General features: G+C 37.6%; 4 protein-coding genes across 5 annotated transcripts; 1 reads left to right on the top strand and 3 right to left on the bottom strand.

The window, feature by feature from the left end:
• Nucleotides 1-8,349: 8,349 nt before the first annotated feature.
• On the bottom strand, nt 8,350-10,696 carry LOC139011399 (disintegrin and metalloproteinase domain-containing protein 20-like). The gene is given in 2 exon segments (XM_070416944.1): nt 8,350-10,620; nt 10,622-10,696. Coding segments are annotated over 2 exon segments (2,346 nt in total).
• A 28,463-nt stretch (nt 10,697-39,159) lies between these two features.
• On the bottom strand, nt 39,160-41,419 carry LOC139011781 (disintegrin and metalloproteinase domain-containing protein 20-like). Its single transcript, XM_070417260.1, is given in 2 exon segments — nt 39,160-41,343; nt 41,345-41,419. Coding segments are annotated over 2 exon segments (2,259 nt in total).
• A 14,050-nt stretch (nt 41,420-55,469) lies between these two features.
• On the bottom strand, nt 55,470-57,782 carry ADAM29 (ADAM metallopeptidase domain 29). Its single transcript, XM_070416943.1, has one exon. The coding sequence runs from the start codon at nt 57,780-57,782 to the stop codon at nt 55,470-55,472; it is 2,313 nt and encodes a 770-aa protein (XP_070273044.1).
• Nucleotides 57,783-100,242: 42,460 nt separating this feature from the next.
• GLRA3 (glycine receptor alpha 3) lies at nt 100,243-230,326 on the top strand. Of its 2 annotated transcripts, XM_070417258.1 has the most exons (10): nt 100,243-100,313; nt 127,809-127,936; nt 138,336-138,403; nt 158,982-159,205; nt 168,519-168,601; nt 191,732-191,869; nt 195,181-195,395; nt 210,741-210,884; nt 213,228-213,272; nt 229,859-230,326. In XM_070417258.1, the coding sequence occupies exons 1-10, from the start codon at nt 100,243-100,245 to the stop codon at nt 230,129-230,131; spliced, it is 1,389 nt and encodes a 462-aa protein (XP_070273359.1). In that variant the 3' UTR covers nt 230,132-230,326. The 2 variants fall into 2 exon arrangements, with proteins under 2 accessions (XP_070273359.1, XP_070273360.1); XM_070417259.1 differs by lacking the exon at nt 213,228-213,272.
• The last annotated feature ends 58,032 nt before the right edge of the window (nt 230,327-288,358 follow it).

Raw genomic sequence — 288,358 nt, 5'->3', positions numbered from 1 at the left:
CATAACATCCAAGTGTGGAAAAGTAATTCACAGGGATGCTGGTGGCAGGGGATTCTAGATCTAAGTCCACAACTGCGAGAGGTTCAGCCCAGAGTGTCCGCCTGAAGAACTGCCCCAGCTCTGTGGTGCTGGGGTTAGAGAAGTTAGCAGTCACATGGTTGTTTTGCCTCTACAGTGGGGCCTTGACTTACGAGTTTAATTCATTCTGAGACCGAGCTCATTAAGGAGCTCGTTAAGGAGCTGTTAACTCAAATTACTCTATCAACTCAATGCAAAAAATCGGCGAGAGGCAGCTGGTATCTCAAAAAACTCGTTAGTCGGGACACTGGTAAGTCAAGGCCCCACTGTATTTTGACTTTGTTTTTATATGGTAAATCCAGTTCATTGGACCTTTCAAAAACACTCACCCTTGGCTGTGGTGCAGGTGGAGGTGTGGACTTGTGGAGTCTGGGGAAAGGCTGTGGAGGAGAGTGGCTTGGGGAGAGGTGATCAGGAATTCAGCACTGAGACATTCCAGACCAGCCGTGGGCAAATTACGGGCTGGATCCGGCCAGTTTGAAATGAATAAAACTAAAAAAAAAAAAGACCGTACCCTTTTATGTAATGATGTTTGTTATGCCCAGATTTCAAGATTCCCAAGAAGCCACCAGGGAGCCATCCAATCCGATGCAAAAGCAAAGAGTCTTTTATTTTAAGCCCGGGCTTAGCTCCTCTACCTTCCTTACTGACGCAGCAGCAGGTGGCAAAGAGAGAGCAGTCTGCTCGAACCAGGGGTTTCATAGAGGGTTGGAGTAGGGGCGGGAGAGGGGGCTGTGCCCCCCGCCGATTGGCCAGGTGCGAGCTGGTGACCCATTACACAGGATGTGGTCATAGCGATGGCGTGCACTTCCCTTGATTACCATTGGTTAGTCCAGAGAAATGGTGGGTGTGGCTAGCAGAGGCTCCTTCCAAGGGGGAGGGAGCCTTCGCTGAGCACATGGTTCCATACAAAATGGAGGTCCCTTAATGGATGGGAAGCCAGCCACTCGGCTCCCATGCAAGGCCTGCCGCCGTGGGCGTCACCGGGAGGCGGGCCGCCCACCACCCCACCTGGCCCTTGGGTCGCCCGCTGCTCGGCCCGAAAGTGACTCGGAGGCCGAGGAGGGCGGCCCGGGTCCTTCTGGGCGTCCGCGGGCCTGCGCCTATCTGGTCAGGCGCTGCCTCGGCCATGGCTGCCCGCCATCCTCCCTGTCGGATGCCTGCGGGGCCACGTGCCCCGCCGGCCCTTTCAATGTTTACTTTGAATTTATATTAGTTCACACAAACACTCCATCCATGCTTTTGTTCCGGCCCTCCAGTCCAGTTTAAGAACCCATTGTGGCCCTCGAGTCAAAAAGTTTGCCCACCCCTGTTCCAGACCCTCCAAACCTAAGCATCCATTTTTTTCCTGAAGAGCCAGCACCTCCCAGAAGCTTCAGGGCAGCTAATACAGCCACACCCAGACTATACCCTGAGCTGTACAAAGGACAAAAAACTCTGACTATCCCCAAAGAGCCCTCAGGGACTGGGTTGAAGAGAGGCCTTTCAGTCCCAGAATGCAATACAGCACCCTACCTACCTATGGCCCTGTCAGAAACAGCTGCTTGAGTGATTAAGATTGACAGCAGACAGACAGATTAAGTGGGCACCACCTAACCTGATTGGTCCCACCTGCTTGCAGCCAAGGCTGTGAACATAGACACAAACAGAGAAGTGGTGGATCGCTTGGATTTTCAAAATGGTGCTGAATACCTAACAGAAAACAGGGAAGCAACACACAGAACAGAAGAATGAGGTCTTAAACCAGCCCACTTGGGGCATTAAAACTCAGGTGAAATGAATGGCCATCTTTCTTTTATTATTATCTCTTGAATTAAAATTTTTAAAAATTTTCTTATTTTTTAGTTTTCTTTGTATTATTTTTTCTTCATTCTATTTTTTTATTATTTTATTTTATCTTTTTAACATTTTATTTAATTATTTTTAATTTTCTTTTATTCTGTTTTCTTCTTGTTCTCTCATTCTCATTCTACCTCCTCTATACTGAATCAAGATCCTCCCTCTATTAATTCAATTTCCTAACCTTACTTTCTGTACATAAACTCTGCCTCTACAGATTCTGCTCCCCTCCCCCCAACACACACACACACTTTTCTGGGTGTTTGTTCTTTGCACTTTTTTGTTTCTCTGTTTGTTCTTTGGTGTTTTCTCCCCATATAAAGTTTTCCTGCGTTTTTCTTTCTTTTCTCTATTACCTTTCTTTTTTTCCTTCAGTATCATTTTTGGTCTCTTTTCTTTCTCCTAATTACTTTTTTTTTCTGGTGATCACTTATATTGGGTTTACTGGTGTAATGAGTACATTTGTGTTTTGTTCCCTTTGTGTTATATCTTGTTGAGTTGTATTTTGTGCTGTTCTCTTAACATGGTAGAGAGCTAGCCATAAAACCAGACAGCTCAAGAGGAGACTCCATCCATGAATGGGACAATAACACTCAAGATGCAACTGACCCAAGAGAACACAAATATCCCAAGTGGGGACATTCCTCAATTACCCAGCCCAGAAGACCAGAGAGATTGCACCACTGGGTCCCACAAAACATCTATTATTATAAGACAAATTTAAAGTAAACCTAGGTGGCATAGCAGTTTGATCTAACATAGAAACAATCACAAAGGAACAGAAAAAATGGGGAGACACAGAGACAACCTCCATTCAAAAGAAAAGGAAGAAGTGCAGAAAAGAGAATGAATGAAATGGAGTCATGTAATTTGTTTGAGAAAGAATTCAGAGCAATGGCTATAAGGACACTGAAAAGGATGGAAGACAAATTCAACGACATGTGTAAAAATCAAGAGGAAATGAACAAGAATCAAGAGGAAATAAAGAATGACAAAGTTGCAATAATGAATACAATACAAAGTAGACCACGAGAAGCTGAGAACCTCATCAGTGAGTTAGAAGACAATAGAAGACAAGAGATAAAAAGCCACCCAAGCATAGCAGTAACTAGAAAGAAAACTTAAAAAGCAGAAGAGCCTAAGAGAGCTTTGGGCCAATATGAAATGAAGTAACATTTGCTTAATAGGGGTGTCAGAAGAAGAGGAAGTGCAACACGGAATAGAAACTTGTTGGAAGAAATAATGACACAAAACTGCCCCGATTTGAGGAGTAAAAAGCCACAAAAGTCCAAGAAGCACACAGAGTCCCAAACAAGATGAATCCAAAATGACCACCAAAAAGACGTATCATAATTAAATTGGCAAAGATCAATAACAAAGTTAGAATCTTAAAGGATGTCAGAGAGAGACAGAAAGTTACCTACAAGGGATCTCCCATCGGACTATCAATTGATTTCTTAACAGAAACACATCAGGCCAGAAGGGAATGGTAGGAAATATAAAAGTATGCAAAGCAAAGGACTGAATCCAAGAATATTATACTCACAAAGGCTATCATTCAAAATTGAAGGTGAAATCAGGAGCTTCACAGACTTAAACTAGATCTAAAGGAGTTTATTACTACTAAGGCAGCAAAGCAAGAAATGCTAAAGGGACTGCTGTAAAAAGAAGATATAGAAAGGGATGAAGGAACACAGGCATACAGAATAAAAATGGTGACCAGCAAGTACCTATCAATAATAAAATTAAATGACATTGGATTAAATTCTCCAATCAAAAGACATAGGGTAGCTGAATGGATAAGAAAACATGACCCATATATTTACTGTCTACAACAGACCCACCTCAGAAAAAAAGACTCACACGGACTGATAGTGAAGGGATGTAAAATACGTTTTCAGACAAATGGAAATGAGAAAAAAGCTGGGGTGGCAATACTTATATCTGACAAAATAGACCTCAGAGTAAAGGCCATAACAAGAGATAAAGAGGGCCACTTCATAATACTAAAGGGAGTAATTCAAAAAATGGATATAACTCTGGTAAACATATATGCACCTGATACAGGAGCACCCAAATACATAAATAAATTTCTGGAAGATGTCAAGGGAGAGATTGGCAGCAATACAATCATAAAAGGGGAATTTTATACCCAATTAACACTACTGGATAAATCTTCTAAACAATAAATCAGCAGAGAAACAGCAATCCTAAATGACTTACTAGATCAGTGAGTCAGATGGAACTAATACCTTCAGAACATTTCAACCAGAAGCTACAGAATGCACATTCTTCTCTCATGCACATGGGACATTTTCAAGGATAGACCACATTTTAGGATGCGGGCAAAGTCTCTTCAAATTCAAGAAAACAGAAATCATATCAAGCTTCTTCTCAGATCAAAATGGCATAAAATTAGAAATCAACTACAATAAAAACAATGAAAAAAATAAAACACTTGGAGACTAAATAGCATGTAATGAGTCAATGAGTGGGTTACCAAATAGATCAAAGAAGAAATGAAAAGCATCCTGGAAACAAATGACAATGAAAACACAACAATCCAAAATCTATGGGACACAATGTTGAGAGGGAAGTTCATAGCTCTACAGGCCTACGTCAAAAAACAACAAAAAAAATGGTAATAAATTATCTAACCCTACACCTTAAGGAATTAGAAACAGAGTAATAATAAAAGCCCAGAATAATCAGAAGAAAGGAAGTAATAAGGATCTGAGTGGAAATAAACTCTATAGAAACAAACAAACAAAAATAATACAAATGATCAATAAAACTAAGAGCTGGTTCTTTGAAAGGATAAAACAAGATTGATGAACCTCTAGCCTGGCTCATCAAGAATCAAAGAGAGAGGTTTCAAATAACCAAAATCAGAAATAAAAGAGGTAAAGTAACAAACAACCTCACAGACATACAAAAGATTGTAAAAAATACTACAAACAATTATACTCCAAAAAACTGGATGACCTAGATGAAATGGACGTATTTCTAGAAACATACAATCTTCCAAAACTCAAAAAGGTAGTATCAAAAACTGAAATATCCTGATAACTACTGATGAAATTGAAGCAGTAGTACAAAAAAATCCTGCAAACAGAAGCCCTGGACCTGATGGCGTCACAGAGGAGTTTCACCAATTATTGAAAGAAGAACTAAAACCCATCTTTCTCAGAGTATTCCAAAAAAGTCAAGAGGTAGGAACACTTGCAAGTTTTTTTTCATGAAACCAGCATTACCCTAATCCCAAAACCAGATAAAGACACTGCAAAGAAAGAGAATTGCAAGCCAATATCCCTGATGAACATAGATGCTAAAATCCTCAACAAAATTATAGCAAGTGGGATCCAGCATTACATTAGAAAGACCATACACCATGACAAGTGGGATTTATTCGGGGGATGCAAGGCTGGTACAATATCCTCAAATCAATAAATGTGATACATCACATAAACAAATTAAAACACAAAAATCATATAATCATATCAATTGATTTGACAAATTCCAACACCATTTCCTGATGAAAATTCTCAACAAAGTGGGAATAGACGGATCATACCTCAACATAATAAAAACCTTATGTGACAATCCTACAGCCAACATCATACTCAATGGGCAAAAACTAAAACCATTTCCCTCCAAAACAGGAACAAGACAGTGATGCCCACTTTCACCTCTCCTGATCAACATAGTACTGGAAATGCCAGCAATAGTGATCAGACAAGAAGAAGAAATAAAAGGCATACAAATTGGAAAAGAAGAAGTAAAGCTATCATTATTCACAGATGACATGGTATTGTACATAGAAAAACCTTAAATACCCCATCAAAAGACTCCTAGACTTAATAAATGCATTTGGCAATATAGAAGGATACAAAATTAACACCCATAAATCTATGGATTTTTTTATACACTAATAATGAACTCATAGAAAGAGAAACTAAAGAAAATCCCATTTACCATTGCAACAAAAATTTAAGATACGTAGGAATAAACTTAGCTAAGGAGGTATAAGACCTGTACTCAGAAAAGTACAGGATGTTGAAAAAAGAAATAGAGGAAGACATAAACAAATGGAAGAATATACCCTGTTTAAGGATTGGTAGAATCAACATCATTAAAATGGTCATACTGCTCAAAACAATCTATAGATTTAATGCAATCTCCATTAAGGTACCAATGGCATATTTCAAAGACCTAGAACCAACTCTCCAAAAATTCATATGGAACAAAAAAAGACTCGGAATAGCTGCAGCAATCCTGAGAAAGAAGAACAAAGTTGGAGGGATCACAATACCATTATCAAGCTATATTACAAATCCACTGTTCTCAAAACTGCCTGATACTGGCACAAAAACAGACATATAGACCAAGGGAACCGAACAGACAACCCAGAAATTGATCAAAGCCATCACGCTCAATAAGTATTTGACAAATGAGGCAAGAGCATACAATGGAGCCAAGACAATCTCTTCAATTAATGGTGTTGGGAAAATTGGACAGATACATGCAAAAAAAAAAAAAAAAAAAAGAAATTAGATGACCAACTTACACCATACACAAAAATAAACTCAAAATGGATAAAGGACTTAAATGTAAGATGGGAAACCATAAAAATTTTAGAAGAATTCATATGCAGTAAAATAGCAGACAAATGTCATAGCAGTATCTTTACCAATACAGTTCCAAGGACAATGGCCACTGAGGAGAAGATAAACAAAAGGGACTTTATCAAAATAAAAATCTTCTGCACAGCAAAAGAGAACATCAACAAAACAAGAAGAGAGACCACTGCAGGGGAGAACATATTTGCTAATGTTATCTCTGATAGGGGTTTATTCTGCAAAATTTATAGGAAATTCATACAACTTTACAAAAAAAGAGAAACAATCCAATAAAACAATGGGCAAAAAACCTAAATAGACACCTTTTGAAAGAGGACATACAGAAGGTTAAAAGACATATGAAAACATTTTCAGAGTCATTAATAATCCCAGAGATGCAAATCAAAACAACAATGCGGTACCATCTCACACCTGTCAGAATGGCTATCATCAACAAATCAACAAATGACAAGTGCTGGTAAGGATGTGGAGAAAAAGGAACCCTTGTGCACTGCTGGTGGGAATGCAGACTGGTGTAGCCACTGTGGAAAACAATAAGGAGATTCCTCAAAAAATTAAAACTGGAACTCCCATTTGACTGATTAATCCACTTCTAGGAATATATCCCAAAAAATCAGAAACACCAATCACAAAGGACTTAGGCATCCCTATGTTCACAGCAGCACGTTTTACGATAGCTAAGATTTAGAAACATCCTAAGTGCCCATCAGCAGATGAGTGGATTAGAAAACTGAGGTACATATACACAATGGCATAATATTCTGTGATAAAAAAGAGGGAACTCTTACTCTTTGTAACAGCATAGATGGACCTGGAGAGCATTATGCTAAGGGAAATAAGCCAGTAGGAGAAAAACAAATATCACTTGATCTCACTCATTTGTGGGATATAATGAGCAACATAAACTGATGAACAGATATTGAACCAGAGACAGAGAAGCATTGAACAGGCATCAAACTTCACAGGGGAATCAGGGGAGGGTTGGTGGAGGGTGATAAGAGATCAACCAAAGGACTTGTGTATGCATGCATAGGAACATAACCAATGGTCACAGACAGAAGGGAGGCGAGGGCATGTGCTGGGAGTGTGAGCAGCCGGGGAGAGGTTTGTGGGGAAAAAGAAGACTTATGAAATACTTTAAGCAATAAAGAATTTAAATTAAAAAACCACAAAACTCTGTTTTGCTCACTCATGATGGTAAATGTACTTTTTTGCTCCCCTGTAGTATTTATAGCAATAATGTGCAGGCTGTAAGTTACAATCTTTGTAATGACTAGCCTTGTTTATTAGTCATGACTGGAATAAATAATAATAAAAAATTTCTGACATTTCCAGTCTCCCTCTAGTTGTCACCTATTGCAGAAACTGATAATGAGAGGACTGGCAAAGAAGAAATGTAATTTCTATGTTTGCATTCCCTGTGTGACAAAGCAGAGTACAAATGGGAAGGATGGTTAGAATTGAGACAAATGGACATTATCCATTAGCTGTACCTTTTCTCAGGAAACACATAGAAAATAATTTCATGAACAATTAAACACTACCTACTTAAAATAATGAAAAACAGTAATAATCTAGGATTTAGTGTATTTTCCTAATTGTTTCATGGGCGATGTTTTATGATCCCAAATAATAAAATTATTCAGGCATTATGCCAATGTTCTGTGACACACTCTATACCAATTCTGCACCCAGGAGACTGAAATTTAGTACATTGAAAATTGGAAAAGACCGGACTTCATTTTTGAAATTATAAATTCTTGCTTTCCTTTCTAAAATGCAGGAGAACATTTCACTGTTCTTCCGTAGATGAAATTGGAACATCTTGCTCTTTTTCTGTAGGTAAAGTCTTGACATTTTGTTCTTCATACTCATGTGTAGGTGACACATTAGGCTCTTTTCTCTTAGCTCTTCTTTTGTGTGCCAGAAAACACAAAATTAAGCAGCATAACAACATCATAAAAGCAATGTACCAAAGTAGTATCAGGGAATTGGTTGTTTGCCTCATTTTCTTCCTTTTATACCGAGGGGGTGGCCCACTATCAACACTACCTCCATGACCTCTTTCCAGGCAGAAGGGAGGGTCCCACTCCGAGTTGCAATGGCAGTGCTGTCTGTTGTTGCAGACTCCTTTCAGATTGCAGGTCTTAGGTGAACAAAAAAATGTCAGATGTGCCCTATGATAACACCTCCTTTTGACGCAGACATGATCTGGCCCACACGCTGTCCCATCTTTCACATCACCAATGTCAGGATCTGTTATCCCAAAGTGGTAGTCGGTACCCCAGCAGGTGGCGCCATTGATGTGAGTCCAATGCACAGTAGAATGATCCCTTAGAAGGGGAATTTGTATCACGTTATCACACTGAATCCTTCCGCACAAGATATCTAAGATGCTACATTTTATGTATCCACCGTTCACTAAACCACAGTTCCCAAAACGGTCACCTCGGGTGTTAATTTCTGTGTAGCAACTCTGATTTGCACTCTTGGCCTCTTTGCCAAAAATGTTCCTACACTGCTCTTCACGGTTATTGCATCTCTTTTCATAGCAGTAGCCACCGCCCTTGCATGGCATCCCATTCTGCAAGTACACATCCTCTGGACAATGGTAGGATGTCCCATTGCACCACTCTGGGAGATCACACTCATTTTCCTCTTGTCTACAAACTTCGCCTGTGGGCAGGATCTGGCAGTCTTTGCAACAAAGGCCAGAAGCACAAGCAGCCCCAGGGCTGAGAGTGCAGTTGGACTCACAGCACAGATCTTCCATACACAAATGTAAAGCGCCACAGTCACACTCTTCTCCTTCTTCAACCACACTGTTCCCACACCGTGCAAGTGTGAAGACTTTCCCAGTATTTGAAGGAAAGTTCAAACAATTTTGACTTGCAATGTTGTTCATGAAGTTGGCATAACTGCAGTTGCTGAATCTAGTTGCACTTGTTGGATATGCATACATTATGCATTGATTATTTCCACATTTACAAGTTTTGTCATCATGAAGCATACCCAAATTATGACCAATCTCATGTGCCACAGTATATGCAGAAGAATACACATTATCATACCTGAAACTATCAACTCCACAGTTATAATTGTAGTTACATACTGTTCCAACAAAGGATAAGCCAAGATCAATACCATAGCCTTGCTTTACAAAAAGGTGTGCAACATCATGGGGCAAGCGCATATTAAAGCTAGCTTTCTTCCAATTGCAAAATGCTTCTACGAGACCACTTTTTTTTATTGAAATGGGGTTTTTTTCAGTCCAGACCTCAAGTCCCATTAAAACCACATCAACATCCAATGACTTTAAAAACTTATGTGCTCCATTGACTACACTTAATACTTCATACTGCACTGCTGTGGTGTTACTTCGGTGATGAAGATAGCGATAGTGGTCTACCACCACTGCCAGTTCAAGAAGCCGGTGGTGTGTCCACCAGCCTTCATACCCACTCTGCATCAAAGTGAAATTAGCACTCTCCTGAAATTTCAATTGTCTTGCTATTTCTTCATCTGTTAATCCACATTTCATGGGTGGCAATTGTGTCTCTTCACTCTTCATTCTAAATAAGAGATGTTCAAATGTGGTAGAAAGTCTCTTGGGCTCTATTTCATAAACAATGTCATTTGTTTGTAATATTCCTTGAAAACCTCCCAAACAGGTACTGAGGGCAACCAGGGATTCTGGGTCCCCCTCCACGTAACCATGATAGTAACAGTCATTCTGGATATAAGGCTGGTCCTCAAGGAGAGCGCCCTGGTCCGAGTAGGTAAACACTGGGAAATGTCTAGATAGAAAATGCCTGTTGACCTTCATGTGTATGACCTGATTCCGACCCCCAAAACGCATTCTGTAAGAGAGCCAGTCTTTAGTCTTCATGCCAAAGCCAGTGCCTGTTACCTTCAAGGGAATCACCACTTCTGGGGGACCATGGCGTTGGGAGTGCACAGCCTGGGACCATCCATATGAGAACAGAATCACCCCCAGCCAGAGTGGCAGGAGAGTGTTCCTCACACACACCAGGGCCTCACTCACAGCCATTATGGAGCCACCATAGACAGCCATTGGTGAGAGCAAAATAGGACGGGCAGGAAGCATCACTGTTCCCTCTGAGCTGGGTGTTCAACATTGACTTTGAATCTGTTCTCTGGCAGGCTCATATTAGAGGAACACACTGAAAGAGAAAATAAAAAGAGGAGTAGAGACAGGTTTGGGGCTTATGAGCAGGCCAAGGTGGAGGAGGAAGAAAAAGACTAGTTTTAAATGGAGTAGTGTTTTGTTTAAGACATGACTCAGAATACTGCATTCTTAAATTTGACTTTAAGAAATTTTAAGGGAACCCAGCCCATGTGTCTGAGTTGGTTGAATGTGGTCACTGGTTCAATTTCTGGTCAGGGAACATGCCTGTGATTTGGGGTCTATCCCCAGTACTGGGCATGCAGGAGATAATCTGTCCATGTTTCTCTGTCATAGAGGTTTCTATATCTCTCTCCCTCTTCCTTCTTCTATCTCTAAAAATCTATATAAGCATATTAAGAAAAAAGAAATAGTAAGGCAGTGTGAGATTGAGGGTGTACAAAAAATAGTGATTGGGCATAAAATAACACCTTTTGAACCTAGATGAATGATACATAGGTTTTAATTATACTGTTGTTTAATTACATGAACATGTGTAAACAATTTCACAAAAAATATAGAAAACAAAGGGCCTTAATGGAAAGGTGAACATATGTCATGTTTAAGAGGGAGTCTTTATATTTTTTGACTTGATGTAAATATTAATATGTAGTTTTTCTTTTCAATTTCCTTTTGTTTTTATTATTTTTTAAAATATTTTTTATTGTTCAATATAGTTGTCATACAATCTACACTAATAAAAGAGAAACATGGTAATTGGCGTACGACCGCTACCCTTCCCATTGGCTAATCAGCGTATCCTTATGCAAATTAACTGTCAGCCAAGATGGCGGCCGGCAGCCATGCACTGAAGCGAGCAGGGAGGCTTGCTTCCTCCAGGAACTGCAGACTCCAACGTTCCCCGCCTCACTTGATGGCCCCTCAACTGCAACTCTAAGCAACTATTACTATGTTGCAGATAAGAAGCTAAACAAAACGGCTTTCAGTCAGCCCCGGACCGCAACATTGTATCCATGTTTTCAGCAGTGAGGCCTCAGAGCTAAAGCTGGCCCAGAATTAAAAAAAAAAAAGAAAACAAGGAGCTGTTGGGAGATTTAGTCACCCGCCAGCAGGAAAACAGCCCTCAGCCACTCAGCCAGCCTGGCCAGGCACCCCAGTGGGGACCCCCACCCTGATCCAGGACACCCTTCAGGACAAACCAGCCGGCCCCTACCCATGCACCAGGCCTCTATCCTATATAGTAAAAGGGTAATATGCCTCCCGGCACCGGGATCAGCGGAGCAGCGAGGCTCCCGGCACTAGGATCAGCATGACAGGGGGCAGCGCCCAAACCCCCTGATCAGCCCTGCTCTGTGCCTGATGGGGGGGAGCTCCCCAATCCCCCGATTGCCCTGCGGCTCTGTGTGTGACAGGGTGCAGCGCACCAACCCCCTGATCGGCCCTGCTCTGTGTGTGACAGGGTGAGGCGCCCCAACCCCCCGCCCCCACGGGCCCTGCTGTGTGTGTGACAGGGTAGAACCATAACCTCTCCATTGGCCCTGCCCTGAGTGTGACAGTGGTGGCGCCCCAACCCCCTGATCGGCCCTGCTCTGTGGGTGATAGAGGGTGGCGCCCCTACCCTCCTCCACGGGCCTTGCTCTGTGTGTGACAGGGTAGAGCCATAACCTCCCCTTTGGCCCTGCACTGAGTGTGACAGGGTGCAGCGCTCCAACCCTTGATCCACCCTGCTCTGTGTGTGACAGGGGGCGGTGCCCCAGCTCCCCTATCGGCCCTACTCTGTGAGTGATAGGGGGGAGCTCCTCAACCCCCTGATGGACCCTGCTCTGTGAGTGACAGGGGGCAGCGCCCCAACCCCTTGATTGGCCCTGCTCTGTGAGTGACAAGGGGCAGTGCCCCAACCCCCTGATGGGCCCTGCTCTGTGTGTGACGGGGGCAGCGCCCCAACCCCCCTGATGGACCCTGCTCTGTGAGTGACAGGGGGCAGCGCCCCAACCCCCTGATTGGCCCTGCTCTGTGAGTGACAGGAGGCAGCGCCCCAACCCCCTGATCGGCCCTGCTCTGTGCGTGACAGGGGGCAGCGCCCCAGCCCCCTGATCGGCCCTGCTCTGTGCATGACAGGGGGTGGCGCCGAAACCTCCCCATTGACCCTGCCTTGAATATAACAGGGGGAGGTGCCCCAACCCCCCAATCAGTCTACCCTGAGCGTGACTGAGGGTGGCATCACAACCTCCCAATCCGCCCTGCTCTGTGCATGACACAGGGCAATGCCCCAACTCCCCAATCAGCCCTGCTCTGAGCCTGACCAGGGGCTGCACTTAGGGATTGGGCCTGCCCTCTGCCACCCGAGAGCAGGCCTAAGCCAGCAGGTTGTTATCTCCCGAGGGGTCCCAGACTGTGAGAGGGCACAGGCTGGGCTGACTCCCGCCCCCCCCCCCCCCCCCCCCCCCCGCCGAGTGCACAAATTTTTGTGCACCGGGCCTCTAGTCCTATATAATAAAATAATAATGTGCAAATTGTCCCCTGGACTGGGAGTTTGACCAGGAGTTTGACCAGGAGTTTGAAAAGAGGGCTGGGCAGGCTGGCCAACCACCCGTGGCCCCTCCCCACTGGCTGGCCTGGCCTGATCAACCCTGATCAGGCGAGGTCAGATGGATCCCACCCATGCACAAATGCGTGCACTGGGCCTCTAGTATTATACATTAGTTTTAGGAGTACACCCCATTGATTAGAACTTATAAAACTTACTAAGTGATTATACTGATAAATCTCACCCCCATCTGATAAAATACATCCATTGTTATTAGAATAGTAGAGACCCAGTGGACAAATTTGTGCATGGTGGGGTCCCCAGGGGTGGCTGCAGCTCACAGCCCCAGATCATGACCCCATTTTTGCAGCCCTGTAACCCCACATGGCACCCTGCCTTGACCTGGGGATGCCCCCCTCAGCTGCTCCATAATCCCACCTGCAGGGTCATTGATTGGGGCTGGGTCTTCCACCCAGCTCCTTCAGTGCCTGGGACCCAGGAAGCCCTGCCCCCCACCACTGCAGTTGGTCGCTGTCTGTGGGACGATCAGCTCCCTGCTGGCATCCACCTTGACCTGGTGCTGCCCCTTCACCTGCTGCACCATCCCTTCATGGTCCTGCTCTTGTGGGGGCCCATTGGGGCCAACAGGGCCTCCACTGTCTCCTGCTGCCAGTACGCTGTAGCGGACACCTGCCATGTGCCATGCTGCCCACTGGTGGTCAGCACATGTCATTGCAAGCGGTGGAACTCATGAACTCCAGGTGGAACTCTCAGTGGAACAACCACCCAAGAGGACAATTTGCATATTAGGCTTTTATTATATAGGATTATTGACAATATTCCCCTTGCTATAGTCTACATCTCCATGACTATTCTGTTACTACCAATTTGTACTTCTGTATTCCTTCACCTTTTTAATCAAACTGTCCTACCCACCTCCCATCTGACAACCATCAAAATGTTCTCTTTTATGAGTTTTTTTCTATTCTGCTTTTCCTTTATTTAGTGTGTTTGTTTTCTTAAATTCAATTGTTGATAGGTATGTATTTATTGACATTTTTGTTCATATTTTTAGTCCATTCTTCTTCTTTTTTTTCTTCTCCCTTTAACACTTCATGTAATATTGGTTTGGTGTTGATGACTCTTTTATCTTTTTCTGTCCCTGGAAGCTGTTTATATGTCCTTCAACTCTAAATAATAGCTTTGCTGGGCAGAGTAATCTTGGTTACAGGTCCTTGCTTTTCATCACTCTAAATATTTCTTGCTAATTCTTTTGGCATGCAAAGTTTCTGTTGAGAAATCAGCTGAGTGTCTTATGGGAGCTCCCTTGTAGTAACTGCTTTTCTCTTGCTGCTTTTAAGATTGTTATCTCTTTAACCTTTTGAATTTTGATTATGATGTGTCTTAGTGTGGTCTTCTTTGGGTTTATCTTGTTTGGAACTCTCTATGCTACCTGGATTTGTATTCTATTCCCTTCACTCAGTTAGGGAAGTTTTATCTGCCACACATGCATGTGGGGCCAGCCTATGCAGTGTCTCTGCTCCTCCTACCAGTGTCAGTGGCTTCTTTATATCCTTAGTGTAGGACTTGTGTTGGGCTATATTTCATGTGGTTCAGAATGATTGTGGTTCCTTTGTTTAGTTGTATTTGTGATGTGGTTGTGGAGAATGAGAGTACAGTAAAACCCTGATATAATTATATATGAATAAACTGTGTTTTGCACTCACATCTGTAAATCTACTTTTTCCCAACTCTGAATATTAAAGACCTTAAGAAAAATAATATAAAGAAGCATTTCAAAATATTGTTCTTGAGGAATGTGACCAAATAATTTATTATTTAAGGTTGTAAGGCAGTCTAATTCTACAAGTAAGGAATTGAAGCCAAGGATTCACAGCAAGATGGCAACATAGGTAAATGCAGTACAGTAAACCCTCAATTTGCTGACCTCGATTTAAAGGACTTTGAATTTAACAGATATAATTTCTGGTCCATATATCATATGTGAAAATACCCTGTTAATTTTGAAATGCTTTAAACCAAGATTTGCTTATAATTTAATTAATATGTTAAGGCTTTGCTATTCATTGTTATTTTTAGCAAATAGGCAATATGTTGGGGAAAAACAAATTATTACTTGTCCTGATTCCTTTCTGTATTTTTTTTTTACATCCAATTCTGCAAAACTGTAAGGGTCAAAGTATCAATTTGGCTTCACATTGTTGTCATGTAGGTTTAGTAGAATTAAGTCAGAAAATAATAGTTTTCCATGAAAAAAGTATGAACATAGTAAGGAAGACATTATAAAATACAGAAAAAAAATATTCCAGAGGAAAGATTTCAAGGTAATGAAGATAAAACAAAAATCAAGCAGGATGAGTACATAATCCAGAAGAGGAATGAACCTTAGTTGGGCATTTTTCATTTTTATATTACTTACTAGGGAAGTGGATTTAAAAATTAAGTCAGGACAGAATTATCTTTCCTGTATTTTTTCAATTTGGACAGGGGCTTTGATGTTCTTACTTTAACCACTCTCAGTAGTTAATGATCTTTAGATGACTATTGATATTCATACTATAAATAAAAGCTAGCTTGGATATGTAAATTACTGAATGCAATTTGACAAATTTCTAATGCGTATCTTTGCCCCAACCACTCTGTCCAAGTTTGTGCTTAAGACTATTAATTTATTTAGGTCTGCATTATTCATTTAAGTTTCCCAACTGTGTAGCCCGGTGCCTACAGATTACATGGTTTTATTAATATTGTGTTCATGAAAGAAAGTAACAAATCGGTATTGTCAAAGACATTGGGCTTGTATACGAGTTCTCATTTTCACAAATATGTGCTAATATGATTGTATTATTGAGGCAAATATTGTTGTATATTTATTTTTCAAATAAAATATATATATTGTTTATCACATAATTTGTGTATCACATAAATATATCTATATGAAGATTGAAATTATCTTGCAATCCTAAAACTGTGGGGATTCAGATGTTTGTGCCCTGTGAGAAATTATTACTCACCCCCCTGAAGCTTTCCTCCATCCTTTTGGGATTATTGATTTCCTTTGCATTTCTGAAGGTATTTTGTTTTGTCTTTCAGTACACTCCCATCTCAAATTTCTACCCTTATAGTTTGATTTTATTCTATTTTACATAGTGCTAAAAATTTTCTTCTTTATAATAATATAATGAAATATAAACACATTTAAGTCACATCCATCTAACCCAGAGGTTCTCAACCTGTGCGTCGCGACCCCTTTGGTGGTCAAATGACCCTTTCACAGGGGTCGCCTAAGACCATCCTGCATATCAGATATTTACATTACGATTCATACCAGTAGCAACAGTTATGAAGTAGCAACAAAAATAATTTTATGGTTGGGTCACAACATGAGGAGCTGTATTTAAAGGGCCAGAAGGTTGAGAACCACTGAAACCCATAGTACTTCTCCCGTCCAGTACCACCACTGTCTATTGCTGATTTAACATTAAGGTACACTAGAGGCCCGATGCATGAAATTCATGCAAGGGGCTCAGCCCTCACAGCCACAGCGGCTTGCCTTAGCCCTCGCAGCCCCTGCTTCGTCAGAAAGGATGTTTGGTCTAATTAGCATATTATGCTTTTATTATTATAGATACTAATATATGCATAAGATAATTGATAAATTTGTTTATATCCCCCCACAGTTTTGTCAAATGGCCAATCCCAGTGCTTTATTTACCACCTCCCTTTTCACTATTATTCATAGCCTAAGTCACAGTTTTCCAAAATATGAGTAACTATCCAACAAAGCACAGCTTTGTACCTTTCAACCAAGTAAAAATTACTAAAATAGGAAATAATAAATATCATAGATTCCCCTCAAGACATGAATACTTAGTAAAGACTCTCAACTATATATATATATATATATATATATATATATATATATTCTGTCATACATAAATTTTTACACTTTTTTGTGTAAAGTCACTTTCCTTTACACAAAATTTTTGAGTGACTTACCAGCAGAAAATTTAATGGTTCCATGGTTCTTTCTGGCTATATGTGTTCACTGAGAATTTGTACTTTTATTTGAGACCACCCCTTTTTTGTCTCTGGATTGATTACATTCTAGATTTAGTTACCTAGCAGCAAGCCTCTCTCAGTTCTATAGATAATGGCAACTGGTTAAAGGTCCTCCTCATTGTGACTCCACCATCTCCATCAAACTTTACTTCTAACTACTCTTCAATAGGTATAAATGTGACTAATCTCCATCCTACATGTTTCTTGTATACAGTATAAACACTTTAGCTTCAGTAGGTTCATTAAATTGTTGCCTTAATCACAGATTATTTCTTCAACAATGAACCATGCTTTGGTTCAAGTATGTCAAGTTCCAGGGAAAGGTTGAATGATGTATAATATTTTACAAGGAATCCAGACATCATTAATCATCAGTAACTTTCTCTATAAGTTCAATGGAATAACAGAGACATTTCATATCTGCAAATAAATATATTTAATTTATTAAGAAAACCACTGTCAGTAGGAAAAGAAGATTTAGCAGAAGAGGGAGGTGAGTAAAAAGTAGAGTGGGAATAAATTTAATAGGTAAATTGACTGGCTGGCAGTATAAAATTCAATATGGGCAGACCCATATTCATCAAGTTGTCTGAGGTAAACCAAGGAAGCAAATTTAGTTATTCATTATCCTTGAGAGTTTACCTGTGGGACAGACAGAGAGGTTGTTAATGTCTGCCAGTTGGATACCTGCCAGTGTCTTTCTATTTTTCCTCCAGTTTGGTAAGTTCATTCCAAATCTTCATTTTTTTTCTTTATTGAATTTTTCACTTCTCTCTGGCTTCTATCAACTAGTTTCTAAAGAATCTACTTATAACTATGACTGTGTTAATCTCTCTATTGTTTTTTTTTATGGTTTGGGCTCTCCCAATTACCACAGCAGAACCCAAACCATGTACACAAGGACATTCCTAGAGCATACTGCTCAGGTGAACAAATAGACAACAACACTGGCTATTATAATAAACACCACAAAGATGAGTGATTTCATAGACTTATTGCCTGAAAATTCTAGAGAATAGAATTCCAAAATCAGCATCCACAATGCCTTTCTCTCTCTGAAGATACCAGGGAAGGATTTATGGTAGGGATCTCTTCTGTCTTCATGTAGTTCCTTGCCCTATGCAGCATGATGCAATTTGGACATGATTCTCTTCCTCTGACCAAATTTGCCACTTTAAGTAGGACACCAGTCACATTGAATTAGCCTCCCCACCCCAATTCCATTGTTATCTACTCTTAATGTATCATTCTGCAATAACCTCATTCCCAAATAAGAATATTTTCAGATATTAAAAATGGTGGCAGAATAAATGAAATCTCAGACATGCTCCCAAGACCACACTGGAATTACAACTAAAATACAGAAGAACCACCATGAAAAAGGAACTTAGGACTAGCTGTAGAGTATGCTGATAACCAAGAATGGAAAGTGGAGACCACATAGAGTCTGGTAGGAGGGGCGAAGTGGCTAAAGGGCTGATCAGGCTCCCACAGACAGCAGCTGAAATAATGGAGAGATATGTCAGCTGTGGGGGGTTGCCAATGAAAACTCTGGGGTCTAATCCCCAAGCTGATCCCCCCAGGAGAGAGCACCAGAGCTGATAAAGAAATCAACATATTATATGGCTGTGTAAAAAAGCAGAGTTGCAGTCTGCCAGGAGAGAAGGCTGGAAATGCAGGCACCCTCTTATATGGGTCAAGCACAAAATTCTCTGTGCAGCCCTTCAGCTTGTCCTCAGGTAGAGGGAGGGCAAAGAAGATTGGAGCTATCTGAACTGAAGCCAGGATAAAGGGCTCTGGATTTAGAGCTCAGAAGGGAAACACCCTAGTTTCCTGTGCTGAGTCATTCCCTCACACTGTGGAGATCATCTTTTTCAGTCAAACCAGTGTTATCATGACATTTTTGCCTGGGAGGACCCACTGTATTGTAAAATCCCCTGACCCACCCTGTGGAGTTACTGAGGCCCATTAAGAGACTGAGAATAATAATTATCTTTCAGACAGAAGCAATTATCCTACCCTGTTGGAAAACCTACCACCTCATCTGTGAATGATTGCCTGAGGGCTACTCAAGACTTAACCCAATCAGTCTCTAGGCAGAGGTGGTTTACTGGAGGCTTTGAGATTTTGCCTGATCTAATTAGTCAGAAACAGCAGTTTGGTTCCCTGCCACAGACATCCCAGACTGCTCAGTGAGCAAAAGCAAAGGGGACCCCCAAGTGCCTGCAACTGACACTTGGGGGACCAACTCCATGAGTGAAATAAGTATAGCTCAGAACAGGGTCCATCAAAGTGTGAGACTCAAGGCAGACCCAGTCTCTGGGCTAAGGTGTCCCTGACCACTGGACAGCTGGCACGAAGATATTGGGGTCAAAACTCACTGGCTGCAAGTTGGAGGGGAAACCCCTCGGACACATGGTACATCAACAATCAAGTCCCAAGTACAACAGGAGAGCCCAAACAATGTGCACAGGGGCATTTCTAGAGCATCTGGCACAGGTGAACAAAGAGACTACACCACTGGAACCCTCAAGACACTTTCTACATAAGGCCATCCCACAAAGATTGGGTGGCATAGCAGTTCTATCTAACACATGGAAGCAAACATAAGTAGACAGCTGAAATAGGGAGACAAAGAAACAGTCCCCTAATGAGAGAAAAGAAGGACTGTCCAAAGAAAGAGCTCAATGAGATAGAGGCAATAAATCTATCCAAAATAGAGTTCAAAGCAATGGTTTAAAGTTGCTTAAAGAACTTAGTGCAAATTACAACATCATGAGAAGAAAAATAGAGGTCATTAACAGGAACCAGACAGGAATGAAGAATGATATATCTGACATGAAGAACACATGGAAAGGAATTAAAAGTAGATTGGATGAAGCAGAGGACTGAATCACCAATATGGAAGATAAGGTAGAATAAATACCCAATTAAAAAGCAGGAAGATAGATTAAGGGAGCTTTGGGAGAACATGAAATGTAACAACATCTGTATTATAAGAATACCAGAGGGGCAGAGGATAAGCAAGTAACACAGAACCTGTTTAAAGAACCTACCCAAACCTGGTAAAGGAAAATGCCACACAAGTTTGGGAGGCATAGAGTCCCAATGAAGATGAACCTAAAGATACCCAAAGGTAGACACATTATAATTACAGTGGCAAATGTTAAAGATAAGAAAGAATCCTAAAGGCAGAGAGATAGTTAGAGAAAATTACATACAAAGAAGTTCCCATTAGTCAACTGACTTCTCAAGAGAAACACTTCAGGCCGAGGGTGTGGCATAAAGTACTCAAAGTAATGAAAGCAAGGGCCTAAATCCAAGACTACTGTATCCACCAAGGCTATAATTTAAAAATAAGGTGAAATGAAAAGTTTTCACACAAAAAGAGGTTAAAGAAATACATTACCACCAAACCAGCAATGCAAGATAATAACTTTAAATGTAAATGGACTAAATGCTCTAGTCAAAAGACATAGGGTGATTGAATGAATAAGAAAACATCATACATATATACATACTGTCTACAAGAGATCTACCTCAGAACAAAATATACATACTGACTGAGAGTGAAGAGATGGGAAAATATATTCCATGCAAATGGAAAGGAAAAAACAACAACACTAGAGTAGCAGACAAAATAGACTTCAAAACAAAGGCCATAAAAGGAAACAAAGTAGGCTTCTTCATAATACAAAAGGGAATGATTCCATAAGAAAATATAACCCTTGTAAACATATATGCATCCAGTATAGGAGCACCCAAATATATTAAAAAACTCTTGATGCATTTTAAGGGAGATATTGATAGCAATGCAGTCATAGTGGGGGACTTTTACACCCCACTAATACCACAGGATAAATCTTCTAGACAAAAAAATTAACAAGGAAACAGCAATCTTAAATGATACTCTAGAATAGATTGAACTACTAGACATATTCAGAACACCCCAATCCCAAAGCTATGGAATATATATTCTTCTCAAGGTCATGTGGAACATTTTCAAAGATAGACCACATGTCAGGACATGAGCTAAGTTTCTCCAAATTTAAGAAGTTTGAAATTATATCAAGCATCTTCTCAGACCACAATGGCATGAAATTAGAAATCAGCTACAATAAAAATGCTCAAAAACACTCAAATACATGGAAGCCAAGTTGCATGTTATTAAACAATGAGTGATTTAATAAGTTAATTATTAAATAATTAAGTGATTAAATAATTAAACAGAGATCAAAGCAGAAATTTAAAAAAACGATCCTGGAAATAAATGTAAATGAACACACAACAATTCAAAATCTATGGGACACAGTGAAAGCAATCCTGAGAGGGAAGTTCATAGCACTATAGGCCTACCTCAAAAAACAAGAAAAACTGGTAATAAGTTATCTAACACTACAACTTAAAGAATTAGAAAAAGAACAAGACAAGCCCCAAATAAGTAGAAGGAAGGAAATAATAAAGATCAGAGCAGAGTTAAAGGACATAGAGACAAAAAAAATCAATAAAACCAAGAGCTGGTTCTTCAAAAGCATAAACAAGATTGATGAACCTCTGGCCAGACTCACCAGGAAACAAAGAGAGAGAACCCAAATAAACAAAATCAGAAATGAAAGAGGTGAATAAACAATTGATCCCACAGAATTACAAATTTTCATTAAAAATACTGTGAATGACTGTATTCCAACAAATGGGACAACCTGTATGAGATGGACATACTCCTAGAAAAATACAACCTTCCAAAACTCAATCAAGAAGAAACAGAAAACTTGGATAGGCTTATAACTACTTTCAAAATGAAAGCAGTTATTAAAAACAAACAAACAAAAACTCTCAGCAAACAAAAGCCCTGGTCCAGATGGATTCACAGGAGAGTTTTACCAAATATCCAAAGAAGAAGTAACACTTATTTGTCTAAAACTATTACAAAAAAATTCAAGAGGAAGGAATACTTCCAAACTCTTTCAATGAGGCCATCAATACCCTAATTCCCAAACCAGGTGAAGACACGACAAAGAAAGAGAACTACAGGCCAATATCCCTGATGAACATAAACACTAAAATCCTCAAAAAATTTTCAGCAAATCAGATTCAGCAATACATTGAAAAGATCATACATTATGACCAAGTGGGATTTATTGCGGAAATGCAAGGCTGGTACAATATTTGCAAATCAATAAATATGATACAGCACATAAATAGATTGCAAGATAAAAATGACATGATCATATGCATTGATGCAGAAAAAGCATTCGACAAAATCCAACACCATTTTTTTTCATAAAAACTCTCAGTAAAGTGGGAATAGAGGGATCTTACCTCAACATAATAAAAGCCATGTATAACAAACTTATAGCCAACATCATACTCAATGGACAAAAAAACACACCCCAAAACCAACCAACCAACCAAACAAACAAACAAACAAAAACATTTCCCCTTTGAACAGGAACAAGACAAGAATACCCTCTTTCATCACTCTTGTTCAACATAGTTCTGGAAGTCCTGGCCATAGCGATTGGACAAGAAGAAGAAATGAAAGGTATCCAAATTGGAAAAAAGAAAGTAAACCTGTTATTATTCACAGATGACATGATATTGTACATAGAAAACCCCAAAGACTCCATCAGAAAACTACTAGATTTAAAAAATGAATTCGGAAATGAAGCAATATACAAAATTAACACCCAAAAATCCATAGCATTTTTATATACCAATAGTGAACTCTGAGGAAGAGAAACTAAAAAAAACAATTCCATTTACCATTGCAACAAAAAAATTAAGATACTTAGGAATAAACTTAACCAAGGGGGTAAAAGACCTATACTCTGAAAACTATAGGACATTGAAAAAAGAGATAGAGAAAGATATAAAGAAGTGGAAGAATATACTATGTTCATGGGTTGGTAGAATCAACATCATTAAAATGTCCATATTACCCAAAGCATTCTGCAGATTCAATGCAATCCCTACTAAAATACCAACAGCATATTTCACAGACATAGAAAAAACTCTTCAAAAATTTATATGGAACCAAAAATGATCCCAAATAGCTGCATCAATGGAGAAAAAGAAATGCAAAATTGGAGGAATCAGAGAACAAAGTGGGAGGAATCACATTATAAGATATCAAGTTATACTGAAAAGCCACTGTGCTCAAAACATCCTGGTACTGGCACAAGAACAGGCTTATAGATCCATGGAACAGGACAGAGAACCCAGAAATTGACCCAAGCCACTATGCTCAATTAGTACCAGTATTTGATGAAGGAGGCAAGAGCATACATTGGAGCAGAGGCAGTCTCTTTAATAAATGGTGTTGGGAGAATTGGACAGGTACATGCAAAAAAATGAAACCAGACCACCGACTTATACCATACACAAGAATAAATTCAAAATGAATAAAAGACTTAAATATAAGACTTGAAGCCATAAAAGTCCTAGAAGAAACCTAGGCACCAAAATCTTAGACATCCCTTGTAGCAATACCTCTTCTAGGACAATGGAAACTAAGGAGAAAATAAAGAAATGGAACTACATCAAAATAAAATGCTTCTGCACTGCAAAAGGAAGTATCAACAAAATAACAAGAGAGCCCACTACATGGGAGAAAATATTTGCCAATGATATATCTGATAAGGAGTTAATCTCCAAAATATATAGGGAACTCATACAACTTAACAAAAGGAAGACTAACAATCCAATTCAAAAATGGGCAAAGGACCTAAAAATACACTTCTCCAAAGTGGACAATCAGAAAGCCAAAAGACATATGAAAAAAATGTTCAAAGTCACTAATCATCTGAGAGATGCAAATCAAAATGATAAGGAGATAGCACCTCACCTGTCAAAATGGCTATCATCAACAAATTCACAATGACAAGCGCTGTGGAGGTTGTAGAGAAAAGGGAACCCTAGTATACTGCTAGTGGGAATGCAGACTGGTACAGCCACTGTGGAAAACAGGATGGAGTTTCCTCAAAAAATTAAAAATGGAACTCACATTTGACTCAGTCATCCCACTTCTTGGAATATTCCTAAGAAACCTGAAACATTAATCAGAAAGAATATATGCACCCCTGTGTTCATATCAGTGCAATTTACAATAGCTAAGACTTAGAAACAGCCTACTAGTAAGTGCCCACCAGCAGATGAATGGATAAAAAAGGTATGGTACATTTACACAATGGAATACTCTGCGGCAATAAAAAAAAACAACAAAAGAACTATTACCATTTGCAACAGCATCACCTGGATGGACCTGGCGAGTATTAGTCTGAGTGAAATAAGCCAGTCATATGTGGAACCTAATGAACCAAAGAAATGCTGATCAAATATAGACCCAGAGTCATAGAAGCATGAACAGACTGTTGAACCTCAGAGGGAAAGCAGGGGGAGGGTTGGTGGAAAGAGATCAACCAATGAACTTGTATGCATATATGCATAACCCATGAACACAGACAGTGGGTTGTTGAGGGCCGGGAGGGAAGGCAAGAGCGGACTGGAAGAGGTTAATGGGGGGAAAAAGGAGGACCTATGTTATACTTTAAACAACAAAGTTTCTAAAAAATAAAATAAAAATAAAATGCAATGGTATTGGTAAAAGAAAAATATATTAAGACTTATACACAAGTGTCTGGACACAAAGTCAAGAAAAATGTCTGTTTCATCAAGAATATCTTTGGCTGCTGCTGACCACTGAGCAGACTGAGCAAATAAAGTATGTTTCCAAACACACACACACACACACACACACACACACACACACGTCAGCAAGAAAAGACAACTATAAAATTCAGAAAAAGAGAGAGGATAATAAATCAAAGGATGTGGGAATAAATTTAATTAGTAAATTGACTAGCAAGGAGATAAAAATGCTAATCTGGGCAGTCTACATTTAGCAGGTAGGCTGGGATAAACCATAGAAACAAGTTTAGTTATTTAGTATCCTTGAGAGTTTAGCTGTGGGACAGAGAGGTTTTCTCTGGCATTTTCTGCCAGTGTCTTTACATTAACCTTCCATTTTAGTAAATACAGAGCTGCACTTTGTCCCTCCTTAGACTTTCTTGATTCCCCTCATTGGATTTTCTCATTTTCCCAGAGCTCTGTGTTAGGTCTGATCAAATAATTGAATCAATACCCCCTCCCCTGGGAACTGACCTTAGGCCACTTCAAAATTGACATTCCACTTGCTTAAGACCACATTCCACTTGCTAAAACTATTATCTCTCCCCTCTGGAGTTTCCTAGACTCTGGACCTGCAAAGAGATTCTACGCCCAGACAAAGCCCATCTACAGTCCTTTAAAAACCTCAGACTCCTCATCTTTGGGGGGCTGGTCATTTTGGGGCTCAGCCCATCTGGTCTCCAAATGACCTAGTCTATTTATAATCTCTTACCACTTTGCCCTCGTGCATTCCTCCTTTGGCGACCCGAACATTTGGTGCCAAAACCCAAGGGGATTCCACAGGGATGGGGAGCCATTGCCCCGGCTTCAGTCACTCTAAGTTTGCTACTCAGAGAGCAGGAGAGCAGTAGGCAGCGGCAGCTAGACCTGGGCTGACCTCCGAACCATGCTTGTTTGCTGGCCTCGAATAGGCTTCCCTCCCTTATGAACCCTCCTGAACCAGACAAGGAGGACCCTGGATCGGGCATCTCTTCTCCATTCCTGATCCTCCATCTCACACTGGCCAATCTTTTCTAGGTGAGTGACATTCCACAATTTCCCTTCTCTTGAGTTTTCTGTCCTCTCTCTCTTACTGACTTCTTGACAGTCTCTCATCTCAAAAGTCCTAGTGCTAGGCCAGAAGACTTCTCAGCCATCTGGCTTTGGGTCCTTCTGGATTGGGGACGCCCAGTCCAGAGGGTCACCTCTCATTTCTCATGGTGATTTGTTTAGCAGCAGGGATGCCTGCCCTAAACAGTCATCTGTGGATTTGTGGTCTGTCACTCACTGTTCCTCTCTCATGGGCCATGCTATACTCCCTCTGCACACTCACGGGGGAGATCATGCCCAACCACCTCACTTTATTTTGTAACACTGTTGGGCTACAATATAAACTAGATAATAAGTCTCAATGGTCTGAAAATGGCACTTTTAATTTTAACACATTGCACAATTTAGATAATTGCTGTCACTGCCATGGAAAATGGTCAGAGATTCTCTATATCCAGGCCTTTTTCACCCTTCAGTCCCAATCCTCTCTCTCAATCCTGCTCTACCCATCAGATCTTTCTCCTTCACACAAAACATCATATCACTAACACTTTTGATTTTGAATCTATTTTTGACCCACTAGACCACTGACCTCCAACTCTTATACATCCCCTCCCTCACCTGCAATAAATTCCCAAAACCCAGACCCTCCTAACCACCAGCTACCTTCTTTCCCAGCCCCTGAGAGCCCAAATCCCAAGAATGCCAGCTCCAAAACAGCCTTTTGCCACCTATACTTACTCTCAGGCCACCCAAAGACCACCCTCCTCAACAGCCTCTTATATTCCCTCACCAATTCTCCCCCTGAGGGAGGTAGCAGGAACTGAGGGTATTGTGGTCAATGACGACAAACTTAATGAAATCATGCAAGGCCCTGATGAAAACCCAGCTCTCTTTCTCTTCCTCCTCACGGAGGCCTTACAGAAATTTACCACCTTAGCCTCCATCTCCCCAGACGGAGTCTTCTTAAACACCCATGTTATACCCCTATCAGCCCCAGACATATGCCACAAACTTCAAAAAGTGGACCCAGATCCACAAACCCCTCAAAAGACCTCATTAACCTGGCCTTTAAGGTCTTTAACAATAGAGAGGAGGATTCCCAAATCCAAAAAACAAAGGTGAGATCAGGCCAAGGCTGAGGCCCAGAAGGAGGTCTTTCAATTCCTAGCCACCTCTCTCATGAACCACAAATGAAGTGCCAGTCCTCCAACTGAGGGTAAGTAAGGGGCTAAGCCTTCTCCGGGCCCATGCTTCAAATGCAACAAGGAAGGACACTGAACCAAGTCCTGCTCAAACCCGAGACTTCCACCCAAAGTGTGGGAGGGAAGGCCACTGGAAATCAGATTGCAGTCTGGACCCTCCAAGTCAAACCTCAGCAAGGCCGCCCTCTGGCTCTGCTTTGAAGTTCCCAGACCTCTTGGGACTGACCACTGAAGACTGAAGCTGCCCAGACCCTGACAGTGCCCCACAGACTTACATCACCAGGACAGAACCTTGGGTAATGATTGTGGTGGCAGGTAAGCCGATCTCCTTTTTAATTGACACTGGGGCCACTCATTTTGCCCTCTTCAAATTTGCTGGGACCCTTGTCCTCTCCTCAGTCTTTATTATGGGGGTTGATAGACTAGTCTCACAGCCATTAGCCACCTCACCTCTACACTGCATCTTACTAATATCCCCTTTTTGTTCTACCTCAGTGCCCAACTGGAGCTACTGTACATCCCCTCATAAAGCCCAGTTGTCCCAAACCACAGTCACCTATCTCAGTTTCACTCTCTCACCCCACAAGGCCGAGCCGTTCCTTGGACTGTAAACACCTTATCTCCTGCATGACTGTCCCTTCCTCTAAACAGGAAATATTCTCCTTTCTCAGGCTTGCTGGGTACTCTCGCCTCTGAGTTCCCAACTTCACCTTCTTGCAAAACTCCTCTATGACATGACATGGCAAAGGGACCCTCTCACTGAGCCTTTAGATCCCAAGGCCAGCATTCTCACCCCTTTAATGCTCTGAAAACTGCTGTCACCTCAGTGCCTTCTCAAACCCCCACCCATCCCCCTTTCCCAAAAACAACTTTGTTTACTGCAAAACTACGAACGCTTACTTATTAACAGTCAGGCTACCATCAGAAGCTGAACTCATTATCACCCAAACCTTAGCATGTTATCTCTAAGGAAAAATGTGGCAGTTTTAAATCCAAGTAGCTAGAGGCTGGGAACAGGCTGCAGGCCTGCTCCCTCCTCCCTTGCCTTTTCTCCAGCCTTATATGCCTATACATAAATTTCCAGAGTCTTTGGTAACCTAAGGGCCTTGCTGGGTTAAATAAACATCTAAATATTTTAAAATAGCATAAAATACTGAAACATTGATTGCTAGACATGTTTCAATTAGCCTGCTCTTAGTTTTTATTACAGAACTTCTCTTATACTTTGTTGAATGTATATTTTCTTGAAAGTAAGAGTGTGTTTAAAGTTTGTTCATAAATGTTAATCTAAGAAATGCTGACTCTACTTTTTGGTAATCTTTGGAAAATTAAAGTTTCTAAGAGTTAAGAAGTCTAATTAAATTGGAAAGAAATTGTCTGATTTTGATAATAGAAGGTATGAGGCATGGACATGCATTTTGAAGGAGAAAGAAGTGAGTTAAAGTTATAAGAATATTTTTGAACATTGTAAGGAGGTTTGCGAAAAGTTGAAAGCAGGTTTGTGTATGTTATAGAAAGCTTGTAGGGAGAAATGTTAAAAGGAAGTTACATAAATGACACAGGCCAGTAAGCCAGGACAAGCAGAATAGGGAAACTGAGATAGTAAAACGGCAGTTTGCAGCCATCTAGAAAATCCAGATGCCAAGCAGTTTGCAGAGTAAATGAATGGAGGATAAACCTCATTTTGGTATAGTGGAGTACAGCCCTCCAAACTAATGTCTCTTTCCTTCTACCAGACCATTTATGTTAATTCTTGTTCTTCTAGCTTTTGCCCCAGTAATATTAAAATTTATAAAACAATTTGTCTCCAACAGGTTACAAGCCATACTTGTACTCAGGCAATAACACCCTAGACACCAACATAACCTCCTGTTGTGTCCAGGCCTCATGGTCCCTTTTACGCCCCCAGAGCAAGGATGATGGGCCAGGTACAGGAATAGAAACTTGTGGGAAACTGATATAGGGTTAAGCCTCGGACTGACCTGCTGGCAAAGTCACAAACAAGTCCTAGCTTAGAGGGCACAGTCCTCTTAGCATAATTAGGCTTGACCTTATAACACTCCCTAGATCTTATCTGGGAAGCTAAGGGGCTGAGGAAGTGCAGGAAGTGTAACCATGGTCAAAACAAGTGAAACTCACAAGAACTGTGTAACTATGGTAACCACTACCTTGTTTACCTCTCACTATAAAAAGCTTGGTGAGGCCTGAGCACAGTGGAAGTCCTTCCTCTTGAGTTGGACTTGCTCGCCTGGTCCCCCAATATTCCCAAATTATCTCGTGTCTTTTCTTTTTCATTTGTTGTGCGGCTCCTCTTCCAGACCAGAACCCTGAACCACGCAGGACGTGGAGGGAAACACTTACGACAGATACTCACTGGGCCAGAAAGCTCTGGATGCTAGCAAGGGGCAAAACTGGGAAAACAAGAACCTCATGCCCAGGGTAACCTATCCTACTCTAGCAAATAACTAGTCAGGCAACTAAAGTCCCTGATATTATCCTCCCTAAAAATAACATCTAGGCCTCAGTTGTATTTTAGCTCCAGGCCCAGGAAAGCACAAAACTGGACAAGTGATGCTGTGGCAGCTTCAGGACCAGCTTTTACCAACCAAGTCACTCAACAGGACCTTTTTTTAGCCTTTACTATCCAATCTCTTGGGGTAATCATGCTGCTGCGACCCCTCATCCAGCCCACTACTATCAAAGTCCATTTCCCTGTGATCTTGACATCACGTCTCACAGCAGGAAGTAACTATGGAAGATATGATCTTTGTCCCTATTCTATAAAACAAAAAGGCTGGAATGTTAGGTCTGATCGAATAATTGAATCAATACCCCCTCCCCTGGGAACTGACCTTTAGGCCACTTCACAATGGACATTCCACTTGCTTAGACCACATTCCACTTGCTAAGACTATTATCTCTGCTCTATGGAGTTTCTCAGAATCCGGATCTGCACAGAGAATTCTCCGCCCAGAAAAAGCTCACCTAGAGTCCTTTACAAACCTCTGACTCCCCGTCTTTGGGGGCCGGTGCCATTTTGGGGCTCAGCTCATCTGGTCTCCAGATGACCTAATTAATTTATAATCCATTACCACTTTGGCCTCATCCATTCCTCCTTCGGTGACCGTAACACTTTGGATATACAACTAGATGCTACAAAACAAAATTCGATCAGGACTTTCTTCATTTCTTTCACCTACTTTAATGCTTCTGTAGGAACATTCATTTATCTACATATTAGATGAGTAGGAGGGGTAAATATATGAGACTATCATAGGCATTATGAGAAAAATTTGGCCCTATCCAGTTTTCTATATGCTCTACTCTTAATTAGAAGAGTATACTAAAGATTAATTTAGATAACTTTATTTTGCTACATGGTTTTCTTTTCATAATTGATTGTTAATTTCATCTTGCTTACAAGTCTTTACCCAGGTATAAAAGATGTACTAGTTATTGTTATGGATTTTGTCTTGTTGACCACTAAATACTTGAAAACTATTTATTTAAGACTCAAACCTCAGAGGGAAGGCAAAAGGGGGAGTTTCTAAAGTTTGTTGTTTCATTTATTTGGAACAATCACAGAAATTGTGATTTACTTATTTTAGTTTATTAACTTTGGGTCAGAGTGAAACCTGGATACACAAAGAGGTAAAATCTGGTGTCTTCGATTCTTGCTAATAAATAACTATATTCGGCTATGAATAAAATGTGAGCAACTAGGGGGGTTACTTAAGTACTTAAAAAACCACCTGTTTGTATTTAAAAACAGGAAGTCTATTTGATGAATTGAGAAGTGTATTGACAAAGGTTTACATAAGGAGATACAAATCATTGGTAATGGTTACAGTAAGAATCCATTATCTATATTCAATTGGTCCAATATGTAGGAAAAAGGTAATCTGGGAGAAGTTAAAAAATCATGTAATGGTTTGTATGGTTCCCTGAGAAAATAGTTGAACTCTGATTTTTATAATTAGCTTTTGTCTCTTTATTTTCTGATATTTGGGGGGTTTACCTGGGAATCCAGAAAATATTAGCCATTTTCAGGGAGTACTCAAAGCATGTAGAGGCTTCCTCCTAATAGTTTAGGAGGTTTGGGGCCAGGTGAATCTAACAGATGGAATAAAATAGCAAGCATTTTAAATACTAGAGAAAAGTAAATTAGGAAATTGAGAGTTAACAAAAAAAGAGAAAAAGGAACCTTAGTACACTGATGGTGGGAATGCAGACTGGTACATCCCCTGAAGAAAACAGTATAGAATTCTCTAAAAAAAAATTTAAAAATTGAACTGCCATTTTACCCAGGGATCCCACTTATATGAATATATCTTAAGAATCCTGAAACATTCATCAGAATAAATATATGCAGCCTCATGTTCACAGCAGAGTTTTTTACAATAGCTAAAATCTGGAAAGAGCCCAAGTAAGTACCCATCAGTAGATGAGTGGTAAAAAAAATCTGTGGTACATTTACACCATGGAATACTATGCAGTTTAAGAAAGATGGATCTCTTATTCTTTGAGACAGCCTGGAGGGACCATGAGAGTATTATGCTAAGTGAAATAACGCAGAGAGAGAAAGTTATAAATTTTTTTTTCCTTTATTGATTAAAGTATTACAAATGTGTCCTTATCCTCCCATTGTCCTCCCATCCCCCCACTCATGCCTTCACCCCCCGGTGTCTATATACATTGGTTATGCTTATATGCATGCATACATGTCCTTTGGTTGATCTCTCCCCCTTTAGCCCCACACTCCCCTACCTTCCCTCTGAGGTTTGAGCATCTGATTGATGCTTCTCTGTATCTAGATCTATTTTTGTTCATCGGTTTATGTTGTTCATTATAATCCACAAATGAATGAGAACACATGATATTTATCTTTCTCTGACTGACTTATTTCACTTAGCATAATGCTCTCCAGGTCCATCCATGCTGCGGCAAATGGTAAGAGTTCCTTCCTTTTTACAGCAGCATAGTATTCCATTGTGTAGATGTGTCAAAGTATTTAATCCACTCATCTGCTGATGGGCACTTAGACTGATTCAAAATCTTAGCTATTGTAAGCTATTGTGCTGCTATGAAATATGGGTGCATATATCCTTTCTGATTGGTGTTTCTAGTTTCTAGGGATATATTCCAAGAAGTGGGATCACTGCGTCAAATGGGAATTCCATTTTTAGTTTTTTGAGGAAACTCCATACTGTTCTCCACAGTGGCTGCACCAGTTAGCATTCCCACCAGCAGTGCATGAGGGTTCTTTTTCCCTGCATCTTCTCCAGCATTTGTCATTTGTTGATTTGTTGATGATAGCCATTCTGGCAGGAGTGAGATGGTACCTCATTGTCATTTTGATTGGCATCTCTTGGATGATTAGTGATTTTGAGCATGTTTTCATATGTCTCTTGGTCTTCCTTATGTCTTCTTTTGAAAAGTATCTATTGAAGTCCTTTGCCATTTTTTTATTGGGTTGTCTGTCTTCCTTTTGTTAAGTTGTATGAGTTTCCTGCAAATGTTGGAGATTAAACCCTTATCAGAGATATCGTTGGTAAATATGTTCTCCCATGCAGTGGGCTTTCTTGTTGTTTTGTTGATGGTTTCTTTTGCTGTGCAGAAGCTTTTTATTTTGATGTAGTCCCATTTGTTTAATTTCCCTTTAGTTTCCTTTGCTCTAGGAGTGGTATTGGTGAAGAAATTACTTCGGCATATGCCTGAGATTTTGCTGCCTTTGGATTCCTCCATATTTTTATGGTTTCCCGTCTTACGTTTAAGTCCCTTATCCATTTTGAGTTTATTTTTGTGTATGGTGTAACTTGGTGGTCTAGGTATATTTTTTTGCATGTGTCTGACCAAATTTCCCAGCACCACTTATTGAAGAGACTGTCTTGACTCCATTGTATGTTCTTGACTCCTTTGTCAAATATTAATTGAGCATAGTGGTTTGGGTTTTCTAATCTATTCCGTTGATCTATATGTCTGTTCTTGTGCCAGTACCAGGCAGTTTTGAGAACTGTGGCTTTGTAATACATTTTGATATCTGGTATTGAGATCACTCCTACTTTGTTCTTCTTTTTCAGGATCGCTGCAGGTATTCGGTTTTTTTTTTCCATTTTTTTATTCCAGGTGAATTTTTGGAGAGTTCTTTCTAGATCTGTAAAATATGCTGTTGGTATTTTAATTGGAAGTGCATTGAATCTATAGATTGCTTTGGGCAGTATAGACATTTTAATGATGTTGATTCTACCAATCCATGAACTCGGTGTGTTCTTCCATCTGTTTATGCCTTCCTCTATCTCTTTTTTCAACATCCTGTAGTTTTCTGAGTACATGTCTTTTACCTCTTTAGTTAAGTTTATTCCTAGGTATCTTAATTTTTTTTTGGTGCGATAGTAAATGGGATGGCTTTTTTAGTCTCGCTTTCTGTAAGTTCACTATTGGTGTATAGAAATGTCATAAATTTCTTGGCATTAATTTTGTATCCTGCTATATTTCCAAATTCATTTATTAAGTCTAATATTTTTTTTTATGGAGTCTTTAGGGTTTTCTATGTACAGTTTCATGTCATCTGCACATAATGACAGTTTTACTTCTTCTTTCCCAGTTTGTATGCCTTTTATTTCTTCTTCTTGTCTGATCGCAATGGCTGATACCTCCAGTACTATATTGAAAAGGAGTGGTGAGAGTGGGCATTCCTGTCTTCTTCCTGCTCTTAGGGAAAATGGTTTTAGTTTTTGCTCATTGAGTATGATGTTGGCTGTGGGTTTGTCATATACGGCTTTTATTATGTTGAGGTATGATTCTTCTATTACCACCTTGCTGAGAGTTTATATCAAGAAAGGGTATTGGGTTTTGTCAAATGCTTTTTCCGCATCAATTGATATGACTATGTGATTTTTATCTCTCAATTTGGTTATGTGATGTATCACCTTTATTGATTTGCGGATATTGTACCATCCTTGCATCCCTGTGATAAAACCTACTTGGTCATGGTATATGATCTTTCTAATGTACTGCTGGATCTGATTTGCTAGAATTTTGTTGAGGATTTTAGCATCTATTTTCAAGAGAGATATCAGCCTGTAATTCTCTTTCATTTTTTTGTCTATCTGGTTTTGGTATTAGAGTGATGCTGGCTTCATAGAATGAGCTTGGAAGTGTTCCTTCCTCTTGAATTTTTTGGAATAGTCTGAGGAGGATAGGTTTTAGTTCTTCCTTGAATGTTCTGGTAAAACTCCCCTGTGAAGCCGTCTGGCACTGGGCTTTTGTTTGTTGGAAGCTTTTTGATGACTGCTTCAATTTCTTCCATAGTTATCAGCCTATTCAGGTTTTTAGATTCTTCTTGATTGAGTTTTGGAAAGTTGTATTTTTCTAGAAATATGTCCATTTCCTCCAGGTTGTCTAGTTTGTTGGAGTATAGTTGTTCATAGTATTTTTTAACAATACTTTGTATTTCTGTAGGGTCTGTTGCTATTTCGCCTCTTTCATTTCTGATTTTGTTTATTTGGATCTTCTTTCTCTCTGTTTCTATGTGAGCCTGGTTGAGGTTCATCAATCTCTTTTATCCTTTCAAAGAACCAGCTCTTGGTTACATTGATCTTTTGTATCGTCTTTTTGGTTTCTATGTCATTTATTTCTGCTCTGACCTTTATTATTTCCTTCCTTCTGGATACTGTGGGCTTTTCTTGTTGCTCTCTTTCTAATTTTTTAAGTTGCAAGGTTAGATAATTTATTACAAGTTTTTCTTGTTTTTTGAGGTAGGCCTGTAGTTGATTTCTAGTTTTATGCCATTGTGATCTCAGAAGATGCTTGTTATGATTTCTATCCTCTTGAATTTGAAGAAACTTTGCCTGTGTCCTAATATGTGGTCTATCTTTGAAAATGTCCTGTGTGCACTGGAGAAGAATGTATATTCTTTAGCTTTATGGTGAAATGTTCTGAAGATTTCAATTAAGTCCATCTGATCTATTGAGTCATTTAGGATTGCTGTTTCTTTGCTGAATTTTTTGTCTAGAGGATTTATCCAGTGATGTCAGTGGTGTGTTAAATTCCCCTACTATGATTGTATTATTGTCAATCTCTCCCTTTATATCTTCCAGGAGTTTTTTTTATGTATTTGGGTGCTCCTGCATTGGGTGCAAATATGTTTAGCAAAGTTATATCTTCTTGTTGAATTGCTCCCTTTAGTATTATGGCCTTCCTTATTTCTTGTTATGGCCTTTACTTTGAGGTCTATTTTGTCAGATATAAGTATTGCTACCCCAGCTATTTTCTCATTTCCATTTGCCTGAAAAATTTTTTCCATCCCTTCACTCTCAGACTGTGTGAATCCTTTGTTCTGAAGTGGGCCTCTTGTAGACAGCAAATATATGGTTCATATTTTCTTATCCATTCAGCTACCCTATGTCTTTTGATTGAAGCATTTAATCCATTTACATTTAATGTTATTATTTATAAGTACTTGTTTGTTGTCATTTTTATTCTTAATGTTTGTGTTTCTTCTTGCTATTCTGTTTCTTCTTTTTACAGCAGTCTCTTTAGCATTTCTTACGCTGCTGACTTGATGGTAATAAGCTCTCTTAGCCCTTTTTTGTATGTGGAGCTTCTGATTCCACCTTCAATTTTGAATGATAGCCTTGCTGGGTATAGTATTCTTGGGTTCAGTCCCTTGCTTTGCATCATTTTGTATATTTCATTCCATTTCCTTCTGGTCTGGTGTGTTTCTGTTGAGAAATAAGTTGATATTGTAATAGAAGATCCCTTGTAGGTAACTTTCTGTCTTTTTCTGGCAGTCTTTAAGATTCTTACTTTGTCGTTGGTGTTTGCCAATTTAATTATGATATGTCTTGGTGTCAGTCTTTTGGTGTTCATCTTGTTTGGGACTCTATATGCTTCTTGGACTTGCATAGTTTTCTTCTTGCCAATATCAGGGAAGTTTTCTGTCATTATTTCATTCATACAGATTTTCTATTCCTTGCTTCTCTTCCTCTCCTTCTGGTATCCCTATCATGCAAATGATGTTTCGTTTTGTGTTGTCCCAAAGCTTCCTTAGGATCTTCTCTTGCTTTTTAAATTTTCTTTCCAGTTGTTGCTTTGTTTATGTGTTTTTTCCTACCTTGTCTTCTAATTCACTGATGTGTTCCTCAGCCTCTTCTAGTCTTCCGTTTAAGTCTTCCATTGTGTTCTTTAGTGCAGGTATGTCATTCTTCATTTCCTCTTGGTTCCTTTTCATGTTGGTAACATTCTCATTCAGCTCCTTATAATTCTCATTGAGTTTTGTGTATTGTCATTGAGTTGTGTGTATTTGTCATCCAGCCATTTGAGCATCCTTATAACCATTACTCTGAATTCTTTCTCTAATATGTTACTAGCCTCAATTTCATTTAACTCCCCTTCTGGTGATTCCTCTCTTTCTTTCTTTTGGGGATTGTTTTTTTTTGTCTTCCCATGTTTTGCTGTAATGTTTTAATTGTAGATCCATTTGCTTTGCTACCCAGGTTCTTTTGAGGATGGTGTTACTGGTGTGACGTCTCAAGTCTCCTGGGCTTAATAATCTAGCATAGCTCCCTACCTGAGCTATTTGGGTTCTCTTGATGTAGGCTTGTGAGCTGGAAAGGCGCAACTGTGGTGTCTAGAAGTCAGCAGCCATGGAGGGGGGTGTCCCAAGTTTTGTTTTCTTGTGCCCTTGGTTGAAATCATGTGTGCCCAGCGGGGATTCACAGTGGCACCCAGGAACCATCTGTTGGGGTGGTGGGGCTCAGGAGGCGTGCACTCTGGAAAGGCATGGCTGTGATGTACAGAGTTCTGTAGTTTTGGGGTGGGCACCCTCCAGTGGCAACTCACAGGGGCACCCTTAGTGGGTTTGCCAGCAGAGTGTACTGACACACTCTGAAGGGCCCTGACACTAACGTCATGGGATTGCAGTGTCTGTGGGCAGGTATCCCAGAAGAGGGAATTCACTGTTTCTTCATCCCAGCAGTGTTCTCCTATTTATATAAGTGCGTGCCCAGCAGGGGCTCACAGCAGTGCCCAAGAGCTGCTGTGGGCTTGGGAGGCCTGCGTGCCAGAAAAGCGTGTGCCTGTAGTGTTCAGAGTTCTGCAGCTGTGTGGTGGGAAGACTCAGTTTTTGCTGCTGCACCTGTGGTGGATAGGTGCGCGCTCCCAGTGACGGCTCACAGGGGCACCTGTGGTGCCTTTGCCAGCACGCCAGTGAACTGAAGCACTCTGAAGGGCCCTGTCACTGAAGCCGCATAATCAAGGCATCTGTGGGCAGGTGTTCAGGATGAGTTAATTCAGAATTTCTACTGCCAGGGGAGTGCGTCCATGTTTGTCCAAGATCACACCCAGCCAGGGCTCACAGCAGCTCCCCAGAGCTCCCTGTAGGTAGATGGGCTCAGGGTGCCTGCTTGTTGGAAATGTGCGACTGTGGCAGTGCCTTTGCCGGTGCAGAGCTCAGACGCACTCTGAGGGGCTCGGGAGCTGAAGTTGCGGAGCTGGGTTGTCTGTGAGCACTTATTCAAGAAGAGAGAATTCAGAATTTCTATTGTGGGGCAGTGCTCCCATGTCTGTACAAAATCACACCCAGCGGGGGCTCACAGTAGCTCCCAAAAGCTGCCTATGGAGTGGGGTTCCCTGGAAGGCTGCGTGCTAGAAACACGCAAATGTTGGAAACGTGGGAATGTGGCTTCTGGAGGTCTGCCGCTGGGGCGGGGGGAAGTGCACTTACTGATGTGGGAGTGGTGCACCTTTGGAGGTGAGGTGAAGGTCCGAGTCCACAGTCTGTGGGTGGGGCAGCAGGATTTTGGCTGGAGTGGCTGGTGGGCCACGGGCAGTGTCCAAGGCCTGTCTGGGTGGTGGTGATGATGAGTTCCTAGAAGAGGCCACTCCCCCTTCAACATGGTGTGGGATCCATGCCTGAGTCTCGCAGTCCGGGGAGTGCCCACAGTGGTGGTAGTCTCTCCCTGTCCCAGAGAGCCTGGTCTGCCACCCCCTGCTGCTGCTGCTCCTGCCGGATTTAACTGTCCCTCACTCACTCACTCACACACACACCACATACCTCCACACACTCTCCTTTTATCCCCTCACTCACTCACTTCCTATCCCTCACCTTTGTCCTGCCAGCCGCCATCTTTTTTCTATTCCCGAAAGTTGTAAGTTCTTATCAGAGGTGGCCAAATGTAGGTTGACAGTCATTTGTATGGAAAATAACACAATAATTAATAAATAATAAATTAAACGCTGTTTTGCATACTCACAACTGTAAACCTACTTTTGCACAATCCTATAGTATAAGTAGTAATAATGTGCAGACTGGAAGTTACTATCTTTGTAAAGACTAGAGCTGTTAATGAGGCATGACTGGCATGAATAGTAATCAGAAAATTTCCCAGGTTTCCAGTCTGCTTCCCAATTCCCAAGTATTGAAGAAAGTAAAAATGAGAGGACTGGCAAAGAAGAAATTTAATTTCTATGTTTGCATTCTCTGTGTGACAAAGCAGAGTACAAATGGGAAGGATGGTTAGAACTGAGACAGCAAATTAAAAACACACATTAGCTGTACTTTTGCTCAGGAAATACAAAGACACTAGTTCCGTGAAAGTTAAACACTATTTAAAATCATGAAAGATAGTGATATTCTAGGAATTAGGATATTTTGATAGTTGTTTAATGGCCAATATTTTATGATCCCAAATAATAAAAGTTCGCAGGCATTATGTCAATGATCTGTGACACATTCTGTAACATTTCTCCTGTAACAGCCAGGAGACTAAAATTTAGTATATGGGAAATTGGGCTTCTTTTAAGAAATTGTAAATTGTTGCTTTTCTTTCTAAAACGCAGTGAAACATTTTTCTGTTCTTTCTTAGATGAAATTGGAACATCTTGCTCTTCTTCCTTAGGTAAGGTCTTGACATTTTGCTCTTTTCACTCATGTGAAGGTGCCACATTCTGCTCTTCACTCTTATCTGTTCTTCTGCGTGTCAGAAAACCCAAAATTAACAAGCATAATAAAAGAATAAGACGAATCAACCAAAGTGGTCCCAGGTTATTGGCCTTTTGACTCACTTTTCTCCCAGGAGGTGGGCCACTATCAATACTACCTCCATGACCTCTTTCCAGGCAGAAGGGAGGCTCCCACTTCGAGTTGCAATGGCAGTGCTGCCTGTTGTTGCAGACTCCTTTCAGATTGCAGCTCTTAGGTGAACAACCAGTTACCAGAAGTGACCTATGGACACACTTCCTTTGGATGCAGACACGTTCTGCCCCACACTCTGTCCCATCTTTCACATCACCAATGTCAGGTATGGTCATCCCGAAGTGGTAGTCGGTACCCCAGCAGGTGATGTCATTGAACTGAGTCCAATGCACAGTAGAATGATCTCTCAGAAGGGGAAGTTTTGTCACGTTTTCACACTGAATCCTCCCGCACAAGGTATCTGAGTTGTTACATTTTACGTATGTAGCGTTCATCAAACCACAGTTCCCAAAACGGTCACCTCGGGTGTTCATTTCTGTGTAGCAACTCTGATTTGCACTCTTGGCCTCTTTGCCAAAAATGTTCCTACACTGCTCTTCACGGATATTGCATCTCTTTTCATAGCAGTAGCCACCGCCCTTGCATGGCATCCCATTCTGCACATACACATCCTCTGGACAATGGTAGGATGTCCCATTGCACCACTCTGGGAGATCACACTCATTTTCCTCTTGTCTACAAATTCTGCCTGTGGGCAGGATCTGGCAGTCTTTGCAACAGAGCCCAGAAGCACAAGCAGCCCCAGGGCTGAGAGTGCAGTCTGACTCACAGCACGGATCTTCCAAACACAAATGTAAAGCACCACAGTCACACTCTTCTCCATCTTCAACCACACTGTTCCCACACCGTGCAAGTGTGAAGATGTTCCCTGTATTTGATGAAACGTACATGCAATTTTGCCTTGCACTAGTGTCCATGAAGCTAGCATAGCTGCAGTTGCTGAATCTAATTCCATTTGATCTTACTGGATACATTATGCAGTGTTTATGTCCACATGTACAAGTTTTGTCATCATGATTCATACCAAAATTATGACCAATCTCATGGGAAACAGTGTGTGCAATAGCATTCAAATTATTGTCCATTAAACTTTCCACTCCACAATTATGAAAAGAGTTGCATACTGTTCCAATAAAGGCTAGGCCAACAAAAATACCAAAGCCATGCTTTATCAAAAGATGTGCAACATCATGGGGAATGCGGTTATTAAAGCTAGTTTGCTTCCAATTGCAAAATGTGCCCAGGACACTACCTATCGAACCTATTTGAATAGGGTTTTTTTCAGTCCAGACCTCAATTCCCATTAAAACAACATTAACATCTAGAGAATATAAAAAATATTCAACTTCATTGACAATAAAGCATACTTCATATTGCACAGCTGTGGTGTTGCTTTCGTGATGAAGGTAGCGATTGTGGTCCACCACCACTGCCAGTTCAAGAAGCCGGTTGTGTGTCCACCAGCCTTCATACCCACTCTGCATCAAAGTGAAATTAGCACTCTGCTGAAACTTCAGTTGTCGTGCTATTTCTTCATCTGTTACTCCACATCTCATGGGTGGCAATTGTGTCTTCTCACTGTCCACTTTATATATAAAATGTTCAAATGTGGTAGAAAGTCTCTTGGGCTCTATCTCGTAAACAATGTCATTTGTCTGTAATATGCCCTGTAAACCTCCCAAACAGGTACTGAGGGTAACCACGGATTCTGGGTCCCCCTCCACATAACCATGGTAGTAGCAGTCATTCTTTACAAAAGGCTGGTCCTCAAGGAGAGCACCCTGGTCTGAGTAGGTAACCACTCGGAAGTGTCTGGACAGAAAATGCTTGTTGACCTTCATGTGTATGATCTGATTCTGGCCCCCAAAATGCATTCTGTAAGAGAGCCAGTCTCTAGTCTTCATGCCAAAGCCTGCTACCTTCAAGGGAATCACCACTTCTGGGGTACCATGGTGTTGGGAGTGCACAGCCTGGGACCATCCATATGGGAACAGAATTACCGCCAGCCAGAGTGACAGGAGAGTGTTCTTGACACACACCAGGGCCTCACTCATAGCCATTATAGTGCCACCATACACAGCCATTGGTGAACACACGGTAGGACAGGCAGGAAGCATCACTGTTCCCTCTGAGCTGGGTATTCAGCATTGACTTTGAATCTGTTCTCTGGCAGGCTTGTACCAGCATAGTAGCACACTGGAAGAGAAAATAAAAAGCAGAGTAGGGACAGCATTTGGGGTTATGAGCAGGCCAAGGTGGAGGAGGAAGAAAAGACAAGTGTTAAAATGGATTAGTGTTTGACTCAAGACATGTCTCAGAACACTTCACTCATTTGTCTTAAGAAATTTTAAGGCATCACGGTGCATGTGGCTGAGTTGCTTGACTCTTGTCCTTTGCACCAAGCTGTCACTGGTTCGATTCCTGGTCAGGAAACATACCCAGGTTGTGGGGTTCGTTCCCAGTAGGGGGCATGCAAGAGGCAGCCAATCACTGTTTCTCTCTCATAGATGTTTCTATCTCTTTTTTCCCTCTTCATTCCTATCTCTCCTAAAGTAAATAAAAATTTATTAAAAAAAAAAAAAAAAGAAATTGCAAGGCAGTGTGAGATTGTGTGTGTACAAGAAAATGGTCATTGGTCATAGACTAACACCTTTTAAACCTGGTTGAATGACACTTAATAATTAATGATACTATTGTCTAACTACATGAACATGTTTGAATATTTTCACAATAAATGTATAAAACAAAGGAAAGGTAAACTTATATCAAATGTTTGAGAGGGAGTTTCTATTTATACCTATAGTATTGATATAAATATTAATATTTTCAATTTTATTTGTATTATTTTTTGAAATATTTTTTATTTTTCAATTATAGCTGCCATACAATATTAATTAGTTTCAGAAGTGCCCCCAATGATTAGACCTTATATAAAATGCTAAATTATTATCCTGATAAATCTTATACCAATCTAACAAAATACATACATAATGAGAATATTATTGACTGTATTCCCTATGCTGTATTTTACATCTCCATGACTATTCTGTTACTGCCAATTAGTACTTCTTAATCACTTCGAACTTTTTTACTAAACTCCCCAACCCTCCTCTGGTCTGATAACCACCAAAATGTTCTTTATACCTCTGAGATAGTTTCTGTTCTGCTTGTTTCTCTATTTTGTGGGTGTGGGTTTTTTTTTTCCTGAGGGGAGGTAGATGCAATTGTCCATAGATATGTAATTATTGACATTTTATTGTTCATATTTTTAATCCTTTCTTGTTCTTGTTCTTCTTGTTCTTGTTGTTGCTGTTGTTGTTGCTGCTGCTGCTGCTGCTGTTGTTGTTGTTGTTGTTGTTGTTGTTGTTCTTCTTCTTCTTCTTCTTCTTCTTCTTCTTCTTCTTTCTTCTTTCTTCCCCTTTAACATGTCATGTAATACTGCTTTGGTGGTGATGATGAACTCTTTTAACTCTTTCCTTTCCTGGAAGTTGTTTATATGTCCTTCAATTCTAAATGATATCATTGCTGGGCAGAGTAATCTTGATTGCAGGTCTTTGCTTTTCATCACTCTAAATATTTCTTGTTATTCCTTTTGGCATGAAGTTTCTGTTGAGAAATTAGCTGACAGTCTTATGGGAGCTCCCTTATAGGTAGGTAACTGCTTTTCTCTTGCTGTTTTTAAGATCCATATGTCTTTAACCTTTTGAATTTTAATTATGATGTGTCTTGGTGTGAGATTCTTTGGGTTCATCTTAGTTGGAACTCTCCGCACTTCCTGGATTTGTATTCTATTTCCTTCACCCAGTTAGGGAAGTTTTATCTGCCACACATGCATATGGGGCCAGCCAGCCTGTGCAGTGTCTCTGCCCCTCCTACCAAGGTCAGTGGCTTCCTTATATCCTTAATGGTAGGATTTCTGTTAAGCTATATTTCATGTGGATCAGAATGATTGTTTTTCTTTCATATAGTTGTATTTCTGATGTGGTTGTAGAGAATGAGAGTAAAGTAAAACATTTATATAACTTTATAAGAATAAGCTCTGAGTTTTACACTAACATCTGTAAACCTATTTTTGCCCACCCCTGTATATTAGATACAATAAGAAAAATAATAATATATGGAAGTAGTTTAAAATATTTTTCTTGTGCAAAGTGACCAAATAATTTATTATTTAAGATTGAAAGGAAATCCAATTCTACAAATAAGGAATTGAAGCCAAGAATTTACATCAAGATGGCAGCATCAGTAAATGCAGTACAGTAAACCTTTGATTTTGCAGACCTTGATTTAAAGGATTTTGAATTTAACAGACAAAATTTCTGACCCACGTGTCATATGTGAAAATTAACATCTTGTTAATTTTAACTATTTTAAACCAAGATTTGCTTATAATTAAACCAATAGGTTAAAACTTTGTTATTAATTCACTGTTATTTTAAACAAATTTTAATGAATAGGCCATATGTTGGGAAAAAACACTGTAGTAATTTCATCAATAGAAATGAATATTACGTATCGACAGCAGTAGTCTACATATTTAAATTTGAGAGTCATTGCTTGTAAACAGTGTTTGGCTAATGATTAGCACATGATCACACTATATTACATGTGGTAATTGGTTCTATTGGCACTTGGAGTGACTTTCTGCAGTAGTTTTAACACATGCCAGCCGATATTCCAATGTGAACTAAGCCATGCCTCAGCTGTATGCATTTGTTAACTCATGGTGACTGGTGAATGCATGCATTTATTAGACCCATTCAGTATAAATTTACAATTACAGTAATACATAAAGAAAAATTTGTTGTGAAATTAAACTTTTCATACATACTTTATTTTAATTACACAAACATGTGTACATAAGTAAAAAGAGGTAAATTAACTAATTTGTTAATTTTTTTATCACTGTTGACACATAGGTTTAATAGAAATAAGTAGGAAAAAAATTTTTCTATGGAAAGTGTGAACATAGAAATGAAGACTTTATGAGTAACAGAAAAAATGATTCCAGAAAAAAGATGTCAAGGTGTGATAAATGAAGATTTTTTGAAAATCACGCAGAATGAGTACATCATCCAGGATATGAAAGGACCTCAATTAGGCATTTTTCATTTTTATATTATCTACTATGGGAAGTGGATTTGATCAGTTTGTTTTAGGTCCCTCGTAGCATATTTCACTTTCCTGTCTTTTATTCTACTTGTACAGGGGTTGCTGATGTTCTTACTTTAAGTGCTCTCACTATTTAATGATCTTATGTTGACTGTGGATATTCATGCTGTAAATAAAAGTTGGCATGGATATGCAAATTATTGAATGCAATTTGACAAATTTCTAATGTGTATTTTTGCCCCAACCACTCTGTCTAAATTTGTGCTCAAGACCATTCATTTATTTAGGCCTCCATTATTCATTTAGGTTTCCCAAGTGTGTAGCACAGTGTCTTAACATTATGTGGTTTTATTAATATTTTGTTCACAGAAGAAAGTAACAAATCAATATTGTCAAAAGGCATTGTGCTTGTACCAGACTTCTCATTTGCATAAAGATGTGCTAATATGTTTGTATTATTGAGGCAAATATTTTTGTATTTCTATTTTTCATACAAGCTTATGACATAAGCACATCTACATGAAGACTGAAATTGAAAATTATCTTGCAATCCTAAAAATGTGGGGATTCAGATGTTTGTGCCTCATGAGAAAATAGTATCCCATCCCCCAAAGACTTCCTCCATCCCTTTGGGATTATTTATTTCCTTTGCATACTGAAGGTATTTTATTTTGTCTTTCATATACTCCCATCTGCAATTGCTACCCTTCTAGTTTGATTTCATTCCATTTTACATGGTGCTAAATGTGGGAGAGCACAGGAGACTTGGTTGGAAAGTCTTTAAGAAGGAATCTCTAAAAGGTCGGGGGTCTCTAGGAGGACCTTGCCGAAGGCAGCAGACCCTGCCTTGACTTTTCCAAACAAGTCTGAGCTCCCAGGTGTTTACCAGGATCTTTATGCTTAATATTTAAGTGTTCTTGCCTAAAAGACACTGCAGATACATGTGTCCTCCCAAGAGTACTTACCCTACTGATTGTATCTAAAAGATAAACTTTATCTCAAACTGCTGTTACAATAAAAGCCTGAAGAGGTAGGCTATCAAGGCTGTCTGGTTCCTTTATTTTACTTTATTTTTTTCTAATATATTTTATTGATTTTTTACAGAGAGGAAGGGAGAGAGATAGAGAGTTGAGAGAAACATCGATCAGCTGCCTCCTGCACACCTCGTACTGGGGATGTGCCCACAACCCAGGTACATGCCCTTGACCGGAATCGAACCTGGGACCTTTCAGTCCGCAGGCCGATGCTCTATCCACTGAGCCAAACCGGTTTCGGCTGTCTGGTTCCTTTAGACAGGCAGTCTCTTAGCCCTCTCTTTCACAGCAATCCTGTGTCAGAGTAATCATTCATCTGTCACTCAGGGTCTGCTGGTCAGCCCCAGCAGCTAAAAATTGTTCTTCTTCCTAAGAATATAATAAAATATAAACACATTTAAGTAACATCCGTCTAACCCATAGTACTTCTTCCTTCCAGTAACACCATTGTCTATTGCTGACTGAACATTACGATACATACTAATATATGTATAATACAATTGATAAATTCCTTTTTATATCCTCACAGTTTTGTCAAATTGGCCATTATTTGTACCTTAATTACCACCTCCCTTCTCACTATTATTCATAGCCTAGTCATACTTTTCCAAAATATGAATAACAATCTATTTGAGCACAATTTTGTTCCTTTCATCCAAGTAAAAGATATTAATAGGAAATAATAGGTCTCAGAGATCCTTCTCAGGATGTGAATACTTGGTAAAGACTCTTGTCTGTGCATGTGTGTGTGTGTGTGTGTGTGTGTTCATGCACACACAAATCCTACTGCTTCTTTCCTTTACACAAATTCTTGAGTGACTTACCAGCAGAAAAATTAATGGTTCCCAAGGTCCTTTTTAGCTAAAGACACACTCATTGATGGTTTGTATTTTCCTGTGAGACCTCACATGACAAGGTGAAATATAAATGCCACCCCCTTTTAGTTTCTGGATTGATTAAATTCTAGATGTAGTTACCTAGCAGCAAAACTCTCCCAGTGCTACATACCATGGCAACTGGTTAGAGTTCCTCCTCATTGTGACTCTACCATCTCCATCAAACTTTACTTCTAGCTACTCAATAGGAATAAATGCGACTAATCTCCAATCCTATGTGCTTCCTCCAGTATAAACAATTTAGCTTCAGTAATGTTGGTTAAACTGTTGCCTTGATCCCAGATTATTTCCTCAACAATGAACCATACTGTAGTTCAAGTATGTCAAGTTCCAGAAAGAGGTTGAACCTGTAGAATATTTTACAAAGAATCCAGACATCATTAATCATCAGTAATTTTCTCTCTAAGGTCAATGAAATAACACAGAGACATTTCATATCTGCACAGAAATATATTTCATTTCTTAAGAAAACCATTGTCAGTAGGAAAAGGAAAAGGAAATTTAGCAGAAGAGGGAGGTGAGTAAAAACTAGAGTGAAAATAAGCTTAATAGGTAAATTGACTGGCTGACAGTGTAAAATATAGGCAGAATTATATTCAGCAAGTTGACTGAGGTAAACCAAGGAAGCAAGGTTAGTAATTCATTATCCTTGAGAGTTTACCTGTGGGTCAGAGACAGGTAATGTCTGCCCTCTGGATACCTGCCAGTGTCTTTCTATTTTCCCTCCAGTTTAGTAAGTCCATTCCAAATCTGCATTTTTTTCCCCTCGTGGAATTTTTCACTTTCTGGCTTTCATCACAACTAGTTTCTAAAGAATCTACTTAGAGCTATGACTGTGTTATTCTCTCTGTTGGTTTTTAGTACTGCTATAATAAAGCACCACAGAGACTTATTGCCTGACAATTCTAGAGGATAGAATTCCAAAATCAGCATCCACAATGCCTTACTCTCTCTAAAGATACCAGGGGAAGATTTATTCTAGACTTTTCTTCTGGCTTCCGATAGATCCTTTCCTTATGCTGTATGATTCAATTTTGACATGATTCTCTTCCCCTGCCCAAATTTGCCACTTTAAATAGAACATCAGTCATATTGAATTCAGGCCCACCCAATTCCATGTCTGCAATGACCTTATTCCCAAATAAGAACATTTTCTGAGGTACTTGGTGTTTGACTTCAACATATGAATTTTAGGTGATGCAGTTCAAACCTGGCAATGTCTTTGGTTTAATTTAATGGCTGGATAGCAAAATTTAATTATCTTGTTATTGGATAGAGGAGGAGAGATACATTTAAGAAAATATTGACGTTTAACGTAAAAAATTTCAGATCCTAGAATATTTTTAGGATCTATTCCTAAAATGAAAAATGATTTGTTTGGCCAACTTTAGTGAACTAAGTAGCTTTCTTTTCCTCATAATAATTGATTACTTATTTCATCCTTTTTCATGTTTTACCTTGGGTTAAAAGGTGTTATCTATGTTATTATATTTATGCATTGTAATTTCATTTCTAAGGTACTAGTGTAAATGGTATTTTTTTAATTTCAAATTTCAGTTGTTGAAAGTGACCGACTTTTGTACATTAATCTTATATTCTTCAAAGTTGGCATAACCACTGATTTGTTTCAGGAGTTATTGTTGATTCTTTCAGATTTTCTTCATAGAGCATCAAGTCATCTGTAAATAGAATCAGCCTTATTTCATAATTTCTAACATGTATAACTTTTTATTTACTTTTTTATTATGTTAACAAGCTCTTGCAACATCTTACAATACTATGTTAATAAACAGTGGTAAGCCTCTCAGGCATGGCTCAGTGGTTGCGTGTTGACCTATGAACCAGTTCATAGTTCTATTCCCAGTCAGGGCACATGACTGGGTTGCAGGATGGTGCATCAAGGAAGCAGCCAATCAATAATTTTTTTCTCATAATTGATGCTTCGATCTCTCTTCTCCTCTCTCTTTCTCTCTGAAACCAATAAAAATATATTTAAAAACAGTATGGAAAACTACAGGATGTTAAAAAAAAGAGATAGATGAAGACATAAACAAATGGAAGAATATATCATGTTCATAGATTGGTAGAATCAATATCATTAAAATGTCCATACTACCCAAAGCAATCTATAGATTCTGTGCAATCCCCATTAAAATACCATACTGGTATATTTCACAGACCTAGAACAAACTCTCCAAAAATTCATATGGAATTTAAAAAAGACCCTGAATAGCTGCAGCAATCCTGAGAAAGAAGAACAAAGTTGGAAGGATCACAATACTAGATATAAAATTATATTACAAAGCCACTGTTCTTAAAACTGCCTGGTACTGGCACAAGAACAGACATATAGACCAATGGAACAGAATGGAGAATGCAGAAATCGACCCAAGCCATATGGTTAATTGATATTAGACAAAGGAGGCAAGAGCATACAATGGAGTCAAGACAGTCTCTTCAATATATGGTGTTGGGAAAATTGGACAGATACAAGCAAAAAAATGAAACTAGACCACTAATTTGCACCATACACAAAAATAAACTCAAAATGGATAAAGGACTTAAACATAAGACAGGAAACCATCAAAATCTTAGAAGAATCCATAGACAACAACATATCAGAAGCCAGGCTCACAGTTGGTGAGTGCAGTGGCGGTGGCAGGAACCTCTCCTGCCTCTGCAGCAGCGCTAAGGATGTCCAACTGTGTGGAGCAGGCCTAAGCTGTCAATCAGACATCCTCTGAGGGCTCCTGGACTGCAAAAGGGTGCAAGTCCGACTGAGGGATCCTCCCAAGTGCATGAATTTCATGCATCGGGTCTCTAGCATATCCACTAGAGGCCCAGTGCATGAAATTCATGCACGGGAGGAGGGGTCCCTCAGCAGGCCTGCACCCTCTCCAATCTTGGACTCCTGCGGGATTGGGCCTAAACCAGCAGTCAGACATTCCTCTTGGCAATCCAGGACCGCTGGCTCCTAACCACTTGCCTGCCTGCCTGCTTGATCACTGCTAACTGCTCCCCTACCAGCTTGATTGCCCCTAACTGTTCTACTGCCTGCCTGATTACCCCTAACCGCCTCTGCCTCAGCCTCTGCCACCGCAGCTTTGTCCAGAAGGACGTCTGGAATGACATCCAGGAAGTCATTTGGCTGTCTGGTCTAATTACCATATTACACTTTTATTAGTATAGATTACTGACTATACTCCCTATGCTGTACTTTACTTACCCATGACTGTTTTGTAAATAACAATCTCTACTTCTCCATCCCTTCACCTTTTTTTAAATCCTCACCCAAGGATATGCTTTTATTGATTTGAAAGAGAGAGAGAGAGAGAGAGAGAGATTCATCGATGTGATAGAGAAACATATTGCTTCCTGTACATGCTTCAGCTGGACGTCAAACCCACAACCTATGTGTGTGCCCTAACTGGGATCAAATCCACAACTTTTCTGGTGTAAAGGAGAATGCTCTAACCCAGCGGTTGCCAAGCTTTCGGACTTCACAGACCACCAGTGGTCCACAAACTGTTCTAATCAACTGAGCAAGCCAGCCAGGACTCAGTGGTTCAGCTGGGCTCACTGCTTCTTAGCGCTGGCCCCGCCCCCCACTCACTGGTGGGTGGGGGTCGATCTGGGGCCAGGTCGGCCGGGGGAAGGGCTGTGAAAGGTTGAGGCACTGCAGGTCGCACCCTGTCCAGCCTCTGCAGAGGCTCCAGGACCGTGCCACCTCCTGTCCCCCTGCCTCTGTTGCTGCTTCTGCAGAAGAGGCAGTAACATTGGACCAGGCCTCTCCAGCGCCTCCGCCTCTCCCACACCGCCATCTCTACCATGCCACCTCTGTGGAAGGGGGGTCATTGGGACCACCATGGCTGGCCTGGTGGCGCAGGCTCTCGCCCCCCACCCACTGGTCATTCTGGAAGGTTGTCCAGAATACGCCTGGTCTATCCAGTCTAATTAGCATATTACCCTTTTATTAGTATAGACTAGAGGCCTAGTGCATGAAATTTGTGCATGGGGGTGGGGAGAGTCCCTCAGCCCGGCCTGCACCCTCTCCAATCTGGGACCCCTTGGGGGATGTCCAAGTGCCTCTTGTAATCCGGGATCACTGGCTCCTAACTGCTCGCTTGCCTGCCTGCCTGTTCACCCCTAACTACCTCTGCCTGCTTGCCTGATTGCCCCTAACTGCTCCCCTATCAGCCAGATGACCCCTAACTGCTCCCCTGCTTGCCTGATCACTCCCAACGACCTCTGCCTTGCCCTGCACCAGGGACCCAGGATTCCCTCCTCTGGTCAGTCACAGGCACCCAGGACCTGGGCTTCCCTCCCTCTGGCCGGCCACAGGCACCCAGGACCCAGGCTGGCTTCTCCCAGGCTGGCCACAGCCACAGGGGACCATGGGTGGGCAGCTTCACCTGGGCCGCAGCCACAGGCACCCAGGACCGCAGGGCAGGCGGCTTGTTCCTCTCCCGGGCCACAGGAGCAGACTCAGCCACTGGTTCCTGGGAACATGGGGTGGGCGGCTTGTCCCTCTCCTGTTCTGCAGCCTGGCTGGTTCCCATTCCTCTCTCCCCAGTGTTAAGTGTCTGAACTGTTACAGCATGATAGTGTGAGGATGTTATGACTATTTGCATATTAGCTCTTTATTATATAGGATAATATACTATTAGTATTATTTTAAAGAGTTAATTTTAATTATTTTACCCACATATTTACTCCTTTTTGTATGCTTCACACCCACCTGCACATGCATTTTTTTTTCTGATAAAAGGTTTCTCCTAAGCCCTAACCGGTGTGGCTCAGTGGATAGAGTGTTGGCCTGTGGACTCAAGGGTCCCAGGTTCAATTCCGGTCAGGGGCATGTACCTTGGTTGCGGGCACATCCCCAGTAGGGAGTGTGCAGGGGGCAGCTGGTCGATGTTTCTCTCTCATCGATGTTTCTAACTCTCTTTCCCTCTCCCTTCCTCTCTGTAAAAAATCAATAAAATATATTTTTTAAAAAAAAGGTTTCTCCTGATTGAGAAAGAAACATTAGTATTTCTTAGAGTGCTGATCTCTTGGCAATGATCAAGTAAATATGTTATGCCATGGTTTTCTGCATTCAACTATTTTATGGAGGTCAGTCATCTATCTTATGTCATTCTTTTTAAGATATGAATATTTTATCTCAGACCGCTCTTAAGATTTCTCAGTGTCTTTGCTTTTTTGTTCCTAACTAAAGTATTTGAGGCCTGGTGCATGAAATTCATGCATGGGGAGGGGGTGTCCCTCAGCCCGGCCTGCACCCTCTCTAATCTGGGACCCCTGCGGGATCAAGCCTAACCTGTAGTCAGACATCCCTCTCACAAGCTAGGACTGCTGGCCCTTAACCGCCTCTGCCTGCCTGCCTGATTGCCCCCTAACCATTTCCCTGCAGGCCTGATCACCTCCAACTGCCCTCCCCTGCCAGCCTGATCACCCACAACTGCCCTCCTCTACCAGCCTGATTGCCTCCTAACTCCCTTCCCCTGCCGGCCTGATTGCCCCTAACTGCTTGCTCCCCTGCTGGCCTGATTAGCCCTAACCGCATCTGCCTCGGTCCCTGCCACTGTAGCTTTGTCTGGAAGGAAGTCAGACATTCAGAAGATGTCCGGTCAACCCAGTCTAATTAGCATATTACCCTTTTTTTAGTATAGATTACATATTCCAACAGTTTTACTATATATATATATATATATATATATATATATATATATATATATATTTATCCTGCTAGAAATTCTTTTCTTTTTTTTCTTTTTAATATATATTTTTATTGATTTCAGAAAGGAAGGGAGAGGGAGAGAGATAGAAACATCAATGATGAGAGAGAATCATTGATAGGCTGCCTCCTGCACACCCCCTACTGGGGATCGATCCCGCAACTCAGGCATATGCCCTTGACCGGAATCAAACCCGTGATCCTTCAGTTCTCAGGCCAATGGTCTATCCACTGAGCCAAGCTGGCTAGGGCTAGAAATTCTTTTCTTGAAGTAGTGGGATAATATGTTTATATACTTTTGGGAAGTATCAGCCATTATATAAACCGGTGACAAGGAGTGAACCCACAACTCAGAGTGGTGCCCTTGATTGGGAATCGAACCCTAGACCCTTCGGTGTGTGGACTGACTCTCTAACCAATAGTCAGAACTATTACTTCTTTTTAATTCTTTTCCTTCTCCTCTGCTGGGACTCTAATGATTTCAGGTTTAGTAACATGCTCCATATGTAATATCCTATATTTAACATTTTTCTAATGTGTGTCAGTAATTGATATTTGTCACTGACTTTTCTTCACACAATGCAGCCTATAATTCAAATTGTTTACTGATTTCCTGAATTTAGATATTTTATTTTTAAGCTCTAGATTATGTATTTGATAACTACATAAATGTTAATTTTCTGGTTAAAAGACTCTACATTCTTTCACATAGTTTGTTCATTTTTCTTTCAGTCTTTCTAAGAGAGTAATCATAGGGATTTTTTGTTTATTATCTTCTTTTACCCCCTTGGATGATCTTTTAGATGGCTTCTCACTCCTCTTTTACTATCTTTGTTGTTGTTTTCTTATTTTGGCCAAAAAATTTCTGGGTACAATACTTAGTGACAACTTCAGTACAATTAGGAATTGAGTTTGGTCATAAAATAGTGTAATTTTAGTAAAACACATATACCTAAATATACTTTCTATTGAGAGCCCATGTACCTCTATTTTCTCAGCTTTGAAAAATAATGGTGACTACATATGGATACTCAAATCTTGAAAAACTCAATTCTCAAGCATCTATTCCAAGCTCTTTCAAAATCAGGCAAATGTTTTAAATGGAAAACAATACATATCTTTGAGGCAAGCCCCTTTCCACTAGGTACAACAGATTCTAGATATTTCTGCCTTTAAAACTTTTCACCTTTCTTACCAGCTTCCCACAGAGGACCTAAACTCAACAAATGTGTAGGAAAAACTAACTTTGAATTTGATGCCCTTATGTGTCTAACATCAATCTAGTACTCTTCTATAAACTAAGATGTTTTCTGGCTTCTCTCTCTTTAACAGAGACACACTGTATGGGCCAAGCTTGATCCTTAATTTACTAGTATATTCAGCATTAACACATCCCAGGGAACAGTCATTTTTGTTCCAGGAGGAAAAAGTACTAATAATTCAGCTTGTTTTCCCTTCTCTGTAATTTTTAAGTCTTCAAATTTTCATGTCTTCCACAACTCTCTGATACTTTCAAAGTATAAATTTTAAAAATTTGACATTGTATACTTGTTTTCAGAAAAGTCACTTATCTACCAAGGCTTACCTAGACTTGGAAGTATTTTCTTTTTTATCTAATTTTAAAACCAAAGAAACTCAGAAATTGGGAGATAACTGCTATTGTCATCTTTTCTTTTCTTATTTTGTTGGAAACTTGCTGTAAATTCAAGTAACTTTCCTAAGATGGTAAAGTGGTAAGGAAAAACTCAAACAAAAACTTTTGATGCTTTCTCCTTCTTGCTTTTTTTTATTATTATTCTAAGATCAGTATTGTAACAATCACAATTCAGACAGAAAAGAGAAAACACATTAGTGATAGAAAACATGTTTTAGAGGGACAGAATTAAATATAAGGAATTGGGAAAACAGGTATTGAAGAACAAACAAGTTAAGGAAGACAATGTGCTATTAGCTGGTTAGTAACCATGAAATACTAAGTATAAGAGAGTAATTTCATTCATGGAATTGAGGAACAAAGGGAAAAGGTTAGGGTTATATGAATCTACTAGAGACCCGGTGCACAGATTCATACACTGGTGGGGTCCCTTGGCCTGGCCTGTGCCCTCTCACAATCCAGTTCCCGTCAGGGGATGTCAGAGAGCTGGTTGTGGCCTGATCCCCACAGACCAGCCGGAAGGAACCCACCAATGCATGAATCTGTGCATCGGGCCTCTAGTTTGCATATAAGATCTTTGGTTAATCTCTTCCCGCCCTCCCCCCGAACCCCTTCCCTCTGAGATTCACCAGTCTGTTCCATGTTTCCATGCCTGTGGTTTCTGCTCCTGCATTGAATGTCTGCCTCCTGGTGGTCAGTGCATGTCATAGCTACGGGCTGGTTGGCCACTCGGCCAGTTGCTTAGGCTTTTATATATATAGACTAGAGACCTGATGCATGAAATTCGTGCAAAGATAGGCCCTTGCAGCCCCAGCTGCCTTGTAGACCCGCCCCCCACCCACACCTACCTTGGCCTGGCACTGCCCACTCCACCTCCACACACCCCTGGCTCCCCGGTTCTGCAGAGCCCCCTGATCAATCGCCCTGCAGAGGGTGGCCTGGGCCTCCCTCTTTAGGGTGATCAAGGAGCCCCCTGATTGATAGCTCCACTGGCCAGTGGCCTGGGCCTCCCTCTGCAGGGTGATCATGGGGTGATGGTGGGCCCCCCCCACCAATCACATTGCACCCACCTTGGCTGGCCTGGCACCAGTGCATGTCATAGAGTGGTCATCCAGATGGTCAGTCATTCTGCTGTTTGGCCATTCAGTCTATTTGCATATTACACTTTTATTATTATAGATAGGACTATAGGGCTGGCCTATAGATCTGAGACTCATAACTCTGACAGTAGGTATTGCTAAGCTGATGCAGAAGATTTGGGATATTGCTAGAGAGTTCAAAGAGGACTCAGCACTCTGAAAGTAACATTAAACAGCTATGCTGATATCTCTCAGGCTGACAATGAGGTTGGTATGGAGTGAATTTTTTACAAAAGGATATTGAACCTAAGTATAACTATAAGTGTAAAATCTGTTATTCAGGTAACATTAACATACAGGAAGCAAACAGATCTCCCAGATTTCCAAATGCCCATTCATTCTTCCTATTGCAGGGGACAAAATGGGAAGGGGCTTTGGAGCTGAGAAGTAGTAACTGAAAAACTGGTACACCATCCATGTGCCATGCCATTTCCAGAAAATATCAAGAAACAAATTGTAGGTAAAAAAAAAAAATCTTCTAATTGTTTAAAATAATAAAAAAAAAAGAGTAATTAGAAACATTCTAGAAATTACCATTTTTAATGAATACCTGTTTGGATACATTTTTTGGGTACTGATTGCTTTTGTTTCCCATGTTGACTCTGGGAAAATAACATTTAGGTTGGCTATGGTTGTGGACCTGGTCCTGAGGGTCTTGGTTGTGGAGGTGGAATATTCTGTGAGGGTGTCCGTTGTGGAGGTGGAATATTCTGTGAGGGTGTCCGTTGTGGAGGTGGAATATTCTGTGAGGGTGTCCGTTGTGGAGGTGGAATATTTGGCTTTGCTTGTGGCTTCATTTGAGGTTGAGGCTGAACAATTTGCTCTTTTTTCTTTGGTGTTCTCTTCATACAAAGACAAAAAAGACAACATAATAAAACTAACAACCAAAAAAGTGAAAACATTAAGACGTAAATCTTCTGTATCTTCTTTCTCCTAGGGGGTGGACCACTGTCAATACTACCTCCATGGCCTTGTATTAGGCAGTTGGGAGGGTCCCATAGATAGTTGCAATGGCAGTGATGTTTATTGTTGCAGATTCCCCTTCGATTACAGAATGTAGGTGAACAATTACTGTCCAAGGAAGATATATGGACACACTTCCTATGGATGCAGAGGTGTTCTTCACCACACTCTGTGCCATCTTTCACTGCACCTATATCAGGTGTGGTCATCCCAATGTGGGAGTCAGTACCCCAGCAGTCGACACCATTGTAATAAGTCCAATGCACAGTAGAATGATCTGTTAAAAGGGGAATTTCAGTTATGTTCTCACACTGAATCCTCCCACACAAGACATCCGACATATTACATTTTATATATGAAAAGTTTTGGGTACCACAGTGACCAAACCGGTCACCTAGAGTGTTTATTCTTGTGTAGCAACTGTAACTTGCATTCTTTGCCTTTTGGCCAAAAATCTGCTTACACTGTAAATTGCGATCATTACATCTCTTTTCGTAGCAGTAAGCACTTTCATTACAGGGAATTCCATCCTCCACATATACATCATCTGGGCACATATGGGATGTTCCATTGCACCATTCTGGAAGATCACATTCATTGATTTCCTTCCTACACACATCCCCTGATGGTAAGAACTGGCAGTCCTTGCAACAAAGCCCATAAGCACAATTAGACCCCGAACTGAGACTGCAGTTTGACAGACAGCAGGCATCTTTTGAGCATTGCTGCAAAGGTCCACAGTCACACTCCTCTTCATCTTCAACAACACCATTCCCACAGCGTTTTCGGTTAAATATGTCACTTGTGTATATGGTGTAGAGCAAGCATTTTGTCTGACGTAAGGAATAATCCCATAAAAAAGCATAACTACAATTGCTAAATTTAGTTATTGGTGGGTTATCATTATGCATTATACATTTATATTTTCCACAAGTACACAAAATACGATCATGAAACATACCCAAATTATGACCAATATGATGAGCCATTGCAATTCCCATAAGGCCCACAGGCTTTCTTGTAAAAGTAATAATTGCACAACTATGGCTTGTTCTACAGAGTCCTGAAACATAGCCTAAACCACTCATTCCTCTTAATGTCTTATGTATTAGAAGATGTGCAGTATCATGTGGCAGGCGGGAATAAAGGTTTGCAGCTTTCCAACGACAAAATATTCTCAGAGATCTCTTTACATCATCTACTTCAATGGGATTTTCTTTAGTCCACACCTCCATGCCAAACAATAAAACCTTAAGACCTATTTCCTCATAAATAGAATCTGCTATATTCACCATAACATATAGGTCTTCCTGCACTATTGAGACATTTTTGTTACTTTGGAGATAGAGAGTATTGTCAACTACCACTACTATTTCAATAAAGTAACTGTGGGGCCACCAGCCTTCATATGAACTTTGCTTCAGAGTAGAACTACCAATCTCTTGAAACTCAAATTGCTGTACAGTTTCCTCTTGCATAAAGCCAGATTTCATGGTTTGGGATTCAGTGTCCTCTCTGTCCATTTTATATACCAGATGTTCAAATTTGGAAGAAAAAATCATGGGCTTAATTTCATAAGCAATGTCATTTATCTGTAACAAGCCTCGAAAGCCACCAAAACAGGTACTGAGGGCAACCAGGGATTCTGGGTCCCCCTCCACATAACCATGATAATAGCAGTCATTCTGAACAAAAGGCTGGTCCTCAAGGAGAGCACCTTGATCGCTGTAGGTGAACACTGGAAAGTGTCTGGACAGCAGATGCTTCTTGACCTTCATGTAGATAATGTGTCTTTCACCCCCAAAATGCATACCATAACAGAGCCAGCCTGGAAACTTCATGCTAAGGCCATTGCTTGTTATTTTCAAGGGAATCACCACTTCTGGAGGACTATGATGTTGAGGGTGCTCAGCCGAAGTGTTCCCAGAAAAGGACAGAAACACCCCAAGCCAGTGTAGTAGGAGCATGATCCTCATGTACAACAGGGTTTCAATTGTAGTAATTATGAAGCTACCATTATGGAAACAGAGACCAAGGCAGGCAGGGCTGAGTCATGGATGGTCTCCATCCTTATTCTCAGCTGGTCAATGTGCAGGGCTAATTAGGAAGGATTAGTCTTCTGGCAAAGTTGAATCATTAGAAGAACATCAGGACTATAAGTAAAACAAAAAGCAACATGTGAATGGGTGGTAATAACACGGCTTGGTGAAGAGAAAGGAAAAGACATGCAATAAAAGAGATTAATGTTTTGATCAACGAATGACTCAAGAAACTGCCTAGAATTTGCTCTTAAATATTGATAGGGCAGAGGGGTATTGAAAGTATATAGAAGAATAAAAACTGGCCAGAGATTTATAGTTATTAAACCTGAATTACGGGTAAATAAGGATTCATTATATAATTCTCTAAGGATATGCATATGTGAATGTTTTTGCAATAGTTAGAACAAGAGTCTTATGGGTAAGTTAATCATATATCTCATATTGCTGAAATTGTCCCAATTTACACATGTTAAATTGGCATAAATAATAGCACCTCTTTTTCATCCTCAAGTAATAAATTATTTGATATCATTATCTAAGATATATGTATATATATATAGTATAGATATATATATAATAAACATATATAAAATATTTTGATAACATTTCCAAAGTACATGTAATATATATAATATATATTTCAATACCCCTCTGCCCTATCTATATATATATATATATATATATATATATACATATATATCTTATTTTAAAATCTTTTTTATGGTACTTATACCTCCTAGAGCAAAATGTTTACTTTTTTTTTTCTACATTACTTTCTCACTAGACTTGTCAGACTGGAAGTACACAAGAACATTATTTGCATCCTTCACAAATGTTAATATCTCTTATAATGAGTAGCTTAATTATTTATATAGTAAATAATGGTAAATATATCTATACATAGTTAATAATGAATTTTTATTGTTCCATGGAGTATTACTCTAAAAGTGGTTATATTTTTTACATTTTTAATGTAGAAGATTATTCAAACCTGTGGCTAATTTAGTTTCTGAAACAAGGTGATATCGATTCAGTTTTTTCTGCATATACGCTCTAAATACAACTAATTACCCTGGAAATACATGAATAATTAAATGGAAATAAAAACTCTGAAAACTAAATAGAACAAAGATATACTGGCAGCTTACCAAGAAACAAAGATACAGAACCCAAATAAACAAAATCAGAAATTAAAGAGGTGAAGTAACAACTGATCCACAGAATTAAAAAAGGATTGTAAAAAAATACTATGAACAACTCTATTCTAATAAACTGGACAACCTAGACAAAATGGATATATTCCTAGAAAAATACAATCTTCCAAAACTCAATCAGGGAGAATCAGAAAACATAAATAAGTCTATCACTACCGATGAAATTGAAGCAGTAGTCAAAAAAATTCCAGCAAACAAAAGCCCTGGTCTGGATGTCTTCATAGCAGAGTTTTACCAAATATTCAAAGAAATAACACTGATTATACACAGACTTTTCCAAAAGATTCAAGAGGAAGGAACACTTCCAAGCTCTTTCTATGAAACCAGCATTACCCTAATCCCAAAATCAGATAAAGACACTACAAAGAAAGAGAATTAGAGGCCAACATCCCTGATGAACATAGATGCTAAAATCCTCAACAAAATATTAGCATATCACATCTAGCAATACATTAAAAAGATCATACACCATGACCAAATGGGATTTATTCTGTAGATACAAGGCAGATACAATATCCACAAATCAATAAATGTAATACATCACATAAACAAATTGTAAGACAAAAATCACATGATTATATCAATTTATTCAGAAAAAGCATTTGACAAAATCCAACACCCCTTCCTGATAAAAACTCTCAGCAAAGTGGAAATAGAGGGATCATACCTCAACATAATAAAAGCCTTATATGAAAAATCTACAGCCAATATCATACTCAATAAACAAATACTAAAACCATTTCCCCTATGAATAAGAAAAAGACAGGGATGTCCATTTTCACCACTCCTGTTTGTCATAGTATTGGAAGTGCTAGCCATAGCAATCAGACAAGAAGAAGAAATGTAAGGTATCCAAATTGGAAAATAAAAAGTAAAACTGTCATTATTCACAAATGACATGATATTGTACATAGGAAACTCTAAAGACTCCATAAAAAAACTACTAGATTTAATAATGAATTCAGAAACATAGCAGGATACAAAATTAACACCCAGAAATCAATGGCATTTTTATACACCAATAATGAACTCACAGAAAAAGAAACTAAAAAACCAATCCCATTTCCCATTGCAACTAAAAATATGAATATACCTAGGAATGAACTTAACTAAGGAGGTAAAAGACCTGTACTCTGAAAACTACAGGGCATTGAAAAAAGAGATAGAAGAGGACAAAATAAGTAGAAGAATATACCATGTTCATAGATTGGTAGAATCAACATCATTAAAATATCCATACTACCCAAAGCAATCTACAGATTCAATGCAATTCTTATTAAAATACCAAAGTCATATTTCATAGAACAAACTCTCCAAAAATTTATATGAAACACAAAAAGACTCCAAATAGCTTCAGCAATCCTGAGAAAGAATAACAAAGTTGGAAGGATCACAATACCAGATATCAAATTATATTACAATGCCAGTGTTCTCAAAACTGCCTGGTACTAGCACAAGAACAGACATATAGACCAATGGAACAGAACAGAGAACCCAGAAATAGACCCAAGCCATTATGCTCAATTAATATTTGACAAAGGAGGCATGAACATACAATGGAGTAAGACAATCTCTTCAATAAATGGTATTGGGAAAATTGGACAGATACATGCAAAAAAAAAAAAAAAAAGAAAGAAAGAAAGAAAGAAAGAAAGAAAGAAAGAAAGAAAGAAAGAAACTAGACCACCAACTTACACCATACACAAAAATAGACTCAAAATGGATAAAAGACTTAAATGTAAGATGGAAAACCATAAAAATCTTAGAAGAATCCATAAGCAGCAAAATATCAGACATATCTTTTAGCAATATGTTTACCGATACAGCTCCTAGGACAATGGAAACTAAGGAGAAAATAAACAAATGGAACTATATCAAAATAAAAAGCTTCTTCACAGCAAAAGAAACCATCAACTAAATAACAAGAGAGCCCACTGCATGGGAAATCATATTTATCATGTTCTCTCTGATAAGGGTTTAATCTCCAAAATATATAGGAAACTCATACAACTTAACAAAAGAAAGATAAATAATCTAATCAAAAAATGGGCAAAAAAACTAAATAAAACACTTTTCGAAAGTGGACATACAGAAGGCCAAGAGACATATGAAAAAATGCTCAAAGTCACTAATAATCCTAGAGATGCAAATCAAAATGACAATGAGGTACCATCTCACACCTGTCAGAATGGCTTTCATCCACATATTAACAAAGGACAAGTGCTGGAAAGGATGTGGAGAAAAAGGAACCCTCGTGCATTGCTGGTGGGAATGCAGACTGGTGAAGCCACTGTGGAAAACTGTATGGAGTTTCCTCAAAAAATTAAAAGTGGGACTCCCATTTGACCCAGTGATCCCACTTCTAGGAATATATCCCAAGAAATCAGAAACACCAATAAGAAAGAATATATGAACCCCTATGTTAATAGCACAATTTATAATAGCTAAGATTTGGAAATAGCCTAAGTGCCCATCAGCAGACAAGTGGACTAAAAAACTGTGGCACATTTACACAATGGAATACTACACTGCTGTAAAAAAGAAAGAACTTTTACCATTTGCAACAGCATGGATGGACCTGGAGAGGTTATGCTAAGCAAAATAAACCAGTCTGGGAAAGATAAGTATCTCATGATCTCACTCATTATGATATATAATGAACAACAAAACTGATGAACAAAAATAGATCTAGAGACATAGGAAGAGACAGAAGGCAGAGGAGGGTGGGATGGGGGCGGGGAGCTAGGTAAGAGATTAACCAAAAGTCTTTTATGCATGCCTATAAACATAACCAATGGACACAAAAATAGGGGCTTGTGCTGGGAGGCAGGTGCAGGCTGGGAGAGGACAATGGGGATTAAAGGAGACATATGGAATACTTTGAACAATAAATACATTTTTTAAAAAGGACAGACTGGCTGGAAACCTCTCGATTTGAGGAATGGTGATAGGGTGACTTCCCTGGGTTTTCTATTAATTTCTTATGTAAATCCCAAACTGGGTGCTGGTAGTCTTTGACACAGAACCTTCAGCTGGTATGGACAAGAATAGTTTCCTCTCTCTGGACAAAAGAATATGAAAAAGACAGAACAAGAAACCGTAAGGTGCTCCAGCACCTGCTCTTGATTCATTCAGAATGGTAATTTCAAAGACTTATAGGTCAACCCAAAATACACGCCACCTTTTTGCACTGGTGGGTTGTTCAATCCACCTACATTGGCAATATAACAGTCCTGGAAGACCAGCCTCACCCTCATTCACTATCCAGGTAACTAGCTGACTGATCTGTCTGAAGATGCAGCAGTGAATTTTCAACAATCTAACCCAACCTCATCTATCCAACCATGGCAGGGAATTTGGAGCTTATATTAGAGATAGCAGTACCACTCAAAAAATCTGATATGTCCCATTCTGCTACCAAACAACATAAGGAGATCCAAACAACATCAGGAGATCCAAGCCTGCTGACTTCAACTCCTCTCATTTCGAGATCTGAACATGGCCTAATGATACCAGGTAGTTCAGGAAGGACATCAGACTAGATCAAGCAGAAGGAAGTATCAGTGGATTTAAAGATGAGTCATTGTTAATTATTTAGTCCAAGGAAAAATTAAAATGAATGAAGAAAGCAAGATGTTTAGAGAACACCCCCCAAGAAGACCAATGTAAACATGGTGAAAGTCCCAGGAAAAGAGAGGATCAGAAAGCTTATTCAAAGTAATTATATGTATACACATGTACAGTGTATCTCCCCAAAATGTATATACACACTTAACAGCTGATAGCTCAATTGATGTTTCTTTCTTTTCAGATGTAACCTATTGGAATCAATAATTATTCAATGTGTGTATACATTTTTTTGGATACTATATATATATATATATATATATGATATCTTATTTATCCATTTTATTCCATACCTTGGTTATTTTAAAAAATGCTACAATGAACATAGGGGTGCATATACCTTTTATATGTGGAGAAAAAGGAACCCTCATTCACTGCTGGTGAAAATGTAAACTGGAATAATCACTATGGAAAACAGTATGGAGGTTCCTCAAAAAATAAAAATTGAATTACCACATGATCCAGCAATACCTCTTCTGGGTATCCATCTGAAAAATTTGAAAACATTTAAAGATGCATGTCCCCCATTGTCATTGCAGCATTATTCATGATGGCCAAGACATGGAAACAACAAGTGTCCTTCAAGAGATTATTGGCTAAAGAAGATGTGGTACATATATACCATGAAATACTACTCAGCATAAGAAAAGATGACATACTGCCTTTTGCAACAACATGGATGGATCTTGAGAATAACATGTTACTCAATTCTTATTTCTTATTGTTTATAGTAAATATTCTAGCAGATGTTTGTGATACCTAATTGTGGTTTTGATTTGCAAAATTTTCATCAATTTTGTTTATTTAAAAACAGTTCATAGTTTCACTAACTTAATTTCTTAATGTAGGCATTTATCACTATGAACTCCCCCCTTAGAACTGCTTTTACTGAATGCTACAAATTTTGATATGTTGTATTTCTATTTTCATTTGTCTCAATATAGTTTTTTTATTTCTCTTTTGATATCTTTGTTGACCAATTGTTTCATCAGTAGTATGTTATTTAATTACTAGAGGTCCAGTGCACAAATTCGTGCACTAGTGGGGTCCCTCGGCCTAGCCTGTGGGATCAGGCCAAAACTGGCTCTCCGACATCCCCGAAGGGTTCTGGATTGCAAGAGGGCACAGGCCAGGTCAAGGGACCCCACTGGTGCATATTTGGGGCCTGGGAGGGATGCAGGAGGTTGGCCAGCCAGGGAGGGACCACAGGAGGGCTCCAGGGTGTGTCTAGCCCATCTCGCTCAGTCCCTATCAGCCAGACACCAGCAGCAAGCTAACCTACCAGATGGAGTGTCTGCCCCCCTGGTGGTCAGTGCATGTCATAGCGAGTGGTTGAGTGGCCTTTGCATATCATTAGCATATTATGCTTTGATTGGTTGAATGGTCAACCAGTTGACTAGACACTTAGCATATTGGGCTTTTATTATATAGGATTGTGACAGAATTGAACTACAGTTTACATAATTAACTCTTATTCTGGGAGTGGATACTGGTGGGCCAAATGGATGATAGGTAATATCCTTGGCTACCATCCTTAAAGCAAGGATCAATTTAACTAGGTCAAAAGCAAAAAATTTATGTGATCTGAAGAGAAACCAGAGCAGCAACATATCCCTGTCCAGTTTTTGGATAATGGCCAGTAGGACTTTGTACTGCCAACTGAATATCAGTTGTGAGGGACCAGCCAATGATCAATTTTTGGTCAAAATGCCCTCATGGGTTTGTTAAGTAGAAAATTTTGCCACCACTCATCAATAATAGTCAATAAAATTTTGTTTCCTCACTAATGTTGATTGATTACAGTGGGCAATTTGTCCTAGATGTGTGGGTAATCTGTGACAATTTTTCACTATTTCATTTGTGGCCACAAGCAGCCACTCTAAGTTGGAAGATATTATTTCCATGTAATAAATGCCTTTTTCTGATTGTGGAATCAAAAGCTGGCATTGTATAATATTCCATAATATTCTCTTTGAACTTCTTCAGAGACTGATGATACTGGTGTCTATCACTATTGAGAGGATTGGGATCTTGGTGAAGGCAACCTGCTTGGAACAAAGTTCAGCCATAACTTTTCCTTTTTGCTTTGATATCTTTGAATAGGCTTCTATATTGAAAATAGCCAACTTCTTAGAAACCATTAGAGTTATTCAAAGCCTATAATTTGAGGACGATTTTAAAGTAGGAGTCCTACTTAGGTAAGTAACTAGATTTTTCTCTAAAGCTTTCAGAAGTGGAAGATATCCCACTATTGTTGCACATGTAATCCTTCTTTTTATTTAGACAGGAAACTATTGGAATCGGATCCAATTCTGTAACCTGGGTAGATGTTTGCCTCTGGAAAGGAGTCATATTATAATGGTGAGTTGAGACCCATTGTAATGTATTCTGTATGATTTTTTTCTGGCTTCGTTTTTAAAATATGACCTATAAGCAGACAAGATTAAGTCTAGATTTCTAGGCATGTTTTAATAAACTTATTACGGGTGTTTTAATGAATCTATTCAATTTTTAAACAAATGACAGGAAGCCAAGAGCTTCCCTTCTAAGGAAGAAGAGAAGTAGGATTTAAAGTATCACAACAATGAACAGAAATGCAGGAGGGAGAAAGAAAGAAGACTTCATAGGAAGTAAGCCTGATTACTGGGAAATATTGCATGTTTTCAGTGGACAGAAAAAATTGACAACATAAACAACCATTAAGTTTAAGATAGACCCTAAAAGACATCATGTTAGTAGAAGCCTCCACTAAGGTGGCAACTGCTGCTACCAGCTTTCGAACTGTGTACAGATCTTTAGAAAAACAATTGTATGACATTGATCTGTGAGGAATCCATTCAGTTGAGTCTGAACACTAAGAGCTTGTCCAAATCTCTTATGCATAAATAGATCGTGATCTTTATAAGGTAGGACCATAGTGAGAGGTTGCTAAGGAGCTAATTTTTAAAACACAAAATTCCTGTTCATGCTTAAATTCTCAGGTAAGAGATTTGGTTAACAAAGACCCAGTTAAGTTATATAGTTTTGGGCCAGTTTCTGAAAATCAGTGTGATAAGCAAAATGCTAAAATCACCCCCTAGACCGGCTGGCATGACTCAGTGGTTGAGTCATTGACCTATGAACCAGAAGATCATGGTTCAAATTATCGATCAGGCTTGACCTCCAGTGTGGAGTGGCAGGAGGCAACCGATCAATGATTCTCTCTTATCATTGATGTTATTATCTCTCTCTCCTCTCTTCCTCTCTGAAACCAATAAAAATATAAAAATAATAAATAAATAAATAAATAAAATTACCCCCTAAATTCCCTTGAATAATGTTCATACCTTTGTATAATCCCCTCCCCTTGTATGTAGGGTCTAAAAACATGGTAAATGTCACTTGTGTGATCAGATTTTTGTTACACTACAAAGGTAAAAATATTTTACAGATGTAATTGAGGTCTTCAATTAGTTGACTTTAAACGATTCAAAAGGGACATTATTCTGGGTGAGACTGGCCCAATAAGGTGCAAGCCATAAAAGCAAGAGACTCTTCCGCTGACTTCACCGAGAAACAGCTATAATGAAAGCTGCCAGTTGAGAAAGGCAGCCACCTCACTGCTGTGACCACGAGGAACTAAATTCTATCAATAACATAATGAGCTTGGAAGAGGACCTTGGGCTCCAGAAAAGACCTTCAGTGTGGCTAATACCTTGATATCAGTTCGTAAGACCCTGAGCAGAGGGTTTATCTGAGCTGCGCCTAAAATCCTGACCCAGGAGTGTTGTTTCTGTAATAAATGGATGTTGTTTTAAGCATCTAAATTTGTGCTGATCTGTTGTGTAGCAAATGGAAAGAAATACACTTGGGAACCCATTTTCTGCTACAACCAATGAGGCCCAGAAATCATCTGTGTGATCTCTTAGTTACTAACCTTGGAAAATTCTGAATTGTTATAATTTTTCAGGAGTGTGAAATTTACCTCAATGGGATAAAGTATGCCCCAAGTAATCACTTTACTTGACAAAATTTTTACTTCTGTTCGGAAAGTATTGGAGATAGAACAGTAAGTAGGTAGATGGAATCAGTTATAGAGCTTAGATGAAATTTACAGTAGAACAAAAGGTGGTCAAGAAGATAAAAATAAAACATAGGGAAATGTAAGGGTCTGGAAAGTTCTAATTAAGGACTTTATTGATTTTCCCAGGAGGAAGCAAAGAAATGATTCTTTGAATATAAAAGATGCAGAAAGAACAGAAAACAAATTTATAGCTTTAAAACATTTAGCTTCATGGTATACCAAAGTTAAAAGGATATTTGGATTTGGTACCACAGGGAAGTAGGGAATACTTATTAGATTTCTACTTCGGAGATTCTGAAAAAATATCTAACCCTGCCTTTGGATATTTTTTCTTTTTTGTAACTTGCACAATAAAAATATTACACAGAATAGTACATTTCTCTATTATTTTTTCATCTTATTGATTTTAGTACCTGTTTTGGTTTTAGTGGGCATGATGCAAGTCTGGGTAGATATTTGGAGAATTCAGTATTAAACTGATAGGTTAAGGCCCTGACTGGGTAGCTCAGTTAGTCAGAGCTTCATCCTGACTTGCCAAGGTTGTGGACGCAATTCCTTATCAGAGCACATACAACCAATGAATGCATAAATAAGTAAAACAACAAATTGATGTTTCTCTTTCTCTTTTCCCCTTTCTCTCTCTCTAAAACCAATACATAAAAATTTCAAACTGATAGGTTCAGCCCAAATAATATTCGAAAAGCAGCATAATTTATGTCCAGAAGTATGATTACTTCTTAGACCTCCAGCTTCTATTAAGAGTACAGGTAAATCAATGTTTAAATTATCTATGACCTGATTATGATCAAGGCATCCTCAGGACAGTTCAGGAATAGGCCATCAGGAGAGCACATTTTAAAGTAAATCTCCTGCACCACCCCATTTAGTTAGTGGATGTGATGTCACAAAGAGGAAAGAATGTTTCTCAGTTAAAAGTATGAGGGTGACAGTGGGCTGGGACATGCAAAGCATGTGAAGATCATTGAAGGCTCAGGACAGTTGTTGGCTCCCAGGGAGAGGTTAGATAGGAATTTCAGGATATGTGACAGTTGTCATAGGGTCTGTTAATAAAAAAAATTACAAGACTTTCATTTAATATTTAGAGAAATTGACCCTTTATTGATTTTTACAGAAAATCATAAAGGGAAATTGGTCACTTGGTTTCCCTCAAGCCCCCAGTGAAACTTCATTAACTCCCTACTTTATTGTTTTCCCTTCTGTTTCTCAGCTAAAACAGTGCAACTATTTTTCCAATACTCTTCTGTTCCATGTATAAAATTGAGGAATTAAGGAAGAGTCTGTAAGAAAGATTTTGCAAGGACAGCCTCCTGTTTTGGCTAAAAAGGATTTAATGTAGCTTTACTATCACAGTCAAGTTTATCTTTACTCTTTTTCTGTATGAAATTTCATATTTAATCCTTCACTTCTTGCTACTCACCAGAAGGGATCTCCCTCCTATCTCTTTCAGCTATATGTCACTTTTATTTTTACACGAATCAGGTGAGTCTGGTGGTTGGAAGCTAGAGAGGAGGGATCATTCTCTGGCGCTCTGGTGAAGCTGCAGTGCTAAGCAGGTACTGTAAACACGGGTCTCGGATGTGAGGCCTTCAATAACGTCCCCCGCTCTTCCTCCACAGGTGATGCTGGGCTTCACAGGCGCCTGCTCTTTCCAAGGCCTGGGTTTTTGTTTTTTTTCCTTTTTGTTCTTTTCTCACAACTACAGTGGGTTCCCATCTGTGGCCTGAGACACCAGGTTTTGAGGACTTTGCCTATTAAGGGTTTGTTATTATGGGGCAAATAGAGAAGGTGAGACAGGGTGGATATTATTAGGCCATGGAGGATGTTTCACTCCCAGACAGCACCAGGAGAGAAGCTTTCTTAGGATTTTTTTTCCAATCTTTCCCAGAGGAAAAGGGTGCAAACTTACATTTGCACGCGTCTCCATGTGGCTTCCAGCTTCCAGCTTCCATGTTCACCCACACTCAGACTTTACCAATTAATTGAAATCTTCTAGTAGATTCTTCCTACCAATTTATATGTGACTCAGCATCTTCTGTCTCAGGGAGCAAATTCTTGGACTTCTGTCTACTTGAGTGTGCTTTTGACATTCTTGGTTTTATTTTAATTTTTATCCATTGCAACATTCATTGGATTAATCATTAATTTGCATTAAATTTTTTTCTTGATGGAAGGGAGGGGGAAACACTCTCTAGTTCTCCACATCTCTGAGATGAGATTGTTAGAGGCACCTCTCACCGACACCAGAGAGGTGTTACCGGACAAGACAGCTCCCTGAGCCACTGGAAGAGGGCTGTCCTCTACCTCAATCCTTGTCTTCTTATATAAATAAATTTATATGAGATACCTTAGTTCTTATAATAGAGGGGCCCAATAAGTGTTTCATGAACATAACCAAAATTTTGCTATCATGAAAGTTATAGCAGTCATTACTATAGAAAAGAGTTTTCATTTATACCTGTAAGAGATAAATTATAAAAGGTTTTTATGATGAAGTTCAGTATTATAACTTTACAATATGAAAGAGTAGCATCTTTTGAAAGTTTTTTCTTACCTTTAATCCTTAACTGTAGCTGTTCAATAGTTTTTGAAGTATTGCAGAATAATAACATGTCATTTAGAATAATTTTAATGTTTAAAAAATGTTTAAAATTTTAATTTAAAAAACATTTTTCTCCACTTGTATTTTATGAGAAAATAATAGCTCAAATATCAAAGTGCAAAATAGCTATTATTAGAAAAATATAATGCCCTTAATCTGTACTTTTGTGGTATTTTTAATGAATACATAAAAAAGAAATACACCGTATACAGTAATCAATGATTTTTAGTTACAAGGTAACCAATATTGTTAACATGATGCAGTATCTTATTTAATTGCTATCAAATGAATTTGTAGCTTTTTCGCCTAACATCTTGTACCACAAAGTATTTTATTCATAAACCATGTGTTTCACTGAGAAGACTAACAACACTAGGCTTAGAAAGATTTCTTTTTTAAACAGAAACCTTTGAAAAATAATGATTTCAATCAATTAGTTGACTCTAGCAAAGTCCCTCCTTTTGAAGAAATGTTCCAGTTAGTATACTTCCAACCAAAATATTTAATATTGAACAGTGTTTAGTGTTCAATGACATTAAGCCTGTGCGGACTGTTTATTTCTTAATTCATTTTTTATAAACTTTCACAGGAACAAGGGAAATGGTTGAGTGTGGGTGTTTCAATCAGGTTTTATCTAAATAAATGCCTTGATATCCAAGTCATGTAACTAAAGGAAAGCACTGAAAGATTACCAACTAAAATATTTTCTAATCTAACCAAAATAAAAAAAAACAATTTTGGATGTGCAAAATATTGTTTTAGTTATGATATTCAATATTGTTTTATAGATTTACATTATGTAGTAATAGCAGATGCAGTGTGTTTTTTGAAATTAATTAAATGTATTTGATTTAAAATTATAAACTATAAATAATAAATATCAGATTAAAATAGGAAATTGCACTGTATAAAGAGAACATAGATCAAATAACTACATAAAAAATAAGAAGATTTTTTGTTTTTTGTTTTTAAAACTGGCTGAGCATTGAACCAGTAGGTCATGGTCTGATTTCTGGTCAGGGCACATGACTGGATTTCAGGCTGGAACCCTAGTGTGGCATCCGGCAGGAGGCAGCCAATCACTGATTCTTTCTGGTCATTGATGTTTCTATCTCTCTATCCCCCTCTCCCTTCCTCTCTCTGAAATTAATAAAAACATTAAAAAAATTTACATGTCTAGCCCTAGCCAGTTTGACTCAGTGGCTAGAGCAGTCATGGGCAAACTATGGCCTGCAGGCCGGATTCGGCCCGTTTGAAATGAATAAAACTAAAAAAAAAAAGACCGTTCCCTTTTATGTAATGATGTTTACTATGAAATTATATTAGTTCACACAAACACTCCATCCATGCTTTTGTTCCGGCCCTCCGGTCCAGTTTAAGAACCCATTGTGGCCCTCGAGTCAAAAAGTTTGCCCACCCCTGGTAGAGTGTCAAGTTCGATTCCAGTCAGAGGCACATACCTCAGTTGCAGGCTCATCCCCAGCCTGGCCCTGGCCAGGGCATGTGCAGGAGACAACCAATCGATGTGTGTCTCTCACATTTATGTTTCTCTCTGTCTATCCCTCTCCTTTCTACTCTCTCTAAATATCAATGGAAAAATATCCTTCAGTGAGGATTAACAACACACACAAAAAAAGTACATGTCTAATTCCATGAGAATGTTCAAATCAATTATGGATCATCAGTTAGATAAAATATATTAAAAATAAAAAATAAGTAAAAAGATATTATCAGAATAAAACCCATAAAATTCACAAAGGATAGCAAACCAACCAACCAATTATAGTTTTAAAAAATTAAATGTTTCTGAGTTTTTAAATTCCAATGAATAGACAAAACTGTTAAGGAACAAAAATTTAAAAATCATCAGATGTTATGCTTGAAGGGAGGTGTTATAATGTAGTCTATGTTCTTATAAGAAAAAAAGTCATCAGAAATTGACAGATTTAAATACACTATAGTTATGTAGGCTCCAAATACTCAGTGAATGTTCACTAAATGGCATATGATAATCACCACAGACGATGATACATGTTTATAGGATACATTTAAATGCTAATTTAAATACATTTACATTTGGAACTAGAACTCTCCTGTTTTCAGAATAAAATAATTGCCTTAGCAGTTGCTCATTAGTGGAGCGTTAATGAAAATAATAGGGTTAGGCTATGATTAAATCTTTGTTTTGCACTGAGTATAGCTTAGTGTTGACACCAAACAATTGTTACATGTAATAAAAACACTTTTCAGAAATAATGTTAACTCCCAATGCCTATAAATTTGCAAAGCTCTTAATGCTTGTCTCTATAGTTTGTCAAAAATAATGTAACCAGCCCTAACCGGTTTGGCTCAGTGGATAGAGCATTGGCCTGCGGACTCAAGGGTCCCAGGTTCCATTCCGGTCAAGGGCATGTACCTTGGTTGCGGGCACATCCCCAGTAGGGGGTGTGCAGGAGGCAGCTGGTCGATGTTTCTCCCTCATCGATGTTTCTAACTCTCTATCCCTCTCCCTTCCTCTCTATAAAAAAAAATCAATAAAATATATTTTTAAAAAAAATAATAATGTAACCAGAAAGGGACTGGGCCTGGAGTGGGTCTGTCTTGGGCCGGCTGGTAGTGTGTGGGTTCTTGACTTCCTGCAGGAAAGATTTCATAATACAAATGCAGGTGATTTTGAGAGTTTGTTTATTAAAGCTGGGGGCAGTTTAACAAGGAGAAATCCAGCATAGAAGAAGCAACAGGAGAGAGGCTGGGCGGGCCTACTTTGGATCTCTAGAAACTTATGGGAAAGAAGTGAGTCAAGGCGGGCTGGGAGCCGACTCACTGGAGAGCCAGAGAAAAGTGGGCCTTGGAGACAGGAGCAGGAGGTTAGCCCAGGACCAGCTGCTGCTACCCATGGCAAGTCCCGTGAGGACCCTTAGAGTATAGGAGACACAAAAAAAATTCCTGGAAAAGAAAATTCAAGTTTTATCTGCTGTCAAAGGCAGGGATTTTAGGGGAGATCTCAGAGGAGGATCTCAGTAGAATATTCATCAACTTTTTTCCAGGTGTATCCTTTCAGGGTCCTGGTCTCCACCGATGGGTCAGCACCAGGGCAGGGGGTTATTAGTCATTGCAGCTGGTCCTGGTCGCCCACCTAGTTTAGGCCCGGAGCTGAAATACGGCTGAGCTTAGATGTTATCTCTAGGGAGGAAAGGTCAGGTGGGTCTAAACAACAAGACCAGTGACATGCCAGGCGAGGAAAGGCCACCCTCAGGGCAAAGTCTGGTGCCAATTTCACCCGTTCCTAGGCACCGGAGGCTCTCTGCTCTGGTGACCTTCTGTATCTGGCTGTAAATTGCTCGGCCAGTTTGTTCAGCCATCTGTCTCAGTTTCCCCATTCGACTTGCCAAGGAATTTTTGTAGCGTCTTATTATCCTGCCTCAGATATACACAAAAATATTGATCGTATTAGTGTTGTGAAAAATAATATAAATGGAGGCACTTTAAAATGGAGTCAAAGCTGCCATCCCAGAGGAACTGCCTTGCAGGCCTTCTTCTCAAACCTTTGGAATGTGAAAATAGGGCAGTGATGGCGAACTTTTTGAGCTCGGCGCATCAGCATTTTGAAAAACCCTAACTTAACTCTGGTGCTGTGTCACATATAGAAATTTTTTGATATTTGCAACCATAGTAAAACAAAGGTGTATATTTTTGATGTTTATTTTATATATTTAAATGCCATTTAACAAAGAAAAATCAACCAAAAAAATGAGTTTGCGTGTCACCTCTGACACGCATGTCATAGGTTCGCTATCACTGAAATTGGGCAAAGTTACCTTTAGATTGGGCCTAAGCAGCACTGTATACCAAACAACTGTTCACAAGGACAATAAGAAAGCAGATATTATGACTACTGGGCTGGAAGCTAAGAGTATTCTTTAGAATTAGCCTCACTATGTTAGCTCATCGGCACCTATAGAAATTCCTTCCTTCTATTGATGTTATTGTTCCTGTTCCCTTTATTTATACATACCCTTTGCCTTCATCTCCTAATTGGAACATTATTGGGTTTCTGTCCAAATCACTGCTTCCTGAATAGCTATTCTTTTCGGATCTCAAATAAATGCTTGTTGCCTCTCTCTTTGGCTTTTATTTTTAGCTTAACAGTATGTTTGGTATAAAGATCAAACAATCATGTAAGCATCCTTATATTTTATTTTTGTGCTTTTTCCCCTGAGGCTTTATATTACGTAGATACAGTGACTATAAACTGGTCAGCTAATGTGACTGAGGTCGCTGTCTCCACTATCCATAGAGGTGGCACTTTTGAGAGAGAATAAAATCATGGTAAACCTAATCAGTACCACCAGGTTTGGTGTAATTGTGTTCTATCTATATAGCACCTATCTTAATAAAAACTTATGATTGTCTATATATAACTACTACACATGTCACAAATTTATTTGGCTAATTCCATGCTGAGTTATTTCAAACTAGTGGCCCTGTGCATGAAATTCGTGCACGAGGGAGGGGGTGTTCCTCAGCCTGGCCTGCACCCTCTCCAATCTGGGACCCCTCGAAAAATGTCCTATTGCTGGTTTACAGGGTTCGGGCCTAAACCGGCAGTCGGACATCCCTCTCGCAATCTGGGACTGCTGGCTTCTAACTGATCACCTACCTGCCTGCCTGCCTGATTGCCCCTAATCACTCTGCCTGACGACCTACTCACCCCCAACTGTCCCCCGCCACCGGCCTGCTTGCCCCCAAATGCCCCCCCTGCCAGCCTGATCACCCCCAACAACTGCCCCTCTCCCCCCCCCCCCCCGCTGGCCTGATCACCTCCAACTGACCCCCACTGATGGCCTGCTTGCCCCCAATTGGCCCCCCTGCTTGTCTGATTACCCCCAACGGCCCCGCCCCCCACCAGCCTGATTACCCACAATTGTCCTCCCCTCTTGTCCTCTAACCACCTGTACCTCGGCCCTGCCACCATGGCTTTGTCAAGAAGAATGTCCAGAAGGTCTCCTGGAAGGTCTCCCAGTCTAATTAGCATATTACCCTTTTATTAGTATAGATACTATGATGTGTTAAAAAATTTTCATATCGTTCCCTTTCAGGTAAGCTGGTATTGAAACCAAGGGTCCTCATAATTTTGGTTTGATTTAAACTTTAGTTCTAAAACAGTCATTTTTTTTCCCTGCAGCTTCTCTCTTTCAGCACACTTCACTAATCTGACCTTACTCTCTCTCCTTGAATATCCTTAATTCCAGAGGCAGTAGAAGACAGTAGCCCAGTTCTGACTAATGGCCACAAGGTCTAAGCCCTTGACAGATGAAAGATAACATCTTAGTTTAAGCTATGTTTCAACTCCTGATCCCAAAGAATGGACAAATCCCTTGGCTTCCTCCATTCTTTGAAACCAGTTCTGGATGCTGGAGCTGACCTCAGAGCTGTCCAAAGGACCTGAAGAAAAGATTTATTACCCTTATTTCGCCTCTGACCAATCAGCTCCTAACATAACCCAGATCCCCTAATCCAGTGTCTTGTGTTTTCACCCTATATACTCTGTAGCCTGCACACCGCTGGTAGGACATGAGCTCACCTGCATCCATATTTGATCAATTCTAATAAGCTAATTCCTTTCTTACTGCAAACTCCTGCTTGCGTATGTTTTTGTTCAGAGCATGCAGGCCGAACACACTTAATTATTGGGCTTCAGAAACAATATGGTAATTGTGCCATACTATGGAGTATGTTAAATGTAAAAGGAGCAATTCTATTTATTTTTATTTAATACATCCTTATATGGATCTTAATATGCACCAGGCATTATTTTACATGTACTGAAAGCATTATCTCATTTGATCCTTATAATAACCCTATGAGGTAGATCCTACAATCCACATGTTATAGACAAGGAATCAGAGGTTAAGTAATTTTCCCAAGATCAGACACTTAAACTGGGATTAAAAGCAGGGAGAGTGGCTCTAAGGACCATGCTCTCAGTTTGCTATGCTGCCCCCCAGAGCATGATGTAGGAGCCACATCCAGCGTGCAAACCCCACTCCCACCATCCCTAATGTATTTATCTTGTATACGTTTTAGTCATCTCGTAAAATACAAAGAGCAGTGGCAGGGACCTGGAATAAACAATGGGGGACATTTTTTTTCTTGAAAGTTCTTTTTTGGTAACATTTTTTATCCCCTTCTTGTTGCAGCTACTCCCAATTTTTCCTCTTTTCTCAGAGAAGTTAACAAAACTGTTAGTTTTCTTCTGAACTTTGTAAACCCATCTTGTACCTTTATAAATTATATATTTTCTATTGTGAATATCTTCTCTCAATCAATTCCAGTTCAATTCTACACTGGTTGTCATAGCATATATAAAATCTCACCCATAGGAATTCTTTTTCAAGATACATGCTCTCAGTTTGCTGTGCCTATCTCTATATTTGTCTAGTTGTATTCTGGAGAGAAAAGAACACCAATTCATTCTACTTATTATTCTTTTTTTAAAAAAATATATATATATTTTATTGATTTCAGAGAGGAAGGGAGAGGGAGAGAGAGCTAGAAACATCAATGATGAGAGAGAATCATTGATCGGCTGCCTTCTATACACCCCACACTAGGGATCAAGCCCGCAACCCAGGCATGTGCCCTGACCAGAAATTGAACCATGACCTACCAGTTCATAGGTCAACACTCAACCACTGAGCCATGACAGCCGGGCTTTTCTACTTATTATTCTCGATGAACTAAGAAAACCTGCATATAATAAATGTGTAGGGTGATGAATTAAAAGTTATGAGGATATAGAGGTTCAGGATGAGTTACACCAAGATGTGTCTCAGTGGCATGTGGATTATTTGAGCTAAGGGCAACCAAGACACTGTCAACTCAAGAGCAACTTCTGCCTCATCCCCCTTAACTATCAGAAGAATTTAAATTAGAAGCCTGGCCCATGATGAGAATTGTCAACAGAAATAACTTTTTTACCTACCTATATGGCAGGGCCAAAGTAATAATTATTGAACATGTGATCTCCCTCTGAAGCCCCAGGTACCTTACCCTATGATTAGCTCAGAATGTCATCTAGATGTCAATTTCCTTTTCTGTCTCTGAACCTCTCATGTATGTGGTAGGTTACATGGTATAGGAGAGTTAAGGTTGCAGATGGAATGAAGGTTGCTAATCAGCTGACTTTAAAATAGGGAGATTATCTTGAATTATCCAGGTAGGTCCAATGTAGTTGCAAGGGCCCCCAAAAGTGGAAGAGTGAAGAGAAAGGGAAATAGAGATGCTGTATGAGAAGGACTTGTCCCAACATTGCTGGCTCTAAATATGGAAGGAGGGTGCCATGTGCCAAGGAAAGGGGGCAGAATCTAGAAACTGAAAAAGCAAGGTAAACCAATCCCCTCTAGAACCTCCAGAAAGAGATGGCCCCACTTGACGTCTTAATGTTAGCCCAGTAAGGCCTCTTTTCTACCGAACTGTTGTTTGTGTTGTGTTAAGCCACAAAGTTTGTGGTAACTAGACACAGCACCAATAGTTAATTAATACGGTCACTGTTAATCTACTGGATGCATTTAATTTCATTTCCCATCAGGAAAGAAACTCAAAGCATTCACTGAGATGGATAGTAAGTAGTTCATGATCTTGTCCTAGGCCTATGTTAACTCTGTAACATTCTGTCATAATATAGTCTAAAGAGGCCTTGATTATCTGGAAATTCTATGAAACATCTCTTTGATTTTTTATGTTGTTGTTGTTGTTGTTGAGAAGTTAGTAAGCAAGAGGTAGTAAATACTCTGTATACCTTATTCAGCTGACGGCTTGCATGAAACTTAATGATATGGTGCATGCCAGGATATTGGAACTTTCTGCCATCAAGAAGGAGGCGCAGTGCTTGTAGATATTTTTGGATTTTTGGAAGAACATGTCCCCTAATGTTCTTCTGAATATTTCTCTGATCCCTTTATCAGGTGACTTAGAAGGCTGACAATTTCAAGTGGCATCCAGAACAGAAGGCTCAGCATCAGGTGTAGGCTGTGGTACCTACAGCTCTGCCACTTGGGTCATATAATCTAGCAGAACCAATGATGCTTTAGAGCAGGAGTCAGCAAACTGTTTCTGCAAATGGCCAGATAGTGTATATTTTAGGCTTTGAGGGCCATAGGGTCTCCATTGCAACTACCAAGCTCTGCTGATGTAGGGCAACTATTCCATCCTGCCATTATAGCAGAACTACTTAACTCCGTGGTTGTAGTGCAAACACAGTCATAGACAATATATAAGTAAGTGAGTATGGCCAAGTTCCAACAAAATTTTAATTATAAACAGAGGCCGTGAGTCAGATTTGGCCCTCATATAGTTGGTTAACTCTGCTATAGAAAAGAACATTATGTAAAGTCCTGGGAATACTCCAATAAGAGAGTCAGACCTCTAGGGTTTTGGAATACGACCTTCCCAATCTTCAGCAGAGAACTGTATACCACTGCAGTATAACTTCTGGATTTAGGGCCTTAGTGGAGACTGAATGTCTGATTGTGAAACATAAAATGACTATGTGGATTGAAATTGTCCATCAAGTATTGATTACTGTTAGACCCATCATGTCATAGATTCCTGCTATATTAGCAACAGACCACCATAAGTTATGAACTGTAGCAGAATGTGCCATCTCAAAAAATGTCTCTTTGGCACAAAAATTACTTTGAGCTGATCAATTTTTGAGAATCTGCAGACACAAGAAAAACTCCAAAAGCAGAAGTTATCCCCTCTTTTTTGTTGATAAGGAAAAGTCATATTTATAAAGGAAATCTCCATTGGCAAGGGTGTGTGTGTTGCCCTCTCTCTGTACCTGGAAGAGAAGGATGACTCTAAATCACCTGAAACTCTTTATTAGTGGAGGAAGCACCAATTTAACTGCATAACAAACCTTACCCTTATTTACCTTGCTTTTCCTGGTAACCTCTCATAATTGCCCCTTTCACACAACTGTCTTTTGAGGCAGGAGAAATGAGCAGGATAATCTTTCAGGGCAGCAATTTTCAACCAGTGTATTGCAAAAAATTTTAATACATGCAGTACCTGACTATTTAGTTAAGGGCATTGACTCCTTTTCCCTTAGAATGTTAAATACAAAAATTACAGCAGCCAACATAGCAATAGCCATCTGATGTGAATGAATCAAAATTATATGTTTGGGGTTTTTTTGTCATATTAGCACAAAATATATTTTTGTGTGCTGCAGAATTTTAGTAATTAGCTTATGTGTGCCATGAAATGAACAAGGTTGAAAATCTCTGATTTAGGGCATGAATTCTTAACTGAAGCAATAGCACCTCCAAGTGGACAAAATTGGTTCTGGGTGAATATGTATAAAGTGCAGCAGATATGCATATAGTACATAAACAGATACAGATTATCTCTGTGGTGTTACAAGTTAATTGGAGGGGAGTGATTAAGAAAAGAAGTCTCAAAAAGGCTTTTTAGGAGCCAAAAATGAATATAATTTTAAGAATCACCAACTTAGGGTTATACTAGTCCTGTAAGAAATTTCCAATTTCAATGGCTTAACATAATTAAACTAGAGCCTGGTGCACAAAATTCATGCACGGGGGTGGGAGGGCGGGGGGGAGGGGGGTGGTTGTCCCTCAGCACAGCCTGCCCCCTCTCCAATTTGGGACCCCTCAGGGAATGTCCAACTGCCGGTTTAGCCCGATCCCTCTCACAATCCGGGACTGTTGGCTCCCACCCGCTTGCCTGCCTGCCTGCGTAATTGCCCCTAACCGCTTCTACCTGCTAGCCTGACCACCCCCTAACTACTCCCCTGCCAGCCTTATCAATGCCTAATTGCTCCCCTGCCAGCCTGATTGCCCCCAACTGCCCTCTCCTGCAGGCCGGTCACCCCCAACTGCTATCCCCTGCCAGCCTGGTCGCCTGTAACTGTCCTCCCCTGCAGGCCCAGTCACCCCAACTGCCCTCCTCTGCAAGCCTGGTCCCTCCAAACTGCCCTCCCCTGCTGGCCTGGTTGCCCCTAAGTGCCCTCCCCTGCTGGTCTGATTGCCCACAACTGCCCTCCCCTGCCAGCCATGTTGTGACTACATGGGGGTGGCCATCTTGTGTAAGGGCATGGAAGTCAATTTGCATATTACCTCTTTATTATATAGGATTATTTTTCTCATTAATTGCACATATGTGGATCTTGCTTTCTTCCACTTGATGGTTCAGACTCTCACACTGCTTCTAAACTTTGGCTCAGACAGTCCCCAAGGCCTCAGAGACCACTGCTCTGGGTTCAAAATCCAGAAACTTGCTGTCATCCTGTACATTGTCAACATCCTGTGTACTAACTAGATGATGATTATGTGCCCTTAACTCATCATCCATCCATTGTATGGGACATTGTGTGGAGCAGGGACAAGATATCAATAATAAGATACACCTGAACATTCAAGAAGAAAAGAATGGGAAAGTAACCACAAAGGTGTGATCCTATGAGAGGGCTCCATGAAGACCTGCTCTGACAGCAGTGGGAATTACGTGCCTTGACCCTAACTCTGCTCTCTGAAACTAATGACCCAGAATACTGTTCTCTATGAACCTTGACTGTGCTCCATATAGTTTTCCCTACTTCATTTTCCTGTACAGGTAAGGTGGATGTTAGTTCCATACAATCCGTGATGGCTGTGGCTTTGGCAGCCTGCTTTCCACTTTGGCATGCCGACAACTAATGGAAAGGAAATATACAAGGGAGTGTATACCAGGAGGAAGGAATTATGAAAAGCCATCTCATAGTCTGTCCCCCATAATCTGTTCACTGGCCCCGAATGATTCAGGTTGTTCCTACATGCAACATATATTCACTGCCACCAAGGTTCTCAAAAGTTTCATTCATTGATCAAGCCCAAAGTCCAAGATTTCATCATCCACATCAAGTCCAGTGCAGATGAGACTCCTGGTTGTAATCTGTTAAGTGCAGTTCCTAGGCACAATTATTTACCTGTGTACCTACAAAACTAAAGAGAAAGCCATCAACATCCAGAACAACAGTATAAAATAGTGAAACTAACATAAGATAATAGCTAGAGACCAAGTAAAAGAGAAAAAAATAATTATTTCTCTACCTTTCTTATTTCTTTGCCATTTCCTCATATAACAGTGATGGTGAACCTTTTGAGCTCGGCATGTCAGCATTTTGAAAAATCCTAACTTAACTCTGGTGCTGTGTCACATATAGAAATTTTTTGATATTTGCAACATAGTAAAACAAAGATTTATATTTTTGATATTTATTTTACATATTTAAATGCCATTTAACAAAGAAAAATCAACCAAAAAATGAGTTCGCGTGTCACCTCTGACACGCATGTCATAGGTTCGCCATCACTGCCCTATAATAAGAGACAAATTAACAAGAGAAAAAACAAATATATTCTTAACATGTATACCTAATATATACATGGGAAATACCCAAGAAAACCAAGTAACTGTCTGAAATGGCCCAAGCTACACCCTTAAATGTCATCTTCAGCTAAAGGCAAAATAAATACGCTGAGGAGAGGGGAAGCAACTCAAGGGAAGGTGAGTGGAGGAAATGTTTGTTAAATAAAGGTTGCCTTGCCATTCAGCTAAGTCTCTCAGGTGAAGAAGTTCTCTCTGATAATAGATCTCTTCCTGGGATAGGCTCCCTTTCTAAAGTAAATTCCTTTATAAATTTAGATGTCCTTTATAAAAGGGTAACTTCTACTGTTTTTAAATCTTCTGTATCTATAGTTGTTTTTTTTTTTTTCAAAATAATCAGTTCAATGGTCTTTATGCCAAGGAGGCATGTTTTGGGGTGACATATTCTGCCACCCTTCAACAATCCCAGTCAAAAAAGGAGGGACAATGGAAGGTACAAAGTGGTCACTGGTTTAGTAGATCTGAAATGCAGTTGGGCAAATGTTTATCATTTCTTGATTAGTTTTTAAGATCTGAAAACAACCCTCCATGTCATTGAGCTCCACCCACTGGGTTCTTACTTTTTAAAGGAAGGTAGCACACTTCTGAAGCTGAATAATTTTATTAATCTGATTTCTACCAGTAGAATTTTGGAGATCTGACAACTTTCTTTCATTTTGTACTCCCTGTCCCTTTCATTACAATGAACAGTGGGTTTTCTTTTTGTTTTTGTTTTTAAATAAACATCCCGAAAACTTTGTAGGTCTCCCTTGGCTTTCAATTGGGTTAACTTCACTTGTCAAAATCCAACTTCACAAATATTTTTCAGAATTCATCCTTTCTCTGTTTTAGCTTCATGCTGAGCTGGATAAGGGTCAACGCCACCAAAACCACTGGAGGCTCTGTGGTTTGATTAAGAGGATCCATGAGGCACACACTTAAATTCCTCAAAGGGTCCTTTGTGTGAATGAATACTCTGTTTTTTCCTGAAGTTTTAGCAAAGTTGCATCTTTGGCTTTTTCTCTATGCCAAGATTTCTGAAGTGATGTGTGAATTTTAGCACCTTTTGCCACCTTAATATGGTGAGAATTTCCAAATTTATCAAGTCCTGGTTCCCTTTTGTTTACCACTTTACCCTAACTTTTTCTCTCTTGTATTTTACTGTAAGCAGAAGAAACCAGATGGTACCTTTGACACTTTGTTTCAAAATCTCCTTATCTAAACAAACAAGTTCATCACTTACAATTTCTGCTTTTTACTAACTGGAAGCAATATTTGCTAAGCTTTTTTGCCACCATATCCATAAAGAGATGGGATAGCCTTGGAAGCCACCCTATGTCTGTCTGCTACAACCCAAATCCCTTTCCAGTAGTTATACCTGCAACTCTCCCTCCCCTCCCTCAACTCCTATTATCTACTCACACCCAAATCTTTTGTCTGAAAAATCCAGGTAAAAGAGGTACAAGAAAATTTTTATAAAATTTACAGAAACCATCCAGCAAGTGTGGTTCAGTGGTTGAGCGTCGACCCATGAATCAGTAGGTCACGGTTTGATTCCTGGTCAAGGCACATGCTTGAGGTTGGGGGTTGCAGGCTCGGTCCCCAGTAGGTGGTGTGCAGGAGGCAGTTGATTAATGATTTTCTCTCATTATTAATGTTTCTAGCTCTCCCTCTCTCTTCCTTTCTCCCTCTGAAATCAATAAAAAAAAATTACAGAAACCCACAACAATACCCAAAAGGGCACACATGGGCCACCGTAAGAGGATTGGGCAAACAAATAGTAATTTCATTATGACCTATGTATGGAGGAAGAAACTCTCCTTTACCCTCAAAGTCCCTTCAGCTGGTCTAGTAATCAAACAGACATGACAGGTTAGCAAGAGAAAAATAACCAAATTTAGTTATACACATATGTATGGGAACCCCACATACGTGAGAGGCAGAGACCTCAGACACATGAGAGGTTCAAAGACAGAAAGGGAAAATAGGTATATGTGTATGGCATTCTGAGCTAGGGATGAAGTAAGGCACCTTGCTTCAGAAAGAGTTCTCAGGGAGAGCCCATGTTCAGTAATTATTAGTTTGCCCTGCCATATAGGCAAGTAAAAAGTCATTCTCAGTTATAACTCCTATCATGGGTCAGGCTCCTAATTTCAGTTCTTCTGGATAGTTAAGGGGGAGCAAAAGTTCTCTTGAGTCTGCAGAGTCTTGGTTGTCTTTAGCTCAAAATAACCTCAGACCACTGAGGCACAGCTCAGGATGGCTCCTTCTGAACCCCTACATCTATGATCATGTTAATCCAATAGGAAAGCTTATGTAGCTAAATCAGAATTAAGTTTGAATTCCTTGGGTCCTCTTTCACTGGACTGTCACCAAGAAGGTCTATCAACCAGGCCAGACTGGGTTTATCATTGGGGGCAATAAAGAAGCAGAAGGCTCAGGAATGGTCAGGGCAGAATCCTGTATTTTCAAAATAGATCTATATAACTCCCACACTTTCATCCTGATCATTACCCAGGAAGCTCCCAAGTGGAAATGATGCCTTTCTGGAAATAGCTGCATTCATTGGCTACTGTGCCTGTCTAATGTACATGGACCAGGAGGAAGAAAAAGATATAGAGTCAGAAAATTTTGAGTCATTTTTGAAGAGATTATTCCAATCCTCAGAAATACCAGATGTTTGTGGCTAGTAGGGAGTATGAAGGGTCCAACAAATACCTTATCTATAAGCCCATTGTTGATTCTAGTTGTTATTATTAGGAATGGGCCCTCACTACTAACATTTACATGGGTGAACACGGGAGTCTGAACAGCAGCTGCAGTTTATTTTATTAATCTGAATTGTCAGGAGGCAATAATCTAGCAAAGACCAAGAGAAGTGTTTATTGGGATCAAGTAGTAGTAATTCAGGGCATACAGATTTGGGTGGCAATCCAAATAGTGTTCCACTAATATGTAAAAGTCAGGTTTTTTTAAAGGCAAAAAGAAAGCTTTGGATAGGTCATTCACAAATAATTTTAGTTGGCACTGGGCAACAAAAAGCTACCCTTGGCTAAACATGATTGATTGCTAAGGCTATCTCTAAGTAAAAGTCCATTACTGTAACAATTCTTATAGTATTCTTTGAATATTTATGGTTTGGCCCTGCTCAAAAGTTCATGTTGTGTCATATGAGGATATGCATAAGAACCATTCAAAGGGCCTCCTAGCTCCACTTTATTTTTCTATTTTTGATGATGGACTCAAAGTAATCCTCAGAGCTCCTTAAAACCAGTCAAATGTGTCTATAATCAGCTATCCCAGGCTAGCAAAACTCTCACCTAAAATTAAAATTTATTAGCAGCATAGTTCTTATAGTGTGATTAATTAGCTATAAGCTGTCATAAACATTAAATATAATTTTAAAGCAGAAATATAAGTAAACCTAAATTAAACTATAAAATATATTCAGATGTAAGGCAATATACCATATCCAAAGCAGTAAGAAATCAGGTTATCTTCTTCCCCCCATCATTCAGAGATGGGTAAGATTTAATTAACATTCCATACTTAGATTCAGTGTGATGTAAAAATATGGTCTTTGCAGTCAGACAGGCATGAGGCTGAGTCAGATCTGCTCTGTGCTTTTTGACCATAAACAAGTTACATAATCTCTCTGTTAACACAAAATTCAACTGAATTTTAAAGAGCTTATTGACTTTATTCAATGATTCATGAATTGGGAAATATCCAATCTACCTGATAAAAAGGAGTTCCAAAGAACTATACAAAATTAAAGAATTATAGTCAGAAGGAAGTGGAAACAAGGAAGTTATACTTGGCAAAAGAACTGTTTGGTTATTGCAAGGTTACTTTCCTTTATGAGATGGCCAGGGTCTATTAGAAAGATTACTTAACTATGCTGATTAGGTGATTCCAGATTGACTGGTTTAAGTTTCCATGAAAGCCCACACAGTAATTAATGTTCAGTTTGGTGACTTGGAGTATAGCACAGTTGACTCCATTGTGGTCCTGTTGTCTTGTCTTTAACATCTCTAAGTTTCAGTTTCCTCTTCTATATCATGGAGGTAATATTGGTGACTCTCTGATGGGTTCTTAACAGAATCACATGAAATAAGGTATGTGAAATTTTAACTCTGTGCCAGAAACATGGTACACGAATGATTAATGTTTGCTCTTATTTTTATAGCTTATCTAGTACATGTTAAGATTATGATGCTTTCTATCATGACATAAATACCCTAATTTTATATTAGCTAGGTGCATATGTATTTCAAATAAACCCTAAAAAGTATAGTTTTCTTGTTTTTTAAAAACATCTTAGAGAGAAAAAAATTGAAGTCAATCATACAGGACACCAGTGGATAAAACTAGTAGGAATCAAAGGCAGTTCTAATATAGGTATCCTAAATGGAGATTCAGCCAAAAAATACTAGAAGACCCTGGGGACACACTATGCGTTAATCAGCTTAATCGGCTAGAGAAAAATAGTATAGATTAAGTGGCTTATAAATTTATTTCTCAAAGTTCTGAAGACTGCAGAGTTCAAAATTAAGGTGATGGCAAATTCAGTACCTGGTGAGGATTCTCTTCCTGACTTGTAGAGGCCTCTTTCTTGTTGTTTCCTTACATGGTGGAAGGAGAGAGCTCTGGTCTGTCTTCCTCTTCTTATAAGGGCACTAATTCCATAAATGGTGTCCCATCCTCAAGACTTCATCTAAACCCAATTACCTCCCAAGGCTCCCACCTCCAAGTCATCACAGCAGAAGTTAGGGCTTCAACATATGACTTTTGGTGGTGGTATGGGGGGTGGGGTTGATACAAACATTCAATCTAAACACATACTCTTGTGGCTTACATTTTCCCTTTAACAGTTTGTTGTGAACATTTTTCCTTGTCAATAATTGTTCTCTAAAAACATGAAAAAAAAAAGGAAAAACACATAGCTTAGGTTGACAGTTTGGAAGTACCTAGTCAGATTTGTTGTAGGGGTGCATGGGTTAGGGCTGGATTTCAAGTGGTTTGAGGCAATGCAACTGGATTGAAATTTGTGATCAAAGTTGTTTTAACAAGAGATAGCACTGGGAGCCAAAATCAAGAGGCTCAACAAAAAGTCTATCAAGTAGGCAGGAGAAGGACCCCTACTGCATAGTTTAGGTAGAGCACCTAAAGTCCAGTGCTTATGTGAACATATTTTGGGGCTAAAATGATCACAGACACAGGTCCTGGGAGTGGTAGACTTTCATCAGCAAGGGCCCGTCAAGAGAAAGGAAGCCCTAGCTCTTGCCATGCAGTGTCCATCTAGTTGGAGGACTTGCTATGTTGAAATTGAGTCAAGAACTCTCAGGTAGATAGTACTCTTACTATGGAAATAGGATCTCCCCAAACTTCCAAATCCAGAAGCAAGGCATACAGGTCACACTTTTCAATTTGTGTTTCATATTTCTTTTCAAGTCCATCACTTCCAGATGATTGAGGAGGAAAAAAAATATAACACTTCTTTCAGATTGTTAAAAGAGCACAGTTGTTACTGTCAATGCTCAGATATCACAATCCTCAGGTTAAAACAGCTCTGAAATAGTATATAATCACTTATTTGAATTTATATCAAATTTATATTCTCTTTTCCCAAAAGATGTGCCTATACACATGAATAGCAATTCACTTATTTGTTTTGATAGTTATACTGTCTTGTTCTCATATCCTATATAATAAAAGGCTAATATGCAAATCGACCAAACAGTAGACCAATTGGTCACTGTGATGTGCACTGTGATGTAACTGAGCGGTGCTCCCCCTGTGGGAGTGCACTGACCACCAGGGGGCAGACGCTCAACACAGGAGCTTCCCCCTGGTGGTCAGTGCACTCCCACTGGGGAGCACAGCTCAGTTAGAAGTTGGGCTCACAGCTGGTGAATGCAGCAGCAGTGGCGGGAGCCACTCCTGTCTCTGCAGCAGCGCTAAGGATGTCCAACTGATGGCTTAGGCCCACAACAGTCAGACATCCCCCAAGGGCTCCCGGACTGTGAGAGGGCGAAGGCCTGGCTGAGGGACACCCCCCCCTCGAGTTATTGAATGTCATACACCAGGCCTCTAGCTCATAATATTATGCTATGATATATGTTGTGAAAGTTTTAAGCATTTATATGTTTATATCCATTACTAAAGATTTTGAGGAAAAGTTAAGTTTAAAGATTCATATTTTCATGTGGGTATAGTTGAAAAGAAAGTAAATAAATATTGAAGTATCTGCTATATATAATTTATGTCCTCTTTATAGATTTATAAACATTATACTTATTTCATAGATATAGAAAAACTTATCCTTATAGTTTTAAAAAAATATGAAATACATAATATTATAAATTGGAGAGAACCCAATCATAATAGTATGTATTTGTTTTACCCAGAACAGGAATGGGGAAAAAAAGACTGAAAAATATGAAAAACGTCATCATTGTTTTTAACTCTCAAATTTCATTCTTAATATCAGAAATGCCTTTGAGCTATTTCTTAATTGAAGTAGCTCTTGGGTAAATGTCAAGTTTTAACAATAAAATTTGATTTTAATATTATTAATCTATAAACATAAAGTATAATTTTACTTGAAAAATTTTAAAGATTTTGTCAGCCTTTAAATGTTCTAAAAAACTATGCAATTTTAATACAAATTAGGGGCATCTATAAGACTTAGATGAAAAGTTATGGTTCAATTTCATGGGATCCTAGGCCGTAAAGATAATATACATGAACTTCAAGTGCTGTTGAAGTAATTAATTATGGAGAGAAATGGTAGATCAAACTAACTATATTAAAGTCATTGTGAGATGGAATATCTTTTATATGCTATAGATCAGAGTAAGACACAAGAACAGTCCTCACATAATTACTTACACAAGTATTTACACAAATAAGAAAAAGACTCAAGAGCAATGACTAAGATGGACCTACTAAGCATTTAATTTTGAAAGTCTGTGGCCAAGCTGAGGCTCTTTTCTCACAAGTATGAAAAACTGGTGTAAAAAGAATCTAAGTAAACACTAGTAGTCCATTGTGTAGGGGAGGAGACAACAAAAGCAATACAGAAATTAATAGCCACGGCTGAGTTTGAATTGCTACAAATTTCACTCTAGGTTGCAGAAAAGTTAAGGCACTCAAGTGTTTATTTGTGCTTTTCATTGGGGAAACAATTATGTAACATGATTGGAATATGGGGACATTTGGAAAAGTAAGAGAATAATGTTTTCCAAGAAATTTCTTTTTACATTACGCACTGGAGAACTTGGCTTTAAACTCAAGGTGATTAGAAAAATAATTTAAGTATTTGAAAATCTATATTATCTTTTCTAAATTGAATGACTAAAAAGAGAGAACTACTTGCTTTTGATTTTCCTACTCTCTTGTGTATAGAAAATCCTCAGATATAGGTGGTGATTTTTTCTGATTGGAATTCCCTCTCAAAGGTGCAAAGAAATAAAATTAATTATATGCGGAAGGAAACCTTTGTTTCATAGGCCTCATTAGTGTGGCAATGAAAGGAGATTAAAAACAAGTGAACAAAGTAAAAATTCTCAGGCAATGCATGATTTTATTTATTCTTCAGGAAATCCAGCCTCTCTGAATTTCTTCTTAGGTAATTTTGCGAGGTTCCTGGAAGTGTCATACCCAATGCTCCAAGAAGCTAGTTGTCTCCATGACTACGGCATGTATTTTAACACTTTCTCTTTCTTCTTTTGCTCACTGAATATACAATTTGCTATCCCCCAAATATCAACTGTGTTGCCAATACCAACTGGAAACACAGCTGCATCTCCTGCTGTCACAGATTCAAACATCTGAGCCAGGGGCTGAACTTGGTGCTAACATTTGCCCCAATTATTGCTGACTGGTAATGTTGAGGACCCCACCAACTATGCCAGGAATGCTGCCATGTTTGCCACCCTCGCCTCCATCAATCAGCACAAATGTTGTTTCTGATTTGTGTTGTCAAATTTTCAATATCCTACATTATAGAAAAACACCTACTTCTCTCTCGCTCGCTCTCTCTCCCTCCCTCCTCTTTTTCTCCCTCCCTTCTCTCCTCCCTCCTCCCCTCATTTCTGTATTTTTCACTGTCTTTCTTGCATCTTAGGACACAGGGAAGTGCAAGTGGAAAGCCAAAGGGGGCTATTTACAGTATCTCTTGGACCTTACCTAAGGGGAGGAGAGACAGAAAATGGATAAATAAATAATCATTATTCCTGAAGGAAATGAAGCAGGTGATGTTATAGAAGCAGTAGGTGTGGTGGCTGCTTTACATGGGATGGATCAGGGAAGCCTTCTCTGGGGAGGTTTTAACCTGAGACATAAGAGACAAGAGGGGTTAGAGAGTCAAATATTCCACTTAGAGGCAAGAAGCAAATTAACATTTTTAAGCAAGAGAGGGCTAAGTATTATTTAAGTATATCAAGGGACTGAGATAAAGTTAATCATTAATTTATATGACTTGACTCTACTTTAAAATAAGGTTTTTTTCTTAGTACTTACTTATATATATGTACATAGACCCTGCTGTCTTCTTGAAATGCTTTAACTATCCTAAATATTTCTATAGCTTAAAAAAGTATGAGTTAGGTCAAGCAACATCCTCTTTACAGATCAAATTTTGCAGTAATTATAAAGGCCAAGAAATTTTCAAAGCTATGAAAATCCCCCAACTCTAAGATCAGATTAGGCTTTCAAAATCTTTAACACAGAACTATAAGAAACTTCAGGGTTTTGTCCCAGCAGGTAAGAAGCTTAAAAGTTGCCACTCCATCCTATCAAGAAGTAAAAAGCTGAGCAACAGAAAAATCAACTCTTCTTAGATTCTTTAAGAGAGAAGTGAGGTTAAAGGGCAAATTGATGCCCCCAAATTGAAGAGACTGACAGGCAAATATAGAGAATCAGAACCTACTGGATTAGAAACCCACCAACCAAAATATCATGGGAGCCAGTGTCAGGGAAGGGGGCCCTGAACTGTAAATGATGAATTGTGGGAGGCTCTGTGTGGACAAGTCTGAGAGATAAAAACTCCAGGGGACCCTGAGTCATAGGAGGGGATACACTCTCCTGTGAGTTTTACCTCCTGGAGCTCTACCAGTTCTTATGGTGAATGTTAGAGAAAATCCCCTGGTGCTTCGAACAGGGGGAGGAGAAAAAAGAGACATTTTGAAATACATCAGAACATTCTATTCTTCTTAACAAGGTCTCCCTCGGGAGAAACCATTTACTCAGAGCCTAAGCTTCTGGGGTCTTAGCAACATTTAACTGACCTGGGGAAAGAAAAATACCCAAGTCCAGCCCATTCTGGCCATCCTGTACCATCTAGGGGGTGAATAATAATTATCATCATCATCATCATCATCATCATCATCATCCAGGATGCACTTGTGAAGTTCACAGACAAAAGGCTCAGTTTCATTAAAAGACTGAGACTTAATCATAGCGCTATGAAATGCTTCCCCACCTCCCACACTCACCACCAGATTACCAAAGGCCTATTTATAGCAGTTTCACTATTACAACTGAATGCACTTTTATAATTGGAGACTTCAATACACTTACCTCTATTAGAAATAGATTGATTCAGCAGGGAGAAAATTAGTAAGCAGATAATTGAATTCAACAATACCAGAAATCAATTAAATATAATGGACATCCATAGTCTACTTTATTCAACATTAAGCAGTGCACATGGAGGAATCCCTGACATAGACCATTCTGGGCCATAAAACATACTTTAACAAATTTAAAATAATAGAAATCATACAATATCTGCTCTCAGTGGAATTGAACTAGAAATCAATGATAGAAAGATACCTGGAAAATCCCCAATACATGGAAATTAAAGAACATATTCTAAGTAGCACATGGATCAAAGAAGAAATCTCAAGAGAAATTAAAAATAAACTAAATTAAAAAAAAAACAATTTAAAAAAACTGTGGGAGCCGAAACCGGTTTGGCTCAGTGGATAGAGCATCGGCCTGCGAACTCAAGGGTCCCAGGTTCGATTCCGGTCAAGGGCATGTACCTGGGTTGCGGGCACATCCCCAGTGGGAGGTGTGCAGGAGGCAGCTGATCGATGTTTCTCTCTCATTGATGTTTCTAACTCTCTATCTCTCTCCCTTCCTCTCTGTAAAAAATCAATAAAATATAAAAAAAAAAAAACCAAAAAACTGTGGGATGTAGCAAAAGCAGTGTTTATAGGAAAAAATATGGCATTGAATTAACATAAATTTAAAAAAAAGAAAGATCTAAAACCAATACTCTGCCCAGCTTGTGTGGCTCAGTGGTTGAGTGTTGATCTAGGAATCAATAGGTCACGGTTCAATTCCTGGTCAGGGTACATGATTGGGTTGCGAAGTCAAACCCCAGTGGGGGGCATGAAGGAGGAAGTGGTTAGATAATGTTTCTATCTCTCTATCCCTCTCCCTTTTTCTCTCTCTAAAAGTCAATAAAAGCATATTTAAAAAAATATATTTTATTGATTTTTTTACAGAGAGGAAGGGAGAGGGATAGAGAGTTAGAAACATCAATGAGAGAGAAACATCGATCAGCTGCCTCCTGCACACTCCCCACTGGGGATGTGCCCGCAACCAAGGTACATGCCCTTGACCAGAATTGAACCTGGGACCCTTCAGTCTGCAGGCCGATGCTCTATCCACTGAGCCAAACCGGTTAGGGCAATAAAAGCATATTTAAAAAATAAGTAAAATCAAATCAATACTCTAAGCGTCCTGCTTAAAACTAAAAAGTAAGAGCAAATTAAATCAAAGTAAGCAAAACAAAAGCAATAAAATATTAGAGTATAAATCAATGCAATTGAAATGTTAAGCGAATGGATAAATAAACTATGTACAGCCAGACAATGGAATAGTATTGAGTGGTAAAGAGATATGAGCTATCCAGCCATAGGGACACATAGAATAACCGTAAATGCATTTTACTAAGTCAAAGAAGCCAATCTGAAAAGGCTATGCATTAGGATTCTAACCCTATGGCATTCCAGAGAAAGCAAAACTGTAGCTAGTAAGTCAGTGGTTGCCAAGGATTTGGAGGCAGGAAAGGAGAGATGGATAGGTAGACCACAAAAGATTTTTAGGGGAGTGAAACTATTCTATACGATTCTGTAATGGTAGATTCATGTCCTTATACAGTTGTCCAAACTCAAAATGTAGACAGAAAGTGAACCCTAATGTAAACTATGGACATTGAGTGATAATGATCTTGAAATGTAGGCTCATCAATTACAATAATGTACCAGTTTGTAAATGTTAGTAGTAGGGGAGGCTGTGCATGTATAAGGGCAGGGGGTGTATGAAGATTTTTCATGCCTTCTGCTCAATTTTGCTGTGAACCTAAAGCTGCTCTGAAAAGTCTAGTCTACTAAATTTCTTAAAAGTTATCACTTATGTTTGCTAGACATCAAACTAATTTAAGAAGCAGGGTCAATGCACTACACCAAATCTAAAAAACATCATGCTTACAAAAAAATTAGTCTTAAAAGCTCACATATTGTATAATTCCATTTATATAAAATGTCAAGAATAGGCCAATCCATGGAGATGGAATATAGATTAGTGGTTCCCAGGGACTGGAGACGGGGGGAGTGAGGGGGGACTGGAAAGTAAATAGGTATGGGTTGTATGTGTATGTTTAAAATCTTCTAAAATCAGATACTGGTAATGGTTGCTCATTTATATGAATATACCTTAAACACCACTAAAATGTACATTTTTACAGGGTAAATTTTTATGGCACAAATGCAAATTATCCAATATAATGAAAGCCTAATATGCTAAGTGTCCAGTCTCCCAGTTGGCCGTTCAACCAATCAAAGTGTAATATGCCAATGATATGTGAAGGCCGCTCAACCACTCACTATGACGTGAACTGACCACCAGGGGGCAGACACTCTGACCAGTAGGTTAGCTTGCTGCTGGGGTCCAGCCGATCAGGACTGAACAAGACAGGCCAGACATACCCTGAAGCCTACCTGTGGTCCCTCCCTGGCTGGCCAACCTCCTGCATTCCTCCCTGGCCCAGATCGTGCACGGTGGGGTCTCTTGGCCTGGCCTGTGCCCTCTCACAATCAGGGACCCCTCGGGGGATGTTGGAGAGCTGGTTTCAGCCCAATCCCATAGGCCATGCCAAAGAACCTCACTGGTGCATGAATTTGTGCACCGAGCATCTAGTATATCAATAAAGCTATTGTATTAAAAATAAATAAAGTATAAGTATCTTTAAACATTAAAATGTTTATAAGTGGGTAAAATCAAATAGTAATAGAGTTATAAGATTTTCCATGAATAACAATGAAAGTGTCAAGAGAAATTTTTAAAAAGCCAGACATTTTTGGAGGAATTGAAGAGCTAAAGAAAAATATTTGAAATGGATTATAATTTTTATTTTATAGATAAGCAACTAAAGCTAAGTTAGAAAAGCACTTTGCCCAAGGTAACAAGGAAATTCAGTGCCAATGTGGGGACCTAAATTCAGGCTAGTTATATCCAATTTTAAAAATATTTTTTTTAGTCTTGAAGTTGTATTTTTTAAATTCCAGTGTCTCCGCAAATAAATATATTTTTCTTATTAAATCATATTTCTAGAAGATGAAAAATGAAAGGTGTTAAAATTAATCCTTTAAAAATATTTACACTTCTAACATTTTTTCTTCAGGGCATTAGTAAGGGAAAATGAATATTAAATATTCCATATAATTAGAATTTCAAAAACATCCAGAAAATTACTAATAAAAATGCTTTGCAAACAAAAAGAATACTAACCATAATAACCACAGATTTCAAAACTGCTACTGTGAAACACTTGTTTGCATTTTTCATTTGTTTTGGGCATCTAATTTAGGAACATCTGTTGCAATAGTATCTGTTTACTATGAAAAATAATCTTGGTTTGAAAACAGGCTGAATTGGTATTAGACTATTCGTCAGTTCTATCACTATTGAATGAAGACAAATTCATCACCCTGGGTAAAAATTAACTACAAAAATATTATCACTCAAATTCCATTTTTTCTGCTTTTCAAGATTTTTTACCCTCCTCCTTCTCCAAAGTTATCTGCTATAATTTCCATACAGTCAAATTCTACAAATGAACTATGAACTAATTTCAAACTTTGTTAAATACCCCCTACTCTATGAACATTTTCAAATCTTCTCATGCTTTCCATTTTGAAGTAATGCATTTGAATTCCCATTGCATTTCTCTTCATTTCCTTCAATATTTTTAGTCTATGTAATACTATGAATATTCATATACATCTTACATAATATATTGATTGTAGTTCATCTAGGACAAGATTTGTTCTTATTCACATGTGTATCCCAAGAAGTGCATAAGATGGTGCATAATTATAAACTCTATATTTGTTGATGAATAAACTGTTTGAAAAAATAATTTGGAGGTACTTTTATAATTTGTAACAGGTTGATATAAAGCACTCAGAGAAAGAATGAAATAGTCAATTAAGTGCTTCAAATATTTCATTATTGGGGAAATTATGGGAAATAATCAGCATAATTTGGAGAAAAAAAATGAGAGCCTAAGAGTTAAAATAGTAAAAATCATAATATAGTGGATGATATTAATCTTATTTATAAATAAGTCATTCTCCAGGGCACACAGGGTTACTTTTAGATGGGGAAGGAATACGTTTGCCCTGAAAAGAACATTATAATCTAGAAATCTTAAGTAATTTTATGAAGAAAGAATGGGTTAAAAGAGATTCATAAGGATGGAATCTAGGAAAGGGAGAACTAAAGAGCAGATAATATTTATGTATTCATTCAGTCATTCATTCAACAAATATTTCCTGATTACTATGTTCCAGCACTGTGGTAGGCATACAAATGCACATTGCCATTGCCTAATGGGAGTATTCAAACAAAGGCAAACATCAAATTATAACTTAATCCAAGGAATAAATACTGATTTAAAGGTAAATGGGAAAATTTTGTTAGAGAGAGAGGGAGAAGAAAAAAAGAAAGGGAGGAAAAGAGAGATATTTGTAATGCAGGAAGGAATTTAGACATAGGAAGCCCAAGAGGAAGATCAGAGAAATAATGAATTAAGAAACAGCTCCTGTGACTGGGACATAGTGGGAAAAGAGGGACTAGTCAACAATGAGGCTGAGGAGATTGTCAATGGAAAATCAGAGTCTTCTCCACTCTGAAGAGGAATGTGAATTTTAATCTGTTGCAATGGAAAGGCACTGAAGGGTTTCCGGAATAGAAGTGGCACCCCCTGTTTTACATAGTGGCTGTCTGTACCCAGTTTACATTTCCACCAGCAGTGAATGAGGGCTCCTTTTCCTCCACAACCTCTCCAGCACATGTTATTACTTTTCATGTTGCTAACAGCCATTCTAGCAGGTGTGAGGTGGGATATCAGTGTAGTTTTTTTAAAATATATTTTATTGATTTTTTTTACAGAGAGGACTAGAGACTTAAAAACATCGATGAGAGAGAAACATCGATCAGCTGCCTCCTGTACACCCCCTAGTGGGGATGTGCCCACAACCAAGGTACATGCCCTTGACTGGAATCAAACCTGGGACCCTCCAGTCTGCAGGCTGACACTCTATCCACTGAGCCAAACCAGTTATGGCTATATCAGTGTAGTTTTGATTTGTATTTCCCTAATATCTAGTGAAGTTGAGCATCTTTTCCTTCCATAGATGATTGGATAAAGAAGATGTACATATATACAGTGGAATACTACTCAGCCACCAGAAAAGATCAAATACTGCCATTTGTGACATCATGAATGCTAAGGGAAATAAGTTAGACAGAAAAAGTTAAAGACCATATGATTTCACTCATATGTAGGATATAAAACTAAAAGCAATAAATGAATAAATAAGATAAACAAAAACTCATAAACACAGACAACAGTATGGTAGTTACCAGAGGGAAGGTAGTGGAGGATAGTAAAGGATAAAGGGGTCAAATGTATGGTGGCGGAAGATGATTTGACTTTGGGTGGTTGGCACACAATGCAATATACAGATGATGTACCATAAATATTTACACTTGAAACCTTCTTGTTAACTAATGTCACTCTAACAAATTTAATTTAAAAAGGAGTGGCATCATCTGATTTATTAAAATAAACAAAAAAAACCTTGATATTCACAATGGAGGATTAATCAAAAGGAATAAGAAAGCAAGCAGGAGAAACAACAGGAGGCTGTTGCTGAGATCCATGTGAGAAATGTTGTACCCCAAACAAGGAAATGGGGATAAACTATTGGATATTTCTACCACTCTTCCTAAAAAACAGGGTCACCTGATCAGCTTAATGTCATGATAATTATAATATGCTCAGTAAGTAAAGTCCTATACAAAATTTAAATTCACTAGGCTCATGTACCTAATGATAATATCTCTCACTGACATAGGATTAATTCTTCTCTACCTGATTTATGTTGAACAAGTGAGTTTCTGATTAATTCCTAAATTAAAACTTTTACTCTTCCAGAGTGTTAACTCAAAGGTATTAATATTCTTAATTACTGCAAATTTGCATTACTGTCTGTAAGTTTTCAAATTGGCATTTTGATTTATACATAAGCTTTTGATAAGATGGCTAGAATGACCCAATGCTACTGAATCTAATCAACTCTCAGTAAACTATTACTAACCCCACATTGCACTGACCTCAAACAAGTAAATAAGTCCTCTATAAATAGCAAGTAATTTTAGCAATATATACAAAATATTGTATGTTTAAGATCATTGGTAGTAACAATTGAGCATATGAAAATAACTTTATCATTACATTGAAATTGATTTACTTTTCTGTAGTTTAGGTAATATGCATATTTTTAAATTTAGAGAGAGAGAGAGGAATGGAGGGAGGCGAGAGAGAGAGATTTGTTGTTCCACTTATTAATGCTGATTATAGTATGTGCCCTGACTGGGGATCAACTCACAACACCTTGGCATATTGGGACAATGCTGTAACCAACTGAGTTACCCAGCCAGGGAATATGTATATATTTTTGAGACAATAGTGGAAATATACTATTAGAGATAGCTTTATGGTAGTGGACATAATACTACACAATAATTCGGAAGCGCCGAAGTCAAGTTTAATATCTTCAACTTGCTGAATACAAGGGGTTGTAATTATCACTTAACTGCTTTGTGCTACAATTACTTCTTCTGTAAAAGGAGAGCATTAAATATGATGAAAATTAATATCCAAGTCAGCCCTGAAGTCCCACATCTTGTAAAATGTGAACTATAATCCAATAGTACAAGAAAGAAATAATAAAGGACACAAAGAGAAGAGCAGAGATTTGGTCATATCAGAATCCAGCTTAATTTGACATGAATGAACTAGTCAGTTAGTCATCATCCATAGAATAGTCTTTTCCCCCAAAACACATTCATTCACCTACTGGTACAATCAGGACTATTATTCTCAAAAGGGTAAAATTTACAAGAATAGATGCCACAAATATGCATATGCATGAAATTTCATTTCTACCTTACATGATAGGTGCTAGGCTAAGTAATGGCCACTATCCTCATTGTAGTGAAATAGCTTGTCACAAGTAATTTGAAGAAAATAATCATGGTGCTCTGAAAAATGAGTAACATGGGGATTCCAGTTACTTTTTTATATTTATATCTAAGAAACTGATTGACTAGATATATCTTAACTTGATAAAGTATAATATTCCTATGCTTTCATTTTAATGAGAAATAACTGAAATCATCCTGCCTGCTAAGTTATCATATAACTTACTAGTAACTATCCAGGTAAATGTAAACATAGACTTTTAAATATCATATCATCCATACATTTGTTTACTTAAATAAACATTCATTGATTGGTTGTCTTCTTTGGGCCAGAGGATGAATCTCAGAGGTCATTTAATTCAATTCTTTCAATAAATACCTATTTTAAAGATATACTAAGTAAAAATATTTTTAAAAGTAGATCTGCCAGGGTTCTTGTCCCAGCATCAAGAAGGGTTCAGGAATCTGAAGAAGGGGCTGTGCATAGATGACATAAAAATCCAGAGAATAATAAAGAGTCCGGAGTGAAATATAATTTTGAAAGACATTGGGGGTCAGAAGAGCTTAGCTAAAGGAGCTAAGATCCAAGATCTTAAGTCTAAGGTCTTAGGTTCTCTCCGTCCCCAGGACCCCATGCTTTTCATTAACACAACTTGTCCTGAGGCAAGGCAGAGATATACACTTCAAAGGGTCAGCGTTTGGTACAGAGTCCATTGTCAGAATGGGGGAATTAGCCTACGGCTGTTCAGGTGTTTGGCCAGTAGGAGGCAATAACATGTAGATTAAGATGCCCTTTAACTGTCTGGCAGGCACAATCAGTTTCCTATTCAGGTTTGGGGAAATGCCTTTAGCCATTCCCAACAGGTGTGACTCAACCTTGTTGAGTCCCCAAGTCTCATCAACCTTTTGATGAAACTCTTGAAATTATGACATGCTGGAATTGGTCTTCGGCAAGATCACTTTTCCAAAAATGCCCAGTTACTTAGTGGTGAAACAAGACAAGGAATCTAAGCCTTCTTGAAATAGGGTAAGTTTCACTTTTATTTTATTATTATCATCTGTGTTTTTTAAAACAATTAATGCTATTCAAAGAATGGCCAACTAAAAAGCATTTGTATTTCATGAGTTTTCAAAAGGCTCACTGAAAAACTGAGTTAACTAAAATTGTATGAACTTTCTCAAGATGCAAATATTCATGGGCAGAATCAATGATATTACTTATGGGCTTCTGGAAGTTTGTGATTTAAATAAGAAAACAAAGATGTGAAAAGATGTCTGCTAAAGAGTAAAGAGAAGAGATTTTTTTTTTCATTGTCCTCATTGAAGAGGGTTGAAAGGTAATAACTTCTACTCTTCCAGTTAAATAGATTTACAGGATACTTGATGTGTTAATTGCTGTTGGAATCTAATTAAAAGGAAAATAGATAAAGAGTAAAAAGGCATGTAGTTTATTTATTGAGAAAGTTATGAGATTAAAATAGGGCTTTCAGAATGTATTTGCAGGGGTTTGGGGCAAAAGTTAAGATTGAAGAGGTGAGTGAACATTTTGATCCTTGTTGATAGTAATAAAAGCCACTGTAAAGATCTAACAATAGATTTGAATTTTTTAATATTCCATTATTTTGAGATACACACACACACACCATTTTCCTTTTCAGTCTTCCAATCCACATCCCCATGTAAATGGTCAAGATGGCAGGGGGGGTGGGGAGAGAGAGAGCAGATAGAGAGATGGATGACCGAAGATGTATAACAAATGAATTAGCTATCCTTCTTACTTGAACTTACTGTTAAGTTAATGAAAATATGTAAGAAGAAATGGTGGGTAGCTTGTGCCTCTAAGTAGCCATCTCTTTAGATTTCCCGCCTTCATCTTTTTAGAACCCTTATTATGAGTGAAGGAAAGTCAACACACTCTAGTCAATAATGCTTCCTGGCCAGAAGCTGGATTATGAGAGGATTCTAGAAGCAGTGTGTTCTCCTGTCCGCTGCTGCCCATGCACCACATTCTCTGCTCTTCCTTAGCCCTTTCCATGGGCTTAAAGCTTACTCTTACATCTCCGTGTAAGGTCAAAGACATGGGGTCACGGTTACTAAATTGTACCTTTTCTCGGAAGTGAACAATGGATGGCCCCTCCAAAGCGACTCTGCTAACTAATCCACAAAAGCCCCTGATTCTCCCAGGCTTAGCCCTGAAGCTTCCTTCCCCCAACACACTCCAGTCGCCCTCTAGGCTCTGCATCGCTGCTTTTTTAAAAAGGGTGAAGTGCTAAGCACCGCCTACCATCACGAGTGGCCTGTCACTCTGTCCCGCTGTGCGGTTGTGATTTGCGGGCAAGACATTGTCGTCTGGCCCCGCCCCGCTTCCCTTTGCCGCGCTAGCGGTTTTGGGTCTTACCCAAAGGTGGAGAGTGGGATTTGGGCCGGCGGCGCTTGGAGCAGGTGAAGACGCATTTTCATTCCGGCTGTGGCTGCTGTTCTTTCTTCAAACGTGGGTCTGAGTCAGGAAAAGACAAGCGTTCTTTCTTTTGCCGCTAGAGCTCCAGTGAACTGTTGCCCAGAACCTAGGCACTTCATACATTTCATCTCACCCATTATTCCGCGTTCACTGTGTAAATCACCTGCACATTTGTAACCCCCTGAATGCCCCTCTGCTCAGTGCTCAGAGAAGGGTAGAAAGCGAATTTCAAAGGTTTGAAAGGCAGACAGGGCCTCCTCCGGCCGCGGGGAGCTGTCTATGGTGCTGAAGCTTTCCAAGCGTTTGTCTCCACCACTACACGGAGTTAGATCGCAAATTTTCATTCCAGGCTTTCTCGTTCCCCCATGCCTTGGATAAGACTAATTTCAGGATCGTGAATATCTCTCCGTATCATGGCCCACGTAAGACACTTTCGGACATTAGTTTCGGGATTTTATTTCTGGGAAGCAGCACTGTTACTCAGGTGAGTCTATTTGTATTTAACAGTTGGAGAACTTATTTAAAAAGCCTGTGTACTAGAATGCAACCACCTGTTATTGATGAGAGCAAGAATGCAATTAGAAATTGACTTGTTGAGAGCACCCCTTAAATCGTATTATTTTATGTCTAAAGTACCTAGCATTCTATCTATTGAGACCTCTGAAAATATGTAACTTTGCTCTATTTTATGAAAATAATGCATTTCAGTAACTGTCGTCTTATGTTAGAGGCAACTGAGATTACCCTGGAAAAGTTATTTCCAAAGCCAAGCTTTTCGTTCTCAAATTTCTATTAGAGATTCTTTTTCTAAGTAAAGTATAAGTTGTGGGTTACTCTCTTTTGGGGAGTTAAAAACATTTACTAATTAGAAATGGAACATTTCTAACTTTTTAAAAGGAAAACAATTAGAACATAAACATTTATTAACCAGAAAAATTCTGAACATTGTTGATATATCCAGAGAGTAAGGTAAATGAATAAAAAATAAATGAAGAAGTGCTATTTTTAATGAGCTTAGTTCAGGTAATACATAAATAAATCATTAGACATGTTACATGTCAAGAGTAATCTTTTTGGAGAAAGTACTATAATAAAAAAACCCCATAGAACAATAATATTGCTCTATGACATATCATTTTCTTATCATGTCCAGTCATATTTTTAGGCCTCATTTTTTCTTTTTAATTAATTTAAAGAGGAAATGAGACTAGGCAAAAGATCAGATAATTTAACCACTATTTTTAAATGAACAATGTATAAGCAAGGTACTGCTCATATAGATTTTTGAACCATCAATATAAATTTCATTTTATTATAATTTCCATCTTATGGCTCATATGCTTTACAAGAGATTGAAATAAAATAATTAGAATAAGTTTTGTGTATACTTATTTCTATGGAAGTTGTAAATATTCTTTTCTGAGTTTCCACATCAAAATTTCACCTTTGGACACCTTAGGAAAACAATGTATTTCATAAATATACCCTACAGAAAGTTATATTATTTTGTAAGTCTATAATAATAGGGTCCAGTTGTGAAGGTTATTATATTATGAAATTATTGACTTTTTCTTAAGGGGTTGAACCACTGCAAACCAGAATATTTTCAGTGAAAATATTTTAATAAGACTTAGTAAATTTTTAAACTTTCTAATTGTCACAAATTTTGTATGTAGTGATCAAAGCAAAGAGTATAGAGCTTTTTTACATTTATGGACATTTCATGGAAAGGAATTAATGTTATAAGAGAAATCATAATAGCTTAGTTAATAGATATTCAGATTTAGAAAGCTTAATGCCAGTAACTAAAGTATTTTGGTCAGTGTGGTCAGATTTGTATAATGGCAATTCACAATATTTGCTATAATATATCCTTTTTTTGTTTTGTTATAATACATTCTTAGTTATGTATTCTTCATCACTAGAATCTCTGATTTTTGTCATTTTATTGGAATTCACAAAAATTGTATTTCAAACTCATAATCATGATTATAAGAACTTATCTTCATTAATATTAAATACTTTTAGTTAAAAATGTTTTTATGAATACTCCAAAAATGTAATTTCTTGACAAAGACATACCCAATATAGAAGTTTAATTGATATGTGTATTTTTCATCAAGTTTTTTTTTCTCCTTTTATAAATTGAATAAGTTTTCCCTCTATCTTAGACTAGTCTTGAATGAGAGTAGCACTTTTTTATTCATTTTCCTTCATCATTCTATGAAGAATTTTAATAACACAAAATATTAAGTCTTTTTTATTTTCAGTGATGGCCCTTGAATGAACATTTTCTAAAATAAAGAAAGTGAAGCTCCCTCTACTGAAAATATTTTATAAAATAAATGTGTTTATGGAAACTATTCTTTGTTCACTAAGTCTATTTGTGATATACTGAGCAAAAAAACAACGTGTAAACTTAAAAAAGTAACAAAAGTATTTAGTATTAATTCACAAAGATATCTTTTAAATTTAAAAATATTCTTTCCAGGGTGATTTGGAGGCAAAATATCTAGAAACCATCAATATTTATAATTATACTAGGGGCCCCGTGCATGAATTCTTGCACCTTGAAAGGAACTATGGGCCGAGAGGCTGCAGTCGGCACAGGGGCAAGTCTCGGCCCATACTCCGTGCCCCCACCTGATCCCTCCCACTGCCCTCCCCCCCTCCCACCGCTGTCTGTAGGAAGTCCTGCTCCCGGTGGCACTGCTCCCATGCATTGATGGCACTGGCCCCGTTCAAACCCGCTGACAGCACAGAGCGATTCAGGCAGGCACCAGCAGCAGGTGTGAGTAGAGGCTGCTACCCCAATCGCCCCTCAGGAGCAGGAGGAGGTGGAGAAGCCCTCAGGGGTGAACAGGGCCTACAGCCACCATTCACACCCACTGATGGCACTGAGTGATCGGGACTGGTGCCGGGCATGGGCAGTGGGTGCAAGCTTTGGCTCTGGTGTTGGCTGAGGGTGCAAGCAGGGCAGGCGCTGGCAGTGGGTGCGAGAGGCGGGTGGGACTGCGGCGTGCGGGAGCAAAGAATTTTCAATAACTATCAGAGGCTCGCCCCGATGAAAGCAACCAGTGCCTGCCTTGGTCTGGTGCCCCCACTCACCTGCTCCACCATCCCACTTCGGCCAATGCCCACCATGTTCTGTACATGCCCCCTGGTGATCAGCACACATCATAGTGACCGGTTGTTCAGTTGTTCTAACATTTGATCTATTGGCATATTAGCCATTTATTATATAAGATAATTTATGATTACAAACCTTTTTTCATAGGTTGTAAAAGATTTTTAATTTTTTAATTGAGATACAACATACATGCAGAAAAGTATACAAATGACAAGTTCCGTATGAGGTTTCACAAAAGTAACACACTCATGTAAAGAAATTGTGATAGCCGAAACCGGTTTGGCTCAGTGGATAGAGCTTCGGCCTGCGGACTGAAGGGTCCCAGGTTCGATTCCAGTCAAGGGCATGTACCTGGGTTGCGGGCACATCCCCAGTAGGGGGTGTGCAGGAGGCAGCTGATCGATGTTTCTCTCTCATCAATGTATCTGACTCTCTATCTCTCTCCCTTCCTCTCTGTAAAAAATCAATCAAATATATTAAAAAAAAAAAAAAAAGAAATTGTGATCAAGATGTAGCATTGCCAGTGTAACAGAAGTCCTCACCCTGCTCTCTGCCACCACAGTATTCTTTCCCAGGAACTGTTTTGCCAAAAGATAATCACTACCTTGACTTTTTCAACAATGAATATGTTTTCCCTGCTTTTGAACTTTATATAATATTCATTTGTGTCTGCTTTATTTTTATGAGCATTGTGTTTATGTGATTTTCCATATAGCTGCATGTAGCAATGGCTTGTTTATTCTCATTTCTATATGGTATTCCATTATATGAAGACATCACAATTTATTTGTTGTTTTATTATGGAATATTTAAGTATTTTTTAGGTTTTGGCTAGTGCTGTGATGAACATCCTTGAACATATCTTTTTGTGAATACATTCATTTTGGGGACTGTATGGGTTGGGCCTAAGTCTTTCTCTAGAGCAAAAATTGTTGGATCAAGGGGTAGCTTAGTATATATAATGCTTGGCTTTAGCTTGAGTAGATACTGCAAGTTTTCCAAAGTAGTTGCACCTATTTATACTCCTGCCAGCAATGTTTGAGAGTTTTTGTTGCCATTACTACTACAAAATTTGATCAGTGCAATATTATTTTAAAAATTTTAGCATTTTCTTAGATTATTATTGTGAGCCCATAAATGATATTTTAGTTATTTTTATCTTGGCATAATTTCTACTCTTTAGTAAATAAGTTTTATTAAGGCAAAATCATCAGAACAAAAATATTTTCTACTGTAATACAACTAAAAGTATTTATTACCAGAATAAGTCTGGTATAAGAAATATAATTTTAAAGGGGAATTATTAAAAAGGATAGTTCTTGTAATAAAAATAAGTGAGAAGCCTGGTTGGTGTGGCTCAGTAGTTGAGTGTTGACCCATGAATCAGGAGGTCATGGTTCAATTTCCAGTCAGGGCTCATGCCCGAGTTTCGGACTCAATTCCCAGTAGGGGTATGCAGGAGACAGCCAATTGATGATTCTCTCTCATCATTGATGTTTCTATCTCTCTCTCCCTCTCCCTTCCTCTCTCTGAAATGAATTGAAACATATTTTTAAAAATAAGTGAGAAAATTATGTAAACAGACATAAGAAATTTGAATGCTTTATTAGTGAAATTTTTAAAAGTTTCACACTTTGCTCAGATATTGCTTAATTTTGGCACAATTCTTTGGCTTTTGGGTTCTAGTTTTCATATTAATAAAATAAAGAACAAGACACCAGTGTTCGGCTTTCTTTTAAATGTAGATAAGTGAAATTATGAAGAGCTTGAGGAACAAATTTCAAAAATAGGGGAACTGCCAAAAATTTTTATTTAAATTAACTATTTTCACCACATACAATTTTGGTTTTCATTTTTACAATTTGATACCAACATAGACCTGCCAGATAAATAAATTATGGTACATTGTATCAAAAGCTGAATGTGTGAATGTCAAATTTCATGATAATCACAAATAAGATGTTTTCTTGGTTTACTTCAAAATTTAAGAAAAACATTTTTGGCACAGAATTTCTTGTTTTTGCTTTTGGTATGTTTTAGAAGATGGAGAAACCCCTTTTAGTGCTGGCTCTATTTTCTTATGTAAGATATTAAATAAAAATATACTTCAAGGAATAAACATTACAGTATCAGGATTCCATATAGGTTTTTAATATTATGCTACACATAATATATACTTTTTACCATTGTGTCTCTGGTGAGACATTTTCCCAAATATAGAAGGATCGTGGCCCAGTTTTCTAGTCAATGCCTCAAGCAGTTTGCCCTGCAGATTCAGAAAACAGCTTATACAATATTTCCTCTTGTACATACTTTTTCTTTCCCTTGACCACACAACTATGTACTGAGGCAACTCAATGAACAAATATGTGCATCATAGGTAATATTAAGCAATGGGTACAGATTGCCTAGGAATGATTGAGAAACTACCATCTTTCCTGACATGAAACTTAGAGTCTAGTAGGGAAGAAAATATAAAGGGCGAAGTGACAAAAGAAAAACACAGCAATGTTTAGGGAGTGTAGATCAGGAAGCTACCCAGAAGGCATGGTACTTGTGCTGGATCTTCTAAGATGCTTGCTCCACAAGCAGGAATAAGATATAAAGAAAATATTATATGTAAATGGATGATATAGGCTTATAGTATGCTTAGGGAATGGTGATGGTCAAATTCAATTGAGGGAATTCCAATTTATGGTTTAAAATCATACTCTAATGGCAACAACTGTTGAGCTGGATACAATAATAAACCTGCAGAAATATGGAAAAGTTACCACTTGCTTTCACAATGTAATATGTGTAAAATTTAGAAGCATATAATTTAATTATAACAGGATATTTATTATTATGGGAAAGATCTTGTATATTAGCTCAAAATATTTCTATAAACTCTTCTCTTTCAGAGGTACAATTTACCTCAAAATTGCAATTAACCATAAACTAGCTAATAATAACTAGTAATAGTAAGAACTATTTAAACAAATAATAATGACAAAACTATAAGAAGAAAGAATAATCTTCTTGTTTTATAATTTGGAGACAATGTTTGAATCTTTTGTCACAATATGATCTTTTGTCATATTTATTTTTTCCCCCCTTTCCTTTAACTCTATTACATAGATCTTATTTTATAACAATTTTGAAAAAAAAATTAAAACAAAATAGTTGTGGACTACCCAAAGATGGCCTTCATGACCTTTTAGAAGAATTATTGGGTCAACTAATTTTTATGTTTTTTTCTTAATTTTTTTCATCACAGTTTATAGTCAATATTATTTTGTATTAGTTTCAGGTGTACAGCACAGTGGTCAGGAAACATATACTTCACAAAGTGCTCCTCACCATATTTCCAGTGCCCATCTGGCACCATACATAGTATTATATTGTTGACTATATTCCCTATGCTATAATCTATACCTCAGTGACAATTCTGGAACTACCAATTTGTACTTCTTAATTCTTTCACTTTTTCATCCAGCCTCCCAATCCCCTCCCCCTGGCAACTGTTAGCTTGTTCTCTGTACCTATGAGTCTGTTTTTATTTTGTTTGTTTGTTTTGGTCTTTAGATTCCACATATAAGTGAAATCATATGGTATTTGTCTTTCTCTGTTTGACTTATTTCACTTGGCATAATAGCTTATAGGTCTTTTATGGCCAAGTAGTATTCCATTGTGTACCGAATATGTATTTATCTACTCATCTATTGATGGTCACTTAAGTTGATTCTATCAACTTAAGTTGATTATATGCAGCTATCTATATATATAAAAAGTTAGCGATCAGAACACTGGAATGACCGAAATGACTGGTGGTTATGATGCTCACTGCGGCCAACGGGCCCAATCAGGGGTTGGGCCAGCCGGCCAACCGCCTGCGGCTCCTCCCCCCGCCCGCCCCCACCCCCAATTATCCCCCTCTCACTCCAATTGAGGGCATGGCCTGCCAGCCAACCTCCCATGTCCCCTCTGCCCCACCAGCCCAGGGCGGGCCAGCTAGACCCCACACATGCACGAATTCATGCACTGGGCCTCTAGTTGTACATAATGCTGCAATGAACATGGAGTGCAATTATTCTTCCAAATTAGTGTTTTGAGTTTCTTCAGATATATACCCAGAAGTGGACTCACTGGGTCATAAGGCAGTTCCAGTTTTAATTTTTTTAGGAAACTCCATACTCTTTTCCATTGTGGCTGCACCAGTCTTCTTTCCCGTCAACAGTGCACAGGGTGCCCTTTTTCCACATCCTCACTGACACTTGTAGTTTGATTTATTGATGATAGCCATTCTGACAGTTTGAGGTGATATCTCATTGTGGTTTTAATTTGTTTTTCTCTGATGATTAGTAACATTGAGGATCTTTTCATATGTCTTTTGGCCATCTGTATATCCTCTTTGGAGAAGTATTTATTCAGGTACATTGTCCAATTTTTAATTGGATTGTTAAATTGTTGATGTTGAGTTGTATGAATTTACATATTTTGGAGATCATCCCCTTATCAGATACATGATTGGTGCATGTCTTCTTCCATTCAGTAGGTTGTCTTATTGTTTTGTTGATGTATTTTTGCTATACAAAACTTTTTTAGTTTCATGTATAAAATATGATCTTTTTCAACACCATCGGAGAATTTGGGTTGTTTTGAAGAAAGAAGGATGCTGAACTTAGTCTGGAGTGATTTGAGTTTGAGAAGCTAGCAACAGATCTTGTCATCTTGCTATCAGCTAGGAATGCAGAAATAATGTTTGACCTGTAGATTTAACAATCACAGTGTTATGAAGGTGATCATATTTGTGCAAAGAAAAAAGAACAGAGGAAATATTTATATGTAATGGAAGTAGAACATTTAGAGCAGGGCACAGAGAAGAAGTACTGAGAGCCCTGAGCTGAACTGTGGAGTTGAGATTGATAAAAAAATAAAATGACAAAGTCACAGATTTATCAGTTTCATCCTTTTAATCCCAAGGACTCACTCTTTTCCAATAGCATATATCTTTCTAACACTTTTCTATAAACCCCTCCAATGCTCTGATTTCAACGAATCTCATAAATTAGTCCACAATCGTAAATAATATATTTTATTCACTTACATGTTCCTAGGAGATTTCTAGGGAATTATTTTGGAGGAAACACATCTTTTCCTTTTCCTTACTTCATGAAGCATATATAGTGGTTCCCCCTTGATTTTCCCACCAAAACTATCTCTTATCTTTGTCCATGTGATGATCTTTTTACTTGGATTAACCATACTTACTGAAAATAAATTCATATGTAGGTAAATGTCTATGTGGAAATGTAGGTTGTTTGTCTTTCTTTATATGAAAATGGTATAGTTGTAGCTTTGCTTTGCTTGGGAAAATGGATCAAGAGGAGGGACAAGTGAGTGATCTTCAGAGAACTGGTTCTAGAGCAAAGGCACTGTTTAGCCACAAACAGAAAGTGTGTGAATAGTTGTTCAGCTACACAAAATGAAGCTATTCTACCAATTGCATGACAACCACACATATTTAAAGAAAACAGAATTTGAAATCCTTATATGTCAGAAGGGAAAACAGTGGAAAAGAAGAAGAAGAAGAAGAAGAAGAAGAAGAAGAAGAAGAAGAAGAAGCAGCTCAGTCATGGTGAATTCCTGAATTTCTTTTAGAATTTCCATACTTGAAATACTTTTAAGAGGAAGTATTAGTAGCACCTCTCAGACAACTTAATGCACAGTAGTAACATCAGTGGTACAAATAGAAATAGCATAAAATCTAAACATTATTAACACTCCCTGGAAATAATTTATTGAATGGAATAACTTTCAATGCAAATGATGAAGAATTTTCTATGAGTGCATACAAACATTTGCCATAAACAATTGGGAATTTTTGCTAGCCCTGGGATATTTCTGATACCATTATACAGCCATTACCAACATAGGATGACTGGGATGGCATTAGAAGTAACTGGTCCTTCCAACATCCTACCTATATATGAAAATCTCTCAAAAATATCTCTAACATGCAGTCATCCCGTAAACTTTAAAAATGTTCCAACAACACTAGCCTGTTTTGCTCAATGGATAGAGCATCAGCCTACAGACTGAAGGGCCTGGGGTTCGACTCTGGTCAAAGGCACACACCTAGGTTGTAGGCTCCATCCCTGGCCCTGATCAAGCACGTGCAGGAGGCAACCAATAGATGTGACATCAATGTTTCTCTCTCTGTCTCTCCTTCTCTCTTCCACTCTCTCTAAAAAAAGAAAAAATGTTCCAACAATAAGGACTTCTTTACCTCAAGTGGAAAATATTTAGCAAACAATTTTCATCAAATCAAAACTAAAACATTATTCTATTTTCTCCTGTCCAAAGTGAAATTCATATATATATATATCCCCAAATATTTGTATTTGTATATTTTATTATTATTATTTTTTAATGTTTTAATATCCACTTAAAATAATCATTCTGCTTGTGGAAAGTGTGTTTATTTGAGCATGATTTGAGCTGATAACCTTTTCCATGTAGTTGCTCCATGTATGAAGCTTGAATGGTCCAGTTTCAGAATGCCTGTGGCATTCTACCTGAATCTTTCTATAAAAATGACTACATTCCGGCCAAGGCCGGTTTGGCTCAGTGGATAGAGCGTCGGCCTGCGGACTGGAGGGTCCCGGGTTCGATTCCGGTCAAGGGCATGTGCCTGGGTTGCGGGCACATCCCCAGTGGGAGATGTGCAGGAGGCAGCTGGTCGATGTTTCTCTCTCATCGATGTTTCTGGCTCTCTGTCTCTCTCCCTCTCTGTGGAAAATCAGTGGAATATATTTAAAAAAAAAAAAATGACTACATTCCAGACAGTGTGCAAATAACTATTAAATGTATATATCAAATATTTACATACACATATAAAACTATATCTTTAAATCAATACATAATTTTAATTACCTACTTTTTATAAGATCACTTCACTGGAAAGAAGACATAATCAAATGACCATCCTAATAATAATTAAATAAACAATGCACATTCTTAAAGCATAATACAGTATATGAATTTATATTATTGCACCTATCACAGTTCTGGGATCATAATCACTGACACATGTTCAATTCTCTAGCTAAACTGAGAACCACTGAATATCACTGAATATTTATTTTTGTCTTTTATTTTGTTTATTTACATATATTTATGTTTTAGGCACAAGAGACTCAATGAAGGGTGGTTGAATAATTTTCATTTTTTGCTGGCAATTTTTAAAGATGTAGTCATGAATAACTACCCACAATAATAACAATTATAAATATTGAGAAAAGAAACATTTTTAGTAATGGAAAGGAGTATATATTCTTTATAAGGAAGAAGGGAATTTAAACAGACCTTAAATAGTTGAGGGAATTGGAGTGGGCAGAAGAGAGGGAAGAGCATTTCAGACAGGAAAAACACTGTTAGTAGAGGAACAGGCCAGTTTCCATGTGAAATGGTGGCTACAGATTTCACAGCGACATTTCTACCATGGGACCCCACGTTTTTGTCTTTTTTTCTAATAAATCATGATTTATGTTGTTTTGGGTCTAACTTCCTAGGAAAAATGTATATGACTATTGTAGGGTGTTAGAAAAAAAATCAGCCAATGTTTATAAAAATAATAGGTTCCTCTATTTAGAAACAAAATGGTTCATTGTCATTAGTTGATATGAAGGGAAGAAAATATTCAGATGAGCTCCATTATATTCACTTGTTCTGCTAATGTCAATATACATATTTTTGTTCATTTTTATAATTTAAATGTGTGTTTTTCTGTGTATTGAAAGTTTGAGGACTGGAACTTAAGTATTGATATATTAAATAAAACAAAAACCCAAGAAAAGAAGACATGACTTTTCATAGTTTTATAAAGAAACTATTACATCTCTGACAAGGGAAAGAAGAATGGCATATGTACAGGCAGTCCACAGGTTACATGGGACTCGACATACATCATTTCGCGGTTACATCGCCATCTCCCATTTATTTATAAAAAAAAAAGTTCCGTCATTTCAACATATGTACATATATGCTTTATGCTTTTTATTATTTATTTACCACAAGTAAAGGTCAGGAATTGTTATCTTTTTTTAAAAATTATTTTTACCGGTTCACTTCATTACTGCTGTGTATGTGCTCCATGTGAGTGACGTAGGTGCTTATGTAGGTGGGTTCCGACTTGCAGTGAAAATCACGTTACATTGTGCGGTAGGAATGGGTCTCTGACATAACCCGAGGACATACTGTAGTCAAATGTTGACTTTCCCAAACTTATGAACAATATATTTCTATAAATTATTTTTTATTAAATAATAAAACACCCTAAAATGCATTGATGACATTTTCCACCAGTTCTTAAATCTTTCCTTTTTAAGAACAGACTTACCTCTAGTCTATTAAAACATGAAGGGACCCAACTTTGTATAGCATATCCCACTGCCTATTAAGAATGAATGAACTGCCTGTATCTTTAACTTGCCTCTTGTCTTATTTATTGGAAAGAATAGAGTTAACAGAGGATTATATGGGTAAAACTATTAGAAATATTTCTACTTTAGGTTGTTTCTTTGTAATGATCTTAAAAAAGATTATCAAGTCCTCCTCCCCCTCCCCTTCCTACAAATCTACACTAATAAAGGAGAAACATGCAAATTAACCATCACTCCGCCACTCCACTACACCCACCAGTCAATCAGAGCGACTATGCAAATTAACCCAACAAAGATGGTGGTTAATTTTCATACACAGGTGCTGAGCAAATACTGAAGACGACTGAAGATGGCGGAGGCCACAGAGCTGGCGCGAGCAGGAGGCTTGGGTTGCTCCCGGTGACAGAGGAAGCCAAGCTTTCCGCCGGCCCTGGATTCGCTCAAGGAGTGGCTGGGGCCTGGGTTGCCAGGGGCAACTCAGGTTTCCCGCCCACTCTGGACTCCACTAAAGAAGGGGCTGGAGGGGAAAGTCATAAATCATTTTGTCAATATAAAAATGGAGATTTAAACTTGCACCAATTTGCCTGTTGAGTCACAGAGCCACCAAGCCTGACTCTAGCTGTCCCTGGTCCCATTTCACTGCTGCAGTGAATAACACAGCACATCTATAATCACTGTGGTCTGCAGATGACAAAAGTCCTTCCCCCACTTCGAGGGTATTGCTACTCAAAATGTGGCCCCTGAACCAGCAAATAACCATCACCTGGGAGGTTATGAGAAATGCTCAATAAATTCAATAAAAATTTTAAAAAAGAAATATAGACTCCGAATTCCACCACAGACTTCCTGAACCTGAATCTTCATTTTATCAAACCCTAAGCATATTCAGGTTTGAAAAAACACTGTTTTAAGAACATCGACCGCTAAAGGATGGGAAGAGTAAGAGGTACTGGAAAAAAATAGAGAGGAGGTATGGTAAGAGAAAAAGGGGAATGCAGAGTATGTCACAGAACCTAAAAGTAAAGTTTAGAAATGAAAGAATGATCAGTAATGTCAAATGCCATAAAAACAAAAAGAATTATGAAAGATTATCAGAAGTCTTCTCCAGTGTATTTTTGCTATAAAAATACATGTACAAATATGTTAGCATAACATTGAATGGTGAGGTAAAATAAAAGAGAAAATATAGGTTCCTTTTTTTCAAGAGGCTACTAGTACTAGAAGGGGAAGTAATGATGTACAGAGTTGAAATAGGCAGTTCTTGTTTGTTGAGTTTTGTTTTTAAAAAGGGAGAGGGTTTAAGCTTGTTTACAGCCTGGAGAAAAGAAGTCAGTGAATTAGAAAATGCTTAGGAAGAGACCAGAGAGGTACAGAAGAGAAAGGGCAAACTTACTGATAAGATTTAAAGAGCAGTAGTTGAACAGTAGCTTTTGAACCAGAAGAGTGTGCTCGGTGCTTCTCTGGGAAGGAGGTTAGAGTAGATGCAGTATATAGCAAGCTATAGACATGGGAGTAGTGATTTCAGAATTGCAATTGAAAGCTCAATTTTCTCTTTGAAGAAGGAAGCAAGGTCATCATTTGGAATAAAGATAACAATGAAGCAGACAGATTTAGTCTGATTCAACAGTTACAAAGCATAGAACAGCCTTTGGAGGGGCTGTGCTTCTAGTCCCTTAGGGAATTCAGTCCAGGCCCCACTGCAGCAGATGCCCCCATCACTCTGCCTGGGAGGAGAATGAAGCCTAGAGATCTGATTTTTTAAAAAAAAAATACATATTTTTATTGATTTCAGAGAGGAAAGGAGAGGAAGAGAGAGATAGAACATCAATGATGAAAGAGAATCATTGATTGGCTGCCTCCTGCACGCCCCCTACTGGAGATTGAGCCTGAAACCTGGGCATGTGCCCTTGAATGGAATTGAACTCGAGACCCTACAGTCCGCAGGCTGATGCTCTATCCACTGAGCCAAACCAGTTAGGGCCCTGGTCTGCAAACTGCGGCTCAAGAGCCACATGCGGCTCTTTGGCCCCTTGAGTGTGGCTCTTCCACAAAATACCACGTGTGGGCGTGCACGTACAGTGTGATTGAAACTTCATGGCCCATGCGCAGAAGTGGTTTTCAGGCTGGGAGAGTCTATTTTGAAGAAGTACTGTTGATACCTGGCTCTGTTGACTAATGAGTTTGCCAACCACTGATAGGGCTAGAGACTTGATCTTTATTCAGACTGCACTAATTTAGGTAGCAAAGCCAGAGGTAGAACCCACATCCCCTAATTCGAATCAACTGCTTATTTTTCCAAACACTGCAATTAGTCTATTCTAAAGGAGAAAATAAAATGATCATAAAAGCTGAAATGTGATCTATTCTCTTATAATCACAGTAAGAATGTTTTATTAATACTTTTATCAAAGAGTATAAAAATAGGACCCACTTTCAAAATGTTACTCTTTGTTCTCAACTATGAGCACCAATTTTGGCAGCATTGGCATACATCTTGTACTCTCACCTTGAACCCTTTTCTTTACATCTTGAAAATGGCTTTTCCTACGAAGCATTGTTTCTAGGGATTTTGTTATGCACAATTAAAGGAAAACATCCTCTTACTGCCATAGGAAATAACTTCTATAATCCAGAGATTTTAGAATCCTTTTGTTTACTGGGAAACTGTAAACATTTTCCCCCAAGTAGTTTAGGCATATACAAAGAGGGAGGTGGAAGAGGGCTGAGGGGAGAAGGAAACGGAGGTGGGGCAGAGGGAGAAGAGGGGAGAAGAGTCAGTGTGAGTAACCTCAGCTGAATAGTAGCTTTAAGCATAATGTTAATAACAGGGAATACATTTTTCTGACCTCTTCTGTCTCTTATTTTTTTTTAAAAAAATATAGTCCAATAAAAACCTTGATGTAGAATCTAATTATCACTAGGGGGAAACTGAGTGACACCATACTCATTGCTATATTTTCTTACCACTTCCAATCATAAACTCTTTTTTTTCTTTATTGTTTGATTCCTGCCTTTGTTCTGCTCCATTTCTCCCTCCTTTAAGGAATGAAATGATCAGTCAAATGTGGAGCTTTTCTCCTGTTACATCTGTATTTATACCAGTTGATTTTAATCCTATCCATTCTATTCCAAAGGTTAGGGTGTTTGTTATCTCCATTCCAAGATCACTACTCTATTGTTCTGTTAAGCTACAAGGAAGTAAGTGAAGGAGATTATCCTAGGTAAAGATTATGTAGCTTAAGTGTGATTGTTCATAGTTAAAGTGATTAATTACCTGCCTGGCACTTAGTTAAGGGGTTTTATTCCCTTTCTTAGTCCAGTTAATCACTAACTCTAGGGAAAAATCCCCACCTGGGGAAACAACCTTTCTAGGAGAGGGGACCTTGGTTAAACACATAGCGCTAAGAAGGGGAGCAAACATATTAAGAACAGTATGCCATATATGCCAGGTCCCTTGAAACATATGCTGTGCAGATGTTTCTTCCCTGCAGCGACTCTGTCAATCAGCAAGGATGGACCGGCTTCTGACAATCTACCATAATCTGAATGAGTCAGTGCTCTGCAGGTTTAATATTATTAGGAAAAAATAAAGCTTACCAGGTCTCCATTTTAATATTCTGTGTCCATCTCTTTTCAGGTTGAGACTCCAGAGATTGGTGCTTTAAAATATCATGCTTTTATATCCTGAGTCTTATTGATCTGGAGATTTATACAGATGCATTTCATTAACAGGCATTGATGCCAGCACAATTCAGTGAAAATAGAAAGTAGAGAGTATAGAATAAAGTAGTACTACTTCTGTTGTAGTGTTTTTTGTTTGTTTGTAAATACCTATAACAGTTAAAACCACAAGTGAAAGGATGATTTCTGTATCTCTGAGTGGTGGATTAAGGTGCTTTCCCTCTTAATTTTACTGTATTTTTATTATTTCTTTTGTACAATGCACATACATTGGATTAAAAGAAGTGTTTTTAAAACAAGCTTTTGTGCATACTTTAAGAACATATGAGGTGCTTTTTGCTTTAAATATTTTGCAGGAGTTGAGCTCTGAGAGACTGAATGTCCTGAATAGAAGTTATTTAAGGGAAGAATAAGCAGTGAGCAAGTCTGGCCCTTAAAATCACACATTTGAAATGTGACTTTAAACCTCTCTTGCTAAAGTGGTTTCAACCACTAGTTGAATCCATAAACTGGCACAGGTCAATCAGATTTTTTCTTCTTCTATGATGCTTAGTCTTTCTTGATGCTTGTCTATTTTTTCTACACTTGGGTTTTATGAGATACTACTATAACTGCCCTGGGCCTGTCTACATAATTTAGCTAGAGTGAATTGCTCTTTATTTCTCCTAAAGATACACCTTATCAAGAGTGATGGTATCAAAAGCAAAATCCCAGCACTGGCTTTAGAGCTTGGCATGTTTCAAAACATATGTATAGATTGTCATTTGGTTTACTAAACTTACCTGTGACAAATGGGTGCCAGTTTAAATCTCCATTTTTATATTGGCAAAATAATTTATGACTTTCCCAAGGTGAAACAACTAGTTTGTGACAAAATGTAAGCCTCCTGGCTGTCCATCTGAAGCCTCAACCACTGTACCATGATAGCTTCCACTTAATTATGTTGTGCACTCAACACACAATTGAAACCATTAAGTGTATTGTAAGCAATTTTCAATGTATCTGAAATACTTCATTAGTTTTCTTTAAAAGAAATGTCATTAAGAAGCTACAAATCAGTGAGTTAATTAGCTCTGTTATAGCCCTTTAGTTCTTTTAGTTGAAATAAGTTGATGCCAAAACTATAAACTATTACCCATGAGAATAGACAGTCTGCATAGAAGTTTGTGCCGCATCCAGCACGAGCAGGTTTGGTGAGCCTGAGGAGGGGCGGTGAAGGATTAAAGAAGACAGACAAGAGAATACAGCTGGGGCTTGTTGGAACGCTGCTTCTCTGATGGAGAAACAGAGCCCCGGCCTGCAAGCTGAGTCCTTATTTTATAGTCAGAGCACACAAAGCAAAACAAGGGTAGTGGTCAACATGTTTACAATGTTCTTGTGAGTTTCACCTTGTTTTGGCAGCACTTGCTGCACCTCCCACAGCCCATTAGCTACCAAGGAAGGAACTAGGGAGGGCTATAAGGTTAAGCTTGATTATGCTAGGAAAGCTCTGCCCTCCAAGCTGGGACTTGTTTGTGGCCCTGCCACAGGTCAGTCTGAGGCATGACCCTAGAGCCGCTCCCTACAGAAGTTAATACAAGTTTTTATAGGAGTTATAACAATTATCATGAATTTTGAGCATAGCATTTTGAAAGTGTTTAGTAAAAATGAGTGATTTTATGATAAAAAATATTTTGTAGATAAAAAAAATATTATATAAAAATTAGGGTTAAGAAACCTCAGGAGTACACTAGCTAATCCTTTGTCATCTACTTTTATTATTGAATGGAGTCCTCCTTTCCCCACCCATCCCCCATCTGTAACCTTATATTAACCCTTCATTTACAAACACACAAACAATATGTAATTTATCACTAACACCTATCAAGCACTGAGTATAGACACCTCTAGTAAGCACTAATTTATGTAAGCACTGAATGTAAACATCACTGCAATATCAGTTAAAAAGGCACCCATGACAGTCTATTTTACAAGTCTACAATTCCACCATTAAATGATGATTTTCTGACATATATGACTTTGATGATTTAAGTCACACTCAAGGTTTTTATATCTTGGCTTTTTTTCTATTTCTAAATAGTTGTTCTATGATCTGTCCTGATTAGTTATTAGCATCCTTCTATCTTAGATAGAAGGGAAGAAGGAGAGAAAGGCAGGATTCTCTCTAGTGTTAAATATACACTATATGCATGATTATTGCTATACTTAAAGGGTCATATTCTGATGTTTGATCTCTTCATCATTACATTTAATTAATTCATTTCAAAAATACTTATTCATTAGTTACTCTGGATGCTCTAGATTACTTCTGGGGCCATTAAAACAGTCATGATTTTTGCTTAAATAGTAGTTCCTACAAAGGAGGAGATAAACATCGATTAATTCTATTAAAAATGACAGTTGCATTGTAACAAGTACTACCAATGAGATACACAAACTTGAGAAATATTTTACAAACTCAGAGAGAATAGCTATGGCTTCCTGAAGAAATGATGCTCAAACCTAGATCACAAAGGTAAGTAGACGTTAGTTAGATGAATAGAGGACCAATGAGCATTCCTGGCAAAGGCAATGGCTATGTTACTGGACACCCCCAAGTTAGAGGAGGCCTGTCCCCTCCTAGACTCTTGTTATTCTCACAAGAAAGATTTCAGACGAGTGACAGACAGCAGTGTTGAAGCAAAGCAAGAAATGTATTAAGAATTCACTTGATGTGGCTCAGTGGTTGAGCGACAACCTATGAACAGGAGGTCATGGTTTGATTCCTGGTCAGGGCACATGGCTGGGTTGTGAGCCTGATCTCCAGTGGGGTGTGTGCAGGAGGCAGCCGATCAATGATTCTCTCTCATCATTGATGATTTTATCTCTCTCTCCCTCTTCCTTCCTCTCTGAAATCAATAAAAATATATTTTATAAAAAGGAATACACTTGGCATAAAGCAGAAGCTGGCAACTCAGCTAGTTTTAGCATGCCAGCCAGTGGAGGTTCAAGGGGTTGTATACCCTTCTTCCCGTAGGTTTCAAAGCTTTCCTGCCAGATATCTTGGATCGCAGACTAGGTTTCCAAGTCCCCGTCTACATTGTTGTGCTTATCTCCGAATATTTGTACATACATTTGGTCATCTTGTTTGGCAAATCCTAAGGTGGCTGGCTTCTTTGTTTAGTGGGTGAGATAAAGTCCCCCTCTTTCCCTTTTCCCCCTTTCCTGCCCTAACATCCCCCAAGTGATATTTGTCCTTGGGTTTAGCTGGCACAAATGGCATTCATTGGGTCTTTGTTCTCATTTTTCCCAGGCCAGGGTGATTTAAGCTGTGAATTCTCTGGTTAGGGAGGAAAGGTATAAATCATTAATTCTCAAGTGTCCTTGGTGGGGGAAATAAGATTTTGGGATTCACAGGCCGGCTGCAAGCTGTCCAAACTGGTTGGCCTTGTTTAATTTTCTTGTCTCAGTTTCTTCATTCCAGGAATTTTCTTAGCTTCTTACTATCCTGCCACAGCTAGTGGTAGGTTGTACCAGAGAAGCTGAAGAGGACATGATAAGATGTGGTTTGGATTATGGGTAGAAATTGGAAGGTAGGGCCAACCAGATGGATATATGTGAAATGGAGAGAGGAGTCCAAGGTTATCAAAGATTGCAATCCTGAGCATTGGAAAGATTGAGTTGCCATTATCCAAGTTAGAAAAGAATGGTGAAGGAGTAGGTTTGTGTGGTAATAGCAGGACTTTGATTTATGTTTGCTTTTATTGGAGCACTAGGTTGCTAGCAATCTGTGATTATTTTATTCTAGTTTCAAAAATTGAGATGGTTCCAAGCTATGCTTAGCTTTCTCCTAATGTTTCTACATTTCTGATTCATTCTTACTCAGAAATTGTAATTATTTGTGACCTCAAATCAACTTAAAGGTATCCACTCTTTGGTGAGTTCTCGATTACAATTTTTATCTCCTTCAATCCATAATGCTTTCAAATTTGTGCACAGATTGTGAACCATTCAGCTATTATGAAGCTTATTATCACCTCTAAGGGAAATGCAAATCTAAATACTTGCCTAACTTCTGTGATTTTTTTCCCCTTTGGTTTTTAGCCATGTGATTTTTCACTATTTTTAGCTCTCCGATGCACAGATATTTTTTTTTCAATCTTGTCTAGTTGTTTTCAGTGGAAAGTGTAATTCCATTTAAAATACAGGTTTATTATACATTTAGTATCTGAATGGCCTGGCAAAAACCCCCTCTATTCCTTAGCTTCATCTGTAATGCATATGTAACTATATCTAACTAGTAAGATTATTATGACTATTAAATTATGTCATGTATACAGATCCTGTTCCTGAGAGATCAAGAAGCAATTTTCATTTTTATTGTTGGTTGTCAGGTTTTGTGCAGGTCTCAGTCTATTCATAGTAAAGCTCTCAGCTAGAAATGCCTGGAGGGCACTCACCTAGGCCCCAGGGGGCTTCCCACAGAAGGCTTCCTTTCCTGAAAACAATGTTACAACTGGACCAACACTTTTGGTTCTTACTGTTATTGCATGATGCCCTTCAACAAAAATCATCAGGAAACTTTGAAAAAGTATGGTTTTAGTACTTACAAGATGGGAAAATTACACTTGGGGTCACATAGAGGTCACAGGTAGAGAGAGTGAGATAAAGAGAGAGAGAAGTATATGGGGTTCTGCTTTTATCAAGGTTGAGGGTGAGGGCCTAGGGTTTGGCGGGCTCACTATTTCTTGGTGAATTTAAAACTTTAAGAGGAGGATTTTAAAGCAGGGGGAAGAGAAAACAAACAAGTAGCCCAAATGGTCAGTTATGAGATCAAGTAAGGTCTCTGAAACAAAGGAATCTCTTCTCTAGCTGTGTGGCTGGCAATGTGTTTATCCCAGACAGTGTTTGAAGTGGCTTCTTTGAAATGGATGCCTCAGCAATCAAAGCTTAAGTCAGGCACTTGCATTACAGAAAGGAAAAAAAAATAACCTAACCATGTCAGGGTTTACTCTACACCCCATCAAACTAAGGTAGAAATGAGATCACTTTATAAAATGATAATCATATTTCACAGGCAAGAATTGTGTTGCTCACAATGGCAAGAATAAAGTCTTAGTACCCCGAGGATTTTTACTTCTTAGTTATTTCTCCGAGTCTCCGGAGATATTCTAGAATAGCCCCTTTATAATCCTTTACTTTGGCCTCCTTTTAAAATAATTGCTATTACACAGCCAAATGGAAGCCTGCTTCACCCCACATGCCTTCAGGGCCGACAATGGTTCCTTTTCCAAGGCAGTATGTTTTCCTGTGAAATGCTCAAAACTTCACCTATCTCCAGATATCCCAGTTTCTTTCCCTTTAGTTCCCCTAAAGAGGCTGAAGGAATGAAAAAAAATAAAATAAAAAGTGGGAAGAATGCTCACCTATTCCATTCTGTGTGTTATTTTTCAAACCAAGGCTAGAAATATCAATTGCTGATATTCCTACAAAAATTTTCAAATAATAACTGTGATTTTTTTCTCCTACAAGAAATTGTAACCCTACAGTTGGACTGGTTTATGGAGCTGTAGAATATATGGTAAAACTGTCCTTTCTCCATCATAGCCTGGACCTTCTCTGCCTCAGGAGTCAGGACACTGACTTATTCCCTACAGGGCACCCTTCCCTCTGTGCAAATTACCTTATAAAAATAGGTGCATGGAGATTTGTGGCCCCAGGTGCCAAGACTTTTCTCACATTTTGTTTCCCAGCTACATAATTTTCTCTCAATTTTAAGGTTCATTTAGCAGAGGTAAATAGGTACTGACAATGATATTAAACTAGAGGCCCAGTGCATGAATTCGTGCACCAGTGGGGTCCCTTGGCCTGGCCTGCGGGGATCGGGCCAAAACCAGCTCTCCTACATCCCCCAAGGTGCCCCAGATTTCGAGAGGGTAAAGGCCAGGCCGAGGGACCCCACTGGTGCACAATTGGGGCTGGGGAGTGATGTGGGAGGTTGGCCAGCCAGGGAGGGACTGCAGGAGGGCTCCAGGGTATGTGTCTGGCCCACCTCACTCAGTCCCGATTGACTGGACCCCAGCAGCAAGCTAACCTACTCATCGGAGAGTCTTCCCCCTGGTGGTCAGTGAACATCATAGCAACTGGTAGACCAGCCAAATGTCTGCCCCCTAGTGATCAGTGCACATCATAGTGAGTGGTTGAGCGGCTTTAGCATATCATTAGCATATTATGCTTTAATTGGTTGAATAGCCAACCGGATGACTGGACACTTAGCATATTAGACTTTTATTACATAGGATTTACCATAAAGTATCTATATTTAGTGGTTATTTCAGTCCTCCAAAAGTGGATTTATTTTACCTCTTTGTCTCATTGATGAGGAAGGGAGGGAAGAGAAGTGAGAAGGGACTTACCTGTTTTGATGAATTGTGATGTTTGATTTCAATGCTTTAGAAAATTGGTTTTTGCCAGCCTCTCAGTAACTAAATTCTCTGAACTTTCAAGTAGCATGTCTTTATAAAAAGAATATATAAAATACTTAAATGAAAAAAAAAATGTTCATTGATGAGAATGTGTTTAAGCCCACACACAGTTTCAAAAAAAAAAGTTAATAGTAAATTCGTACTTGGTACAGCATATAAAAGAAGAGCCAAGTGTGGGAGGCAGGCAAATTATCACAGATTTTGAGATTTTCATAAATAAAAGACTTTTTAAACATTCAAATCTGCTTTTTTCAAAAGTAACTTGCTATAAATATGATGAGTTTTGTTAAAACTAGAAGGTTTAGATAAAAAATGGACTTGATGGCAAAGTTTCTTATCCAAAATCCATTCTAAATTATCTTACTTTTTTTCCCCCACAGCTTCCTCCTACTCTGAATTATAACAACTTAACACACAATACAGTGTACAGATGATGTGTTGTGGAATCATGCACCTAAAACCTATATAGCATTGTTAACCAGTATAACCCCAATAAATTCAATAAAAAGTAAAAAAAAAAAAGAACACAATAAAAAACCATAAAATGAAGTGTTTGAATATGTATGTACAGATGATATGGACTACTTAAAAATTAAAAAAAGATTCCAGATTGGTCATATGTGTATGAATTACTATGAGTTCTCTTAAATTTCTATGGTTCTCTGAAGACTATCTAGCAGTGATCACTTGGTGCAAATCTCAGATAATAGTGTAATAGGAAGAAAGCTCTAGGAGAAATATACCAGAGCAAGGGTTGTAGGTGATGGAAAGTTTTTCCATATGTACATCCTTCACCCCTTTCAGAAAAAGAAGGGATAGACTATGTAGAAATGCTTTGTAACCAATTAATGAGTCAGTGTTGTTTTGCTGACAATAAGTCATTTTGTGTCAAAATTGTGAATCTTCAGAAATAAACTCAATTGTCCAGAAGCAGTTAGATGGCTCTGTGTGATTGAAGGGAACATAACTAATAAAGACTATTGGAATAGTTGTCTGCTCAGAATTTCTCATTTTTGATAGGCATCATTCTGCAGAGCTTGGTGGTGAATCCATCTTACAAAACGTGAAGATTTTGCTCGCAGAGATAGAAAGAAGGGAGCTGGCCAATCATTATCTTCACTGTAATCTCACTTCGCAGCTCCAGCTCATGGATACTTCCTAAGGATTCCCTGTAGAATCCAGATGAATCTAGACAGAGTCATCTACCGAACTGTGAACACTTTAAAGGTTCAGATTGTGTTCTTAGCACAGTGCTTTGCATGGAATAAATTATATGAGAACTCAAAATGCATTGTTTTTTAAAACTTTATTTGTATAAACCTTGTTTTTATTGTTGACACTATTACAGATTTCCCTAGTTCCCCCTGCCTTTGCCCACCTCCACCCATCCCCCACCTCCCTTCCCTCTGGCCCTCACCACACTATTGTCTGTGTCTATGGGTTATTCATATCTGTTCTTTGGCTAATCTCTTCACTTTAATTTATTGTTTCAACATTTAATAGATATTTAAATGCATGTTGGTGTGATAAAGGATACTTTTATATAATGAAAGCACTATGATTTTATTTTTAGTGAACGTCTCTCAGTTCACAAAAGGCTTATAAAAGTTTCTATATTGTATTTTAAAACTAAATTTACCTCTCTTCATTCCATCACAGTCCAATGTGTATTTCATGTACTCCTTCAACTCAATGATCAAATTATTCTTGTAATTTTATTAATTTTAAGTACCATGTCAAAAAGAACCATCATTTCTTTTTTAATATAAATGTGTAATAATTTTTATGTTAGTATTAAAATAAAAAGTAATACTATATTTTACTGTAAAATATATAACATTTATTATAAAAGTACATAATTTTAATAGATTTTGTGGTATGAGGTGAAATAGCTTGCTTTTCTAAGATTATTTCCTGGTGATATACATCTTTTATCCTTGACTGTGGTAGTGATAAGAAGGATTGTGTTTTCTTTCTATCAGCTTATTTTAATTACTAATTGTGTAAACAATGAAAATTTTTATTTTTAGTGGGAAACTATTTCATAAGCATTAAAAGGCTTTATGATAACCTTTAAAAAGTTATTTAATGTTTATTTAACCTTTAAGAAGATTAAATTCATATCATATATATGTTTATATATATTATCCCTTCTTTTTCAAACTATTACAGACATGATTTCAGACTCTTTGTAAGCAATAATAACAGTTGTTAAATGAATAAATGAATGAGCTTCTACTTATAAGATTCTAGACTCCTATAAAATTAATTTCTATATATTCCCATTGCTGGTGAATCAGTGTCATGATCTTTGCATAATAAATTTAGAAACATATTTTTGGCACTAAAAGCCTATTTCAAATGGAATTTTAAAAGTACTGATGTTAAGCTCATAAATATGGAGACTGATGGTTGCTAGAGGTGAGGGGAATTAAGGGGCTGGGTAGAAAAGGTGAAAAGATTAGTTAGTACAACTTGGCAGCTACAAAATAATCATTGGGATGTAAAGTACAGCATAGGGAAAAACCAAGATGGCGGCATAGGTTAACGCTGGAGTTTGCTGCCTCCAACAACCACTTCAAAAATACAACTAAAAGACAGAACAGACATCATCCAGAACCACAGGAAGGCTGGCTGAGTGGAAGTTCTACAACTAGGAGGAACCTAGAATCAGAGGAGGCGCAGTGCTGAAGTAAAATACTAAGGTGTGGAGTGCGCACAGCGCGGGCTGGTGGCTGAGGGTGTGGTTGTCTGTTTCAATCCGGAGGGAGCCTCAGACTCTGAGCTCCAGATCCGGGCGAGTCTCTAGAGACCCAGACTCAAACGGGAGAAGCGGGACTGTCTGGCTTCGGTCCCTCCGAGGTTTGCAGCGGTTGCTGGGACAGTGAGGCAGAGCCCCTGGGGACGGACTGAGAGCAGCCATAACTGTTCCCTCCTCCGCCCTGTTGATCCCGTGGGACCCGCCCTGGCCAAGCCCTGCACAGAGCCATTTGCCGGATAGCCTCAGGCAAAGGCTAGATTAGCACCTCCCTAGAGGACAGAAGTTCTCCCACTGCAAACACAGCTGATTCTCACAGCCAGTTGGCCTGGAGGTCAAGTAGTAATTACCTACTCTAATCAAGGCTTGACTACAACAAGACTGCTCACAGAGACCACAAGGGGGTGCACCAAGAGTGTCTACCTTAGGAAATTGGGACACTTAACACAGAAAGCCACCCTATCGACACAGCGAAGCATAAAAAAATGCCAAGACAAAGAAACAGGCCACAAAGGACAGAACCGGAGGAAAGCAGGCTACTGGATATAGAATTCAAAACCACACTTTTGAGGTCTCTCAAGAGGTTTCTAGAGGCTGTCGATAAACTTGATGAGATGTACAGGAAATCTAATGAGACCCTCGATGGTGTGATAAAGGACCAACTAGAAAGTAAGCATAAACTGACTGAAATAAAGAATATTTATACAGACTCCCAACAGCAGACCAGAGGAGCGCAAGAGTCAAGTCAAAGATTTGAAATGCGAGGAAGCAAAAAACACCCAACCGGAAAAGCAAAATGAAAAAAGAATCCGAAAGTGTGAAGATAGTGTAAGGAGCCTCTGGGACAGCTACAAGCGTACCAACATCAGAATTATAGGGGTGCCAGAAGATGAGAGAGAGCAAGATATTGAAAACCGATTTGAAGAAATAATGACAGAAAACTTCCCATACCTGGTGAAAGGAATAGACTTCCAAGTCCAGGAAGCGCAGAGAACCCCAAACAAAAGGAATCCAAAGAGGACCACAGCAAGACACATCCTAATTAAAATGCCAAGATCAAAAGACAAAGAGAGAATCTTAAAAGCAGCAAGAGAAAGAAACTCAGTTACCTACAAGGGAATACCCATACGACTGTCAGCTGATTTCTCAACAGAAACTTTGCAGGCCAGAAGGGAGTGGCAAGAAATATTCAAAGTGATGAATAGCAAGAACCTACAACCAAGAGTACTTTATCCAGCAAAGCTATCATTCAGAATTGAAGGTCAGATAAAGAGCTTCACAGATAAGGAAAAGCTAAAGGAGTTCATCACCACCAAACCAGTATTATATGAAATGCTGAAAGGTATCCTTTAAGAAGAGGAAGAAGAAGAAAAAGGTAAAGATACAAATTATGAACAACAAATACGCATCTATCAACAAGTGAATCTAAGAATCAAGTGAATAAATAACCTGATGAACAGAATGAACTGGTGATTATAATAGAATCAGGGACATAGAAAGGGAATGGACTGACTATGCTTAGGGGGAGAAGGGGTGTGAGAGATGCGGGAAGAGACGACAAAAATCATGCACCTATGGATGAGGACAGTGGGTGGGGAGTGAGGGCGGAGGGTGGGGTGGGAACTGGGAGGAAGGGAGTTATGGGGGGAAAAAAGAGGAACAAATGTAATAATCTGAACAATAAAGATTTAATTATTAAAAAAACAAAAAATAAAGTACAGCATAGGGACGATAATCAGTAATACTGTAGTAACTATACATGGTGTCAGGTGAGTACTAGACTTATCGGGGATCACTTCATAAATTACATAAATATCTAACCACTATGTGCTATACACCTGAAACTAATATAATGTTGAATGTCAACTGTAATTGAATTATTAAAAACTTTTAAATAGAACCAATTTCAAATCAAATTTTAGGAGGGCATGATTATTGTAGTAGCTCAATTATTGTTTTTGACTATGTCAAAAGAAATGAAGACTAAAAAGATTAATAATACATTATTAACCTTAAAAGGATAAAGAATTTTTTAATCTTACTGAAAAAATAATAATCTTGTTTTTGTTATATAATTATTCAAATAATTTGAGATGTTAGAGCAAACCATTAGTGCTTGGTAATAGGGTTAATTATGGGGAAACCCAAAGGTAAACTTGTATCCTTTGTTTTAAAAGCAAATATTTACATTATTTATGAAAGATGATATTTAAGTCCTACAAAATAGCATTATGGGAGATAGCTGATACCATCGAAGTAAATACAATTATCCAGAGAGAGAGAAAAGGGGCAGCTCCAGGGTGCCACTGAAGGTTATGGGTCTTTAATGCACAAATATAATAAAACGAATATAAAAAGAAGTCTTGGAAGACACTGTTTGAGTGGTGATGTCAGTAAAAACAGTGGACTTCTATAAATTGTATCCTCCATAAAAGCAGTAAGATAACAGTCCAAAAATGTGACAACCAACTTTTTTAGAGCTCTGGCAATTAATCAGAGGCTTCCAATAATCCATGAAATAGTTTAAGCAAGAAAAACATCTGAATCTTGGTCAGAACAGTGGGAGTTGTTGCATTGTAACTTGCCTTATGCTTGCCCCCCCTTCTCAGGCTTCAAGGGAGCACTGTAAACCAATAGCCAACAGTCGCTATAAAAACAACCTGGTAGCTATGAGAGGGGGCAGAATGGAGTTTGAACTCCTTTAAAGCCTCATTCTTGAAGGGTATTATTTGACTTGTGTGGGATTTTCTGGAAGACCCCACTTTGCAGGACTGCTTTATTTGAGCTAACTTAGAGAGTACCCAGTGTGAAAAGCTTTTTCCTGGGAATGTTTGTCAAAAACATTTAAAGAGGCAGCTTTTTTGACTTCACAGTTACTGGAGGGTATCAGTGGAGGCAAACAACAGACTAACTAAAAAGCTTAAAAGAAAAAGCCATGGAATAATATGTCCTTAGAGGTTTGGAAAAGTTCCACATATTCCTGGGCAACTAGAGGGTCACACACATGTGAGCATGCCCAGTGTCATAGGCTAAATTTCCAAAGTTCATATGTTGAAGTCCTAACCCCCAATCCCTCAGAATGTGACTTTTTTTTGGAGATAATTAAGGTAAAATGAGATCAATAAAAGCCATAAGAATTTTATTGCAGATGAATTTTTGTATTTTCTTATGGCTGAATCATTAAGGATACTTTTAGCTAAAAACTGCAATTAGAAATCAAACTTGGGTACATGCAAAGTTTGAAAGCTTAATAATTTGTCTTTGTTTCCAGACTCAACAGAAAATAATATCACCTCTGACCCTTGGGCTAAAAACTTATGAAACCTTATAATACTAACCGTAAACCTAAAAGGCCTTCGTGTCATTATGATCATATTCATTGTATAGTATGTAAAGCTTTCCTTTTGGTTTTCAGAAGTATTTTTGCTTAGCATATTAATTTTATATTTGTAGGTAACAATTGTTAGGAAGATTTTTTTTTTGGTAAAATCTATGGTGTATTTTTTTTTCTTATTTTTAGTTTGGTTGCAACAAAGGAAACACAGAGTGCAAGATCTAGAAGTGCTCCAATGTCACCTTCTGACTTTCTGGATAAATTAATGGGGAGGACATCAGGGTATGATGCAAGAATCAGACCCAATTTTAAAGGTAATTGTTCTGCTTTCTACTATATATTAAATGTGTTTTATTTTTTTTAATTAAAAATATATTATTTATTGATTTCAGAGAAGAAGGGAGAGGGAGAGATAGAAACATCAATGATGAGAGAGAATCATTGATCGGCACACCCCCTACTGGGGATCCAGCCCACAACCCTGGCATATGCCCTGACCGGAATTGAACCAGTGACCTCTTGGTTCCTGGGAAGGATGCTCAACCACGGAGCCACACCTAGCTGGGCATGAAATGTATTTTAAGTGTGACTAAACAAGATACATTTAAAAATTGATTCCACCAAAAATTCTGAAAATATAAAATATTCTCACTAACTACAATGGAATATTCTCACTAACTGGAATAAAAGCTTCTTGGAGCTGACAATTATGCTCCCACATTTTAAATCTTCCACAGCAGGATTTTCTGTATTTCAGAGAATCATATTGTTGTTGAGTTTATGTACTGGGGAAGGGTCTGGATAACTAAAGCTACTGATAACATTTAAAAAATTATTCTACCTACCAAATGTTTTACCTAAATTTATAGAAAAGAGTTTTAAGGGGTATCACATTCAAATAAAAATGAGAAATTTCAGCATTATGAGGTTATTTTACAAAAGCAGTATCCTCCTATGCAAATTTGTCTTTAATAATATTACTGCTTATGCTGGCATTGTGTCATTTTCCCAAAATAATTCTCTCTCTCTTTAAAAACAAAAAGAAATCTGATTTCTTCTATCATCTGTCTCAAACACACTCCCACTCATACCCTTCACTCTTATTTGTTTCCTCTAGATTTAAGGAGAATTGTTTAGATTTGTCCTCTAAACACTCTTGGACATAACATAGTGTCCTGGGTATTCTTTGGGAATGTTTAGGAGCATTTTAATTCTGTAATTGTATTATGGTCTCTTCACAGTCCTCTTTATCCTAAACCATTTCCTTGAATGTGAAGTCATAGAGGTACGTGGTGTCACAGGTTACTAGGCAGATACTATTTTGTATGCTTACTTGTTTGTTTTATTTATGAAAATAGCGAAAACCATGTACCTGAACTTGGCAAACATTAAATTGTCTAAAGATATTAGTGATGAAAAGCAGCACTCCAAAAGTGAAATTGGTTAATTTCTGGTGAAATATGTTTGATTGCTTTCTGGGACTTTTACACACAAGGCATTATGAGATGCCTTTGCACTAACTAGACTGCTCATTTAATGTCTCCATTCTTACATTCCACCTTTTCTGTTTCCCCTTTCTGCACAATCATCTCTTTTCTTCCTGCAGGGACAGTTATGTTAATTCATCATAGCTCTCTTTAAGCCCCTAGTTTTCTTATAGAGCATTGAAGAAAAACACTGCATAGTTCAGGAAGGATTGAGTTGATGTGCTGGGTGCTAAGACAGGTTTAATCTCTCTCTCTCTCTCTCTCTCTCTCTGTGTGTGTGTGTGTGTGTGTGTGTGTGTGTAGGGAGGTGGTTTCCTGTTACTTCTCTCTCTGGAAAGGACAATCTGACAGAGACATCATTGCCCTGGCCAGCGCGCTGCTTTTAGTGAGTGCTGAGTGCTGACGAGGTTTTGGTCTGAGCTCCTCCAGATGCCAAAACAGAGAAGGCTGTAGTTTTGAGTATTGTCATGGAGCCTGTTTTCCCCAATCAAAAAAGTTATTTCCCCTTCTTTTTTTTTTAACTTCTTACAAACAGGAGATGACTAAGTTCTGAGGATCTGATGCACAGCACTGTGACTACAGTTAATAATTCTGCATTATATACTTGCAAGTTGCTAAAAGAAGAGATTAAATGTTCTCACTACAAAAAAAAGTAATTTTGTGCTGTGATGGAGCTGTTAGCAAATGCTGCGGTGTAATCATACTGTGATACAGAAGTGAATCAAATCAACACATCGTGTACCTTAAACTTGCACAATGTTATATGTCAATTATCTATATATATAAAAGCCAAAGTGACTGTTAGGACCAAACCAGCAGAACGACCGGTCGACCGGTCACTATGATGTGCACTGACCACCAGGGGGCAGATGCTCAATGTAGGAGCTGCCCCCTGGTGATCAGTGCGCTCCCACAGTCAACCTCCCGTGGTTTCTCCCCCTGGCCGACTGCGATTGGCCCCAATTGGGACTGGGCGAGATGGCCCCAATTGGCCCTGATCACCAGCCAGGCTGAGGGACCCCACCCATGCACGAATTCATGCACCAGGCCTCTAGTATCTCAATAAAGTTAGAAAAAGAAGATAAAAAGTCAGCACTCGTTAACAGAACCATACTATTTCCAATCACCTTAATAAACTATGTTTGCAAAACTAAAACCAAAAAGTTATTTCCATTCCTTCAAAAATGCTATAGGGCTAAACCCCAGGACTACCCTTGCCCTACAGGAATATGGATGGGAGTCAGGGAGCTTTCTGAGACAGGTGCCTATGGTTTCTTCCTACAGGCCCTTCCAGCTCCTCACTTCCTTTCCTATAGATGTCCTTAAGCTTTTTGCCTCCCTGGGTCATTCTTTTTTATTATTAAATTTATTGGTGTGACAGGGGTAAATAAAATTACATAGGTCTCAAGTATACAATTCTATAATACATTATCTGTATATTGCATTGTGTGCCCACCACCCGAAGTCAATCTTCATCTGTCACCATATACTTGTCCTCTTTACTCTTTACTACTCCCCTTCCCCTTCCCTCTGGTAACCACTATAGTACTGTCTGTGTCTGTGAGTCATTGTTTGTTGACTTGTCTTGTTTGTTTATTTATTACTTTCAGTCATATCTCACTTAAAAGTGAAATCATGCTTCTTGACTTTTTCTGTCTGCCTATTTCCACCTAAAAAAATCTGAAAACATTTATTCACAAAGATATGTGCACCTCTATGTTCACTGCGGCATTATTTATAGTAAACACAATATGGAAGCAACCTAAGTGCCTGTCAATATATCAGATAACGGAGATGTGGCACATGTATACAATGGAATGCTACACAGCCATAAGAAAGGATGGAATACTGCCATTTGTGACAACATGAATGGAAGTTGAGAATATCATGCTAAGTGAAATAAGTCAGACAAAAAAAAATATCAAGATCCCTGGGTCATTCTTAGTCTATTAGCTCTGTTCTCCATGTAGTCCTAACCTACATTTATTTTAGGCTTTGCTCTGTTTTCTTCTTCCTTTTATATTTTGTCATTAAGCTGAAGATGAATTTCCACCCATTCTCTTTGGTATTAGATGTTTGTTTCATTTTTATTTGGTAATAAAAAATTTTATGTCTTCAGAGAGAAAGTTTAATCCCCCTCTTGAAATAGAAGCGTCCAGGAGTCCTTTGGTATTAGAAGCTTATAAAAGTACATCCATAGATGATAAAATATTATTTCACAGACTACTTTACCAGCTTTTTCTGAATTTTACTTCTTTCCTTTGATCCTCTTGTTTGGGCCCTCAGTTGATCTTTGATAACCCTTGAGTCTAATTTGGATCCAGGCAGAAAGTACTCAGTGGGCAATTACCTGATTATGTCTTCCTCCCAAACACTAACTGCATTTTTTTTCACTCTATCTCCAGTGGCCTTTATCTAGAAATAACATTGTTTGCCTTCCAATGTCTTTGTGGTTTATGTCTTTTCATCTGTAATAGTTCTCTATATTAATCCCTTCCTCCCACATCACAAATTCTGTTTTTAAACAGCCATTTCTGCTACAACGCATTCTATCCACAGAATGGCATGTGTACCAGTACTCATTTCCTGCCTGTATTTTTTTTCAGTGAAAGTGTTAACATTTTAACTACTTATATCTACCCAGACACTGTTATTCTTGAATATAATTCACAATTAACTTTTAAAGGCATGTCTTCGACTTGCATTTTTACATAACATATGGTCCTTTTACCAAGAAGAATCTCTAATAATAAGCCTTTCTAAAATTGTAGATGTGCACCTGGAATATTCATAGATTTAGATTCTGCTTTCTATATTTTTAGGTTTTCTTTTCTTTTATTTTTAATGTATACTTTCTGTAGTAGTTAACGTGTTTTCTTCACTTCTAAACACTCTCAAACTAACAGAAGATATGCAAATATTGCACTTAGCTATTTCCCCCCCAAACTCCTTGAAAGTAAGTTGTTGACCTGGTACCCCAATACTTGAGTGTATCATATAAATGAAAACATTCTTCTAAATAACCACCATCTACCCATCAAAACAAGCAAATTAACATGGATGTATTGTTACCACCTAATTTGTGGACCCCACTCAAATTTTATCAATTCTTTGAATAATGGCTTCATTGCAAATGAAACAATTTGGAAATAAAATTGATCTAGAATAAATCTTGTATTTTATTCATCATTTATCACATTGTCTCCTTTAATCTGAACCTGAAGATTATTCTTTCTATAACTGTCATGATATAGGCACTTACAAAATATTATCCCTTTACTGAAAAGAATGTACCTCAGTTTGCATTAGTCTAATGTTTCCTCATGATTTGGTTTAGGTACTACATCTTGACAGACATATCACAGAAATGATGCTATGTTCTTATCAAATGGTGGACCATCTTAATTTTTACTATGACTGGTGGTATTTACTTTGATTAATTGGTTAGGTTGATGCTTGCCAGGATATATCTTTATACATATACATATATGCATAAATACACATATATACATACATACAAACACACATATATGCATATTCATATATATTAATTTACATCTAAATATTTATTTATTTATTTTTATTAATTTCAGAGAGGAAGGGAGAGGGAGAGAGAGATAGAAACATCAATGATGAGAGAGAATCATTGACTGGCTGACTCCTGCACGCCCCCTACTGGGGATTGAGCCCACAACCCAGGCATGAGCCCTTGACCAGAATCAAACCTGGGACCCTTCAGTCTGCAGGCCGACACTCTATCCACCAAACCAAACCCGCTAGGGTAATTCTTTATCTACTGAAAACCATGAGTTCACATTGATATTTCCAATCCCATGGGTTTATTCTAGTTTCTGAGTTTCCGTATTTTAACTTCCTCATCTGATAGTAAGAAACCTGGCTCCCATTATCCTTCATATAATCCTGATATTGATCAATATGTAATGAATCTCCCTTGTCAGCTGCCATTTCCTCTCCTGCACAGTGCCCTGGGGTCCTGTTCAGTCTCACTCTCCACGCCTGGATGTCCCCATGTGGACACTGTCCTTACCCTTCTCTGGTTCTAATTACCCACACCAGGCTGCATCACCATGGCAACATTCTTCTCACTCACTCTGGCTCCATCATCCCATGCTATGTAATCCTTCTCCGAAGATGTCCTTCTCATCCTGTGAAGGTTATCTCCCTCCTGCAGCCAGCCCCAGCATGGGAACCTTATTTACTCTGCTCGACTGAATGGCTTTAGGACTAGAAAGGGGATGAGGGAGGGGCAAAATGACCTGAATCCTATTTTTCTCCCATAATTTTTAAACCTTTTTCAAGTATCTAACAAGTAGTTTATAACCTGGATTTAAAGTAATCAAATATGTGTTTGTTAATTAAAAAATAAAATATCTCTCTTTGTGGCATGACTACATAAAATGTATATGTATTCAAAATAAAAAAAACTCACTAAACATAATTTTTGATAGTTCATCTTTTTTTAAAAATATATTTTATTGATTTTTTACAGAGAGGAAGGGAGAGAGATAGTCAGAAACATCAATGAGAGAGAAACATCGATCAGCTGCCTCCTGCACATCTCCTACTGGGGATGTGCCCACAACCCAGGTACATGCCCTTGACCGGAATCGAACCTGGGACCTTTCAGTCCGCAGGCCGATGCTCTATTCACTGAGCCAAACTGGCTTCGGCTAATAGTTCATCTTTTAATTGCATTCTTTGTCTTTAAAAAGGGTGAGGCTTTAATACAGCATTATGTCAAGAATTACTTAGAGTCATTTTAATAACCATTTGGGCTCTTATTTGTCCCTTTGTTTCCTCTAGGTCTGCCCAGTGAACAATTTCCCCAATGTGCATGGCAATAATATAATTGTCTAGGCTTTGCATTGGCCTTTGCCATTTTTGCCTTTATCCACCTCTGAACTTAAAAGCCATGTTCTATTTCTTTAAGAAACATCTAAAAGAAAACATACTGTTAAAAACATCTGCAACTAGTGTCATTTGCTTTTCAGGCCAGTGATGGCTAATGTAATGAACAATTTAAAAGCACAATTTGCCATATGGATGGTATAGCAGTTATTTGCTCTGTTGCTAAACATAGCAATGTGTTAGATGAATATAACAGCTTTTGCACTGGCATGGAGAAGAAGCAGATTGGCCAAGGACTGCTGAAACAGGTGCTCTCTGTAGTGGCAATAGAAGATTTACAATATTCTCAGAGCTTCATACTCTACATAATAGCTAGGGCAGAAAGACTACTCCAAGTTATACATATCAATAGCTAGGGCAGAAAGACTACTCCAAGATTCCTGCCCTGAACTGACATAGACCAGAGCTTCCAGTGTAGAATACAGTGCTTTATAAACATGATAGTGCTATATCCATTTCATTCCCTATAATACCTTTCCACTGTCACTGTTCTTGATCACAGCCATTCTATTTCCAATCTGTACTATTACAATAAATTCCTAACTATTGTCTCTGTTTCTGAGCTTTTGCTATCCATTCAACCATTCGCCATGTTGTCTTGGTTCACCACACTCCCATGATCAAGAATCTGTAATGGCTCCCTCATGTGCATTAAGTCAACATCAAATACCTTGGTGTCACACTGAAAAGGTTCCATGACTTGGGGCAAAGCTATTTTAAGATCAATGGTTTTTATTTCCAAATTGTTTCATACTCTAATACGTTTTAAAATAAAATGATTTCTATACAAGTAAAATATCTATATATCAATACAAATGTACATATCTTTCAAGTGAGTGTCTGCTCTATTTTTAAAATTTGGAATTAAGGTTTTGTGCCTGAATCCACTCACCTTTCTTTCTGCTGAAGAAGAGGCTATTGTATAGAATAAAACCCTAATATGCAAATTGACCAAATGGAAGAACGACTGGTCGCTATGATGCGCACTGACCACCAGGGGGCAGATGCTCAATGCAGGAGCTGCCCCCTGGTGGTCAGTGCACTCCCACAGGGGGAGTGCCGCTCAGCCAGAAGCTGGGCTTGCCAGTGGGCTCATGACTGGCGAGTGCAGCGGCAGTGGATAGAGCCTCTCCCACCTCAAAATGGGGAGCGGGCCTAAGCCAGCAGGCAGACCTCCCCTTAAGGGTCCTGGACTGCGAGAGGGTGCAGGCTTTTCTGAGGGCCACCCCCCACCACAGTGCAAGAATGGGACCAAATAGCATTTATGTATGCTCTAATACCAGGTGACGAACACATCTGGTAACTGATGGATTAAACAATAAAGCTCAGGCCTGATATCACTGTGATTTGCTTTACTACCACACGAAATTTAGATTTGGAAACCAAGCCGACTTTCTGCTTTTAAAAAGAGCATTTTGCATCTGATTGAAGGCATGTTGGAGGGGCAAGGGTTGGAATCCTTCATATAATGTGAATCATTAAGTTCCCAAATAATAGTGAAAACTTCGATTAGTCACTTCTTTGATCATTACTCATCTGTAGATACATGTTATTTTCCTTATAGTATTTATTGGCTTTACTATTCAAGCCTTGGGTCGATGTGAGATACCAGTTTCACATTTTAAGGAGAATACAAATATATCAGAGGAGTCCTCTTAACATAGGACTTAATACTAGTGCTTTCACTCTCAGTGCCAAATGGATTAAGTGATATCTATGAATCAGATAGCACAGTATATGGTAACAAGTGGTAGTCAATAATTTACTGATTTATATTCATTTCTACCCTTCTAGAAGATAATTTCTCTGTGTCCTCTTCAATTTGTGTGCACAGGTTTTACATATTTAGTAAAAGAATGAATAAATGGGTCTGACAAAATAAAATTATTGGCTTTATGATGAATGTTAAATCAGGCACTTACAGGGGCCTTCTAGAATGGTGGAGTGAGCATCTTTGTAAATTCACCTCTCCAAAAAAAGCAACAAGCCCTAGTTCGTATGGCTCAGTGGATAGAGAGTCAGCCCTCAGACTGAAGGGTCCCAAGTTCAGTTCTGGTCAAGGGCAGGTACCTTGGTTGCAGATTCAATCTACTCCTGGTCCCAATCAGGGCATGTGCAGGAGGCAACCAATAGTTTCTCATTGATGTTTCTCTTTCTTTGTCCCTCCCCCTCCTTTCCACTCTGTCTAAAAATCAATGGAAAACTATTCTCAGGTGAGAATAAACAATAACAAAAAAGCAACAAAAACACTGGAAAAACTGTCATAATTAACCTTTAGAACTCTAAAAGTTAACCAAAAGCCCGAAACACTATGAAGATGCTAATGAAAGAAAAACTGATGAGTTTCTCCTAAGGACAAAGGGCATTTAAATATGGCCCCACTCCCCAGGTCCCCAGTAGCCTTGAAAAGCAGCCACATCTCCACCACAGAAGCTGTAAAACCCAGCAGCCTGGCAGCTCTTAGAGGGCAGACCAGATCTGGAGCTCCACAGGAAGGCCATCCCCAGAACTATGCTAGTGTTGGACCGTCTGGCTCTTCCTCAAGAGTCCCATTCAGAGGGCTTGTCTTTATTTTATTTTACCTGGGAACTCCCTCAGTGGGAAAATTCTATCACCAGGGCATTTGTGGCAAACGATCACAGGAAATCACAAGTTGGGCAAACAAGAGCTTGAACAAAAATTTTAGATTTGGGGAATGAAATGCCCATAGGCAGCTTTGAAAAGTTCTGATATGTTCTTGTGGATCTAGAGGCTACACACATGTTAGGGCTGGATGTGTTTCCAGAAAGTTCTAGGAGGACCCCAGTCTCTCACCTCTGGCTGACCTGAGACCCTGTGCAAGCAGGTAGTGAAGGGTAAAGCATGAACGTCAGAGACATGCCTCCAAACAAACACAAACTCCCTTGGCAAAGGGTGGGAGCCTTATTCATTGAGGAAATCTCTGATGACTCATTTGTTGACCAGTAAACTCACGGAGCAGTAAACTCATTGGCTGCACATTCTAGGGGAATACAGACTTTACAGTATTAGTCCAGGTAAGTCATTAAACAAGAAACAGCAATAAGAAACACCAGCCCTGGCCGGTGTGGCTTAGTTGTTTGGGTGTCCTCCATTCATGGAAAGGTTGCCAGTTCAATTCTGGTCAGGGCACAGCCCTCAGTAGGGGGTGTTCAGGAAGCAACAGATTAATGTTTTGATGTTTTGCTCTCACATTGATATTTCTCTCTCTCCCTCTCTCTCTAAAACTCAATTTTAAAAATATTTTATAAAAAAGTAAAAGAGCCCTGGCTGGCTTGGCTCGGTGGATAGAGCGTCGGCCTACAGACTGAAGGGTCCCAGGTTCGATTGCGGCCGAGGGCACATACCTGGGTTTCAGGCTCGATCCCCAGTGGGGGGGTGTGCAGGAGGCAGCGGATCAATGATTCTCTCTCATCATTGATGTTTCTAGCTCTCTTTCCTTCTCCCTTCCTCTCTGAAATCAATAAAGAAATATATATATATATTTTTTAAAAAAGTAAAAGAAACACCAGCAATGACAAAACAGTGTTGGGTGGAAGCGGGAGGTCTGGTTTCCAGAACTGACAAATATTTTCTAAAGTACCCACATTTTTTAAAAAAAGTATGTGACAAGTCCTTTGGTTGATCTCTTACCCCCTCAACCCCCGCCTTCCCTCATAGGCCGGACAGTCTGTTTGATGCTTCTATGACTCTGGTTCTATTTTTGTTCATCAATTTATGTTGTTCATTATAATCCACAAATGAGTGAGATCATGTGATATTTAGCATGCATATGAGCATAACCAATGGACAGAAACAGGGGAGGTGGGGAGGGCATGTGCTGGGGGGTGAGGGTGGTCCGGAAGAGGTCAATGGGGGAAAAAGGAGACTTATCTAATACTTTAAACAATAAAGAATTTAAATAAAAACTATGTGACATGCAAAGAAACAGGAAAATATGGTCCATATATGTGGGAAAACATCAGTAGAAACTCCTCTTTAGAGCCTCAGATGTTGGACTTACTAAATATACAGAGTCTTGAGAGATATCTGCATCATGGAAACAGACCAAAAGAGGTTAACAACTGACCAGCATCAGTGTTCAAGGGAGACCAGGAACTGTGATTTGTGATCGAGATTATTTCACAAAATGAGTGCCTTCAATCTGAAGCATCTGTGTGTATACATATATTAAAAATATTCTTTAAAAAAAAAAACTATTAATGAGAAGCATGAAGTTATTTGAAAATATTTTGGATAAGTACCTAAATAGTCCTTATGTTGTAATCTCTTTTTGCAGGTCCTCCAGTTAATGTCACATGCAACATATTCATAAACAGCTTTGGCTCTATTGCTGAGACAACCATGGTAGGCATGTTTCCTTTGTGACAACTTTCATACCAAAGTAATTGATAGTCACATTAATGGCAATTTTTCTGCTAATGTTATTTAATTTATAGCCAAAATTAACATAATGAGATTTTAAAGGATAAAATTAATGGTGTAATTAAATTGTAATCAACTGCAAGTAAAAATGTTTCATTTGGAGATGGTATATTGTAGAATAAATGTAAGTGAAAACGAGATTGGTTTTTCACACTTCAGGAATTAAATACCAAATCTCAAAATAGAAATAAAACTCTATCATGTGACTTATTTATTCCTTTCCAATGCTTTTTAGTAACCAGATATAAGCACAGCAATAAACAATTTCATGTTTAATTATTTTATATACTTATAAATGTATTCATAATATTGTTTTAAGTATTCTATTTGATTACTTTTTTAAAATAGTATGTATTGTCTCCAACATCATAAATATTTTGCAAACAATAGCGTATGCTTTAACTAAACTTGCTGAATAAAGACTTCATTACCATGTAATTGAGAACATTTTACATAATTATTAAAGTAAAAAATATATTATTATAGAACAGATTTATTCTGTTTTGAATTTCATAACTTTCCCTAGAGATCATGTATCTCTTCTTTGCCTTGTAGCCTTTACTGCGCACTTTAACTAAAATAAAATGCAGACATAGGCACATGAATCACTGCATATCTATAAAAGTGTCTAGCAGGCAACTTTTTAAAATTGAAAGTATGTATGGTGGTTCTTAAATTACCTAGAATTATACTCCATTTCTAAATTTAACAAGTATAATTTGCATTAATTTTCAAAGTTGATTTTAGCTAAAATAGGATATGAAATACTTCAAGATTTATTAGCTTCCAAAACCAGTAAGTAGAGAATTATGTTCATGCTCATTTTCTGTATCTCAGAATGATTTGATAGCGAATTTCTAAGGAAAAGTAATCTAATATACAAATTATTTTGTGGGGGAGTGATGTGTGTGTGTGTGTGTGTGTGTGTAAAGTATCTCTCTCAACAGGAAGAGACTGTTCAGGCACCATCTAAACAAATGGTTTTTTCATCATGTATGTAATATATAGCCATTTCACAGCATCTCTGTGGTTTTATTTAAACATTAAAAGTATCAGCGGGGGAAAAAACTGACTTCACATATTTGGGCATTATATAGAATTATTTTAACTATAGTATATAACATTAATGTGAGTGTCTGTGTTTGTGCAAACACAGAGAACATGCATGTATTTGCTTGTATAAGCACCATGTAGTTCTGGTGCAATTCTGACCCTAAAGTGACTATAGTTCTGTTTCAGACCTCTGGAAGTTGGTTGAATATCTGGCCAATTTATATCTTGCAATTGTACATAACCACTCCAAATCATCTACACTAATAAAGGACAAAGATGCTAATTGACTGTACCTTCACTACACCCCAAGCCATGCCCACCAGCCAATCAGAGCGATTATATGCAAATTAACCCAACCAAGATGGCGGCCAGCAGCCATGGAGCTGGAGCAAGCAGGAGGCTTGGTTGCCTGGGTGATGGAGGAAGCCAAGCTTCCCGCCTGCCCTGAGCTGGCTGTGGCCTCCGCTCATGGCAACAAAGTTTCAATTATAGAAGACAAATAAATCCCAGATATCTGCTTCCAGCCAGCCTCCACTGGGAGCTTGGGTGGCTGGGGGCTGTGGCCAGCCTGCAAACAGCCATCATCCCCTCACCCAGGCTGGCCACACCCTCATGGGGTGAGGGTCCCCATTGGGGGCTTAGCCAGTCTGAAAACGGCCCTCAGCCCTTCACCCTGGCTGGCCAGGCACCCCAGTGGGGATCCCCACACTGAAGGGGCTGTGGCCAGCCAGCAAACAGCCATTAGCTCCTCACCCAGGCTGACCAGGCACCCCAGGGGGAACCCCCACCCTGAAGGGGCTGTGGCCAGCCTGCAAACAGCCATCAGCCCCTCACGCAGGCTGGCCAGGCACTCCTATATAATAAAAGGGCAATATGCAAATTGACCCTAACAGCAGAACGACTGGGAATGACTGGTCACTAGGACACACACTGACCACCAGGGAGCATATGCTCAATGCAGGAGCTGTCCCCCTGGTGGTCAGTGCACTCCCACAGCGGGAGCTCTCCTCAGCCACAAGCCAGGCTGATGGCTGCCAGTACAGCGGTGGTGGTGGGAGCCTCTCTTGCCTACTCAGCAGCACTAAGGATGTCTGACTGCAGCTTAGGCCTGCTCCCCGCTGGCAAGTGGACATCCCCTGAGGGCTCCCAGGCTGCCAGAGAGATGTCTGACTTCCAGCTTAGGCCCAATCCCCCCAGGGAGTGGGCCTAAGCCAGCAGGTGGTCATCCCCCGAGGGGTCCCAGACTGTGAGAGGGCACAGGCCGGGTTGAGGGACCCTCCCGAGTGCACAAATTTTTGTGCACTGGGCCTCTAGTCCTTATATATAAAAAGCCAGGGACTGTCATGACTGAAACAACTGGACAGACGACTGAACAGCAGGCTGTGTGGGGTGACCAGGCCTGCAGGGGGGGCCAGTGAGGGATGACCAAATGACCGAACAGCAGGCTGCATGAGGTGACCAGGCCGGTGGGGGGGGGCAGTTGGGGGCAACAAGGTCAATGGGGGAGGGGTAGTTGGGGGTGACCAGGCCTGTGGGGAGACCAGTTTGGGGCAACCAGGCCAGCAGGAAGGGCAGTTAGGGGCAGTCAGGCCAGCAGATAGCTGAGCAGTTAGGAGCCAGCAGTCCAGGATTGTGAGAGGGATGTCCGAGGGGTCCTGGATTGGAGAGGGTGTAGGCTGGGCTGAGGGGACTGAATTTTATGTACCAGGCCTCTAGTAGTAAAGATAAAGGAATCTCTGCTGGCTTTGTTTTTCTATATACTCTCCAAATTGTATTTCTAGCCCTGGCAACTTTCTCATTTTAATTGCTACTCTATACACTGTACAATCCTGGAAACCTGGAAAATATGTTTATACTTCTTCTTTTGCAAGATCATTTCCACAAAATATTTTTGATGGCAATAGTCAGAAAGGTTTACAGCCTTACTTATCCTTGTGGGGTGGAGGAAGGGAGTTGGAAACAAGAGAAGACATTGCCAGATTTCCTTATTAAATCTGAAAGATTCTTAGATTCCTGAGGGCCTCTGCTTTTTATGACATATACATTAGTCTACCACTATTGCTATTGTGTCTTTGACACAAGTGGATAAACTCTATTTCTGTAAGTTGCATTTAAAAAAAACACCTCATATATGTGTAGGTAGTAGTTTGGGTGTGTATATATAGCACTATTTAAAAATGGATAAATTGGCTAAATCTGCTATCTCCATCTTGTTACAAATAAGAATTAGAGAATTGCTTTGCTATGTGCCTTAAGTCAATATTTTCTCATCGAACCATTACTTTTCACCAGTTCCCTTAGAATAAAGTGCTTTTCTAAAATAAAAAAACAGGTGAGCTATTTTGGTATAAGAGTGTTTTAGGTGCCTGTATACAGCAATGTGTGGTGGGGTTGGGTGAGAGTATCTGAGGGTCTGTTTGAGCTCATAGAATTGCTCAAACTCTACAGTGTTTCAATTTTCCACACAAATGATAGGCGCATATATGATGATGACAAGCTTTTTTTAATGCTACTTTATTTGGTTGTGTTAGGATAACATTTAATTCCTTGTACTGATTTATCAAATAGACTCCATTGACATTCTATAATTTTAATCCAATTAACCTTTAAATTCTATCTTTAAAAAATACTTTGCTTAAATCCATGTGCATTTATTTAATTTTTTTGTAATTATAGGCTCCATAGAGCAGCAATCCACTCTGATATGTTCATCACTAAACATTAACAACTAGGAGAATTCTCAGAACAAAGTTGCTCTTAAGTATATATTGTGGAATACACAAACACACACATGCATATCCTGGCTAACAAAGAGTATTTTTTCCAAAAAGAGAACTTTGCTATTGTGTCCTTGACACAAGTGGATAAGCTCTATTTTTCCTACTTTGTCATATGGTCTGCTTTTGGAGTTCTGAGTCCTGGTCACTGTCTTAAATTGGTGCTACAGTCTCTAAAATATGAGCTAAGTATCTAATTGTACGATCTTATGAGTATTGTTAATATTGCCCAGATGGACTTGGCTTTTTAATTCAAATCTTCACATGTAATTTTATAATATTTCCTCAAAAAGCATTTGCTCTTTTAGCTATATTGATAGAGAGATAAATTCATTAAAAGCGCTAAAATTTTGTATGGATAGTTCTCTAAGATAAGAAATTAGAACTCCTATTATATAGTGCTTATGATCTTTGAAGAATAATGTTTAAAAATAAAAAATATTAAGATGCAGGTATCAATATTTCAGGTACCAACCAGAAATTACAGTAATGGCTTTTTTTTTTTAATGATAATTGAAAGGAAATGTGTGTAATTTAAAGGGAAGTCCATCTTTTCTGTCCTTTTGTAACCTTTCCCCAAAATAAGTTGGTTCATTGTATCGATTACCATTGAGTTCACGTTCTTGTAAAAGTGCATTCATTTTATGAGTGCCATAATAGCGTTCAGGGACTATTCCTGCGTAATTCATATTTCTAGATTCAATCTTGTTAATGTAGCAGATGATGAGATGGATGCCATTCCACTTCCTTTTAGAATAGCCTGAAAGCATCCTGCTATCCTTTTAATAGTAAGATTACGTCTGTTAAGATCTTTGCCCCACTGTCTTATTTTTCTTACTTTGAGTACTAGGTAAAGCCTAGCCAAATAAAACGATGACATTGGTCTGAAAGATTTTTTAATTTCAAGCATGAGTAACTGGCGACTGGCTGTCTGAATGTGTTCTGAACTACCCTTATAAGCATGAATCAGAAACAGGGCATATTTATGGGAAAGGTGGCAGAAAGACAGGTATGCATGAAGGTTACACATCCTGGTGACCCCATCAAAAAGGTGAATAAGTCTCTGCCTGGTGCCGTTGTCCCCGGGACCATCTTTTTAATCTCTGGCGCTCAAAAAGAAACTTGGCAGATCCTGTTCACCCAGGTGCAATTTCTTATCAAGCATATCACAAAGAATACAATTGTTTACTTGTGCTGCGGTGTCATGGTGTCATTAAAAAAAACAAGATGTGTAAACTCATATTTCCAGTTCTCTGGGGGGAAAGTGCAGAGGAGAAATGGATGCTGATGACAACAGGAAGAAAAGTGTCTGGGGAGGAGGGAGTTGTCAGGCACATATTTCTGTATCTTCTCTTCTTTATTGGTCCATGTGCCTGTGTAGAGTTTTCTTTCATTCTAGCTAAGTTGATTGAAAGGTTAATTGTATTATGTTTAGGTATTTGAAACATTTGAGTTTGAAAAAAATGAGGGAGATTATAGGGCTGATTATAGTGTCAAAGACATATGTCACTTAGTGTGACCCTCCTCTTTCTACCTTCTGTAAAGCTAGTGTGTAATGCCAAGTGATTGTTATCTGCACGTGGTCCTCTCAAGAGGAAGGCAGGATATAGCATTCACTGTTACCAGATCAATTAAGCATGTTTGTTGGCCACCTACCATGACACAGAAATAATCTGATTATCGTGCTCATCTTCATGGAATTTATCATCCTGCACCTTTTCCTCCGAGAATTTGCTTTTCTGAAAGAATACACTCCAAAATGTAATTTCAAGCTCTACGGAGAAAATGGGCAGCAAGATGGGGAATTGTGTTCTGTAAGATGATTGGCATTAGTCATAACTTGTTCCTTACTCATGGATTTAACACGTCAATTAGTGTTAAGTACGGGCAATCAATTAAAATTGCAAATAGCTCTCTTCAGCTGTGATGCTGAATCTCTGACTGATAAATGAGTGAACATTAACACCAGTTAGAGGACACCTTTCTGTGGCTGCGATAAAACTAGCAGCCTATCTACAAAACAAGCCACCCTAACCATGCTTCAGATGCGCTCAAACAAGCCAGATTGACAGGGATCTGGGCTGTGCCACAAGTGCCCTGTCAAATAGAACAGATGCAGGCAAAAGAGTTAAGCAGTCCTGCTGCTTAGGTATTCAGTTAGAAAATGGAAAATTCCTATTTGACATTTATATATATATATATTAGAAGCCTGGTGCACAGAATTTGTGCATGGTGGGGGGGTCCCCTCAACCCAGCCCGCACCCTCTCCAATCCAGGACCCCTGTGGGATTGGGCCTAAACTGGCAGTCGGACATCCCTCTTGCAATCCGGGACCACTGGCTCCTAACTGCTCACCTGCCTGCCTGCCTGCCTGATGCCCCTAACTGTTCCCCTGCCTGCCTGATCACCCCTAACTGCCTCTGCCTGCCTGCCTGGTCACCCCTAATTGCCCTCCCCTGCCGGCCTGATCGCCCCTAACCGCCTCTGCCTCAGCCCTCGCCACCGTGGCTTTGTCCAGAAGGAAGTCCAGAAGGATGTCCAGAAGACGCCTGGTCTAATTAGCATATTACCCTTTTATTAGTGTATATATATATATATATATATATGTGTGTGTGTGTGTGTGTGTGTGTGTGTGTATGTGTGTGTGTATTTAGTACTTCAAGTTTAGTACTTTTTGTTTTAAAAATATAAGAAAGATTGTTTTTCTCTCGATCTCATCAAGGAGGCTTGAGAACAAACTATTTGCTTTATGGGAGAGAATGAGGAAACAGACTTATTAGCACGTATGTATTACTATAATCTACACCGTCTTCTTAAAACTCGCCTTCGGACTTTCTTGGACTATTGCCAGCACTCCAGAGACTAGCTAAAGCCTAAGACAAATAATCCTGCCACAAAGGTCTCTGTAGGTTTAATTAACAAAAAACAGCTTATAACGTATATCAACATTAAGGAGATAAACTGCACATATTCACAGATAAGTCCTGGGCAACCTTTATCTGTGAAACTCATTCCATTTATGTATAGGTGATAATGAAGACTTATTTTTCTTCTCAGGGTAGGGAAGACATTTGGGAGTTCTTGCTTCTTCCAGCCCTTACTAAAATTCTTCTCTTCACAGACTTTCGGAATTAGTGACGAATTCCTCTCTACTTTCCCCTAACAGAATTCTCATCTCCTCTCTCCACTGGAGTTGTCTCCATCCCTCTAATGGTATGAGGCAGGGAAGTGTCTTCACTTACAGACTTCCAGGAATCCAGGGGCCTGGCATGGAACTCTCCCCCAGAAGTAATAAGAGAACAGCCAGACCCCTCTCTAAGCTGATAAGATTTAACCCTTTTCTTGGTGGGAGCCATTTTGTTTCCTTTAGGTTGTTCTTTTACTGTTTGTTTTGTTTTGTTTTTGTTTTTTTCTAGAGTCATTTCTTATCCTCATTAGGGCTTCCTGGTGTTTCTGCTCACTCAATCTTTTGACAATCATTTACCATTTTAATATACCTTGTATAATACATTTGTTAAACACTTATCCTAGAAGCAGCTACTAAAAAGGCTAAACATTTTTCTTCTTAATTGAATTTATTGGGGTGAAATTGGTTAACAAAATTATATAGTTTTCAGGTGTACAATTCTATAACACAGCACCTATATATTGTATTGTGTGTTCACTACCCAATGTCAAGTCTCCTTTCATCACCATTTATCCCCTCTATACCATCTTCTACCTCCCTCTCCCCCTTTTCCCTGTGGTAATCACCATACTCTTGCTTTTGTCTATAAGTTTCTTTTTTATTTTTTTTCTTAATCCTCATTTTTTTCACCCAGCCCCAAAGGCTGAAAATTTTTATTCTAAATATATTTCACTCTTTATCATACTTTAACTTGCTCTAAAGATAATTGCTATTCCTCACCCATGCACTATAAAATTAAATATGATTAATCAAAACTTGACAGCAGAAGTGAATATGCTCTGCATTCCTTTTTTGCTTTAGTTTTCTCTAAGGCAATGTTTCTCAACCATTTTTTTTTCATTATGCCTCTCTAAGGAGTCTTTTTTGACATTTTTTCCCCTAATTGCCCTCTCCATGAAGTTTTAATACTTCCTCTATAGTGTATATCTGTTTATATACTCTATGTAGATCTTTGAATTATGCATACAAGGAGTAAGATATTTTTCACCCACTGAGAACCAATTATTGCTCTCTTGGGAAAAATATTGTTCTATCTGAGAATGTGTTCTCCAAAGTACATATTTATAGGGGTGCTCCTGAGTACACTTGCCCAAGGCCAATATTTCTATCCTCATTGCTTGGTAGCATATGGAATAACAGGAGAAAATAGGTCAGAAGCACTGGGTATTCTTAGGGAAAAGAGATATATTTTATGCCCTCTAGCTATTTGCAAAACTATTCATACGTGTGGACTGGAGACTAAATTATATTCTCTCTTTATTAACATATGAATATCTTCCTTTTTATAAGATGTTATTTTCCAAACTTTGTGTGTGCCCCCTCCCCCCACACACACCTATACTAACTGCAAGTACATTCAGTTGTGTTTCAAGTTTATTTTCCATGTTTGACACAAGGGCCAGATTCGTTTCCTTTTCTGCTTCTGTGATAATGTTAATGTTTTCATTTTACTCATATAACCAGCATGGCATCAGATCTTTCACTATTTGATAAAACCATTCTCAAAATGATTTCCCCTGGAGTTCATCCTCAAGCCTGGCCCAGTGGCAACAAACTGTTATGAAATACACATAATACATAAGACATTACTATCATGGCTTAGACAGAGGAATGTCCTGTAAAGGTGTAGTTTACTAAAAAAATGGTCAATAGATGATAGATAGATAGATGATAGATAGATAGATAGATAGATAGATAGATAAGCTTCTCTTTTTCCTGGTTAAGGTTGTATAAGTGTAATTTTTTTACCAAGAAGAAACTGTGCCTCAGGTAGATTCCTGAGGGGGAAAGTTCTTCACAAGACATTTTTAAGAACTTCCTGAAAACTTCACCAAGAACTTGAAGGTCAACCCGTCTATTAGTAAAGCTTCCAGGAGAGAGATGCCAGGGCCCAGACACCTGGCCTCTGCCTGTTCCCATTCCCACCCCCATAAACCAGGATATGGCTTGGTGGTACTATTTTCAAAAACATGCTGCCAGTTACAGATGCTTGGAGTTTTACAAATCCTCCCAACTCTTATCATTCCAATACTAGAAATTTCACTCTCTCCCATTTGGACCCTAACATTTACATATGTCACCCTGCACGTGAATGAATATAATGCACTTTTTAGTTTAGTAGCCCAGAGGGCCATTCTTTGGTTCTAATTTTCAACCATACAATCCTTACCCCTGAAGCTACAGAAGATACTCTTTGAGAAAAATCATGACAAATCCCTGGCTCTCCAGCCATACCTTAACCTACAAATTTAAATTTCTGAGCTGGATATTTTTTCTTTTAACTCCCAGTACAGAAAGAAACAGGCAGCCCACTTCTCATTTCTTGAATCCTTTATGCCTATGACATTATATTTTGCTATGGACTTTTAGCACTTGGTCTGCAAAATGATATACTTCACTTTAGATGGTCATAGGTAAACATTTTAATAAATTTTACCGCTGGTTTCTATGCACTACTAGTGTTCTCTCCTTCAAGGATTGAAATATACATGACCTTCAAAGACAAGCAGGCCAAACAGTCCATGGTTCTCATTCTTGCAGCTTACCACTGGTGACAAATGGTGGTCCAGCTGGTGTTCAGTGGCTGAAACAGAAACTACTTCACTGCCCTGGCATGTGTGGCTCAGTTTGTTGGAATGCCATCCCTTGTACCAGAAGGTCATGGTTCAATTCCTGGTCAGGGCACATACCTGGGTTTTGGGTTCGATCCCTCCTACAGTCAATGTTCCTCCTCCTCCTCCTCCTCCCCTTCCTCCTCCTCCTCCTCCTCCTCCTCCTCCTCCTCCTCCTCCCTTCCCCTTTCTAAAAATTTATGAAAACATCTCCTTCAGATGCATGGTGAGGGATTAAAAAAAAGAAAGAAGTCTGGGCTCTTGCTGTGGGGTCTAAGTTAACATCAAAGCTCCAAAAGAGAAGAGCTTGATTATGTTTCCTCTTGGTCAAAAGATCTGTTAATTTAAGAGGCAGGTTATCTACCCCACATACAGTCAACTTGCAAAGGTGATGCAAGCCTAGGATAACTGCAATAGACACTCCCATTTAAAAAGTGAGTGGGGATGAGCCCTAGCAGGTTTGATTCGGTGGATACAGTGCCAGCTCATGGACTGAAGGGTCCCAAGTTTGATTCCAGCCAGGGGCACATGCCTGGGTTGCGGACTTGATCCCCAGTGTGGGGCATGCGGGGGGGTAGCCAATCAATGATTCCCTCTCATTATTAAGGTTTCTATCTTTCTCCCTCTCCCTTCCTTGCTGATGGTGTTTCTACCAATTGAATTCTCTTACCATTTCTGTGGGCTTCCTATGTGTGTTACCATTTTGTGAGCTTCTCTACCTTGGACTGGAAGTTAAGATTCTGTGTGAAAACACTCTTGAAATGCATAGAAATCTTTTGCTCTGGTTGAGAAAATTTATGAAGTAACGTTTCAATCTTCTGAACTATATACAGGGGTTTCACAGCCATACCCTTGAGATGTTTACCCCGAGTCCATTAAAATAGTGAGATTTTGCTTAGAATCTCCTTAGCCAAATACAATAGTCCATTAGTTGCATTTTCTATTTCCCACATTATTGAGATGATAGCGTTGCCAAACTTTCTGCCACCACAAAACAAAGGTGTTGGGGTTTTTTTTTTGTTTTTTTTTTTCATCCTCTAATGACAATTTCCTCCTCATCCTTTCAGCTATCCCAAAAGTCTCCAAAACCTTCAAGCTTCTGCCTGTTGCCTGGTCCCAAAGTCCGTTGCACCTGGGTTATTTTCTTACTGCAGCCCCCATTTCCAGTTACCAAATCTACTTTGGTTGTTGCTACATAACAAACTACCCCCAAACTGAGTATCTTATAAAAACAAATATTTTCATATAGCTTCTAATTTTGTAGGTCAGGGGTTTGGGCAGGTCTCCTGGGCCTTTTGTACATGGTTTCAACAGAGGTCACTCAGTGGAATTCAGCTGGGGTGAGCATAATACCTGAGAGAAAATAATCTGCCAACTTTAAAGAGCCCTTGACTTTGAGATGATATCATTTGTTGTAAGCAGTATATTGTGTATCATGCAGTGAGAGCTTAAGGCATGGATGGAAATTAGGGAGATCTCACTTTTTGTTCCTGGCCTTATAAAATGGGATTGGTAAAGACAATTTATTCCACATGTTCTCATCAGTTAAAATAATTTTTCCATCATGAAAATATCCCAGTATAAATAGAAAGATAATTTTATAGAGGAAATAATATATCAACAGGTTCAGAAATGGACCAGGACAAAACTATAATGTAGAAGTAAAATAATCACATTTAAGTGTTTCTGAAAGTTTTATCATCTACATTGTGCTAAAACCACCATAGGATTTGCATTTTATAAAGTATACATGTACTCAAATTTATAAATTCAAATAGGAAAGCACACCCACAGGTTGCCAACTATTTTATGGAAAGTAAAAACTTAAGGAATTTTTTAAAAGTATATTTTATTATTTTTTTACAGAGAGAAAGGGAGAGAGATAGAGAGTTAGAAACATCGATCAGCTGCCTCCTGCACACTCTCTACTGGGGATGCACCCACAACCAAGGCACATGCCCTTGACCGGAATCGAACCTGGGACCCTTGAGTCCACAGGCCGACGCTCTATCCACTGAGCCAAACCGGTTAGGGCAAAACTTAAGGAATTTTGACAACTTATCTTTTGCCTGTGATGATACCTTATACCCAAATACATTTAAATGTGTCAGCATAATCCCAGATATCTGTAAATATAGAAATATTAAAATGTGTGGTGTTGTCTACCAAGAAGTAAAATACCTAATGATTGATAACATTTTCTTTTAATTCTGATTTTGGTGGGTTGCATATGTACTATTTAGGTAATTTACTTAAGAACAAGTTGTAGATTTTTAAAGTGGTTATTTCATTTGATGCAGAAGAAGCAAAATTTTATCTATTACTCTCAAGAATTATCCTAAATAAGGCTGCAATAATTGTTTCTAAAAGAAGTTAATTCCTCTACAGCTTTAAAATGCAGTTAATAGTCCCCACACAGCTTCCTGGCAAATCTCCAAATCAACAAATGGCTAATTAAAAATTATCTGGATTGCTCAGAAGGAAAACTCATTCTAAATACAATTTAATTTCATCTTGAACATATAATAATTAACTCACTAAAACTTTTCAAATGGGAGTTTTTTTCCTTTAATATTCATCCTGTATTAGTAAATGCTATCTAATATGAGCCCTCATGAACCAAAAGCTTGCCAAAAGACTATAAAGGATTTTCAGAAAAACCACTGGAAATTTAAACATCAATTAAAATGTGAAAGTGTGATATGGTAACAAGCCTCAGTGTTAAGAACAATTTGAAAATACTTATTGAAATAATTTATTTGTGTGAACATTTTTTTCTACTGAAGACAATGTAAGAACAAATACAATAAAAATCCTTTGCTAATAACATCTATTCCTTTGCTTTCATTTATTAAACCATGTCTTCCCCCCAAATCCAAGCTGCTAAGTGTCATAAAAATGTGATTTAATAGTTTATTAATGTTGTGAAGGGAAGTATGACGATTACCACAAAATAACAGATATAGGTATATAATTTAAAAATCTGTAGGTATACAACTGAAAATCTTGGTATATTTAAACTGGAAACACTCAAGGTAAGGAAACCTAGTTTGTACAATTTATTTACTTTAGTAATATTTGATGTTATATAAGCTCAGAATAAATCTACCTTTATTAGTCAGTTATGTAATATTAGTCCCAAATCTATAATAATAAAAGCGTAGTATACTAATTAGACTGGACAGCTGAACCACCTTCCGGACGTCATTCCAGATGTCCTTCCAGAGGAAGCTGCCATGGCAGGGGGCCAAGACAGAGGCAGTTAGGGGCGATCAGGCAAGCAGGTGAGCAGTTAGGGGTGATCAGGCAGGCAGGCAGAGTGGTTAGGGGAGGTGAGGCAGGCAGGCAAATGGTTAGGAGCCAGTGGTCCGGATTGTGAGAGGGATGTCTGAGGGATCCCATATTGCGAGAGGGTGCAGGCTGGGCTGAGGGAGGCCCCCCCTTCTGTGCATGAATTTCATGCACTGGGCCTCTAGTTACATATACAGTGGGGCCTTGACTTACGAGTTTAATTCGTTCCGTGACGGAGCTCCTAACTCAAATTACTCGTAGGTCAAATCAAAAAGTGAAAGAATGAGACGCATGATGTTGTGTCGTTCACTGTGACATTCGCTGCACCAACTAGCGGTGGGCTATCTGAAGCTGGCTTGTAACCCGAATTTTAGCTCGCAACTCAAAGCAAAAAATCGGCTGAGAGATGGCTCGTATCTTGAAAAACTCATTAGTCGGGACACTCGTAAGTCAAGGCCCCACTGTAATAGTAAAATCAGACCTGATTCTGATTGGTGGGAAGCAACTAGAAGATGCTCTGACAGTGTTAGATTTTGCTATCATAAAAAATACTTGTAATGTAAGATGAAGCTATTAGGTCTAAATATATTCCTGAAAACTTATAAACAAGGCAAATTTTTAAAAAATATATTTTATTGATTTTTTACAGAGAGGAAGGGAGAGAGATAGTCAGAAACATCAATGAGAGAGAAACATCGATCAGCTGCCGCCTGCACACCCCCAACTGGGGATGTGCCTGCAACCAAGGTACATGCCCTTGACCGAAATCGAACCTGGGACCCTTCAGTCCGCAGGCCGATGCTCCATCCACTGAGCCAAACTGGTTAGGGCAACAAGGCAAATTTTAAATCAGCATTTTTCCAATTCCAAATTATATTTAAGGCATGTAGCTTCAGGCCCAAAAGTTAGTAATTATTCAATTAATAATAGTTATTAACTTCATTCTTTATGTTGATTGTGGATTGTGATTTTACATATTATTATATATGATATTTATTTCCAAAAACATTTGTCTTTGAAATTATATCAACTTACATTTATAATTCTTCCAATGAGAACATTCAATTTTTTGGTATATTAAACAGATGATCTCTATGTCCTTAAAAACACTTTAAAACAGATCTGAAATAAACCTTGGAAATATAATGCTAAGTACAAGGGCCAGACACAAAAGCCACATATCAAATGATTTTATTAATATAAAATATTCAGAGTAGGCAAATATATAGAGATAAAAAGCAAATTAGAGGTTGCTAGGGGCTGGAGGGATGGGGGAATGGGGAGTGACAGCTTAGGCACAAGGTTTCCTTTTGAGGTGATGAAATGATCTGGAAAATAAATAGTGGTGATTGTTACACAATATTGTGAATGTACTAAATGTCACTAATGGTAAAGATATGTAGATATTTGACCAAATTTAAAGTAAAGAAAAAAAGGCACATATGATAAGATACATAACACAGTTTACCAGTTTACACCAGACATTCAAGAAACACACTAGATGGAAGATCTTCAATAATTATTTTATGGTACTACTAGAGGCCCCATGCACGAAATACGTGCAGGGGTGGGGTCCCTCAGCCCAACCTGCACTCTCTTGCAATCCAGGACCACTCAGGGAATGCCCAACTGCCAGTTTAGGCTCGATCCCACAGCCATCCCTGCGGGATCTAGCCTAAACTGGCAGTCAGACATCCTTCTCACAATCCGGGACCATTGACTCCTAACCGCTCACTTACCTGTCTGCCTGATCACCCCTAACCACTCTGCCTGCCTGCTTGATCACCCCCAACCACTCGCTTGCCTGCCCGATTGTCCCTAACTGCTCTCCTGCTTGCCTAATTGCCCCTAACCTCTTGCCTGCCTGCCTGATCACCCCTAACCACTCTGTCTGCCTGCCTGATTGCCCCTAACCACTGGCCTGCCTGCCTGATCGCCTCTAACTGCTCACCTGCCTGCCTGATTATCCCTAACTGCTTGCCTGCCTGCCTGCCTGATTGCCCCTAACTACCTCTGTCCCTGCCCCCGCTACTGCAGCGTCATCCAGAAGATTGTCCAGAATGTCATTTGTCTGTCAGGTCTAATTAGCATATTATGATTTTATTATTATAGATTCCCCATCTTTAAAAGTGTAAAGTGTGTCTCAGCTATCCTCAGAAAATTTTTTTTTCTAATAGTGGGTTCTTAGAATTTCCTATTTGATTTAAAGAGCTGTTGTAGCATTGATTGAAAATAGGATGATACAAAGACTAAATATTAGTTCATTTTCCAAAATCTCTTTTTATGATCCAAATCATACATTCCAGTAATGTAACAACAATTGTTTAATGGAAGCCCCCCAAATAAATAATAATAACTGCTTTATAAGAGATCATTGCCCACATGTCATTAAATGCACACATTGCAAATTACTAAGTGCTATGTGTAAAAAATGTTTATGTTCGTTTTAACAGGCCAATCCAAACAAGTGAGCACATTTTATGTTGGATATAAATGTTGATATAAATTTGGGGTCATCACACCTTAGCTATAGGTTTGTTGGCACAACTTGTTATGAAGGAGAGAGAGAGAGAGCATTCTTCCTGGCTGAGAACTGGACATGGAATTTGCCAAGAGGAATAGAGTAGGAATGCACAAAGTGAGTGCTGGGAGGCAGAAGGGTACCTCTAGATAAGTGGGGTCTTGGGGAGCACTGCCATGAGCACATTAAGGCTGAGAATAACTTGTTACCTTATACTCATAGAGCTGCATAAATTACTTTTTTTTTCAATAAAAGGAAGCAGTTACTGGCTCTGTGTAGGTCTTTAGCTCTAAATCCAGGCATGCCCAAACTGAATAAATGATATTAGTTGGAATAAATCTCTACTGATTTATGGAATAATAATCCAATGAACAAGTTTACCTCTCCAGAAATTAGGCACTGCACAGTGTTCTGAATGGAATAGAACTGATCCTTCAAGAACATGGTCTTGAACTGAGTGGGTGCTCTTACACACAGGTTTTTTCAATAGAGTTGGCCCTTCGTATAGTGGATTCAACCAACTCAGGATCAAGACCAGTATTTACACATTCCCAACTACTGTTTCCGATCGTGGATTCCCAACCACAGATGGAAAATACTGTTTTTGATCTTCGGTTGGTTGAATCTGCAGATGCAAAACCTGTGGATGCAAAACCTGCTGATGCAAAGGGCTGTCTCTAGTTCAGTTTGGGGGGAGTAAAAAGTTATACCCGGATTTTTAACCACCGGGGTTGGCACTCCACCACCTTGTATTGTCCAAGAGTCAACTGTCTATCTTTTTATTGTTTTGCCAGTGGTTTAATTTTCAATCTTGCTATTGCTTGTTTGTCATCCCCCTCAATTCATACGTTAAAATCCTAGTCCCCCCAAAAGGCATGGTATTAGTAGGTGGGACTTTTGGGAGGTGGTTGAGTCTTTAGGATTGGAGCACTTGTGAATGGGATTAGAGCTCTCATAAAGAGACCCCATAGAGAGCCTATCACCGAAGCCAGGGGACAATACAATTAGAAGTCTGCAACCCAGAGGAGGACCCTCACATACTTATTGGCACCCTAATCTCAGACTTCCAGCCTCCAGAACAGCGAGTAATAAATGTTGATTGTTTATAAGGCACCTGGTCTATAGTATTTTGTTATAGCAGCCTGAAAGGACTAGAATCAATCTTATATTCAAACAGTTTACTGGATGAGAAATATAGAATGTAATTTCACTGATTCAACACATGTTTGTTCTGACCAATCCTAATAAATTAGATGAATTTTAATAATGATTATCTCCTTAAAAAGCTATTATTATAAAAACACTCCCAAGTTCTAAAAAACAAGGATGCATTTTGTTTATATTTAATATGCTACAATTTTTTTTTTGCGAGTCTACTTTACCTTTTGTGAATTCTTAACTTTGTATTCCCATAATTGGTACATAACTAGGTTTCCTTTAAAAAAAATCTTCATAATTTTAAAACGGTGCTGCCCTTTTCTAGAGAATATATAAACATATGGATAATGAAGCAGTCAAGGAGAGATTTGAAATAACCTTTCTGAGCTTCTAAATAGTTCTTATAAGATGGCTTTTCCCCCTGTTGGTTTAGTAACTGAGAACTGAAAGGCACTTTCCCAATAGGCCATTATTTCAGTCAGTGGCCCCAGCCGACCACCCTGCCTGTGGTGGGGATCATAGAGCAGATGGCATATTATGGAGATGACATCAGGAACAATTACTCCACTGCTGAGTAGTAGTATTCTGCACTTTGTGATGCATGGTAAGCCTATGTTGTGTAGTACTTCAGAATTAGAAAATCTTACAAAAGTAAACCAACAAAGTAATTGTCAGGGAGTTTGCCCTTTGTCCTTATTTCTTTGAGAAAAGAAAGCTATTTTTCTGATCATTTTGAAATTAGCCAGTATCTCTGATTAGGACTCCTAAAAACAGGAAGAATTTTGAGTTAATTTTTCCATTTGGCTAGGAATCCAGGGATGTTGCCTTAAATGTTCTACCCTTTAGACCAGTGGTTCTCAACCTTCCTAATGCCGCGACCCTTTAATACAGTTCCTCATGTTGTGGTGACCCCCAACCATAAAATTATTTTCATTGTTACTTCATAACTGTAATTTTGCTACTGTTATGAATCATAATGTAAATATCTGATATGCAGGATGTATTTTCATTGTTACAAATTGAACATAATTAAAGCATAGTGATTAATCACAAAACAATATCTAATTATATATGTGTTTTCCAATGGTTTAGGTGACCCCTGTGAAAGGGTTGTTCGACCTCCAAAGGGGTCGGAACCCACAGGTTGGCGACCCACAGGTTGAGAACCGCTGCTCTAGACTAACTGACAAAAAGAATGTATTATTCTAGGGATTTCATTAAAAAATGAGAATGCGCATGTATTAAAATTCATTCAGAAATATAAATGCATCAGTTTGCTATTGCTGCTCCAGCAAATTGCCCCAGATTCAAATTCAGTGGCTTAAAACAACACTAATGTATATCTCATGATTCTGAAGGCCATTAATATCTCTGTCCTAAAATATTATGATTCCATATAAGTGTCATGAATTATGAATTCAAAATATGTCTAGATTTTAGAAGTTAGAACTATAAATATTGATTTCACTCTCAATATGTATTATCTCATATTTATTACTGCCTTTTTTTACTCACATATAACTGTTCTACATAAGTCCATTTAAGATGTTTTTGCATATGCTGCACACACATCCATTAGTTTCTCCTTTGCAAAGCTGTTTTCTTCTACAGTCCATGGTCTTCTGTTATAAGCAAGTTATTTCAAATTGCGTTGCAAGGACTTCTTTTAAGGTGGTATTATTTTACTATGTCCTTGTATGTACCCTTTGCACATTTTCACAATCAGGATTCAAAAGCAATTACTATAATTGGTTGCTGGGTATAAATAGGATATGTTGGCTATAAAGAATCAGCCTTAAAAATTATTTTTTGAAATGCTGAATTTGGTTGTGTAAGAGAGAAGTTTCTCAGCATAATGTTCATTTGCAAGCAGGGCAAAACCCAACTATGAGGAGTGTTAAAACGTAAGTTTCTAGTTTTTCAGGAGATGGTTATTTTTGAGTTTTGCTTTGGTCGCTGGCCCTAAATCAAATACTTAAATGTGTTCAGAAACAAAGATATTTCTGGCTATTGAAAGAAAGAGCACAGTGGATGCAGGTGAACACTTGGCTTTGGTTACAGCTGACAGTTGATTTTGTTCTTGAAGGAAACTCGGTGGCTTTTTTAGCTCACTCTTAGAGCAAAGAGTGTTCCTGGAAGATCCGAGATTGGGTTTATAAAGTTTATCACTAAATCAATAACATAGGGATAAAGAGATTGAGCCAAATTTTATTACACATGCTGAGCTTAAAATTCGTTTTATTTTAGCCTCACAGTCTGAATGACTACAGGGTGTTCTCAGTTAATAAATTAGTTACAGCATAAAAATACTTCAAGGTAAGCCATCTACTGGGTCCAGTCCAAAAGAAAATTCTTTACTAGTCAGTTATTTTTTTCCCTGGCAGGTATCACTTGTCTTGCTTTAGCCTTCTCCTATAGGTAAGGCAGAGAGAAACTGACTTTAGTCTAATGACCAACTCTTTTGGTGGTGGTTAGGGCTGAGGCACAGATAGCAGAATGGTGAGGGACCCAAGAATTGGCCACCATGGAGGTGTGCTTCATGGTACTCTGAACTCTAGGCCAGGAGAGGATGACCTGTCCTTGTCTGGTAGGAGCTCGCTCATATATTCCCATTTACAGGTTCTACACACCCTTACGGTTGGTAAGATTTCCACACTATCGTAAGCTTTATGGTAAAGAAGCTGATGTGAACTCTGCTCTGTTGGTACTTTTGAAGATACATGGGGCACCTAGCAGGCAGAAAATATATTATTTGGTGTGTACCATCAGCTATAGTCAGAAGATAGAGGAATCGGTGCACAAAAAATGACTAAGGGAACATATAGATTTGTTACATTCACTACATACTCTAAATTAGATCTACCTGCAAGGTAAGCCATCTACCGGGTCTAATATTATGGAAGCATCCTTTGTGATTGCTTAGCTACTATATTCTGACAAGTAATAATTTGGGATTCAAGGAATAAAAAAATAGATAAAAACTAGTGTTCAGTTTCTCCGAATATCTTCAGCCTATTTTTCATGCAAATGAAGCTTTCTAAAAATGTTCACATTACTCATGCTTGTAATCAAATTTACATGTTTATTTGCTCATTTCAAAAATCTAAGGCGAAAGTTATATTTGTAATGTGTACATAGTATGTGGATATAAGCATTACCTATGACACCCAGCTATCAGTCCTGTCATTTTATACATTAGTCCAGAATTTGTGAACAAGAATTTGGCTGAAATCAGTGACTCTTTCCCTTTTAAATGTAACTATGAAAGGTCTAATTTGGATATCTTATGAGCTAAATCTTCTTAAAGAATTGCTGGCAATAATGTGCCTTTATTATTCTTTTATTACTCTAAAGTCCCCTGTTATTTTTCCCAAGTCACCTATTTTATAGAATTTGCATACTATATTAAACATGAGAATATGTGTCTTCATTATCAAAAAGTATATATGGTCACTTTTATAATACAGAGAGCTTTCAAGAAAATTTCACTAGAGGCATTTCAGATGCTCTTAGATACCCACTAAAATAAATGGTTCTAGAAAATAAATGCAAAGCTGAAAATATTTTACTCCAGGTGTCAGGTAGCAAGCAGCCCAGTATTTTATTCTGACAGACCAGGAGAGTGGATTTTGAATAGAACCACAAGACATATGTATGATAAAATTGTGTGGCCATTTCTTTGGAGGCGTATAGATCACTGAAAACTCAGGGAAAGCCTCAGAAATAAAATGACTCTTGTCGGTAGTAATGAGTGATGATCCTGTGGGATGGAAGGCTCACAAGGATGTCAGTGGCTTTTGTTATAATTCAGAGAAGCCCCCAAAATAGCACATAAGATTCTAAACTCTTTAAAGCAGAAGTCCTCCGCCCCCTCACCCCCACTTTCCTTCTTTCATTGCAGGATTACAGAGTGAATATCTTTCTTCGTCAGAAATGGAACGATCCTCGCCTTGCATATAGTGAATATCCTGATGACTCTTTAGACCTAGATCCTTCCATGTTGGACTCCATTTGGAAACCTGACCTGTTCTTTGCCAATGAAAAGGGTGCCAACTTTCACGAAGTTACTACAGACAACAAACTGTTAAGAATTTTCAAGAATGGAAATGTTCTTTATTCAATAAGGTGAGTTACAGACTTAAATTCCTGATTTTGTTGGAAACGTGTTGGGTTTTCTTTATTTGCTTTTAGTGAGTGTTTTGAAATTTTTGATGAACTGCTTTCATTGTTCCACCTAAATTACTTTAATGTACTATTTCCAAATGTGTCTAATCAACAATAGCAGACCCAAGTTTTAGATCCAGAAACTGTATGAATAATTCTTGGAAATCTGCTTTTTTTAACAAATAGCCCAGGTAATTAATCAGCCAGGTGGGTGAGTGACTTAAGGGCAAATGAAATGGTAGCCAAATCATACATTGTGATTACTAGTATGTTTTTATGTATCATAGTCTTGTAATATTTACAGGTGAAGAAATATAGAGATTTGTTTCTCTGAGATCCAATTTTCATAAATTATTTTTCAATGATATGTATTTTTTAGATTTCCTGAGCTTCTCTGACTATCCTTTAGAAAAGATTTTATTTACATTTTAGTTATTTGGAAGTTAATTCTTAGAAGATCGTGTAGCCTTTTACAACTAATACCAAAATATAACAATAATTAATACCAAAGTACAAACATCATGCTAGTGTATTATGTTTTTCATATTTTCCTATTTCATGTGAATAAATTTCCTTTCAATACATACATTACTTTCTAAGGGTGAAAAGGCGACATCACTCTACTCTTAACTGACACTTGTCACATTGCTGAAAACTGACTAATATGTGTTAATATAATCCTGAATAATTCATTGTTACATAAGATATAAAGGAAGATTTCAGGCTTCATCAGTAATTTATCCCTATGCTCCCAAATGAATAAATGACCTAATGGTGAATCCCAGGTAAAAGCAAGAGAATTTTAAACCTTTTTGGAAAATTACTATAAAAAGTTTAAGAATCAAAAGATAGTGGGAAGATGGAACAGACGTATGGCCTCTATTCCTTCTGTTAAATATAACTAAAAACCCTACACACTACATATATATATATATATATATATATATATATATATATATATATATAGCAAACTTAAGGAGACTCCCAGTGGTAGCCATAAGAAAAGTAAGGACCTGGAACCTGAGGAAACAACATTATTATAATCCATGGAGTATAATAAAAACCCCAACATTCATGTCATCAGAGTCTCAGATGGAAAAGAAGAATAGGGTATAAAGCTAAAAAAATAATAGAGGAATTAAAGGCTGAAATATTTGTAAATTTTATAGAAGGCTTAAACCTCAAGATCTTAGATATTGAATGACTCCCAAAGATATTTATACCAAGTCACATTATAGGCAAACTTTTGAAAACTAAGTAAAAATTTTGAAAGCATTTGAAGAATAACAACACTTTACCTATGGGGGAAAAACTATGAGACTTTTTCATCAGAAATCATGGAGGCCAGAAGAATTGACACTTTTTTTAAGTGCTGAAAGAAAAGAACTGTCATCCTAGAATCCTGTTCCCACTGAAAATATCTGTCAGGAATGAAGGGGAAATCATATTTTTAAATAAAAGAATACTAAGAGAATTTGTCACATGTAAACCTATCTTAAAAGTGTAGCTACAAAAGTTTTCTAAATAGAAAGGAAACAATAAAAGAAAGAACATTGAGAAGATGGTTTGGGGGCGGTAAATGGCAATGGGGGAAAAAAGAAAAAGAAAAGAAAGGAAGGAAATTGGAACATAGAAGGTAGAAAAAGGAAACAGTAAGCAAAAATATAAGTAAATACAATGATAGACATTTCCTCTCATCTTGAGTTTTCTTCATATTTGACAGCTGAAGCAAGAATTATAACATTGATGTAGGGGAAAATGAATAGCAAAAGACAAGAAAACTTAAAAAATAAAATGTATGGGCAGACATTAACAAGACAGGTAATATTTAGGTTGTCTAATACCTTTTTTGTGGGCATATTACTTGACATTAACTCTTTGGAAAGATGTTTTTTATGATATATAAAAACATAAAATTCATTTACTCTTCAACTCAGCAATTTTACTTCTAGGAATTTACATTACTTATGTGTTTATGTATATATAAGATACATTTACAAAGATGCTCACTTCACCACAGAAATGGCAACAGCAAAAATGTCCCCTAAATATTCATTAATAAGAACAAAGTAGAACACAATGAGAGTCCCATATGATGAAATATTCTGCATGAGATAGATCTAAAGTTATTCATAAGAGAAGGTCTCCAAAATATATTTAAATTCAAGAGAAATGTTTTATGTTTATTTGTACTTAAAACACTCTACATATCTACACTAATAAAAGACAAAGATGCTAATTGACTGTAACTTTGCTATGCCCTAAGCCACGCCCACCTGCCAATCAGAGCAACTATATGCAAATTAACCCAACCAAGATGGCGACCAGCAGCCACTGAGCTGGAGCAAGCAGCAGGCTTGGTTGCCCAGGCGATGGAGGAAGCCAAGCTTCCTGCCTGTTCTGAGCTGGCTGTGGCCTCCGCTTATGGCAACAAAGTTTCAATTATAGAAGATAAATAAATCCCAGATACCTGCTTCCAGCCAGCCTCCACTGGGAGCTTGGGTGGCTGAGGGCTGTGGCCAGCCTGCAAACAGCCATCAGCCCCTCACCCAGGCTGGCCACACCCTCATGGGGTGAGTGTCCCTGCTGGGGGGCTTGGCCAGCCTGCAAATAGCCATCAGCCACTCATCCAGGCTGGCCAGGCACTCCAGTAGGACCCCCCTACCCTGAAGGGGATGTGGCCAACCTGAAAACAGCCATCAGCCCCTCATCCAGGCTGGCCAGGCACCCCAGGGGGGACCCCCACCCTGAAGGGGCTTGGCCAGCCTGCAAACAGCCATCAGCCCCTCACCCAGGCTGGCCAGGCACTCCTATATTATAAAAGGGTAATATGCAAATTGACCCTAACAGCAGAACAACTGGGAATGACTGGTCACTAGGACACACACTGACCACCAGATGCTCAATGCAGGAGCTTCCCCCTGGTGGTCAGTGCACTCCCACAGGGGGAGCTCTGCTCAGCCACAAGCCAGGCTGATGGCTGCCAGTACAGCAGTGGTGGTGGGAGCCTCTTCTGCCTCCTCAGCAGCACTAAGGATGTCCAACTGCAGCTTAGGCCTGCTCCCCGCTGGCAAGTGGATATCCCCCGAGGGCTCCTGGGCTGCCAGAGGGATGTCTGACTGCAAGCTTAGACCCAATCCCCCAGGGAGTGGGCCTAAGACAGCAGGTAGTCATCCCCTGAGGGGTCCCAGACTGCAAAAGGGCATAGGCCAGGCTGAGGGACCCACCAAGTGCACAAATTTTTGTGCACCAGGCTTCTAGTGTAAGCATAATTGTGCATGTAAAAATATACATCTATGTAAATCCATGCAAGACTTCAGAAGGATGCCCAACAACTGGTAGAAAATAACCAACTATGGAAATAAGTGATTGAATTTGGGTAGGAATAAAGGTGGCTGCAAGAATACATCACCTGATGAAATGGAATAATCACTTTGCAATTATGATGTCTAGAATATTTCCATTGATTGAACTGAAATACAGTGTGTGTGTCCTATATGATTATGAATAATTAATTTTTATTATATGTGAGTTTATATTATTTGAATTCTTCAGAAAGAGTTATGTATTACTTATGAGTTAGATATACATATTTTTTTATGAAAGATTGAAACTCCAGGTCATAATCCTTGATTCCTCTTTGTTTTGGATTCATGATGAATATTGGAGAATCCATGACAGGCTGTGAATAAGCAAGTTAAATTTTTCCTGTTAACTTGAAAATTTGTGAAAGGTATGATTTATTATTAATTATAAGGTACTGTTTCATTGCAGACAGATTTTGGCTGCAAGAATATATCACCAGATAGCATGGAATAGTAATAGTCAGAGCAGCTCAGGGAATCTAAAAAATTATGTCAGGAAATCTAAAAAGTTATAACGTCTAGAATATTTTCATCAATAGAATTGAAATATAATGTGTGTGTGTGTGCGCGCTATATGATTATGGATATTTACTTTTGTATCATCTTATTGGAATTGGAAAACAATGCTATCCATTATGAATTGCTCACATTTATTTTAATATTTTGAGGAAAATTATGGAATAATTCGGAATTGCATTTTTGTCTTTTCGTTATGAATTCAGATGAAACAGGATGATGTCTCTCAGCTCCCAGTTTTTGTTTGCTATATCCTGGCTCACATGATCAAAGACTAAATTTGTTTTTCTATGAGTTGTTTTTGGAAATCTCACAGTACTTTGAAATCTTCAATTGGCAAACAGTTTCTTTGTTAACAAAAGTTGTGCTAGGAAAAAAAGTCTCATTCAATTTACAAATGGAGCATCTGTGATGTTTCACGAGAGATCCGGCTTTCCTAGTTGTTTTAAGAAAGAAGCAGAATGTCCTGGCAAACCTGACCTATTTAACTTATCCATTTATCTGTACTTTCTCCTTCAACCCACTAAAATAAAGAAGTAAAGTAAATAAGGAATAAAGTGGCCCTGACACACAGGCGGGTGAAAGGAATGGAAAAGAAGACTTGACAGATGAATGATGACAACATACTTTAGGAAGCTTGAAAGTGAATGCACTCGGGAAAACTGACTTAACAGGCAGAGATAGCTGAAATGTACGCCAAAGTGAGAGAACTCAAAAGAAAGACATATTACCCTCAAATTTTTAGAAATTTGTGGCAGCGAAGACTTCAGAAAGTAGGGACTAGACAAGAGATCAAAGAAAAAGAATCAACTTAAACTTTGTGGGAACATCAGTGAGCTTTCTATTCCTGATTTTCCTCATCTATATCCTTTAGATGAGTGGCTGCCTTTTTGCCTTCTGACCTGAGCAGAAAGCAAGACAGAAAACTTCAGAGAGCCTGTGCCAAGAACCTCACAAGTAGGGACTACAGGCACAGCTGGGTCTGTCATAAGCATCTTACCATTAAAATAAGGATTACAAGGGATACACTAAACGGTGATACTCCTGTTCTCCCTTAAAATGCTGAAAACCAGACCGAGGCTTTTACTGAGCAGTAGTCAGAAGAATATGCCTCTGGAGAAATTAACTTGCCCAACAGAAAAAAAATAGAGATATTGACATTGAGGGAACCTCCAATGCAAAATCTGGGTGGTCATATAATCATTTTACAGATAAGACTATTTATTACTCAATGAATCATCCACTAGTAATTGAGCTCCAAATAGTTTTTAGTGCTTTGTTCTTATATATAATCAGACATTTGAGGACATCTTATAATATTAACAAGAATAAAAAAGAAGCAGATGTCAGAAGAAACATGCAAAGAAAATAAAGATAAAAGAGGAAAATTAAAGAAACAAAAAGAGATGAATGATTTAAGGGGAAGTGCAAGGAGCAGAAGAGACCATAAAACAAATCTCTGGACAGATGAGACAACTAGATACATGAAATAAGATACTCCTAGGAAAGGAAAATGAGTCACTCAGAGCATAAGAACAAATAGTAGCCCTAACTGATTGGCTCAGTGGACAGAGCATCGGCCTGCTGACTGAAGGGTCCCAGGTTCAATTCCGGTCAAGGCCATGTACCTTGGTTGCAGGCACATCCCCAGTGGGAGGTGTGCAGGAAGCAGCTGATCGATGTTTCTAACTCTCTATTCCTCTCCCTTCCCCTCTGTAAAAAATCAATAAAATATATTTTTTAAAAGAGAACAAATACTAAACTAGAGTGTGTGTGTGTGGGGGGGGGGGGGGGGGGGGCGGGGATCGGATAGTAGAATACTTGGAATGATGAAGTGAAGGAGTCTCCCAAGAAGTAGAAGCAAGATACCAAGAAATAGGAAACAAAGAAATTATTTGAAAAGCAGAACAACAATTCAAGTCCAATATATGACTAGCGGATGCTGACTGAGGACACGAAAGTCCTGGGTCGGAGACAAAGGAATGTATTACTCACTGCCAGCAAGCAACACAAGCATCCCCATATTTGCCTTACTTGTCCCTCGTCCTCAAGTCTCATTGGAACCATGCAACAGGCCCAGATTAATTTAACACACACCATGGGTCTGTGTCACAGCTCTGAAACACGGAGTTTGGGGAATGCACGGTTTTTATAGCAAAATACAAGCCAGCCTTCTCTTTCTCCTGGGGAACAACATGATCCCACCCCTCAAAATTAGCAGCTGCATTGATAACCCTAAGAAATGACAAAGGTAAAAGAATAATCAAAGCCTTGTGGTCTTGGTACACCTAGCAAGATGTCTCCCAACCCAGATCAAGCCTCTACATTTTACTAGCTGTGATTTAGGGCAAGTCTCTTTACTTGAGAAAAATAAATTTTTGTTTTTAATTTAAAAAAACAGCTTTATTGAATTGTAATAAGCTACAAATATTTAAGTATGCAATTTTATAGGTTTCAACCCGTGTATTACACTTTCATGAAATCACCAGCACAATCATGATAGTGGAGGTATGTATCACTCTCAAAAGTTCATGACCCTTACAATCCTTGCCCCTCAAACTCTGTCCTACTCCCCCATCTCAGAGCCACTACAGATCTGCTTTTTGTCACTATAGATTAGTTTGTGTGCCTGAAATAATATATGGAAAGCACCCAGCATACTACCTGGCATATAATAGGCATTGAGTTGTTAATTTTATATTTCTAAAAAGAAAACAAAAAACTAAACTGAACAACAACAAAAATAAACCACAAAAAAAGGCTTAAATTCTGATATTTCCCAGAATCCTCAAATTAGCCCTATATGGACTCTTGCCATTGTCCTTATAACACTAAATTTAGAAATATTAGAAACTCATAAAAATACTTCTTATTTTCATAAAGAGCATAAAATGGAGTGACAAAGCATTTTTTTAATACGTCAATTAATGGTTGAGATAGACAGCATACGCTAGGGCAGTGCTTGCTCAAAAAAATGGGTAATACGTCAATTTTAATGAGGTCAATTGTCACAGATTATAATCATCCTTTTTAACATTTCTACTTCTTCACTAAGCCAAGACTTCGCCATATCCTGTTTATGTGTCTTATCCCAGAAAGAGAACTCAGTGTCCTCTCTCAACACAAAGAAGATTCTCATTTCCAAAACAGTAGAATGTGATTAATTACCTTTTGATTTCGTTTTCTTTTGATGTGATCAGGACAAATCACAATTTACTTGTAATGTTTTGATGAAGAAATTCAATATCACACCCACAACATTGACACACATTTTTTCATTCATGTGCTGTTAAAGAAGCAATTGTGTCCTGTCATAAACAAAACGAGTGTCAATAAATAAATGTTTTTCAGGATGTGATTTATGACGAGTTCTAGTGTTTTCCTTTCCCAAATAATTCTTCTCAAGCACTTTTTTAAAAAAAGAATTATGTAATGTCTCTCATTTTATGCCAGAAAAATAGCCAGGATATGAATTTGACATCACATGCATGGTGAGAGCCTGGAAAAGGTTCTCAGAATGCTATTTACTTCCGTACAAAAGGTCACAGAGTTCATTCTGCAAGCCAAAATTTAGAGCTGGCTGGCCAGTGGGCCTTGGATATCTGGAAAATTAATGTGCATACACTCAACACGTACTTGTGCACACACCTCTAATAAACCCTTTCTCAAGACAGAGAACATCATGTCCAACTGATTTTACAACTGCCTTTTTAAGGGCGAATTTTGCAAATCTACAAAAATCATGCTTACAGACTCACTCAACCTAGCTGAGCCAGGAGAAAATTGCTTTTGAATTGTGAACTCTATGAATTATGTTCATGTGCTATGGACTCTGACTGGAGTGAACTGTCAAATGACCCTCCCGGGAATCTTAAACATTTAGCAGCTTCACATGTCTGTTCACTTATGTCTCTCAAACTATGTTCATTGGATCTCATCGAGAGTCTTCACTGAAGAACACACACCATTACAACTTTAATGCATGGTCTGTATCGTAATGCCATTTTGGAGAATGTGGTTCCATTTACTAGAGCTGGTAATTACTTTTGTAAAAGCTTATACTTTTATATAAGCTTTATGATTTAATCCAGTCATTATGAGCCCATCCTGTATAATTTGGTGGAGGGGGAGATAGGGAAGGCTGAGAGTGGTAGAATGTACTAGTAACCCTTAATTACTAATATTTATTGAGTGTTTGCTGCATGTAAGCACTTATCAAAGTTCTTTACATGTATTACTAACATATTTATCACGTCTCTCCAGAGCAGATACTGTTATTTCTTCATGTTAGAGAGGTGAAAACTGAACCATTATGGGGTGAAGTAATCTGACTATGGTCATAAAGTTTAAGTAAACAACTCTGCCTAGGGAGCTCATCAATATATCAGATTTCACTGGGAATACTTGCAATGACAGGAGCTGGCCAGAGAGATCTCAGAAAAAAAACTTGCTTTGAATAAACTTGGGTTTGATTAGATCTGGGCGTATTTTTCTCAGGTCCAGGAACTACAAAGTCTTGGTAATCCCTGAAGATATCTTGGTAATAAACTTTTCCAATAAAAAAGAAAAATAAATTCAAGAGTGATGAATGGTTTGGGATGCCTACATCCAAAGACTTTCTGGAAGAGGGAAAGTGCTGGTGTACACCATCCAAGTCACTTGGCGTGAAGCCAAATCAGAAGTTTGTTTGGTGAGCATGGAAAGATGTCACACCTATTCCAGAGGGCTGTTACTTGTCCCTGAGAAGACCTGGTGACATGCCCTAGTCCCACAATGGGAAACCCCACTCTACCACCTAGAATTGTCAGTTCAGGGTAGGACTTGATAATTCTAGGGAGTAGATTCAGAGTTTATTCCCCTGCTGAATACTGCTGGATGTTCGTGACAACCTCTTTCATGCAGTTACAAAGATGACAGGGAGTTGTCACACAGGATTGCTTCTCTGCGCTCCAACTTACCATGTTTAGAACTCCAATTCCCAGCATATACCTGCCTCCTCAAATATGCTCCATGTGATTTGGGGGAAGTGTATTCTTTGGCATTCGGTGTTCATTTTATCGATCTCAATCTCAGATTTCTTTTTTGAAGGTCTCTTCTGGAAATAAAGACTTCTTTTAGACGTCTATAGCCATCTCTAAAGGGAAAAAAAGGATAGATAAATATATGTGATTGGTTGTTTCAATATACAGCTCTTCTTCCTTCCCCCCAAATCAGATTTATATATGAAGGTACAGCTGTTTCAGGATAAAGAACAGCCAACTTGGAACAAATTTTATTTGAATAAACATTAGTCACTACCGAGAGCAACTTTGCTTTCCAATTGTACCCTGAACAATATAACATTCATAGGATGTCATAATTTTTTTAAGAATAATTGCTTTGAATTTCTTCAGATTGACATTAACACTTTCCTGTCCAATGGATCTCAAGAATTTTCCGATGGATGTGCAAACGTGCATAATGCAACTGGAGAGTTGTAAGTACGAACAACTTACTTTTTCTGAATACTTTAAAAAGTATAGTAGATATAAAAGGTTTTTAATGTATTCTATAGATAATTTATTTTGTTGTCAGATATTTACTAAATAAGCATGGTATCTCTCACCAGGTATTGAGAGTCATGATGTCTATCAACACGTGCACTAAAAGCTATGATAAAGAAAGAAATTGGGGACCTAGGAATAATAGTTTTTAAGTTTGAAAAGCAGTTTTATGTCTCTTTACACATTATCAAAGGTAAAAGGATAATAATCATTAAAACCAAACGATCACTTGTTATTGATTACCTGGTATAGACCAAATAGTAGCATATGTTATTTCTCATACAACGAAGATATTGTTATTGCCATGTTTCCAGATGTGAAATGGTCCTTCTGAGCAATTGAGTTTTGTGCTCCAGTTCATGAAAGTTGTCACAACAGACCATCTGGGCCCAAAGTCTATGCTACTCTGAACTATTATGCTGCTCCTCAGCTAATATTTATTCAGAGTACTCTGCAGGGTTTGTTATATATGTCATCTTAGGAGAAAAGAAATTTTTCACACTTTATCAGAGATTCAGCCAAGGTAACAGACATTTTTTAAAAAATTTCTTCTTTCAAAGTGGATCCAAATACATCACTGATTAATGTCAACACATAAAAACTTCAGGTCCTTCTGTTTCTCTGAACTTATCTATATATAGTCAACCTTAAATTAATTGGTATGCAGGTTTAATTTTAATGCCATACAAAAATATTATTCAATATTTTTTCTTAAGGCACTATGTTATAACTTTTTTTAGAGTTTCGTTTTGATATATTCCTTGAGGAAAATTTAAAGGTGGATCTTCGGGTTTGCAGGCCTGAGGCAAGGTTTGTAGTGTGGGGGAGCTGTCACTAGATGGCGTGCCTACTTCATGGGGGAATGAGGTCACCCTCTAAGTTGGGTTCTCTCTTTTTTTAAATATATACATTTATTGTTGACAATATTACAGATGTCTCCCTTTTTCTCCCCCTTTACTCCTTTCCACCCAGCCCCTACCCACCCACCCCGCCAGGTCTTCACTACCCTATTGTCCATGTCCATGGGTTCTGCATATAAGTATATAAGTTCTTTGGTTTATCTCTCCTTGCCCCTCCCCCCCGCCACGCCCACCCCTACATTCAGGTATGTCAGTTCCATGCCTCCATGCTTTGGGTCTTATTTTGTTGGTCAATTCATTTTGTTCATTAGATTCTATAAATAAGTGAGATCATCTAATATTTATCTTTCTCAGATAGGCTTATTTCACTTAGCATAATAGTCTCCAGGTCCATCCATGCTGTTGGGTTCTCTTAACATAAGGAACTGAAAATAGCTATTTCTCTGATAATAATGCCTTTCTTGTTAAATTTGAATGCGTTAATTTTATAAGTAGTTCTTAAATATTAAGCATGCTCATGGATAAAGTACTAAATTAGATTAAAATAAAATAATCAAGTTTTAGTTGGGGGAGCTATTAGCAATAAAAATGGCGAAGGACAACAAAAGATTCTCAGCAATGTAGATATTTTTATCTATATTATAAAGGCATTTTGAGAATAGGCTGATTCTGTATCTTGGTTGCAAAATTAAGTATATGGGAAGATATTGAGATAAAAATCACATGCAAAATAGTCTAAGGCAAACCGGTGCCCTAATTACTAAACCAGAGATGCTGGATGTTACCCAATAGGCAGTGAGGAGCAGGCCAAGATTTAGGAGCAAGAGCATGATTTGGTCAGTATTATGCTCTTAAATATTCGTTCAGCCAAATGAACCAAGGTTACTTAAGAAGATTTCATATGGCAGTTTTATTTTTAATTTTTTAAGGAAACTCCATACTGGTTTTCCATAGTGGTTGCACCCATCCTCATTCCCACCAACAGTGCACAAGCATTCTTTCCTCTACATCCTTGCCAATACTTGTTGTTTTTGATTTATTGATAATAGCCATTCTGACAGGTCTGAAGTGATATTTTATTGTGGTTTTAATTTGCATTTCTCTGATGATTAGTGATGTTGAGGAGCAATTCCACTTCTGGTTATATATTCTAAGAAACCCTAACCACTAATTTGAAAGAATGTATGCATTCCTATACTCATTGCAGTTATTAATAACAGCTAAGACATGGAAGCAGTTTCAAATGCCCATCAGTAGATGAGTGGATAAAAAGAGTGGAGGTATGTGTATACAATGGAATACTACTTGGCCATAAAAAAAGAATAAAATATTACACTTTGCAACAATGCTTTTACTTATATGTGGAATCTAAAGACCAAAATAAACAAACAAACAAAATAGAAACAGACTGATAGATACAGAGAATAAACTGACAGTTGCCAGAGGAGAGAGGAGTTGGGAAGTTGGGTGAAAAAGGTGAAGGTATTAATATGTACAAATTGGTAGTTACAAAATAATCATGGTGATGTAAAGTACAGCATAGGAAATATAGTCAATAACATTATAATAACTATGAATGATGCCAGATGGGTACTGGAAATATCAGGAGGAATATTTTGAAAAGTATATGATTTTCTAACCATTATGTTGTATACCTGAAACTACTATAAAGTAATATTAAATGTAAACTATAACTAAAAATGTTTTAAAAAGTAAAAAGTTTCATAATACTCCAACCAAGAATAATAAAAATAGGGTCAAAGCAGAATGATGTAGAAGGTAGAAACATTAGAGGTTGATACTGTAGGGGAGGCAAAATTTTATCTTTCCCTCTTAAACATTTTTGTCTGGGCATGAAAATTAAACAGATAAGACAGATTAATAGGAGAAAAGGTTACAAATTTATTTAAGATAAGTTTTACGTAACATGGGATCCCTCATAAATAAATAAAGACTCAAAGAAGTGGCAAAACCTAATGCTTTAATACTAGGTTGAACAAAGAGAGGCAATTGTGGAAAAATAACTAAACTGTGTGGGGAGGCTAATGGAAGATAAGAGTTATTTTAACAAGGTCTGTATGCACACAGTTCTATTGACTTTGATTCCTGTTGAAAAATGTTTCTTTTTTCTTGGTCCAAAGAGCACATCTTTTACATGGGAGTTTTTAGCTCCTGTTTTAGGGGGAGATTAGAATGCCTTCCTTGCACCTGCTATTTCTCAAGTGCCTTTATCTCAAATACTCCTTAACTAGGGTGGCATATTTTGGGGTGGCATATTTTGACACCCTTCATCCGCTCCCATACAAAGTTGATGTAAAGGCTCTGGGCTCCGATGAGTCAGAGCTAAAGCTCTTACTTAGATAAGTAGAATCATATTAGAACTATTGACAAAGAAAGAAAACATAGGATGAAGAAGTAAATGCTGAAGGGAATATTGATAAATCTAAATCTTAATATATTTGAGGTTTGGGAAACTTAGGTATAAAGCCAAAGGGAGGAGTTAGAACTGGTGTTACACTACTCAAAGCCATAGGGAAAGTCATTCAAATAAGAAGATGAAATTTCTGAAGGATAAAATATAGAGAGGAAAATAGACACATCAAGAACAGGTCCGTAAGAAATGTCTATATTTAGAGGGTGTTGGAAGGAACTTCAGCTAAAGGGTCATCATAGATGGCAAATTCAAATCAATAGCATTTCATCTCAAAAGAGAAGAGAATGTGGAGATCTGTTTAACAGTATCAAATGCCGTGAAATGTTTTTTAAAAGGTGATTGAAGAGAGGACAACATAGGGAATATAGTCAATAATGTTGTTTACTAGACTTATTGGAGGATCACTTCATAAGTAAATAAATGTCTAACTACTATGTTGTCCACCTGAAATTGACATAATATTGCATGTCAACTGTAATTAAAAAATTAAATTTAAAAAAGCCATCGTTATTGATCACAGAGACAAATATGATTCAAATGATGAGGGTCAAATCTGGATTTCAAAAATTAAAAAAGTGCATGATGAGAAAGTGAGAGCTGTGATTAAAATCTGTTATTTGTGAAAGTTAGTTATTAAAGAAAAATGAGAAAAAAACAGCACCTGAGAGATAGCTGGGTCTCTGGATTTTTTTTTTTTTTTAGAGTAAGGAAAGGGCTAATTTGCAGGACAGTGTTGACATAACATGACCTTTTCATTGTTTCTCCTTTCCCAGAACACTTCCAAATTAATCAAAAGCTCAATTAGGGAAAACAGGGCCTCTTGCCCCCTCCCCCTTGCTTCTTAATTCCTTTATCAGGAATGAGTAGATTGCCTCAAGTGTCCCTTTCATATTTCAGTCAGTAAGCACTTCCTGCTCTTTTATTAGAAATTAATTTGGCTCAAAATAGAGATAGTGTTTATTAACCTTCTCTAGTGGACATTAAAATCCTGTCAAAGTGGAAGTTCCTGAGGTCAGATTTTCAAGGTGTTTTTATTAAACTCATAGCAAATACCCACATCTTTTTTTTTTTTTAGATAATGGCTTAAAATCACAAATTAAAAGGTTTAAAAGAGTTTAATCTACTGGGAAGAAGAGCTGTAAAGAACATAACATTGACAGTTGAGTGAATTCTGATTGCAAAAGGGGAAAAATAACTACCAAGTACCTAATATATTTCACATAATATGTTGGGTGCTACAACAATAAATAAAGCCCCAACGTCCTTGTTTTGAAGGACTTCAAGAACTAGTTGAGGAGTTATTTATTCAATATAATAATTCTATTAAAGATGATAAGCACATGTTAATGCTGTACTGTTAGCACAAAGGAGAAAGTGACAAAGAAGAACAATACTAAGAGCGAATAAACGTAGCAATTTACTTAGAAAGTTATTTTGTCTAAACTAGCAATAACTCTACACTCCTAAAAGTGTACATTCATGACTTGGATTTAAAAATCTGGATGATACTAATTCCTAGTGTAGGAAAAAGAAAGTTACAGAGAAAAAGCATGTGGGGAGAATCAGAGGAAGAGTTCTATAACAGAAATTGATGAGCAAACAACAACAAAAGTGTGAGCTAAGGGTAACATCAAAGAATAAAAGTAGAATAAATAACTTTCAAACCAGAGCTAAAAAGATACTGATTCATCAAATGTAATGTGAGAAACAAGAAAATAAATAAAAATATAATATACATAAAGCAAGGGAAGAGAGCAAAAGTAGCTCTCTATATTATAATTAAAATAGATGCAAAGGTTAAATCTATGCATCAAAATAGATTCTCAAGCTAGATATTCGCAAATATTAAAATTCTACAATATGTTGTCAACTAAACACTTTTTAAAAATACCATACAAAGAAACTTGGGGGATATACAGAAAATGCACATTAGAGAAATATGTTTTTAAAAAACTCAAGGTAATAATTTCTATATTAGAAAAATAAATTATAGGAAAAAATCATAAGAGAAACACTTGGGTTACATGCTGATAAAGAAATAATACATAAATAAGGTATAATGATTATGAAAACATCTTCTATATTCTTCCAAATATATAAAGCATTCAGAACTACAATTTAAAAATAGATGTCAATAACTTGAATACGATTTAAAAATAGATAAGTCAATAACTTCAAAGTATAGGTACAAATGTTTGAACAGAATAATTCATTAATTTGCAGAGAGAAATCTCATAGTTTCCTTTGTTTTTAGCAAATAAGAGCATTTACAAAGATTATGTAGTAAACCATAAAGATGCTTCAATAAATTCCTAAGAATCAACACATGATAGAATGTGATCTCTGACTAAAATGCAATGTAATCAGTAATAATATAAAATTACTATAAATTTCTAGATATTAACATGAATTATTATACATTACTATATAGTAATGTGCCTGGAAACTATTTACACCATGTACTAAATGACTGTTTAAAGAAGAAGTAAAAAAAAAAAAAGACTTGGTACTAAATGACAAAGCACTAAGAATCAAAAATTTTGAGATACAACCAAAGAAGTTTTTTGCCCTAAAAAACCACTGAGCTAGGCATTCCATTCAAGAAGACCAAAAAGGAAAAAGAAAACATTCAAAGAATCACATAAAAACACAAAGCGGATACTTTGAAAAATCTGAGAAGCTAGGCACACCTTGGAGAAACTCTTTAAGGAGAAAAAAAATTAGGTTGCATATAAAAAAATACAAAATAAAAAAATGTTAGAAATGTAGTAAATATGTTAGATTAAAAACAATAAAAGAAAAATTTCAGCAACTTTCTCTTCCAGTCATATCCACTGATCTACAATGAAGAAAAATAATCAGGCAAAGAGTATTTAATTAAGAGCATGAGAAGAAATCTATCAAAATAGCTAAATTCATCATAAAGTAATAAAATATTCAAAGAACCAAGACAATAATGAGGGAAAAAAGAAACATTTGAAAGACTTTTTCAATGATTTCCATAAGAATTAAGCATAAAGATGAGGCTCCCTTCCTTGGCTCAGTTGGTTAGAGGATCATCCCTATACACCAAGTTAGTGGGTTCAATTCTCCGTGAGGGCACATATAAGAGTCGACCAATGAATGCATAAATATATGGAATGACAAATTGATGTTTCTCTCTCTCTATCTCTCTCTCTCAAATCCATTAAAATTTTAAAAAACAGAGATGAATCTGCCAAGATTTCTCTCAATCATGGGTTTGAATGTTGCTTCATTTACATGAATTAGAAGAGAGCAGGAGATTCATGGAAAAAGAAGTGCAGAAGCTGACATCTGCTTTAAAATGCCATGTTTCTCGTGAAAATACATATTTAATTAGAAATTTATTTTAGATTATGGGTGTCTTGGAATAGAGCTTGAAATAAGAATGGCTGTGTAACAATAGAGAGATAAAGTTAGAAATATTGCTTGTAGACATGAAGATAAATGAAATTTCTGAAGATAGTATGTAAAATAAAGACCAAAAAAAGAGCATCACTGAGTTTAAGCAAAACTGGGGAACAGAAAGAAAGAGTAAAACAGAGAAAGACAGTAAAATGCTCTTTATGATATGACTAATCAAGTTTCCTCATGGAATGCAGAGTCACAGAGCACTTGCACTGAACATAAAAAAATAGGAAACTTTTTTTCAATATTTAAGTATAAGTAAAAATTTGTTAACTTCAATTCAAATGGTGTTTAGCATAATGACTTATTCTGCTGCCACTAAAAATAAAAATGAAATAATCACACTAAAACCGAAGCTTAGATTAAACTAGAAAGCTAGCTCTCATCACCGAGAATTCTGCTGAAGCCAATAGAAGGAAAGTGGCTCCATTTGTTTGTCCCAGTTTCAGACATTTCCTTTATCAAATCGAAAGGCCTGATCCACAGTGTGCTTTATCCTCAAATCTCAGCAAAGTTTTACCTGACCACTTTTATAAAAGTTAGAGGTTCAATGTACCATTTCTTCCTCTGGTCTAGAACATTCTTCATTCCACCTCACAAAAGAATTCTGGAATAAATACAGTGAATGCTTGCTTTTGGGTGTGCAGAAATGGTCTTAGTTTCATTTATTTTTCTTTCCTTCTAATATTTTTTTTTACTCTCAAGTGCAGCCAGAAAATACACAGGCCAATTACCATGACAACTTGCAGCCTCAAAATTCATATCACCTAATAAAATATCAATAAAAAGATTAACTCTGTTATGCTACAGAGGGAATTGTGCAATGAAGTCATGCTTTTCACAAAGTGCTTTATTTAATTTTAAAAAACACTATGTAATTTTCATGTGCAATTGTTATTGGTAAGATGTAAAATTGAGTGACGTGTCTAGAGAAGGTACATTAAATATTAAAGAGATCAGTAACCTTCCTGCTCTGGAGTAGGTTGTTATTAGTCTACTCAAGGTCAGCATCCACGGCATGATATTCTTAAATTGGATGAATGAAATAAAACAGAAGGTTATCTTTTCAAAAGACAAATGTTCATTAACATCACAGTTTTATTTATAAATGCATCTTGTTTGGTTGCTTCATAAATAGCTAATCTACGAGGGAAGGAAACAGCTATATTATGATTTAGACTATACAGTGCAAGTCAGTGTGCAGGAATAGAGGTAAGAAAAAAACCCTAAAGATTTATTTTCAGCCTTTTATTTGTGTCAGCCTAGATGAGCAAGTTTTCCCTCTAGATGATAAAAAGAAATAGAGGATATTTTTAATCATGGAAGAATATTGCATAATAATTTTTAGAGTCATAATAAAGCTTTGTTATTTATTAAAGGACAAATATGACATAGGATATACATAAATTATCACTATATTCATAAAGGACCTAATTATGTATTTATTATCTAAAGAGGAATGTAGGTAACAAAAAAAGGAAAACATCACCCGTGTGAGAAAGTTAAAGAACATTTAATTATTCAGGTTGCAAAAGCAAATATAAGAAAACAATTTGGTGTAGAAAGGACTTTTTCAACAAAGAACAGCCTAAATTCCAAAAATTATAGAAAAAATACTTTTAAGGGTTAATTTGAAGATAAAGTTCTGACAAAAATTTTAAAAACCTTTCAAAATATGCTTTGATGGGGCTTTGGATAAAAACCCCATCTTGGATAAAGAGAGATGGGAGGTTTTTGCTTTTAAATTTTTCAGATTCATTTCAAAACTACATATGATTCAACTGACTGGTTACTGTGGAATTTATGCTAATATTAGTTAAGGCGAATGATAGATTTGAGCAATGATTATTTCCTAATCATCTGTACTGTTATTCAAGCTCTTTCATAATTTATACAGCGTAGATATTATTCAAAATACTATTGTGCCTTTTGCTTGAATAGTCAGAGATACAGACAGTTCTTGTTTTCTGAGTATGTATTACTTAAGCCTCCGCAGTTACAATGTTGATTAGAAGGTAAGTTTTTCCAAAACAAAAATATTCATTAATGCACTAGTTACTTATAAAATCAGTCCTCACTTAAACATTAACTATTTCATTCTACTTAACACCATGACCATTGTCTCCCAATCTGTCCCCTTCTTGGTAGGTTGAATTTGTGCCCATTATGAAATAGTCTAAATAACCATATGACAATATACTGAAAACACAATATAGTTACAAGTCTTATAAAAAGTTGATGTCACCATAGTTTTATATCTATCACACATAGTCCCTGGTTTAATCATAAGTACAACTTAATGAGATAGGTCTTATTTCAGCAAATTAAGGTATAGGAAGGTTAAGTGCCTTTCCCAAAATTACACAATGAAGAAGTGGACTGAGCAAACTGCTATGAATTAATAGCTCACAAAATTGGAACAAGCATCAGTCATTTTGAAATCTATCTGATGATTTCCAAATATTTATAAATTGTGACTCTGGTATTCTTAAGTAAGCTCTGCAAGTTAAATATACCCAGTTAAATATACAAATTTCATTTGTGTTTTTTTTTCATATGAAAAGACCTCCAGTTCTCTCCTCTGCTTATTCCCGCCTGGCTGGATGTCTTTCCACACATTGGCCTAAACCAAGACATGCAGTGTGGGTCAACCCTCATGGTGACAGTGCCAGTCATTCTGTGACTGGCAGCCTAAGATTACTCGTACATTAGAGGCAGCTACAAAACACTCTCGACTGAGACCCCATTTGCAGTTGGCTAAGTACTACAACTAAGTTCTGTGTGGCCCATTCCGTGTTTACCCAGGTGACTTGCTTAACTGAATGCAAAGTATTTTGCCTTTGCCCCAGTTAAATATCATCTTGCAAGATTCAGTCCATAATTATAACTTGATGATCCATATCTTTCCTAGTTAATTATCCAGAGAATTGGACAGCATACCTTTATGTACTCCTGAAAGGGCAGGCCTGAGAAATGTCTGCAACATGCACTAGTGCAGTGGTTCTCAACCTTGGCTGCACATTAGAATCACCTGGGAATCTTTTTAAAAATCCTGATTTCTGGGCAGGATTTTATTTGCGATCCTTGTTTGTAAGGGTAACATTAGAATTCCTCAAATATCTTGCTGACTATATGGTTTACCTTAATATTCCAGCATAATTGGTAATAAGATTATGTCTTTTTTTTTTTCTGTGATCCTTCCATTTATTCTTTGCTGCTCAGAGCTGTCACCATTTTTTTCTTCCTTAATTAATTCCCCAAATAACCCCAGTTTCCCCAACTCTCATATTTGCATGCTACTTCAAAGGACCCTTCCAGAGAATGCTCTTCCAAAATTTGGGTAGTGCCTTTCCCAGAGATGGTCCCAGTGTACAATCTCAATAATTTCTTAAACTATGTGCTCCATTGCTGCGCTCTGTGTAAGAAAACTAATTCAGGAAAATGCATCATAAGTTTATATTCTTCATTAAGAAACTATGTAGATCCACTAATTTTTGAGAGTCTCAGTTTTCTCTTTTGTAAGATAAGTGAGCTACATTTTAGATGACAGCAAAAGTTGCCTTAACTTTAGGGTTCAAGAAATTCTTTAAATATACAAGACCACAAATCTGACATGCAAAATTAAAAACAGAGCATCTAGAAACCATGGTGTGTTTACATAAAGGGTCAGGAGGAAAACAAAATCAAGCAAGTAAACAAAAATAATGTGATGAATTGCCTGTAATGAAGGTCAAGATGAAAGTAAACTACTAGAAAACAAGAAAATTAAAATAAGATAAAAAAGAGAATTGTATTCTCCTGCATTTTAATGAATGTATTGCAGTGAAAGACATTTTATAATATTTCACCTTGAAGATAAATTTATAATTTAATTCTCTGGTATTTATGTAGTCATGTTAAAATTTCTGTTATTTGGTAATAATACTCTTCAAATCTTTTGGAAATAAGAATTTGAAGTGGGTCTTTTTGCTAATATTATTCAGGACTTTCTTCCCAAGGATTAGCTATGTTGTGGTCCTTATAAATAATTAGTTATCCTGAAATATCAGGCATCAAAATACCCTGAGGCCAGTCAAAAGATTATTATAGTGCCTTTCTATTCTCTACTCAAAACATTACACAACTTTTAGATATTGCCAAACTGATGTTGGCTTGTAGAGTCTGTTTGTTATAGTTTAGGTCTATGAAATAAATTATTTCATAAATGTGAGCAGATCTGAACCTCCAGCCTTCTGGTAGCCAGACAATGTTTTTCCATAAGCTGGAGTTTATTCCAAAGAGGCACTCAGACAGCCCTCTGATATCCTCTCCTAGGGCAGAAGTCCATCCAATCCTCATTAAATGATCTGGTCATCTTTTGATTTTAGTTGAGATTTCTCATAAGAACTTTAAAACACTGGATGTTCAATGTGTGGTAATTTTGTGAAGTTTTGAGAAATGTGAATAAATTTTTCAGTGTAATTGTCATTTGAAAAAAAGCAGTTAAGTCACAAATTATATGTCCACCATTGTCTGTGAGAAAGAGGGAAAAAGATTACATCTGCAGTCTATAATAAAGTGTTTTAGGTTTTCAAAGAGATATGTATCCAAAGTACTTGCAGAATAATGAGTATAGGTTAGTTACACCAGAGAGTTTTAGAGAAAGGGCAATTACTAGAAAGATAATTTAGCAGGCCTATAATGTAAAGGAAACCACAGATAACAACCTGGTTATGGTAAATTTATTCAAATTAAGTGTGTAAATTATGAATAAAAATGTTTTAATTAAATACATTTTGACATAGCAGTTGTTCCTTGTCAGGTCAATAAAATTTACTTGAGTGATATTTCTCCTGGCAATAATCAGCAGGCATGTGCCAAGTTTGAGCATTTTCTTCCTTTTGTTTTTAAAATTCCAGCTGCTAGTTAAGAACATAAGAATTTGCAAGCTGGGTCAAAACCAGAAATCTTAGAGTGTCTCTCTCTCTCTCTCTCTCTTTCAATTGAATAAATCAGGTCAAATAGGATTCTAGTTCACTTTTAAAACTAAATGTGAATCTACAATATTAAAAAACCTGAAAACTAATTTTAAACTTAATTTTGCAACACACAATTTTCCCTTTGAGTATTTATTTTATACTATACTACTCAGGATATAAAGTACTTAGCAATAACCTCTTTTTCACTTTTGTAGTCTTTTAAGCTATTTTTAAAATGACTACAGATCATTTGGATTTTTAAAAGGATAATACAATACATTTGAGTGATGTCTTAAAAAAATCAACATGTTTGTACTGGAAAATTTAAACACCAGAAACCGAAAAACAAACAAAAATAAACAAACAACTGAAACTCAACTCAAAATCCTCTTCACTGTTATCCACTTTCAAATTTGCTTCCTGACCCCTTTTTTAATATTCCTTCTGTGGTATAAATATAAAAGACATTTCAACCATTAAAAAATATATATAATTAAAAAAATATTTTGTACAAAACATATTAACATGGCCATCTTGCTTCAGATTTAAAGGCGTTATTTTTTCTAATCTGATGACTATAAAATTGTATTCCATTGTGTCTTTTACTCTTTTACTCCCTGAGGTTGACCTTTCTTTGTTCTGCATACTTAGTGACCATTACTGTTTCTTCAGTCTGTTTTCTGTTTAAACCTTCTCTGATTTTATATGAGATTATCTTTTCATTTTTATTTATATGTGTTATTTTTGTATATGTCCTCAAAATTTTAACTTTATGATACCTTTCATACTACGGAGGGTTGTAAATATATAAATATATATCATAAAATCTTTTTCTTAATCAATTATGCCTCCCATATTCCCAAAATACTAAAATATATATTTAACACAGGAATTTTATAGCACAGGTCGTGCTTACATTTTAAACACAAGTAGACTGCATTTTTGTGTAAGAAGGTAGATATTTTCCCCATTAACATTTATTAAAAATGTTTCCATATGATTTGAAATGTCATTTTTACCTTAAATTTCCATATATGCGTCTGATTCTGGACTCTGTTCTGTACCATTTGCCTAATGGGTACAGAGGCTCCAAAGCTGAAGCTATTTAAACACCATAGCTTTATTTATATAACTTGTCCTTTTTTTAGGCAGGTCTGCTTCTTGACTTTTTCTTTTTTACTGAATTTATTGGGGTGACATTGGTTAATAAAATTATATAGGTCTTAGATGTACAATTCTATAATACATCATCTGTATATTGTATTATGTGTTCACCACCTCAAGCAAGTCTCCTTCTATCACCATTTATTTCTCCCTTTCTTGCTTCTTGACTTTTTATTTTTCAAAATTGCCATTGCTGTGCATGCACTTTTATACTTCAGATTAATTTCCAGTTGAAAATTAAGTTAGGATTTTTTACTTTATTTTTGTTAAACCTTACCTGAGGATGTTTTTCCATTGATTTTTAGAGAGAGTAGAAGGGAGGGGGAGAAACAGAGAGAGAAAAAAATCAATGTGAGAGAGACATATCGATTGGTTACCTACCCCACGCACCCTGACCAGGGCTGGGGTTTAAGCCTGCAACCAAGGTATGTGTCCTTGATCAGAATCGAACCCAGTACCCTTCAGTCAGAGGGCTGGTGCTCTAACCACTGAGAGAACTGGCTAGGGCAGGATTTTTATTTAAATTGAATTAATATTGTAGATTAATTATGGGAGAATAACATTTTCACAATAATGAGTCCTTTTACCCAAGACCATAGCATGTCTGTATCTTTATTGCAATCATTTCTTTCAATAATGATTATTTAATGTTTATATTTTAAAGTTTTCATACTGGCAATTGATCTTACTGTGTAGACTATACATTTTTTAATTGAGAAAATAATCTATATAGCTAAAATATTTGATAATTCCAAAGTTTGGTTTAACTTTTTTGTTGAAATAGGTAACCTATTTCAGCCCATATATTTTTATAGATACTGTCTTTTTCTTGAATAAGAGTACTGTTTAGCAACAAATATGTTTATGGAACACTACTCAATCAAAGTAGTTGCTTCTATTTAGGAATATTTTAAAATTCTTTGCTAATTTAGATGCTAGGAAATGTGTCATCTTAATTTCATTTCATTTCAATATGTTACCTAGTTAAAAACAAGCAATACATCAATATAATCTTCCCTTAAGCTAATGTATTCCATAGCACAATTCTTAAATTTAAAATGTAAATGTATTATTTAAGACCTCATTGTTCTCCCTTTCTATTGTAGGCATTAATCTCAATGTGTTCCTGTTTAGAAACTTCATTTTAATAAATCCTACTTGCTAAAAAAAACTTTAGAATCTAAAAATTTAGTGCTCCATTTATAAAATAATTTTGATTAAATATTTCCAACCTATTTTGAACAATGCAACCAAAATTTAGAGAACCCGTTTACCAAAAGTTCAATAACATTACAGAATATAATCAGAATATTCATAAATATATCTGGAACTCATCATTGTTATAAAATGATGAGTTCCAGAATATTTACAAATAGTTCTTTAAATAGTCAAACTTTTAAAAAAATTAACTAATGACAAGCAGTAAATAGAGAAAATATGTTGTGTCATGAGATATAATTTTAATTTAACATCAGCTTTGTCACACACAAAAATTATAGTTTAGTTAGTCTGTATTTACATTAAAAAGTTGTAAATTTTAACAGCTACAACTTCTCTTCAATTGATAGAATGTAACAGTTTATGAATATAAAATAAATCAAATGTACCACAACTAATTCCAAAAATATTGCAGCTCCATAGTTTTTTTTTTTTAATTTACAAGGAACATAGTTTGTAACACAATAATGAGTTCCAACAAACATTTTACTCAGCTCCATCACAAATAAATGACATTTATTTTCAATGTTAAACTTCTTAAATGAATTTAGGAGAGACTTTACAATAGGATTTACAAGGGCATCGGGTATTTTATCTTCAACAAATGCAATTCCAAAAGCATACTTGGATTAAAGATTTGAATTTAAAAATTAAACTCATTTAAAATTAATTTAGCCAACTTTCTCTCTGAAGCAGGGAATGAGACTAATCTTACTTAATTGCATGCAAATTTTCTGTTATGCACTTTTCCAAGAAAACTTTATATCAAAAAAGCCTAATTAGCATATTATGCTTTTATTATTATAGACATGCAAATGCTCCCCCTGCAAAAGCACATATCCAATTATCATCTTTGGGCAGTATTCTTTAAAGGACTGTAAATTCTGAGATAAATGTTGATGTATTTTCAGCTCATTTGTGCCTTTTGGCTTTTACGTGGATAATGCTATCCATGTAGCCCCTTTTCATGAATGTTAAATGTTCAAGTTGCACATTCACCATCAACTTTCCTGTGAAATGTAAACTCGGTGCTTAATTTTTAAATAAATATGAACCTTCATTTCTTTTAGCCCATTGCTGCCTGAAGGGTTTTTTACAAAAATGTGAGTGTTGCCAATCATAAAATAAATACATGTTTGTTGATCTCAAAGCATTCGGATTATTTTCTATCCGGTCCATGGCAGCACTACTCAGCCTTACAACTAACGTAATTTTCCACAACACTGGCACTCACGGATACTTCACAGATGTCTCAGTTTTGTACACCAAGTGGCCAGCAGGGGGAACAAAGTTGAAAACTTCTACCACTACTCAGATCAGGAGTTAGCTGCCCTGAAAATGATGTTAGTTTCTTTGTTATTTAAAGGGTCTGGTAACAACATATGGACCATTGTTGATATTGGCTGTTTTATTGATTTAGCCTAACATTTAAACATTAAATTAGTCTCAGACTCTTTTATACCATGGGAGAACCTAGAAGTAAAATTGAAGATCTATCAAACCAATAATGATGTATTTTAAAACAGTGATTAACAGTAATAGTTAATCTATAAAACAGCAAAAAAATTAGAACAGCAAAAAAAATTAAGTCAGAGAGACCACGAAGAAAGAAGTAATCTAGGGATTTCTTGGCAAGCAAAGATGTCTGGTTAGCCTTCTTATAACCAAGTGGCTTCTTGACAAGAAAAAAAGGAAGAAAAAGAGAAATCCTGAAAGACTGAACATTTTCCCTTAAGACTAAGCTCCCAGAAAGAAATTGTCGTTTCCAATTGGTCAATTTGAGTTGCTGTCCCTGAAGTACACCCTAATCAGATGGAATGGAGGTGTCATATTTAGATGCATTTTCAAGGAGTTGAAAACAAATGCTCTTTCATTTTTCACATCTGAATATGGTAAATATCTATTTTAGCCCTGCTACACCTGGATAATCATTACTCATCTCTACAGTCTTCCCTTTAACTTTATCTGATTCTGCCCCTCAGTTTAGGTTAGGACCCTTTCCTGAGCTCTCATCAACTTCTCTGCTTATTTCTGTAGGACTCCACAGTCTGTCAGTTTATCTGTTTTACTGTCAGCTACCACTATGCTATGAGCGTCTTGATTGGAGCCAGGTCATTTTTTGGTTCTAGCACCTTAAAGTACGTATGTACTTATATGGAGTGGCACTCAGTAATTATTTGTTAAATTAATAGATCGGTAAAATTGAATCCAGGGCCACATTTCAATAATATTATTTTTTTCTTATTTGTAATATTTGAATGTCTTTATTGATGAGATTTGGTTTGTTAAATAGACATTATTTTTTTAGAACAGTTTTAGTTTCCCAGCAAAACTGACCATAAAGTACAGATTTTCCAATCACATCACTCAGGCACAGCCTTTCTCAATATCAATACCCTACACCAGAGTGGTACGTTTATTATGATCCATAAACATACATCAGAGTTCACTCTTGGTGGTGTAAATTCTCTAAGTTTTGGCAAATTTATAATAGCATATATCCATTTATAGTATCAGGCAAACTAGTTTCACTGCCCTAAATGTTCTTTGTCTTCTGCCTATTCTTTCTTTCCTCCCCCTACCCAAACCCCTGGTAACCATTGATTTTTTTTTTACTGTCCCCATAGCTTTGCCTTTTGCACAATGTCATGTAGTTGTAGTAGGAAGTAGCCTTTGTAGATTGGCTTCTTTCACTTGGTGATATGCATGCCGGTTTACTCCATGTCTTTACATGGCTTGCTAGTTCATTCCTTTTCAGCACTGAATAATATTCCATTGTCTGAATGTACCACTGAAGAACATCTTGGTTGTTTGCAAGTTTGGGCAATTATGCATAAAGCTGTTATAAATTTGTGTGGACATGTTTTCAACTCATTTGGGTGAATATTAAGGAATGATTACTGGATGTAATGGTAAGGGTATGTTTACTGTTGTAAGGAACCTCTAAACTGTTACTCCATCATTTTTGTATTCACACCAGCAATGAAAGAGTTCTTTTGCTCCACATTCTTATCAGTATCTGGTGGTGTGCTGTTCTGGACTTTGTACATACCAATAGGTGTGTAGTAGTATCAAGCTCCTTCTATAAGCCACATACTATTTTAAGTACTGGAAAACATGCCAGTGACCAAAACAGAATAAAGTTTAAATCCTAGGATGCTATGAAGACAGTAAATAAAATTAAAGCTTGATCAACATATACCATTTCAGGCAAAGATAAGTTTTAGGGGAAAAATAAAGAGGAAAGGGTGACCGTAGGCTAATTGGAGGACAAGTATTTTATATGATTGTCAGAGAAGGCTACTCTAGTGACATGAGCTATATAAGCAAAGACTGCGGTATAAGTTATTTGTCTGTGGCTTAGACTGGAAACTTTAAAAATTTCTTTAACATTATATTCTCATTTAAATACACACTTAATTACTTTCTAATTTTGACAAATAATTAAAATTTTTTTTGAAAAGGTTTGTTTGCATTCTTGAGAAGACAAAGAAAAAAGTTATCATTTTTTGGCAATGGTCCACTAGGAATATAAATAAGAGGTAATATTTCAGTAAATTAGAATCCTCATTTCAGCACAAATTGGTGAAGGAATTTTCTTTCAGATTATTTTGCTCTGATTTACAAACCTTTTTTAAAAAAATAATTCATCTTATTGTGTTAAAAATGCGTAGCATGAGATCTACATTCTTAACAATTTTTTGTGTACAGTACGGTATGTTGACTGTAAGTATGAGGTTGTAACAGCAGGTCATTAGAGTTTATTCATCTTGTTTAACTAAAACTTTATGCTTGTTGACTCATTTATTTCTCCCCAGCCCCTGGCAACCACCATTCCACTCTCTGATGATATGAATTTGACTACTTTAGATACCTCATATAAGTGAAATCACACAATATTCATCTTTCTATGACTGACTTATTTGAGTTAGTATTATATCCTCAAAGTTCATCCCTATTATTGCAAAATTAAAAGTAGAACTACCATTTGATCCAGTAATCCCACTTCTGGACATTTATCCAAAATAATTGAAATCAGGATCATCAAAAAGGAGTAAACCAACATACATATTACCAAGTGAAAGAAGCCAATCTACAAAGGCTACTTCCTACTACCACTACATGTCAAAAGGCATATTAGCCCTCCTCGAAATAGCCAAGGTACAGAGACAACCTATCAGCCCATTGACAGGTTAATGGATAAAGAAAATGTATATGCATACAAAAGAATGCTATTCAGCCTTTAAAAGAAGGAAATTCTGTAATATGCAAAAAAAAAACACACCAAAAAACCCACACAAAACAATCCATCGTAACACACAAATATCTTTATTTTCTGACGGTGGTAGTTCTTTAAAGGTTAGTTGCATGTGAAATTGGAAACCAAATCAATGAATTCTCTATACTCTTGTAAATTAAAATCCACTTCTCTAGCTTGCACTTTGAATGGATCTTTTACCCATGCATGATTCTTTTTATAGACTTCAGAGATGAAGGGAGAAGGAAAGAGAGATAGAAACGTCAATGATGAGAGAGAATCATTGATCGGCTGCCTCCTGCATGCCCCCCACTGGTGATAGAGCCCGAAACCTAGGCATGTGCTCTGACTGGGAATCGAACTCTGATTTCCTGGCTCATAGATTGATGCTCAACCACTGAGCCACACTGGCCTGGCCCTATGCATGATTTTTAACATCATGCTTTGGTCATTTAGAAAATGGTAGCTTAATGAGTTATTCATATTTTCCAAACATTGACACACATATTGAAAGGTCACATTTGTTAATGTCACCTTGAAGCTCATCAAAAAATCCTTAAGTATTGGGATAATAACTTTTTTAAAATTCTAGTTATGACTTGAAAGTGCAAATCTATCATTGACAACAAATCAGTCGTTGACCTAGGTGTGATAGATTCACTCACTTCCTTTATTTTTAAGAAAATGGTCTGCCATAGACCTAATCACAATATCCACAGTTTGCCAGACATGGTGTGTTTTATTGTTTTGTTTTTTTTTTCAAGTGAAAATGGTGTTTCAAGAAAAACCAGCGGGTTTACCATGCAAATCAATCATGCCGGTGCTTTTCCTTAAAAGAATTATCATAGTATAGTATGCAGCTGACTTGCTTGATACGCATTTCCCATTTTGACACACAGAATTGTAAAAGTTATTTATATAAGGGTCAAAATTTGATAAAATAATCTATCAAGGATCAAGAACATTCTTAAATAAAAGTGCATTGTTCTTGCTGTGATATATGGCGCTAAAGAGCACAATAACCGCCAGCAGTTTGGGGCCACTGCCTTTAATTATGCTAACGCACCAGAACTTTTACCCACCATTGTTTTTTCACCATCTGTGCAAATGTCAACACAGTGAAGAACGTAAATTATGTCTTAGGCTTATAAAGCACTTCAGACCTTGTGAATTCCATGAAAGGATCCTGCTGGAATAATGTTTCTAAAGCACAATTCTTGTCACGTCACTTCCCTGCTCAAAAGACTCAATTGTTTATCATTGCCCACTGGGAATTTTTAAAGACTGAACTTTTCCACCTAGGATTTAAACTTTACACTATCTGACATTAATTTATCTCTTCATCCCATATGCTCTTTTATGCAAACTGGCTCTAGCCAGTGGTTCTCAACCTTCCTAATGCCGCCACCCTTTAATACAGTTCCTCATGTTGTGGTGACCCCCAACCATAAAATTATTTTCATTGCTACTTCTTTTTTTTTTTTAATATATTTTTTTTATTGATTTTTTACAGAGAGGAAGGGAGAGGGATAGAGAGTTAGAAACATCAATGAGAGCGAAACATCGATCAGCTGCCTCCTGCATACCCCCCACCAGGGATGTGCCTGCAACCAAGGTACATGCCCTTGACCGGAATCTAACCTGGGACCCTTCAGTCCGCAGACCGACGCTCTATCCACTGAGCCAAACCAGTCAGGGCTTCATTGCTACTTTTTAACTGTAATTTTGCTACTGTAAACAATATGTAACTACATATGTGTTTTCCGATGGTTTAGGTGACCCCTGTGAAAGGGTCGTTCGACCCCCAAAGGGATCGTGATCCACAGGTTGAGAACCGCTGCTCTAGACCAATGAAGTTATTGCTAGATCTGTTATAAGCCGTGGGAGTTCGCAGTTTCTTTCAGTGGATGATGCTCTTTCCTTTGCCCTCTCACATATTCGATATATGGGTCCTGCCTTTTCTCAAGATGCAACTCAAGTGGATATGATAGATCCCCCTTCTGAAGGCACACACCACTTGGTACCTCTCCCATGTCACTTATTTTCTACCTGGCAACACCACCTCACACTCCCAGATGCCCAGCCGGATGCCTTACATGCAGTCAGTGCTCAATAAACACTTGTTGAAGAAACAAGTGTTGGTTGCATCGAGCTATTCGTTTACAAGTTTCACTGCAGCTGCCAAATGAGATTTCTGGCTGAGGTTAGGGTTAATGTTCCCTGAATAAGGTTCTTTTTGCTGTGAAGCTTATTACAGTACAAGGCAATTCAACTCACAACATTGATCTCCTTAGCCAGTCTCTTCTCCTTAACATTCTCAGACTTGTATAAACGTCTGCCAACAGAAAGTGTAAGGATGCTAAAACACTTTGAACTGTGTAGAAGAGCGTTGATTTTTTTAAGGCTTTGTTTGAAGGTTTATTGAAGCAAAAGTCTCATTCAGTTATTTTCCTTGGATATCTAGTAAGTTGCTCAGAATAATGAATTATCCCTTACACATGCCATCATACTATTTTTCCTCTGATTTCCAACTGAAATAGATTATGGGCCATAACGAAGAAGCATAATTTGATTATGACATGCCCATACCTAAGTCATTTCATGTGGATGATTATTTAATACAAGAGCAAGTTAACTGTGCTGCCTATGAATGGCATTGGAGACTAATGCAAGCTTGTTTTTGAAGGAATTTCAGAGGGCAAGTTTCTTCTCACAGAAGCCCCTAAGAAAAATTTAGAATGCAAAAACAAAATGAGGTTTCAGTTCATCTCTCCATTTATCTGTCTAAATTGGGACAAAGCTGACCATATTGTGTCTTTAGAGATTTCAGGTATGGAAGGATAAGGTGCATGCCTTATCTAGAAACAAATAAGAATTGGTGCCTATTTTACTATCTTTCGAACCTTGAGAAATGTGCATCTATTTTCTCTCTATGTAAAATGGTATTTATAATGAATACATCAAAGGACTTACGAGTAAAAGTAAAAGCCTTCTATGATTAGCAATTAAATCATTACTTGAAGGGTTGAATGAAATGTATTCCAGTATGAGTGAGTCCAGCATAAGTCCTTGCTGTGCTACGTCCAGTGGTCGAGAGCATAGTCTTGCAGACTCTGTATCTTCCATATCTGCCTGGAACCAGAATTCAGATGTACCCTGCAGTCTGGATGACTTTACAAACTCTACCAAGTAGTGCATGAGGATCCATGACACTGATGGTAGTGCTGCTATTGAGGTGGACAGCAAAATCCAGACAATCTAAGGCAGTGGTTCTCAACCTTGGCTGCACATTAGAATCACCTGGGAATCTTTTTAAAATCCTGATTTCTGGGCCTCATCCTCCTGAAATTCTGTTTCTTTGTTATGGGATGGGGCCACAGCATTAGTAACAAAGAAACAGAATTTCCGGAGGATGAGGCCCAGAAATCAGGATTTTAAAAAGATTCCCAGGTGATTCTAATGTGCAGCCAAGGTTGAGAACCACTGCTCTAATCACTGAAGTCCTCGTGACTACCATCCCTATTGCCAGGCGGGTGGCTGCTGCCAGGAGTCCGTGGGTGCAGTTGGGTCTCTGAGTTAAGTCACTCCCACCACAACTAGACCTATTCGGTTCTTTTGGGGAGATTATTTTCCAGACATTGGGGTGAGGGGGAAGGGTGATCAGTTCCCTTCCTTACCCATTGTTTTGTTTAGCCTAATGTGCACCAAGCCAGCTGACTCTAATCAGGCTCACGGCCTCTCCCTTACAATATAAACTACAGGAAAATTTTTTGGGGACAGTTACCCTTGCTTCTTGGACCTAGAGCTTCTGCTTCGTTGACCTGAATACTTGACTTGGTTCAGAGGCCAGACCTGCTGCCTCTCTCTTTGTGCCTCCGTGGTGGTTGTGGATTGTAACAAGGCTCCCCTTCGGATTCCATTGACTTCAGGCTTTCTCTGCAGCAGCTTCCTAATGTACATTTGAACAAGTTCTCACTCAGAAGGAAGGAAAATATAAAATTTGGCTCTTTCTTAAGTACTTCTCCAATAGAAATGTGAAATTTAATTTGCTAGAAGGTGCCTACTTATTACAAAGTACCTTAGTTCATTCTCTCCTGAACTCACAGTAAATGCAAGAGTTTCTTCCTCCACAAACTATTCTATGTGGATTTTCTTTGTACTCTGATTTTTTTTTTCCTGAATAGCAGACATTTCTATTTAAAATATTATTTTGTTCATTTTGGGACTTGGAACCTAGATGCAGATACCATCAACTAAAATAGTTAATTATTAAATTAAGGAAGGTATCAGCTCTGGTACTTCTCTACCCCCACCACCTGCCCCCCCAATGTTACAGTTGAAGTCATTCCCTAAACAGTGACCATTTCAGTTTTTCTTGAAAGAGTCCTGAATAATTTAAGAGAAGGTGAGCAGAAATCCAATGGGGTAGAACAAAAATGAATTAATTAATTAATTAATACAGTAGCTGCCAATACCAAGGGAGGAATGTATATGTATGTTATACTTATTAGTAGCTTACTATACTTTATTACATTATTTGATAAATATTCCATATAAATAGATTTTAGTAGAGTTTTGTGAGATGGAATAGTTCAATTGATAGAGTTAAGGTGACAGCGTTTGGCCTTCCCATCCCATGTAAACTGCACAAGTAGAATAAGTAGTGTGTGTGCTTTTTCATCTCTTTGAATGCCCTTTAATGCTATATTTATTTATTTATTTATTTATTATGCTTTGCCTAGTTGGATACACAATGAATGATCTCATTTTTGAATGGCAAGATGAGGCACCTGTACAAGTGGCAGAAGGACTCACTCTGCCCCAATTTCTGTTGAAAGAAGAGAAAGATTTACGATACTGCACTAAACATTACAACACAGGTATGCTTCATTACAACTTGTGGTTTTATGGTAGTCAGATGTTTCTTAATTGTAGTGCTAGGTTAATTATTTTCACTATTTATAGCTCAATGTTTTCCATAGTAATGGAGTAGAAAATGGAAAGTTACAGGTGCTTTGACTTATTGCCTATTGTTATATAACCAGTCTGTATGGGACCAAAGAAATGTTTGGTGTTTAATTACATTTACATATTTTTTGTGAAAAGCTCATAATTACATAGTAATGATGTTTCCAAAAAAGTTTCTTTAATTTCTATGTGAATAATAAAATTTACTTTTAACGCTTCTTGAGACATAAACACTGTGTTTGTTAACAAAATGAAAGAAATTGCTTTTTTTTACATTTTTAAGACATCAGTTGTCTAAAGTTTTGGCCACAATTTCATGCATTTAAGGTATTGGTACTTAAGCACCTACGATTCACACTGACACAGTTATCTTTTGCCTTTGAGGATAGGAGCCAAATATAGTTATTCACATAATGGATTGAAAGATTCAGTACATTCATGAGATCTGTTCACCTCTCTCAGCTGACACGGGGTATTCCATAATATCTATACTAACTGTCTAACCTATTCCTACACATTCTGTTAAACTGTCCTCCACAGAGGCATCCCTCCTATGTGGTTAATGCGTGGCCTCCCACCTGCATCAGCTGCTGTCTTTATCACTTTATTACAGTAACTGATTCTTCTTGGGCTCAGCATTTCCAAGAACTGTGATCTGACCTTTTACTATACAAGGCCTCTCATCTTTTTTGCCTCTTAATCAATTCACAGTCAGGTGAAAAAAATCGCTGCCATTTTCTCACCCCCTACCACAGTTCTTCAGGAGTGAGACTCATATTAATTTAGTAGAGAGTTCAAGTTTAACATCTCTACACAACAACAACGAGCAGACAGGTCAACACCAGTGTCCTTGCTCAACCCTCTAGGGGCAGTTTTAATGACAAAGAACTTTCAGAGAAATGCTAAAAAGTATCTAGAGTTGGTTTTGGGTGATGGATTCGTTTCTTCAGGCCGCTGTAACAAGGTGGCACGAACTTGGTGGTGTCTCTTGCCCCAGACCCTCTTCTGCTTCTCCTTGCCTTGCTCTGTAAATGGTTACAGTGGCTCACCTTCTCCTATCTGCCACGCTCATTCCTTCTTTAGGTCCTTTGTACTTGCCTTTCTTCTATGCACAAGCCTCTTTCCCCAAATTATCCCAGACCTAATACTCTCACATACTTCAGGGCTGGTCTTCAAATGACCCTTCATCACCAGCACAGGTTAAACACCCAAATCCACTCCCTTCCTCCTCCTGTTTTCACTGTCTGAAATTATACCTTCAATTGACATGTTTACTTATATATTATCTGTTTCTCTCATTACCATAAATTAATAAAGCTAAGGATTGTATCTCTTCATTTCTGTATGTCTGGGATCTGCTAACGTACACAGATGCTCAATAAATATTTATTGAGTAAAACAATAGAGTGGATTTTAACATGGAAAATTTGTCTGTATATGTGAGAATACTAAAAGCCTGTCCACCCCAGGAGGAAGGGGGAGAGGAACCGTTTTACTCTAAACAGGAAAATTTTCCTTTCAATCTGTATCAACAAAAATGCTTCCCCTCCAATTTTATTGAGGGATAATTGACTAAAATTGTAAGATTATCAGTGTACAATGTGATGATTTGATATAAGTATTCACTGTGAAATGATTCCCCCCATTGAGTTCATTAACATGTTCATCACCTCCCATATTTACTTGATATGTGCATGCAAAAACATTTAAGTTCTAGACTCCTAGCGAATTTCAATTATGCAGTACAATATTACCAGCTATAGTCACCATATAAAACATAGCCTCACAATGAGGGCTTTTTCTTGAGAATCATATGAGCTATAAAGAATGTATTCAAAGTACCCAAATGGTTAGCAATTGTTACTGATTACACCATGAGATTACTTGAGTTATTTAACAGTTATATCACGAAAATGCCTTATTATTCTTGCTCTATTTCATTTCATTATTTTAAAGAAAAACTTAAAAATTATATTTTAAGAGTTTTAAACACCTAAAATATTTTCATATACTCTAAGAATGGTTCAACATTCTGTATGTATTTGATAAGTTCATGAAAGGATCATGTGTAGCTGGCATATATGTTTCTGACTACTAGACACTTAAGTGTGGAATCCAACTTTCCCAGAGTTTATGAAACTCTTTAAAGACTTTTAAGCTCTGGAATCTCATCCATCCCTTCTTCCTGCAGCCCAGACCATGCAATACTGTAGCATGTGGCTCAGGTCACAATAATAGAAATTTTGTACTGAACCCTCCACTAGCAATATATATACTAGCAATTTTCCCAGCTGTGCTCTCTGATTCTTTCTCTTATAATAAGATTACAGAATGCCCCTTAAAGAAAGACCAGTGTGCTAACTCCTTGACTTTATCCTTCCTAAAATAGTTTGGATAAGGGAAGAATAAAACCAAGAGTTAGATGATTAAGATAAACAATTATTTTAAGGAGAGGTAACATGGCAATAGAGTAGGGAATAGAACCAGGGGATAAGCAGAAATGTCAACAAAATGTTTACTTAAACCACAATTTATGCCTCTATTAGTTACTCTAACAGAGACACAAAGGCGTGAATATATAAGACAAATGTATCTTAAGTGTCTTTTTATTAGGTGTGTTCTTAAGTTATGTTTGAAGTTATCAATGGGAAATAATATGTTTTCCTATTTGTTAGCATTAATAGTTTCTAAATTATCAATGCATAAAATAAATTACAGATATTGCATTTAAGGAACTATTCAACTTCAATTGTATTTATCCTTTAGCACTGACTTTAAAGTCAATGTAAAGGCTTCTGGAACAAATAGTAGTACCTGACTCTAAATAAATACTTGAAAGCAACAGAAACAGTCAATGAGCAAGAAAAAAACAACACAGTCACTGAGTAATTTGTCTCATCAATCTCAGAGGTATTTGTTAGAATCAAGTGAAATAATAGACCTTTGAGTAGTTTGACAAGCATGCAGTGTTAATCAAGTGTGAAGTAATAAGAATACTATGCTATTTCCTGAAACAGTACATTCTCTTGTTGCTTCTAGATACTAGCAGAAAAATAAGAAAAAATACTTTTCAGAAATGGATTTGCATATATGATTTAGGATCTCTTTTTGTGGTAATGGAAAATTTTAGGAGAAAATTATGGGGGGAGAAAACCTGTGAGATTTGATGCCAAAACAAAGACCTACTTTTACCAATTACTGCCTTTATTTTGCAATCAATCAGGAAAGTTTACATGTATAGAAGTGCGATTCCATCTTGAACGACAAATGGGATACTATCTGATCCAGATGTATATTCCCAGTCTCCTGATTGTTATTCTGTCATGGGTTTCATTCTGGATCAATATGGATGCTGCTCCGGCCAGGGTAGCTTTGGGAATAACTACTGTGCTGACTATGACCACACAGAGTTCAGGATCCCGAGCTTCCTTACCAAAGGTAAGTGCACACAAAGGACATACAAATATATTAATTAGCACAAATATGTATAGATGCATAATTATATACATATACATCATTGTTAGTTTTTGTCAGATCTTTTTCACTAGTACTTATTATTCATTGCTGATTTTTTAAAATATATTTTATTGATTTTTTACAGAGAGGAAGGGAGAGGGATAGAGAGTTAGAGACATTGATGAGAGAGAAACATCGATCAGCTGCCTCCTGCACACCCCCTACTGGGGATGTGCCCACAACCAAGGTACATGCCCTTGACTGAAATCAAACCCGGGACCCTTCAGTCCGCAGGCCAATGCTCTATCCACTGAGCCAAACCGGTTAGGGCTCATTGCTAATTTTTAAGTAATGACCAAGGCAGAAACATTTGTAAAACACAAAAATTGATAAAGAAAAATAATTTGCACATATGCATAATCGATGAACACAGACAATAGTGTGAAGAAGGCCTGGGGAGGGTGGGAACCAGGTGGATGGGGGCAATATGGGGGACATCTATAATACTCTCAACAATAAAGATAAATGAAAAAAAGAAAGAAAAAAATTTTGCAAACCAATGATATCATACATTCATAGTTATGACCCCCAATTATTTAAACATCTATAATACTCTGATACACTATAGAATTTTATATGTATAGATTTTTTTTTACATTTAGAAACCTATCAAATGTATAAATAAAGTAAATCTATACTGTAACTTTATTATTTATTTATTTTAAAAAATATTTTTACTGATTTCAGAGAGGAAGGGAGAGGGAGAGGGAGAGAGAGAAACATCAATGATGAGAGAGAATCATTGATCAGCTGCCTCCTGCATGCCCCACACTGGGATTGAGCCCGCAACCCAGGCATGTGACCCAACCAGGAATCAAACTGTGACCTCCTGGTTCATAAGTTGATGCTCAACCACTGAGTCACACCAGCCAGGCTATACAGTAATTTTAAATGATCGCACAATACTCCAATGTATGGATGTACTATAGTAATATACTTACTATTAGGACTCACACACAATGAACATTCATATAATGAATGTTATAAATATGCATATATATACTGGTACAAGCATATGTGTGTATATGTACATGTGGACACATATATACATGCACACATATAATTTTATATCTATTTGTATCATTTTCTTAGTGTAAATTCTTAGAACTGGAATTTCTGCTCAAATAGTTGTAAGCATTGAAATGTATTGCTAAATTTCCCATCATCAAAATGTATAGCAATTACACTTTCACAAGTATTGTATGGGAGTGCCAATATTGCTGCACTCTGAGTTAAATATATTATTTTGGGGTATGTTTTTTCCCCTCTGCCTTTTAAGCAGCTACAGGTCAATAAAAAAGAAAGCTTATCTAATACCACAATTTTAGTCCAAGCTGAGCTGCCAGAATTAAAATAAACTGTTTTCTTTATGAGGTTTGTAAAAGACCCCATTTTTTTCAGAAGATATGTTGAAATAAAACATAGTCTCTTTTTTTCATCTAATTAGCAACATAATAATATAAAATTATTTTCTTCTTCTCAATGACTTCTAAGAAAGACATTTCTCCTCTCTAAATTAAGTAAGTCTATCTATCTTGATACAGGCTTCTCTATTTCCTTTGCAATGACAGAGATATAATAAAATAATATTCACTTGCCCAACTCTTGTGGCTCAGTGGTTGAGCATCAACTTACGAACCAGTAGGTCACAGTTCGATTCCCAGTCAGGGCTTGATTCCCAGTGTGGGGTGTGCAGGAGGCAGCCTAACAGTGATTCTCTCTCATCATTGATGTTTCTCTCTCTCCCTCTCCCTTCCTCTTTGAAATCAATAAAAATATATTTTTTTAAAAATGGTATTCACTTTTCTTGTGCATTTGATGCAATCTAATTATAATGCTAAGTACATTGTAAATGTACAGCCATGGTCCCTTAATCCTTCTTATGAATTGCATTCTATGTTTCAATTTATTAGATTAAAATGTTTCAATGAATAAAAGTTGATGACAGAATATTTTATTACTAAAAATGTTATTTAATATAAGAAGAACTTGATATTTAGCTATGCGCCCTCTGCTTTGTTAAGATCTAATGGTTGCCTTTCAAAATAAGGTTTATTTTTTAAACACTGAATTATATTTTCAAAATTATGCATATCAACTAGTGTTTTAAAAAAATATTGTCTTAGTGAAAATTGTAAATCTGCATATAAGATTAAACTAATTCATCTCAAGGCTTATTTATACAGTGGTGGGCAAAAGTAGGTTTACAGTTGCATTGTGACATTTTTTTGAGTGATTGAAGCTATTATAATCATAACCTGCACGTCTCTTTCCATAAGAATAACTGTAAACCTGCTTTTGCCAACTCCTGTATATGTCTAAACGTCTCAAGGGCTCTCTGAGTAATTTGTAAAGGAAATTGCCAGTTTACTCATTGATTTTCCTCATGAGCTAAACAGAAATCAAAGTTCATTTGTTCTGTAAGTTGGCAACCAGAAAGAAGAGCACAAAATGCTTTATATTAGGAAATTTCAGTTTCTAAGAGGCACAATATAAAGATATTTGGATACAGAGATTAAGGCAGGATTGGGAGATCATAGAGATTTGAGTGGAGGAAGAAGAGATTTTAAAAAAGCAATAAATTATAAAAAAAATTAATGAAGACACGTTTTGTTTTTGTTTTTAAAGGGAAAGAAGGATTGGGATGACTTCAAACATTTTCTCAAAAATTAAGAAAGATTTTTTAAGGCCTTTATTTCACTGTGATCTCAGGGAAAGAATGCACTTTTCCCTCTGAGTTTAATTATATACATAAATGTGTAGAAAACCTCTACATCTCTCAAATTATAGGGACAATGACCACTGGAAATGTGATAACATTTCATTCTGAGCCACAAAAGAATTGATTGGTAAGGTGATATCTTAAGAGAAGGTGACCATATCATTTTAGGCTTTGCGATAGTTGAGGAATGGAAGGATGAGCATATTTAGTTATATACATTAGACTTCAGGGAAGGCAGATGGTGAATAGCCAGAGGTAAACAAGAATTAACCTATTGAGATGAAATCATTTAAAAGAGTAGAACATTTCTTAAAAATTCTTATTCTGTGATGGTGTGGGGAGGGACTAGAAAGGCAAGATGCAAGAGTCTCACATTTGCGCTTAAAAACAGATGTCTGAAACCTTGGACCTTAAGATCTGCTACTCTCCACCTCACAAAAGAAGTCTCAGATGCCGGAAAGACTTACCACTAAAACAACCACCATTGTCCTACTGACAAAATCTAGGAAGCAGGAAAACAAATTAAATTCAGGAAAACAATAGGATTATCAGGCATTGGAGGAAGAAACAATAAATCATTAATTTATGATAACTACTTAGTGTTCTGTCCTGGCTCTTTGCCAATAATCTCCTGTAAGATAAGAATGACTCAGAGTAGAAAGTGTCAAAGAACATACTTTAGCCAGCACCTTGAGAACTACACACCTGAGAGCCCTCTCTGACACTGGCCTCTACAGTGTCATGAGAAATGAAGCATGTAATAGCCCAAAGCAAGAAGACCCCTGTGATTCACTTTTTGGAACTAAAAACTACTTGGCATTTCTGTAGTGCCTTCATCAGTGGCCCAGTGAGGGTGACAATGCATTCTCTTGGGAACAACTTTTCAAAGTTGTATATATTGATGAACACTTCCTAACACTGGACAAGAGTGAATGAGAAAACGGTGGTGGTTGTGGGCAGTGGTAAAGATTAGGTTTATTTTGGGTGGTTTGGGAAGGATTTTAATAATCGGTGCGATTTCTCTGACTTCCCTGTGGAGATAGATAGAAGGGGTGGAAGTGGAAGCAGAGCAAACTATTGTCGTCCAGAGCAGATGATGGTCTGGCTAGATTGGTAGCAGCAGAGATAGATCGTAGCAAATGGATTTAGAACTGGGTAGATATTTTTTGTGAAGGTGTATTGGGGGTGAAATAGACATGATTTACTTATGAGCTGGACATTGAGGATTGATGAAAAGGCAGGAGTGAAGCATAGCATTTGGGTGAGTAACTGGGCAAGTAGCTGTGAGAGATACTGATGGGGAAGTTTGGTGAAGGTAACTGATCTCTGGTTGAACATTTTAATTTTGAGATCCTTATAAGATAACCACACGGAATTGTCAAAAAAAGTCAAAACTTCTAAATTTCTGACCAAGGACATGTAGGCCTCAGACTTCAGGGAGTAAACTGTAGCTGGATAGAGATAATTTTCCTAAGTATAAATGAAAGCCCAGAAAGAGGAGGAAAAGATGTCTTTGTGGCTGGTTCTCTTCCTCCTGTTGGAAATGGACTTGAACATATAAAGTGTTCTCTCTCCTTTCTTTCCCCATGGCCATATCTACCACATATGCAGAACAAATATTCAGTTTAGTTGAAGGTAAGAGCCACTCACCCCAAAATTTTCTTCCATACTCTTTGAGATCTCAACATTGTGTGGTATTTTAAAGAGATGTAAACATCTTTCCTGGAAGGGTTAGGTTTAATCAGGGTAAAAAGGGGGATGGTTATAATTATTTAATTATTTTTTAGTATAAATTTGATTTATACTAATACCTTGTTAAGATCTTGGAACTGGGGGAATTATATTCTTTTTTAAGCATGGGATGGCTAGAAATAAAAGAGAAGGGGCAAAATATTATTTTAATTTAGAAACTATGGGTTCTATAAAGAACCCACAGCAGGGAACTCTAGGAAAACCTGGGTATTCTGCAATATTACATACACTTTACCCCTTCTTTTCTACTTCCAAAGATCAGTTATTTCCTATTAGAGACCTACTCCCATTCCTTTTTCATCCTGTTTCAAAGGGACCAGCTAAGGTCTAGCTATGGTTCATGTTTTCTGTTTTGTATCATTCACAGAAATACATGAGTGTCACCATGGACACACTAGTTTAGTCTTTTAGAAACGAGCTTCAAACCCATTATCATATCAGAGACCCTTGAAGTTAGGATGTTAAACAGAAAGACATGTGCACGCGCACACGTGCACACACACATACTCACACCCACGCAGACATAAACTTGGCAGAGATGGGGAATCTCTAGATTCCAAGTTCATCCAAACCCTAGCTCTTAACACAATATATCATGAAACTCATGGGGCTTTAGGCACTGTTTCAATGCACTTATACTGCAATTATTTTGCATTACAAACAATCTCCAGATCTCAATGGTTTATCAGCTTTTTTCTTGCTCGGAGGCCTATGCTTTGCCTGTCCCTCTCCTGGGCTGGTCTGAGATTGGCTGATTTAGGATAGGCTGAGATCTAGGCTGCAAAGTGGGTGCAGGTCTGTTCCCTGGGTCTTCCCATTTTAGGGCCTCAGGTACTGATAGCATGCTTTTCCCATGGAGGAGTGCAGGAAAGCAAGAAGGTGGGGGACTCTATTCCCCCCACAGGGAACCCTAGGAGAGAAAGGGAGGAAAAAAAAGGATTGTCAACAAATAGTCTTATCTACCTCAGAGACTACTATTGCTAAAACTTTCTATCTCCTTTCTTAGACCAGAATCAACAAATACTAAAGAAAACAAGAGGGGAAGAAGGGGTGGAGAAAGGGAAGTGGGGAGATTCTGTGTGATTTCTCCGTTCTGCCCCCACCACTATGGCCATGTCATTTGGCAGAGAGCTTCCGATCATCACAAAATAAGAAACAAAGAAACACGGGAAGTTTCAAAGGTGGCTAATCAATTCAATTAAATATTTCACGGAAGCCAGTAGCTGATAAAAATTACAAATTCTGCCCCCAAAGCTGCTTACCTTAAATGATTTCCTCTCACCTTCCCCCCATTCACTCTGTCTGTGAAACCCATGAGGAGTAGTTTTTTGAAAGGACAAACTATCTTGTATATATTTTGATCCTCAGAGCTTTTATTTATAACTTCAAACAGGAGCTATGTGTCTATTGAGTAAATGTCATGCAGATATTTAAAGACAACGTGACCTTTTAAACATTTACTTAGTACTGAGCCTTTAAATATTGACTTAATTTGAAAAGCAAGAGTATGTCATTTTTTCATCGCCCTAAAAGAATGTGAGAACTTACATTACTCTTTATTAATGCAGAGCACTGTTTTTCTCCTGAGAATCACCAAATTAATGAAAAAGAATTTAAATATTGCATATATCTACCTTACAGCCTAATAAAAATATCGGTTCTTAGAAAACATATTAAGTTTTTATTTTTCATAAAGATGCCAACTACACAAATGATTACAGCTGTTAGAAAATATAAATTGAATGGTTATTTTTTATTTGAATAGCATGATTGTGTGGGTACACAGAGATCTATAGGTAACATTACATTTAAAAAAAAAAAACAAGAAAAAAAATGAAGGATTTCTATTCACTATTGTGTTCTTATCTAATTAGTTCTCAAAATATATGTTATTATTCTTCTCAAAAATACCCTGCAGTTTTAAAGGAGAGGAAGTTATAAATGTCAGCAATGATGTAAATGGTAGGGAGGGGCTGCAGAGTAGTCAAAGGTTTTCCAATTAACATCGCAATTAGTAACTATTTCTCCTAGTAATATTTTGGTCCTCACCATTTAAATACAAGATTCTAATATCTAGTCAAAATGTACTTTAATAAAGTTTAGTACAAATGTGATGCAAGTGGGTTCATTTAAAGTTTATTAATGTGACAGTATTTAACAAGTAAATATACTTTTTTTAAAAAATATATATTTTATTGATTTTTTACAGAGAGAAAGGGAGAGAGATAGAGAGTTAGAAACATCGATGAGAGAGAAACATCGATCAGCTGCCTCCTGAACATCTCCTACTAGGGATGTGCCCGCAACCCAGGTACATGCCCTTGACCGGAATCGAACCTGGGACCTTTCAGTCCGCAGGCCGACACTCTATCCACTGAGCCAAACTGGTTTCGGCACAAGTAAATATAGTTTATAAAACCATTTCTGATGTGGGCAATACATTTAATTTTTAAAAATTTTTCATTGAACATAATAATTTGGTTCCATATTACATTCATTAGGGGAAAAAGAGAAAAAGAAAAAGGCACAGAAAATGAGAGAATTATTCATACCTTTTTGTTAAAATCATGATACATAATGCATATGGATACCATCCAATCTTATAAGTGCTTTTGGAACAGATGATTCCTAAACATAGGTGAGTCCTATAATGAAAGGAATGCATATTGATATATATCTCTTGTTCTACATTTGACTTTAAAGCCTACATTTACTGGGCTTACTAGATCTCATTAAGCTGAAAATTAGCAGTTATCAAGCATGTTCTCTGTAGTTGACATTGACAAAGAACCATTATATAAATTCTTAAATCTGAAGGCATAATTAGAAAAAAGTATATAATCAATCACAAAGTTTAAAATATTTTTGAAATGACATAATGCATTGGCTTTGGCATCAAAGTAAATTTAAAAACAAAAATATGTATATGCAACCTTGAGATAATTTTACTTAAATAATGTCTTATACTCCCTTTACTGCATTCACATATATCCTAGAACCATATCACAAACACTTTTGACAGATAATAATGGTTACAAAACTCCCCCTTCCCAGTAGAATAAAGAATTTGGTCCAAAAATCAGTGTGGAAAAGCACTTAACAGGCTTTATGTCTTTTTCATTTCTGTTTGAAGTTATAAATAAAGGCCTTAGACCTCAGAAAACAAGGGAATAGGAAATACATTATTACAATAAAGATGATGTAATGGAAACACAAAACAGCCAATAGCAAAATGCAGAGGAGAGTGAAGTCAACAATATAATTCAACCCTAACCAAGCAGGTAAAAAAAAAAAAATCAATATATTAAGAAATGCCAGTAACTAATAGCATGTACCTAAGAATCATTTCCAACAACAATAGGTCTTACAGTTTCATCTAAGTGTAAACATGAGTCATGTCCTTTAAAACAGATGATTGTAAAACTCCCATAGTTGCAGCAGAAATCACAGATAACCAGGTCACCTTTCAAAATCTCTTAGTCCTTTATTTCAGTTTTTCTTTTTTTCTTTTTTAGAGAGGGAGAAGAAGGGAAAGAGAGAGAGAAATATGATCAAGCCCACAAGCTGAGCGTGTGCTCTGAGAGGGAATCAAACCTGCAACTTTTTTGTGCGTGAGAACCACTCTGGCCAGGGCTCCCTTAGCCTTTTTGGTTGCACTTGTCTTATCTGGTGGCTGGAGGAATTAGACAAATTTATCACTTTGGAAATAATGCAGTTCTGCTATTATGATTCCCTGTTACATTTTATTTCTTTTTTAAAAATATATTTTTATTGATTTCAGAGAAGAAGGGACAGGGAGAGAAATAGAAACATCAATGATGAGAGAGAATCATTGATCGGCTGCTTCCTGCACACCCCACACTGGGGACTGAGCTCACAACCCAGGCATGTGCCATGACATCCTGGTTCATAAGGCAACACTCAACCACTGAGCCACGCCAGCCAGGCACATTTTATTTCTTAAAATAAAAACCTTTATGTGGAAAATAAATATGATGTTCTAAGCATCCAGTCTGAATGTGACATCAGGAGGACTGTGCTGTTGTGTTGCCTCCAGGGTGGTACATGTCAAAGCTCACAGCATCCTGTGCTGTGTGATTCACTGCTTATTACTCCAAGGAAATGTCCTCCTGACAGTTCCTTTAGCTTAAATATCAGCTTTACTCCACTTCAACACCTGTTTTCAAAACATTATTTAATTCTTTGCCATTGTTTTTATTATTTCTCTCTCTGGCTTTAGGTCTTAAATGAAGATCAACATGATTTTGAGACTAATATTATTTTTCCTATAAACATTACGAAGTCCAAAAATCTTCTACAGGTTTTATATGAGGGAGAAAGGTGGGATTAACTGTACTACAATGTGGGTTTTACAAAGCCAAAGATAATTGAATAGCCAATGTGATCTGAAACAAAATACCCAGAACAAAAGCCATAACATAAGCAGGAAAATGTTCAGCCTGTCTCAGAGAAAAGCATTGAGCTGTATACTTGAGTCACTTGACCATTTCACAGCCAGAATTACTCATTACAATGTATGAGACAATTCTAAGGAACTGGGGGAATTCGCCAGGATTGATTGTGAGTAAGAGAAGAACACATCACCCTATTCAAAGGGCTATTTTAGCTAATCAAGAGAAATGCACTGTGATTTTTATACCATTTTATTAAATAAAAAGCAAATTGAACTGAGAAAAGAATTGACAAAATAATCACTCTCAAGTGATTCCTGGAAAATTCACCTGATAATAAACCTAACCGACAGATTGGTTTACATGAGATGTTTTATTTTGTAAACCCTGGTTTTGTTTTTATACTTTCAACTATAGCTGACATTCAATATAACATGGATTTCAGGTGTAGAGCATAGTGGCTAGACATTTACATAACATTTGAAATGATCCCCCCAATAAGTTTGCTACCCACTGGGCACCATACGTAGTTATGTCCAGGTTTTGGTTTAATCAATTCCTTATTCTTAAATTTAAGTTGTGGCTGCTTGTAAATACATTTTAAATTTCTATTTCTGGTTGATTAATAGTCTGGGTTATAATTTATAATTTAGTAGGTATAATTCACTATCGCTTTATAATCTGGGCTATAGTACAGGACATTATGGGTCCCAGGAAGCAAAACTTTTGACCACCTTTGAGTGGAGTAGGGGAAAGGCAGGCATCTTGGCAGGCCCCTCAACTACAGAATACAGTGCTGTACTTCTAACATGGCTCATCCAACATACTTGTAAGAGAATATAATCTAAAACTGCTGCTGCTCAATAATCTTATCACAGACTAGTGTGAAGGTCAATTTAGTGATGAAAGGTTGCCTGAGATATGTGCAATCTCAGTATCTCTCTGAGTCAGAGAGCACAAAATCAAATGACTTCAGAGATTCACTACCTGGACTCTGTTATTTTTTCTTAGTCTTTTTTTTTCTTTATTTTATTGTTGACACCATTACAGTTGTTCCCATTTCTCCTTACCCACCTTTGCCCGCCTCCACCCAACCCTTCCCTCTGGCCACCTGGACTCTGTTTTTCGTACTTCCTTCCAATTGATTTTACTAGACTTGACACTATGGTGGGAGCAAATTTTCGGCTGAAGATCAGGGAGGTTTCTTTTTCTGTCACACTGAAATGATGACCAGCTTCTTTCTGTAAAGCAATGGGTTTTACTCTCTCATAAAGCTGCTTTATTATTCTATTCAAGATATCGTGAGCAGTGAGCAGATTATAATCCACACTTTTCCTCAATTCTGTGCTGGTAGGATCCGGGGTTTTGTTTCAGAAGTACCAGTGCCTGCCCCATCCACTCCCTCAGCCGCTGAGGCTGGCTTTCTCTGGGTAGGGTCCCACATCTTTGGTGTGTTGTTGGGGTTGACTGTGAGTAGTTCTGATTACTGAGTTTTGAACAGTGACCTGGAGTACTTATGACCGAATGTGAGGCCCCTCAGTGCCCTGATTTCCCTCAGCTCCACAGGTCACAGTGAGGAAGATAAAGAAAATAGTCCAGAGTCACCATTAGACTCAAAGTGAACATGGAATGTCTTCTCTTTTTTCAAGCCAGTGATATTTTGGGAGTTTTTATTGTATCCTATCCTATCTTGAATCCTCCTATGCACACTGCCTTGCAACACTGGAAGAGTAGATATAGAGAAATCCATGCTCAGGCAAGCTCCCAGAGCATGACTGCTTCCCAGGGCCAAGGTGATTTGGTTCCAATCTTTATAGTCAGGATGATTGATGATGATAATTATTGATGATGATATATATATCATCAATATAGAAGAAGCAGGCTTCCTTTATTTTTTAATGATAAATTACTTTGCAAAGTAGAATGAATGCATTTGGGGGGGGCGGGAATAGTATGACATAAGAATTCTACAGAACATATAATACTTATATTCCTTTCCATGCATTATAAAATATTTTTTAGAATAAAAAAGACAAGGCCTTGTAGTAATCTAGCTCTGCACACTCAAATAATCTATCAAGCTGATCTCTTCCTGAATTATCATATGACAAGCAGGCAATGATCTCCTAGCTCACAAAAACACTTCATTATAATTAATGTAAGAATGGTGTTGAGGAGACTTGCATTGTATTCAGAGGATAAAAATGTTTCCCTGATCTAACGTTGCTTCCCCAGAGCAACTAGTTTGTTTTTATGTGATAAATACAATGCTAAGAAGTTGATTATTGATTTTAGGATCAAACCCAAAAAGTATAGAGGACTTTACAATATATATTTTGTGTACTGACTTGACTTTTACCTATCAGATAAAAGTTAAAGAGGCTGGAATGTTGATATACAGAGAGTTATTTTTCCTTAGTGTGGTCACAGTTATAAATTTGTAATGGTGCTTAAATAGAAGCAGCCCAATAACTAGACATAGAATAGTAGTTAAATTTATGGGCTCTGGAGCTAGGTTAGTTGTATTTAAGTCTTAGCTGCACAATTTGGTAACTGTCTTAGTCCAGGCTGCTATAACAGAATAGCACAGAATGAGTGGCTTAGAGACAACAGGAATTCACTTCTCACAGTTCTGGAATTTTCGAAGTCCAAGATCAAGGTACTGGCAGATTTGGTGTCTGGTAAGGGCCCTTTCCTGGTTAATAGATGTGGGATCTTCTAGTTGTGTTCTTTGATGGTGGGGATAGATGCAGGAGCTCTCTGGGGTCCTTTTTATAGAGCACTAATCTGTCCTTTCAATATTCAGATTCAGTCTCTAATGGTAGCTACGTGACCAGTTATTTTACTTAAGCAAGTTATTTTACTGTGCCCCAGTCTCCACATCTCTAAAATGAGAATAGTTTCCTCAGTGGTTATGAAGATTAAAAGTCTTAGTTTTGGACAACTACTAAAAACACTTAGTAGTTCTATGGACATTACTAAGAACATTCCCTGGCATGTTAGCTATTAAAACTAGTTCTCTAATCATAAATGGCCAATGATTATAAATCACTCCACATGGTTCAGTCAAATCAGCATTACTGGAGAGCCTGTACTATAATGAGCACCATGGTAGCTCCTATAAATAGAAGGATGAATAAGACCTGACCCTTGTTTTAGCTCATGGGAAATAGTAGCCTAAAAGGAGAAAGGAGAACAATATGTAAATTTATAGTGGCAGCACAGTGGGTTAAAGTGAGTAATTTAAAAAGGATCTTGTCTGTCTTGATCACCTCTGTAACTACAACAATAAGAATTTGGGTACATTAATGGTGTTCAGTAAATGTTGAATGAAAAACAAAAGTGAATGAATGCATGTAGTAAGAAAGGTAAGTTGGGAGCTAATCATGACGGAATTTGTACACCATGAAACAGATTTTGGACATGTATTTAATGGGTAATACTGAGGAGAGATTGTTGCTTAAAATAGAATTAGGGTTCCAACAGCACAGTGGATGATGGGACTGTTGGCAAGGTGGTCCAGAAGGATGAAGCGAATTGGAAAGAAACTGCCCAGAGGACAGACAGCAGGCAGTAGGGGATGGAAAGGTGATAATTTGAGTGACATGGGGAGTGTGTTATAGGTCATGAGTATGTTATGCATTGTTGGAGTAAAAACTGCTACCTTTATATAAAGTTACCGAGCTTAGAGCTCCAAACTACCCAGATCCAGAGTTTGCTGTACTTGGAGGAGCAGGGAGGGTGGAGGAGGAGAAAAGAGGTGAAATAGGTGAGTGAGGTAAGAGGAGAGAATGGGGAAAGTAAGCTTTGAAGCCTCAACAATTGGGAGCTCTTCACAATGAGCCGAACCCTGGCAGGCACGAAGGAAGTTTGCATATGTCTGCTGTCATTGAAAACATTCATTGGATTCATCTGGAAAGTAAACTTCTGATTTAATCTCTTTGTTTCATGTTATTATACGTTCAGGTTGGTAAAGAATGCACACGTGCTTTATGACTCATATTCTTCTAGGAATGGCGTAGCTTGAGACAGGAACTTTGGAAGCAGAATTACATCTTCCAGGAATGCATGTATTTGAAGGCAACCGGGAATTTCTGGCATAACTGCAGAACTTATGAGATTTAAATTTATGCTTTACAAACAGATGGACACTTAGCATAGCACGGGAATAAAATGAGGGCATACTTCCCTTTGCTAGGTAAAGGTCATTCTGACCAGCAGAAGTCACACTTAAGATACAGGAAGCGATGCAGAGAGCTCCTTTGTTGGCATATTTCATGTGTAAGTTGACACCATTAGGGATGTGAAGACATGACCTGATTTTGAGAGAAAAATATTAAAATCTAAGGTATTTCTCCAGAAAGTGAATCTTTATATGAATCATCATCTATGATTCATTCCTCCCTTGCATTTTAATATTTTACACCTTCATTTGCCTGTCTATTCACTCAGCAAATATGTATACACATGCTAAACACTCTTGTCATAGTGAACAAAATAGAGATGTCATCTGCCCTTAAAGAATTCCCAGGTTAAGCAGAAAAAGAACAAGAAATAAGCAATTACAATGCAACATATTCTGGTAAGCATAGGTGCCAGGGCATTTTTGAACAGATTTGGGCAAAGTCTAGCTAGCCTGAGACCTGAAAAGCCATCTGAGAAAGGTGGCAGAAAGGTGTTTTCTTGCTGGATTTGCTTCTCCCTCTACCATAAGTTTTCCCCAAATATTGAGCCACTTCCTCTTTTAAACCACAACCTATATTTGATCAAGATTTCCACAGACTGATATTAGACAAAAAATAACTTTACCAAATATTAAAGATGATGAGAAAGGAAAAAAATACAGAAGATACAAGCAGCATTGAAATAGTCAACTGTTCAAAGTATAAAATTTTGTTCCCTATGGTAGCTACACACTGGTCCAAAGAAGTAAGTAGTGCATTTTGCCTACATCTAGCCTCACTTCCTGCTTTCCTGGGACTGTATCTCCTTGGGGAAGGGACATTTATTTCTGCAAGTGGGAAAACAAACTTCTAGGTAACTGTCCATTTCCTAGGAAAACCTAAAAAATGGTTATCATAAATATATTTCATTATTATTCCTAATTCTTGGCAAATGAGATACTTTCCCCCATGCCTAAGTGGCATGCCTAAAGTATGCAATAAAATGAATGATCTCATGCTTATTCCACAAAAGGTAATGATTTTACTGAAACTGCTTGCATAGAACACTTTAGCTGTGTGATGCATACACATGTACTACAAGAAATGACACTAAAACTCAAAAGAAATGTTCATCCTTGAGCAGTTACCATATGCAGTAAATCACTGTCCAGTTAATCTGAGAGCAAGATTAAAGCAATTTCGGCCCTGCTGGTGTAGCTCAGTGGTTGAGCATCGACCTATGAACCAGGAGGTCATGGTTAGATTCCTGGTCAGGGCACATGCCTGGGTTTCAGGCTGGATCCCCAATAGGGGGCATGCAAGAGAAGTCTATCAATAATTATCTCTCATCGTTGAGGTTTCTATCTCTCTCCCCTCCCTTCCTCTCTAAAATCAATTATATATATATTTAAATCCTGAACTAAAAGAAAAATGTTTTTCTGCTAAAAGGGACATTATTGAAAGAACTGGTGAAATGGGAGTGGGTTTAAAATTAGGTGGTGGTGTTTTATTAATATTAATTTCCTGATTTTGTTGGATGTATTAGAGTCATGTATGAGAGTGTTCTTTTTCCTTTAGAAAATACATATAAGTTTTTGGAGGTAATGGAGCATCATGACTGAATATTCGACTCAAATAATTTAGAGAGAAAGGCACAGATATAGACAACATCTATCTCTATTATAATAGAGATAGAGATATACAGACAAATGTAACCAAATGTTTACTACAGAAGTGGGAGTTCTTTTGACTGTTCTTGCAATATCTGTAAGGTTAAAATCATTTCAAAATACAACACTTTTTAATGAAGAAAACATGGACCTAAAAAGGTAAACAGCATTATACTGCCATGCTGGTATGGTATATATTAATAGGACTTCATACTTGCCAAGCATTATGCTCTACTAACCTAAAAATAAAACTACATTTCATCTTATTTTTCCCCCATCATATGTATGGTCTAAGACCACATTTGAAAAGAAGTTAACAAAAATATGTGTTTTGACGTATGACTAATATATAAAACTTGCAAGGTTAATTACTGAAAATATTCTTAAGTTAAAACAAAAGTGTTGGTGTCATTTCCCTTTTGCCCCCAAACTGGGATACACATGCTGTACTTTATAGTCAGGCATTGGGTTTTATTTCCAATGGAAGTAACAATACAAGTCAATTTGTGCGCTCTCTCTCTCTCTCTCTCTCTCTCTCTCTCGGCTAGGTATCATATGTCAAAGCTATTGACATTTGGATGGCAGTTTGCCTCCTTTTTGTGTTTGCAGCACTTCTGGAATATGCAGCTGTAAATTTTGTATCAAGACAACACAAAGAACTTCTGAGATTTCGACGAAAGAGAAAGAATAAGGTAAGCAATTAAATTCATTGGGTTCATTGGGATACCAACTTTCACTAAAAAAATGAATTTGTTATATAAATATATTTTTAAAATATGTTTTTATTTAAGAGAGGAAGGGAGAGGGAGAGAGAGATAGAAACATCATTGATGAGAGAGAATCATTGTTAGGCTGCCTCCTGCACAACCCCTACTGGGGATCGAGCCTGCAACCCAAGCATGTGCTCTTGACTGGAATCGAGCCCTGGACCCTTCAGTCCATAGGCCGATGCTCTATCCACTGAGCCAAACCAGCTAGGGCTGTTATATTTAATAGGATGTGAAGAGAGGAAGTGGAGACCAGGGACTAAACGTTATGATGTTCCTTTGGTTTTGTCCAACTGAAATTTAAATTGTCAAAAATAGCTTCAGGAAGAAAATGGCGACATCTAGGTATACTGTTGACATGAGAGCTTTCTCAACTTCTTTCTAGTGTATTTCCTGAAAAGACACCATTTTTTGCTTTAATTAACCAAAACGTATCATTTCTTATTTGCAATGTTAGTGTGTTTCTGGTGATTTTACTTCACATAAGTCATCAAATATAGCGATTAAAGTTGTTGTTTTTTTTCAAATGAATTCGTTTCCATCATATATTACCTATTTATTAATACTTTGATGTTCATGTAGAACTAAGAGGTTTTTTTTGATGCATACTTTCATGTTTTAAAGACATTTCTTCTGAATCCCCACGGGAAACACAACATAGTGTTATTTTTGTCCATCAACCTAATAAATTAAACCTAGAAGAAATGTTATTTAGAACATCATTGGGAGATCACAGGAAGTTGTAGAAGTAATCTCCTAATTGGATTTGGATGTACAGAATGAGGTGGTTCCTCTCTATTAAGACTTACAATGCCATCTCTTTTCAACCAACCCCTTTCCTCTTCTGTGTGGAAGAGTTTCTATTGGCCAGCGTATTTACTTCTTTTAATGTGCGTGTGCCAGCTAATATTTTGAAAGAAAGTGGAGTAATAAGCAATAGAGAAATTTCATAGTTCATATAGTGCACATTTTTAAGGATTTAATTTTTTAAAGGATTCCCTCTGGTTTCTGAATTATTGACAATGATTTATAGATTCATAAAAACTTTTAAAGCACTAAGCCATGATCTCTCAGTGCTGAGCCTGCTCAGTATTACTCATCTTCTAAAGCAATAACTAATTGACTCCCCAGAATCATCACTGCTCCAATAAATATCCAATTCAGTGCAGCATGGAAGAAACATAAGCATTGGGATACACTGGGTAATTCACTGGACAAAAAAAACAAAACAAAAACGATGCTAGACCTTGCATTTGATCATTTTTTTTATGAAAAGGAAAGCATATTATTTGTACATGAAAACATATTTTGATGGGAGATTTTTTTCATCTCCTTACCCTGTCCTCACCCCTGTCAGCTAGTTTTCTTAGACTTTTCTAGTCCTTCCTCATTCTCCTTTTCTTTCTTTTCTTCCCCTTATTCTGCCTCCCTTACTATCTATTTGCATCCCCTTTCTCTCTCTTGAGACCTGGTACTGGCCGAAACACTGTACCAGGACAAAAAAATTCTGTATCACAGGGCTGAAGCTCTTGTCTTCCCCTTTAATGTTTGAGGAAGACAATTTTTCCTTCTAATCTCATTAATCATAAGTAAGGAAATATTTATTTTCCCCTCTCATTTTGGTTTGCTTTTTCACATTTAATTTTTATTTCCTTTCCTTTCTCCTCCTTTCTACAATTTAAAATGTATCAATCGTGTATACTGCAAACTCTAGAAATGAGAAGTATTACACATGTGGGGCTCAGAGCTCAGACATTGTCTGCTACCACCTCACCTGCAACAGTCACAGTATCCAGTGGATAACATAATAGACTACAAGTTCACTTGCTCAATTCTGGTTCCTCCTTTTAAAAAATTATCCTTACTGAAACAGTTCATTATTCAGTTTTACCACCTGTAAGACTATTGGGATACAAATATTTGACATTCCTTCTTTAGCACAACGAAAGACAGCGAGATTAATTTTCTAATAATTGGCCCTCTAGGAAAATGCAAAAATAATATCTTATTGTCTAATTACTATTTGAAATACACCATGTGCAAATATTGTAATTAAGATTTGGTGCAGGAAAAAAATAATAAAATCTAGGTCTTTTTGTTTTGTTTTGTTTTGTATTTTAGCTCATTTCATGCTTTGGGAAGTGGACACATTGCATATGTAAAAATCTATTAATTGATACATGATTGTTAAAATGGTATATGTAATTGAAACCAATTGTGAAGTTATATTAATCATGTATGCCTGATTCTCTGGTTTCTCAATCCCAGACAGAAGCTTTTGCATTGGAGAAGTTTTACCGTTTCTCAGACACGGTAAATTCACTTTCTTAACTCTAAGTGGGGGAATGTGGTCGTCAGTAAGAAAGCAGAGAGCATATTCTGCACCCAGGCAGTGTTTGGTGGGGAAACATTCCTTTGCATATGTAAAGCCAAAAAAACCACCATCACCATTCAGCTAAGAATACTCTCTTTTTCTAATAATTCCATTTGTCTTCCCTCACTCAATAAAAGGATATTTAAATGTTCTTCATCTTATTTAACCAAGGTATTTGATCAGTCAAAAAAACTTTAATATATATCAAACAGAAATATTATACATCCCTTGTTATAGTCCCCATAAAAAATGCTTTGACAAAGTAAGTTTCAAAATAAATGGGAAATTTATTTATACAAAAAGTTTGAAAAGCAGCTCCTCTTATCAGAAAATAGAAATCTAAAAATTAGGCAAAAATAAAAAGCTTTGTTTTTTAGAACACATTCTGAATGTTAAGATATGTTAAGATAGTATAGTAAATGAATAATTTTGACAGTGGCATCCATTGATATGTTTGATAAGAAAGAGATCACAAGGACACATGTACATATTCGGTGATTGAATTTAAACCTATCAAAGCCAAGAATTTAGTCTAGGCAATCTTTTGCAAATAGTCCAGTCTACTAACTAAAATTTCTGAGAAAAAAAATGTATTTAGAAAAACCTCTGCAGATGACGCTACCACATGCCTTAGTTAAGAATAGACATAGTGTTAGATGAATATTAAAGTAATCTGAATTTTATAGCAGATATCTAGACCCAGTATTATTTTAAAGCACTTAAGTTTTCTTATATTATAATATATAATCTCTCAAGTCTTTTTCTTTCCTACTAGAATTGCATATTTGTTGTCAACAAACCTAGCTACTTCTTTTCTTACATGAGCCAGTTACCTTTACTTGATTATTTTAACTGTAAATTTGAAACAGTATTATTTGCATTAAATTTGAATAATCACATATAGTAGCCTCTTTGGGAGAGGTATATATTTAAATTTCCAGTCACTAAACAGTTAATGCTTATAGGAGCTTTGGTATAAAAGATAAATATTGCTTTATAAAAAATGCAAACAAAGAACTGTGATGAAAAAGCAGGTTTACCTCAGAAACAGTCAATACTGAATTATTTTTTAAAACAAAATGATTTTCAAACAAATTTATTGAAAATGAAATGCATTCTATTTATTTTTATAATAATTGTCTTGAAAATTTTGTGTTAATCATTTTAACTTTTAAAAGATAATTTTCTGAACCTAATAACTCTCTGGGTTGACCAAATTCATCACCAAAAAACAAACAAACAAACAAAAACTATTTGGAAACAGTCCTATCAATCTAAATCTTTGAATCAACATAATCAAAATGAATCTAAAAGTTAATTCTGTGCCCTTTCTTTTCATGAGTATTACTGGTTTATCTGAAAAAAAATTTTTTTTTAAACTCTAATTTGTCAGAACAGGCAAAATACAATAGCCTCATTATAGAAAGTCTGTCACAGGAGGAGACCTTATACTGATGTAAATATTATTCCTAGAAAAGTTTCTTTAAAAATATATTTTATTGATTTTTACAGAGAGGAAGGGAGAGGGATAGAGTTAGAAAATCAATGAGAGAGAAACATCGATCAGCTGCCTCCTGTACACCCCCTACTGGGGATATGCCTGCAACCAAGGTACATGCCCTTGACCAGAATTGAACCTGGGACCCTTCAGTCCGCAGGCCAACACTCTATCCACTGAGCCAAACCAGCTAGGACTCCTAGAAAAGTTTTAACTTGGTTCAGCAATGACTTAGACATTATAGACAATTTTTAATACCTTGCTTTTTCCTCTATGAAGGTTCAAGTGAGCCTTTTGTCTATTGTGAAAGAATAAAGTTTGCTCTTGTGTGCAAATTTCCCCACCCCACACTGTCATAGGCTGCTGTGTGCACATTACCCACTGCACCTGGTCATACTGCTTCTCTCCAGTAATATATATGCATGGGTGTATGCATGGCATGGAAGTATTTTGGTTAGAAGTTGCTTTTCCCTTGTATGATACCATTGCATTAGAACTGGAGGGTTATTAAGACATGCCAAAATATTTCTGAACATATGTGATTTGTTGAGAGATGTGGATGATTTGGGATTGCTTTAGTGCATTTCATGTAGCTTCTTCTGCATTGCAATATAATGTAATGATGCAATGGTTTGCTGAGAGAAAATGCATTCACACAGTATTCTAGCACCTCCATCTTCCTATTTATCATGGTATTCACTTTTATTTATATACACAGTTGAGATAAACATGGACTATTAGTTTTAGGTTTTGAAAATAATTACCCAATTTATATTTTGTTAGACATGACAGTTATCTTTTAATAATAAAGATATAATTGACTGTATTTCAACTATATGTACCAAAAAGTCATTATTTTATTTACTTATGTATTTATGTGTTATCTTACTTTAAAAATAACTCAAGGTAACTTCTAAGAATAATGAATAATTGATTTTTCTACATTGTACATTTTGTCAGCTCCATAATCTTAGGACAAATACAAATATACATGTACTCTATTTTGGTTGAATGGATGATGCTCCAAAGTTGAAAACAATTTGGCACCCATGTACACTAAATTATTTAATAGTTTTCATTATAGGTCAGTTTATGCTATATTCCAGAGTATAAGATATCCTTTCAATAGGTAAATATTTCCTACAAATTTCTTTGTTACATATCTGAAGATCAATAGTTTTCAAATAATTTTAAACAAATTCTATTTCAATGATTCTGATACATGAGGGTTAGAAATTTCATCCTCTCTAGTAAAACAAAAATTGTAAGAATTCAATTATTTTCTGAAAACAAATATTTAGAGATTAGGTTCAACAGAGCTATTTTCAGAGCTATTCTGCCTCTGAAATACTTATTTAGGAAAACAGTCTATAATAATAAAAGTGTAATATGCTAATTAGACCAGATAGCCGAACGACCTTCTGGACGTCATTCCGGATGAAGCCGCCATGGTGGAGGCCGAGGCAGAGACGGTTAGGGGTGATCAGCAGGCAGACAAGTGGTTAGGGGTGATCAGACAGGCAGGCAGATGGGTTAGGGGTGATCAGGCAGGCAGGGGAGCAGTTAGAAGCCAGCAGTCCTGGATTGTGAGAGGACTATCCGACTGCCTGTTTAGGCCCAATCCCTCTAAACCATCAGTCGGAGATCCCCCAAGGGGTCCCGGATTGCGAGAGCGTGCAGGCGGGGCTGAGCCCCCCCCCCCACCCCTGCACAAATTTCATGCACTGAACCTCTAGTATTCAATAAAGTAACATATTCTTTATTTAATTTAATTTCACATGCATTGTAGGGACTTCCATCTCAGAGTTAACTAAAATAGGTTTTAGTACTGCTTTTTACACATGCTATCTACTACATTATATTATTTCACTCCATGATTATGAGTTGGCACTTTCAGTGGTTCTCAACCTTCCTAATGCCACGACACTTTAATACAGTTCCTCATGTTGTGGTGACCCCCAACCATAAAATTATTTTCATTGCTACTTCATAACTGTCATTTTGCTACTGTTATGAATCATAATGTAAATATCTGATATGCAGGATGTATTTTCATTGTTCGCGACCCACAGGTTGAGAACCACTGATAGAAATAGATATTCAGATAATTTAAAATTATTTAATTGATTTCTTATCAGTCTAAAATATAGAAGATGAATTAAATTTTCATAATATTTCAAGTAAAACATTCATTTTCAGCTGACATTTTACCATTCAACAATCTCCAAACCATATCTGAATCTAAATTCAATATGCCAAGCATAATTCATATCTAATTCAAATACCATCTATAATAAATGCAAGGTTTTCATAGGAGCGAAGTTTTAAAGAATTTTATACTGATAATTGACTTGCAACAATAAAGTATTTTAACCTCATCTATAATTGCATTTTTAACACTTCTATTTTTAAATAATATATAAATATATACAGATGTATTAAACTGAATATTTTACTTTAGGCTAATACTTTAAAAAAACAATATTTTAATTATTCATGTTTTTTTTATCTTACCTTAGAATTGTCAAAGTGATGGTGATTTTTCCCAACAAAAATAAACCATTATTTTATTAGTAATTTTTTCAAAATCCACACACTTTGAAATCATGTAACTGAAAATTAATAGCATTTCATATTTTCTCCATCTGTCACTTTCCTATTTGGCAATTAAAAGTTATAGAAGATTATTTTAACAAAATGACCTTTGGGATAATTTAGTTAAAATCATCATTGTATAAAAACACCCCAAAAGAACAAGAAAGAAAAAAACACCCCAAAGGTATCTACTAGGGAAGAAACATTAGGATAAAAATAACATATTTAATGCTGCTGTATCTCATAGCAATTCACATAATCATTACTAACCCTTTTTGATACTGAATGTTTATTTACCACTCACTGACAATCTTCATGCCTTCACCACTCCTTCACCATATAAGATTTTTTTTGTCATTTTTGAGAGCTAAGAATAGGATAGAAACCTCTTATGTATATTATAGTTGGTGATAGAGATGAGTGAAGCAATTCAACTGAATGGCTATATCTACGCTTGGATTTTCAATCTATCTCCTGTTATGTGAATCAGTCTTTAATATAATCTATACGTATATAAAAAGCCAGCAACCAGAATGCTGTAACTACCAGAACGACTGGTCAGTAGGACGCCCACTGTGGCCAGTGAACTGGCCTGATCCGGGGGTGGGGCCACCGGACAACCTCCTATGGCCCCTCCCCCCAGATGGCCCCACCCCTGGTCAGCCTCTCCCACCCTAATCAAGGGCTGGGCCGGCCTCGGGGAGGGCGGAGTGGCCGGCCAAACACCCTGCAGCCCTTCCTCCAGGCCAGCCCCGCCCCTGATCTGCCCACAGTCCCTCCTCCCAGCCGGCCACACCCCTTATTGCCCCCCCACCCCAATAAGAGGCGGGGCCAGCCGGCCAATCTCCCACCGTCTCCTCCTCCCAACAGGCCAGGTCCCGATTGGCTCCAATCCACCCCTATTGGGGCCAGACCAGCTGGACCCCACCCATGCACAAATTCATGCACTGGGCCTCTAGTTCTCTAAATAAAACAAAGAGCACTTTGAATGTTTCACAATATGGTATTGATGCTTAATAACTGAAACATTTGTCTCATTTACAAATTTAGTAAAAACAGGCCCTCCTGTAGAAAGAATTGTACACTTAAGTAAATGAGTTTTTACCTTCTTCATTGCCTACCCTTCTAACTTGATGGAAGCATATTAAGAGGATTTACTTGTGGGAAAATTAACTATTCAAATTTACCTTTTTAATCAGCCATGTTCTTGAGCTCATTTTGAGTTTATTCTATTTAATTTCTATTAATACCTCTATTTTGAGTTGTAAAGTGCCTTAATTTTATGGACATTAAATATTGGCTAACACATGGTGTCAAAAGTTTTAGATGGCTCTCTAAACACCTTGCTTTTGGGCCTTCAGTTCATTAGAAATTTAAGCTGAAATTATCTCCAGAAAACAGAATTATATCAAAGAAATATCTTGAGTGATACTTGAAATAAAAATATTTTTAAATCACTCATGTTTTTTATCTTACCTTAGAATTTTCTAAGTGATGGTGATTTTAGAAAATTCATTGAAACAAACATGAACACAGGATAATTTTGTCACTAAGTTTACAAAGCAAAGAAATTAGTCACAAAATAATGTAATGCACTTTTTAATATAATAATCTAATATTAATGCTGAGCTATTAGAAAAGCTTCAACTGTGCTTAAAATTAATGCTCCCTTGGCCCTCAGTGCTTTGCGGGGTCTGGGAGGCCTGCAGTGGGAGAACCAGGTGCAGTGGGCTGAGGCCTAGGAGGTGAATGGGAAGGAGAGTACATTTTGCTCAAGACAAAGTAACTGTCCTTGAGGATGGGCATCTTCTGCAGGCCGTTAGCGTTAGAAAAAAAATAATGCTTTAAGTGGAGGCTTTCAAAAAGAACCCAATAGGTCAGTCATTCTTTTAAAGCCACATGACCTTTTTGAGGTCTAGCGGTCCTTACTCTCTCTCAGCATCTGACTGCGTGAAGTCTGGTCTAACAGAGCTGAGATCCTATTTCTGAAGCTGTAAGATGACTCCACGTGCCTCACCTAATGGGCACACCAGAAACATTTGTGCTGTTTCATGGAACATATTGACAAGGCTAAAGACTTCTTGATTGCAGAAATTAGATTTGCAAAGAATTCTAGCAGTCATATAGCAAACCCCACATATTGTGACAATAGCAGAGTGAGGCGTAGAGGGGCTAAGTGCTATTTTCAAATGTATGCTGTTGGCTAATTATTTTTGTTGTTGTTAATCCTCATCTGAGGATATTTCTCCATTGCTTTTTTTTTGGAGAGAGTGGAAGGGAGGGAGGGGGGGAGGGAGGGAGAGAGAGAGAGAGAGGGAAAGAAGGGAGGGAAGGGGAGGGAGAGACAAAGAGAGGGAGAGAGGGAGAGAAAGAAAAGCATCAATGTGTAAGAGACACATTGGTTGGTTGCCTTTGGCACACAGCCTGACTGGGCTGGGATCGAGCCTGCAATCCAAGTACATGCCCTTGACTAGGACTGAACCCATGACCCTTAGGTGCACAGGCCGATGCTCTGAGCAACACTGGCCAAGGCTGCCGTTGACTAATTTTTAAGTGAAACACAAGTACAAGGCCACTGCAGAGGAAGCAACTGGGTAGGTCTATTTTACATAGCACTTTAGTGCTAGTTTAGTTTCTGTGGATTTAAAATATCTAATAGTAAAATGATTCAAGTCGGTAATCATATTTTTTTTAATATTGTATAATTATGCAATTTTCATAATACTACAATTATAATGAACACAATATTAATAATATCATAGCAGTAATTTGAGTAACTTATTGGGTGTTTTATATATTTTCTCTCACCCTAAAAAAAAAAAACCAATCCTGCTAGATAGTGCTATAATTCTTGTGTTTTTTTTTTTGGAACTAAAAACCAAAAATCTGAGAGCTAAGTAAGACTACCCAGACTCCTGGCAATAAATGATGAAGCCATGGAATCACTTAACTATAATAAAACATTTTCATTTTGAATACCAATCTTGACTCAGAATTTAAATTTAGTATATTTATGGCTACATAAAATATTTGAAAATTATTTGCTATAGTACACACATATTTTTATTATGCAGACAGTGTTCCTCAACCTCTTATTTTCTATTACCATTGCCAGGAAATAAATATTTGGACAAGACATTTTAATGAGGAAAGTGTTTTCATTGAAACTAAAGGTTTCTGTTTCTTCAACTCCAAAATTAGTAGGAAAGCCATTGGTGATGAATTTGTAAGTTAAATCATATTCTAGGTGCTTTTGAAAACAATAATGTAATAAATCACATTATACTAGTATAACATACTTATTCAAAGTCTCTTTTCTAACATATGCCTATGTCTTATAGTACATTTTAAAATGGATAAAGATACAGGTTGTATATTCTTACATATAGTCTTACCTAGAAACAGCCTTACTTAAAAACAGGAATTGCTAAAAAATAAAATAATAGTCTAATACTAATGCAAAAGCCATTACAAGGGTATATTTCCATAAACCACCACTTAAAATGTAAATTATAAAGTGTTAGAGGAGTTTAAAAAATTTTTTTTTACATCTTTATGAATTCAAGCTGATTAGGATAGCTGCATTGTGCCTCCAGGAAACTTTTGTTTCTACAACTTGACTGGGCATTATAATCACCTGCAAACCCTGTTGGAAGTGCAGGTAAGTGGGACAGCTTAAGTGCTAATGAGAAGGAATCTCTGCATGGAGACCTAGAAAATTAGTCTCAACAATCCCTCCCAGTGAGTGATTCCAAGACAGGTATTAAAAAGACCACAGTGCAAGAAACATTGGCCTTGCCAAGACTATCATCACTGCATGCACATAGAATGATGGCAGGTTTACAAATTGTTGCCTTTTTTATGATGAACCAATGCTATATAAAGATGGTTACGTTTAAATTGTTCCAATGTGTCATTTTCTATTAAAACCAATGTCCAAATGTGATGTAGCTTTGTTCAGTACAGCGCCATAGCTCTGATTGCAGGCTTAAAGACAGAATCATACTTACAAGACTGAAATAAGCTTTAACCTTGTATGTCATGGACTTAACTTTTTAGAAGGATTAAAAGCGAGAGAGACAGCAGATAAAGTAGCTTCATTTAACTGGGGGCCTTGCAGCTAAGCTACTCAGCACACAGGATTTTTTCTTCCCTCACTTGCACAGGGCATGAATGGCTTCTAGTTTAAAGAATAGATGCAGTGTCATATGCAGCAATGATCCCTACAGCTAAAAAATGCAAATACGATCATGGACCCAGAATCATTATATCAGGTAACACTCCACCCCGTACACTTTCCCCACCAGAAACCAGACACCTTTCTAAAGGCATTCCTACTTAAACTCACTCATATTCACTCTTATACACACTCATCTAGTGAACTAGCCAGCCATCATGTCATTGTCATCCTGTCTTTAGTAATGCATGTTTTAATTGCTCATTCCAATTCCTGTGTAAATCATTGCTCTGTCAGCAGGTGAAATATGTATGATATGCCCTTCCTATGTTGTGTTCTTGGGCCATTTTATACACCGGTCATGTTTAAATGTGTTTCTTTGTCCAATGAGATCTATTGTAGGGGCCCAAACTGATATAAAATGTCTTGTTCCAAGCCATTAATAGTATTGTCAGCTGTGGCTTTTGTTACAGTGAAAACAAATCCCAAGAGGGACTAGCTGTCTATTTCTGCCAAAACCCATTAAATCTTCCGGGAGCCATGGGCAAAGACCCTAAGTATTCCATCTGCCGGCTGTGTGTGAGTGCTTGTCATTGGGAGCTTTCACCCAAAGCAATTTTCATGCAATTTTTTCTTTGTTAATATTCAAGACAAGCTCTCACCACATGGATGCTTTCATTGTGCAACAGAGGAATATGTCACAGTTCTGTCCATTGCTGCATGGCCTGGACACCACCATGGCTACGTCCATGGCCAGTCCAAGACATCTGTATTGGCACTCTTATCTTCTTCTGAGCTAGCAACTTGGTGGGCATTCAATGACCTAATTTCATTCCACCCTGGAATTTCTATTAGGCATTATAGCTCACACCCTGGGCATCTTTGGATATCCAGATATTGCTCTGAGAGCAAGATCCAATTCTTCCCATACTGCCACATATACTGTTCTCAAGTCAGCCAGCCCATTGTGTGGACTTTACTTCCTCTCTTCAACAACAGTTATTCATTCCACTGCAGGTCTAGGGTTGAGTCCTGACCTTTCATATCGTAGTTTCCATTGGTGAACCAGGTGTCCTGTTTTGCCTCAGTGGAAAGAGAATCATGATGTTTAGACCACTTTGGTAGCTCAACCAGAGACTCCGTCACTGTTTCATTGTCAGATAGGTACCTTTTCATGAACATAATGTGCTTTTCCCGACTTACTCCCCTTAACTTGTTTCTGAATATACCATTTTCATTCTATCAGGGATTTTACATTAGAATGCCCTTTTTTTTTGTTGCTGTAAATTTTTTAAATTTTTTTCTTTACTGTTGAAAGTATTACAGATGTCCCCTTTGTTTTTCCCCATTGACCTCCTCCATCCTGCACCCACCCCCTGCCCCAGGCCTTCACCTCATTATTGTCTGTGCCCATGGGTTACGCATATATGCATATAAATTCTCTCCCCACCCATTCACCTCCACCTTCCCTCTGAGATTCATTAGTCTGTTTAATGCTTTTTATACATCACCTCTAACATGGTAGAAACTTTAGGCTTACATATAGTCTGATGTTCTTCAGATTCCTTCAGTTTCGGGGGGTCTGATTCTTCTAGAACAAAAGAGAATGCCAGTAGCCATCATTCCAATACATTGCTATACCTGCTCACGGAATCAGAGAGTTTTCTAGTCTAGAATCCTAGCAGCTACCTTAGGGAACCTCTATTGAACTTTCTCCAGAAACTCCAGTCCACATGTATTTTAGTAGCAGATACCTCTGCAGTGGATACATTTTAAGGCCTCTGAGGGTCAGCTTGGGTTATGGCCTGCCTCAAATCTCTTGTTCCCCTTTCAAATTCGGTCTGTCTTCCAGTCACTTTATACAGCGTGGCCAACAGAAATCCAAAACCTATCTGCCAGATTTCAGGTAGTGTTACAAGCTCTTTTTCTCAAGTGGGATCCAGAAGAAACAGCAGTTTGCCCTTCACTGTTTGTGACTTGTCTCTAGCAGTTTGTCGAGGTTAAGGTTAGCCACCTTTACCTAGTCACGTGTGCCACTGCGGTCTCCAAAACCTCCCTTGACTTTCTCCTCGGAGAGGGAACCTATCATTTCTCATTAACCAACTTACTTTTGACAGTGATCTGAATCAAACTGTTTCCAACCAGGTTGTGGCAATACGCTGGAGAATTTGGGTTTCCTTAGGAGGTGACAGTTAGGTTATAGTTTGGGTCTAATCCCACAAGAAGACATACCGTGTTTGACTTTTTTTAGATTGAGATTAAGAGGAACATTTTAGTCAAGTCTATCAAAGCCTACCAGCCTTCTTTGTCCTTCTGAAACTCTTGAGTGGTTTCAGAAGGCTGTAGGGGGTACATTTCTAAGGAACCCAAGTAGTCAGCCTTCAGGACCCATTTAGTTTTACAAAGGGTAAATGCGAATGCTCTAGAGCAGTGGTTCTCAACCTTCTGGCCCTTTAAATACAGTTCCTCATGTTGTGACCCAACCATAAAATTATTTTCGTTGCTACTTCATAACTGTAATGTTGCTACTGTTATGAATCGTAATGTAAATATCTGATATGCAGGATGGTCTTAGGCGACCCCTGTGAAGGGGTCGTTCTACCGCCAAAGGGGTAGCGACCCACAGGTTGAGAACTGCTGCCCTAGAGAAGACTAATGCTGCCACCACCATTCCCTTACTCAAAGCTGAGAGCTTTCTTTATTTGCCTGGAATCTTGTTTAGTAGCTACTACAGAGGAAGGTTTACTTTAGGCAATTCTAAGGGCTCTCATTTTAATATATCCAATTATATCCGGGCTAAGGAACAATTACCCAAGATTAGGCTCAAGCTAGATTTGGCAAGATCATTCCTTCACATGTCACATCCTTTCTGATTATACATTTAGCCAAAAACAATGCCACCTACTGGATATATCTTAGTCCCTTATTTTCCTATTTGCAGTTTTTACTATGACCATGATACCTGCTACCACAGCATCACTATACCTCCTTCTCGGCCCCACCAGCTCTTCATATAGCCTTCTCATTCCCCAGCAGCATTACTGTACATTGTGCACTGGCACCCAAAGCTATGTTCGCCACTCCCGGACATTCAACTTTAACTGTAGTGTAGCCTTGAAACCCCATTCAGAATTAGGCAAGGAGATCCTGGCCTTCAAGTCAATGTTCTTTGTTTCAGCTGACCTAACGGATGGAGTAAACTCAGCAACTCATATAAGTGCCTTTTGTTTCCATTCCCCACTGGCATCATTGGATTTAACTTCTGAGATGAAAGCAGCAGATTTAACAGGGGTCCTTAAAGGAAGCAGCTGCCGGAACTGGAACAGATTTCCTTCCTCCCAGCGGGCAATAATGTGCTAGGAAATCTGTCTTAGGAATTCTGTCAATTTTCTTCTGTCTTAAAAGCCACCCAAAGAGAGCTAATAGATTCACCTCTGGCCATGACCTTTCTTCTGAATAGCCCAGGTATTTTTTTTTTCTTCCATCAGTAAAACCTAGCATGGCAGCTGCAAAAGCAAATGTACCCATGAATTATATATGCCCTGCTGCCTTCCCAAAAAGAGAGCCACCTGGGGAACTGATGCCCGAGGGATTCTCCTAATTAGTGTCTACCAGAGAGGAGGCCAAAGGATAAGGTTTGGGTAGGCTCGTTTTTAAAATTATCGAATTGCTACTCCCCTAAAGGGCTATTCTATTTCACAGCAGTGAGAGAACCAGGCAGCAGCCTTCCTCAGTATAGATTCCCACCACTCAAGTCTCCACTCACTCAAAAAAGGGTCTTTGATTATACACCTGCCAATAATTCCTGAATGGCCACACTGCAGCAAATTAGGAACTAGCATTCACACCAAACATTACTTTTCATGCTGCAGCATGCAAAAAAATTATCAGCCTCCAGGTCAATCAACCTCATGATCCTGAAAAACATTGAGACCCAGCTCCTTTATATTGGAACTAGAGGCCCGGTGCATAGATTCATGCACGGCAGGGGGGGTTCCCTCAGCCTGACCTGTGCCCTTTTGCAACCCGGGACCCCTTAGGGGGTGTCTGACTGCAGGTTTAGGCCCAAACCCCAGGCCTAAACCAGCGATCGGACATCCCTCAAGGGATGTAGCACTGCGCCAAGCAGCAGGCGGCCAGGAAGGAGCCTGAGCTGGGGCCTGGGGCCACACTGCTCACGCTCATCCCTGCCCACTGTGCCTGTCGCCACCACTCAGTAGTGCTGCTGCAGAGTAGGGAGAGGCTCCCGCTGTTGCGGCTGCGCTCACCAGCCGTGAGCCCAGCTTCTGGCTGAGCGGCACTCCCCCTGTGGGAGCACACTGACACCAGGGGGTAGCTCATGCATTGAGCGTCTGCTCTCTGGTGATCATAGTGACTGGTCAACTGGTCGTTCCGGTCATTCTGGTCATTTGGTCGTAATGGTCGCTTAGGCTTTTATCTAGAGAGATTGCTTTCTTCAATATGGTAGCTACCAGCCACATGTGGCACTATTGAGCGCTAGAAATATGGAGTCTGAGTTGAGGCACGTTAAAATATCCACTGACATCAAGGACTCAGTAAGAAATAAAGAATGTAAAATATCTCTTTAATTTTTACTTAGAAAATATTTAAGACATACTGAGTTAAAGAACATGTCTTACTAAAAGTAATTGGGCCTGTTTCTTTTAACTTATTAAACTGTAGCAAGTATAAATTTAAATTTTAAAATTACACACATGGCTTCTATTTGTGCTTTACATTATATCGGACAGGGCTGCATGATAGTTACTAGTTTCCAATGCCACTTGTCTGGGGTTACAGAGACGTGACATCAAGGTTAAGTGCAATGTCCTTTTAAGTGCCAGCACCTCTGGTTTCATCTTGAGTGTAGGCCATGAAGCTGCTAGCTTTCCTTGCCTTTGTTTCTCTTCCCCCACCCCTGAGTAGTTTCAATTTCAAAGATAATCAATTAATAGGAGACAAGGAATTAATTGTATCTCGAGCCACTCTCCTTTCCGTTCTTTCACCCTCGTTTCTTTCGGTTTTATTTTACTGATCACCCATCTACCAACTCAACAAGGTATGAGACTGTGTCACTCATATTCTGATAGTAAGACTCATCCTCAGTTATTTCCCACAGAGCTTCTGCTACCTCAAACCCAGGGTGGATCAGTATCACATTCTCATCAGAATTCCCTCCCAACCTTTGGAGCCTGCAATGATCTGAGAGCCAGGTCAGCTTCTGTCCCCACTGCTGAAATTTGGGGGTCGAATTGCCAAGCAGGCCCTTTATTCAATCCTACAGGGGCATGTGGGGCAAGCCTCCCATCAGACACAGCATCTTCCTCAAAGTGGGAGGCTTGGCAGGTACTCAAGAGCACGGCTCTTTTGCCCCTCACCCACACGACATGTAGATACAACTGCCACAGACAACAGTCAAGGCGTGTGGCTGTGGTCACCTTGACACAGAGAAGCCACAGCCTTTATTTCCCACCAAGCCTATATACTGTCTGGTCACGTAGGCCCTGCACGGCCTCCTGAGAGCAGGTGCCTCCTTCACTGCGGATGAAGCAAACCACATTCCCCATTTAGCTGAACTCTATTGTTCTCAAGGAAGTGATGCTGGAAGAACCAGAAGTCCCTCTCAGCAGTCCTGAGACAGCCCCCGGCTGGCATTAACCCTTTACTCATAGTCAGTTATGTGAAAAGATGTGGTTGAGAAAAATGCAGTTGTTCACTAAATATGGTCAATCTTAAATGACTATTTCTGTTGTGAGGTATGGGGGTCTCCAAAGGTTTGAAAATATGGTTAGAACAGATGGTTAAAAAGGTAGTAATTGAAGCAGGTGGTTAAAGATGTACAAACTTCCAGTTATAAGATAAAAAAAAACATTAGGCATGTAACATACAACATGGTGACCATAGCTAACACTGGTGTATGATATATAAGAAAGTGGTTAAGAGAGTAGATCCTAAGAATTTTCCTCACAAGCAGAATTTTTTTTCTTATTTTATCTATAAGAGATAACGGATGTTAAGTAAACCTATTGTAGTCATTTCACAATATATGTAAGTCAAACCATCAGGTTGTACACCTTAAACTTATACAGTGATATACATCAATTATCCTATCTAATAAAGAGGGAATATGCAAATTGACCATCATGTTGTCACAAAGATGGCGGTGCCCATAGCCACAAGATGACAGCGCCCAGTCCCCTCAGCCCCGCTGGAGTCCCACAGTCCTTTCAGCCCAGCCGGCGGGGGGGGGGGGGGGGGGGGGAACGGCAGGCACACGGTGCAGCCGAACCCGCCCTCAGCCCCCCAGCTGCCTAGGGGCAAGCCTTGGATATCGGCTGCCCAGCTGATGCCCGGGGTGCAGGCAAGCCTTGGATATTGGCTGCCCAGCCACCCAGGGCTGGCCCAAGGCATAGGCAAGCCTTGGATTTTGGCTGCTCAGCCACCTAGGACCAGTCCGAGGCACAGGTAAGCCTTGGATGTTGGCCACCCAGCCACCCAGGGCCACCCAGGGCCACCCAAGGCTCAGGTAACCAGGACTGGCTGAGGCTTGTGCTGCCGGCAGTGGCAGCAGGACAGGTGTGATGGGGCATCGCCTTCCCCTGATCACCAGGTTGCCTCCTGCCCCTGAGGGCTCCCAGACTGTGAGAGGGGGCAGGCCTGGCTGAGAGACCCCGCCTCCAGTGCATGAATTTTCATGTACCAGGCCTCTAGTTTCTCAATAAAACTAGAAAAAAGGGTAGTCAATAGATACTACTTTACTAAGCACAGATGCTAGAATCCTAAAATCTTAGCATTTTTGTAATCAAAAATTCAAAGCAAACAATAATATAGCCTTAAAATCTCCATGGAAATAAAAAAAATTGCCAGCACAAATGAACATTCTTATGAAGTCTACTAAAAATCAAGTTCCATTTTTTGCAGGATTACAGCAGTAATTGCATGGGAATTGGATCATCAGTTTTTATGTCATACTGGTTTGCTCAAAATTTAATTACTTATATATCTTCAGTTGAAATATTTTCCAATAATTATATGTTTTTGCTTTCAGATGGAATTGCCTTCATAATTCACCAGAAACCTATTTTATAATTATTACATCAACTTTGATCATCTTCTCATTTTTAGAATCCATTTTAATTTTTATTTGTTACTTTTATATTTTGTAATATACTATTCATTGACCTTCTACTTTCAAAACTCAAAATATTTTTCAAGAGTTTGAGTACTTAGTTATTTTTATCTCTTGTATTACCATAAAAATTACTTCTATAAGAGGCAAGCTATAATACATTTGTAAAATGTCATCTTTTAAACTTTCAGTTTTAGTGCAAGAAATTCAATTAACTGGCAGCCATCTACTGTTACAATCTAAATAAATTTGTCAAATTAAATTACTCATTAATGAACTTTATTATAAATCAGTAAGTGCTATATTTTCCTATCATGAACACTATTGATTTATTATAGTTTTAGTAATAATTTTTTCCTTAAATTTATATTTTTCTTTCATGTATATGCATAGGGAATTCTCTTCAATTTATAACATTTAAAAGTAACAATAATTTTTAGAACATAATAATTCATAATTTTTCTTAACATGAAATAAACTTTTGCCAAATTTCATTCATAATTTAAACTAAATCAATGCACTTGAAAAGCAATTGTATGTAAGCCAGAATAGGGGACTATCTTATAGTCTCCCAAATGTGTTAGTATAAAACATACAAGTGGCATTGAGGATAACAGAAATCAACCAGAGTTATTGAGCTAAACTGTATTTTGAAACAAACTAACATAAAAGTGTAGGAAATAAACATTAAAATATTTGCCTCCATGAAAAATAAAAATTCAGTCAATGATCCTGGTACGTATCTGACATCATATTTACCCATTTAGACACATAATGTAAAAAAATATTTAGTCTGTGAATATATATGACATAATAGCCAATAGATTTTTTCTTGCTCAATTTATTTAGATATTCTAGCAATATATACACAATACCAGAATTGTTACTTTTCCATTCAAACATATAATTTGAGAGTTTTATATTTCTTAATGGACACATCTCTGTGATGTACATTCAATCAATAAAACTTGAGTGGGGAATAAAGCAACTCATTCTTATAGGCTTGTCTTTTCATTGTAATAATGTTAGCATTTATCATGATAAAGCTTAAGTTGTGATTCCGAATTGCTGTTAATTATGCTCTGTTTCATGACTAAAGTGTTTTCCTATGTTTTTCTGATGGCAGGATGAGGAGGTAAGGGAAAGTCGATTCAGCTTCACTGCCTATGGCATGGGACCGTGTCTGCAAGCAAAAGAGAGTGTGACCCCCAAGGGCCCAAACCGTCCTGTCCAGGTAATGCCAGAAAGCCCTGATGAAATGAGGAAGATCTTCATCGACCGGGCCAAGAAGATTGACACCATCTCCCGAGCCTGCTTCCCATTAGCCTTTTTGATTTTTAATATTTTCTACTGGGTTATCTATAAAATTCTTAGGCATGAGGATATACATCAGCAATGAGATTAAGTCTCCTGGGTCTTGCCAAGTGCAGTCAATTCGAAAGAAAGTGTCTTCGCCATAAGGGTGTGTGTGTGTGTGTGTGTGTGTGTGTGTGTATGTTGTACAAATGATGACCATTGTATTAAAATGCATAGAGGAAGGGATTATTATGATTTGCTATGCAAAGTCATTGAGGCAAGTTAAGATTCTTTTAATGGATACCAAATATATATTTATGTATTATAGACATTCTATTTCATATTGATTTATCTGCTTTTTCATAGTAAATCACATAAGTGGAAGTATCACTGCCAATGTGTTTGTATGTTATATACTGTCACATAATAGCACATGTGAAAACTACTTTGGATTTCTTGATTTTTAATTTCATAATAATCTTACAAAGTAAAATTTTCACAGTGAACTTTATACAAAGAGAAAAGGGAAATGTTGAAGATAAATTAGTAGCTTGCGGCTTTAAAAATATTTTCTTATACTGTAGTTACAGATAGAAAAATAATAAGTTAATTCAATGGAAAACTTGTTTGATAGTAATAGAAAATTGTACATACAAATACTATCAGACCAACTAATGTAATAACAAAAAAATCAAATTAGAAGATTAAAATAAAGAAATTTTATTATTTAGATAATAGCTTTACTTGTTTAGAATATTAAATTTTGCTCTTTGGAAATTCAAAACAAATGGCTTAAGAGATCACATTCTATAAATATCTACTTTTCTTAACTTTATATGTCTATGAATGAAGGTGAAAATACTGAAAACAGCATTGTTGTATTTAAATAAGAGTTTTAGCTTTGTATCTATGTGTTTTTAATTATTGACAAACACTGAAAAATTCAAGCCAGTACCCTTGTTTTGTTAGATTTTTAATAGCTGCTTACTTGTCTGTATGTAGTTATGTTTAATGTTTTGATATAATTGAACACAGTTCAGTAAGATTTTTACATTTTAACTTAGAATGAGACTTTAAAATTCAATGGTATTATAGTATTTACATTTTGATAAAAATGAATTTAATGAACACAAAATTGGATTTATGAGAGATTTTTAATAATAAAAGTTTTCCCATCAAAGTTATATGATTTCAAACTCCTAGCTCCAAATCTAAGGAGGGAATATTTTAATCCTAAATTATAAAAATAAGTTATTTCTATAAAGTGAGGATTGACAGTTTTTATAATTGTGAATCAATGATTTGAATATATAAGCCATTCACTAGATGTGAATAATTTTGAATAAAATTTTTACCTAAAATTTATCAGCAACCCCATGGAATTATTTCAACTACAATGGGGCACTAACTCATTTTGTGCAGTGGAATTAAGTGCAACTACGTAACAGAGTTCTTGGTTAAAATGAACCAGTCTCTGTTTCTTTTCCCATTTTGCTCTATTTGTATTATTTTACCAAAACTTTATTTTTAAAGAGCCCTGAAATGCTTCTTAGATATGCATGATTATTGGTCAGATTCACTAAATGGAAATTCAGTGTGCCAAATTACTAACAGAGGAAGGTTTAAACATTAAGAAAACGATGAACTCAGAATTCCAAGGAAAAAACAGGCCACTTTGAACCAGGTGGCAATCTTTTCTGACCTTTAACCATCTCAAACTAAAAGTAAAAACTGCCATTTAAAGCTAAAAATTTCTCAATGTTTTTGAACTCTGGTCTATCCACTTCTAAGTTTTAAAAATAACTTTTAAAAACTAATGTAAGTTCAACAATTTTTGCAACTAAAAGGCCAAATTCCCCTTGTTTATAAAAACATGTCTAGATCTTTTCAAACTAGAAAAGTACCTTATAATTAGCGTCCCGAGGTAGTATGTGCCTGGACAATTCCTGTGTCTAACCCTAATATTTCAAATTAAGTCAATGAGAAAACTATTAGTATTGAGAAAATAAAATGTGTGCATATATACTAATTACCCACACATAAGTTGCAATTCTAATATGGATATTCTGAAATATTTTTATCTTTTCTTAAATATATTTTTATTTATTTCAGAGAGGAAGGAAGAGGGAGAGAGAGATAGAAACATCAATAATGAGAGAGAATCATTGACTGATTGCCTCCTGAATGCCCCCCAATGGGGATTGAGCCCACAACGCAGGCATGTGCCCTGACTGGAAATCCAACCGTGACCTCCTGGTTCATAGGTCAACGCTCAACCACTGAGCCACGCTGATCAGGCTGAAGTATTTTTAAATAGCCACATTAGAAAATTTGTAATTTTTGTATAGTACATGAAGTTTACTTCACTTTTTAAAATAATTATATATCTCAACCATTGAAATATATGGTTCCATAGTCTATGAATTTTTAGGAAACTTTAGACCTTAGTATATATATGACATTGTTCTCTGTCTCTCCCAAACATTAGAATTGGAGTTCAACTATAGTAAGGACCTAGAACTTCTTTTTATTACTTAAAATAGATTCCAGAAAGAATCTGTGGAAGCAAGAAAGCCAGAATCTTCTCACTTTTTTATTTCTTTTTGAATATATATATTTTTATTGATTTCAGAGAGGACAGGAGAGGGAGAGAAAGATGGAAGCATCAATGATGAGAGAGAATCATTGATTGGCTGCTTCCTGCACACCCCCTACTGGGGATCGCCTGCAACCCAGGCACGTGCCCTGCCTGGGAATCGAACCTGGGACCCTGAGTCCACAGGCCGATGCTCTATCCACTGAGCCAAACCAGATAGGGCAGCCAGAGTCTTTAAAACTTCTTCAACCTTTCTGGATGTTTCTCCATAACAATTACTCACCTGGAAAGCCCATCCACCTCCTAGCTCCTGGATTTAAGAAATCATTATGACTGTTCTATTATCAATTTTTAGTCCTTTTCTGTGAATATATTCTAATAACTTTATATGAATTTTAAATTATAATTTTTGAATTATAAATTTTGCTTTAAAATCTAGATAGCCCTAAAATATTAATACATATATTGGATTTATGAATTTCTAAGATTTTATGGAAGATAATGGAAATTTTAGAAAAATAAAGTGAAAAAATAAGCCAACATGTTTCACAAAAGAAAGCAGGTTGTTAACTACTCTACCACTCTGTGCAATGTAAGTAGTTATGATTTTAAGAGAAAAATAAGGCTTTCATGCCATCATCTTTTTAAAAATATACTTTTCTGTTCTTAACACAATAGACCTCAACCTGCTAGTCACTTTGGAGAACTGAGTATTATATTGATAGCTCACTTTTCCTTTCATCTATAAAGTACACAGCACACATTCCATGAAGTAGATTCGAGGGATTATGGGATTGGCCCATATTAAAAATAGAAAATACTCTCAATATTGCAAGTAAGAAATTGGCAACAGTTAAATTTGCAGAAGTGTCCCCTAACAACTGAGAGCAAGCACTCTAAGAAGGAAACAGAATGAAAACATGCTGGAGTCCTAGATCAATCAACCATTAACCACCTTGAAGGTCATATCTCCTACTCCAAAATAGATTCTACATACTTGGCAAGACAGATAATAAAGCCAAAGTTTTCAAAATTTATCAGCATATATCACCTGTATTTCTCATCTAGTTTATGGTGAACTAGTAAAAAAAAAAAAAGCAACCATTCCAAGTATACAACATAAACTTACACACAGCCTGTCAGTATTTATTAATGATGACAAGGCAAAGACTACAGAATAATGGACTTGATGAAAACACATTAAGAGAATAAGTATGGTTTCCGCCAAGACATTTTCATTTTAACAGTGTATTTAAGGCAAATATAATCAATGGAAATATAACCTATATTAGTCAGACATGGACTTACTGACTCAGAGAATTTTTGCATCTTTATCATTGCAAGTTTATCTTTTGAATTGTACCCACCTATTAAGCACAGTTCTGATAGCCACACCTTGCTTGTTAATTTGGGTATTCAGTTTTTGAACTAGATTATTCCACTGCCTGTGTTTGACTTCTGGACTGAGTTACATGCTACTAGAGAGGTATTGAAACTTTTAGCACCATTAGCTCTGACAGACTATACACTTAACTTGCATTGTCAGTTGCTGACTTCATGTGCATTTCAGAGAAGAATTTAGTTGCAAAATTGGCAAAATTCTTTTTGAGTGACAAATTTCGATGTCTCTTAAAAATGTACCCAAAATTGTCGGTTCTGCTCAAGAAATATTAAAGGAGTTTCTAGTGCAGTTTTTCAAACTATTTTGACAAGATCACTTTCTGTAACTGAACCTGTCTGCATAACGAGCAATGGAAAGGTCGGGCCATAAAGATGAGAATTCTAGAGACGTCTGAAATTTGGAAAATAATGTCAGCCAAGTTTGTTCTCCACAATTCCTTCATAAGTCCGTATTGCCTCCTCTCTCTGGGACCACAGTGCCATTCATAAGCACTGCAGGAATTATCATGTCCATTTCAACAATCACGTTGTCATAGAACCTTTAACACGTCATTCTCTCCAGTTTCCATGTCATATGTTAGACCTTGAAATTTATCAGCTCATCCTTTGACATTGTAAAGAGATGCTAAAATGCTAAGAAGAATTACAGCTTGTAGCTATAAGACAATTTGGTGCTGTTTAATACAATATTTTAGAAAACAAGGTGTTTATAGATAAAACACACAGACACCTTCTCGGTTGAGTGCAAATGGAATACCCATAATGCCAGCTGCACTTTTATTCTTCCTCGGCAGATACGTTGATTTTTACGTTCCTGTCCGTGTACTACAAAGAGTGGTAAAATAAAGCGATCCCATTTTATTCTCACTGTTTCATAAACTCTTCAGGAATAAATAAGCAGCATGCACTAAGAATTGTAGTAACTTAACTAACTTTAAAATTAAATGTGTCTCCCAGCCCCCATTCCTCTCTAAAAACTGATACTAACAAGCAAACTTCCATAGGGAGGCAGCTGCTGTTGTACATACTTGAAAAGTGGAGGTATGCACATTCCTCATGACAAAGATGCTTGCGGCCCATGCATAAAATATAACTTTCTAGGATTTGAAAATAACTGGGGCAGGAAATTATTCTGGAGAAGCTTCTTCCAGGAATCACGCCAAAAGAAAGAGAAATGCTGAGCTGATAGCTGGGATTGCCTCATTTTTTCCCTCTGCACTTTTCAGCTTAATCTGCCTTCATCTCTTTCCTTTTTCTTCATTTACACACACACACACACACACACACACACACACACACACACACACACGTTATTAATGGAATAAATTACTTCAAAGTGAAAATGCAAAATGATTTAATTTTCTGGACAAAGGCCAATAATTCCACGGTATGTTTTGCAATATAAATGGGAAGTGTGAGCAGTGTAATCATTTGATTTGGCCATCTCTTACCTACAAAGCCATATTTTGCCTCAACAACACATGAGTGAAGCTCCATGGATCAAATTTTTTCCCAACTATTAACAAAAGAATTCTAAAAATCTACTTGGACTGTCTTTGAAGAATGACTATTTGTCAAACCGTTCCTCTACAAGACAGCTACTAATAACTAGTAATATTGGATGATTTTATAGTGTCGTAGGCTGTTTTCTCAGTATTTTCTATGGTTGTACATAAGCAAAATAAGAGGAGAATTTTAAAAGTGGTGGAATATGGTTTTTAAAATAGTGGTTCTGGATCCTGAGTGTACATCAGAATCACTAATGCATTTTTAAAAATATATACATGCTGTGTTCAATGTAGGAGGTTATGATTCAATCATTGATTAAGCAAATGTTTGTAGAGAATCTTCTACCCCTCTGGCACTGTTCTAAATGTTGAACTTAGTATGTTTGGAATAAGACGTGACTTTCTGGATTGTTGACGAAGTTCCTCAAGAGAGAACAATTGATGTGAACATATGTAAATTTATTTTCTGATAAGGCTTGATTTAACTCTAAACGTTTTATAATTTTTTCTTCTTCAAATTCATTTTAACTGTCTCCCTTTCATATCATTACAATTGAAGATAAATCTTTGAGGTGTTTCCATTCAATGTCAGAATCTTTGGATGTCAGTAATATTTACCAGGAATGTAATGGTAAATTCTCATAAATCTTTTAGAGAAACAGGTAGTTTGTTACTCTGAGGGCAGCCTATTCCATTGTGACACAGCTCTAAGTGATTTTTTTAAAAGTTTCTCTTCATCAAGAAATGACTTTTACTTTATAAATTCCAAATAACTCCACTCCCTTAAGACAGCACATCATATATTTATTCATATCTGCTGCCTATGTTTAGGCTCAATCAATACCCTTTTCAATTCCTTATCTCTAGCTTTGTTCTTCTTTAAGCTATTCATAAATGCACATCAAGTGTTAAACAATGATGAGATGTCTTCAGGTTGATAAAATAATGAAATATAAAATCATTTATAAGGTCAACATAAATTGACAAAAATTTCTGTACACATTATTTGCAGTACATAACTTTAAATATCTTCTTATAAAATAGCAATACTTTTAAATTGAGTATTTAAAGATATATTTCAGCCCTAGCTGGTTTGGCTCAGTGCATAGAGCATAGGCCCAAGGACTGAAGGGTCTCAGGTTTGATTCTGGTCGATTGCAGGCTCTATCCCCAGCCCTGGGGTGGGACGCGTTGAGGAGGCAACCAATCAATGTGTCTCTCTCACATAGATGTTTCTCTCTGTCCTCCCCTCCTTTCCAATCCCTCTAAAAAAAATCAATGGAAAAATATCCTCAGGTGAGGATTAACAACAACAACAAAAAATGCATTTCACAATATGAAGATATATGAAACCTTACAAAGTAATATTAATTAAAAAACTATAAGCCAAACATAATTTATATTTATAGATTAAAATTAATAAAAATATAATGATTTAACTTGTTTTATTTTAATCGTTGATTTCTTTCCAGGGTAGTTTTGGCAAAGGTGCCTTCAGGCAACCCCAGTTACATACACATTATCCAGTCTGGCTTGTTACTGTAAACGCAGAGGTGAGGAACTGTGGGTTAAAGGCCAGGAAAGGGTTTGGATGTAAGACTGTGTTTAAACATGCTTGAATAACTTTGTACTCCTCCACTTTCAGCTCTATGGCTTATGCAATAGCTGTTCCTTAAGTTTGTATTTTAATGTATGATCGATGATGATGCTGTTGGGGAGAAAATAACGTGAAGTAGCCTGTCATTCTATGAACATTATATAACATTTTGTGGAAAACAAAATGAAAAGAAAATGTGCCATATATTTTTAATGTACGACCATCTTCATATCATATACAGTGATTTATTATTCATGAGCCAAGATGTTTAAAGGACCTCCAGAAAAAGCATTGCTATTTTATGGTGTTATTTTTCTGTAGGTTTAAAATATGTCTTCCTGTGTTTGTTGTCTGTATGTGTTCCTGTCCAGATGATGTCATTTTTTTTTAGGAAATTATGCGGAAAGTATATTTAAAAATTATGCATGATTTTAACAACTTGTTTCTCCTTATATTATCTTTAGTCCAATTCTGCAACTAACAATCTCTTTAATCAGAGTCATTAACTCATATACAGTATATGGCATTTATCATTGTAACTGCAGATAATTTGATCAAAAACAATAAACACACTTTTCAATAATATGGATATCACTCTTGTCTCATTTTTTATAAAAAGTAGATTTTATCAAAGGATCATGTTGTTTTCTTGGGAAAAGTCATAGTACATTTTGTTCTGATGGAAACTATTATATCTAGATTATAAACCAGTAATATATGTTTCAGAGAAGCCTTAATATATACATTGTTATAGGAAAAGTACAATAAGGGTGCATTTCTACTGGGATAGAATGAGAGATGTGTTACTATCTAGAAAAATGACTTGGCATTATTGTTTTTATACTTTTTGTTTATTTGAAAGCTTTTTCCTTAAAACCTGTTTATTGAATAAACCACTTTTACTTAACTGGCCCATAGAGACCATTTCAAAATGGAATGTTGGGTTGCTTTTTTACAAATCTGGAATTTCAGCTTGTTTTTATCCTCTTCACAGTTAGGTGATAGTATAATAGTAAAGATTAAGGAAAAAATTCAAGAAAATGTTTCAGTATGGTATATGATAACTTGTCTCTCATTTTTGGAATACCTGTAATTTATGTCTTTTTATATTTATTGGCTGCATAAGGTTCAGGAAAATTGATAAACTGACAATTCCTTGCTAAGCTGGCATTCTGATTTTCCTTGGCAAGCTGCCCCTTTGCTAATTGAGTTGCACTTGAATGACTCATATCATAACATCAGCAGAAACTTTTCGACTGAAATGCTGGCATAGAATCAGGCTAGTTCATCTGTAAGTATAAGAGCTAGAGGTATTTATAGGTGATACGTTCTTAAATGAAATGTATGCAAACAAGTATAACGTGATTATTGCTTATTGGTAAGCTATGATTAATTTTTACTACCATGGTTTAAAATATTTATTATTCTCATTATAGTCATCATTTTCAATACCACTAAATTCATTGGTTTTTATAATGTGTTTTATCACAATTTACTCTTGGTGACAGCTGCTTTCTTTTAAAAAAAATTTTTTTTTATTGATTTCAGAGAGGAAGTGAGAGGGAGAGAGAGAAACATCAATAATGAGAGAGAATAATTGATTGGCTATTTCCTGTACACCCTTTACTGAGGATGCAGCCCACAACCCGGGCATGTGCCCTGACTAGGAATCAAACCATGACCTCCTGGTTTCTGGGTTGACGCTCAACCACTGAGCGACACCAGCTGGGTGACAGCTGTTTTCTTCTTAATAATCTGATTTTCTATATATTCCTTACTTGTAATTTTGCACATTTACATTGTTAATCTCATGGAAATATTAAACTGGAAAGAGGCATAGTTACTGAACTGTAGTATACTATAGTTATTCAGATGTTATTGTTTTTCTGTTTCCTTTATTTGACCTGTGTGTGCTGTCTTATCAAGTTATCTCAATAGACACTCTTTACCCAACAGTGTACTGCTCTAAAAAATTCACCCAGTTAACAAGGGTAACCAGAAGCTGGGCTGGGAAAGAAGGCTCACTCATAGCCTATTCTGTGACATGAGGAATGATTGTCTGAAAATTTGTTCTCAAAACAATGAATACTAGATAGAAAACAAATGACAACATTTACTTGTATAGCTTAGTGGCTCTTGGTTTTCCAAACAGGTCTCTGTTTTTAAGCCATCCATAAAAAAAAATTATTCTTTCAATATTTTGAATTGATGTCAGATTCTGTTTCCTTTGGGAGGAGGGGTAACTAAACTCTTGTAAGTGATCAGTTACAGAAATAATTTTCTTTATAGATTTATAGGGTCTTTTTTTAAAAATAAATACTTCCACCTAAAAAAAGTAATTTTGTACAGATTAACCATGCTTGAAATACTTATTCTATGAAAGGTCATTTTTATGAATGTAACCTTGTATTTCCTAAGTGACTAAACAATAAAAGAATTAAAATATAAATAGGAAACAAGGTGAATTTATTCACATTTCCAAATTATTTTCCAAAATGGAACATCCAAAGGCATGGATTATTTCTTGAATTGCCAGTTGCTGATATAAGATTGATAATGGATAATTGAATCCCCTGAAAGAAATATAGCTTTACTCTGTTACATTGCATTTAATAAATGCCAGAATGGATACTAGAAGTCTACCTGGTGATAATATTGTTATCTCTGGGTGCTTTCTTTGTGCTCCTCATTATCATCAACAGATCTTTTTGAGTACCTACTCATTAGGCCATGAAAATCTCAAGGAGAGCGAATAGGAAAGCTTCCTCCACTTACAAGAGCAAACCATGGAAGGAAATAACATCTTTTCTGAAATTATGGGTCTTAAATTGGTGTGTTGCACATAGTAAATTAAAATATTTTTTCAATTCAGGTTATTGATTTTTTTCCCTTTTGAATTAAAAAATAATGAAAAAATGCAGATAACACATTCTTATAATTTACTTTGAATCTAGAAAAATCTCCAGTTCTTTGTATGAGTGATTGTTTTCTAGACATTTCTGGGGACTTGTTGGAAACTAAGGGTGTACAGCACCTGGCCTGTCATTGTCTGTGGTTTATTTTCTTAGATGATGGAAATCTGTCAGTGTGTTCTGAGTTAGTAGTTGTAACACTTACTGAGGATAACAAAAGGTTGGGCAATCTCAGAAAATAACTCAGTGGACAGAATAATGATAATAAAATAGACAATAAAATATTATCTTTTATATTCTGTCATTAAAATTCTGAGTCATAAAAATCAAACTTTTTGATCAGTTGGAATTTAAACATGTTAACTATGGCATGTGAGCTTGTCATATGCTGTTGTATAAGAATACAATATATAACACATATTAAAAAGTACCTATGTTTAGCAGAAATAACACCTATGTAACTGTTAATAAAAATACACTCACAATATAAAATAGTATCACATTAATATTATTTTTAAAAGTTTCCTGTTAGAGACTAAATTATGTTGCCCAATAAGTAAATAAGTTATATGAACATATTTTGCCTATATTTATTTTGTAACATAAAATAACAACTTTTTTCATTTATCCTAATATTTTTATTAGTTAACTTTCTCACGGATAATAGGAAAATGATATTTCTAACCTGACAATTACTCATACCAAGAACTGAAGTTTTCCTTAAATTATCTGTAAGTTGAACATCTAGATCACTTTCATCACACAGATAAGACTGCTATATTTTAAAAAATTACACATTCTTTTACAGTATAAATGTAAGTCACTCTGAGCCTAAACCACAAGATGGCTCCCTCTTATTGGTTTGGGAAGTATAAATGTCATCTAGAATGATGAGGCTATTTTCACTGATTGAGAGCAATACTGTGGCATAAGAGTGAATGAAAGTGAAAAAGAATATGCAAGTCAACATAATCCCACCCTTTAAGAGCTTTATTAAATAGGGTTTTCAGGGAAAACCTACTCAAAACTTTTATTTTACAAGTAATGAAATGGAGCCTAAAGATACAAGGCCATCTTGCTCAATACTACTTACTGATGCTAGGAACCACTAAAGCCAGAGCTCCACTCTCAGTTGGTCTTTGTTCTTGATCTTTAAGTGGCGGTAATAGGGCCTAGGTTTACTAAGATCAGAAGTTACAATATAAAAATTAACATCTTCCTATTTTACTATAAAGTTTGAGAAAACTATATCCTGAAAGAAATGCAAAGTTTAAAAGAGTGCAAAGTATGAAATAGAAATAGAAAAGACATTTCAGTGTTATAGAAGAACATCTGCTATGGGTATCCATTTTGTTGTTCAGTTCCATTAAAATGTCATTAAGGGTTCTTGGTTGAAATGCATTCTCTCTTGGGCTAATTAGCAACCGAAGGACTTGTATGCATGCATATAAGCATAACCAATGGACATAAGACACTGAGGGTAGGGAAGGCCAGGGGATTGTCAAGGGTGGGGAAAAAAAAGGAGACATATGTAATACTTTTTGTAATACTTTAAGCAATAAAATAATAAAAAAATAAAATAAAATAAAATAAAAAGTATAAATACAGGGTCGGCATTGCTGAGCATATATGTTAATTTTGAAATCAAGAAAATATTGCACGGGTCCCCTCATCATTTATATCCTAACTTGAAGTTCATGTTCCACTTTCCTGTGTTTTATTTTATGTCAACTTTACCACAATTGACTGGAATCCGAAAGGTTGAAAATGCTAGATGAACAGACAACTTTACATGAAAGAAGAGACAAAGAGAGTTCTTGCTTAATCTCTCCATCATCCCAGAGTATGGAAAACCTTCATCTTACAACAGACATAACAATTTAATTTCCTTGACTGACTTTAATGGCTACAAATACTGCAGAAGATATAGCCCAACATGTCAAATATTTAAAATAGATAATTTATGGGCAATTAAAGTATGTTGTCAAGATGACTAAGTTTTAGTCCAAATATCCATCATGTTGTTTGCCTATTTCAATGTATGACTTAAAATCTATATACTAGTCCAGCCAGTGTGGTCAGTGGTTGAACATCAACCCATGAACCTGGAGGTCATGGTTCAACTCCTGGTCAGGGTATATGTGGGCTCGATCCCCAGTAAGGGGCATGCAGGAGGCAGCTGGTTAATGATTCTTTCTCATCATTGATGTTTCTATCCCTCTCTCCTGCTCCATTCCTCTCTCTGAAATCAATAAAAACATAAAACACTAATAATAAAATTTATATATTGAAAAATAAAATAAAATCCATAAAGCCAAAGAAGCAACAATGGCTTAATTGTTATTTAAACCACAAAGCAAAACTGTTAATTTAGATGTTTTCTTTTACTATTTCTTTCTGTCTTTTAATATATGGCTAAATTTTATTCTTATTGTGAATTTCTATTTAACAATAAAAATAGAACTATTTTAATTACACATTTAAAACTTTCATTTCATGCAAAAATCTTTAGTTTTGAAAAGTATTTGTATAGAATTACTTTCTTCATCTCCATTCTATGTCATTCCAAAGAAAAAGAAAACATTATAAATCAACTATTATACGTGGTCAAATGATAATTTAGAAAAATTATAAATAATTAATTTACCCCTTCAGCTTTAGAATTAGTGAAAACTAATATTGGCATCAGCCTTAAAAGACATTGATAAATCTGCTAAAATTACAGAGAACCATGAATCAGAGAAAGTAAACATGTGCTCTTGATTATTCACCTTATGTCTTTCTTTAAGTGTGTTTATTCTTCAATAAATTAATGATAACTTTATTGCTTCATGTTCGGTATATTTATTAATAATAAAATTCCCTTAAGATACTGTTGCAGTTTATGAATTCTGCTTAGTAGATACTTTCAAAAAATGAAAAACAAGCACATATATCAAACCATCATCATGGTTGAAATAAATTGCAAGAATTTTCAATTAAGAAAATAATTTATATATGACTCTGAGGAGTTAGAAACTATTACAATAAAGTCAGGTTGAGTTTAATTGAAATGTTCCAAGAAAAATATGTTGTCTTCCTTTGCCTCTTCTAAAAAGCAAGCGAGAGATTTACTAACATCTGCAAAATGTTTCCTTGGTAACAGTTTCATACCTCAGGGAATACATTCATAAAGCACCTACAGCATTTCAAACATTTTAATCCTTTTGCAGTAGTGAATTTCAATGTGATATGTTCAACTTTTATTTTTTTAGCAAACATTGCTTAAGTGGGACTACTGAGTAAATATCAAAAACCTTTGTGCAATATTTGGGGATCTTGGTGAATTATATCAAAATTCAATATGTTGAAAAAAAATGAGAAGACAGATCATATTCAAAATAAATTTGTAAGTAATTTTGTGTTTGGTGTCTATCACTGTTGTAAATTGAAGAGGTAGAGTGAAGTCAACTAGATGTTGTATATAGATCTCAAGTACCCACAGATTTTCAACCATTTTGCTCAAATCCACATAATAAAACAACATAAAGAAGATACAAAGAAATTTGTACTTAGCCCTAGCTGGTTTGGCTCAGTGGATAGAGAATCAGCCTGCAGACTGAAGGGTCCTGGGTTTGATTCCAGTCAAGGACACATGCCCAGGTTGCAGACTCCATCTCCAGTGGGAGGCATGCAGGAGGCAGCTGATCAATGATTCTTTCTCATCATTGATGTTTCTATCTCTCTCTCCCTCTCCCTTCCTCTCTGAAATCAATAAAAAATATATTTAAAACAAATGTGTACTTAAACTCAAAGAGATTTACCATGTAACAAATGTAAGAATAATATGGAAACATTCTCAGTTATATTATACTAGAGGCCTGATGCACGAAATTCATGCAAGGGGCTCGGCCCCCACCACCACGGTGGCTGCCTCTGCCTCAGCTCCCACCACTGTGGCTTTGTCTGGAAAGTCTTCCAGTCTAATTAGCATATTATACTTTTATTATTATATATAACAAATGACGTAAGTCATATTTCAGAGGAATTACCATAGTACCCGGAGGCTAGTTATGTTATGTCAATTTGCTCCTGTGACTCAGAGCTTATGGCATATAAAAGCTATGTTAACATGTACATCCCTCTGAGAATTACTGTGATTCACCATGATGTTACTGTATATGTGATTCTATAATGATTATACAGTAATATGTGATTCTATAATGATTAATTGAAGATATCAAGAAAGACTACTTATTACCTCCTGATATAAGTTGTGACCAAAGTGACCAGCAACATTATCACTTCATCATCCCATTACATTTAAAGCCCCTTAGTTGTCCATACTGATGATGATATATATTAAATACTGAATAGAAACCCTGTTCTTGAGAAATGTAAAATTAATTAGGAGATGAAAGATGAGTACTAGTAATTACACAGAACACAAAGGGAATTCTACAAGTGCCTTAAAAGGCAGCATAGGAAAATGATGGAAAATATGAAAATAGGAGTCAGACTACATGAATTAAAAACTTGATTGCACCATCTACTAGTAGTAGATGGTACTACTGACACCATCTAATTCAGGGAATTTTTTTATTAAAGTTTTTTTTTTTTACCTTCATTTCCTGTTCTGTAAAATTTAGATACTTTGGCCCTGGTTTGGTAGCTCAGTTCGTTAGAGCGCTGTCCAGATATGCCAAAGTTGTGGGTTTGATCCCTGGTCAGGGCACATACAAGAATCAACCAATGAATGCATGAATAAGTGCAACAACAAATCTCTCTCTCTCTCTCTTTCTCTCTCTCTTTCTCTCTCTCTCCCTAAAATCAATACATACTTTTAGAATTGTCATAAAAATTTACTGAATTGATATTTGTAATAAAGAAAATAATTTTAAAATAATGCCCATAAAATAGAAACAGCATTTTTATTAGACTCTCAAACTGCAAGGAACAAAGGCACACTTGTATTCATTCAGGTGATAAGGGTCTATTATAAAGGAACTAGAGGCCCGATGCACATGCAAGGGGCTAGGCCCTTGCAGCCCTGGCCACCTTGCGGCCCCACGGCCCTGCCCCTCACCCACTGGTCATTCCGAAAGGTCATTCTGCCGTCCAATCCAATTAGCATATTAGCTCTTTATTATATAGGATGGAGAACATTACAAAAAATAATCTTTGCCACTGGAATATAAATTCCACAAGGGTGAGAGCTCTTCTATTCATTAACAAATCCTCCACTTAGAGTATGCACTTGGCACACAGGCACTTGATAAGTATTTGTGGAATGAGTAGTGAGTGAAGCACTGCAAAGCCAATATTACTGAACATTGGGAAGCCATTCAAAATATGCACTGTAACTCTTACCTGGTCACACCCTCACAGCTGGCATGCACTGCTTCCTACTCTCGGTGGCTCACTATTTCATGGCTATGGACCTCAAACATATTCTTTCTTTACTTCTTCAACTGCGGAGTGTTCCCTAGTTTTTTCTCTATGCACAAAGGCTTCTCTGGACTTGTCATTTCTCTGCAGTCTTCAGCTTCTGCTCCCATTACCAACTACTAACCTTCTCAGTAGTCCCCCAATCAACGCCTCCCCCCCAAAGCAAGAATTTAATTGGTTCAGCTAGTCATATTCTAATATAGTCTGCTTCTATTGGGCAAAGTTTTACATCTAGGTTACCTCATAATCAATTAACCACTTCATAAGTTGGCCTAGTTTGGTTTAGGTAACTATTCCTGGTTTTCATTAGCTGTGGCCAAGATAAGAATGTGCTCTAGTATGGAGATAGTATAGGTCATGTAACCTGTGTGTAAGAAAACTTAAAAAAGGCTATAAGAATGGCATTAATTTAGAAACTTCTTAGAAAGAGACTATACAAATAGCAAAAAGCTTACTTGTCTTATCTAAGACAAATTTTTTAAAAACATTATGCTTTCATTTGGGAAAGAGGGAGAATAAAGTACACTAAATAATAATGTCATTAGTGAGATGCAATCACTTATATATAAAGGAGTCCTATATAATAAAACCCTAATATACAAATCAATTGAACAGTGTAATGACCAGTGGAATGGCCAGTCGCTATGATGTGCACTGACCACCAGGGGGAAGACGCTCAATGCAGGAGAGTGCCGCTCAGCCAGTAGCTGGGCTCATGGCCGGTGAGCGCAGCAGTGGTGGTGGGAGCCTCTCCTGCCTCCGTGGCAGTGCTAAGGAGCAGCAAGCCAGCCATGGTAAGGAGCAGTGAGCAGGCAGGCAGTAAGAAGCAGGGTCCCGGACTGCGAGAGGGATGTCTGCCTGCCAGCTTAGGCCCGATCCCCAGGGATATTGGGCCTAAGCCTGCAGGTGGACATCCCCTGAGGGGTCCCAGACTGCAAGAGGGTGCAGGCCGGGCTGAGTCTCCCCCTCCCCCCCCCCCCACCACCACCAGTGCACAAATTTTGTGCACTGGGCCTCTAATAGTTTATAAATAGTTCAACCACCAAGAATAGTTGTAAGAAGGATGAAACATCCATTTAGGAGTACTTATCCCATTATTTACCAGTCTGTCACCAAAATAAAATAGGATCAGGTAAAAATGTACGGAAGTAACATCAGCTGTCATGGATTCCAAGCTGTTTCCATACTGCAGGTTTTAATCACCCCACACTCAATCCAAAGGGTTAGTTCTAAAAAGAAAACACAGCTTAATCATGTCCCATCATTCCTGAAAATTTCCCAGTGGAACTCTATGGTTAAGTCTTTAGAAAGCCTTTTATGGTCTGGAAATCTACTCCAGCACTGTCTCTTATCTGGGCCCATTAATATTTTTTGCTCCAAATATATTAATTTACTTATACATTTCTAAACCTTAGCATAATTAGGGGTACCTCTGCACATGACATTCTTTCTGACTAATATATGTGATTAACACCATGTACCATTTTTACAATATTTAGTTCCCCTTGGAAAACATTATCAAATAGATTATGGAAACATACTAAATATAATAAACTCAGGCTTTTCTTCTGGTCTCTTTTACCTTCCAAAATATTCTTTGTATACATCTATCATAATAGCTATTCCCTTTGCTATCATTGTTTTCTTCTTGGTTGTCTCCCAATATTTACTGAGAGTTTTTTGAAATTATTTTTTTAAATTTCTGTACGTATGTGACTAACACATGTTGATTAATCATACTCAATAATCTTCTAATATATATGTTTCTGTCTCTCTCTCCCTCTCCCTTCCTCTCTGAAATCAATAAAATATATTTAAAAAATAATAAATATGTGCAGTTTACTGTATATCAATGATACCTCAATAAAGATGTTGAAAAAAAACTTTATATATATGAACACAATTTTCAATATGTTTTAAACAATATGCTTTGTTCTTTGTTTTGACTAAGCATTTAAAAATATTAAGCAGGCTATAAATGAGTATATGGCTTTTGTTTACCTTTCTAGCAAAATGCACACCCAATTTAAAGAGAATATAATGCAGAATAAATTATAAAACCAATCTCCTAGTGATGGCACTTCTACAACATACAACCTCTATTGGTAGATATTTATTTTACTTTCATGAGGTTTTCATTGTCATCAGGACATGCCCAATTGCATGCAAGCCTCCGGAAGCTCGTGACTTTAATCATGCTGACAAATTATTGTGAAATTAGTTGTGATTCTCTTTGAAATGTAAAGTAGGAACATTTTGTACCAAGTTGAGAAAGCCTTAAGCAAACTCTGATATACACCTTAGAGAAACTATGACACACTTGTTTTTAATATTAAAAATTAAATATGATGTTCATTACCATAACATTCCATGTTACTTTTTTGTTTTTGAGATAGAACAAGTGTGTGTTTTTTTGTCATAAAAATTATAATACATTGAATGAACATTAGGCCATTTTAATTTTAACGTAGAAACATGAGAAAAAAATTGTATATTATAATTCCAATGATTAGTAAGAGAGACCAAAAGACTGAAACTGGAGACAGTTGAGAGAGCAAATAAGAATTCACATGCTAAAGTCCATCAGGACTGATACAGACTCAGCAGCAGCACCATTTAGTTAGTAACTCTATGACTGACCACTCCACGCCTCAGTTCCCTCAGCTATGAAATAGGGTTGTAAAGTATAAAAGAGATCATCTACATACTGAACTTAGTCTAGTGTCCAAATGGTAGTGTTGTTTTTGTTTGTCTGCTTGTTTTAGCAGATAGATTATAGAGACAAATTAAATATGTATACTAGATAGAAAAATGATTTTATTTAAAAATTTTATTAACGTATTTGTTCATTCTTTTTAAAAAACATTTCTGGGAGCCTGTTCTATGCTCTCTCCTATGTCAGGTATTACTGAAAATTTGATGACAAGACAGTTTCTGTTCCCAGGTAGTTTATGATTAATGTAGAACATAAGTCACAATGAGATTGCATTGTAACTGTGACTCCTTAAGCACACAGACCATATATTTTCATTTACCACACTACCTGGCACAGAGTCCACACTCTAAAAATATTTGTTGAAAGAAAAAAGGGGAAAGAAGAGAAGGAGAAGAGAATGAGAACTATTAAAGAAGATACTTTTAAAAACTCATCAAAAGTGAAGGCTTGCCCTAACTGGTTTGGCTCAGTGGACAGAGTGTCGGCTTGCAGACTGAAGGGTCCCAGGTTCGATTTCAGTCAAGGGCATGTACCTTGGTTGCGGGTACATCTCTGTAGGAGGTGTGCAGGAGGCAGCTGATCGATGTTTCTCTCTCATCGATGTTTCTAGCTCTCTATCCCTCTCCCTTCCTCTCTTTAAAAAAATCAATAAAATATATATTTTTAAAAAACTGAAGTATTGCAGCAGGGTAGGAACCAGGTAGAGAGGGGTGAGGGGAGGGGGGGGGGGAGAGGGGACATCTATAATATTCTTAACAATAAAAATTTTAAAGAAATGAATGAACATTTCAAATTACCTGGGAAGGAGAGATGATATTTAAAAGTAAGTTTTAAAAGATGAGGTGAAGAGTGAAAGAAAACTATCCCAGGCCAAAGGAATAAATGCAATGCTGTAAAATCATAAAGTAACACACATAAAAAATTGAGGAGATGCTGCTGGAATGGAGTATAGGTTCATGGGGTGAAAAGAAGAGTGATGGATAGTGAGCAGTCAGGTTTGAAAGATAGCATTGGTGCCAAATTATGAAGATCTTCCTAGTCAACTTGGACTTCATAGGGATAAGAGGGTTTACACTTAGGTAATGGGAAGATATATATATATATATATATATACATATATATATATATATATATATATATATATATATATATATATAGGCAAAAGTAGGTTTACATTGTTCACATGGAAAATAATGCAATAATTTATAAATAATACAAGAATAAACTGTTCCGTGTACTCACAACTATAAACCCACTTTTGCTCTACCCTGTGTGTGTATAAATATATTTATATAAAAGATCACCATATATTTAGGGGAGTAGTATAACTTGCTTTGTTTTAAGAAAGATAATCAGAGCTTATTTGTGATGGGTAAGTGAATTAGGAGGAGTGGTGACAGAGAAACCACTTAAGAGGTCAGTGCATAATTAAAACAATCAGCTAGGCTGGAATTGGATAAAACTATATAAGAGTCAAAGATTTGTGGAGGCAGTTACTCCCTTCAACACTGTCTCCCTTCTTTTCCCTCAGGAACTATGCATGCTACTTCTTGACTTCTTTGGGCTGCCCACTGAGGGTTTGAAAAATACACCAATCCCTGTCCCAGGATCCAGGAAGTGAGTCATCACTCAGGCAAACCTTAAAGGCAGGAAATCAACATCTGGATAAATATGAGAACAAAAGACAATGAGAAAACAACTAAACTGTAAAAATAGACAACTGTGTGAATGAATGAGGCCAGGCAAAAACACAAAATGAAGTTGGTCCCGGTAAGATATGTCAAACATTCAGACATGAAGTAGTAAAGTAAACCAGTAGATAGAAAGAAATAAAGGACAAAGTGAGTAAATAAAAAGAAAAGTAGGAAATCCACAAAATTTTGGAAAACAAACAGGTGCATAACACTAGTATTAAGATCTCAATAATTGAGATGCCTCTCTGTGTACTTCTGTCTGATTTACTCCGTTTGTTTATTGCTGGGATAAGTGTCTGTCTCACCCATGGTTCTTGCAATGAACACACCTCACATCAACACTCCCTACACACACACACACACACACACACACACACACACACACACACCACACACATACCACTATGGCTTACACATAAAAGGAAGTAATAAAACAATAAAACCTGTTCCAAGAAATAGACTGGGATACCTTAACTTGCTTCTCTCCTTGTCTCCTTTGTCCTACAATTCTTGGCTTTGAACCCACGCTTTCAACAATACTTGCTTCTCTCTGGTTCTTTGGTCCCAGTTGTCTTTCACCTTTCCAGGCTTTGACATCCTGCGAAAGAGAGTCCCCACATTTGTATAACTCAAAAGTGATCACCCTGACAAGTCCAGTATTGCATGTCAACTGTAATTTTTTAAAAAGAGAGAATGTCCCAAGTCTTCCACTGGCTGAGCTCCCACTTCCATTCTGCTTCTGCTTCTCATATCTTTACTTGGAAAGTTCTAGAAGGGCTAATCTAAGTCATGATTCTGGGAGCAAGAATATGAGAGCACCTGGCTCAGGTGAAGGAGTGGACCTAACATCAAGCAGACCTGGACAACTCAGACTACCTCTGCTTCTCCAAATAAGTGTTTATTAATGTTTTACTTGGTGTATTTTAGATGACTTTACATGTAAGCCAATGAAAAGAATGACTTTAGCATGGTTACTGGAAAGCAGTATAATGCCCAGTGTTCCTTCCTTTTACCATTTTACCAATGATGTAAACATCAGTGAGTTCATGAGGCTCGGGTACCTGCCATGGGCCCTAACATTTTATGAGAAAATAGCCCCAACAATTTTTTTATTTTTTCTCTTAAGTTACTATGGCCTCTGCAATATGATTTTTATAAATCAGAAGAAAACTGATAACCTAAAGATAGTGGGAGATACTAGTTACTTGTCAAAAGTAATTTTACATAAAGAACAGCTTGTAAGAGAATACAGCCACCTCTTTTGTGGTTGACATGAATTCTGCTTTAAAAGTGTTCTATACAAAAAGGTAAGAAATGATGACAATAATAATGACCCTTTTTTAATTCTTACTATTGAAAAGTATTGTACTAGTGTTTAAAAACATTATCTCATTTAATCTTCATGATACCCTATGAGCTAGATATTAAGACTCCAGTGTTATAGACAAGAAAATGAAAGCTGTTAGAGAAGTTAACTAAAATGCTTAAAATAACACAGCAAGAACATATATGATAATCAATATGTATAAAAGTCAAGGTGCAGTAATAAAAAGAGAAAGTTTAAATTTGTGAGTTTAGATCAGTCCAAATATTTAATTCATTAAGTTTATACGGAGGTTCATAGATCTGCTTAGCTATGAGTAGGATCTAACTGTCAAGACAGTTTCTCAAAAAAGAGACTTAAAAAGAAATAAAGACCATAATATTGAATATCACCATCTCCTCATAAATATTAGAATGTTACCTTTCACAATTATTGATTCTAGTTAAGTGTATTCTTTTAAATTGAATATTTATTGAATCCTCCCATGTGACACACATCATCCTATGTCCTGGAGATGCAACAGTACACAGGGAAGCCAGTGTCCCCCCTGTCATGGAGCTTGCATTCTAGTTCAGGAAACATAGATAAATGAAATAATCCCAGCTCAGGATCAGTGACATAAAGGTTACAATGGGCTTATATAGAAAATAAAAGGGTGGAGGTGCCAGGACAGATATTTCTGAGCATGTGTAGAGGTCTTCAAATGTTTTGGTCCATCCAGCCAGCATCTCAATGATTTGGGAGCTATTTATTTTCCATGCTAAGAAATTCTGGACAGACTGTTGTCCAAGGAGCCTATACTATTCACCATCGAGATAAGACTGTGGTTACTTTTCCCTATAAGAGTGACTGACGTGAGGATGAGGCCATAACCCAAGTGCAGACTATCAGAATCGGATACTTTAACAAGGAAGAAGTTCCCACGTTTGTGGAGTTGCTAAGCTCATAAGAAGTGGGCTGTAGTCACATTTACAACTTAGAGGGAATTTTTCTGAGAAACAAGAGAGAGAAATAGAGCCCTCAATATCAAGCCCAGTTGTGACTAAAGCCACAGTCACCTCTTCACATTTCAATGTGGGGCCAATAAATTGCCTCGACATTGCTTAAGTCACTTAGTTTGTCATTGGTTTCTGTACCATTATTCATGAGAGAGTCAGGAATTATTCATGGGTGAGATTTAAGCTTTGGCATGAATAACGTGAAGGAAAGAGTGATGAAGAATATGGACAAAACAGCATCCTTGGCAGAGAAAATGGTATCTAAAAACTATGGTAAAAAATAATTTTGTATGTTCTAGAAATTAATAACTGTTATCACTCATTAAGAGAAGGCAACTCAACAGGCCCACCATGATTGACAAAAGTCAACATAATCTTGGAGTTCCCCGCCTATAAAATAACAAAGTAAAGGGAAAAAATGGGTAGCAGGGTAAGAAAGGAAGGGATAGGACTGTCATTTGTAAATATTTTTTCTTCATCGAAAATTTAAATATATAACCTATTAGAACAAATAAGAGAGTCCTACAGGAATTCTGGGGGAAAGAAAAATATGAAGTGGAGTATTTTTACACACTAGCAATAACCTAATGGAAAATGTAATAACATAAAAAAATAATCTACTTGTGATAGCATTAATAAATATAGTGTTTAAGGACAAAATTAATAAAAATGATGTAAAACTGCTGTACCGAAAAATTATAAAATCTCACACATGGACTTAAAATAAAGTTTAGACATTTGGGGAAAGGCATTGCTAATGAATGGGAAGACTTAACATTATATAAATTTCAATTTCCCCTCAAATTTATCTATAAGTCAAATGAAATTCCAATCAAAATATCCAGGGAATTTTCCCTGAAGCTACTGAAAGGGTGGCAAACTTACTTTCCCCTCTTTGGGTCCCTGACTGGGCCTGACAATAAATTGACATTAGAGAGATTGACCAGGGAAAAGCATACCCATATGTACATGTACATGAGAGCCTCCAGAGGAAAATAAATACCCAAAGGGATGCTTCCATAGCAGATTGAACTAAGTGTGGCAATTGTAAAAAAAAAAAGGAAAAAAAGTAACTAAAACATAAAGGGAGGCAAAAGGAAGATGAGTTATTATAACTAGATCTGTTTGAGAGTAGAGGGGCTTTTGTGTCTCATTCCCCATGTCAAATTCCGAGTAGGGTAATGTGTATTGTGTAAGGTCACCCAACACCTTCTACAGCAGAGTAGAACAGCAGCCATGACATGAGGAAACCAAGAAGGCAAAAACAGCATCTCTGTGGCCCTTCACTTCCATACACGTAATCTCTCCCATACAGGGGATCTAGGCCACCTATGGGGAAGGCAGAAAGGTGGAAAGCTGAGAGGTGTCACAGTAGTGAGCAGTGAGATGCCCTTGCAAGCATCAGTGAGGTCTAGGTGCCTCACAAAGGAATGTGGATAATAACATAGACATGATGGAAGCCACTCAACCACTTTTCAACAAAATAACAAGGTTACATTTTGATGTAGCTTTCCAAATTCCCCAATTTCAGTTGGCAGCTTCATCATCCACATCCTATGCTCTAGTCATTCTTGTTTTTGAATTTGCCATACTCGTCATGCCACCGTGTTATGTATATGTTTTTCCATTTCCTGAAAATTCCCTTCATTTCCCAACTGGCCAGGCATTCTTATTCTTTAAACTCAGCTCAGATCCCAACTCCTATCAGATGTCTGCCATGACACACCCTCTCCTAGTCACCGCATCCTTTACCAAGGGACTAACTATAGTTTCTCATCTCAGTTCCCCAAATCCCTGCAATTATACTTAATTTCTCTTTTAGCACTTAAATGATGCATTGTAATTGCATGTTTTCTTGTCTGTTGGCCTTAGACTGATCTCCCTGAAGACAGAAGTTCCCTTTTATTTCTTGTTAACCAACAGAAATCCCCAATTTGGGGTGTGGTGGAGAAGAAAACCTTATACAGTGCAAAACAGTTCAGTAATGATACCGCATGGCTGTGAGGTGGGCCTGGGGGCAGATGGCTTTAGAGCCAGGCCCCTCTGTAGCTAGACAGCTCTGCTCTGCTCCTCCACGGCCTGCTCCCAGCCAGTCTGCTTTGCCCTGTGCTGGTCTTTTCTGCCCCAATGAGACATCCTCACTGTTTCAGCTCCAGACAGGGAAACCCAGTTTTCAGTGAAAAGGGAAAGTGAGCTCCCAGAGCCAGAGGGAGCTAGCTGACTTATATAGACAGAAGACCTGCCCCTGGTCCCTGATTGGTCTGTCCTCACAAATGAGGACTCCAAATCATTGGTTTGATTGGTTCAAAGGGCACTTTTCTGATTGGTCAGAATAGAGCCATTCTGGTCAGTAAAGAAACTGATGAGGATATGTCTGTGCAGCTCCAATTGGATAAACAGTCTCAGGCCTATTGGTTGAAATAGGATTCCAGGATCTCCTGTATAAGGACTGGCTCCTATAGCAAAAACACAGTGAAGGCAGACAGCTCCAGGCAGGCTTCTCCCTGAAGTACAGTTGGTATGAGGGGCCTCTATGTAGAATGGCTGCCAGGCTCTAGTTTTTGTTCAGTTAGCGACCAGGGGCCCTTTTTAGTGGGTACCTTCTTTCTTAGGGTCCACTCTCTATAGAATCAGCATCTTACACAATGCCTGGAACACAGTTACCGCTCAATAAAGGTTTCTTGAAGAAAGAATAAATGAAGGCACAAAAGTGGGTAAGCAGGCCCACCTGATTCTAACCACCTGCAAAATCAGAGCAGACTTTTACTTGGGAGGTGGCAAATAGACCTCAGAATTCTATAATTTATTTCAGGGTCTGATAAAACCATAGACCAGCTCACAAAGAAATATATATAGATCTCTAGACATACCCATAAACACCTATATATATATATATACACATAGGACAAGTGACAAGTATATATAATTTTGAGAAGTCAAGTAACAGGATATACTTTTTTAAGACACTGTCATTTTTTTTTCTAAGAGTTTAAACAGGTATTTGGTATGAAAAGTCATCAAATGTAATCTTACATTAACTTCCTCATAAATAATTGATAGTTCTGCCATGTCAAAAGATGTATACACTGTTATGATTAAAAACACCTAATCATCATTCTTTCTTAGAGATTTTTATTACACTTGTTTTAAAAATACAATTCAAGTATTAAAATAATTCTCTGATTTGGATTTATTAAAAGGTAATAGAGAAAATTGGGATATTAACACTAATGTATAATAAGATTCTTCAAAGCACAGTTTTGTATGTGTTACAACCTGGTTAGAAGAGGGAAGAGATGCCCTAGCTGGTTTGGCTCAGCGGATAGAGTGTTGGCCTGGAAACTGAAGGGTTCAATTCCAGTCAAGGGCATATGCCCAGGTTGTGGGCTTGATCCCCAGTAGGAGGAGTGCAGGAGGCAGCCAATCAATGGTTCTCTCTCATCATTGATGTTTCAAACTCTCTTTCCTCTTCCTTCATCTCTGAAATCAATAAAAGTATATTTTTTTAAAAAGGGAAAAGATAATTTTTCTTCTCTTATTAAAAATTAGAGAATGGTTTCATTTTATGCTAAATAAATTTAAAACAAATTTGATATATTTTGTGATTTCTGTAAATATTTAGAAACACAATAAAATGAATGAGTCTTGTGAACTTGGGATTTTAGATTCCAGATGAACACTGAGAAATACACATTTTGGAAAAAACATTTATACTCGTCTTCATGTTCCTTACTCCAAGTACAGGGCTAAAATACTGATTCTAAGGTAAAAGAAAAGATAAATTTTCTGTTAGCTTTCACTATAAACTTCTAAAAGGAAATGACAAACCATTTCAAAAAGGACATTACGCAGAAAATGAAAATAATTTATAAAATAAGTAATAGAGTTCTTAAAGAGCTCATAATTTAAAGAAAAATAACAAAGTATAAACATGCAATATAAAATATGTATATGCACAAATTCATATAATATGAACATGCTTAAATAGCAACATACATATATTAACTTAGTATCTAGAAAAAAGGAGAATAACTTACTATGACAAAATTAATCTGGCAAATACTCTTATTTAAATATTTTTTAGACTTGACTAATTAAAGCCATAATATCCCACATCTATGAGACAGTAAAACCAGTACCACTGAATACCTGTATGACAGCCCCAAAGATCTGAAAACTACATAATAAGGGCAGCAAATAGATACAAAGAAATTTATAATAGCACAATCCAACTCTCTTATAGTGTCTTTCAGATAAAACTCAGCAAGGTTCAAGTTTATTGGAATTTCAAGGCATGCATTCCAGAGAATCTTTTGTATATAGTACAAAGTGATTGCATTAGGAGTAACTTGTTACAAAACAAAACTTTATTCTATGACATTGTAAGAAGCAGATGTGGCAACATCTTGAAGCCATACACCTTCAGAACAATACATACATGGCAGGGCATGGCTTTGCATCAACAAGAGAGTACAGATGTTAGCCAAGTGACATATAAAAAAATCTCAGAGTGTATGAAAAAGTATGCATTTCAAAAATGAGAAAAATAATTATGGGCTCTGGTGATTAGAAAAGACTTTAAGGGTCTGATAGAAACTTGAGTCTTGAAGAATGGAGAGTTAAGGAAATGAATATTTAGTAAGCCTCCATAATACATTGGCCACTGTCCCAGGAATTTTATAGGTCTTCTCATTTTAGCCTTATAGAAATTCTCTGAAGTAGTATTTTCATGCACATTTTACACATAGGTAAGGAGGTAATTGTCCTGAGGAAGCCAAAGAAACATCATTTGGACCTTGGTCTGTGATGCTCATGCCATTCCTTCCCATGGGTGAGACTCAAACAGGTGAAGAGACAGGTTGGCTCACAGAAAATACCCTATGTCAAAGGGAGCGATTCACTGAAAGGTAGTGTAGAATGTGTGTGTAAGACTTAGTAAGTGGACCGGTGAAATCTGAGATTAAATAAAAGCAGGGTCTCCCAACAATGTGTCCATCATGTTATCACCAGAGTTAAATTCTGAAGCATGCATCCATTCTTTCATTCACCAAATATTTATTAAGTACTGGCTCTGTACCAGGCACATGCTAACCATTTGGAGACATTATTTTAAAAGTTGGACTAAAATTCTGCTCTTGTGGATAAACTTTTATTTACCATAGTAAATAAGCTGCATAGTCTTTTAGGAGGTGATAGGGTTTAAGAAAAAAAAATTTAAAGGGCAGATCTATCATATTATTCTAGTCACTCTAGATATTTGATGATTTTCTGGAAACAAAAGAATAACTTTGGGGTATATTTTCATAGTAAGGGCTTTCTATTACTAACCTTAAGTAATAATTCTCTTTACCCCTCCTCCAAAACCACCCTGAAAAAAATCAGACGAGGAAACTTTAATTCTTGCCAAAATATCATACAAAAAATTTGCTCATATTGCTTTTTTCACCTGAAAGAGTATTCACCTACTAAGATTTATTGAAATTCTAGCCATCTTTTAAAGCCCCATACAAATATAGCCTCTTTTTTTTAGATACAAAAAATTTATAATAGCACAATATAAGATTTTAAGGTTAAAAATTAATATCTCTTCATCTTCTGCCTCCTCACACAGATAGTAAGTTTTCTATAAGTGAATTGGTAAAGACATGATAAGACTAGAGGTCAAATTTTGAAGGTTCATAAAGGCCCCAATTAGGTGTCCAAGTGCTTGCCTCCTACATAGTAACTTGATATGACTAAAATATATTTCTTTGTGGCTTATGAAACTGTGTTTAGGTGAAGTAAGAAACCTTATAAAGTCAAATATGTCCCATTAAAAAAAGTTTAAAAGTATGTAATGGAAAAATAAATAAAATATATACCTGAAGGAGCAGAAGTAAATTACATCATTCCTCAGAGTCTGAGAAAGAAACAATAAGCTAAAAATTTCCAAATCAATAGAATGCTGACAGACTCTTCAAGCTATTGAACTCCACACAATGTCTTCCCCTCAAGATGTGATTTAACTCTGATCATGTTTATCAATGCTCTCCTTTCTCTCCCTTTCATCTCTAATTACTTTCAATGTTCTGGTAAGTGTAAGAAAGCACAGTCTGAGATGGATAGACTAGAAACTGAGTAGAACAAATTCCCATAGAAACCAAGAGGAGGGAAAAGAATGTGATTTCTTCATACTCTGTCAAATTTGTCCCTCTGTGTATCCCCAGAGTCCCACAAGTCTGCTGCTCCCGCACTGCCAAACTCAGAAACTTGGACCAGAACTTGTTTCCATGTGTGAGAAACCACTCTAATGAAAAAAGCTCATTAAAATAATTGTGTTTTATAATTTGGATTTCAGTAGCAGCTAGTTTTATTCTTAAAATAGGCGTTATAGCCAACATCATAGAACATAGAACAAGAAAAGTAGAATAGGGTAAAAGAGCAGGAGAGAAAACATTTCAAGGACAGAGATAAATGATAATATTTTAAGTAATCAAATTAGAGGACCTAGATAATTTCTAACCATGTTAACGTTGATCAGTTATACTTTTTTTTACGTATATCACTAAGTGCCAATCTCTATTGTATTTCTCTTTCAATTTTTAGTTCTTGTATTTATCATGTGTACTTGATAGCTATGAGAAATAGGATAAGTGGAAGAAATCTTCAGGAAGAAACTAGATTCCTGGGGTGGGGGGTCAAAAGCCCAGAAGATGCCAATATTCAATGCATTTGAATATATTTTTAAACGTGTGGGGGTGGGAAAGAAACGAAGCAAGGAGGGACAAAAGGGAAGAAACTAGAAAGGAAGCAGAAGAGGGATGGAGAGCGGAAGGGGGAGAAAAGGCAAGGAGAGAGAGAGAAAACAAGACTGAGAAAACAATCTTCTTGGAAGTGAAAATGATTGAAGCTTTTTGGCTTTCTTTTCAGCATCAGCCATATTATTTCACTTTACTTCACTTTAGAGGTTAATAAGAAAATACAGTAAAAAATAAAGCATTAAGAAACAAAAGCATCAGGAGAAGAACTCTGAAACTAAGCAGAAGCTCTTTATTAACAATAACATTTTAAAACTTATTATTTAAGTAAGAGGCAAACAAATGTGCAGCTGAACTTTTTGGTCTCAAAAGCTGCATGTCCTAATCCGTGACAGGTTCCAAGAGCCCCTCATTAAGTTCCATTATTCCAGGCCTTTAACTTTATACACAAAGGGACAATTACAACTGATTTGGATTTTCTGAAGATTTAAGGAGATTATTCCCTAACAATATTTTTTGTTTGTTTCTGAAACTAAAATGGTACTGTTGTGTCCAAACGTAAAAAGAATATATATATATATATATATATGAATTAACAACTTAAGGATTTATTCTTAAATAATTGGGGATACTAAAACCTTCCTGTGGATCAAATTGTTGAAAGACAAAAGATAGACTGAAAGAGTTTGACATAAAAAGTAGACACTGAACCAGTATCTGCCACCTTAAAATATGCCTCCTTGGCAAATAGATTATTTTGAGCTAAATGCCAAGGAGCCCCTGCAAACCCTGGAAATGCGTTAGAAGGAAATTTACATTTGTAAAGATGTCTCCTTCTCCTGGATCAGGAAGAAGAGGACTCTTACACAACTCTTACCAGCAGAGAAGGCTCTGACTTGAATCTGCATAACAGAACTTGCTAAACAACCTTTGTTTCCCATACTTCTCCTGGTCACCTTCCCATAATTTGTGTCCCTCGCCCAGAAGCCCCAAATCCCAAAGCCCCTTTCCCTTTGTTGCCTAAGCTGATAGACAAACCAAATTCTAACCACCCATTTGCGTTACTTATCACTGGGAGCTCCCATGTGTACACATGTGATGCACATGTTGATAAAAGGCCTGTTTGTTTTTCTCTTGATAATCTATCTTTTGCCAAAATGTATAGGGCCTCAGCCAATGAACCTAAGATGGGTAGAAGAAAAAGACGTTTTTCCTTCCCTACAAAGCTAAAATTAGAAGTTCCACAATCATACAGAAGAATGTTCAATTCTTTTTAAAAATGTATCTTTATTGTTGAAAGTAATACATATGTCTTCCTTTTTCTCCATTGACCCTCCACCCCACTCCCATCCTCCCCAGGCCTTTACCACAATTATGTTTAATGCTAAGGTAGAAAAGAGCTTACTATGAATTTTATATATTTTATTTTATTTTAAATTTTTTTATTAATCCTCATCCGAGAATATTTTTTCCATTGATTTTTAGAGAGTGGGAGGGAGAGGTAGAGACAAAGAGAAACATCAATGTGAGAGAGACACATATGCACCCGACCAGGGCTGGAGAACCTGCAACCAAGGTACATGCCCTTGACCGGAATCGAACCTGGGACCCTTTAGTCCACAGTCCGACGGTCTATCCACTGAGCCAAACTGGCTAGGGCCTTACTGTGGATTTTAAATGTAATCTGATCCTTAAGATTACATCCTTTCTAGAAGGAATTTGAAATTTCAGAGATAAAAATATCTAGTTCCTGGTTAGAAAAAATGCTATGTCACTGTGAGCCTGATGGACTTTATCTTCAACTCTGATACAGTGCATATTAAATGTTAGTGAAGCTTAACTACAGATAAAAGTCACAGCAGAGGCAAAAATTGGTAATAACACACTAAAAAAAAAGGAGTTATAGCTTGACCAGTGTAGCTCAGTGGTTGAGCATCAACCTATGAACCAGGAGGTCATGGTTTCATTCCTGGTCAGGGCACATGCCCAGGTTGTGGCTTGATCCCCAGTGTAGGGTATGCAGGTGGCAGCTGATCAATGATTCGCTCTCATCATTGATGTTTCTAACTCTCTCTCTCCCTCTCCCTTCGTCTCTGAAATCAATAAAACAATATATATTTTTAAAAAGTCAAAAAGCAGTTATTTCCACCCCAGCAGTAAATCAGACAAAAAGATAAATAAAAAACAAATTTCAAGTCATAAAAGAGTTATAATTTAATACTTTTGAATATTTAACTTGTATTTCTGGAGGATATTTTTGTTTTTATTATATTTTCCTGCCAATTTCCTTTTGTGCAGCTGTCTTTCCTTTGTTTATATAAATTTCTTGTACCTCCCAGGAAAGTTCTTTACAACATTAAAAAATAGTATACAATGTATTCATTCTAACTTGTGCAAAACAGACAAGTTTCCTTGGTGTAATTTATTAAATTTGGAGTAAACAACTTCATCCTAGAACCTAGTTAAATTATTTTTTAAATCATTTTGGCTGTATTTGTTAAGCAATAGCACATAAGACTCACTTTTCTTGTCTCTAAGTTTGAGTTGGAGATTTTCCTGTACATGTTTGCTGTCAGACAATTTGTGAAAATAGTTCAGCAAAAACATTTTTCTTTTCCAAACCATCAATAGTACATACCTTGGAAGTATAGTATAGTAGAAAGAGCATAGATTTGGAAATGACACAGACTTAGGTTTAAATTTCATAATACAAAGCCTTTTGGAGTTTCATTTCCTTCATTTTGAAATTGGAAATATATTGCCTATCTTGAAGTTTGTAGTAATGAACATAAAGTTCTTAACACATAGCAAGTAAATAATCAATAGATATGTTATTATAGTAAATCTCAACACTTAAGTTCTTTTCTGCTTATCACCACAACAAAGGGAAACACATTCAAACATATTTATCTACATAACACTAAATAAATATTCTCTTGGGTCATGTTGTAAATATTGCAAAATGTAGGCACTTATGCTGGCAAAGCAAATCTAAGTTTATTACATTTAGAAATAGTGTTTATTGCATTTTAATAATAATCTAATAATATACAATAAATCTAAGTTTATTACATTTAGAAATATTGGGTCTTAGAAATGAAATAGTCATCCTAAATATCCTGTAACTACATAACATACCATGAGCACCGAAACATTTGGTTTTAAAAATAGGAAATATGTACAGACCTTAAAACCATGGACAAAACAGCTGGTTAAATAATGTGAGATGGTGGTCCAGATGTTCACTCAATGGGAGAGAACATATTTTTACATCCAATATTTCAGCGTTGTGCAAATCTGTCACTGGAAGGTAACTAGATTAATGTTTGGACAGATCAAAAACTATGGTAATCATGGACATTTAGTATTTGCAAAGGACCATAAATAGAAAGCAAAAAATGCAGATTAACTCTCAATGGCTCTTATAGCTTACCATAATAGCAATAAAGCAAATTGCTTCCCACAAGATTCGGAAGTGTTGTCAAAGATAAAGCTGGAGGCTAGTTAAAGGCATAAAGACAGGTTTTGCTTAGTGATTACTACTGCAGTAGGAAGAGTTCAGTGTAAACTGAGCTTTATTTCGATGTGCAGAGGTGTGCAGAGGGAGGGGAAGTAAGCCGAGAGGGAGAGGAAGGGAGCAGATGCCCTCGCAGTGTGCATGGGGTGGGATGGAGGTGCAGGATGAAAAATCACAATAAGCTGGGTAAGAGGTCGAGGTCAATGCCACTAGGCCATCTGTTCCTGCAAACTAACAACTTATTGAAGCCAGCCTCCTCCCACAGAGACTAAGAGACAGGGGCCCTATCCTTCCTGATGATTGCATTTCAAAGGAATGGCTTTCAAGTCCTTGAAAAAGACTGTCCTTGGTTATAGGAGATACATATACATCTCCAAGGGACAGAGGAAAAATTTACAATAGTAGGTTTGTTTGTTTTGGTTAATAAGTGCTCTAAGACTGGGAGGTCTGGGGTCTAGCCTCAGGTGTTAGCTGGGACAAGTGATGAATTGTTTTGGCAGCCTTGTGCTTTTCCACACAGGAACTCAAGGGGCCTGGGTCATCCCAGGGACACCGCCTTAGAAGCCATGTTGGAGTTTGGTCAAGGAGAGAATCTTTGTCAACTATGACAAGGTAGCTCCGCTTATTTGAGGACAGCCGGTTTCAGGACATACATTCACCTGCGGCAAAGTGGTGCACCGCTCACTTTAGCAAGCTGGCCAACAAATCCAGGCCATAACTTACAGGAAGGAATAAGCAAGGGGAAAAAAAAAGGGGGCATAAGCACAACAAAACAAAAACCATCCAGCCGTCCTTGTGGGAAAGAAAATGTAAAACAAAAACGACTCTATCAGTTACGTGTTTATGGAATCAACTTTGTGTGTAAAATTATTCTGCTGTTCCGTGGGCCAGGCAGAGGTAAATAGATCATTAGTCCTGCATTCAAAAGTCTAACATCCAAGAATGTTTACAAATAGCTTTCATATGAAGTGGCATATGTTAAGCAACGATGTGACCACAGGCATGTGTCCCACAACTGGATAAGCTCAGCCTGACCCCCTCTAACAGCTGGACTGTAAGTTACACCTCAGAGGTATTCCAACCAGAGTAAGGAAGCCAGGCAGGCTTTCATGAATTCCTCTACCCAACAGTCATTGTTTAGCAGCAGCCAGCACACCCAGGAGTACATTTCAAGGCACTTTTCTTCTCTGCATCTGCTGGCAAATCAGTTCCAGTAGCCTCAGGGCAGTTCTCTAAAAAGGAGTCCTGGATACTGAAAACACATCTCAGGCACCTCCCACTTCTCAGAGAAAACATAAACAGATATGCTGGAAGTCAGGGTGGAGCAGCAACTTGCCCAATAAATCCAGGATACTTATTTACAAAGATTGGCCAAGAAAAGTGGTGACTAAGATGATCAATGCTCATCAATTAGCAACTTTTATTTTTAACAGTAGTACCAGCACTCACCCTACAAAAAAAAAAAAAAAGAATGTATTCTGTATAAGTATGTTTATGAATACATAGCTACCTATAAATCTACTTTTTTAATGATTGGAAAGTGACTCATTGACCCACTGATGAACATTTCTATCATTGTTTTACTTTTTGTAACAAACTATGTTCAATAAATACATGTGTATTGGAAGACATCTCCATATATGTACACAGAAAAAAATTCTAATACTGAGATTGCTGCATGACAGGGAATGTACATTTTTATTTTTGTAGCTATTGCCAAGAAATACTGCACCAATTTACTCCCACCATCAATGTATCAGAATTCCTGTTCACTACATCCACACCGAGTTACCAATTAAATAAGTAGATCATCAATCTCAGTAGTTTTGTCTATTGGAAAGTAAAAAAAAAAAAAAGTTGTTTTAATTTACATTTACTGATGAATGGTTGATCATTTTTTATGTTTATTAGTCTTTTATATGTTTCCCTTTAAAATGCTTCCTCATATTCCTTGATCACTTTCTATTAGTTTTCATTCTATCACCACTGTATTATAAATCAGCTGCAGTTCAATATCTCAACCATAATTTTAACAGGCATTTGTGTATTTACTAACTGATATGGTATACTTGTCATTTCCTATTGTTGACTCTGAGAGGGAATATACCTGCCAAAAGGACTCCTTCTGGTTAACCAGATTCATACTCAGAGTCCAGCAACCATTATTTGCAGAGGCCTCTCATGCATGCTGCATATCAGGGGAAAACAGCAGACTGAGCTGTGGAGGCTCCTGCACTGCACTCCTGCCCATCCTACCCCATCCTTGTGAAGGAAACCGTATTTTGACCACTGGGCTGAGAACTGCCCCATCAAATCTGAGCTGCACAGCTATATTCTCATTTACATCTTTACCAACCAATCAGAGTATCAGAGCAGCTCCACAATGACCAATGAGAACACACGACTCCAATCAATCAGGGCAGTGCTATTTGAACAATCAAACTGCAAATTTGGATCTCTCATTTGCATAAAAATGGACAGATCGATTATTAAAACAGCAAACAAAGATGATATGACTCCCCATTCATTTTAACCACAGTACTAAATTGTAGATTCATAAAGCAGCTAATGAATGATGGTAGCATAGAAAAAATTGTTTTAAAAGGCCCCTAAGAAACTTAAGACAAGATTCAAATAGGAACTGCCAATCATTTCACACTGTGTTCTCTTATTATTTTTGTTAATCCTCACTGAGGATATTTTTCCATTGCATCTTAGAGACAATGGAAGGAGGGTGGGGAGAAAGAGAGAAACATCCATGTGAGAGAGACATCAATTGGTTGCTACCCCAACATGCCCAAGCTGATGCTCTAACCATTTAGCACACTGGCCAGGGCACACTGTGCTTTCTTTTTGTTAACATGCCCCTGCTCCCTCAATTGTGCAAATGTCCCTATTGTCAGAAAGTTCTTACTTCTTTTGTTTTTATCTGTCACTTATTCCTTCAATTAATTTTTATCAAGAATCTAGTAGATGCCAAGGAAACATACTGATCAAACAAATATTACCTTCCTTCAAGTTGCTCAGTGTGATGAGGGAGAGACAAGGAAATAAAATATTAAAGTATGCTATATTAAATTCTATGAAAGCAGTTAGCTGATAAGGACAGAGCAAGAAGGAAAGAATTTGAAAAACCTTTTCAGGGAATGTAAACTGGCACAGCACAGAGCTTTTTCAAAAAATTAAAAAGAGAACTACCATATCATTAGCATCTCACTTAATATATGTATCTGGGGAAAAAATGAATCACTGTTCAACTAGATATCTGTACCCCCATGTTCACTGCTGCTTTTTTCACAGTAGCCAAGACATGGAAACAGCCTAAATGCTTGTTGATGGGTGAATAAAGAAAATGTGGTATATATTTAATATATATATGCAATATATATGCAATATATATATATATATATATATATATATATATATATATACACACACACACATTGGAGTATTATAGAACCATTAAATGAGGGAGAAAAAAAGAAGGAAATCCCACCTTTTATGACAACACGGATAAACCGTAAGGGCATTATGCTAAGTGAAATAAGTCAAACAGAAAAACATCAATACTGTATGATCTCACTTGTATGCTGAATCTTAAAATGCCAAACTCATAGAAACAGAGTACACTGGTGGTTTCCAGGGGCTGGAGTTCACGAAATTTAGGAGATGTTGGTCAAAAAATATGAACTTCCAGTGTAAGATGAAGAAGTTCTGGGGATCTAATGTCCAGCATGGTGACTAGAGTTAACCATTCGGTATTGCACGCTTGGAAGTTCCTAAAAGAGTAAATCTTAAAAATTCTCACCACACAAAATAATACAAAAACATAGTAACCATGTCAGGTGATGGATGTGTGGTCTAATCTTATTGTGATGACCATTTTGCAATACATACATGCGTCAAATCATCACGTTTAGATCTTAAACTTAAACAACGTTATATGTCAGTTATATTCAATAAAGCTGGGGGTTGGAACTGGAGAAAGAAAAACCTTCCAAAACTTGAGAATTATCAGGAACTATCCAGCAAAGGAAGGAAAAGGCATTGTTACAGGCAGAAGAAAAGGCAAAGACCTAGGAAACGAGGGGCAACAGAGAATCACAAGTAGCTGAAAGGCAGAAAATGTTGTTACAGGGCTTGTCAAAGACATTAGCAAACTTTTACTTTAAAAAGATCACATTTTGTGCTCTGACCGGTTTGGCTCAGTGGATAGAGCGTTGGCCTGCAGACTCAAGGGTCCCAGGTTTGATTCCTGTCGGGGGCATGTACCTTGGTTGCGGGCACATCCCCAGTGGGGAGTGTGCAGGAGGCAGCTGGTCGATGTTTCTCCCTCATCGATGTTTCTAACTCTCTATCCCTCTCCCTTCCTCTCTGTGAAAAATCAATAAAATATATTTTTAAAAAAGATCACATTTTGCCAATTAGAAATAAAACAAATATGAACAATGTTCAGCTACCCAATGTAAACACAACTTTCAAAGTCTAAGGAAATTGATTCAGACTCTACTGCTATCTATTGGTCTTTTGTCTTGACTTTAAAAGGGATTTGTCATGTGAATGGTCGCTGCATTTCTGCAAGAAATTAATTCTAGAGACCACAGTGGATTTTTCCAAGGACTTGCTAGCTCATAAAATATCTATAAGCCTAGGAATGCTGAAAACTGAGAAAAGTGTTGGGCAAAACCATGTGCCTTAACTTGAGTATTGGCCCCGAGAGTTATTTCCATTTTTTTTCTGTCATAATGTACTCAAATGATGTCTTCATTTTTAAGTTCTGTGCCTTGGGCACTTATCTCTTACTCTTTAAGTCAGTGGTTCTCAACCTTCTGGCCCTTTCAATACAGTTCCTCATGTTGTGACCCAACCATGAAATTATTTTCGTTGCTACTTCATAACTGTAATGTTGCTACTGTTGTGAATCATAATGTAAATAATCTGACATGCAGAATGGTCTTAGGCGACCCCTGTGAAAGGGTCATTCAACCGCCAAAGGGGTCGTGACCCACAGGTTGAGAACTGCTGCTTTAAGTGCTCACAGTGAAATCCACTGAGCAAAGCCATCTGACAAGAGCTGTTGCCATCCTTCCCTCAATACAGATCCTGCATTGCACAATACAGCTTTTCAGGCAGTGCCCTTTTCCTTACAAGCCACACCCAGGCTGTATTATGACTCAGGAGAGGAATAGTTCAAACTCGTCTAACATGACAACCAAATAACTCAACACAAGTAGGAAAGGTAGCAGAAAATGCAGCAGAATTGGATATTTTTAAGCTGTTGAAGGCTGCTTCATCTATTTAATCTACTCCACGTATTTGGTGAGTTCCACTGGTTGACAGAACAGGTTAGGAAAGCCTGGTACTGTGGTTTCTTCCGGATGATTGATAGCTGTGGCAGCAAACAGTCCTTATCGCATCGCCTTGGCACATGCTTTCTGGAAGTGACGACTAGCGGTGAGGCACTACTAGAAATGTTTGCCACCAGGTACCTGGATGACAGCATAAGAAACAGAGAAGACTGTCGATAATCCTGACTTGCCTAAAACATTAGAGCCATTTATTCAGGTCACTGAGGCCACATGGCCATGAATCTCTGCTTTGAAAACTGATTCCAGAATACATGAGCAGGAAATTCACACACACAAAGATGAAGATTATAAATAAACACATAGATAAATGTACATCCTCCTGGGCAATTAAAAGGTTGTAAATTTGAAACAATGATATGGACTATTTTAGCCCATACTAAAAAGTCAGATGTTTTAGGTTACTTTCGTTCACTAATGTATCAAGACTCTAAATAAATATTTGGTGAATGATTGCAAAATTGCAATACTCAAATATTAACCATCATGTGGTGAAACCAGAATATTCACACACTGCTTGAAGCATAGTAAACTAAGCAATTCTTTTCAAAGATGTATCAAAAGAAATTAAGATTATTGTCACTATGATTTTGTAAACCTTCTCCTGGAAAATTATTTTATGGAAGCCAGAGAGCTTCATGTATAAACCTGTTAATATTAGCAGTATCCATTAAAGCAAAATCTCATTAAAAATCTACACATCTTACTCTATGAGAATGTTCAAATCCAATTATGGCTCATCAGTTAGATAAAATATTACATATGAAAAAATAATTATGAGCTTATTAAAAATAATTATATAATAAGGAAATATGCATTTTTACAGTTATACTAGAGGCCTGGTGCATGAAATTTGTGCACTAGGGGGTGTGTCCCTCAGCCCAGCCTGCACTCTCTCCAATCTGGGATCCCTCTCACAATCCAGGACTGCTGGTTCCCAACCACTCACCTGCCTGCCTGCCTGATTGCCCCTGACCGCTCCCCTGCCAGCCTGATCAATGCCAAACTGCTCCCCTGCCAGTCCGGTCACCCCCAACTGCCCTCCCCTGCTGGCCATCTTGTGGCTGCCATCTTATGACCACATGGGGATGGACATCTTGTGGGAGGGTGTGATGGTCAATTTGCATATCACCTCTTTATTATATAAGATGTAATATTTTTGCATATGGATAAATGATGAAAATGAATGTGAAAATAAAAATTTTACTTAGGATACTATAGTTTATTGATACATTTTTTAAATAAAATAATCTTTAATTGTTTTACATTATTTTTTAAAGAGATGAATGAGAAATTGATATTCTTCTTGTTTTTTCAATTACCATTGACATACAGTATTATATTCATTTCAGGTATAAATCATAATTACTAGACATGTATATAACTTACAAGGAGATCACCCAGATAAGCTATCCTTCTGATTTTAATTTTTATGTATCATGTTTAAAATTGTCAGTCTCCATCTCTCATGCAATTGGTCATGGGATGCGGGGGAGGGGATGTATTTCTTCCAGAAGAATCTTGATTATGACATAGCTATGATGGAACTATGTATCTACATGAGATGTACATGCCAGGATACTACAAATGGAGAAAAGGCTGAAAACATAGACAGAAAAATTATATCCTCTTTACCTGCCACATTAGAGTTGCAAAGAGTGCCTGAGTTCTAACTAGATTATCTCTGAGTCCCTCTTTTAAGCCACAGCACAGGCACTGAAAAATTATGCTCTCACCTGACTAAATGAAAATGATATAAGTAACCCTGTTGTCAATAAGTCAGAGTATGCACATCTCACTGTCTCTTCCACTGATTTGCTACCAAGGGGTCAACTTAGGTGACTGGGGAAGTCATCCCAGAAGCCCAAAGGAGAGTGTGACCATTCCGTGTTGCTTCTGACGGTCTCAATAAAGCTCATTAAGATATGGACCTCACACTTGTGACCTAATGAAGTCTATTTTGACAGTTTTTGCACAGCTGGTTTTTCAGGTGATGGCATCTTGAGCAAAGTATTTTCATAATGTTAAGGGTATTTTTCCTGAGCAAATGATGTACTCAAGAGATGAGTTAAGAAAAACCAGAACCCAGAATATTTCCACAATCGTGAGCAATAAAATTTTTTTGGCTAAGGTCAGAGATGAGAATCATAGTTCTGTATTATTTGGAGAATAATACAGGCATTTTATCACAAGCTTATATATACAAATGTCTGTCTCTTTCAGGCCTTAAATTATATAGATGGTAAATGTTATTGAATACAATAGATGATTGAGTAATCCATCGGGAAGCTATTTCTAATCAATATTAATATGATGGCTAAGTATAACATATGATCAGTAATAAAAGGTCTTGATGTCTTTTAAAAAAGAGTGCTTTTGATTTTAGAGACCCTAAAGTGAGGGCAAGTGTCTTAAATAATACATTTTTTCTTATGAAATATCTGAATATATAATTCCACTTAAGATAAGTGAGGAAATGGTTTAACATGGCAGACTTACATAGCAGGGAGGCAATCTGGATATTGGGGCTTAACATTTTGCAACAAAAAAAAAAAGATTGAAAATGCCATATGTCTGCTGTCTCAAACTGCCCATGCTTTATCAAATGAGAGCATTTTAGTTCCCTGGCGAGTCCTTTCTCTCTTGCTAACCCATGTGAACACTAAGCTTTCATTGGGAACTCATTCTTAAATCTCTAGGGACTTTCGAGCACTAATTTTGACATTTGCAGGGTGGAAAATTCTAGCAACGGAATGACTATCAGCTAATGAACCATGACTCACCCAGACTTACAACATAACTTTGTGGTTCTAGTCATGTGCTGAAAATAAAAACTGGAAGCTGATCTAGTGAGTGTGGCCACAGCCCCTGACCCAGGCTTATTCTTGTTCATTATGAGGAATGCCCTTGGATGGGTCTCCCCGACTGGGAAGGAATGCCACTGGTGTCAGGCTTCCTTTAAGTAACTTATAATGAAAAGATTCCTTAAAAAGAAAAAGTACTATTACTACTATATCATTCTTATTCATTAATAATATATGAATGTGACAAATCCCCCCCCAAAAAATGAAATAGTAAAGAAGATGTTATCACTGTACTGCTAATCTTCCTTTGAATGCAGCTTTCAATTAGGAGTGTGTGTGTTCCTTCTTCTCACTTCAATAGATTAAGCTTTGAGCCCGGCCGGTGTGCTCAGTGGTTGAGCGCCAACCTGTGAACCAGGAGGTCACGGTTCAATTCCCAGTCAGGGCACATGCCCTTATTGTGGGCTCCATTCCCAGTAGGGGACATGCAGGAGGCAGCCGATCCGTGATTCTCTCTCATCATTGATGTTTCTATCACTCTCTTCCTCTCCCTTCCTCTCTGAAATCAACAGAATGCTTTGAAAAGGCCTAATTACCTTGGAGAGTTTCATATATGCTTTCCTCCCCCTCTAACACACTGGTATCTGTTACTGCAAAGCACATCAGGATGGTGGCCTATGTTGCCAACATCTTGATGGAGAATATTACCCTTCCAGAGGTGTGACAGCCCAGAGCTTACAAAGCACCCAGATCCACATGGGCCAAAGTGCCCATTACATTGTCTTCCTTGAACCAGATCTATGCTGTGGAAACCTTTGGTAGAATTATTAAAAGCACAAGCTCTGGATTCAGACAGCCCAGGATTTAAATCCTGACTATGCCACTTGTTAGCTGTATAGGAGTTGGCAGATTGCATAACCCCCTGACCCTCTGCTGTCTCATCTATAAATTGCAAACAATGCTGATTAAATGATACCTTACTATCAAAGTGTTCACTGCAATGCCTGGCACTTAGCAAGTACTGATAAATTGTTACTATTCCACTGAGAAACCAAGGGAAATGCACCTTTAACTATAGATCATATCTGTAGGCCATTGATCCATAGATCACAGATCCAATACCACACTTGCCTCTTCATTTTCTTTCTCAACTATAGCTTCTTAAATCACTTCATGTATAATAATCGCTTGGGGAGGGCACAGCTTTCAGACATCCTTGAATATACCACGCTTTCGGTTTAAGAGACAGACCATCCCTGATAAGCAAAGTCTATAGTTTTAAATGCTTGAAAACCAAAGACAGAAGATTTGAGATTATTTTGGAAACTGTTTGTGACAGAGGGACAAACTACCAAAGAGTGATGATCTTCACAACATGTTAGGCAGTGGTTCTCAACCTTCCTAATGCCACGACCCTTTAATATAGTTCCTCATGTTGTGGTGACCCCCAATTTAATTGTTACAAATTGAACATAATTAAAGCATAGTGATTAATCACAAAAGCAATATGTAATTATATATGTGTTTTCCAATGGTCTTAGGCTACCCCTGTGAAAGGGTCGTTCGACCCCCAAAGGGGTCGTGACCCACAGGTTGAGAACCGCTGGGTTAGTGCCTGACTACCTGGGTTTGCGTCTCCACCCTGCTACTCACCCTCTGTGGACCTTGAAAAAGTTACTTAAACCTCTTCAAGTGGAACCTCAGCTGCTTCACCTACAAAATGAAGTAACTATGTTTCTTACCTGGGTTCAGGAGAGGTACTTACCGTATTTTTCCATGTATGAGATGCCCCCCATGTATAAGACACCCCCACTTTTCCAACCCCAAATTAAGAAATCAATATTTTAAACATTTTGCTGGTTTTGCTCTTAAGGCCTTCTTCTTTTTTGGCATCTCAAGGAGTTGTTCTTCCTGTTTTCTCCACTGTCTGATCATACACTCAGTGGGAGGAGGTCCAAATTGTCTCTCTGCAGCTCTATTTCCAGGCTCTTTTGCATAGCTGATGACATTCAGTTTGCATTTTGCAGAGTAAGACAATCGCTTACTGGTATTTACCTTTTTATTCTTTGACATCTTCATGGACTCAGAATGCTCCAGTCCTTGTGGCATCTGTGCACTCTCCAGCTCTTCCTCCAATTACAGCATCAGCTAACATCAGTAACAATAAGGCTCGTGATTGGAGGAAGCCTGTTTGACAAGGTATGGGAAGCTACCTCCTCGGCTGACTTCCCTGTATAAGAGGCCCTTCCATTTTCAGTCTAATGATTTTTAAAAAAAATGGTGTCTTATACATGGAAAAAATACGGTAGCTGATACTGATTGACTTGGAATAAATTTGATACTCCTAGATTAAATGAGTGTCTATAGTAATATTATCTAATGTCTATTGAGAGAGTGACTTGGTTATATCTAGGAAGATACAAGAAATTTAAAAGAAATCGATACATGTGCCTGAAAAACACATTCTTGCTCATAATTTTACCCCATCATAGAAAAGGGGAAAAAAGCATAGAACCCTGCCTCCGTGAATGGCTCCCCTGGCTTTTGACTTGCCATCAGTGGAGGATAGGTGTCCAAACTACTGTCCAGTGCCCCCATGTGAGCACCGTGAGGCCAGAGCATGGACAGGGAGGTGTCCTGTGGCACGATGGCAATCTCCTGTCTGCGACTGCAGAGAAGATGGGGAAAAAGTGAACTCAATTCAACGTGTAGGTTATAACAGTGTAGGGGCTCTCCTGTCTGAATCCAGTTAAAATGTGCAGGCGAACACTGAGTTGACTTAAAATGCCCTTTCCTGTGTCATCAGTTGAGTAAAAGGCTCTCTCTTAGGTTTTCCAGGGTGGGACAAAAGTTGGTTTACGGTTATGAATAAATGAGACAGAGTTTATTCTTGTATCTTTATTTATTCATTATTGTATCATTTTCCATATGAACAACTGTAAACCTACTTTTGCAACATCCTGCATTTCAGTCAAACTTCCCCTTAGGTAATACAATTATGTTATTTAGCATTTTATTTAATAACACTTATTTAATCAATGCAAAAAATTGTAATATATCTCACACATATACTGTAATATATATACACATATATATAGTATATATAGTTATTAGAGTACTGCCAATTAGCATACCAAACACCCTATGAGAGCCCAGTATTATCTGATGCTGATGTTAAAGATTAAACTCTGGAATGCCCCATTCAAAATCAGTTTTCCATGGCTGCTGTTTCATTTGCGGTGATAATGTAATTTGGTTTTGGAATACATGGCAAGCACCATGGTACAAGAGGTCAAACTAAGTTTCCATTTTTGTTTTGGAAAGAGTCAAGTGGAGGATCAGGAAGAATATCTTAATAACGTCCTATTTTTGTGGACACATTTAAGTTTATTTTCAAAAATCCATGGAAACCCTCCTTGGAAAAATCTAGTCAAGAAGTTCAATTTATCTTAAGAATATATTTAGTAACTAGAAGACTTTTTAAAAAAAATCTGTGTGAATCATATGTATATCATAAATAAGACCAAATTGAAAGTAAATGAATTTATATGTTTGTGTTTAACTTAGAATTGAAGCTGACCAATAAAATCCATTAAAATAACGTTTTGGCAGTCTGATTCAGATTGAGCTAGTGATAAACTGGCAAAAACAGATTTTGTCAATCCCAGGTCACTACAAAGCAGGCAAATGTCTGTTTTAAATAGTCCCTACTGAATCAAAATTAATTTTTCTTAGACTTCACAAAATACACTTCTTTTCCATATTCTGAATACAGTTGGAGATGCTAAAATGCAACCAATAATCTTGTCTTTCTTATACTTCTTTTAACACCATTCTGGTCACGAAATCTAAGAGTCTCCGAGGAAAACCTCCATAGAATTTGTTTCTCTTACCTCTAGCTCTCTCTACCTTTACTGGAACTTCTTGGTTTCTGTTTGTTTACATTTTCCTTTCCCAATCACACTGAGCTCATACAATGAACGCACTGATATCCTGCCCCTGAAATCCACTGACATCAGAGCCCCCACTGCCATGTTTTTATTATCCACAACAGTAAATTACCACATTCCTCCAGAGGTCTCCAACCAGGCAGAGATGAAACGATCCAGACACAGAGTGAAGTCAGGCAGTAGAACCACCCTGAAGCGCCCCTGCTCTTTTCCCAGCGTTTCCCCAAGGTAGAATGAAAGAAAGTACCAAATGCCCTAGCTGGTTTGGCTCAGTAGATAGGACATCCGACCATGGACTGATGGGTCCTGGGTTCAATTCCGGTCAAGGGCACATATCTCAGTTGCAGGCTCAATACCCGGCCCTGTCAGGGCACATAAGGGATGTGTCTCTCTCACATCAGTGTTTCTCTCTCTCTCTCTCTCTCTCTCTCTCTCTCCCTCCCTCCCTTACACTATCTCTAAAAATCAATGGAAAAATATCCTCGGGTGAAGATTCCATAAATAAATAAATAAATACATAAATAAATAAAATAAAGAAAGCACCAACTCCTCTAATGAAAATACATTAGCAACTCTGGCTAATTTATGTTGACTAATTTCATTACTGATTCATGAGTTCCGCACTATAGGCTCCATTCATTTAATCTTTGCTATCTTTGGTAACAATTAAAAAACATAAACCCAAAAAGTGTGTGAACAAAGATATTCATAGACGAATTGTTTCCAACAGGAAAAAGTGAAAAATACTATTTTCTAACAAAAAAACATTTGAATTACAGTATATAATTATTGTCAAATATATACTACATGTATACTACATGTATACTATATGTATAATATACACAGTTATGTTATATGTTATGTCATTAAAATATTTACATAAAATGTTTATTCAATAATTTTTAAAATAGTACAATGAAAAAAATTGTTTTCACTAAGATTACAATTATGAAAAAAATATATACATCAAAGCAACCTGAAAGGAATAAACAAAAAGGTTACTTCTTGGGATTGCAGGTAATTTTGCCTCTCACTTGTAAGTATCATTTTGTGTTATTTTACTAGAAATAAACAAAGACATGTAGGAAAACACAACTCACTATTATGTAGATCAGATTTGAACAAAATAGTTAAAAATTTCATTTAAGAGAAATGATCACAAAAGTTTTCAATAAGTAGAATGCATTTTGCTTACTTGCTTTAGATAAGCAACTGGTGGTCAAGCCTGACCTTTATATTCTTGTATTTATTTACCCATCACTGCTCCATGTAATCCTGCCTTCCTACATCAGGCTGCCATGACGATTTCAAAAGCCTGGCCAGTTTCTTTTCCATTTGTTCTTCAATAAGTTCTTATAGCATCTTGGTCACTGAGGTGGTTCATATGAGAGAGTGAGACTGGATCTGGGAAAATTCAACTGGGTCTAGGTCCTGGAAAACTTTATCAGAAGGCCAATGGTACCTATCATTTTTATAGGTGAATGAAATATCATTGTTTTAAATTAATAACTTTCCGTTGTAAGAATCACTTGGGGTTCTGACATCCCAGACCATAGAATTCCTTTGCCCAATGAGCATGGTGTACATTTCCTCTCCTTTGGTTTTCTCCCGAAAAATGTTTTCATTCACATGCCATCAAATTTTAATAATTTCTTTCAAATGGAATGGAAACTGTTCTGTCCCATAATAACAGTCTATTTAAGCTGCTGTAACAAAATACCACAGACTGAGCGGCTTAAGCCATAGAAATGTATTCTCTCACAGTTCTGGAAGCTAAGTCCAACATCAGCGAGTCAGCATGGTCGTTTTCTGGTGAGAGCTCTCTTCTTGGCTTACAGACAGCTGCCTTATCACTGTCTTCATACCACTGGGAAGGAAAATTCTCTGGTGTTTTTTCTTTAAAAAGCACTAGTCTCATCATGAGGATCTCACCCTCATCACCTCATCTAATTACTTCCCAAAGATACCATCCTTTAATACCATCGCATTGGGGGTTAGGGACTCAACATATCAAGATGGAGAGGACACAATTCAGTCCATAGCCCCATCAACAACCCCTTGCCTGGCCGTTGTGGCTCAGTGGTTGAGAATTGACCTATGAACCAGGAGGTCATGGTTGGATTCCTGGTTGGGGCACATGGCCCGGTCAGGTTGCGGGCTTGATCCTCAGTGTGGGGTGTGCAGGAGGCAGCAGATCAATGATTCTCTCTCATCACTGATGTTTCTATCTGTGTCCCCCTCTCCTTTCCTCTCTGAAGTCAATAAAATATATTTAAAACCACAAAAACACAACAACACGACCCTGATTTTTACCATTGCCATTTTCATCTTCTCAACTTTAAAAATGTGTTATACTATAATATTTTACATGTCTTGAACCATAAAATCCAAATCTAACTCAAAGGTTTCTGCACATTAGTAAATATCAACCACCTGGCTCTTTTTCATGTAGACATTTGGCCCTTTATTTTTAAGAGAACATGTTCGTATTTTCTGCTACTGCTTTTTTCTAGGTGCATCAGTCAGGGTCTAGTCTGGAGAGAGAAATCTCACCAGTTATTTAAAGAAAAAATAATTTTACCATACATAATTTTTAGATGTGAAGTTGTTAACTAGTTAACAGAAGAGTAAAAACAGAATTGGAAGGTACCATGGTGGTAGCAGGAAAAAGCTAGAAAATAAAGAAGATAGGTTGGCATTATTAAAATTTAGCCTAGAGTAGGTATTCCATGAAGGTGAAACTTCTCAAAAACAGGGGCTTGCTGCCTGAGTAATGGCACTGCCTGTGAGCTTGGAGAAGAGATTCCTGGGCTGGCACCCCAACTTCTGCAGCCTGGCCTCCTGATGGCTGGTACTGAAATCGATGACATGAGATGTGATGAGCTGGTTCTTTCTGCAAGTTTTGGAAAAGCTGCAAAGTGGATTCAGCTGCTTTGAGGAAGAACTTGAGCCTCTGGGGTAAAGGCTGCCATTAGATTGACGCTCACAGGAAAGAAAGGCTGATGGGAGGTACAGGGTTGATTCCACATGGAAGTGATTTAGTAGGGCTCAGCCTACGGCCAGAATGGCATTTAGAAGGTAGTTTAGTTCTCTCCTGCACATAAAATAAATAAAAAGGCAAGGCCACAGAGTTCTGGAATATAAGCCAAAATTGACATGGTTTTGGCCCAGATTTCCAGACACAGTTACCCACCATAATGGTCAATACACTTTTTTATAATACTAGAAAAGATTCTCAGTAACTATTTCATTTCAAGTAAGGAAGCTTCAGATTGAATATTCCAAATGGCTCAGACTTTTATGTGTTGTAAATGGAAGTCACTTAAAAAGCATGATTATCGGAGAGAGGAAAAAAAACCACCACCAATAATAAAATACCATCTTCATGTGTGAAATTATTGAAATTTAAAGAGCAATAGGACACCTCTATGACCCCTTTGGAGAAGTGTTTATTCAGGTCCTTTGTCCATTTTTTAATCAAATTGCTTGTTTTCTTGGTGTTGAAAACATATAAGTTCTTTGTAAATTTTGAAAATTAGCCCCTTACCAGATGTCTTATTGGCGAATATATTCCCCCATTCAGCAGGTTGTCTTTTCATTTTTAAAAATTTTTTTTATTGATTTCAGAGAGGAAGGGAGAGGGAGAGGGAGATAGAAACATCAATGATGAGAGAGCATCATTGATCAGCTGCCTCCTGCATGCCCCACACTGGGGACTGAGCCTGCAATCTGGGCATGTGCCCTGGCCAGGAATCAAACCATGACCTCCTGAGTCCTGAGTCATAGGTGGACGTTCAACCACTGAGCCACACCGGCCAAGCTGTTTTTTGGGGGTTTTTTTGGGTTTTTTTTGTTTTGTTTTTTTCTGTGCAAAACCTTTTTAGTTTGATGTGGTCCCACTTGCTTATTTTTTCCTTTGTTTCTATTGCTCAAGGAGATATTTCAGATAAAAATATTGCTATATGAAATGTCTGAGATTTTACTGACTATATTTTCTAATAGGATTTTTATGGTTTCCCGATTTACATTTAAGTCTTTCATCTATTTTGAACTTATTCTTGTGTGTGATTTAAGGAGGCAATCCAGTTTCTTTCTTTCTTTCCTTCTTTCTTTTTTTTTTTTTTTTTTTTTTTTGGCATGTATCTGTCCAATTTTCTCAACACTACTTATTGAGTAGACTATCTACACCCCATTATATGTTCTCGTTTCCTTTATCAAATATGAATCGACCATAAAGGGGTGGGTTTATTTCTAAGATCTCTGTTCTGGCCATTGATCTAGATGCCTGATTTTATGTCAGTACCATGCTGTTTTGATTACTATGATCTTACAGTTGTATAATTTGATATTAGGTAGCATGATGCTCAATGTCACTAATCAGAAGAAAGCAAATTAAAACCAAAGTTAGATATCACCTCACACCTGTCAGAATGGCTATTATCAATAAATCAACAAACAAGTGCTGGCAAGGGTGTGGCAAAAATGGAACCCTTGTGCACTGTTAGTGGGAATCCAGATTGGTGCAGCCACTGTGGAAACAGTATGGTGATGAGTGCACGATGCAACAAGCAGATGATGTGTTATAGAGTTGTACACTTGAAACATATGGTTTTATTGACAATCTTACCTCAATAGATTAAATAATTTTTTAAATCAATAGGCAATCTAGTAGAATTTGATACTATTTGTACTCACCATTGCTGGTAGAAACTAGAACATAAATTTAAAAAGCTCAAAATGTTCAAACCCTTTGATTTTGATTTAGCCAGTATAGGTATATATTCTAAGCAGATAATAAAAACTATATGCAGTGATTTATGTATAAGAAAATTTCTTGATGAGCTTACTATAGTAAAACTTGGGAATTACATAAATGTTTAATAATAAAGATGTGATAAAATATATGATGTTACAACTATATGATAGGTTTTTTTAGCCATTAAAATATATTTTCTATTTCATTATTCTTTAATATTAATGTATAGTATTAAATTAAAAAGTAAGATTAATTGCATATATGCAATATGACCACATTATAGAAACAAAACACATATTGTAAAAGTAGAAACTGGAAAAATATACATCAAAAAAAATTTTAAGTATCTTTGATCTTTTGAATTCTTGATGATTTCAATCTCTTCATGTATTATATATTTTTCAATTTTCTACAATCTGCATTTACTATTTTTATACTCAAATATACTGTAAATGTTATTAAAATAACTTTTGAAGTGACATTTTTATACTGAGTGTTATGATTGATAATTACAGCTTGTATAGAAGGCTTGTCTTATTGTTGTTTATTCCATTACAAAGGAAAATGATGAGATATCCACATCAATATGGTAACATTAATAAAAAGGGAGGATCTTCAAACATTAAAAAAATAAAGAGAAAACGGCATAGCCCAGTCAATTGATATACCATTACATACTTTTTAAAAAAAAATTTCTTTATTGATTAAGGTATTACATATGTGTCCTTATCCCCTAGTCGCCCACTCATGCCCTCACCCCCTGTTGTCTGTGTCCATTGGTTAAGCCTATATGCATGCATACAAGTCCTTTGGTTGATCACTCCCCCTTACCCTCACCCTCCCCTACCTTCCTTCTGAAGTTTGACAGTCTGGCCGATGCTTCTCTGTCTTTGAAACTTCAGATATATTATGATTAATGTTTTACTTATCAGAAATTTAAGACTTTTCTGCCATGCTTGGCATAAATTTTGCTATGTATGTACAGTATATTTTTGTTCTCTTACTCTCAACTGAGCCGCCACAAAGAGAATAAAGGATTTCAAGGATCCATACCATCTAAGGAATGGTAGGATGTTTAAAAAAAGTTTCATGATCCTTAAAAGTCATTGTTAGCGCAACTATATAAAAAAGAAGCTTGAAAAGTGAGAGACAGCAGAGCATGGATTTCTTCAGAGAAACAGTTTTCAGTATGAGAACACATAGATGCTGTCTTCCCACCCCTAGCTCCAAACCCCCATGCCAAGTGAGAAGGGTGAATTGGGGATGACCTGGTGACCTTGGGAAACTGAGGAATGCAGGGTCTGGTGCCTGATGCATGTTTGAGGAGACTAGAGGCAAGTTCACCAGGGCAACCTGTGGCAAAGAATAAAGAGGGGATGCTTTGAACATGCTCTTTCAGAGCTATGGGTTATGTTTTTCATAGGCCGGATGAGGGCTGAATGGAAAGGTATGAACTTGTGTCACCCTGAAAAGGAGGTATCCAAAAGCATTGGCTAGAATTAAGTGACCCAATAAATAGAGGGAAGCTGCCAGAAGCCAGGACTGAGGCCAGTGCCAAAAGGGGCTAGCTGAGATAAATATTGCCCACCTCAGGAAACTGCTCATGGGATTCCCCAATAGGGGAATTTCAGAGAACCCACAAGATGGCTTATGAGAGAAATAACCAGCATTTGGATTCTGCCACAACAGAGGGCTCCATTATAACTGCTCCACTTAAGTAAGAATTTTTGTGCCCTTAACACTCCTCCACTATCCAATCCTCATTCTCTCACGCAGCCCTTGGAGAGTCAGAGATTGGTGGATGGGGGGAAGAAGTAAAAGAAAAGGGTAGGGAAATAGTGCTAAAACCAACAGTATCCCTCTTCCTACGGCAGGATTTTCTGCAGCAGGACTGAGCTGGGTGGGGAAAGAGAGATTTAAATCTGATGAAAGATTGATGATCATACATTGGGCTGGGTTGTACTTTCTACTAGCTGAAAAAATGCAACATTCATTCCTGTGAGTTGTGGAAAAGCTGGAATCTTCATCCAAGGATAGAATAGAACAATTTGACGGATTAGTCAAAAGGAGCATTTAGGAAGAAGGAACACTGTTTTATGTTTGTGCCTATTTTAATTCTGCTGATCTTATAAACTGGTTACATAAGCACTGTTAACAACAACAAAACATTTCAAATAACAGAAATTATAAAAAGAGAGGAAAGAAGCTTATCCTATAAAATATCAGACAAAGTTTGTTCCAGAAATATTTGTTGGTCAAAAACAACCAAAAATGTCATCAAGGGAGACAATACATTTTGAGAAAATGTTGTTCTCTGCTTTCAGAAATATCTGTTTACAATGTCACAGTTTTTATTGAACTTATAGCTATATAAATATGATGGATGATGAGGCTCAGCCATAAAAATGTTAGGTCACTGAAACAAATACATCCTGTTCACACAAAATGAACCAGACACATTTGACTCACATAGCCCAGGGACATGTTACATTGGATGACTCCATAGAAATGCCAGTGTTTCTTATTTTCACCTGTAGTTTGAAGGGTACATAGATTATTTAAGTGCAGTGAAAATTATTATGCCAGGGGCACAAACTCTGCCTATAAAAGAACTAGAAGTTTTCTTCCAATTCTGTAGAGAAGGCTGAGGTGATCATGTAACCCCTGAAGGTTGAGAAGGAGGGAGGCTATGACACCAAGAACTCTCACACTGGAAAATGTCAGCAAACCAGGACTCTTGAGAGCAGCAAGGTGAGGCAGTACGTGTCTCTGAAGGGTAGCCAGTGTTATTTTGTTATTCAAGCCAGGGGCCTCTGATCCACTCATAGAAGAAGAATGGCTCTGTATTTGCCTTTGAGACATGAAATGGATAAGGCACACACTGAAGTGGTGGAAATAACAGTAGTGGTGTTACAGGTAGTATCCTATACAATGAAAGTGTAATATGCAAATCGACCGAACAGCGGAATGACCGGTCGGTATGATGCACACTGACCGCCAGGGGGCAGACACTTAAAGCAGGAGCTGCCCCCTGGTGGTCAGTGCTCTCCCACAGGGGGAGCCCTGCTCAATCAGAAGCCAGGGTCACAGCTGGCGAGTGCAGCGGTGGTGGCAGGAGCCTCACCTGCCTCTGCTGGTGGTAAGGAGCGAGGGGTCCCAGACTGTGAGAGCCCTGGACTATAAGAGGAATGTCTGCCTGCCAGCTTAGGCCCGATCCCCAGGGGATCGGGCCTAAGCTGGCAGGCAGACATCCCCCAAGGGCTCCCAGACTGCAAGAGAGTGCAGGCCAGGCTGAGGGACCCCTCCCACCACCCAATGAATGAATTTCATGCACTGGGCCTCTAGTTAGTATTAAACATTATAGAGCAATGTGATAAAGACCTTATAAACATCATCTTAATGCTCACCAAAGTTCTAAAAAATAGGTACATTATCTTCCACTACATTTATCTCCATTTGGCATATTAAGAAACTGAGCCTTAGGCAATGTAACTAAATTAAATTTTCCAACAGCACATAACTAGTAAGTGATGGATCATGGATTTAGGCTGATTTTTTTCTTGTCTTAAAATTCATACTTTTTATACATTGTACTAATCATTATTGTATCCATTTATTTGACTTCTTCAACAAATAAGTGTTTCAATAACTTTTTCTTTATTTGTCATCTGCAAAAGAAGAACGTTTGGGGAATATGAGACTATAGTTCAGGAAGCTTGTTCCATACTGTATTAGAAAGATTCACAAGAAGAATTGAAAGGAATATTTACCCTTAGAGACTACCCTCTTCATGGTTTAGTTGCTTATTTCCCCTCTCACCCACCTGCCACCCACTTCCCCTAATCTGCCAGGTGATCTTTCTACAACATCTATCATTTTATTCAGTTGAGTTTGCTTGTTTCATGCATGGGATTCAATAAAGATATTCCAAAGTTATCACTTGAAACTATTTCTGTAGAAAATGAATGGTTAAGCTGTTAAGTACATGATAATGTTGTTATGATCACATAATTGACACATTTGTGGGCCTTTGATCAACTAACTTAATAATAACCTGTTAAGCCTGAGTGGAAGGACAGGAATGGATAAGGATGAAGAGCAGGAACTAGCATTTTTAGAAAGTCTGTTGTACTCAAAGCAAAGTGATAAAGTGCCTTGTATTTCATATAATCGAACAATAACTCTGTGATCTAAACATCAATATAATCTTTAAAATCAGAGTTCATGGAGGTTCTGGGAGTAACTTACTTAAGGTCACATAGCTAGTAAGTGGGGGCCTAGTCTGTCAGACTCAAAAGCATTCCTTCCACTTCATGAAAAGGCAGATCCAAAAGATTTGTACTCAAATTTATAGATGGTCGGGAAAGAGCCATGGAGAGGATACAAAGCTAAGGGATGTCTCTAGGTTAAAAAATAATAAAGCCTGCAGGAGTTTTAGGAAGAGACGACAAGAAACTAGGAATCTGTCTTCAACTGAAAAATCATTAGGGCCACATAACATGAACAATGACATATTACATTGTTTCTTATCATTATCACTAGAAACCCGGTACACTCGGGCCGGGGGGGGGGGTGTCCCTCAGACCTGCCTGCGCCCCCCAGGCTGACACCTTTAGTGCTGCCACAGAGGCGGGAGAAGCTCCCGCCACTGCTTCTGTGCTCACCAGCCGTGAGCCTGGCTCAGGGCTTCTGATTGAGCGGCCCTCCCCCTGTGGGAGCACACTGTCTTTCCACCTTTCTGTTGATTTGCATATTAACCCTTTATTATATAGGACTAAAAGTCCGGTGCACGAAATTCATGCAAGGGTAAGCCTTCGAGGCCCCAGCTACCTCACAGCCCCACCCCCCTACCTGCCCCCGCTTTGGCCTTGCACTGCCCACATCTGCTGCCACACACCCCCAGTTACCTGGACCCTTCTGATAGATCACCCCGCAGAGGGTGGCCTGGACAGAGGTGATCATGGGGCAATGGTGGGCCCCCTGACCAATCACATCACACTCACCTTGACTGGCCTGGCACCAGTGCATGTCATAGTGTGGTTGTCCTGAAGATCATCCAGATGGTTGTTCTGCTGTTCAGTCATTTGGTTGATTTGCATATTATGCTTTTATTAATATAGGTTATATTATTATTATTATTGTTGTTGTTTGTAATCATGATAAATGTTGAGTCTCAGTGGTAACTTCTTGCTTTCCTGTTCTGAGATAAAGGAATGCCATAGTTATATAACTAGGTAGCAACATCCCTCTTTATACTATTGTGCTTTTAGTTTTATCCATATCCTAGAAAAACAGAATCCCAGGGCACAGGATGGTGGAAGGTTATGGGTCTTGATTCAGATTCTCCCCAAGTGTTAGCAAGCATGAAACTGAGGCATATGTAAAAAGTTAATTCTGTTTGTCTTTGAACTTTATACAAATGGAATCAGCTAAAATGTACTAGTCTGTATCTGCGTTTTTTCATTCAGCATTATGTTTCAGAACTTTATCAATGTGCTATGAGTAGCACCCCACTAACATGAAGAGCTATATAACATCTAAATCCCTAATATAGTAACAGGTAGTTTCTCTCTCTCTCTCTCTCTTTATATATATCTATAATAAAAAGCTTAATATGCTAATTAGATCAGATGTCCTTCCGGGTGTCCTTCCATCCTTCCGGGCGAAGCCAGGGCTGTGAGGGAATCCAGGGTCCCCGGTGCCTGTCAGCAGCCAGAGGGAAGCCCGGGTCCAGGTTGCCAGAGGAAAGCCAGTGCTGGCAGCCAGGGGAAGGAAGGCCTACTCTTACATGAATTTCATGCACCAGGCCTCTAATATATATACATATATATATGCATATGTATATATGCTTTTAAAAAAGAAATTGCTTTTTAAAAAGCTGAAAGATTTGATGGTATGTTTCTGTGAGAAATAAAGTTGGATGAGAAGAATATTGAAACAAGAGACTATTTATTATTTAATATTTCCCTAATTTTTTTATTTGTACACATCACTTTGACTAAAACAGATTAAGTTAACATTTAGCAATTCTTAAAATTTATACAGCATTTTTTTTGCAGAAAAACCTAAACAAACCTAAAAATAATCTTAACTTTTGCCTTTTCCTTAAAGCCCATTGCACTGCTTTGTATTTGTTTTATATCTTATTCACCTTGCTTAAATAAAAATTTTTTTCTAGATCTTAAATATTTTGGGAGAGTATTCCCTATGCTCCTATATTATTGAAAAAAATAATAATACCTGTTTTTAAGAGTTCCTCAAAATGTATGTTAGAATATATTAGGAGTGAAAGAAGATTTGTAAAGATTAACCTCAATTGCTCTAATCTCTCCCTGATTGCCTTGTTTTAAATGCTTGGTGATTGGCAAATCAAAATTAATAGATTGATCTTAAGAGGAATAAATTGACAAGGAATAGTACCTGAAAATTTCAGGGAGGTGGGGACATTATTTACTATGAAATAGTTAAATCTTTTTAACTTAAATGCCTAAAATGGAAAAATGGATGGCTTAATGTGATCAAAGCATGAAACGGTCAACAGCACAAAAAAAGCATATGCCCTTTGCCTTGAATAATTTGGCATAACACCTTTCCCAACATTTCCTCAGTTATTTTAAAGAAATGGTTAATTGTTCTTCAAAGTATATTTTTTAAAAATTATTGAAAAAGAAGTTTTGATCTTGTAAAAGCATAAAGGCAATATAAATCAAATTATTGCTATTCAATGCCAAGTAGTACTCAGTGGTCTAAGGAGTTATTTTCACTTATCATTGGCTCACACTCATATTGGTTGACTTGGCTTGGTTTCTAGAATTCTTTGGATCTATGTGGAGGCGCCACAAATCTATTTCCATTAATTGAGCCATACCCTGAACTCTTTGTAGTAAAAGGTCATCTGTGGTCAGTTTGGTTAGCTGCAATTCTTTGTGGCTAAGGCAAGTAAAAGCTCCACCAAGAAGAGAAAACAGTAAGATACGATCAAATTTATAACAGATCTCCAGGAGTATTGCAATCCCTGGTTTTATCTAGAGACCGAAGAATCCACATGTAGAAGTTAGAATACATAGCCACGCATCACCTTCACAGTGTTTCTTGCCTGACATATGTCAGCATTTGACCTGGCCTCCCTTTGACCTGACATGCCCATTGCCTTCTTCGTTTTAGAAGTGCCAAGTATGTGGATGTCTGAATAAAAGCTGGCATCTCTTATTACAGAAGAATTCGACCCTCTCTACCTCACTTTGACCTATTTTTTGCTGTGAGTGCTTCTCTTCTTTCCCGTGACCAAATCTTGTGCCCTTTCCCACTCCGCACATTGATTAGTTACTTCCAATGCAAAGTGTCTGGGAACTTACATTTGCTCCAAACATTGCCCATAGACGGTTAAAAGTATGTTTTGGACATATTCATGTAAGTTTGTCACGACTTTAAATGTATTAGCATATTGTTATGATTCATAAAATGTTGATTCACTTAAAACGGTTTTGGATTCATAGTAGAAAATTGTCGTGATTTGTTTATGTTTTAAGCAATTGACTCTAAAGTGTTTTGCATACTTCAAGAGATTCTGAAACATGTATTCCTCTTATGTTTAGACTGGGTCACTATAATAATAATAATACATCTGTTTAAATATAATGTAATGTTTAGAAACATATAATCAAGAGAAAAAGGCTGATTTATTATTGACAGTGGTTGTTTTAGTCTCAGGTAGAACAATATTTGATTCTGTATTTTAGTTTGTCTCATTTAGTTATAAGTTACAACAAATATCATACCACTCTGATTATGAACCCCACTAAACTAAGCAAAATACCATGAAGGGGAAAAAAACCCATAACTGCTTATTTCCTTTACTCACATACCTATATTTTTCAATTTCTTCACAACTGTTTATAATATAAGCAGAAGAATTCTTTAGACCCAAATCATTCCAGGGGGCTGAAATTTCACTCACCCAGGAGGCTGCTGCCGATGAAGGGATTCTGGGTCATCTGACACAGGCTAGCAGAAGGTAAGGTTTCTTACCATGTCAGCACACACACCACCACATCTCTGTCTGCAGGAGCCAGTGGTGAGAATCTTTTTCTCTCTTCTAAATTTCCTTATTTTACTTGTCCTGGCTTAATAGCTTGTCTCAATAGCATGGCAATTTTTTTAAGAGGACACAGAAGCAAGGAAATAGTAAGAAGCCCACCCTCTCATACTCACTTAGATAGTGGTAAGGGAGAAAATAAGTTAAACAGACAACAAATGTGGCCCTGCCTAGAGTGAAAAGCCTAAGAAGGAAAAACAACTGAATTAGTTATATACAGAGACTTAATTACAAGAGATAAGATAATAAGGAATCATGGAAAGTTAATTATGAGACATGTTATTGTGAAAAAGGCACTTTTTAATTTTTATTGTTTAAAGTATTACATATCATATTACATATGTCTCCTTTTTCCCCCATTGACCTCCCCCCGTCCACTCCCACCCCCCAGCACATGCCCTCACCCCTCTACCCCCCAGTGTCTATGTCTATTGGTTATGCCCATATGCATGCATACAAGTCCTTTGGTTGATTTCTTACACCCCCTCCTGGCTTCCCACTGAAGTTTGACAATCTTTTGATGCTTCTCTGTCTCTGTACCTATTTTTGTTCATCAGTTTATATTGTTCATTACATTCCACAAATGAGTGAGATCATGTGATATTTATCTTTCTCTGATTGGCTTATTTCACTTAGCATAATGGTCTCCAGTTTCATCCATGCTGTTGCAAATGGTAAGAATTCCTTCTTTTTTACAGCAGCATAGTATTCCATTGTGTAGATGTACCACAGTTTTCTAATCCACTCCTCTGCTGATGGGCACTTAGGCTGTTTCCAAATCTTATCTATTTTAAATTGTGCTGCTATGAACATAGGGGTGCATATATCCTTTCTGATTGGTGTTTCTGGTTTCTTGGGATATATTCGTAGAAGTGGGATTACTGGGTCAAATGGAAGTTTGATTTTTAATTTTTTAAGGAAACACCATACTG

This window comes from Myotis yumanensis, unplaced genomic scaffold (assembly GCF_028538775.1).
Source record: "Myotis yumanensis isolate MYYU_CA2020_CCGP unplaced genomic scaffold, mMyoYum1.0.hap1 SCAF_5, whole genome shotgun sequence".
Classification (NCBI taxonomy): domain Eukaryota; kingdom Metazoa; phylum Chordata; class Mammalia; order Chiroptera; family Vespertilionidae; genus Myotis; species Myotis yumanensis.
The sequence above is the reverse complement of the archived record's forward strand: the minus strand, read 5'-3'. Positions and strand labels throughout refer to the sequence as shown.

What these genes read in the sequence shown, in the direction of transcription:
- ADAM29 (XM_070416943.1), bottom strand. Translation starts at nt 57,782, where the DNA reads ATGAGGATCATGCTCCTACTACACTGGCTTGGGGTGTTTCTGTCCTTT.
- GLRA3 (XM_070417258.1), top strand. Translation starts at nt 100,243, where the DNA reads ATGGCCCACGTAAGACACTTTCGGACATTAGTTTCGGGATTTTATTTC. An exon ending in AATCAGACCCAATTTTAAAG is followed by an intron (nt 127,937 to 138,335) that starts GTAATTGTTCTG and finishes CTCTTTTTGCAG; the next exon opens with GTCCTCCAGTTAATGTCACA. An exon ending in GACGAAAGAGAAAGAATAAG is followed by an intron (nt 210,885 to 213,227) that starts GTAAGCAATTAA and finishes TCTCAATCCCAG; the next exon opens with ACAGAAGCTTTTGCATTGGA.